We start from the raw sequence: 220,300 nt of genomic DNA on the forward strand, positions 1-220,300 counted from the left end.
AATTCTCTTTCCAAAAATCACAGTTGCACAAGGGGCCTACACGGCATGAATAAATGCGAGACAATTAAAAATGTCCCTCTCAGAAAACATTCGGCATCAATTTTTTCAATTTCCAGCGAGATACTGCCGAATGTTTTCTGAGAGGGACATTTTTAATTGTCTCGCATTTATCCATGCCGTGTAGGCCCCTTCTGCAACTGTGATTTTTGGAAAGAGAATTAAATAAATTAATTAAATACAGTCGAAAAATAAACACAAATACCCCACGAAAATGTATAGAAGACATTTATAAACATCTCGCCCAAAAAAAAAGTAGCGACTACCTCTCAGTATACATCGAGTAAATGCCAAAAAAATAACGAGTGACGCCTCTTATTGTATTTATCCTCTTTGGTTGAACCATGGAATACCCGGATTGCAGCTATTGTAACACAACAGCAAGAAGAAGCATCTCATTGACGTTTACAGGTGCTCATAGTGTACAAGTACAAGTGTGTTGACTTATCTGTCAAGCATTCTGGCAGGCACTCGCTGGATTCGGAATGACAGCGAATTCAAAATGGATACCATTACCGAATGCTCCGAATGATTGAAAAATTGAAAAAGTCCATACGATTGGTAGTCAAAAATGTTGTCGTTGAGACTAAAAATGCGACTCTAGACCTGAGATTTCCATCAGGTGAGCGAGGCTGTTTGTAGTTTTGACGTTTATCGCTTAGTGAACACACTTGGTATAGGTACACTATGCAGGTGCTTGTTGTCATAGTGTACAAGTACACTATGCTTGTTGTTGTCCGTGTTTTTGTTATTCTGTTGTTTAACAGATTTTTCTGCGGCGCGAATATATTAATCTAAAAAATTTGAATTATTTATAAATTTTTAGAAACAGAAAATTCAGACCCAAAACATCAAAAGCGAATTTGTTAATTAAATAAGAGAAGTTTATTTTAGTGCTTTCTGATAAATTAATCGACGGTAGTCATGAAAACGTAAGATTATGAGAAAACAAATCAAATGCATTTGAAAAGTTTCTCTTTACAATTTTTGTTTGTTATTTGTTAAATGTTTGGATTTTAGCGCCAGAATAAATTTTCCGGATGATACAAAATTGGATGAATACTAATTCGAATGGTATTAAGATAGAAAATAGATCAAAAATTCAGTGTTAACTCATTTGTTAATTCAATTAACGAACGAACGAGAAACAAGGCTTTGCAGTAAATTGAAGGTAGCAAAACGAAAATTGCACGATTTTGCATAATGGCTGAGTCGAAGACAGAAATAATAAATTCAAATCCCATAAAAACCAAATTTGCACCAATGTGCTCGGCAGCTGAGAGATATGTATCGATGTTCCGCATCGATGGAGTGCCAATTCTACCGCCAATGGTAAGTGAACGACGAAAAATGGCGCGGTGCTAGTCCATTATTTTATGCACCACTGATTTTAGAATACTACTATTATTTTTGTATTGTGCTTCATTTGTTAGATGCTTGACAAATGCACAAAGCAGGTCCTTATAAACAATACTCCTTTATTCTATTTAGTTTTAAACAAATTAATGTCTTATTTTCTTATTTAGATGACGCCAGAAAAACGGCGTCAGATGCACAAGATTAAAGAAAAGGCAATAAAGGTAGAACAGCGACTGGAAGAAGGCAGACGTCGGCGTGAAAAATGTAGTACAGTTGTTGAAGAATTAAATGAATCTACACAAGTGTTAAATGAAGAAGGCAATAGTAGCAGCAGCTGTAGCGCATCTGAACACGAATCAGAAATGGATGCGCAACGTAAAGAGGTTGAAAAATCCTATATGATACTTTCGAATCTACTAATACAAAATAAGAATGAAAACATATCCATGACGCCGCAATATAATTCCTACAATAGTATGGCTGCATATGCACCTTATGATCTGGAGCCGGCTGGGTTTGTCGCACCACGTTCATCGGAAACGAATTTAACGCAACGAATGCAAAAGTTACAAAAATCCGAGACCTTAATTTATGATCATGGTTCAAATACACTCATGCAAGCCTTGTCAGAGGATGAAGCACACATTTTTCAACAACAGGAGCAACAAATTAACTTAGACTATCCAGAAGAGAAACCTGTGGCTAATAAAATTGAGCTGCAAGAAGCTAAAGACGAGGAAAATGCTAATCTGGATTATTTAGCAAGCCAAATGTCTAAAACATGCTCTGCCGATAAAAGTCTAAAGAAAATACCTTCTATTTGTATAGATCCTCCAACACCCATTAATGGTGCGCTCACATTTTGTGATTCTATTCAGCCGCGTGCTAGCATCGACGCTATAAATGTAAATAATCAGAGTGATAAGCCGTATGAGGAAGTAAGTAAGTCCCTGCACGAAGAACTAAGTTCAGATGAGAGTAGCAATTGCTTGGAGTCCAAAACAACTCTTGAACATGATTTAAAGACACATCGTAAAGTCTCAAAAATTACTAGCAAAATACTTAAATTCGAACACTTTTCCGTCTCTGAGGAACCACCCAAACGTTCTAATATAAAACCACCGCAGAGATCTGCGACAAGCCCATCACTAAAGTCCCCTCTTTCAGAGCGCATACAGCCTGTAAATAAAACACTCGCACTGACGCATGCTGGTTCACGAAATGAAAATGGCTTGGTGCGCTCCAATTCATTTACACTCGACTACCCCTCAAAAGCTTTAATCGAACATATACGCCAACAAAAAACACCATCCTCCAGCGATCACTATCCAACTAAACGTACAAATCTTATATCTACAAGTATAACTCGGGATACCGTAGAGTCCAAGGCGAAACGTGTACAGAAAGTGGATTTAAAACCACGCACACAAACCGCACGCTTGCAGTTGAAGCCGTCAAGCACTAACATAACCAGTCCATCCCCAACTACATCATATCAAAGTAGTATAAGTAAAAATAAACGCTCACCTTATGATACCAAACCGGTGAAACCAAAAATAGCACGTCAATTAAAAAAATCAGTCTCAGGCACTTCGACCATCAAACATGTAAAACCAAGACCTTCAATGCCAAGCATACAATCCACCAAGCTGACAACGGGCAGCATGTCGCATGATGACTCCACAAGCGTCAATTCAATTTATAGCGGCATAGAAGCTGAACATCGTAAAAAATTTCTCGAGCTTTTAGCGCATCAAAAAAGAGAACAACAACGTATGCAACGGGTATTCGAAGAGCAACAACAATACTTGCTTGAACAACTTACTGCTAAAATGGATAGTGTACAAATACAACAGCAACAGCAGCCAAATGTTACATCATCATATATGAGTATCAAGATGTATGCTGGACACAGCTCTCCTGCAGATATTTCACCAACAGTCAAATCAGACTATAATGAGTCACTATCACTCCAATCCCCCAGTAGAAGTATTAACAGCTCAATTGCCTGCGACCTGACATCATTGGAGTTGTCTACACGTTCTAGTACACTGGCGGCAACATCACAAAGTAGCAATTCGCGTACACCACGTCGGCGGCTATTCTCGCGTGATATTTCACCCTCAGCATCAAACAGAAGTATTGCATCGATTTGTAGCAATAGTGGTGGAGGAGGAGCAGCGAACTGTGTTGAGCGGTCAAATGGACCAATAGCAGGCACGTCAAGCAGTCGTGTAAGTTTTCAGAAATTTGTTTCGTTTAAAATTACTAACGTCTCACTACAGAGATACAGAGGGATACAAGTGAAACACACCTATATTATACTATACAAGGGCTACTGATGGAAATCGCAATCACTTTCTTTAAATATGAAGTTCCTATTTCAGTTATATATGTATAACTAGTGCCGTATTGCTTCAATTTTTCCATATCAAGATTGTTTAAACTTTTTATTTTTGTATTAACGGCAAAAGTATTTATCGATGGATTCGGGGCGATATCGACAAATGCAAGAATTGCATTCCAGCAAACACAATCTAATGTTCGAGGCTTTTTATGTAGGCACAGACAATTGTTAGAGAACTACACTAACCCCCATCGGGTTATGGGGCTTAGAATATACCCGCGGCAGGTATAGAGGCGACTGAAATAGATCTGGATGCTGTAATAAGTTTAACGCTTACCTAGTCAGAATCAACTCCGACATGCATAATGTATGTTCTCCTTGTAACGTGTCCCCTCATGAAAGCAACCATTTTTCGATTACAATGTGGAATCAACGCCTCTAAAACCTCTTCCTCTGGTCCACCTATGTTTAAAGTGCAAGTTTCATTGGACCACCATTATAGGATATTGATGACAATTTGTGAGCGATCGCATCTATTGGATCTGGCGAAGCATTGCTACAACAGCAACCATTTAGTTTAAGAACGCTATGTTTCTTCAATTTTTTTGGAGTCATCCTCTAACATTAGAGACTCGAGAATCTTCCTCTAATTCTTATTTAACTTCAGTGTTTGTTGGGATTGGCTTTGCTTAACGAGATATGTATATACGCTTTCGAAATACAGCGGGAGTAAAGCCGGAGCGGAACCTTTCAGAAAATATAATCAATGTAGCATTTTGATTATGAGATTGAAACGTAACTAAATTTTCACTTCCAAAATTATTGAAATATTGTGATGTGTCAAAGTAAGCCTGTACCCCAATGCCCTCGCACTGAATAGCTTTTGTTAATACTTCCAAATTCGATGGCTACGAAATCAGTGGACAAAGCATGTAGCAGGACGGGTTGTTATCACCTCTGCTTTGGATGCTGGCTTTCAACCTTCGACGAGGGACATGACTTTTGTTTGACCTTATTTTCGTTATTTTCGTTACACATCATATAATTTTATTGTTCTATTAATGCTGTGGGAATGCGAGTGATTCCGATCAGCAACAGTAAATATAGGCTGAAAATACCGAATTCCAGCGAAATTAGTTGTTGGAACTGTCTGGAGTTACAGGTGCCGACCGATTTTCTTTTCCTTAGGTCCGGGTGCATTGTATTTTGCTGCTTCCAATATTACCATTCCCTTTTCGCGCTCCAGTATCGGATATATCATGTAAAAAATAAAAGGAGAAAAACTTTATCTTATTGGAATGGTTTTACAATGCTCCAATAAACTTTTTTTTAAAGTATTGAAGTTATTACTACTTTTTATGTGATTAGGAAGTTCATTGAAATATTTCAGGCCCTTATAAAATATATTTTGCTTGTCCACATCTGTTTTGAAAAGAGGTAATCTAAAATTATTGTTTTCTCTGATTACGTATGAATGTGCATCATTTACATATATAAGCTTTTCGCTGAGGTATGTTGGTAATTTACCGTGCTTGATATTAACGGCCCGATTCTTAGCGTTACCGGTAAAATAGTACCCAGAACATTTTGTAATCGAAAATCGTTACCAGTTGTTTTATTCGCGATTCTGTCCAAAGTGCAAACGCTGTCATCACCGAAAAACTCACCAGTGTCGGTGGTGAAATTTAAAAGTTGGTTTTCTTCGCTTTACCCATGGCGGAACGATACAAGGTGGCAGCATGGGACAGCTGAATATAAACTTTTTTTATTTAATTTGATACATCAACTTCCGGCGCAGTACGATTTTGACATTTGTCCATCGAATTTACAAAAACGAAGTACATGGAATTTTTATTTATGTTTGTAGGTATGTCACCATGCTGCCACCGTGTATGGTTCAGCCATGGCTTTACCGAAAATGTGTCACTCGTAGATACGATGTTAACGAATAAACGGGGCGATGTGTATATACATATGTGCATACATGCATACGTTTTTACATAGCTATATTGTAATATATACTGTGAAAGTACATGGAAACAAATATGTATAGCAAGAGGCAACACTTTTTTACTATTATGTTTACTTATTTGCGCTCACAATTCTTTATTTTTCAGTTTAGCCTTTTTCTAGACAACAGCTGTTGTGTGGTTATTTCGATGTAACCACCTACTTTTGTGGGTAAACAATTATCCGGCTACTTTCGTGAGCAGAATACCAAAAGGGCACAAAAGTTACCACATGAAGAAAGTTGCCGTGGTGAAGAAAGTTGTTACCACATTAGAATCAGGCTGTTACGGCCCGATTCTTAGCGTTACCGGTAAAATAGTACCCAGAACATTATGTAACCGAAAATCGTTACCAGTTGTTTTATTCGCGATTCTGGCCAATGTGGTAACGCTGTCATCACCTAAAATCTCACCAGTGTCGGTGGTGAAATTTAAAAGTTGGTTTTCTTCGCTTTCCCCATGGCGGAACGATACAAGGTGGCAGCATGGGACAGCTGAATATAAACTTTTTTTTATTTAATTTGATACATCAACTTCCGGCGCAGTACGATTTTGACATTTGTCCATCGAATTTACAAAAACGAAGTAAATGGAATTTTTATTTATGTTTGTAGGTATGTCACCATACTGCCACCGTGTATGGTTCCGCCATGGCTTTATCGAAAATGTGTCACTCGTAGATACGATGTTAACGAATAAACGGGACGATGTGTATATACATATGTACATACATGCATACGTTTTTACATAGCTATATTGTAATATATACTGTGAAAGTACATGAAACAAATATGTATAGCAAGAGGCAACACCTTTTTACTATTATGTTTACTTATTTGCGCTCACAATTCTTTATTTTCCAGTTTTTCCTTTTTCTAGACAACAGCTGTTGTGTGGTTATTTCGATGTAACCACCTACTTTTGTGGGTAAACAATTATCCGGCTACTTTCGTGGGCAGAATACCAAAAGGGTACAAAAGTTACCACATGAAGAAAGTTGCCGTGGTGAAGAAAGTTGTTACCACATTAGAATCAGGCTGTTACGGGCCGATTCTGAGCGTTACCGGTAAAATAATCCCCAGAACATTATGTAACCGAAAATCGTTTCCAGTTCTTTTATTCGCGATTCTGGCCAAAGTGGTAACGCTGTCATCATCGAAAAACTCACCAATGTCTGTGGTGAAATTTAAAAGTTGGTTTTCTTCGCTTTATCCATGGCGGAACGATACAAAGTGGCAGCATGCGACAGCTGAATATAAACTTTTTTATTTGATTTGATACATCAACTTCCGGCGCAGTTCGATTTTGACATTCGTCCATCGAATTTACAAAAACAAAGTACATGGAATTTTTATTTATGTTTGTAGGTATGTCACCATGCAGCCACCTTATATGGTTCCGCCATGGCTTTACCGAAAATGTGTCACTCGTAGATACGAGGTTAACAAATAAATGAAACGATGTGTATATATGTACATACATGCATAAGATTTTACATAGTTATATTGTAATTTATTCTGTGAAAATACATAATGTAAACAAATATATAATATATAGCAAGAGGCAACACTATTTTACTATTATCTTTACTTATTTCCGCTTACAATTCTTCATTTTTCAGTTTTGCCTGTTTCTAAACAACAGCTGTTGTTTGGTTATTTCGATGTAACCACCTACTTTTGTGGGTAAAAAATTATCCGGCTACTTTCGCGGATAGAATACCAAAAGGGTGTAAAAGTTTCCACATGATTTCGTTACCATGGTAAAGAATGTTGTTACCACACTAGAATCGGGGCGTTAGTGTCATAATACCCTAGTACTGGTGGATTCTTCAACAGGTTTTTTAATTTATTGAATGCTTCATTGTGTTGCGTATCCCACACCCACTAAACATCTTTTCGCAATAATTGTCTTAGTGGTTGGGTGATATCTGCCAATTTTTTTATAAATTTCGTTACCATACCCAAGAATCTTTGCAACTCTCACGTTTTCCGGTTGCTTAATTTTCGTTATAATTTCTATTTTTTCGGGATCAGGTTTTACCCCTTCAGCGGAGACTATATGTCCCAGAAACTTTACTTCTTGTGTATTAGAAACGCATTTTTCTTTATTAAGCTTAAGGCCTGCTTTTCTGAATTTGTCAAGTACCTCTTGAGTGATCCTCTCTAGTTCTAGTTTGCTGGTGGCATGCAAGAGAACATCATCCATAGACACCTCCGCGTTCTTTACGTCCGCTATCAACGAACTCATTACTTGTTGGAAAACTTCCGGAGCCGATGCTAAGCCAAATGACATTCTTAAGCAAGAGTATCTTCTATCTATATATATAAATCGATCGCGTGAACAGGATTAGCCTGGTTTAATTGGGCCACTTGAGGGCAGCGCGCTGCCACAACGTCCATTAAAAAAAAAAAAAAAAAAAAAAAAAAAAATGGGGTACTGAATGTCAGATATTCTGAAGTACGTGGTGTTACTTGCAGTTGCCAAAAGCCTTTTTTACAATCGAGTAACGTGAACCACTTAGAGCCGTGGATGCGGGCTGTAATTTCTTCTAACGTAGTAAGTGGATAATAACGTCTTTTGAGATTTTTATTTATCTCCGATGGATCTAAACAGAGTCTAATTTTATTATTTTTTACTACTACGGCCATGGGTGACACAGCCGGTGTCGGCTTGGTTATGGGTTTAATTATTTTTTGCTCTACCATACTATCAAGCTCATCTTTAACCTGCTGTGTAATAGTATGCGGGATTTTTCGCGCAGGGCATATGCTTAGTTTCGGATTTTCTATTAAATCTATGTCGCATTTGTATTGCTTAAGGCAACCAATTCCTTCAAACAAGTTTTCATCAACAGTTAACGTTTCAATACGCTTCACTAATTTCAATTTCTCACATGTTGACTTACCAAGCACTGCTGTAAAATCCGCTTTGACAACTAAGTATTTTATGGGTACCTCTTGTTTTTAATAAGCGTGTCTATGACCACTTCACCCAGTACGGAGATTTTATGGTTTGAAAACGATGTTAATTGCTTTGTTGGCGATGGACTGATGTGAACGTCTATTTTCTTTATTATTTCGTAGTTTAAAACGTTGCACTGGCTACCTGTGTCAAGCTTAAACTTTACCATTGCGTTTTTGGCCAGCGTAGCTTTTTCATACCAATCTTCGACGTCCACACTGTCTACCGTAGACACTAAAAAACTGTAATCGTTGCTTTCTCGGTCTTGGACCAGTTCGTTGACCGTTTTGGTAACGTGACCCTTTCTTTTGCATTTTTGGCAAACCTTTTTAAAGGCCGGACAGTTACGGCGACCGTGCGTGGAGTCACACCTATTGCAGTGAAATGGTTCATCTTTTTTGTTAGTTTGTTTGATGTCTCTTTTATTTTGCTTTTTGTTCGACGTAACGGCGTCAACTGTGGCCGCTTGCTTCATTGTTGTTACCTGCATCTTAACTTGCTCTGCAGAGTGACATATATCTATTGCTTTTTCCAGGGTTAGTTTGCTTTCCGCTAGTAGTTTTTCTCTTGTTGTGTCATTTGTTATACCCACTACTATTCTGTCGCGAATTAAAGTGTCTTCAAACGCCCCGTAGCCACAATTTTTAATTTTTCTTCTTAGATCTGTAACGAATTCATTAAATGTTTGACACTTTCGTACGTTTCTTTGATTTGGGGTGTAAAATATTCTGTAAATCGCCTTTTGATTGTGCTGACGCTTTTTTTCACTTTCTGTTAAATTAAAAGTATTGTAAATTACTGCTGCGTCATTTCCTACCGACGACATGAATACTGCGACGTGCACTTCTGGTTGCTTAGTATCCAGTTCTGTCGCGATCGCGTACCACTCGAATTGTTGAATCCACAATTTCCACTCGTTTGCCACATTTGGTAATTGTTGATGGCAAAACTTTTTGGTGGTCTAATATTGTGGTCCGGTTTTTGGCTATTAGTTGCTGATTCTGGCATTTTTTCGCTTTAATTCGGGTTTCGGCACCATGTAATGTACCTTAACTTTGGTACAAATTACTTTTATTAAATAAAATAGAACGATTAAGAAGGCACGTGTTTTATTATAGTTCGTGTCTAGAACAATCTTCAATAATATGTACTAGTATCACCTGTGGTCGAAATTCGACCAACGTGTATTTTTATCAGTCTATGCATCAAGTGTTGGAAATATAGCAAACTGGTCTAACTTACTTAACTTTTTCTTTAAAATTTTGAATTTGATCTAAGACTTTGTACTTTTTGATTGTATTTCCTTAAATTTTCTACAAACTTTACACATGTAATTATAACGTTTTCGTATGGAGCTCCTTAAACAAAAATATAAAAATTATGTAAAATCATATGCAATTGACATAGAATTATGGTGAAATTACTTGAAATTGAATTGAAAAATAGGTTTTTCCACACCACCCGGAAGGTCCCCGTTGGCGCGCTACCGAAGTTAGTTTTGGGAGCTCGGCTCCCCAGTAGGCCTATATCACCCATATACACATATTGCCCACTAACGTCAGTAGTGTCATAATTCAAAGAACACGAACTTTTAGCTAAAAATTAAGAAATTTGCTAAAGCAATTTAGCCTATTTCACGCCAACCATTTAAGTTGGTATAAATACATATCTAAATACATATCAAAACAAAAATTTCGAGTAAAATAGAGGATACCTTCATAAAAAATAAAATAAAAATATAAAAAAAATTATGTAATGAGAAAGAAGGCAGAGTTTACTAAAAAAATGTTTAATTAAAGAAAAAAAAAAAATAAAGTACTTAAATTGGGAAAAATTAAGTGAAGTGAACAAACAGTTCCATATAAAAACGCAATAAGTGCACTTATGCTTTTTCCGGGTTTTAATGTGATCATTGTGGAAATATGAAGATTCTTATATTCGGATATTTAATGTTGGGATCCCATTGAGATCTATGTACGTAATTAATTTGTATTAAATTTGTAAACACTCCATTTCATGAATATATATGACCATATCTACCATAAAATATCGTCTGTGAACAATATAAAACTAAGATATAACAGAGCAGAATAAATTAGGAAGAAAGGAAAAACAAACAAAAACATTGAAATTATTCACGCAATCATATTTACTAAAATAAAATTGATTTCATAACTTTAAGCGACATAAACCAATTAGGGTTTTGGGATCTAAGCATCCGATTAATGGATATATAATCCAACAAAGTTAGCCTAATAATAAATATAGTGGGTAATATACTGCCTATGCAAGACGGCCGCTATGATGCCGGTTGCTGCTCTGACCTAAAATCAAAAAAGTTTTTGGGACGTTTTTTTGTTTCGTAATTAGCATAAAAGGCAATATAAAAAATGTAATGTTATATTTTTGTAACTTTTTCTTTTTTGTTCAGTATAAGACGTACTTTATCTAAAATGAGGATTAAATCTGCAAATGCAACAACATTTTCGAGCAAATTTGCCATTAATTGTTGTAAATAAATTAGTTAGTTTCAACAAAAGTTAACTCATTATTTGTGATTTCATGTTTTTTTGAAAACAACTAAAATAAAAAACAAAGAATCTGTTAAATAAAGACTTATGTATTTACGTGTAGGTAAAATTTGCCACAAAAAATGGGCCGGTCAAAAATTAATTCTATTTAAGATTTTTGGTACGCTATAAATTATTTTGGAACAATTTATTAGGATTTTGGTAGAGGCTATTATAGGTAAGCGGCAACAATGGGAAACCATATTTGTATGCAGGTGAAACATTTGTGCCTTCGAATTTAGCGGGGATATATAAAATTTGAAATTCACATTAAACACTTAGATAATTGTTCCCAAAGACGGCGCGCTTGTGCATAAAGGTTTAGGTCTTTGAAATTCGCATTAGAAAACTTAGACAATTGTTCCCAAAGATGGTGCGCTTGTGCACGATAATAAATTACGATATTTGTATGAATTGTTCGAATTTACAAACAACTTTTTCTATTAATTATAAACAAATAGAGTAATATTAGGATTTTGGTAGAGGCTATTATAGGTAAGCGGCAACAATGGGAAACCATATTTGTATGCAGGTGAAACATTTGTGCCTTCGAATTTAGCGGGGATACATAAAATTTGAAATTCACATTAAACACTTAGATAATTGTTCCCAAAGACGGCGCGCTTGTGCATAAAGGTTTAAGTCTTTGAAATTCGCATTAGAAAACTTAGATAATTGTTCCCAAAGATGGCGCGCTTGTGTACGATAATGAATTACGATATTTGTATGAATTGTTCGAATTTACAAACAAATTTTTCTATTAATTATAAACAAATAGAGTAATATTTGTTAACAAAAATAGGCCTATGCACTGCGGCTGATCAATACGAATCGATTCAAATAACTTTTATATGATTTTACGTATGCTAAGTATGCGAAACAGCCTGTCAATTGATTGTACGGAAATTTTGTTAGCGTATTAATATATAGATAGTGGGTAATATACTGCCTATGCAAGACGGCCGCTATGATGCCGGTTGCCGCTCTGACCTAAAATAAAAAAAGTTTTTGGGACGTTTTTTTGTTTCGTAATTAGCATAAAAGGCAATATAAAAAATGTAATGTTATATTTTTGTAACTTTTTTTTTTTGTTCAGTATAAGACGTACTTTATCTAAAATGAGGATTAAATCTGCAAATGCAACAAAATTTTCGAGCCAATTTGCCATTAATTGTTATAAATGAATTAGTTAGTTTCAACAAAAGTTAACTCATTATTTGTGATTTCATGTTTTTTTGAAAAGAACTAAAATAAAAAACAAAGAATCTGTTAAATAAAGACTTATGTATTTACGTGTAGGTAAAATTTGCCACAAAAAATGGGCCGGCCAAAAATTAATTCTATTTAAGATTTTTGGTACGCTATAAATTATTTTGGAACAATTTATTAGGATTTTGGTAGAGGCTATTATAGGTCAGCGGCAACAATGAGAAACCATATTTGTATGCAGGTGAAACATTTGTGCCTTCGAATTTAGCGGGGATACATAAAATTTGAAATTCACATTAAACACTTAGATAATTGTTCCCAAAGACGGCGCGCTTGTGCATAAAGGTTTAGGTCTTTGAAATTCGCATTAAAAAACTTAGATAATTGTTCCCAAAGATGGCGCGCTTGTGCACGATAATGAATTACGATATTTGTATGAATTGCGAAACAGCCAGTCAATTGATTGTATGGAAATTTTGTTAGCGTATTAATATATAGATAGTGGGTAATATACTGCCTATGCAAGACGGCCGCTATGATGCCGGTTGCCGCTCTGACCTAAAATCAAAAAAGTTTTTGGGACGTTTTTTGTTTCGTAATTAGCATAAAAGGCAATATAAAAAATGTAATGTTATATTTTTGTAACTTTTTTTTTTTGTTCAGTATAAGACGTACTTTATCTAAAATGAGGATTAAATCTGCAAATGTAACAAAATTTTCGAGAAAATTTGCCATTAATTGTTATAAATAAATTAGTTAGTTTCAACAAAAGCTAACTCATTATTTGTGATTTCATGTTTTTTTGAAAACAACTAAAATAAAAAACAAAGAATCTGTTAAATAAAGACTTATGTATGTATTTACGTGTAGGTAAAATTTGCCACAAAAAATGGGCCGGTCAAAAATTAATTCTATTTAAGATTTTTGGTACGCTATAAATTATTTTGGAACAATTTATTAGGATTTTGGTAGAGGCTATTATAGGTAAGCGGCAACAATGGGAAACCATATTTGTATGCAGGTGAAACATTTGTGCCTTCGAATTTAGCGGGGATACATAAAATTTGAAATTCACATTAAACACTTAGATAATTGTTCCCAAAGATGGCGCGCTTTTGCATAAAGGTTTAGGTCTTTGAAATTCGCATTGGAAAACTTAGATAATTGTTCCCAAAGATGGAGCGCTTGTGCACGATAATGAATTACGATATTTGTATGAATTGTTCGAATTTACAAACAACTTTTTCTATTAATTATAAACAAATAGAGTAATATTTGTTAACAAAAATAGGCCTATGCACTGCGGCTGATCAATACGAATCGATTCAAATAACTTTTATATGATTTTACGTATGCTAAGTATGCGAAACAGCCTGTCAATTGATTGTATGGAAATTTTGTTAGCGTATTAATATATAGATAGTGGGTAATATACTGCCTATGCAAGACGGCCGCTATGTTGCCGGTTGCCGCTCTGACCTAAAATCAAAAAAGTTTTTGGGACGTTTTTTTGTTTCGTAATTAGCATAAAAGGCAATATAAAAAATGTAATGTTATATTTTTGTAACTTTTTTTTTTTTGTTCAGTATAAGACGTACTTTATCTAAAATGAGGATTAAATCTGCAAATGCAACAAAATTTTCGAGCAAATTTGCCATTAATTGTTGTAAATAAATTAGTTAGTTTCAACAAAAGTTAACTCATTATTTGTGATTTCATGTTTTTTTGAAAACAACTAAAATAAAAAACAAAGAATCTGTTAAATAAAGACTTATGTATTTACGTGTAGGTAAAATTTGCCACAAAAAATGGGCCGGTCAAAAATTAATTCTATTTAGGATTTTTGGTACGCTATAAATTATTTTGGAACAATTTATTAGGATTTTGGTAGAGGCTATTATAGGTAAGCGGCAACAATGGGAAACCATATTTGTATGCAGGTGAAACATTTGTGCCTTCGAATTTAGCAGGGATACATAACATTTGAAATTCACATTAAACACTTAGATAATTGTTCCCAAAGACGGCGCGCTTGTGCATAAAGGTTTAGGTCTTTGAAATTCGCATTAGAAAACTTAGACAATTGTTCCCAAAGATGGTGCGCTTGTGCACGATAATAAATTACGATATTTGTATGAATTGTTCGAATTTACAAACAACTTTTTCTATTAATTATAAACAAATAGAGTAATATTAGGATTTTGGTAGAGGCTATTATAGGTAAGCGGCAACAATGGGAAACCATATTTGTATGCAGGTGAAACATTTGTGCCTTCGAATTTAGCGGGGATACATAAAATTTGAAATTCACATTAAACACTTAGATAATTGTTCCCAAAGACGGCGCGCTTGTGCATAAAGGTTTAAGTCTTTGAAATTCGCATTAGAAAACTTAGATAATTGTTCCCAAAGATGGCGCGCTTGTGTACGATAATGAATTACGATATTTGTATGAATTGTTCGAATTTACAAACAAATTTTTCTATTAATTATAAACAAATAGAGTAATATTTGTTAACAAAAATAGGCCTATGCACTGCGGCTGATCAATACGAATCGATTCAAATAACTTTTATATGATTTTACGTATGCTAAGTATGCGAAACAGCCTGTCAATTGATTGTACGGAAATTTTGTTAGCGTATTAATATATAGATAGTGGGTAATATACTGCCTATGCAAGACGGCCGCTATGATGCCGGTTGCCGCTCTGACCTAAAATAAAAAAAGTTTTTGGGACGTTTTTTTGTTTCGTAATTAGCATAAAAGGCAATATAAAAAATGTAATGTTATATTTTTGTAACTTTTTTTTTTTGTTCAGTATAAGACGTACTTTATCTAAAATGAGGATTAAATCTGCAAATGCAACAAAATTTTCGAGCCAATTTGCCATTAATTGTTATAAATGAATTAGTTAGTTTCAACAAAAGTTAACTCATTATTTGTGATTTCATGTTTTTTTGAAAAGAACTAAAATAAAAAACAAAGAATCTGTTAAATAAAGACTTATGTATTTACGTGTAGGTAAAATTTGCCACAAAAAATGGGCCGGCCAAAAATTAATTCTATTTAAGATTTTTGGTACGCTATAAATTATTTTGGAACAATTTATTAGGATTTTGGTAGAGGCTATTATAGGTCAGCGGCAACAATGAGAAACCATATTTGTATGCAGGTGAAACATTTGTGCCTTCGAATTTAGCGGGGATACATAAAATTTGAAATTCACATTAAACACTTAGATAATTGTTCCCAAAGACGGCGCGCTTGTGCATAAAGGTTTAGGTCTTTGAAATTCGCATTAAAAAACTTAGATAATTGTTCCCAAAGATGGCGCGCTTGTGCACGATAATGAATTACGATATTTGTATGAATTGCGAAACAGCCAGTCAATTGATTGTATGGAAATTTTGTTAGCGTATTAATATATAGATAGTGGGTAATATACTGCCTATGCAAGACGGCCGCTATGATGCCGGTTGCCGCTCTGACCTAAAATCAAAAAAGTTTTTGGGACGTTTTTTGTTTCGTAATTAGCATAAAAGGCAATATAAAAAATGTAATGTTATATTTTTGTAACTTTTTTTTTTTGTTCAGTATAAGACGTACTTTATCTAAAATGAGGATTAAATCTGCAAATGTAACAAAATTTTCGAGAAAATTTGCCATTAATTGTTATAAATAAATTAGTTAGTTTCAACAAAAGCTAACTCATTATTTGTGATTTCATGTTTTTTTGAAAACAACTAAAATAAAAAACAAAGAATCTGTTAAATAAAGACTTATGTATGTATTTACGTGTAGGTAAAATTTGCCACAAAAAATGGGCCGGTCAAAAATTAATTCTATTTAAGATTTTTGGTACGCTATAAATTATTTTGGAACAATTTATTAGGATTTTGGTAGAGGCTATTATAGGTAAGCGGCAACAATGGGAAACCATATTTGTATGCAGGTGAAACATTTGTGCCTTCGAATTTAGCGGGGATACATAAAATTTGAAATTCACATTAAACACTTAGATAATTGTTCCCAAAGATGGCGCGCTTTTGCATAAAGGTTTAGGTCTTTGAAATTCGCATTGGAAAACTTAGATAATTGTTCCCAAAGATGGAGCGCTTGTGCACGATAATGAATTACGATATTTGTATGAATTGTTCGAATTTACAAACAACTTTTTCTATTAATTATAAACAAATAGAGTAATATTTGTTAACAAAAATAGGCCTATGCACTGCGGCTGATCAATACGAATCGATTCAAATAACTTTTATATGATTTTACGTATGCTAAGTATGCGAAACAGCCTGTCAATTGATTGTATGGAAATTTTGTTAGCGTATTAATATATAGATAGTGGGTAATATACTGCCTATGCAAGACGGCCGCTATGTTGCCGGTTGCCGCTCTGACCTAAAATCAAAAAAGTTTTTGGGACGTTTTTTTGTTTCGTAATTAGCATAAAAGGCAATATAAAAAATGTAATGTTATATTTTTGTAACTTTTTTTTTTTTGTTCAGTATAAGACGTACTTTATCTAAAATGAGGATTAAATCTGCAAATGCAACAAAATTTTCGAGCAAATTTGCCATTAATTGTTGTAAATAAATTAGTTAGTTTCAACAAAAGTTAACTCATTATTTGTGATTTCATGTTTTTTTGAAAACAACTAAAATAAAAAACAAAGAATCTGTTAAATAAAGACTTATGTATTTACGTGTAGGTAAAATTTGCCACAAAAAATGGGCCGGTCAAAAATTAATTCTATTTAGGATTTTTGGTACGCTATAAATTATTTTGGAACAATTTATTAGGATTTTGGTAGAGGCTATTATAGGTAAGCGGCAACAATGGGAAACCATATTTGTATGCAGGTGAAACATTTGTGCCTTCGAATTTAGCAGGGATACATAACATTTGAAATTCACATTAAACACTTAGATAATTGTTCCCAAAGACGGCGCGCTTGTGCATAAAGGTTTAGGTCTTGAATTTTTCGAATTTACAAACTACTTTTTCTATTAATTATAAACAAATAGAGTAATATTTGTTAACAAAAATAGGCCTATGCACTGTGGCTGATCAATACGAATCGATTCAAATAACTTTTATATGATTTTACGTATGCTAAGTATGCGAAACAGCCTGTCAATTGATTGTATGGAAATGTTGTTAGCGTATTAATATATAGATAGTGGGTAATATACTGCCTATGCAAGACGGCCGCTATGATGCCGGTTGCCGCTCTGACCTAAAATCAAAAAAGTTTTTGGGACGTTTTTTTGTTTCGTAATTAGCATAAAAGGCAATATGAAAAATGTAATGTTATATTTTTGTAACTTTTTTTTTTTGTTCAGTATAAGACGTACTTTATCTAAAATGAGGATTAAATCTGCAAAAGCAACAAAATTTTCGAGCAAATTTGCCATTAATTGTTATAAATAAATTAGTTAGTTTCAACAAAAGTTAACTCATTATTTGTGATTTCATGTTTTTTTGAAAACAACTAAAATAAAAAACAAAGAATCTGTTAAATAAAGACTTATGTATTTACGTGTAGGTAAAATTTGCCACAAAAAATGGGCCGGTCAAAAATTAATTCTATTTAAGATTTTTGGTACGCTATAAATTATTTTGGAACAATTTATTAGGATTTTGGTAGAGGCTATTATAGGTAAGCGGCAACAATGGGAAACCATATTTGTATGCAGGTGAAACATTTGTGCCTTCGAATTTAGCGGGGATACATAAAATTTGAAATTCACATTAAACACTTAGATAATTGTTCCCAAAGACGGCGCGCTTGTGCATAAAGGTTTAGGTCTTTGAAATTCGCATTAGAAAACTTAGATAATTGTTCCCAAAGATGGCGCGCTTGTGCACGATAACGAATTACGATATTTGTATGAATTGTTCGAATTTACAAACAACTTTTTCTATTAATATTTGTTAACAAAAATAGGCCTATGCACTGCGGCTGATCAATACGAATCGATTCAAATAACTTTTATATGATTTTACGTATGCTAAGTATGCGAAACAGCCTGTCAATTGATTGTATGGAAATTTTGTTAGCGTATTAATATATAGATAGTGGGTAATATACTGCCTATGCAAGACAGCCGCTATGATGCCGGTTGCCGCTCTGACCTAAAATAAAAAAAGTTTTTGGGACGTTTTTTTGTTTCGTAATTAGCATAAAAGGTAATATAAAAAATGTAATGTTATATTTTTGTAACTTTTTTTTTTTTTTGTTCAGTATAAGACGTACTTTATCTAAAATGAGGATTAAATCTGCAAATACAACAAAATTTTCGAGCAAATTTGCCATTAATTGTTATAAATAAATTAGTTAGTTTCAACAAAAGTTAACTCATTATTTGTGATTTCATGTTTTTTTGAAAACAACTAAAATAAAAACAAAGAATCTGTTAAATAAAGACTTATGTATTTACGTGTAGGTAAAATTTGCCACAAAAAATGGGCCGGTCAAAAATTAATTCTATTTACGATTTTTGGTACGCTATAAATTATTTTGGAACAATTTATTAGGATTTTGGTAGAGGCTATTATAGGTAAGCGGCAACAATGGGAAACCATATTTGTATGCAGGTGAAACATTTGTGCCTTCGAATTTAGCGGGGATACATACAATTTGAAATTCACATTAAACACTTAGATAATTGTTCCCAAAGACGGCGCGCTTGTGCATAAAGGTTTAGGTCTTTGAAATTCGCATTAGAAAACTTAGATAATTGTTCCCAAAGATGGCGCGCTTGTGCGCGATAATGAATTACGATATTTGTATGAATTGCTCGAATTTACAAACAACTTTTTCTATTAATTATAAAGAAATAGAGTAATATTTGTTAACAAAAATAGGCCTATGCACTGCGGCTGATCAATACGAATCGATTCAAATAACTTTTATATGATTTTACGTATGCTAAGTATGCGAAACAGCCTGTCAATTGATTGTATGGAAATTTTGTTAGCGTATTAATATATAGATATTCAAGTGTGTACAATAAAAGTGGTTGTGCAGTAAAGTGTATATATAGGAATGTGTATTGTGAATCGATTGTATGTGTGTTCCTGAACCGATGATAGGTGTGTTCCTGACAATTTATAACATCTTTTTACCGTTTGAGCGTCGTAAACTGGACAGCGGTCCCAACCAATATTGATTTTCTTGCATTTCAACACGTCTTCATAGTATTTGTGCTCAATCTCAATGACTGCATTGATATATGAGGCTCTGTTTTCCTTCCTTGATTTAATAACTCTTACACATTTCATTTTAGCATCTCGCAAAAACTCATTTTGGTTGGTGATCTTACCAACAATTTCCTCTTCAGGATGCCCAGTCCTAATGTTATTCACCATGATTTTAGGAAAATATACTTTCGGTTCAGCTATGTTGTATTTACTTTTATATAGCCTTTCTGTTAGAGTGTCCCTAATTTTATCCTTATCACTAGCTGACTTCGCACTACTAATTATTGTACCATTTTTTCTATTTTGGACCCTACCTATATTCAAATTGGATGGATATATTTTATTGAAGTCCGTTTGTTGTTTTTTTAATGACTCGAAAAATACACGTCCATCCGCCGTTAGATCAAAAAAGAACACGGGGTATGCAGTTGTCATATGTGGAAAGTGCCTTCCAATAATTAGATATTTGATGGATCGGGCTCTTCGGAATATACATGCCTGGGCGTCTAATTGTGGGCTGATCGTCAACGCAGAGAAGATGTACATATGTTGTCCTGTTTACTAAAACGGTTTAAGGTCCTTGTCGCTGGACCTAGATCCACAATAGAGGTGGATGGTTAGTGCAAGGGTGACCAAATGGCAGACGAGGCGATACACGTGTACATCGATGGCTCCAAAGTAATGGGAGGAGTAGGATCTGCGGTATTCTATGCTGCTCCGGAAATAAAATCCTACAATGTGCCATATAGAGTTTTTTAGGCGGAAGTAGTAGCTGTGACTAAAGCAGTAGAAACACTGGAGAAACAAAACTTAAACTACATCCGCGTCAATTTTAACATTGACAGCCAAGCAGCAATTTAGGCTACAATTTCTCATAGCACAGCATCTGAAAGTGTGTTAGAGTGCATGCAAACCCAGGAAAGAATCGGGATTAGGAAAAATGTACATCTACATTGGCTTCCTTGGGAATAGATGGAAACGAAAAAGGGGATGACCAAACTAAACAGGTCGCAACCGTCAAAGCTTGTACCGTAGGCGTCCTAATAAGATTGGGGAAATTAAGAGAAGTCGAGAGTTCCGCATCGATCTAGCAGGAAAGGTGCAGGGCTGTGAAGTGTCGAAGATCATCTGCAGATCTTACAACCTAAGACTTACAAAGTTAATCTTATCATAAAACAAGTAAGGAAGGCTAAATCGGGGGTAACCGAACATTACATACTCAGCTGCCAAATTACTGCTTGCAAAACTTTTAAATTACCTTCTTTTAACTTAAATTTTACTTATTTTCTATTCTGCGTCATAAGGTCAACCCACCTACCAAGTTTCATCGCTTGGGAATGAATTATCGCACTTTTTCGGTTTTTCGAAATTTTCGATATCGAAAAAGTGGGCGTGGTTATTGTCCGATTTCGTTCATTTTAAATAGCGATCTGAGATGAGTGCCCAGGAACTTACATACCAAATTTCATTAAGACACCTCAAAGTTTACTCAAGTTATCGTGTTTACGGACAGACGGACGGACATGGCTAAATGAATTTCTTTTTTCGCCCAGATCATTTTGATGTATCTATCTCGATTAGTTTATGCCGTCACGGGGTACCGTTATGCTAACAAAATTAATATACTCTGTGAGCTCTGCTCAGCTGAGTATAAAAAAAGAGGACTGTAGGCTCATAATGGGTAATGTGACTGGACACTGCCTTCTGGCATCACATGTTTTCAAACTACGCCTAGTAAATGGAAACAGATGTAGGAAGTGCGGGTTGGAGGTGTAAACGATCGATCACCTTTTTCGCTCGCGCCCTGTGCGCGCCAGGCTAAGACTCCAGCTTGTAGGAGTGATTACAGCTATCAGTTCTAGAAGGAGCAAGTGATATACATAGGTCGTAGAAAGCTTCTACTATTAAGCAAGAGGTCGGAGTTATTTAATAACATAGGTACTGGTTTCTGAAAGGGTTTTTCAGTTCGTTCTACTATGGGCTCATTCAGTCTATGTAAGGTGCGGCTAGTTCAAACTAACGTAACATTGAAATTCGATGATTAGTTATAAGACAAACTAAATAAGCACGAACTTTACTTGTTACGCAATAAATGATGCAAATTGGGAGCGCCAAAGCAGTTCAAGTAGTCCACATGTTCCTTCCAAATCTGTGAAGGTTTTCTCCTTTCTCTGCTTCCACATACTCTGTGTTAAGTTCTAATGGCTCATCATTAATAAATCTTACGGAGCACATTTTTCTGCAATAGCCTCGAGCCATTCTATCTTCTCTCTATGATTACGAGCCATACAGGTGAGGATTTTGTTGTTTGTCGAAAGAGGATCGTACTCTTCAATGACCTACTCTGTCCAAGGAAACACTTGTTGGATAGAGTTACTCCCCGTTTGATATTTATACTGACATTGTTTTCGCAGTTAATGCCGATTCCCAAATAGAATTGAGTACCCCTACAAATGCTGTTAACACTTTATTTTATTTCAGACTTACTAAATTATTCATTATATTTAATTAAATTTAATTTAATTTATTATTAGGCCCAGTTTTTCAGTAGAAGTTCAACTCAGTTTGTCAGTTAAACTACGCTTAAACTTATTCGGCAGTTTTTCGGTCTACTTTAACTGAAGTTCAAGGTGAGCTTAACCGGCCGATCTGGCAGAGTTAAACTCTAGTTAAAGGCCGCGGCACAATCACATTTTTCATATAGAAGCGTTTAACACAATCTTATGCATTCCAATAACATCGCCACAATCAACCAAGATGTTGCGTTTGTAAATATGAAGGAACTTCAGAATTGGCAATTGAAGTTTATTTCGCCTTGCCCATTTACAAACAAAATTTCGCGAAGCACTGGTATAAACGTTCTCCCTATATAACAAAAATACTTGCTAACATATTTTGTGTCGTATTCATTTGTTATATTGCAGTTTTTAATTGTGAAAGATGTTAGAAAAGTTATCAACGAATGGGAAAAATAATTACAATTGCAAGGTGTGCCAGCACCCTTAGCCAAAGCAAATGTCAAATTTTTCTTCTTGCTTGGAACAAAATTTGAGAGTTGGCTACTTTTCCATATCAGATGGCGCCAGTGTCGCTCAATCTATCGATGGAAGGGCAAGCTGTAAGTTTTATTTGATTGATAGAACAGCTGATTTCTCTTGATATTTGATAAGAGACCTTTATATTGGTTGCGCAAGATGTGCACGGGTCCGGCTCGTTTTTTATAAAGCGAAAAATACTATTACTCAAGTTGAAAAAATTCAATTAACAACTTGTGATTCTCTAACTGGACTCAAATGTAAGATTCATACTACATTATTGTCACGAAAATAAAATGAAATATATATAATTTAAAAAATAAATAAATGTGATAACTTCTGAAGATATTTTAGGCCGAGCTTCTCTTCCAATTTGCGTCACTATATAATTTATTTTTGGTTAATTACGCTTCATTACTGCTATTAACCAGGTGTTTATTTCTCACAATAAACAGCTGTTGGTTCTGTTGGTACCACCTTGGAGATTTTTTTCAACTCCACCTCAATTCGATATGCAATGTAGGACATCAACTGGAGAAATGGGTTAAATATTAATTTGAGGACCGTACATTTCTCAAAATCTCTCGAAATTCGGATAATAATTGGAAAATAAGAATGACGTTGGAGATCAACTCGAAAACTTTTGATTTTACAAAATTTCTCAAAGGTTGGATAGTGATTGGAAAATGAAGTTGGATATCCACTCGAGAACTATCTGGTTGTTTAAGAATAATTAAATAATAATGTTGGATATCACTTCGGATATATTGTTGGATATAACTTCTCTGGAGAATTTTTCTCCATGTTTGTTGGGTGAACAAAATCCAGCTGTTGCCGTATTTACAAATTATCTAGATAATAAAAAGCCAGTGTTGCCGCACAAAAGGCGGCTTTAAGCTGTGACTGAAAAACTGGTAGTTTAACTGTAGTTTAAATTTGACTAGAGTTTAAGCAAACTTAGTTTAAGCTTAGCTTAACCAACTACTGAAAAACCGGGCCTTAATGTTAAATTTATATAGCTCATGGTATTCCTGATTAGCACTGTAAAATAATTTGTTAAATTGTGCTATGAACAAATTCTCAAATAAATACAAATACAAATTTATTTCAGAAGTTATTAAATTTTCAGACTTATTGAAATTATTTAGTATATTTTATATCTAACATGTAAACTAACCTTTTATCAATTATTTCTTCTAACTGGCTCTAGGTCAATAAATTAAACAAGTTGTTGTTGTTTTTGTTCCAATATATTTCGATCTCCAACGGAGATCGTCATCGGGGAATGAGTTCTTCTAACTGGCTCTAGGTCAATAAATTAAACAAGTTGTTGTTGTTTTTGTTCCAATATATTTCGATCTCCAACGGAGATCGTCATCGGGGAATGAGTTCAGATGTTAGGTGGGTGACGATCTCCGTTGGAGATCGAAATATATTGGAACAAAAACAACAACAACTTGTTTAATTTATTGACCTAGAGCCAGTTAGAAGAAATAATTGTTAAATTTAAAGGTCGCCAAAAAACAAAATTTGCTAACCTTTTATCTATTATATATTTCAAATATTTCTCTTTTCTTCTTTTTCACACTTAAAAGCTTTACAGTAATAGTTGAACGAATTTACTAAAAAAATAAAAACGTATAAAAAGTAATACACAATCAGTAAATTAAAAAAAAAATCAGCGATCTATAACTGTGCCTTATCTAGCAACGTATCAAATCAACCAATTCAATACTAACATTAAATAACCTTCATTCTAGTATAACTGGAGTTAAGCAAAATAACGGCAAATGTAGTCTACACATTCTTATAAAATCAACCTAACCTAAAAAGTTTGGAAATATTATAATATTGAGTAGATTAATCTTTAATAATATTTATATATTAATGCATTTTCAGTTGAGTTTTTGACTTTTAATTTGATTTTAAGGCGTTTACAAAATTAAATAAGTAAATTTTTATATATGTACATGTCTTATTACAATGTGAAATTATTGAAAAACTGAAAAGAGATTGAAACCTTTCGGTACCTGTTTATGATTAACCGTAAAATTTAAATGTATCCTTAAGTGCCTGCATTTCTTTGAAAATCTTTAGAACAAATTTTATAAATCTTAGCTTAGGTCATACAAAAATAAGTTTCAGAATAACAAAAAAAAAAAAAAATAATAATAAATTCTAACACTTAAAAAACATATTTGCTACCCGCAAATTTTAAATTTTTTCGTTCAAAAACCACCGAATAGCTCACAACAGCAGATATGAAACTCCATGAGGAAGCAAAACGTCGTGAAGCTGCTGTAACTACTATTAATGCGTATGTTCGTGGCTATTTGGTGCGTCGCCTATTTCAGACGGAACAAATCCAGCGCATTGTGCAAACAATTAAGGACACGCTAATGTTCGTTTTAAGTTTGCATATCGAAACTTGCCAGGATCCTGTAGAGGCGAAAAATCCGAGCAATATCAAATTGAAGGCGCAACTTGTGAAGCAGGTAAGCTAAATTTATCTTATCTCTAAATTGTGATCTTTGAAGTTGTTGTTGTTGTGTTAACAGTGCTTCGCCCCATTCAATGGGCGCGATCACTCACGAATTCTCATCTTAGTACTCTAACGGGAGTACAAGAAAACTAACAGTTTCAATAGTCCACCCATGGGGAAGTTGCTGTTAGAGGCGTAGGTTGAGGGGACACTTTGCATACAGGACATACATTACGTATGTACATATATCTGGATTGATTCTGTACAATTAAGAGTTTAACCTGTTACATTATCCGGAAGGGAGTTGAGCCCGGGTGACTCGTGTATCCCATGGTAGTCTGGTTTTTTGTCTGCAAGGGTATTATAGTGTACATATATTGATAACGAGGCTCACCGGGCGCGACCTAGAAAAAAAGGTTTACTAAGTTTTTGTGGATTTTGCTTAGGACCTTATGCTGATCTGGATCAAACGGCTGCGTAGGCAGGTGCCGGATGTCATCATAGTTCTTACTGAGATATTTCCTTATCCCTCTTGAAGACGGTGCTATATCAAGCAGTTATTTCCTAGGGTGTCCCGGTTTGTGACAATTTAGCAAAAACTGACTTATCTTGTTTGGTTGATTTTCCGACAGGGTGGATAAATGATGTATATTGGAACGATTTTCCGTCATCCCTTGTCAAATTTGGTTTTGAGACAAACCGGTTTCGGCGTTGTGCCATCATCAGTGTCGATTTTCGTTCTGATCTGTTGTTGTCATTTGTCCTGTATTTATAGTTCGTAGGTATATGAGCAGGTATTGTCAAATTGATGCTTGTGTATATTTAGTTATGTGTATGTGCTGTGTGTTCGTTCAGAACCGAGGGTGGTTTACTAATCGATTTGTGTGGCTGACTGGGGTAGGTAGAAATCTGTGATTTTAGTCGTTTGACCTTCTTTGTCGGTTTTTTGTTTTGGTGTGTTAATTGTTTTGTGTTTATTTGTTGTTGTGCATTTGTCTGTTGTACCTGTGTGATTAAGTTGTTTCCTGTAAACAAGTTTTAAAGGCTCGAATATTGTGTCAGAAATGGTGTTTATCTGTTCGTTTATTATTCTACCGTCGAATGTTTTCTGTTTGTAGATTTCCATGTTTTCGAGTACGTTGAGACGTCGGCCCTTTTCTTGTATGTGAAGAACCCTAACTGTTTTATTGATGTTTGCTGGGGAACATTCATTCTCGACCATGTGATTCGCGAAGTTAGACTCGGGTATAATGTTTGGATTCCGTATTTTTTTGTTGTAATCTCTAAAATGTTCTCTGAACCTCGTTCTTATTTGCCGTCCTGTTTGTCCTATGTAACTATGCTGGCATCCGCAGGTAAGCTTGTATACGCCGTGGCTGCTAAACGGATCCTCTGAGTTAATGTTAGTTCTTAGTTATCGCCCTAGATTGTTCGATGTTTTGAATGCTGTGTTAATGTTGTATTTTTTAAAGAAACGAAAGCGGACAAAGGAAACACCACTGTGCTAATCGAAAAAGAGCAATATATATCCAAAACCGAGGATCTCATAGAGGAAATGAAATGTCGTAGAATGAGAGAGGATCCCACAGATGAATACCAAAAACAAATCAAAGTTGCTATAAAAAATGCAACAAATATAGTAGATTCTAACATGGCACATAGATTGGTCCAAATGAACCCTTCGGCTCCTCCACTGGTTGCGCTACCAAAAATCCACAAGCCGGACACGCCAATGAGGCCCATCATTAATTTCAAATCGGCACCATGTTACAAACTGTCCAAATATTTAAAAACGATATTGATAGACACTCTGGAGCTAAGGAACGAATATGCAATAGCTAACACAACAGAACTAATAGAGAGACTCGAGACCGTAGAGCTAACAAGAAACAGCAAATTGGTATCTTTTGACATAAAAGATCTATACCCATCTATACCACTATCGGAGACTTTGGACATAGTTAGCTCAACAATAGTTCATAACACAAAAAACAAAGTGAAAAGTATGCAAATCACAAATACGCTAAGAACCACTTTACGTCAAAACTATTTTAAATTCAACAATAAAATATATAGACAAACAAACGGTCTTGGAATGGGAAGCCCCACATCAGCAATTCTTATGGAAGTGTTCATGCAAAATCTGGAAGAAAAGTACATACAGGAGCTGAAGTCCAAATTAGGCGTGTCATTTTATGCTAGATACGTGGATGACATAATATGCGTTTTAACTACTAATAACGAAGAGCTCGTACTGGAGTACCTCAACAAACAGCACGGCAATATAAAATTTACAATGGAAACCGAAAAAGACGGAGGAATCAACTATCTAGACCTCACGATAAATATTGATAAAGAAGCCAAAAGATTTAACTATGACATATATAGAAAGTCAACGGCCACCGACACAATAATACACAATACCTCAAATCACCCTCAACATCATAAAAATGCAGCATTAAGGCACTTGGTACATAGACTTGAAAGAACACCTCTTACACAAGAGGCATATAAGAGAGAACTTGAGGTCATATATAATATCGCTGCAAACAACGGATATAAAAAAGCACTAGTAGATAAGCTCAGAAGGACAAATGGAGAACCAAAAAGAAATAAAGAAACAGAAAATAATAGCTGGACGACTATGACATATACTGGAAAACCAACATATAAATTGGCAAATTTCTTTAAAAAATACAACATTAACACAGCATTCAAAACATCGAACAATCTAGGGCGAAAACTAAGAACTAACATTAACTCAGAGGATCCGTTTAGCAGCCACGGCGTATACAAGCTTACCTGCGGATGCCAGCATAGTTACATAGGACAAACAGGACGGCAAATAAGAACGAGGTTCAGAGAACATATTAGAGATTACAACAAAAAAATACGGAATCCAAACATTATACCCGAGTCTAACTTCGCGAATCACATGGTCGAGAATGAATGTTCCCCAGCAAACATCAATAAAACAGTTAGGGTTCTTCACATACAAGAAAAGGGCCGACGTCTCAACGTACTCGAAAACATGGAAATCTACAAACAGAAAACATTCGACGGTAGAATAATAAACGAACAGATAAACACCATTTCTGACACAATATTCGAGCCTTTAAAACTTGTTTACAGGAAACAACTTAATCACACAGGTACAACAGACAAACGCACAACAACAAATAAACACAAAACAATTAACACACCAAAACAAAAAACCGACAAAGAAGGTCAAACGACTAAAATCACAGATTTCTACCTACCCCAGTCAGCCACACAAATCGATTAGTAAACCACCCTCGGTCCTGAACGAACACACAGCACATACACATAACTAAATATACACAAGCATCAATTTGACAATACCTGCTCATATACCTAAGAACTATAAATACAGGACAAATGACAACAACAGATCAGAACGAAAATCGACACTGATGATGGCACAACGCCGAAACCGGTTTGTCTCAAAACCAAATTTGACAAGGGATGACGGAAAATCGTTCCAATATACATCATTTAGCAAAAACTGTCTATTCAGCATTTCGTTATGCTCTTTAATATTGAAGTAAGTTGAAGTGGTTAGCAACGCTTTTTATCAATTCCCCAAGTGCTGCCGGAAATCAAGGGGATTTTGTGGCGGCTTTGTACTTTGGATACAATTTCGGAGGCATGCGCCTTGAAGGTGAGAGTGTTATCAAACGTTACCCCTAATATCTTTGGGTGACTGTTGTTGTTATTGTTGTTGTTGTATTAACGATAAAGACACTCCCCGATGGTCCTGGGGAGTGTTATCGATGTTGATGGTCATTTGCCGGATATAGATCCGGTACGCTTTGGTAACAAAGCACCATAAAAATACTAGCCCGACCATCTCGGGAACAATGTACATGACCATATTAAACCTTCAGGCCATCCCTTCCTCCCCACCGCCTAGTTCCATGAGGAACTTGGGGTCGCCAGAGACACGTCTGTTAATGAAACAGGATTCGCCGCGGGTATGTGAGGTTGACAATTGGGTTGGAGAATCTATATATTGCGCTGGCAACCCCTTGGTAGGGTTGCGCTACACAGCCCCTTGAATCCCTGGCTGACAGTCGAAAGCGTAACACCGTCGGTGATAGTACCAGGTCGCGCGAGGTGAAGAAACCACAACGACTTCGGAGGTAGCTGTTTTCTCTAGAAACTAATTCGTCTAGTGGAGGACCATGTCGTGTTGCTATTATCGTGCAGTTGTCGCCGTAGGAAATGGTAGTAACTTCTTTTGGGGGGAAAGGCAGCTTTGATATATAAACATTTAAAAGAAGCGGGGACACCATCCTGTGGCACGCCCTGTTAAATTCTCCCAGGTTTTGAGAATTCGTTGATAAATTGAACTGACTGCCAACTACTCAGATAATTTCCGGTACATCTTGATGATAGACAAGGGTAAGCGATGAACCTTCAATGTCTTGGAGTAGTGTGCCGTGTTTGACTGTATCAAAGTTGGTTGACAGTTGAAGTGTCACGAGCACCATCTGCTGGCTCAGTCCGTAATTTATCTGGTTTTTTATAGAATTTAGCGCAGTGGTAGTGCTACACATTTTGCGGAAGCCATGCTTATGGTTGGCTAAGCGAAGATTTGCCATGCTTTCGTTACTGGCGAGAGGAGTGATATTAGTCGATATGACCTACCTTCTTAAGTTGGTTTCCCAGGCTTTTATGCTTGTCATTTTCCAGTGTTCGTGAATGACAAAGAACTTCAACGAAACGTTTCAGCATTGGCACGGATATATCGTCTGGGCCTATTGGTTTATAGATGGGCCTATTGGTTTATAGAGCTTGGCCTTTTTAATGGCTTCCTCAACCTCTGTGGGAGTGATGGTAATGCGTGGCACGTCGTGTTTATGATGTGCCCGTCTGTTTGACGTCTAGCCTTGTCTACTGAAGGATGCATTACAAATTTCCGGCAGAATGCACTCGCGCATTTCTTTTAGTCCCACAGATTTTATGGCAAAAAGCGATGGATTTTTTATAGTTGTTTCATCGAGTTAAGACAATAATTGCACGACAATTAACACCCGCAGAGAGGTTGCAGTCTTTCTCTTCCCATTTGGCACTTTTGTACTCATTTACCAACCGGTAGAGTTATCTCGCTAGGTCAGGTTATCTTGCTATGTTTGCAGCTTCAGCCGGGAAATGTAGTATGATTTCGGGTATTAGACCGGCCGAAAACAAATGTGCCGAAGCTGGTGCGATGACTTTGCAGAACGTGCGCTCGATTTGCCGAACATCAGTCGGAAGGGAGAGAGCGGGTTGATTTGTGAAAGTCGTATAGTCTTCCCAGTTTGTTTTTTTAAAGCGGGTTTGTCTTAGTTTACCGCTATATTACGTTACGGCCAACTTCGCGGTTTTCTTAGTTGCCACTTAAGCCTTTTATAAAAAAAAAAAAGAAAAAATAAATGTAAATGCGCGATAACCTCCGAAGAGAGAGGCCAATTTACGTCGTGCTCCTTTTTTTAATTTTTCACTGAGAGCTTTTCATGGCAGAAATACACTCGGAGTGCTTGGCAAACATTGCCGAGGGGCGACCCCGCTTAGAAAAATGTTGCCTTGCCCGGGCGTGAACCCAGGATCTTCGGTGTGATAGGCGGATCACGCTACCATCACACCACACCAGCCGCCATTAAGCCTTTTAACATTGCAAAATTTTAAATTTGTTGGTATGACCTTTGTGAATTAAGCTAACGGCACCCCTTAAAGTGTTAACTATTATAATAAAATATTATACTTTGTTCTTTATACTTTAATTTTTAAATATTTTTTTAATTGAGTTGTATTTTGAAAATGAAAATTTTTAAATACTTAAAAAAAACAAAAATTATAATTAGTTTATAAAAATATTAAAAACATCAAATCAATATTAATAAATTAAAAAAAAATATAGTGTTAGCTGTAAATAAAATATTTTTTTATTGAGTTGTATTTTGAAAACGAAATTTTTTAAATACTTCAAAAAAAGAAAATTCTAATTAGTTTATAAAAATATTAAAACCATCAAATCAATATTAATAAATTAAAAAAAAAAAAATATTTTATTATTTGGTCAACTACCAAATACCCAATGCCTTCGGGGAGTGTTCTTATCGCTACAACAACAATAACAAGCTAACGGTACAAACATGCTCCTAATAACACATTTACACATTCTCGAATCTCTTTATAAGCTAACTTCGGCGATTCGCACACTTCATTTAATACTCTTTAATACCTCAGTCAAGGAACGCATGGAAATTATTTGTCGTGATCGTAAACGAATCAAAACCAAAATACTCACAATGAACATGAAAAGGTAAATAGGTTGCATTACTTTAAAAAATGGAATGTTCATATTTATTTTATTTTTTTTTTGTTGCAGGTCACCTCAATTTCGTATTTAGTATAAGTAAGAAAAGTAAGACATCTATGAACTGTATATAATTTTAGGGAATATATTTAAAATACTCGCTAAAAGCTCTATGCTGCCAGTCCAAACAAACATATGAATTAATAAAAAAGAAAAACAAAAATAATTTTAAAAACTTCATTAATTATTTATTATAAATGCATGCAAACAAATAAATATAAAATATTTATTAAATTCATACCGACATTACATTTTATACTGCGTATATGTAAAGATATGCACGTGGTCTATTGTTCGTTTGCCATTTTGAATTGATTCATTTTCTTCAAATCCGTCATTGAATAACGCACTTTACTACCCGCACTGAGTAATAACTCACAATCGTCTTCCTTCTTGGCTGCTGAAAAGTGGCTGCTTGGTCTCAAGCAATCCACCAATTTATTTTTGCATATATCTCCATCATTTTCTGACTTTTTTGCATCAGCTGCAATCAATTCTGATATCTTAAGACAATTCTCCAATATACTCTCCTTGTCCGATTTTTCCATCTTTGCAGCTACTGCTGCAGAATTGCTGCACTCTGTTGGACTGCCGGCATGAGCTGACTTTGCCGTTTTATGCTTATTTAACGTAGATTCAGCAGCATCCGCCTGACTATCGCCTGGTTGACATGTGCCAATATTAATATGCGATAGCAAATGCTTTGGTGTCTTACGCTCACAATCGATGCCCCGATCGCGTTTATATTGTTCCACAACCTTAACGAAAGGATATAAGGGACGTTGCTTCTTGTGTGCATCCTCCATGAGATTGCGTGCATATTCAAAGAAGAATTTGTCCTCACGTTCATCGTCATTATTTTGGCAAGCCATACGCATGAGTTCCTTATCTTCCTCTTCCATGCGCAGCTTATTTTCAATTTGTTCTTTGATCGTTATACGATTTTCTTTGATTTGATTCAGTCCTTTTTGTTTTTGTGCTTCCTCAAAAAGACGATTTAGTTCGCTATTCTTGAAGCGTGTTGCCATTTCGTACCGTTTCTCTTCTTCAGCTCGTCGTTTCGCCTCCTTTTGCTGTTGCAGCTCACGCATATAAGCTTCGATGCGCGCTTGTTTGGCCGCTTTGTCTTTCCGTATTTTTTCCTGCTCCTCGGCCGTGAATTTCAATTGCATACGACTAATGTCGCGCCTTATACGATCATCTTCTGCTGCTTCGTACTTAGCTTGAACACAACTTAGGAATTGTGCTTGCATTTCTTGTTTCGTTTGATCTTCGGCGGTGGGCTTTTTCGTTTCTTCCTCTTTTTTAGCAGCATCTATATCTTGTTTGCCCAAATTGTAAACGGCGCATAAGCGATCCTCAATTTCTTCGGTCATGCGTTCTCCTAAAAAAGGTACAAATATTTGTTTAATAATATCTTAGTAACCCAGTTGCAGATCGAGTAGTTTTAATATTGTAGGCAAAATGATTTGAGGTAAGCATTAAATGTCCTGATCCATGTAGCAAAACTTCAAAATCTTATGGAACTCTTGGCCGCCTACCATAATATGCCACATGATAAAATATGCAGCAATCCTTTTTTAAACCTATTAAAAAAAATCTGGTAGACCTATTCAGAAATGTAGTATCTGGATTAGAGCTCGTGAAATTCGATTAATAGAACAATCGTATTATTCGAATAGGGGGTCACTCTGTCGGAAACCTCGTTTAGTTTCGAACGGCTAGGTCCTTCCCAATTCTGGCTGAGCAGGGAAACCAAATTCAGACAAAGCGCCATACTGCTCCTTTTCATGCTGTTGAAGACGGCTTTAAGATGGACGAAGAGGTGAGGTGTGTCGATTCTTTTATGGCGCATAGTGAAAATCTGGCCGATAGTAGATTTATCAGGTCTTCAGTCACACTGTTAAGGTCCAATCAGCCGGTCTACGGTGGGTCTATATATTTCCCACAATACGCTCGACAGGACCTTGTATGCGATTCTAAGCCTGATTCTGTGATATTTGGCGCGGACCTAGAAAACTTCTAGTATTTGCCAGGAGGACGGTGTTATGCTATGACATAACAATGTAGATACATTCAGTCTATGTGGTGTCTTTATTGACCGTCCAGTTCAATTTAGCCTAACCTGACACCTCAACAACAACACAAGTCGACAAAAGTTCAAAAAAGTACAGCGGCCTTATTGCATTACTCGATTGGAAAGACAATTTTTTTCAGACTCAGAAATGAGCTAATACTTTTCGATAAATCTTCGGTACTCCTCATCTCAATCGGACTTTATTTTGGTTCTTGTTTTCGAGGTACTAGAGTTCGCCCAGCTGTTAAATTTAACCACTACTGACGTCAGTAAACCTTTGCTTCCTTTTCATATCATTTCCTTTTCTTTATTTTCCCTTCCTCCCTTTATTCCAGTAACATCACCACAATCAACCAAGATTTTGCGTTTATAAATATGAAAGAACTTCAGACTTGGCAATTGAAGTTTATTTCGTCTTGCCCATTCACATACAAAATTTTGCTAAGCACTTGATCTTTAAAACAAACTTCTGGTAACAGTACGGATTCAATCAGTCTATGTGAAGTCTTCATGGACCGGCCAGTTCAACCTAACTTAACTGTTATAAATATTCTCCCTATACAACAAAATTACTTGCTAACATATTGTTACGAATATTAGCAAAACTAAGGAGTGCTGCCAGCTCTAAGCCGATCTAAGCAGTGACGTGAATGCACATCAATAATTCAATCATTATGTATCTACATAAACGAATAAATAATTGCGTCTACACATATGTACACATTCCGACGAGCAACATTTACATACAAGGCAGCAAGAGATGAGATGTCACACACCGATGAATTTACTTATACGCTTATGTGTGTGCGGGAGACTGTAAACTACAAACACATGCATATACCTTATCTGAGTTGTCACAAGAGAGAGCAATAATTTGTGCACGTAGTTGTGGCTGGCGATTTTGTAGCCGAAACAACTAGTAACTTCTGGAAATCGAAGAGCCTAGAAGTATGCAGCGTAAACTATAAAAGCGGCGCCAGCGAGTAAGAAGTAATTCAGTTTGATTTGAGTTGTCAAGCAGTTTGATTAAGACGATATCTAGCGAGCAATAGCAGTGCTATTTTGAATAGTAGAGTTTCATTGAGCTATCAATCAGTGTGGTTATTAAGCAAGCTATTCGTTGCACAGTTTGTTATTGTGAAGTACTTTAATAAAGGCCATTTTGCATTATTACAAATTGGAGTTATTTATTCAACAGTTTAGCGATACGAACCTAGCAAAAGGGGCAAATAAGAGGATTTGCAAGCAATTTCGTTACAATTGGTGTCAGAAGAGGAATTGTTGAATAAATTCCAAAGGACAACAAGGACATGGCAAAGTTCGGTGAATTGAAGATCCAGCAACTAAAGAAGGAGTTGGAGACCCGTGGATTGAATACAAGCGGCGTTAAACTTGAACTTCAGGCCCGGCTACGAGAGGCAATGGAATCAGAAGGAATTGATGTGGAAGAGCATGTCTTTCATCTTGATAGCGAGGAGACAACAAAAATTGAAGAGAAAAACGAAACATCGCAGACGGTTACCAGTACAGACTTGAACATGATTTTAGCTGCAATATCTGCTCAAACATCGACAGTGTCATCTCAACTGGCAGAACAGCAAACATATATGGAATCGCAGGAGAACCGACTAACATCGAAGATTGAAGCACAACTTGAAGAACAGAAGACGTATATGGTATCCCAACTGGAGTCGCAGGAAACCCGTATAACATCCAAGATGGAAACGCAATTGGACGAACAGAAGACATATATGGCATCCCAACTGGAATCGCAGGAGACACGCATAACATCAAAGATGGAAGAACAAGAAGAGCGCTTATCATTACAGGTGGCACAAATGTCTTCACAGTTAGAAGCACAGGAAGCAAGGGTAACATCAAAGCTGGAAGCGCAGGATGCAAAAATCGCTCAATTTCAGGCAGAAGTCGATGATTTGAAGGGTCGTATGGAGCAGTTACAATTAAATCGTCCAGCAGTTTCAGCGAGTAATCCAAAGGTAAAAACACCATCCTTTGACGGTTCTGTTCCTTTCCAGGTCTTTAAGCTACAGTTTGAGAAGACCGCAGCAGTGAACAACTGGAATGTGGAAGATAAAGTTGCCGCGCTCTTCGTAGCATTGAAAGGACCAGCTGCCGAAATCTTACAGACTATTCCAGAGTACGAACGGAACAGTTATGACGCATTGATGGCTGCTGTAGAACGACGTTATGGAAGCGAGCATAGAAAACAGATATTCCAAATTGAGTTGCAAAACCGCTACCAAAAAAGCAAATGAGACATTGCAGGAATTTGCTTCAGATGTTGAAAGGTTGGCTCATCTCGCAAATGCGGACGCACCCGTGGAATACACTGAAAGGGTAAAAATCCAGAGTTTCATAAATGGCATACGGGACGTGGAAACGAAGCGAGCTACATACGCAAACCCAAAGCTGACATTTTCTGAAACGGTATCACATGCATTGACTCAGAAAACGGCGTCATTATTGAGTAAACCAGCATACAAAGCTCATCGTGTGGAAGTAGAAAGGCCGGAGTGGGTAGACACAATTTTGGAAGCACTAAGGGGATCTCAACAGAAGAATGCCGGAGTTATTAAATGTTTCAAGTGCGGCAACCCAGGTCACATTGCACGTCATTGCGATCTTGGTCCTAATAGTTCCAACAATGTGGGTGGCCGTAAACGCAAAGCTGGCGGAAATGAGCAAGAGCGTGTCGAAAGTAAAGAACGAAAACTTGCCCCGGCTGTTGAATGTCCTGTGATATCTGTGTCGCAGATTGGAAGGAAATCAAGCAGTCTTACCATCAGAGGGAATGTGGATGGTAAAGAGCGTGTACTGACTGTAGATACGGGGGCATCTCATTCCTTGATTCGATCTGATTTGGTCTACAGGGGAATAAAGTCATTACCTGGAGCGAGGTTGCGTACGGTCACAGGCGAATATAACCAAGTTCAGGGAGAAGTAATATGTGAAATCCTAATTGGGAAGGTCATGGTTCTACACAAATTCGTTGTGGCGGAGATCGTTGATGAAGTTATATTGGGAGTGGATTTCTTGGTTGACCATGACATCAAGATCGATATGCAGAGAAGGGTGATGCATTATGAGAACCAAGATGTGCCACTTAACTTCAGTTTGGAAAAAGGGTTCAGCAGTAAGCGAGTGCTGGTCGAGGAGATTCGACAGAGACCACGAAAGTCAAGGAAAGTAGATCGAGCAAAGGTTGATGGATCGAATGTGCCAAATAAAGCGAAATTAAAAGTACCTGCGAGGAAAAGACCGGCATCAACAAACCCTAATGGACGCACTAAATTCACTGAAAGAATTTTTCAGAAAGAATGCAAGGATGATTTCAAGCCAGCGCGCACTTTTGTTGGGAAACGTCGGAACGATACTGAGTATGTGAAGCCAATCCGTCAAGAACAAGCTCTACAAAGTAGTTCTTCATTGACCAAGCAACAGAGTGCGAGAGAACGATCCAGAATAATGAGTAGTAAGATGGAACACAGGTACGACAGGGAAAATAATTCGGAAGGTTTCCGGAATGGAGATTTGGTACTGTTAAACAACCCTCACCGGCGGAAAGGTGTCCCAGTCCAATTTCGGTGCAGTTGGGAAGGCCCGTACAAGATTGTGAAGAAGCTCAGTGATACCATCTACCGCATACAAAGCATTGAGAAACCACGGAGTAGAAGAGTGGTACATTTGGCGATGCTAGCAGCGTTTAGATCGAGAGATTTGTCTGATCGAGACGATCAGACTTAGGTGGAGGGCAGTGTTACGAATATTAGCAAAACTAAGGAGTGCTGCCAGCTCTAAGCCGATCTAAGCAGTGACGTGAATGCACATCAATAATTCAATCATTATGTATCTACATAAACGAATAAATAATTGCGTCTACACATATGTACACATTCCGACGAGCAACATTTACATACAAGGCAGCAAGAGATGAGATGTCACACACCGATGAATTTACTTATACGCTTATGTGTGTGCGGGAGACTGTAAACTACAAACACATGCATATACCTTATCTGAGTTGTCACAAGAGAGAGCAATAATTTGTGCACGTAGTTGTGGCTGGAGATTTTGTAGCCGAAACAACTAGTAACTTCTGGAAATCGAAGAGCCTAGAAGTATGCAGCGTAAACTATAAAAGCGGCGCCAGCGAGTAAGAAGTAATTCAGTTTGATTTGAGTTGTCAAGCAGTTTGATTAAGACGATATCTAGCGAGCAATAGCAGTGCTATTTTGAATAGTAGAGTTTCATTGAGCTATCAATCAGTGTGGTTATTAAGCAAGCTATTCGTTGCACAGTTTGTTATTGTGAAGTACTTTAATAAAGGCCATTTTGCATTATTACAAATTGGAGTTATTTATTCAACAGTTTAGCGATACGAACCTAGCAAAAGGGGCAAATAAGAGGATTTGCAAGCAATTTCGTTACAATATTTTGTATCGTATTCATATGTTATATTGCAGTTTTTAATTGGGAAAAAAGTTAGAAAAGTTACCAAAGAGTGGGAAAATAATTTCACTTGCAAAATCAAAAGTGAAATTCTTCTTCTTATGCTTTGCTTGCAACAAAATTTGAAAGTTGACTACTTTTTCATATCAGATGGCGCCAGTGTCGCCCAATCTATCGTTATCTATAAAAATACGTGTAATCTACTCATAACGCATAAGATTGAGTTTCAAGTCATATGAAAAACTGCTTATATAACGGGGTTTACGAGCAGAAGTCATTACTAACACATACACACGCCTATAACTAGAAGATGAAAGTGAATAACATAAAGGAGAAATAAATAAGCAGCTGTTCAGTTTGATTTTAAACACGCCAAATGTGAAGTACGCATGTGATCTACACCATTTCTAGTTGTAAATGAGAAAGTGTCATTTGGAATTGAGAATAGTTACTTTAAAAAGATAAAGCATCATTTGAAAATGAGAATAGTTACTTGAAAATGAGAAAGCGTAATTGGAAAATAAGATTAGACAGTTGTAAATTAGAAAGCGTCAAATGTAAATGCGAAAGCGTTATATGTAATTGAGAATAGTCAATTGTAAATGCGAAAGCATTACTTCGATATGAGAATAGTCACTTGTAAATGAGAATAGTCAGTTGTAAATAAGAATAGTTGTAAAGTATTATAAAGTCTCAAATAAAAATGCGAAAGCATTGTAAATTCGAAAGCGTTATATAGAATTGAGAAAAGTAAGTGCATTTTGAATGAGAAAGCATTAAGTGAAAATGCGAAAGAAATATTTGTTATTAAGAATAAAAATTGCCAATTGAAAATGTGAAATTCATTTTATTGGGTACTTTTAACATTAAGTCTAAATAAACGTGTAAAAAATAGTATATTGAGTAATGACAATAACTACATATTAGTATGAGTTCAATGTACTGCCCATGAAAGAGATGCCCACATGGTAATAGGCGAACAACGGACATCCTTTGCATTTTATTCACGCACACAGTACAATTGTCTTTAAACTCCGTTTTGGTACCTCCCGAAAAGTTCGGTTATAAGTTTTTATTTGATCAGTTACCGACAGACTTAGAAATAAATTCAAATATGTATTTACATATAACTTACTTGGAGTCTACACTTTTTAATCGTAAAGTGGTTTATGTAAAAGTATAACGTAATGGTTCCCTCTCATTACCCATTTCCCACCACTGTACAAGAACTTGGACTTCTCTTCAAAAAATGCATAAGGAGTCCGAAGTTCGCAGGACACAATGGGAATAATCAACATAGTTTATTAATACCTAGTGTTATTTTAGTGAAGTAGTGGTTAAATACCATCCTAAAAGCTAACCATGGTTTTAAGTTATTTAAGCAATTAGTTTGGATCTGCTGTCTCATTTACAATTTACCATTCTCATCTCCATATGACGCTTTCGCATTTTCAAGTGATACTTTCTTATTTATAACTGAGTACGTATTCTCAATTACAAATTACGCTTTCGCATTTTCATTTGATGCTTTCACATTTACAAGTTACTATTCTCATTTTCAAATGACGCTTTCGCATTTACAATTCAATATTCTCATTTACAACTGATTATTCTCATTTAAAAGTGACGATTCACATTTCCATGTGACGCTTTCGCATTTACAATTGACTATTCTCATTTCCAAATGACGCTTTCACATTTATAATAAACTATTCTCATTTACAACTGACTATTCTCAATTACAATTGACGTAATCGAAATTTCATATACAGCTTACATGGGATCTTTCCGAAAGATATAACTATATCTTCAAGAAATAAGTTGCACTTAAAATTTTACATTGTTTTGTGGGTTGGTTTTCTGCCTTGGCGCCAGAGACTTGCCTTGCCGCCAGAGAGCTCAAGTAGCGCACGGAGCCATGTTGATACACATTCTACTGGAACCTATTTTTGCTGTTTTAGTATGTCGGTGCTCTGTTGAAACCAATTGGTGCGGACAGTAAACCTACTAATATCTTTTACAGATTATTTAGCTATTTCCTAAAGTTCCGGCAGTATATAACTGTTAGATATAGTTCGAAACCTAGTGTGTGCTGGAGCTGGGCATTTACACAGGTAGTGGGCGACTATTTCTTTGCTGCTTTCCGCGCCACAGCTCCTGCAAATGCTATTAAAAGGGATCCATATTCTCACAGCATGCAGGCCATACACCCAGTGTCCCGTGATTGTGCCAGTGATCCTAAAGATTTCTTTCCTTGACTTATTGAGTAGGTCCTATGTTCTCCTACTATCGTTATTCGGCCAGGCTTGATTGGTTATCTTGCAGGTGTCTGAGGAGTATCAGTTGGAGACCGCTTACTCCTTAAATCTGCTTTGTATGTTTCTTTTGATTGATGTAAGTGAATGATGCATATCGACTGCCTACACAGAATCCAGAAGAGCAGTCGCAAGCTCGTCTACCTTCGCATTGCCCTCAATGTTCCTGTGACAGGTACAGTTATATTTGTCAAATCAGCTGTGGCATGAATCGATCTCTTGCCGCTGCTGACGGGCTTAGATGAGGTTATTGGTGAGTTAAGCGCCATGAGCACTGCTTGGTTATCTGAGTAAATGTACACCTCGCCCCTTCTCAAAGAGTGCTCTGACAGAAGCGTACACGCCCTCTATACCCAGAACTTCCGCTTGGAAGATGCTCACAGAAGACACCAGCTCATACACAGCTGATATTGTATTGGGGAAAAACGTAATGAAAATAGCATTGAAACGTGTTTTTAACACTTTCAAGTAAAAATATCTCGAAAGTTAGAACCAATTTTTTTCTTAGATTCAAACGAGGGCCTTTAGAATAGTATAGGTCGACTTGTGTAATCATTGAGTTGCGATTATTTGAATAATCTAAGAACATCAACTAATGGAATAGTGAATTTCGATTAATTATACGAATAGTTTTAAGAGCCCTAATCTGGATATGGAATTTCTGTATATATTGCTAAATTATGAGGTAATTCACAAGGTCTCCTTTATGTCGCATGTACTATGTTTTCATACAATTTTATATAGGAAACCATGGAAACAACAACATACAACTTACGACCTTACAGCGAATATGACACTCTTGTGAATTGCCTTTATGTAATGTAATCCATCATACTTAGCCTGCGTTGCTCGACCATTTTCATAGCTTCCAGCGCATTTTTACGCAATGCCGCACGTTTCTTCTCCATAATTGCTTTCTCTTTTTCGATTTGTGCCTTAATTTCCTGATCCATCGCCTCGCGTGCAGCACGCTCCTCCCTGATTTGCAACTTTTTCTGTTCAATACGCTGCCTACATGTCTCGGTCATTGATTTAAACACATCTCTTTTGTAGGCATTCATATTTTGTTGACGTTCTTGTTGACGCTGTTGATCCTCTTGTATGAAAGCCAAAGCTTGATGTTCACACGCCAACGCATCCATACATTCCTGCCTTTTAACAGCTTTTTCGAATTCTTTATTTATGTTGCGTTGTACATTGCGCGCGCGCAAAACTTCACTTTGCATGGCTGCTGATTGTAGTTGCTTGGGACCTGGTTTCAGCTGTTCGATTAGGTTTTGAGCTTTGGCCAATTTCTCATTACGTTTGCGTTCCTCATTTTCCTTGGATTGATGGAAATCTTCGTTCACTAAAATGGTTTGAGAAAGGGAAAGATGAATGAAAAATTAGACTAATTATATCCTTGTCAGAAATTAGTTGGAAACTTGGTAAAACTAGAGGAAGGAAATTAAAGGCTAACAATGCTCATTCATCCATCCGCCCATCGGTCCGAAAGCTCATCCTTATGTATTTATACCCAGCTATACTTGTACACAGGGTATTATAACTTTGCATAACGGTTCGTTCTACAGGTATAAAGGAATCGAGATAGTGTAGACTTCCATATATCAAAATCATCAGTATCGAAAAACAAATTTGATTGAGCCATGTCCGTCCGTCCGTTAACACGATAACTTGAGTAAATATTGAGATATCTTCACCAAATTTGGTACACGAGCTTATCTGGACCCAGAATAGATTGGTATTGAAAATGAGCGAAATCGGATGATAACCACGCCCACTTTTTATTAATATAACATTTTGGGAAACACAAAAAACCTCATTATTTAGTAAATAATACACCTAGAATGTTGAAATTTAACATGTGGACTGATATTGACTCTTGATAAAAATAAAAATTTAAAATGGGCATGGCACCGCCCACTTGTGATAAATCAATTTTTCAAATATTATTAATCATAAATCAAAAATCGTTAAACCTATCGTAACAAAATTCGTCAGAGAGGTTGCCTTTACTATAAGTAATGCTTTGAAGAAAAATTAACGAAATCGGTTAAGGACCACGCTCACTTTTGCATAAAAGATTTTTAAAAGGGTCGTGGACGAATAAAATAAGCTATATCTTTGCAAGCAAAAAAGAGCTCTATATCAATGGTATTTCATTTCCCAAGTGGATTTATAACAATATATAGGAGAAACTTCAAATTAAAAAAAAGGGCGTGGCACCGCCCCTTTTAAGACTAAGCAATTTTCTGTTTCGGGAGCCATAACACGAAGAAAAATTAGTTCAGAATAGAACCATATGTATATGTATTATTGCGCAGCCTTGTAACACTATTAAGCACACAAAACCAACAACAAAAGCATTTCAAGTGTACAGCTGGGTATGTAATGTTCGGTTTCACCCGCACTTAGACTTCCGTACTTGCTTTGCAATAACTTTCATTTGAGTGAAGGTATTGTAATGATATTTGACATGCTATTTCTGCTGATCACGAGTAAATCTTGCACTAAAAATAGGTATTATCGGTATGTAACCACGCCCACTTTTTACATATCAATTATTTCCTATAAATATATTTTTTCGATATTCCGATGCCTAATGGAGCTATTATCTTCAAACTTGGCAGGTAGGTTGGCTACTCAATAAACATAAACAATTTGAAAAATGGGCGTGGCAGCGCCTACTTATTAAAATGAATTTTCTTTTGCTTTCGATAGCGATATCTTCTGAACTCTTAAAGATAAAATTGCGAAATTTGGAGCGCAGACTTCTTATTCAAGGTTGATCTGTTCCAGCAAAAACTGTAATAATCTGAGGGTAACCACCCCCACTTTCTATATAAAAATACGAAAAGACGTGTTGGAGGCACATATATCGTAACATCTCTGTAATTTATAAAGATACAATGCTAAAATTTTAGAGGGCAAGTTCCGTAGATAGGCCTGACATAATATTAAACAATTTTGAGAAATGAGAAAGACAACGCGAACTAAAGCCACGTATACCTTATTTGACATATATATATATGGGGTATTCCATCCCATTTCGACCAATTTTGAACCCGACCCCTTTAGAATTGGCTGAAAGTTTTTCTTCTTTTTCTAGCTTACGAAAGACGTTTTTCAGAATTTTTTCAAATTTTTTTGTCCAACTCAAATATATTATGAATTTAAAAAAAAAACACCGTTTTTGTTTTCAAAATGCTAAAACTTTTTCAAAAATTGACCGTTTGGGATCTTTTTTTTTAAAAAATTTGTTTTTAAATGTAGTTTTCGGAAAAAATACAAAAAAATTTTTAAAGTTTTTTTTTTTAATTTTTCAGTTTTTCGAGATTTTTCGAATTTCGCCATTTTTTTTTTTTTTTTTTGTTTTTCTCATAAAAAACTTCAATCAATTCTGCAATCATCCCCACTAATCCCGGAGTGGGCCGATTTTTTTTATTTAATTGAAAAAAAATTTTCAAAAATAAAATTTTTTTAATCTATTTTAATTATATAACAAAAAAATGTAAGAAAATGATTTTTAAGTATACTTTTCTTTATATATTATGTATGTTTATATCATGTTTACTGTGTCAGTCATTAATCCTGGTTATTTTAATCGTAGATTACCATAATATATAAAGAAAATAATACTTAAAAATCATTCGAAAAATCTCGAAAAACTGAAAAATTAAAACAAAAAAAAACTTTAAACATTTTTTTGTATTTTTTCCGAAAAGTACATTTAAAAACAAATTAAAAAAAAAAAAAGATCCGAAACGGTCAATTTTTGAAAAAGTTATAGCATTTTGAAAACAAAAACGGTGTTTTTTTTTAAAAATTCATAACTTTTTTTGAGTTGGATGAAAAAATTCTGAAAAACGTCTTTCGTTAGTTAGAAAAAGAAGAAACACTTTCAGCCAGTTCTAAAGAGGTCGGGTTCAAAATTGGTCGAAATGGGATGGAATTCCCCATATACATATACATATATACACGAAGTGCAGAAGCACGGACCATGACAGCATCAGATGAAGCGGCTCTGGGAGTGTTCGAGAGAAAAGTTTCTTCGAAAGATTTATGGACCTCTACGCGTTGGCGATGGCCAGTACCGAAGAAGATTTAACGATGAGCTGTACGAGCTCTACGCAGACATCAACATAGTCCAGCGAATTAAAACGCAGCGGCTGCGCTGGCTAGGCCATGTTATGCGAATGAAAGATGACGCTCCGGCCAAGAAAGTGTCTCTATGGAAGCAGAGGTAGAGGGCTGCCCCCACTCCGCTGGAAAAACCAGGTGGAAAACGATTTAAACCGATTTAAACTCCCTTGGTGTTAGCAATTGGCGCCGGCTGGCAGAGAGAAGAAGCCAATGGCGCGCCTTGTTGGACGGCCATAATCGTTTAAACGGTTAAGCGCCAATTAAAAAATAAAAAAAACGAAGCTGGCTGTCGTTGTCAACCGATTTTTGTTATTTTTGACCAAAGGTGTTCTTATTTTAACATCGAAGATGCAAACCAAACTTCATTAAAGCTCCGTCTCATAAGCAGTCCTTCATATAGATGCATTTAACTCAATCTTATGCAAAATGAGTAGATTGCAAGTATTTTTATGGAGAACTGGAGATTCAGCTACACTGGCGGCGCTGACATGAAAAAGTAGCCCAACTCCCAACTTTTGTTGCAAGCCAAGCATAAGAAGAATTTGACATTTGCTTTGGCTAAGCGTGCTTTCACACTTTACAAGTGAAATTATTTATCCCACTCGTTGGTAACTTTTCTAGCAATTTTCACAGTTAAAAACTGCAATATAACAAATCAATAGTACACGAAATATATTGACAAATATTTTTCTAGGACAATGAAAATGTTTATAATAGTGATTCGAGTCTATGCAAACTCCCGATCAGTGAAGTATCCCAAAAGCCACGAATCCGCATTGAAAACTTGAGTTCGCATTCTTTTATTCGACTCGAAAGCTATCAAATCACGAACACTGGTTTTCAAAACCGAAACGAATTTCTTTCGAATCGAGTTTATGATCTCTCGTCTGATATCTACATTTAGCTTTTAGTGGTCCTAACTTTGGTTGATAGCCGCTGAACTGCTTCAGGTAGCGTATGAACACTAATTCTAAACTAGAACATGCTATTTACAATGATATAACTCCAAAAGATTTGCTACAGAATAGGGCAGAACTGATACGGAAAAGGCTGGAAATAATGGCAACAAAATTTGTAACAAGTCCTAAAACGCCTTTTAATGAAGCCGCAGGCCTACGCATATTCAATTTCGAAATAAAAATTTTAAAGACTTAAACAAAATGAAGTTCATTCATATTTTTTATATTGGGACTTTTATAATATAAATTGTTCGCTAACGTTATGTTACTTTAAAAAGTCGGACAAAAATAATCATTATGATTCAAGTAGCTCATAATTATTAAACAAATTTTTTTGTTTATATTGCAAAGTAATAATTTCGTTCCGACTTTTACAAATATTTATTATAATTATTATGTCTCTGGTTGACACTAATCATTACTTTTGATTATCTTGGTCAGTTTTATTTTATTTTTTATTGTGCTACTTAGAAAAAAGTAATGAGTTTATGAAACAAAAAATTTTATAGCTCAAAACTATTTCCTAATTAAATAGTAAAGTAGTTCCTAATTAATGACACAATCATATTTATTTTTGATAACTTTTTGTATTGATTTAACTATTACTTTTGATCATTTCATATTTTTAATATTTTTTGAATTACAAAAAAAAATGTGAAAGAATAAAAATGAACAGCTAATTTAAAAGAAAAAGTTATCAAAAATAATCATTATTGTGTGCCAATAAAAATGTACTTGTATTTGGAAATTATTCAGTGCATGCGATTAACGATAATGTTTCTAGCAAGAAGGCGAAGAAATAATAAAAAAAAAAATGTTTATTAAAAACTTTCGAGATAATCAAATGTAATTAAAAAGCCTTTTTTTAATATTTTGATTATTTTTGTTTCTTTTACAGTAATCGTAATTTTTTTATTATTTTTTTAATCATTTGAAAGTTAGTCATTAAAAATGGAAAATAGTGGCAATCATTACCATTAGAAAATATAATTTAACAAGTCTGGTTCGAGCACCCCCGAAATTTCAAGCATATTGACCAAATCCATTGCAATTTCTTAATATTTTAAATATTGCGAGTGTATCCACTAAAAGGACTTCAGATTTGGATTAAGCACGTCAAAATACATTTGACTAGATGGGTTTGGTGAAATATACAGACCACTTTTTTTGGGAAAAATAAATATATTACCAGTTTCACCTAGCGACATATATTTCGACTTGTAGAATCCCACGTCTGAGTTCGTTTACTTCGTATACCTCCAAAGGGCAAAAGTCTAGTTGAGGGGCCGACTGCTAATACGCTGCCAAAAATATCGAGGGAGGTGTCAAAAGACGCGTATTGACCTCAACAACAATAATAGAAAAATTTTATCTCTGTCCGGAAATATATGCAGCTGAAGTTGGCGATTTTCATGTGGTTGTTGTAATGTTGTAGTACCCACAAAAAAATTGTCAACATAAGTGTTTTGCGCAGATATAGTTTTGACTTCCAAACCGGTGTTGGGCCCACTCAGCGTAATTTTTTATAAGCGTGACCGAAGGCCGCCAACGCAGAAAGGTGTTTTGTGCAAAAATACTATGGATTCCACTCCCGGTTTCGGAGGGACCCCCGGGTAATTTTTCGGTTTTTTGTTATCTTTTGAACGAGTGAAAATTTTTATTTTCCGCCTTCGGATTATTAATACTGATGTCAAGACTCGTCGTTTGACACCTCTCTCGATATTTTTGGTAACGTATTAGCATTAGAAGTCGACCCCTCAACTCGACTTTTACCCCTCCAAAGTATCGGGTGAATTGCGAAAAACTTAAAAAAACCAAAATTCTGTATCGGGTTTAGGCAATTTACATGATTTTTTTTGGGTGCCTGTCAAGCGACAAAAACAAAAATCCGAAAGCGGAAAAGAAAATGTACTGTCAGGAGATATTTGCCGTTGAAGTTAACAATTTTCATGAGGTTTTTGTAGTTTTGATGATTTTGTTGTACCCAAACCGACTATGGTAATATTTTATAAGCGAAAATGCCAGAAAGCTGTTCTGTGAAAAAATACTATGTATCCCACCAACGGTTACGTCAAGGTCCGAGTGATTTTTGAATATCTTTTGAACGTCTTTTGACACCTCTGATTTTTTGGACGCGTATTAGCAGAACGACCGCTGTTTAAGACTTTTACCAAAATTATGCTTCTCTCAAAATATATTGTAAAAAAACCGAAAAATTACCACACAGCGCTCCAAAACTGCGCGTGGAAACCATATCACACTTTCCTGCATTGGCGGCCTTCGGCTGGAGGTCGAAATTATATCTGCACGAAATATATTTCTATACAATTTCTTTTATGTACAACAAAATTATCAAAAGTACAACCAAATGAAAATTTTCCACTTGACAGAAGCAAAATTTGTGTGTCAAAACGCTTCTTTTGATACCTTCCCGAAATTTGTTTACTGTTGCTTTTGAACTTTGCACCCTCTTTTGAATTTTTTTTTTTATATAAGAAATTTTGTTTAGTTGTCTCACTTTTATTTATTTTTTGTTCCATATGCGCTTTTATCTCGGCCAGCTTCTCTTCCTGTGTACGTTGTTTGTTGCCCTTGAATTGTGCCACCAATTGTTCGTTGCCTTCTTTCAAATATTCCTTGTACTTTTGTTCCTCTTCCATTTCTTTTTGTGCACGCAGTTTATCCACTTGATTTGCATTATTGAGTAGCTTATTGTAGCGTTGTGATGAGAGTACCACAGGCTTTTTATTACCCACTTTGGGCAAGTCGATCGCTGCATCCTTGCCATGCGTTTTGCAATTTATCATTTTGCGATGCACGTTAAATCACGTTTTATTGTTTGTTTTTATTTGTTTTTTACCGAAAAGATAATCTATCGTATAACGTTATCAAAATTAATCTATTTAAAAATGAAATCGCGACTTTTTTATCTCTGTTTGGTTTTCAAAAACTGATTTTTAATTCTGAAAAAAATATTCTGATGTTCCGAAAGAAATAAAATAAATAGGTTGCTACCGTTACCTTGGTGATTTGACTAAGTAACAAGTGCTTTTTGAATAGGTTAAATGGCTGACTTGGATAATGTGAATGATAAAAAGAGTTAATTTGACCTTCCTTTAATTTTTTAACACTTTTAAATTGACCTTTCTTCCAAGATTGGGTATAAGTCCGGAACTGTAATCGAAGACGATTGTAAATATATTCACGAAAAGCCGAAAAATGACCCCGGACCCTCCGAAACCGCGGTGGTATGCATAGTTTTTTTGCGCAGAACGCCTTTCTGCGTTGATGGAGTTCTGCCGCGCTTATAAAAAATTGCCAATGGTGTGGGACCAAAATTGAATACGTGCGAAATCCCTTTCTACACATATTTTTATCCTGCGTACAAGATTACAACAACCACATTAAATTTACCAACTTATTATTAATGCTGAGGTCAATACGCGTCGTCTGACAACCCGCTCGATATTTTTGGACCCGTATTGGCAGTCGACCCCTCTTGTAAATTATTACCCAAAGTGTATAGCTTTCAAGAGCCACTCAAGGTTAAACAACTTTGTTGTGATCGCTCCTTTTCGCAGTACGTGTTTAACGGTCTACGTGATATTGGCCCAGACCTACAAAATACACCAACCGTTTCTTTCAGATTTTCCAAAACGTGTTCTGCTTACCGAATGGCTTGGCTGTGCCTTCTTGCAAAAGCCCATTTGAAAGAATATATTCAGTCTACAAAATTTCTTGCAGCAGAAATAGCGCAGCGCAAAACCACGAAGAGTGCTGCCAAAGTTGGATGCTTCCACCACTTTTGCAGAGCATAGTAGTGCTATTCTTGCACCGGTAAATTTGGGGCTTGTTAACATGGCAGAGCTTTTATTCGCAGCACTATCTTCACATCTTCGTAAAGCTCATACATAAATCTTCCGGAGAACTTTTCTCTGAACACTCCAAGAGTCATCACTTCTTTTCTCGACACAGTTCATGATTCCGATCCATACATCAGGATATGTATGATGAGCCACTTGTAGAGCGTGATTTACTTTCCAACTGCCTAAAGTGGTACTTGTTGGAATGTCGGGTGCGGGAAAATTCGTCGAATTGGTTTCTTCACAATCAGTCTTCAACAAACCACTTGCTTTATCAGATTTTAGTTCATATACTGGCTCATGGCGTAAACTTTCAATGAAATGGCTTAGGTTAGGTTAGGTGGTAGCTGCCTGGAGAAGCTCACTTGGACAGCATGACGGTCCGTTATGATAACACATAAAATAATTGAATTGGGTAGTCCATGAAAATAGTAAACTTCTTAAGGTAAGCCGGCTTCAATGGAATTTTGTGAAGGAGGTGGCGACACGATAGACCTATGGTTACAATGCCAGCCTCAATTAGAAACATATCTAGCTATTTAGCTCGTTGTTAACCACTTCTTCTGTCCGTGCGATTGTTTTCACGAAGCTTTGCCGATTCGAAAATATTTATATTCGTTTCGCTGTACGCTATCATTTAGTTGCCCTACCCAATATGCCTCTTCCTTCTACTTTTGATGTTTAAAGCTAAACAACACAGTGTTCACCAAGCAGCAGCCATTCTCCCACTCCAAAAAGTTTCACCGGCATCCTCTTGTTCCGAATGACTTCAGTCACAATACATTTACAAGAAAAAGTAATTAACTGTGTTGACTAGAGACCGGCCAGGCCCACAGATCGATGAGCTCTGCAACAGAATAAACGGCTACCTCCCTAATCTCTCCAGTTTTTTTGCCTCGCGAAACCTGGCATTATCACCGACTAAATCTTCCCCGACCTTATTTACAACATGGACGTCCCAAATGTCGACCATCCACGTCGATGGCACTACGCTACCGACTGTCCTACACCCCAAAATCTTGGGTGTGATGTTTGATCAGGATCTACATTTTGGTGAGCACGCAGCCGCAATTGTTTCGAAAATCCAGAGCCGTAATAAAATCCTCAAATCCCTTGCTGGCAGTACCTGGGGAAAAGATAAAGAAACGCTCATTATTACATACAAAGCAATTGGCCAGCCGTTTACGTGCTACGCGTCACCCATATGGTCGCCAAGCCTAAAGCTACCCACTGGAAAAAGCTACAGGCCTGCCAAAATACTGCTCTCAGAATCGCCATGGGCTGCCTTCTTATGTCTCAGAAAACCATCTACATAATGAGGCGAGAACACTCCCCATCAGGGAGAGAAATGAGATGCTAACCAAACAGTTCCTGTTGAATACCCAGAAACCTGGGCATCCAAACAGACATCTGATTGATGAGCCAACACCGCCTAGGGGCTTAAGGAGTCATCTCCGTAAGCATTTTGAGGAAATACGGCACCTGAGAACTCAGCCGTATGAAGCAAAAAAACACAAGCAGGTCCTTGGTGAACTCCACAAACAGGCGTCGGAATTGCCCGGTGAATCCAGTACTCAAAGAAAAGTGCCGAAAACTTGTGGAAACGCGTGTCACTCTTGCTCAACTTCGTTCTGGATACTGTAACAGGTTAAACTCTTACCTATCCAGAATCAACCCCGACATACAAAATGTATGCCCCGCTTGCAATGTGTCCCCACATGACACCAACCATCTCTTTAATTGTAATGTGGAACCAACGCCTCTAACACCCCTTTCATTATGGTCCACCCCTGTTGAAACTGCAAGTTTCCTTGGACTTCCGTTAGAGGATATTGATAACAATTTGTGATCGGTCGCGGCTGTTGGGTGGGGCGAAGCACTGCTACAACAACAACAACAACTAGAGACTGGTGCTGACTTTGAAATGGGAATTTCGGTTCACTAAAAATACTAAAAACTGTGCCAGTGCTAATACCTTCTTCAACTAGGAATTGCTTGCAAAGAGTTCAGCAACAAAAACAACAGTTGCAGGTTCCCGGCGACCGCAACCTTTTCTTCGGATTCCGGCAGCCAGTGGTTTAGGCGCGTTTCAGTACCTTATGCATTGTAAGTTTTACCAAGTAGCGCAACTCCAGAAAATTATCAAGAAGATCGGTGAAAATTCGCACATTCACAAGCACAGTTCTCGATTCAGATTTAAAACAAAACTTTAGATTATTTAATTCAAATTTTCAAGTGAGATAATACTTACAAATTTATGTATACAGAATATATATGGCATTTTTGTTGTTATTAAAACAATATTTTTATTTATATTAAAGCTTTTATCATTTTTTTTTTTAACTTTGAAAAATCTCCGAACACCATTCCTTCATTATATGACATTCGACTGCCTAGTCCACTGCCTTCCACTCTATTCGCAACATAACCTCTACTTAAGCTGCCAAACTATATAGTAAACAATGACCTTATGTGGTATGAAATAGCGGTCCGAATCGATGTCAGGACTTAAACGAGTAGAAAATATAGTAACGCGCCGGACGCCGCGGACACGCCGACGATATTTTTGACATTCGGCGGCGGCGTGCGAAAAACGACCAAAATCGGCGGCGGCGGCGTCGGCGTTTATCGGCGGCGTATATCTCTAGTACCTACGTGCTCGGTGTTATAAATGAAGGAAGTACATCGTTCGGTGGGTCATGTTCAATGAGTCCTGTAATTCGCTTAGCATCGGTAAAACTTGTTTTTTTTTTGCGGAAGGTAGCTATCAGCACGGAGTTGGAAAAGATTTTGACTTTCCGATGTGTCAGACCGCATTTTCCAAAGTTTTGAAAGATGCCTTACTAATTTTCCAAACGTGGCTATGTCCACAATTGATATACTTATATATGACCAACGAAGAGAAACGTAGCGTAAAAAGGGAGTTCTACGAAAAATTTTGGTTTCAGGATGTAATCATGTTTTATAGTTTTTGCAATAATTGTCATAATTATAAGATCCTTAAAAATTTAAATAAATATTTTAGTAATTTTATATTAGTTTAATTGTTTTAATTCTTCTTCCAAATCTGTGAAGCTATGTTGCCGATATGCATACGTATTACAAAAGCATTACTTTTTTCCAGGTAGTTGCATCTTTTGTTGGTGGCGCAATACTATTTGCAACGTTTTCCCAAAGTTTGTTAACCTCCTCCTTTGGGCACTTTGTAAAGCCTAGCGCCATTTCAGGTTGCTGCTGCAATAGGTCAAGTAAGCGGAAACATTGTTGGCGAGTTGTGACAATTTTGACCTTTTATAACAATAGATTGTAATTAAATTAGTATACATATCACTTTTAATAATATACATATGTTTTATTTGTTTAATATCCCTTTTTATTCTGAATTTTTAATGATGTTACTTTTTCCCGCAAACTGATACGCGTCGTAGAAAATTTGTACGAAACTCTACGATTTGACAGTTCGAGTGTGTTCAGTGAAGGCTTTCTACGAATTTCGAACTTACGATGGATTTAGTAAACGTACTTTCGTAGAATTTACGAAAATCGAGTATACGATGGATTCAAGAATAGGGCTGATTATTTTACATTATTGTGCTTAACAATTCCTTGCATCACAAATGGTGCGTATTCAAAGGCTAAGAAATGAAATGAACCCATAAAATTGCGCATTCAAATTTTTTTGGCCTGCCAGCCCTGACTAATGGCAACTTCCCGCGTAAATATGTATGAACAAGGCGAATCTATACCAGGTGGTGTCAAAGCGAATTCAATCAATTCGCCGTGCAGATGAATGTCAAGTCAAAAGAAAATTTTCATAGATTAACTGACATTTTGCTGTACAAGACTTTGTATGGAAAATTATCAAGAAGAAGCAATCAGCTGATGGGATAACACCACCTGTAATGAATTCGCCTTGATGTATGAATGTATCTTATATTATGTATCTTACATCTGTGTGTGCTTTGTGCTGGGCGTATATAGAGGGTCCATGTGTATATGCATTTTTGCCATATATATAAGTATTACATATATGATTTTTGCAGAAGTGATTTGTTAGTAAACAAAAAACAGCTGATATCTTTAAAAAAACAACCTAAACATATATTTGCATGAAAAGTGTAATCAGCTGATTTCTGTAAATTTGCAGAAGTGTCAAACAACATAAACAGCAAGAAAAACATGTGTTCAATTTGACAGCAGCGCTTCTTTTTTGGTTTTTGCGCGATAACGCTATCGCGAACTATGTCGGCTATGACATTTGTAAATTTTAGCTGGCCGAATAATTTGTGCGAAAAATTGGTATTTGTGGAAAAATTTTGAAGCGCAAGAAATTGCTTGGAAAACCTTGCGCATTATATAATACACAAATTAAAATGATTGCAAAGTGTCAAAGAAAAGTTTAAAGTGGAAATAAAAAAGTAAAATTGTGCTAATTAGGAGATAGAAGAAGAAAAATCAATAGTTTTGCAAAGGGCTACGTTTAAAAAAGCGCAAGAAATAGGAGTGTGAAGTGTTTTTTCGCGTGAAAAAGTTGTTGAATTCCTCAAAACTTTTGATTTATGCTTAACATGTGCTGCAATATTAACAAATTCATAAGCACAAATTAATCATGTAATAAAGTATAATACATAAACACACGCATACATACGTGCGAGCATTATCCACTGTAACCTCGAAAATCGCCTATTCATCCCATGTACGCTCACGCATGTACTTACATAAATTGGCTTAGGACCATTCCAGCAATCAACATACCCTACTACTAATTTTATTTCGGTAATAGTCTAGTTGAGGGGTCGACTGCTAATACGCTACCAAAAATATCGAGGGAGGTGTCAAACGACGCGTATTGATCTCGAGAACAATAATCCGATGGCGGAAAAGAAAAATTTTATCTCTGTCCGGAGATATTTGCATTTGAAGTTGGCGATTTCCATGTGGTTGTTGTTGTGTTCGTACCCACAAAAAAAATTGTGCATCACCGTGGCCGGTAGCCACGGTTATACCACACACCCGGACTTGGCATGGCGTAGCCCAGGGTTATTTTTTATAATCGCGGCCGAAGGCCGCCAACGCAGAAAGGTGTTCTGAGCAAAAATACTATGGATCCGATCCCCGGTTTCGGAGGTACCCGCGGGTCTTTTTTCGGTTTTTCGTTAATATCTTTTGAACGCGTTAACATTTTTATTTTCCGCACTCGGATTATTAATACTGATGTCAAAACGAGTCGTTTGACACCTCTCTCGATATTTTTGGTAGCGTATTAGCAGTCGACCCCTCAACTAGACTATTACCCAAAAAATAACCCTGGGCTACGCCATGCCAAGTCCGGGTGTGTGGTATAACCGTGGCTACCGGCCACGGTGATGCACAATTTTTTTTGTGGGTACGAACACAACAACAACCACATGGAAATCGCCAACTTCAACTGCAAATATCTCCGGACAGAGATAAAATTTTTCTTTTCCGTCTTCGGATTATTGTTCTCGAGATTAATACGCGTCTTTTGACACCCCTCTCGATATTTTTTGACGCGTATTAGCAGTCGACCCCTCAACTAGACTATTACCTTTATTTCTTTCAAAACTAACAAAAATACTGTGAAGTGTATACTTGTACGAATCTCAAACAAATTCATAATGTCGTACACTGAACTGGAATCTGGTTATCAAGATCTACGACAATCATCACAGCAGGCACAATCGCAAACGCAAACTTTTGTAAGCGAACGCAACGCTCGTCCTGGATTTTTTGTTGGCAGTGATGGCAATGTAATGTTACTTAACTTGTTATACACATTTTTTAACTTTTAATTGTTTATATAGTAGTTTGTAGGTACATGGTCTAAGGAAAGGTACATATGTATATTCAAAGGCTACCTTAAGGTGTGGTTTTTGTTATTGTAGCAGGGCTGCGCAACATCCAATAGGTGCGACCGATCACAAATTGTCCTCAATACCCTCTAACGGGAGTCATAAGAAACTTGCTGTTTTAACAGATTTAATTCAAAGAGTTGGCGATGTTAGAGGCTTTCATTCCACATTTCAACTGAAAAGATGGTTGGTGTCATATGGAGAAACATTACATGCAGGACAAACTTTGTGTATGGCATGGTTGATTCTATATAAGAGTTTAACATATTACAGTATCCAGATCGAATTTGAGCTAGAGTGACCTGAGTATCCCTGGCGAGGTTGCTCTCATAAATTGTGAGTTGACGGTATTTGCATTTGGGAACGTTGTTAACAGGGCACTCGTTGGCATAGTAATTTGACGACTTTTTGCGGATGTCTCTTAGGGTCTTCTGAGTGCTTCTTTTCTATGTACCGGAGCGACTCGGGATTTTTCCCGACCAAGGACTGTCATTTCAGTGTGACCCCATCTAATTTGTTTCGTCCCTCCCACAAATTGTCATCCTCCCAGCAGCTCCTTGCAGCAGGACTGCTCCATATTCTCTTACTCCGGGAAGGCATCGAATCCAATCCGGGTCCGTCTCCTGACCCCGGTCATGAGAAATGCTTTTGCTGCATCTGCCGGAAAAGAATCTTTTTAGGACGGTCATACTCTGTTCAGTGTGTCTCGTGCAAGGGATGGTTGCATCGGACAGGTTGTTCTGGGCTTGATCCCAAAACCCGACGTCCACGTAACTTTTATAAATCTTTTGTGGCTCCTTGCTGTTCACGCCCAAGGGCGTCCCGTAGTCTACGTCTAAGCGCCCCTCCACTACCTGCCAGCAGCCCCGCTGCTCAGCAAGCCACAACAAGTACCCGCTGCTGCTCGCGCCCCACGGCGCCAACAACACAAACAGCTGCTACCACTCATAACTACAATCTTCGTAGTAGAGTCGGAAGCAATGCTGAGCAACAGCCCCTGCCCCCGTCTTCTCCTCCCCTCTTTTCCGGCAGCAATCGTGTAGGTCAGGGAAACACTCTTTGTCCCTACCTCCGTTTGCACCGTTTGCCAGCACAGAATATATATGTTTGCGACATCCGCCCAATGCAGCTCCTGCCTTGGGTGGTGCCACTTCCCTAGATTTTCTGGTCTCCGCGACGGCAACCCCCCGACGGGTTTCATCGCGCCATGTTGCCAGTTCGCAAACCCAAATCATCCGGGTACCCCAATGCTTGCCCAAGGACGCCCAGTCCTAGGGCCACAACAGCAATCGCGTCCTGGCCTTTCCCAACCCAGGCGTAGTCACCCGTCACTTACCCCCAGAGTGGCGACGTCTCCCCTTATGCACTTCAGAATTCTGCAGTTAAACTGTAATGGACTAACTGGGAAGATTACGGAGATAGTCGATTTCATGAAGCGGCACAACATCCGCATTGCTGCGATTCAAGAGACTAAACTCACAGCAAGATCTGCATTGCAGACCTGCTCTGGGTATAACGTCCACAGGAAAGACCGCGAGAGCGGAAATGGAGACGGTCTCGCGTTTATCATACACCACTCTGTGCAATATTATATATTTGATCCTGGCATCGACCGCAGGGACAATGTCTTAGAACTTCAAGGCCTATCTGTCCGGTCAGGCGATGCAAACCTAGAAATCATCAACATCTACATCCCTCCTGCCACCTGTTGCCCCAGTGGATACCGCCCTAATATCAGGGCCTTACTCACTGGCAACAATCGCATTATCTTAGGCGGTTTCAATGCTCATCATGATCTATGGCATTCAAACTTGCGGGCGGACAGTAGGGGTGAGATGTTGGCGGATCAAATAGAAGAAACGACGTTCTGCACAATAAACGGAGACGCCCCCACACGTATGGTAGGAAGCTGTCACAGCTCGCCAGATATATCAATCGTGAGCGCAGAACTCGTAAACTGCGTCAACTGGCAGCCGATGGTAACATTGGCATCCGACCACCTGCCCATACTTATTCCGCTTGAGCGTAACGCCGACTTCATCGTCACTGAAAAACGCACTTTCATAAACTTCAAAAAAGGAAAGTGGGAAGAATATAAATCCTTTACAGACAGCCGCCTAGCTGCCCTCCCTATCCCGACTGATGCCCGCCAAGGGGAGCGTGCCTTCCGTAAGGTCATTAAATCCGCCTCGGCACATTACATTCCCGCCGGGAGAATTCCCGAAATCCGGCCCCACTTCCCGGCGGAGGCCGCAAACTTAGCGAGAGAACGTGACCTTATAAGACAGCTTGATCCAGGCGACCCCCAAATAAGGGATATAAACCAACGCATCAGATTGCTTGTAGATGAACACAAGCGGGCGAAATGGGAGGAGCACCTAAGAGGTTGTAACCTCTCTACCGGTGTGGGTAAACTTTGGTCCACCGTAAAGTCCCTATCGAATCCGACTAAGCACAAAGTCAAAGTTTCCATCGCCTTTGGCGACAAAGTGCTGTCGGACGCGAAAAAATGCGCGAGCGCTTTCTGCCGACAATATATAATGCATCCTACGGTCGACAAAGATAGACGGAGAGCCAATAGACGCGCACATAAACACAAATTCAGCGCGTCACCAATCACCATCACCGCTAAAGAGGTTGAGGCCGCCATTGGTCGTGCTAAACCATCCAAAGCAGTGGGCCCAGACGGCATAGCCATGCCGATGCTTAAAAACCTAGGGAAAGAGGGGTTCAAATATTTAGCGCATGTCTTCAATCTGTCTCTTTCCACCTTTGTCATACCTGAGAAATGGAAAATCGCCAAGGTGGTCCCGCTACTAAAGCCTGGGAAACCAGCTAACATAGGTGAGTCGTATCGTCCGATATCTCTCCTATCGCCAGTGGCAAAGACGCTTGAAGCCATTTTGCTCCCTTATTTCCAAGCAAATTTGCAGCTAGCCGCTCATCAGCATGGCTTCAGAAAACTCCATAGCACTACCACCGCGCTAAATGCCATTAGCACCCAGATAAATTGCGGTTTAAATCAATACCCCCACCATAGAACAGTACTCGTAGCGCTAGACCTATCAAAAGCTTTTGATACGGTCAACCATGGCTCGTTACTGCAGGACCTGGAAGGGTCTACCCTTCCCCCATGTCTTAAAAGGTGGACCGCAAATTATCTGGGTGGTCGGCAGGCATCGGTGCAATTTAGAAACGAAACATCAAAACCAAGGAGAATTAAACAGGGGGTGCCACAGGGTGGTGTCCTATCCCCACTTTTGTTTAATTTCTACATATCTAAGCTACCTTCACCACCGGAAGGAGTCACAATCGTTTCCTACGCCGATGACTGCACAATAATGGCCACAGGCCCAGGCCCAAAGATCGATGCGCTATGCAATAAAATAAACGGCTACCTCCCTGAACTCTCCAGTTTTTTCGCCTCGCGAAACCTGGCATTTTCACCGACTAAATCTTCCGCGACCTTATTTACAACATGGACGCCCCAAATGTCGACCATTTTGAACATCCACGTCGATGGCACTACGCTACCGACTGTCCAACACCCCAAAATCTTGGGTGTGACGTTTGATCAGGATCTACATTTTGGTGAGCACGCAGCCGCAATTGTTCCGAGAATTCAGAGCCGTAACAAAATCCTCAAATCCCTCGCTGGCAGTACTTGGGGAAAAGATAAAGAAACGCTCATGTCTACATACAAAGCAATTAGCCAGCCGATTACGTGCTACGCGTCACCCATATGGTCGCCAAGCCTAAAAATCACCCACTGGAAGAAACTACAGGCCTGCCAAAATACTGCTCTCAGAATCGCCACGGGCTGTCTTCTTATGTCCCCAGAACACCATCTGCATAATGAGGCGAGAATACTCCCCATCAGGGAGAGAAATGAGATGCTGACCAAACAGTTCCTGTTGAATACCCAGAAACCTGGGCATCCCAACAGACATCTGATTGATGAACCAGCACCGCCTAGGGGCTTAAGGAGTCATCTCCGTAAGCATTTTGAGGAAATACGGCACCTGAGAACCCATCCGTATGAAGTTAAAAAACACAAGCAGGTCCTTGGTGAACTCCATAAACAGGCGTCGGACCTTTATGCCGGGAATTGCCCGGTGAATCCAGTACTTAACGAAAATTATCCAAAACTTGCGGAAGAGGAACGCATATTCCCCAGGGAAACGCGTGTCACTCTTGCTCAACTTCGTTCTGGATACTGTAACAGGTTAAACTCTTACCTATCCAGAATCAACCCCGACATACAAAATGTATGCCCCGCTTGCAATGTGTCCCCACATGACACCAACCATCTCTTCAATTGTAATGTGGAACCAACGCCTCTAACACCCCTTTCCTTATGGTCCACCCCTGTTGAAACGGCAAGTTTCCTTGGACTCCCGTTAGAGGATATTGATGACAATTTGTGATCGGTCGCGGCTATTAGGTGGGGCGAGCATTGCTACAACAACAACAAGTGCCGCATATATTCATAGCAAAAAAAAAATTAAATAAATGTAAGGCGCGATAACCTCCGAAGAGATCTAAGGCCGAGCTTCTCTTCCAATTTGCGTCGTGCTCCTCCTGATTTTACCTACAAATTGGCTGGACGGGACCTACATGTTTTATGCCGACTCCGAACGGTATCTGCAAGGCAGATGAGTTTTCACTGAGAGCTTTTCATGGCAGAAATACACTCGGAGCGCTTGCCAGTCACTGCCGAGGGGCGACCCCGCTTAGAAAAATTTTCTTCTAATTGAAAAACCTTATTTCTAAAATTTTGATGTTGCTTTGCCCGGGAGTTGAACCCAGGGCATACGGTGTGATAGGCGGAGCACGCTACCATCACACCACGATGGCCGTCATAGAGCATGCCGAATGTATAACATGGATGACTCCTTAAGTTTCTGGCTGGCGTGGCTTCTTCAACCAATGTTGTTGTTGTAGCAGTGCTTGGGCCCATCCAATATGTGCGACCGATCACAAATGTGTCATGTGGGGACACATTGCAGGTTCATTTAGTATGTCGGTATTGATTCGGGATAAGTAAGAGTTTAACCTGTTACAGTATCCAGATCGAAGTTGAGCTAGAGTGACTCGCCCTTCTCTGGGGAGTGTGCGTTCCTCTTCCGCAAGTATTGGGTACTGTTCTTTGAGTACTGGATTCACCGGGCAATTCCTGGCATAAAGGCCCGACGCCTGTTTGTGGAGTTTACTGAGGACCTGCTTGTGTTTTTTTGCTTCATACGGCTGAGTTCTCAGGTCCCGTATTTCCTCATTATGCTTACGGAGATGACTCAGATTTCTGGGTATTCAACAGGAACTGTTTGGTTAGCATCTCATTTCTCTCCTTGATGGGGAGTATTCACGCCTCATTATGTGGGTGGTGTTCTGGGGACATAAGAAGACAGCCCGTGGCGGTGCTGAGAATAGTATTTTGGCAGGCCTGTAGCTTCTTCCAGTGAGTAGTTTTTAGGCTTGGCGACCATATAGGGGACGCGTAGCATGCAATCGCCCGGCCAATTGCTTCGTAAGTGGTAATGAGCGTTTCTTTGTCTTTTCCCCAAGGATTTTATTACGGCTCTGGATTTTCTTTACAATTGCGGCTGCATGCTCATCAAAATATAGATCCTGGTCAAACGTCACACCCAAGATTTCGGGCTGTATGACAGTCGGCAGCGTAGTGCTATCGACGTGGATGTTCAAAATGGTCGACATTTGGGACGTCCATGTTGTAAATAACGTCGCGGAGGATTTAGTCGGTGATAATGCCAGGTTTCGCGAGGCGAAAAAACAGGAGAGATCAGGGAGGTAGCCGTTTATTCTGTTGCAAAGCTCATCGATCTGTGGTCTTGGGCCCGTGGCCATTGTTGAGCAGTCATCGGCGTAGGAAACGATAGTAACTCCTGGTGGCGAATGTAGCTTTGATATATAGAAGCTAAACAAAAGTGGGGACAGGACACCACCCTGTGGCCCCGTTGTTTAATTCTTGGTTGGGATGTTTCGGTTCTAAATTGCACCGATGCCTGCCGACCACCCAGATAATTTGCGGTCCACCTTTTGAGACATGGGGGAAGGGTAGACCCTTCCAGGTCTTTGCAGTAACGTGCCATGGTTGACCGTATCAAAATCTTTTGATAGGTCTAGCGCAACGAGTACTGTTCTATGGTGGGGGTATTGATTTAAACCGCAATTTATCTGGGTGCTAATGGCATTTAGAGCGGTAGTGAGCTATGGAGTTTTCTAAAGCCATGCTGATGACAGGCTACCTGCAAATTTGCTTTAAAGTAGGGAAGCAAAATGGCTTCAAGCGTCTTGGCTATAATCTTACCTAATATGCAGGAAATACGCATTTTCGCCGCAGAGCAGTGAGATAAAAAGGGTTTGTTGTGCTTGTTGCTGAAACAATGCTTCCACCCACTCTATAAACTCGATCATTCAAAAAATGCCATCAGAGCCCTCTAACGGAAGTTCAAGGAAAGTAGATGAGGCAAAAATCTTTTCAAATCTCTAATATAGAGCAATTTCGCCTAGCTGGTGGTGTTCAGACGTAAGAGACATATAAGAGACGCGTAGCATAAGATCGGCTGACCAATTGCCTTTTATGTCGCTAGCAGTGTTTCTTTACTTGGCGGGCGTTTGTTGCAGTAGAGACTGGTCCATTAAACGTTATATACAAACTCTGGGTTTTATAGAGTTGATAAAGTAATGACATCAAATTTTAACGACGTCAACGTGATGTCCAATTATTGGGCTAGGTCCCGCATTGTGAAAAATGCAGCGAAATTGGTATAACACGTTTTGGTCTTAGTGATAGTTCTGTCTGCTTACGCCTTAGATAATTCAATCATCCACATATTTGAATTGAGTCACGTGGGAATACTTCATGCCCTTCAGGTATGTCAGGGTTTAAACTGGATAGCTTGGTTAACCACATATGTATGTAATACTTCTATATCGCTACTACTGAACTGTGCAGCCTGTCAAACATTACAGTACAGATATACAACGAGAGAAGCATGGTTCAACTATATACAGGTTGGCTCATCTGTAAAGCAACAAAATATGTCTGTTCAAATTGTCAAAATCTGTGTATTGGTGTTGGTGCGAATGGTATGGAATGGAAACACAAAACTTAGCAGTTTTTGTATGTGTAAGTAAAATGTTGCCAATGTGTTGGTTTCATTTTGAGTTTGCCTCTCCTTTTGACAATCCCTTCGACCATGCAATGACATAAATAAAATCAGCTGATGAGATGAGCCAACCTGCACATAATTGAACCATGGAGAGAAGGAAACAAAATCTCAAGGCTGTCGTTTAATTTTTGTAAAAAGGGCTCAGATATATGTATATTTCAACAAGCCGTCTTGCTTCTGTCAATATTGTACATTAGGCTATTCGGCTATTTTTATTGTTTTAAGAACTCCGCAGAATAGCATTACCGATTTGTGCTGAGTGTGCAGATATACGTATGTAAATGAGCCCTTAGCCGTTTTTTGAAACGAAAAAAAGCACGGACGAAAAAGAGTATGTTAGATAAAAATTTAGAAATTTGATATTATTTCAACACCAATAGCAGCCAGCCCAGTACTTACTCATATTTTGTTTACTTCATCAAAAATTTACTTCATTAAAAACTCAAAATAAGTAAAATTTTGAAAACGTTTATACATATATCGTTTGTTCAAGCTAATTCACTTTAAAATATTTTTAAAAACGTTTAAAGAAATGCTTGTTGGGATGTATGTATAAGTATATTTTTATACATATATATTTGAATTTTTTTCATTTCAAAAATATGAATTCTTCCCCTCGTTTTTTTTACTATTTATGTAAATAATGTACTTTGTATGGCTGCAGCCCATGCTTAAATAATAAATACATCAAGCCTTGAATTGTATTTGTTGGCCTTTTTATTGTTTAATCGACTAAACTGAGATTTTATAACAATGCAGAAGTTGGGTAAAGGGGATAGTGACCCGTTGAACCCCTTTAATACTTTTTTACACACGCTAATACAATTCACTAACACTAACAAAGCCCGCGCATGCGCAGAACATAAATTTGCACAGTTTCAGCAAATACCCAATAATTTTAATTTTTGTTTGAAATTGGTTTGAGGTCAAATGGAAATCCAACTCGTTTTCCAAATTCCAATGTTTAATATCCATTGTACCTCCATTGGAGAACCAACCCATTCTCAAACAAAACGGCTCATTTTTTATACGTAAATAATCTTAGTTCTCCACTTGAGAAATTCTTTGATATATATTTGAATTCCAACATCAATCTCCAATTGGATTCAAATGAAAAAGAAAACTTCAGGAATTAAATTTCCCATCCCAATTGAATAAAAATAACAGCGTTGTGTATAAATCTGGTTTCAGTTTAATAGAATAGACATAAATTAAAATAAATAGTAATTCATTTTACATATTTAAAAATAAATTAAAAGTATTTAAAATTTTAAAGTAATTGTAATTCATTAATTAGATTCTTAAAAAATTTTAAAAATTCTTTGCACCAAAGCTGAGATATTTTTTTTTTTCAAATTTCAATGCACTTTTCAAGTGTCAAATATACTGTTTACACAACTTAGCCAAAGAATATAACTTAAAATAGCCATAACTTTACGAAAAGATTTAATCAACATCGTAATATCTTGAATTGAAGGGTAAGAGTAGTATTAAAGGATATAATTGGAGAAAGAAATCACCAAAAAATTGTGTATCCTGTAAAAGACCTAAAAAGTAGGGGGAAACGCCGTTTTTCGCGTACATAACTTCAATTATCTTAGAATTTCTCCGGTTGACCCCCACATTTTTTTACATTTTTCTATGTTTCTCGGTGCTTTGAGCACGAACAAAAATATCTCAGCTTTGGTGCGAAGAATATTTAAAATTTCGACTTAATGAATTACAATTAGTTCAAATTTTTATGATTATCTTTGAATCATTAAATTAATGCAATAAATCAATATATTATTTTTATTTAACTTCAGTAGCATTCTCTTTCTTGCTGTATTGCATTTTTTCCACCAGGCGATTGTTGGCTTGATGAAGGAAGGACATATCAGTCCTTTCAAAGTCCTCATCGGAAGGGTTGGCAAATTTTTGATTGTAAGCCTCTGAAATAAAAAGGATTTCAATTATAAATTAAAATAATAATAGACATGCAATAGTTACTCTTCAGGCTCCCGTTGTACTGAGCACTCTAATAGCTTTCTTGTTGGGCGTACCCCTCCAAGTGAAGTGCCTGGCCGCTTCATCGCTCATCACTTTTCACCACACCATTTTTATGAAGCGTATGGACTTGCCACAAACTATAGTTTGGAGTTCAACCTAGAGAAAAAAGAGAGTACGAAGTATACAGTAGAATAGAATATATAAATAAAATAGTTTATATATTTACCCAATATATTTAAAAGGTTTTTGGAAGCTGCATTTGTAATATTGAATTCTTCTGCCCAACTAGCTAACTCATAATTTAAGTTGGGGAAATCATCAGCAATCTCTTCTAAATCGCTTTCCGTGGAAGTTTCTTCATTTGAAAAGTTTTCCAAAGGAGGATTGTATGCAGCAGTTGACGTGGAAGGCTCCATGGGCAAACTTTAAATTGTTGGCGAGCGCTCCGACAGCAAAGCCACCACCTGCCTTACATCACTTCTAATTGTCTTGCTTCTATGCATTTTAATAGTTGCACCTATATATATTAAATTAATTAAATACTTACAATATTAAAATTGGATACTTCCCCGAAATATATCAATTAATTTACTTTTTTCACTACTTTCAGCTTCAATGCTATCCAATCTTTTGACAGATGATTGGCCGGTATTGCCACACACAAATGAATAAACGCGTTACCATCTGAAAAAATGTTAAGTAATATCTCAAATTGACCTCCAAGAGCACTCAATTTGAAAACAAACTTTGGGAAAACGATTTGATCTCCAATTGTTTTAAAAGTTGGATATCCATTTGAGAACTACATATTTCTCAAGGTTGGAAAAAAGTTGTACTTGTGCATATTGGGTAATGATTGACAGAAAATTTGAACATTAGGAAGATAGGAAGGTTTTGATATAGAAGTATTAATATGGTTTTAACCTGCTTATGCCGCAGAGCCGCTCCGGTAACGGGCTATTAAGTTGGTTCATATCCCTGCATTTATATTGAGCAGGTAAAAGTATATAGCACTAAAGCATGGTTAAGCAAGAGGGAGTGTTGTTGTTGTTGTTATATATAGTATCCATAGATAGGTTGTGTTCTACTTCGCATATACGTTGTGATTTGTATCTAACACGAGTGAACAAGCGAATCGCAGTATTTGTAAATTCATTGTATCATGGCATTATATTACCTTAACTGTTTTAGCCTTCGGGCTCGAAATTGCATTTGTAAATTAATAAATCATTTACATAAACACTGCTTTACTAAAAATTCCTATGTTTCTTAATAGTCACACAAATACTTAGTAAAACTGTATTACTTGCAATAAAAATCTAAAAAAAAATACACCGAAGTCAAACCATCATAGCTAGTTCAATATGGGCAATAATTTCGACAAATTTCTTCATAATGACGGATATCCAGATGAAAATTGGAATCTCCAAAACCGTTATATGGAGCCAGAAGAACAACAATATCTCGGAGAGCTACGCCACTCTAAACAACATCCGAAGTCACTGAATGCACAGGGAAGGGGGAGCAGCGGATATAACACGAACACATTTACTCATGTCAGTTCAACTCCAAATCTCCGCGGTTCGTATTGCCTTCTAACCTGCAACGCAAACCTTAAAAATATTAAGTACTTTGTGTAGCTACGTAGGTGCTTAAGTGGCTAGAAACTTATTTCAACTACTTAATTGGGTTATAATGTTTGTCAGATGCTCGATTATTGGTTATATAGTTAGTACTATCGATATCTTCGGTAAATTTTTAACGAGTTTTTAAGTTTTAATTTGGTAGTAGCAAATATGGTTGGGAGTTTTTAGCCACACGACAGTCAGGAACAGAGAAGGCACAGAGTTGCAGCTAAAAATTTAATAGCGTTTTCTTTTCTGGCTAAAGTGTTACGCTTTTTGTACGCCGCGCAAGGGTTGTTGTTCTATTATAAAAAACAGGCAACGCTTTTACGGGGTATTTCGTTCTTTTGTGAAAATTGTTGCCCGCTCGCAACGCAAAAGCGTTACACTTTTACCCTGTATAAAATGGCGGTGTGGCTATGCAACTCTGTGAAACTCTCAATTCGCTCTTAAGTTCCACATATACTCTGTTAATATGAGTGAATATGGTGAGTTGAAATGTTCGTTGTATGCACTATAAATGTTGAACATTTTCTGGGGTAGGAGTAACTCTATTAAGGCTTTACCATTTACTTAGGCAACAATTTAGTTCAGAAAAGAAAACACTATAAGATATTAAGGGCATCATTGGATTGAATTTCTGTCGGAATTGGATATGAAGTTGAACAATATTTCTGTTCGACCTTCGTGATGTGAAAGTAGCGTGCTCGCCTACCATACCAATGCCCTGGATTCAAGAACCGGGAAAAGCAACATCAAATTTCTAAGCGGGCTCCCTCCTCATCTGCTTTGCAGATTTCTTCCAGGGTAGCCATAAAACATGTAGATCCCGCCCCAGATTCCGCCAAGTTACTTATTCTTGTATCAAGGAATACCTGCTTAGAGAAAGCCGACAGAAAGTTTTAAGCGCAAAAAAAAAAAGGTTTTCTTGAGCACTTGTGACAGAACTTATGACCCGATTAAGTATTATAAATTCATGCATAGTTATGAGCGAAGATACACAATTGGAATTTTCGTTCACCGAAAGTAATGAAGCTAGTAAAATCAACAAATCAGGCTTGTTCTTGAATTAAGAGACATTCAGTAAAATTGATCGAATTATGGTTAATTTAAGCGAACAACTGTGAATATTATCTACGCAGATTAGCTTATTTTAAAAAGAAACTAACGATCTCGGCGCTCACGCTTCCCAAGGCAGTCGGTTCTATGTACCGGAGCGATTCGGAATTTTTCCCGACCAAGGACTATCATTTGAGTGTAACCCCATTTAATTTGTTGCGTCCCTCCCACAAATTGTCATCCTCCCAGCAGCTCATTGCAGTGGGACTGCTCCATATTCTCTTGCTCCGGGAAGGTATGGAACCCAATCCGGGTCCGTCTCCTGACCCCGGTCCTGAGAAATGGTTTTGCTGTATCTGCCGGAAAAGAATCTTTTTAGGACGGTCATACTCTTGTCAGTGTGTCTCGTGTAAGGGATGGTTGCATCGGACAGGTTGTTCTGGGCTAGATCCCAAAACCAGATATCCACGTAACTTCTATACATCTTTTGTGGCTCCTTGCTGTTCACGCCCTAGGTCGTCCCGTAGACTGCGCCTTAGCGGAGGGAATGTCCTTCGTGCACTTACCCCAAGGAGGCTTCGAACCTAACCCCGGTCTAAGGACCTGTACTGCTGCATCTGCCGAAAAAAGTTTAAGTACTTAAAATGGTCACACTTTTGTCTGTATGTCTCGTACAAAGCGTAGTTTCACCGAATGCTAATACTCGTTGTCGACACGATTTCTTTAAATCATTTGTGGCTCTTTGCTGGTCACGCACAAAAGCGACTTACGGTTGCTATTAATGGTCTTTTAATATTCATGACTTTCGTCGCACAGTTTTAACGACTAGCACCTATTGTTGATTGCGCCAAGGGGCGCCTCTAGTTTTTTTCGGCTGTTTAAAGAGTTATAATTCCCGATGTGCGAACAGTAGCAATACTGTCCACCACCAGTCGCTACCACGCCTTCTGGCTCTCACAGCATATGTAAGCACAGAAGCTATAGGACTGCGACTTCGAACTCATACCTTCGTCGACGTAACTTTCCTAGAAGCCCTAGGTGTAGCTCCGAAGATTTTCTAACGAATTTTTTTGTCGTGCTATACTGCCGAGCACTACCAGAGAAACACCTTGAAGCGTTAGGGAGTAGATATTCGGCCAAGAATGCCGTCCTCGAGCAGTCGAAGTGGATATTATTGCTTAACTCATGGGTGAAAATAGTATAATCCTACATAATTTAAATTTTACAAGGACCCAGCATAAATTTTTTTTTAATGTAGACCAAAATTTGCAGTCGTTTGTGTTCGAAACATTGATTTCAATAGTCTTCGTTAAACCAAAACGATATTTTAGAATGAAAGATGTTAAGGTTGTACGCTCAGTCCAAACTGTTGCTTTCCGGCCTTTTGATACATTATGAATAACCGCGTAGCCGCAGATTTCAGACTAGTTCGATTGTCCACTACGTTAGAGTAGTAGCACATCCGGTCATTTATTCGACTGTCTTGGGAAAGCTTTTGCTTCACCACTTTGAGTGTTCTTGCGAAGGACAAAGCCTCACCTGGTAAATATATGTGCCTACGTATTCACATATGTAACAGGAGCCGTAACGTTTAGGTGATATTTAAACTTGGTTGGTAGGCTAGAATCAATGTGATTCACTCCAAGGGACTAGTTGGGAAAGGGTGATGAAAAATCCGTGTTAAGGTGGCATTGAAAGCGCCTGTTTTTTTTTTTTTTTGTAAATAACTTTAGAACGGGTAGAAAAGTTAAATTTCGCAATTAGTTTCTTATAACTGGCAGTAATGCGCATCCGTTGATACCCCTTTCCACCATATCGGTCAAATTTTCGACTTGAGCAATAAATGGCCCATACAGTCTTAAATGAGTAGAAAATATTGTGGCGAATGTTAGCATCACTATGCTGTTGTAAATAATCCCAACAACAAAAGCAGCAAGCAGCCACACTTATTTACATGTTCACATTGCAGCAAGCAGCCACACTTATTTACATGTTCACATTGCAGCAAGCAGCCACACTTATGTACAAGGCAATGTAGAATATTCCATACACATAACCAGCAGCTTGAAGCAGAAAGATTTTTTCACATACACATATGTTGTCGGCAGCTGAGAGCAGAAGTTGTAATTCACACATACCCACGCATATGGCGAGAAGAAAAACATAAACTACAGATATACATGTATATAGCTAAATAACCAAGTATGAGATACAACTGTTCTACAAGGCATGTTCGTGAAACTTCTAGGAGAAATATGCGAAGGAGGTAATCGAGAGAATAAATGCCGCGCAAGCTGAGGAATTAGTAATCAGTTCATTGAAACACGCTAGTAGTGAAGTATAATTGTAATTGGGAAGTACTACTCCCAAAGTAGCCTATAAAAGACCATTTTGCAATACTGATTATTGGAGTAATTTATTCGACAGTTCAGCGATTCGAACGTTAGCAGGAGGTGTATAATTATCAGGAATTTCTCAGAACTCGTTACAATATAGTAACGTGCAGAACGCCGCCGCCGCGCCGATATTTTTGAATTCGGCGTTTGTCGGGGGCGTATATCACGAATATCAACAGCCACTGTTGTTATAATGATGAAAGAAATCTGTTATTTTAACAGTTTTCATGGGTATTCTTAGGGTGACTGTAATAATTGAAAGATATAAGACCAGAGCTAGGCGGCCACCATGCTACGCCTGCCACACGAAAATCCTGGCATTATTTTTCAATTAGAAAACAATTTCGTGAAACACTTAATTTAGAATCAATAATTTGTGTGAAGCTGGTTTAACAGAGTATTTCGGTTGATTTTACCAACTTTTTTTCTTTCCGTGTTCGTATCAAAATGCCAAATCTAAATTTGACATTTCAAATAGTTTCTCCCACTATACTTAGTACTCTTTAGGTTAGTAGAACACATGTATGTAAATATATTAATTTTTTTTTAATTTCTTTCTTATTTTTCGTATCAATCAGCGCTCGATGTTGATTCGAATCTATTGGATTTTCGTTCCTCCTCCTACACTTATAGGGTGAATCTTTTGATGTTATTTATTTAAAAATGTTTTTTGTTCAATTTTTTTTGTATTACATTTTTGTTATTTTATTAATAATTTTGCTTGAGTTTTTATTTTTTTTATTGTTACTACTGATTGCGTTTTACTGCCCGGAATTACTGTGGATATATTTCATATTTCTTGCACATTAGACCATTCCAGAAATTCTTGTTTTTTAAAACAAGGTCCAAAATTTCATTAGGGTGTACAAAATATCATTAATAATAACAGCATTTTTTTCTCTCTTATTTTTATGGGGGGGGGGGGGGGGGAAACAAATACTTGAATGAAATCCACATTTTACACCCATACAAAACTCTCATGCCTGTGTGGAAATAAAAAGGATTTTATTTCATAAACGGTCTAATGTAATACATACATTCAAATGTTCTCCCGAAAACGCTGCCATTCATTAAAGCGCCAAATACACGACACGAACATTTCCGCGAACATTCCCATTATGTCATGCTTCTGCGACCTTTTCTGTCGTGTATGGTGGTGTTTGCCAGTTCGCGCAAATGTTCGCCAAAAATCAAAATATTTTAATTTTTGGCGAACATTTGCGCGAACTGTTCGTGCGTGTATGGCGAAATAGCTCATAATCGTAGTAATTTCTGAACGGAACAGACGTGCGCGGAAAAGTAAAATGGACAATAAAAAATTTCTGAGTGAATTTATTAAATCTTCTTTCTTTTTTTTACGCTTAATTGCCACAGCGAGCAATATTGCTGCAGCACAATTGTTGTCCGTATTCATCGCTGTCTGAAAGACAATGATGACATGATACGAAACATTCATTCTCTCTCAATTCGTTTCCAGGAATGGGTCTTAAAGTTCATTCAATTGTAAACATTGGTTCATTCGATTGTAAACAAACTTCATTCGTTTCCAAGAATGGGTCTTGAAGATCAGAGTTGCGTAAACCGCGCAAAAAAAATTCCAAGAAAATCGGTGCGTTTTCATTATTTTTCATTTCAAGTGTATTCAACTACATAAGCGGATCAAAAATTTGTAAAAAAGGTACAAGAAATAACAAAATTAAATGAGCTGTTATATTAACGCACGAAAAGAGATAACATTTTATGTTAGCTATCAAAAAATTAAATTTCACGTGTTGTCACGGAAAAATTTTTAACGGGTAAAATAAGCTTTTTTTTATTTGTGATCCTGAAAAAATTCGAGTTTTTTGATATCCCATTTGACAATCTTGAGTAAGTTTTCGGTGAAAATCATAAATTAAACCTTTACCATGTAAAATACCCCAAAGTTATTCCGAAATGCCCAAACTTGATTTTGAGGATGATGGCATCTATGGTCAATGTTATAAAAAATGCACATTTTCACGCGCTCTCAGAGAGCGAGAAGTTTCATATCATGACATCATTGCTGAAAGAGATCTAATGTTCGGCCAAAAGTTCGTGTGGTGTATGGCCAAAGCTGCGAACAAGATTGCGGAATGTTCGCGGAAATGTTCGTGTCGTGTATTTGGCGCTTTACATCAGTGTTGCCAGGTTAGCCTTTTCGAGATTAGATTTAGCCCTTTTTTTTGCCTTTAGCCTCGAAATTTTGTGTTTAGCTTCGTGACTTTTTTCTAGCCTTTTTTACTCCGAATGTATTTTTAAAAATTTCTAAAATAAAATAATTTCAATAGTTCCTGTGAACACCTAATACCTAATAATATGAGTTCTCTACAAAAGATTAATTCTTTTTCTGCTGAAAATTCGTTGAAAATTTCAAAGCCAGATGTATTTTCTTACTTTGAAAAAGAGAAGTATAGTTATTCTTCAAGTCAAATAGCATTAATAGAGCTGCAGTGGCGAAAACTTATAACTATACAATGGAAAAATGTACCCTCCACCATGGAATTTTGGTCGAAAGTCCGAGAACATAAAAATGCATTAAACGGACCTCCTTTTTTAGAACTTGTCGAATTCATATTTAGTTTTTTAGTATTTAGTTTTTAGTGGCATGAAAATTCTGAAAACTAAATTAAGGAACAAACTAAAAATTAAAATGCTTAATGCGCTGCTTAATATTATATGCTCGTTAAAACGCTTATCTAAATGTTGTAATGACTTTGAAATTACCGATAATCTCATATCTATGGTAAATAGCCAAACTTTATACCCAGGCATAAGCTCTTCTGATTCTTCAGACGGGGAATATTTTATATAAATAATTAGTTTGTAATATTTTTTTTATGTATATACACATATGCAATCATTTAAAGTAATTCCATGTGCTAGTCAAAGAAAATGTGCCTGATATGTTTTGAAACAGGAAGTTATGTTTATAAGTTTTTATTTATAAATGTGTAAACTAAAATATAAAAAAAATTTAATGAATTAACCAAAAAATTTCTGGCCTTTTTTTAGCTTCTTTTTTTTCTAAATTTAGTCTTTTCTAACCTTTTTTTTTGCCAATCTAGCTTCTTTTTTTTGCATCACCTGGCAACACTGCTTTACATACATATTTGCGATGCATTGAATGTTACTCATACGCCATGCCTGTCGTAATGCGTCCACACGATGCATGACATTGTAAAAGTGTTAAATTGAGTTATTCTGAATTGCTGTTGTTAACTGTGCTTTCGCAAATATCAATTTTTAATTATTTGTATATTCAACAGTAGTCCTAAAGTAACTACAAGCGTGACGAGCAGTAAAGTCTGCTATTCTTTTCGAGAAATGCCAGGTTAGGTTAGGATAGACTGGCCACCGGTGCTTGACTGTTCCTCTCTCCTCTTCGTCTTTGCAGCTCCTGCAGTAAACATTATAGGGAGCACCCATCCGTTGTGCGTGCCTCCCGATTGCTAAGTGGCCGGTTATAAATCCAAACTTCTCAGCAACAATTTATATTTGCCAAGAAGGCAGAATTATTTTCTAACGTTGAGCTTTGTATCTAAGGGTAAGATTTCATTTGTTAGTCAATTAGGTTAGGTCGAACTGGCCGGTTCGTGGCGAGCTGAGTGAATGAATAAATAGTGTTACCAGAAGTTTGCTTAACGACCAAAGTGAAAAACTCGACCAGAAACCGGGACCTATATTATAAAATAACTCCGTACTCTTGGCAAATATATTTTAAAGTGCGCAAACTTATAATTTTAAAGTTATTTGTTGTTAAAGTTTGTAAATTTAGCAAATTTCTATAGCACTTTAAATTACAATTTACATATCTTTCAAAACCTTACATACATACATATCTATATAAATTGGCAACGATAAACTCAAATTGCATTTTTGTATATTTCACATTTCATTTTTGTATTGTTTTTACTTATTATAAATGTTTTTATTAAATCAATCCCGCTTTTGTAGCAACATGCACATTTATATATATATATATTTTATTGATGACATTACAAAGCTGTGCTGCCACATAAACAAAAAAAAACAAACATAAATATTACCTTACCACCTTTCAGTTAATAAAGAAAAAGGAAAATATATATTTTTACTACTCATTTTGAGAAGTTGAAACACCTTTCCGCATAGGCGGCCTTTGGCCGCGCTTATAAAAAATAACCCTGGGCTACGCCATGCCAAGACCGGGTGTGTGGTATAACCGTGGCGTTTTTATAAGCGCGGCCGAAGGCCGCCTATACAGAAAGATATTCTACGCAGAATTACTGTACATGGCGCAGCCGATGTTGGATTGGCTAACATAACAATAAACATAAGAGTTATAAGGTAATATCAGCTCGTTCACGAATGCACCGAAAATATTCCGTAAAAGGGAAAATCAAATGAGAGATAAAGCCATACGAGATAACGCCATATGGCCTTATCGCTCTTTGAAATTGGAAATAAAGCCATACAGAAATTTTGGCGCGAATATGGCTTTATCTCTCTTTGAATTGAGTGATAAGGCCATATGGCGTTATCTCGCATGGCTTTATCGCACCCCACCGCGAACCTCTACGGTATAAACTTCGAGCAGTGCTGCCTGGTTAACTAGCTCATCCGCTTTTTCATTTCCATCTTATCCCATAAGCCCGTGTATCGCCTCGTCTGCCATTTGAGAGCCCTTGCGCCAACCTTCCACCCCTATTGTGGCTCTAAGAAATCCATCGATGTACATTTAGGGAACTTGGTAATGTTCGGCCAATATTTGATGAGGCTATACTATGATGGTCGTATGGTCAGCGCTCAAGCTGCCCGAGGCATTGAGTCTTGTATTTCTTAACGCGGTGTTTTTCGCCTGTAGGTTGTTGACCAGCGTCTGCAGCAGAGATGACAAAACAGCGCCCTGCGTCGTGTTACTTGTCACAAATTTTGTGGCCTCATACAGCCCCCTATGCGAAGTAATCTTCCTGGAATTATGCATGCAGTCGAGGCATATGGTAAGGAATAGATGTACTTCAATGTTGTAAGCCCAGGCATTGTGTAAGAGGACTGGTAAGGCGTACTCCTTGTATTCCTAGGGGTTCACTATGTTTATAATCACCCTATACCGACTTGCCTTTGGTACGCATGATATGTTTTGGAGATCCATGTTGACTTTATATACACATCTATCAGCCTCTCGAAGGTTTTGTGCAAAAATGATGTGAAGTTCATAATATGGACACATTTAGTCTATGTACGGTCTTTATTGATTGACCTGGTTAACCAAACCTATGCTCAATGCTCAGAATAGATGTCCAGAACTTCTGCACTTCTATTTTAGCTTCAAAGGGTTGAAGTGCCAAAATTTGCCTATATTTTACTTAAGGTTAGGTTAGGTTAAAGTGGTTGCCCCCAGAAATGTGAGTGACACTACTAGGCCGGCTGGCCCATTGTGATACCACTGTGTGGGCTATAGCCCTTCCTCCTTTAGATGTGTAAAAATTTGAACCAATTTGTCCTTCTGATGTAGCGTAGAATATTTTCGATTTCCGCAGAGCCAAGTTCTGCTAAGCAGTCAATGGAATACTTATTCAGACATTCCGTACGTATACTGGCGAGAGCAGGGCATCTACAGAGGAGGTGCTCGACGCTTTCTATCTCCTCTTCATCCCTGCAGCTCCGACAAAAAACGTTGGTTAGAATTCCCATGTATTCGTCGTGTATTCCCTTCAGGCATTAGCCCGTTAGTATACCGATCAGTTAACCTAAGAAGAGACGTTTGAGGCTACTGAGGAACCTGTTGAATTCTCATTTATGCGAGGCCAGATGTACATTTCACTTTACTTCCCATAATTTTTGTGCGATCTATTTTTTGTTTATGTTGTTATTTATTATGTTATCGCATTTTTATAACTTCTTCAAATATTTGCCTACTTCAATTAATCCGTTTCCTATTAACTGTATTTCGTTACGTTATAGTAACACTAACGTGCAACAACAAAATGAATGCTAAGCTTTGTAAATGTTTGCATTTCTTGTTTGTTAATTAATATTGTGAACAATTTTCCGCGAATACATGTTAATATTTTACAGTGACAAATAAAAATATTGGGACATTGCGTTGCTACTTTTGAAGTGCTTGACTTTTTGATTTTATTTTATACAATTTAATATTTTTATTCCGCGAAGTTTCAAATATTTAATTTAAGTTTTCCCACAGTTTCAATCGGAGATGTTTCGTCCTAGTGGTCCTCAATGCTTTCTCTGATGGACTTAAGTAGGAGTAAAAGATCAACATTTCTAACCTCTGCCAAACTGTCCAAAAACCGTGCGCCCAGAAATCTGAGTCGTCTGATTTGCAGCCTTGGACATCGACAGAGAGAAAGTTGTATCGATTCCTCTTTCTGCTCATCCCGACAGCTTCTGTAGAGGGAACTTGTTGGTATGCGCCATCTTCGGAGCGTTGGTACAATAGCGCAATGGCCTGTGATGACATATGTACGCAAGTGCTCTCACTGCAGATTTATTTAGCTTAAGAAGGAAGCTAGTTCCTTACCTATCCAAACATGGATTCATATCGGTTGGTCCACAACGAGTTCGTTGCGCTAATCTCATATTCCTCGATTTTTAAATTCATTCTCTTCAACATCGCCAAGCTGATCACTCAGCAAAGATAGACATTTAGGTGCCTTATTGACGCCAGGGACGCTCCGTTGTCATGAAGTTGGATTCTAATGCTTTTAAGGTGGCGTGGCTGTCGACAAAGATCATTACGCTGACGTCTGGGACCGTGCTGGTTGCTCTGTCTATGGCATAGACTTCCGATTGGAAGAAAATGATTGAGGTAGAAAGTTGGTACGATTGATTTACCTACATATAAAAAATAAATAAATGTAAGGCGCGATAACCTCCGAAGAGATCTAAGGCCGAGCTTCTCTTCCAATTTGCGTCGTGCTCCTCTTGATTTTTCCCTACAAATTGGCCGGACGGGACCTACATGTTTTATGCCGACTCCGAACGGCATCTGCAAGGCAGATGAGTTTTCACTGAGAGCTTTTCATGGCAGAAATACAATCGGAGCGCTTGCCAGACACTGCCGAGGGGCGACCCCGCTTAGAAAAATTTTCTTCTAATTGAAAAAATCTTATTTCTAAAATTTTGATGTTGCTTTGCCCGGGAGTTGAACCCGGGGCATACGGTGTGATAGGCGGAGCACGCTACCATCACACCACGGTGGCCGCCATATTTACCTACATATGCTTCGGGTATATTCCAGCTCCAGCTCCCTTTTCCATTTTCGTAGCGCTTGTGTAGATCGCAATACCCTCACCACTGTTTAGGCCTTTCTTTCATTCCTCCCTTGAAGGATATCTTGTATTCTGCACCTGAAAAACAAAAAACGCCGTAATATGGTCGGTGTCAGACGTTAGGCCAGGTTCGATTGCGTTTTATAGTCCTTTAGTGGGATCTATAGTGGGTTCGGGGTCAACACCAGCATCAGGTACTAGTTTACGTTTAACCCTTCCTGAGATGCGCTGCTGCGCCTGACATACTCAGACATGCTAGCTTTTGCACCTTACCAAGCCTATATTGATTACCCATTTTGTCTAGCGCCTTGTACCAAACAAGAGCTCCATACGTTCATATCGGTCGAATGACTGTGTTGATATGCGGTGAACGTCCCCAGTTCCTTCCGAAAGCCCTTCTCAGGTGTAGTATGCTTTCCTTGATCTCACCTCAAGGTTCCTTTTTCAGCTTAATTTGGAGTCGAGTATCATGCCAAGATGTTTGGTTATGAAGAGAGATTTATCGATGTGCCATTTAGCCTCGGTAAGTTAAAGGATGTGATTTTTGATTTCCTTGTGAACAGGGAAATTTCCGTGTTCGTTGGGTTTACCCTCAGCCCGTTCTGTCCTGCCTATCGCGAAACGCCGCAATATGGTGTATCTATGAGCACACTAGTCTTTTGCATGAATTTGCTTGTGATCAGAATCCCCAGATCGTCGGTCCTTCTGCGCTAAAAATTTCTACAATTTCGTTAACAACCAGTATCCAAAGAAAAGGCAGTAGCACGCCGCATTGAGATGTGCCTCTGGTAGCTATTTTACAAACTGGGACGGCGCATAAAGTTGCGCTGATGGCATTGCTACTGAGCATAGGATTAACCTATGCAACAACTGTAGAGTATTGCGTTTAATGTCTTATAAGTGCCCTGCAGATGGCCTCCGTTTGAAATGAAGAGAAGGCTGCCAAGGTGTATTCGCGTTTTCTTTTATATGCAGATCGATAAGCCACTAAAGTATTTCCAGGATAAAAGAGGAGATACTTATTGGTTTATAGTCCTTGGTCCATGTGGCTTAGTTTCTCTGTTTTAGGAATGATCAAAATCCGAACACTTCTCCCGGCTTCGGAAGCATAACCATCTTGTAGGCGTCTTGAAAAGATGCCATGTTTATCGGGTAGCAATTTGACGCAAGCGGCTTGCAACATGGCCGGTATCACTCCATTCGGTCCCGTCGTTTTGACCGGTTCGAAAAATTTTAAATATAATAAAACAATGTTGGTCACATTTCAATTCATTTCTATATTTATCGAAGCGTTCGAAAATAAAGTTCTTACAAATATTATTTCTAGTACCAATATTGTACGCCACGACTGTACATATAAACTATATTCGAAACCCAAAGCTTTAAGTGCAAACTTAAAATTTTAGTCTGCATTTATATAACAAAGTGGTCGTTTTTCGCATTGAATACTTTTTTCTTCGCTACTTTTAAACCTCTCTTTTTTTTGTGGAAAGTGGTGTTTCAAATCAGTTTTTAGTGTTTTCGTATTTCATGTTTTATAACGTAAGATTGATTATATTTCATTTATTTGAAAATACATCAAAAATATAATTTGCATATTTATTTGCTTAAAGAACGGCTCTGTCAGACAAGCTGACAGCTGCTCTGAGAGGTCCTTTATGATAAGTACAGTAACTAGAAACGGTTACACAAACTTTCGATCGTTCTATACTTCAATGATAACACCACGTTATCCTCAATAACTATCGCACAAGAACTACAATCATTATTATCATTAATGCGCGCTTGACTGCCTAGGCGGTTTTGGCCGTTGCGTGGCGAGTCACTGCTGCCTCGCGTTATCTGGTAGCAATTGAGATCACACGAGATATCGGAGGCTGGAGCATCTTAATCCATTTGCATAGCATGATTCATCCAGCGTAGGTTGAGACTTTTATGCGTTGCCATAAGCGTTTGCGTAAAGTTCAAACATCTCATCAATCAAGCTCCTTCGATACACAGCGTACACAATAACCGCGAATCTTCCGGAAAACTTTTCTGTCGAATATTACAAGGACCATCCCTTCTTCTCTCGACACCGTACAGAGCGTAGTTTTTGTTTCGTTGGCGGAGATTTTACTTTTCAATTTCCTACTTAGTCCAAGACAGCAGTTGTTGGCAACAGTTCGATTTCTAGGTAGACAGTTTTTTGTTGTTGTTGTTGTTGACAGTCATACGGCTGGGTTCTCAGGTGCCGTATTTCCTCAAAATGCTTACTGAGATGACTCCTTAAGCCCCTAGGCTGTTGGGATGCCCAGGTTTCTGGGTATTTAACAGGAACTGTTTGGTCAGCATCTCGTTTCTCTCCCTGATGGGGAGTATTCTCGCCTCATTATGCAGATGGTGTTCTGGGGACATAAGAAGACAGCCCGTGGCAATTCTGAGAGCAGTATTTTGGTAGGCCTGTAGCTTCTTCCAGTGGGTAATTTTTAGGCTTGGCGACCATATGGGTAACGCGTAGCACGTAATCGGCTGGCTAATTGCTTTGTATGTAGTCATGAGCGTTTCTTTATCTTTTCCCCAGGTACTGCCAGCAAGGGATTTGAGGATTTTGTTGCGGCTCTGAATTCTCGGAACAACTGCGGCTGCGTGCTCACCGAAATGTAGATCCTGATCAAACGTCACACCCAAGATTTTGGGGTGTAAGACAGTCGGTAGCGTAGAGCCATCGACGTGGATGTTCAAAATGGTCGACATTTGGGACGTCCATGTTGTAAATAAGGTCGCGGAAGATTTAGTCGGTGATAATGCCAGGTTTCGCGTGGCGAAAAAACTGGAGAGATCAGGGAGGTAGCCGTTTATTTTATTGCATAGCTCATCGATCTGTGGGCCTACGCCTGTGGCCATTACTGTGCAGTCATCGGCGTAGGAAACAATTGTGACCCCTTCCGGTGGTGAAGGTAGCTTAGATACGTAGAAATTAAACAAAAGTGGGGATAGGACACCACCCTGTGGCACCCCTTGTTTAATTCTCCTTGGTTTTGATGTTTCGTTTCTAAATTGCACCGATGCCTGCCGACCACCCAGATAATTTGCGGTCCACCTTTTAAGACATGGGGGAAGGGTAGACCCTTCCAGGTCTTGCAGTAACGAGCCATGGTTGACCGTATCAAAAACTTTTGATAGGTCTAGCGCTACGAGTACTGTTCTATGGTGGGGGTTTTGATTTAAACCGCAATTTATCTGGGTGCCAAGGGCATTTAGCGTGGAGGTAGTGCTATGGAGTTTTCTGAAGCCATGCTGATGAGAGGCTAGCTGCAAATTTGCTTGGAAATAAGGGAGCAAAATGGCTTCGAGCGTCTTTGCCACTGGCGATAGGAGAGATATCGGACGATACGACTCTCCTATGTTAGCTGGTTTACCAGGCTTTAGTAGCGGGACCACCTTGGCCATTTTCCATTTCTAGGGTATGACAAAGGTGGAAAGAGACAGGTTGAAGACCTGCGCTAAATATTTGAAACCCTCTTTCCCTAGGCTTTTAAGCATCGGCATGGCTATGCCGTCTGGGCCCACTGCTTTGGATGGTTTAGCGCGACCAATGGCGTCCTCAACCTCTTTAGCGGTGATGGTCATTGGTGACGCGCTGAATTTGTGTTTATGTGCGTGTCTGTTGGCCCTCCGTCTATCTTTGTCGACCGTAGAATGCATTATATATTGTCGGCAGAAAGCGCTCGCGCATTTTTTCGCATCCGACAGCACTTTGTCGCCAAAGGCGATGGAAACTTTGTCTTTGTGCTTAGTCGGATTCGATAGGGACTTTACGGTGGACCAAAGTTTACCCACACCGGTAGAGAGCAATCTGATGCGTTGGTTTATATCCCTTATTTGGGGGTCGCCTGGATCAAGCTGCCTTATAAGGTCACGTTCTCTCGCTAAGTTTGCGGCCTCCGCCGGGAAGTGGGGCCGTATTTCGGGAATTCTCCCGGCGGGAATGAAACGTGCCGAGGCGGATTCAATGACCTTGCGGAAGGCACGCTCCCCTTGGCGGGCATCAGTCGGGATAGGGAGGGCAGCAAAGAGGTTGTCTGTAAAAGATTTATATTCTTCCCACTTTCCTTTTTTAAAGTTTATGAAAGTGCGTTTTTCGGTGACGATGAGGTCGACGGTACGCTCGAGCGAAATAAGTATAGGCAGGTGGTCGGATGCCAATGTTACCATCGGTTGCCAGTTGACGCAGTTTACGAGTTCTGCGCTCACGATAGAGATATTTGGCGAGCTGTGACAGCTTCCTACCATACGTGTGGCGGCGTCTCCGTTTATTGTGCAGAACGTCGTTTCTTCTATTTGATCCGCCGACATCACCCCCCTACTGTCCGCCCGCAAGTTTGAATGCCATAGATCGTGATGGGCATTGAAATCGCCTAAGATAATGCGATTGTTGTCAGTGAGTAAGGCTCTGATATTAGGTCGGTATCCATTGGGGCAACAGGTGGCAGGGGGGATGTAGATCTTGATGATTTCTAGGTTTGCATCGCCTGACCGGACAGATAGGCCTTGACGTTCTAAGACATTGTCCCTGCGGTCGATGCTAGGATCAAATATATAATATTGCACAGAGTGGTGTATTATAAACGCGAGGCCGCCTCCATTTCCGCTCTCGCGATCTTTTCTGTGGACATTATACCCAGAGCAGGTCTGCAATGCAGATCGTGCTGTGAGTTTAGTCTCTTGAATCGCAGCAATGCGGATGTTGTGCCGCTTCATGAAATCGACTATCTCCGTAATCTTCCCAGTTAGTCCATTACAGTTTAACTTCAGAATTCTGAAGTGCATGGGGGGAGACGTCGCCACTCGGGGGGTAAGTGACGGGTGACTACGCCTGGGTTGAGGAAGGCCAGGACGCAATTGCTGTTGTGGCCCTGGGACTGTGCGTCCTTTGGCAAGCATTGGGGTACCCGGATGATTTGGGTTTGCGACCTGGCAACATGGCGCGATGAAACCCGTCGGGGGGTTGCCGTCGCGGAGACCAGAACATCTAGGAAAGTGGCACCACCCAAGGCAGGAGCAGCATTGGGCGGATGTGGCAAACATATATATTCTGTGCTGGCAAACGGAGGTAGGGTCTAAGAGTCTGTTTCCCTGACCTACACGATTGCTGCCGGAAAATAGGGGGGAGAAGACGGGGGCAGGGGCTGTTGCTCAGCATTGCTTCCGACTCTACTACGAAGATTGTAGTTATGAGTGGTAGCAGCTGTTTGAGTTGTTGGCGCCGTGGGGAGCGAGCAGCAGCGGCTACTTGTTGTGGCTTGTTGAGCAGCGGGGCTGCTGGAAGGTAGTGGGAGGGGGGGGGGGGGGCGCTTAGGCGTAGACTACGGGACGCCCTTGGGCGTGAACAGCAAGGAGCCACAAAAGATTTATAAAAGTTACGTGGACGTCGGGTTTTGGGATCAAGCCCAGAACAACCTGTCCGATGCAACCATCCCTTACACGAGACACACTGAACAGAGTATGACCGTCCTAAAAAGATTATTTTCCGGCAGATGCAGCAAAACTATTTCTCAGGTCCGGGGTCAGGAGACGGACCCGGATTGGATTCGATACCTTCCCGGAGCAAGAGAATATGGAACAGTCCTGCTGCAAGGAGCTGCTGGGAGGATGACAATTTGTGGGAGGGACGCAACAAATTAAATGGGGTTACACTGAGATGGCAGTCCTTGTTCGGGCAAAATCCGGAGTCGCTCCGGTACATAGAACCGACTGCCTTGGGAAGCGAGTCACCCCTGGTCCACCTTTATTGCGATATCTCGAAAAGGCGTCCACCTATAGAACTAAGGCCCACTACGTTTTAAGTAATCATTAACACCTTTCATTTGATACACATGTCATACAAACACATTCCAGGGTTACCCTAGGTTCATTTTGCTAAATGGTGATTTTCCCTTATTTTGTCTCCAAAGCTCTCAGCTGAGTATGTAATGTTCGGTTACACCCGAACTTAGCCTTCCTTACTTGTTATAATTATATTTTGTTATTTTTAGTGGACTATATATTATTTTATTATTTAGAAGGAGGTTGCTATGCGCCTGTTACACCTTGTATGTGTTCATTGGGAGCGAGTACTGGGGGCTCCAAGGTATTGGCTGCGGGTTGAGCCACCTTGTTTTGCTTTGAAAAACCCCACTTTGGGATAAAAAATGTAAACTATGTCTTTAGAATATTTCACTAACTAGTTGAGAATTATAAGCACACTCAATGGCTAATGAAACAAACGAACGAAAATTGTTCATAGTTTAAGTCACTTAAACACAGTCTATGTGAGGTCCTCACGGCCAGTCTAATCTAACCTAAGTGGTTCAATAGGCAGTACTTGGTACAGTAAGTAACCCTTACTGTTTAGGGCATTACAATGGGCCCAGTGTCGGACTTGTATGCTACTACTCGGCCCAATCCTTTTAACCTAACCTAACGGAACCTATCTAATGCGCAAAATTTTACCGCTTTATTGCTTTGAACTTGATATTTTTAAACGGTTTTATTTAGCATGACTTGACGGCTGGCTGGCCGGCATGAATTTTGTAATTGAAATTTAAGTAACTTCCCGATAAGCTACAAGCTTAAAACTTGGAATATAGATCAGAACCCGATGACAATGCATTAATTAGAAAAAAACTCGGTAGGTGGCGCAAGGATCGAGATATTCAAAAAAATCGTATGTATGGTTCGATTTTGCTCATTTTTGGAACAGATATTACATGCAGTCCTGTAGAAGTGACAGTGTAAAGTAAAGTCTTTGGAAGGATTATGCATTGAGGACTTAGATTGTAACAAATTATCAGGAAAGTGTCTTTGTAATAATGAGTCACTAAATGAATTGATTAGAATGAGAAATAATAGGCAATTACATAAAAGCGTTGGACGCGTCAAATTTCTATTGATAGTCATAAATAAGTAAGACCAACTGAACCTTAATCAGGTTATGCTACGCCTCACATTTTTAGAAGTTTCACGATCCCAGCGCTTTTATTTAATTGTCTGATCAACGCCCTAGATTGATGAGGAGTGCGATGACTAATACCTAGGACCTACCTAATTATTTTCTAGCTTTTAGTATTATTGTTATTTCATGTAAGTATTGTTTTCAATAAAACCGTTTAACTTATCATACATAGATGTCATTGTCAATGTTACTATCAGTCGAGTCATCTCAAAACAAATATCAATTTAGGCTTATGTATTAGAGTCTTCTATGTATTGTATATGCATTTCAAATATTTCATTGGTCACCAATCTCACTCTCACTGTTCTCTCTTTACATTTCATACAAAATATTTATATTGGTTATTCGTGAGTATGCTTTACGAGGTGTGGCAATTAAGTTTCAGGAATTTTGTTATAATTTAAAAACTGGCAACACTTTTTCATTCGTCATCATCTGTCTAAGAGGAGGAATCTGTAGTTAGAGTTCAAAGTGGAAGTGGATAGCAAGTGTAGTTTGTTTTTAAACGGTCTTATTTAGCTTGACTTGACAGGCTGGCTGGCTTGCACGAATTTTGTAACTTGGAATATAGTTCAGAACCCTATGACAATGCAATAATAAGAAAAAAACTCCGATAGGTGGCGCAGGTACCGTTATATTCAAAAAAATCGTATTTGTACTCCGATTAGGCTCATATTTGGAACACATATTACATTACATACATCAGCGATGGGCAAAACGGCTCGTATGAGCCTTTTGCTCATACGGGCACGCTTTGCACATTTAAGTGCTAGGTGAGGGACGATCAAGTGCATGTATGTGGGGCGAAGAACACAGGATGAAAATAATATACAAACACACATAAGATTGATAAAGAGAGAGTATTTGGCCTTATACATATTTAGCAAATAGAGCTGCCACCGCTCTTATTTGCCGTCTTCCAGTGAGTTTTACAGCTCCGGCTCACGCTCAATTCTCACGGGAATGCCCTGGATCATTGAGAGACTTGAGAAACAGATGTGAAATTTTCGCACACGTGAAATGTGATGGGCAGATGCCGCCGCTGTTTTTCATTTAACTCATACGGTGAAAGTCTAAGCAGCGACATCTATTTATGAAAAAGTAGGTTTATTAAAGGCAGCGTTGCCAAACTAAAAAGAAGTAATTAGCAAATTATATGGCTCACAAATTGAACCAGACTTCTATCTGGATTTATCTGGCTCAAATCGTTGTTGTTGCATTTACATGCAAAATTATTTATCTGGCTCAGGATTTTGCCACCGGATGAGAGCAATTAAGTTCAAATTATTAAGCGTTTTAGGATAAACTAGCCTTTACAGGCGGATTCGCTCGTACTAAAGGCCACAAATATGTAATGTCGCTTTTGTGATTCACAACTCGAACTGAATTTTCAGTTGTAATTCAAATCATGATTCAAATCATAAACAAAGCAAGTTTTAAAATTAGAAAAATGGTCGCCGTAAATTAAACACACATGCAACACATGCTCCAACAATTTTTGCAGTGTGGATTTAACGATATATGTATGTGAGCTGAAGAAATTTGAAAATTCCTCCATAATTTGAAATTTATACATGAAAGGAGTTATGTTTATAATAAAACTGGTAAAACGAGTCGTTGTTTATGCGATTGGTACCTTTTTTTATTTGTAAACTGAAACATTTCTTTCTAGGCTCACGGCAGCACTGCCAACAAGTCGAAAAAGGGTTTCGTTTTCCCACGATTGTATACGAAACATGCATTAATACGTTTTTCTACTACTACATCCTCTAATGCTACTACTTTAAAAATTCTTTTTTAAATACTTTTATGTATATATTGCAAAATGAATCGGCTTGCATATAATTAAATGTACGTGAAGGCGAAATTAATGTCAATAATGCGCTGCTTAACATAAAGTCGACTTCAGTCTATGGTTATTCCGTTTTTCGTATTTCTTGGCAAAAAGTGTACGTGTTTTCGTACTATTGCAACACAGTATGGGAATTAGTTTTCGAGGTTGAGAGAAAATATTTTCATTTCAGTTTTTTAGTGTTTCCGCAACCTTCTTGCGATGAATATCGTTTGAGACGAAGCGTACGATATTTCCAATGTATTTTTTTACTCCTCTAACACCCCAAAACACACAAACGTCTCACCTAGCACTCGCTGGCACTGAAACTGATTTAGGAGCCGAAAATAGGCCCATCCCTGACATACATGAATAGAAAGCGACATATGAAAAAAATCGCCGCCAGGTGGCGCAGGTATCGAGATATTCAAGAAAATCGTATTTGTGCTCCGATTAGGCTCATATTTGGAACACATATTACATACTACATACATGAATAGAAAGCGACATATGAAAAAAATCGCGACCAGGTGGCGCAAGGATCGCTATATTAAAAATACTCGTATTTGTGGTCCGATTTGGCTCATATTTGGAACAAATATTATTTAGAGTCCTGTAGAAGTGACATCAAAATACTTTGGAGTTCGAGTAGGGACAAGCATACGTGGCGCAGAGTCGATTAAAGTCTTTGGAGGGATTATGTATTGAGGACTTAGATTGCAACAAATTGTCAGGAAAGAGCCCTTGTAATAATGAGTCACTAAATAGAATTAGAAATAATATGCAATTAAATAAACGCTTTTATTTAATTGTCTGATCAACGCCCTAAATTGATGAGGAGTGTGATGACTAGACTTTTTAAATTATTTTATTTATGCTTATTTTTTGCATGTAAGTTTTTTAGAGGCGTAGTGAAAATATGTGACGTACATTACAAGCAACGTGTTGCGTGGATCTGTTATACCGCTTTCATAGAGACGGCAGAGGCAGTATGAGTCGGGTAGTCGCTGAACATGAAACTTGGATAGTTCGTAAGTATGACCCGTGAGACGCGTAAACAAAGTCAACAGTGGATGAAAAAGGGTGCAAATCGAGGATGTCAAAGTCACATCTGAAGGTTGATTGATTTGTTTTGGATGCCCACGGCATCATTCATCGTAAAAACATTCCCGCTGGCCAGAGAGTGACTGGAAAACACAATGTTGTCGTTTTGTAGAGGCTGCAGGCACGTGTTTTTCGTTTGCGACTCGCATCCGCCATGCATGGCTAGATCTTGCAGCACGAGGCCCATTCCTCGTTCGTTGTGCAAGGTTAGGTTAGGTTAGGTTGAACTGGTCGGTTCATGAGGACCTCACATAGACCGAATGAGTTCGTAGTGTTACCAGAAGTTTATTTAATGACCAAATTGAAAAACCCTATCAAAACCAGGCCCTATGTTATAAAATAACTCCGTCCTCTTGGCAAATACTAGAAGCTTCCTGCTCAGGGCACGAGCGCAAAACTCCTCCTCCAACCCGCCCTTTCTACATCTGCTGTCACTAGCCAAGCCTTATTTAAAGGCATGTGACGCCAGAAGGCAATGTCCAGTCAGAATACCCATCATGAGTCTACAGTGCTCTCTTTTTGATGATAGAAGCAACTTTGTTAGTCTAAGGTTGTAAGACCTAGACATAATCTACGACACTTTACAGCCCCGCGCCTTTCCCGCTTGGTCGATCATGTGCACCTCTCGCCTTCTTTTAATCTCTCCCAATCTTATTGGGACGTCTGCGGAGCAAGCTTCAAGGGATGCGCTCTTTTTAGCTAGTTCATACGCTTTTTCACTCCCATCTATTACCATATTCCCTGGCACCCAAATATATGTATGCTTTTCCTTGTGCCGATTCTTTCCAGGAATTGCTTACACTTTAACACACTTTGAGATGCTGTGCTATGCGAAATTATTGCCTTAATTGCTGCTTGACTGTCAACATAAAAGTCGTTGTGCAAGAGTTTTTAAACAAAAAAAGGCGTCCCAGCGTTGCCCCACGCACCCTATATCCCCGATATTGTCCCCTACGACTTTTTCCTATTTCCCAAGATGAAATCGCACCTAACTCATCATGGCGTCGTACAGGAGATACAGTGGTGCTAAAAGCGCTTACTGCGGAGGACTGGACTACCAAGGCTGCTTCCTATCATGTTAGAAACGTTGGGATCGTTGTGTAGAGTTAAAGGAAGACGTTTGTGAAGGTCGATAGTAAAACTTTACTTAAAACTTCATATTCTTGTTTTCTATTAACAAATTCTCGGAACTTAATTGCCACACCTCGTAGTAAGTTTAATTTTAAGCGAATGTACGTGCATGTCATACACCGCCAATATTTGTATAATTCATTTACGAAAACGATTACTCAGTTCATATTTTCGAAACGAACTATTATTGAGAGCAAGTGTGCGGCCTTAAGTGCCGATCGAGCGTGTTAAATATTTGCTTTTTTTCAGTCTGTTAGCGGCGTCATTACTTCGTAGCACTTTGTTGTGTGTTGTGATCGTGCGTAGACTTTACGATTTGTAGTTAAATAGAAACGCGCGCTATCGATCACAATTTGTTATTGTTTACGTGAGTGGCGGTATTAATTAACGTTCGACCTAGAATTGTCCTTATAAATTTTGACTTAACTCAATTACTTAAGAAGTTCTTGACTTTGTGATATCATGTCCAATAATATGGATTGGGTATGGTGGAAGGATTGGTGGCGTGTAAAGCGTCTACGTAAACTTTTACGAAATGCCTTTGAGGCGCATAATCAACAACAACAAACGGGCGAAAATGTCGAAGGTATTAAAGTTGTGGGCTCATTAAAACATTGTCGTTTATGCAGTAAAGCATTACCGGATATTAATGTTATACAAAATTCCCTAGAAACAGGGCGTCCGTGTCGTCGTTGTTGGCGTAGACATGTTGCCGCCAATAAGGTCGCTGCAACTGTTACTAATAGTGGTGACGTTAACAACACCAAAGAATCAGCTAACAAGCCAGATGACTATGAGAGTAATGGATATTATTTTGAAGATCATGCAACAGAAGAAGAAGAGGAAGCAGCAGTGGGTGGTGTTGAAAATATAAATAATATAGCGCCATTGCTGAATGTTGGCTTTGATGACGTAAATTATTATTATGGCAATGATGACGACAATAATAACGACTATAATGATTACGAGAACGATGACTTTTGCTATTGTGAAGAATGTTGGAATGTGCGTATTGTTACACTGCTGATATACATACATATGTACATATCGGCATACAAATATGCATATTTACCTATTTATTTAAATTATGCATATGTTATAAAACAGCTGGTCGCAGGGTAAATGATCTACCTTGAAGTGCATAATGGTTCATTAATTTCATTGCATCATCCACATTATTTCATTAAAAAAATTGGGAGCGATGGGAAAATCATGTGAAATTCCAATAAATAATGCAAAATAGATATATGGCGCCTGTAGCAATTAAATTCATTATACTACAACTGATAACGTATACGAGCCTGATCCGTGTGCATCTTGCGCAACCAATATAAAAGTCTCTTATCATATATTAACAGAAATCAGTTGTTCTACCAATCAATTAAAACTTAAACCTTGCGCTGGCGTATGGTAGCAACTGCCGTCAATCAATTAAAACTTACAGCTTGCGCTGCCATCTAGCGTACAACAGCAACTGCCGGTAATGCTGTAACGAAGCTTTTCCTTGCCCCGGTGCTTCTTCAGTAACTGCTGGGGTATACTCGCCGTGTCCAAGGTTCGTTTACAATGAATTTGTATTTCGGGGCGCCTTGCAAATCGTTTTCATATAAATTCACTTTATTGGTAAATTCCCTAAACTATAATATAAAATGTATAAAATGTGTATCTATAATTCACTTAATTTCATTGCTTGCTTTATAATTCGTGATGGGCTAGCGGTCCCTCGTGTCCCGTTAGGAACGTTCTGTTAGGGCGCCGTATTGGTCGCCGTCTAGGTATGTGTGAATGTGTCTCGGTGACGCCTTGCGCCGGCGTGTTCCTATTATGGTTAGTGGCAGTGCTAAGCCTGCTGCGGCCAGCGTCGTATGCCTGCGTATCTCTGCTGCGGCCAACGTCGTATGTACGCGTAGTTCTGCTGCTGCCAACGTCGTGCGTATTCGTGGCTCTGCCAGCGTCGTATTTATGGGGTGCTCTGCTGCCAACGTCGTGTGTATGCGTGACTCTGCTGTGGCCAACGTCGTATATTTGCGTAGCTCTGCTGCGGCCAACGTCGTATGTAAGCGTGACTCTGCTGTGGCCAACGTCGTGTGTATGCGTAACTCTGCTGGCGTCGTGTGTATGCGTGACTACCGCCGAGGCTTATGGCGATGGCGCGCGGGCTCGTGACGTTGTGGGTCTTCGCTTAGCGCGGAGCGAGCGTAGTTTAAGGCGTTGTAGAGCGGTCAAAACCAGCTTACCCACAATCCTCAACCCAGGGCTCTCTCCTATGACGGGAACTGTCTTGCGATGGTCAAAACCGATACGCCTTTCAGATGCCCTTCAATTGCTGCTCAGGTGACAGTCGCAACTTTGCGCCCCCTTAGGTGAGATCCGTTAGCCTCGGTACAGTCACGTTGTTGCGTTTCACCTCGACTCACTCCTACTGCGGTTGCCGACGTACTTCTGCCGCGGACGACGTTTGGCTGAGCGCGGGATCACGATGCTGTGGAGGGCGTTTGCTTGCGAGGGAGCAAGCGTGATCTAAAGCGTTGTAGAGCGGTCAAAACCTGCTTACCCACAATCTTCAGTCCACGACTTTCTCCTATGAAACGCACTGGCTTGCAATGGTCAAAACCGATATGCCTTCCAGAGCGCTCCAATAGTAGCTCCGGTCGCAGGCACAACCGCGTGCTGACTCGTGTTGCCCTTTTTATAGCCAATGCTCTTGATGTTGCTAGCATAGTTCGTTGCGTTGCCATGGTTACGGTGTTGCTGTGGCGTTTTGCGGCAACTTTTTGCGCTAGTGATGTTTCTGACACTTGTTTGTGTCCCGTGTTGTCTGTAGTACTGCTCCTGTGTTATGGGGTGGTGGTTTTGTGTGGGCCAAATTAATGAATGGAGACGGAAGCGCGTCGGGCGTTCGCTACGATGGTGGACGCGTTTGCCGCAGCTATACGAACGGCGTATACGGCTGCCTTGGGATCACTGTCGGCGTCCTCAGCGGTTGCGCGTGCTGCGGGCGCATATCGTCGGCGGTGGCGTTCGGGGCGTCTGCGTGTGCCTGCATACCGGCGGCGCTGGCGTAGGCAGCGATCGATGCTCGGTCTTGTTCCGTAGTACGCGTGCCGTTGGCGTCGGTGTTCGCAGCATTTGGTGGTGTAATGGTGCGTGCGACGTCAACGTACGTATTTGCGCGAGTAGTTTCACGCATGTTGTTGACGTCGCCGCCCGTAGTTTTCAGTGGTTTGATGTTGCGTGCGACGTCAGCGTACGAGTTTGCGTGTGTAGGTCCACGCGCGTTGCTGACGTCGGCGCCAGTAGCTCCTTTCAGCAGTACTACCCTGGGGCGCTTTGCTTCCTCCTCCTCGTAATGCTGGCGCATACGCTTGACGCTGTTGTTTAGTTTGGCGTTATGGCTCTCCATCTTGGGTTGTTCGTTTTTTTTTTTTTTGGAAAAGAAACTCGTAGCAAAAGAACGTGTTGTCACCTCGGTGGTTTGCGATAGAATGACCGGTGCTTGCTTATCCTCCCATCCTTGATATTAAGTAGATTATTTTCCCTGAATTTATTTTAATTTCCCGCGATGGTCTCTGCTGCATGATATGGCTTTAGCTCCCCAATATTGACCGTTTTCTCCTTCCCGCCGTTGGTTTTTCGTACTTTGAGTATCACTGGTGATACATATCCTAGGATCTGGTAGGGTCCGTCATATTTGGGGGCCAACTTTGCCGCGAAATTTTCGCCGGCCTTGGAGAGATGGCGTTCCTTTGCGAGCACTAGTTCGCCGACTACGGGGGTCCATTTTCTCCGCCGTAAATTGTAGTGCCGTGCTTGATCTGCCGCCGCTCGTTCCATGTTCTGCCTCACTATTCTGAATGCCTCTTGCATTCTGTCAGATTTCTCTTCTGCCGTTGTGGTAGCTGTGCCCGTCCCCAGGTTGACCTCGTCAAACAATACCCCTGGTAGTCGCGGTTCCCGTCCTTGTACGAGGAAGGCTGGACTGTATCCTGTGGACGCGGTCACACTGGTGTTGATGGCCAGCTCGATTTCTGGGAGACGGTCGTCCCATCTGTTGTGCTGTAATCTGGTGAGTTGTGCTATGATTCTCTTGATTGTCCTGTTCGCCCGTTCCGTCGGGTTTTCTTGCGGGGTGTAGGGCGCCGTGAATTGTTGTCGTATCCCCATTTCCCTGAGGTAACGCTGCCACATTGTGCTGGTGAACTGGACGCCGTTGTCCGATATCAGTATCTTGGGAGCACCAAATCTTGTGAGGATGCGTTCTCTGAACGCACGGCGTAGGCCTTCTGCTGTCGCACGCCTCATGGCGACCAGTTCCACCCATTTGCTGAAGCGGTCGAAAAATACTAGTAGCATCGTGTTCCCGTGTGTGGATCGTGGGAGTGGTCCAACGAAATCGACGCATACCGTGGCGAATGGTTCTTGGGCCACTTGTGTGAGCATCTTTCCAGCCGGCTTTTGCTGTGTTTCCTTGTACTTCTGGCAAGACTCGCACTGTCGTACGTATCGACTGATGTCCCGAAACATGCCAGGCCAGTAGTACCGGTTGGCAATCCGCGCTACTGTTCGGCGGATGCCCATGTGTCCAGCGCTTGGTATATTGTGATTTTCTTCTAATACTCGTTGTCGCAGTGGTGTGGGTACACAAAGTTTCCAAGGTACCGCTTCCTCATCTTGTGACCGGCAGGGAATATGGCGGTACAGTTGTCCATCTTGTATCATGTAGTCAGAATATTTCTCGGGGTTAGTGCGCACTTCATTCACGCGCTTGTGCCACCACTTGCATGGTCGCTCTGTTGTCGCTGCCAGTCGTAGGGTCTCCAGTGGCTGTCGTGATAGTGCATCCGCTGCCAGGTTCAGCTTTCCTTTCCTGTACTCTATGTCGAAGGTGTGCTGCTGAAGTTCCAAGGCCCATCGTGCTATACGGCCGGAGGGGCTTTCGATGGAGTTCAGCCACTTTAGAGACATATGGTCCGTGATTACCCTGAATCGGTACCCTTCCAAGTATGGCCTCATCTTGCGTATTCCCCAGACGATCGCGAGGCATTCCTTCTCGGTAGGCGAGTAGTTGGTTTCCGCCTTGTTGAGTTTCCTGCTGGCGTAGGCGATCACGCGTTCCCCGCCTTCCAAATCCTGTGTCAATACGGCGCCTAGCCCGAAATTGCTTGCGTCCGTTTGCAAGGTGAAGGTCTTGGTGAAGTCCGGACAGGCAAGTATCGGTGCTTCCGTTAGTTTTTGCTTTAAGACCTCGAAGGCTTCCTGTTGTTCGGCTCCCCACTTCCAGTGTTTGCCCTTTTTCAGCAGGGTTGTGAGTGGCTGGCTGATCGTCGCGAAGTCGGGCACGAATCGTCGGTACCAAGATGCTATACCGAGATATTGACGCACCTCTTTCGCGTTCGTTGGTGGTTTCAGGTCTTTGATGGCTGCAACTTTCTCGGGGTCGGTGTGAATTCCCCTGTCGCTTACTACGTGTCCTAGGTATCGAATTTCTTTCTTGAAAAACTCGCATTTCTCCGGATTTATTCTGAGGTTGGCGCGCTGTAGTCGTAGCATCACTTCTTTCAGGTTGCGAATGTGCTCCTCCAAGGTGGATCCTATGATGATTATGTCATCGAGGTAAGCGAAAGCGTAGGGTTCCATCTCCGGTCCAATAACCTGATCTAGTGCTCTTTGAAACGTTGCAGGTGCGGAGTGTAGACCGAAAGGCATAACGCGCCACTGGAATAATCCGCGTCCCGGTACAGTGAAAGCTGTGTAGGGCCGGCTCTTGGGCTCCAGTGGTATTTGCCAGTAGCCGTTCTTTAAGTCCAAGCTGCTGATGTACTTCGCTCGTCGTAGTTTGTCCAGGATGTGTTGTATTCTGGGTAAGGGGTATGCGTCGGGTACGGATCGGGCGTTGAGCTGCCGATAGTCCACGCATAACCTCCACTTCCCGTTTTTCTTCTTGGCCAGTACGATCGGTGCGCTGTGTGGGCTACAAGATGGCTCGATGCATCCTTTCTGGATCAATTCGTCAACTTCGCTGTTGATGATTGTCTGCATGGCTGGGTTGCGTGGGAAGTAACGTTGCTTGATGGGGCGTTCGTCCGTCAGGACAATCTTGTGCTCGGCTATTGTCGTCACTCCACTCATGCTCTCGAATTTTCGGAGTTCCTTTGCCAGAAAACCGCGCACTCGTTCCGCTTCTTCTTGTATGTCGTCGTCGTTGTTTTGCATAATGCCGTCGTGCTTGAAGTTACTACTGCTCGGTGCTGTTACACTCTGAATGGTTCCAGATGGGGCTCCAGGGGTGTCGTACCCAGCGTTACCCTTTCTCGCTCGTGTTATACTCTGATTAGTCCCCGGGGTGTCGTACCTGGCGATATCCGTTCTTGAGGATGTTGAATTTTGAATAGTCCCAGGGCTGTCGTACCTGGCGATATCCGTTCTGGCTGATGGTGTACTTTGAATAGTCCCAGGGCGGTCGTACCTGGCGATATCCTTTCTTGATGATATTGAACTTGGAATAGTCCCAGGGCTGTCGTACCTGGCGATATTCGTTCTTGCTGGTGTTGTTCTCTAAATAATTTCTGGCGCGGCTCCAGGATTCGGTGTGTGCTGGGCAAGGGGTCTGGTTAGCACGAGGTGGCCTTCTCCACATGATATGGTGGCTCCCATGCTTCCTAGCCTATCTAGGCCCAGTATGATGTCGTCGATCGCTCCGGGCATGACGTGTAAAACTGTGTGGAGTGACGCTTCTCCGAAGCGTACCTCAGTCCTTATGGCGTCGAAGATGGTAGTGCTAGTCCCATTTGCCATCGTTATTTTGATGGCCACTCTCACCATTTCTCCGTTTCCCGAGTTCACCACACGTTCTGCTAAGCTGCTCGAGACGAAACTTCTTGATGCCCCTGTGTCGATGACCGCCTCGGCTGATTCCGCGCCGAGCTTGGCTACGGCGTAGAGGCGACCATGCTCTTGGTACATTGTTACTGCCGTTTCAGCGCTGGGTTCCTTGGGAATCGTTACTGCCGTTTCGGCGCTAGGTCGCTGACGTCGGCGGCAGCATTCGATGGTTCGTATATCGTTGCGGCCACATTCCCAGCAAAAAATTTTCTGTGGGTTTCGGCACCTATTGGTGTCATGTCCTCGTTCGCCGCATCTCCGGCATACGCCGTTGGGGTCGTATCTCTGATTGCCTGAAGGCGTGCGGTTCGTTAGATTCGGTGGTGGTGATGGTTGTGTTGCAGGTTTTGATGGTGGCACCCGGGTTGTGTCACTGGCGATGTGTCGCGTAACTTCGCGGTGATGTCCGCCTGATGATCTTCGATAGTCCTCGCGTATGTTCTCGTATTCTTCGGCAAGTGTCAGGAGCTCTGCGAGATTAGTGAAGTCCCTCCGGCGGATGTAAAGTTGGTAATCGGGGTGGCTGTTACGGAAGATTCGTTCCAGCCGCTGTTCGCTGGTGTACCCTGCGTGTCTCATCAAGCTCTGGATTCCTAGTACGTAGTCCTTATACCTCTCCTTGTTGTGCTGCCTCCGTTGGCGTATGTCGTCGTCGAGCCGCTCGAAGTACCTGGCTGGTAGGAAGAAACGTAAAAAATCCTTTTTGAAGCTTGTCCACTCTCCCCAGTGCGCATTGGTATTGCGGTACCATTGTAGCGCGGCGCCCCCTAGTAGCTCGGGCATGGTTTTTGGCAGGAGGTCCACGTTTAGCGCGTATACTTCGGCTAACTCCTCTAACCGTTCGATGAACGCTAACGGGTCCCGTCCCCCTTCATACTTTACGGACCATTTTCTTAGCTGGTCGATGATGGGCGCGAACACCACGGTCGGTGCTTGAGTTACCTGGCATGTATAGTTCATGGCTGGTGCCGTCATTCCCGCTGGTAAGTACGGTTGCGTGGGTTGATATGTGCCGGTTGATGGTGCCGTAATTTCTGATGGTACGTGCTGTTGTGTGGGTACTGTACTCCTGGGAGGTGCCTGAGATGTACCGTTGGGTGGTACCGCTATTCCTGATGGTAAGTACTGTTGTGTGGGTACTGTATTCCTGGGAGGAAACGCGAATTGAGTTTGTTCTACTGTTGTAACGGCGACCTTCGGTGTGCCTCCTCCGTTCGACGGAGTCGGTGTCTTAACCTCATTTACGTCGCTCATGTGCGTAGTTTCCTTGAAAGTGGCTTGTAGGGATAAAAATTTTCCGTGGATTTCCGAGTCCGTATTTGCCTTTGAGGCCAGTGCTGCTATGCGCTTTCGGATTTCTCGGGTGGTACCTGTCTGCTCAATACCCAATTCCTGTGTGATGGATATCAGCTGCTCCTTTGAAATTGTGTCTAACCACGTGGTATCGATCTGGTCGACCATTTTGTGGTTAGGTTTCTCGTCAGGAATGTTCCTTCTGACGTGGTAACGATTTGCCTGCCCGGGCGCCAGTTGTAACGAAGCTTTTGCTTGCCCCGGTGCTTCTTCAGTAACTGCTGGGGTATACTCGCCGTGTCCAAGGTTCGTTTACAATGAATTTGTATTTCGGGGCGCCTTGCAAATCGTTTTCATATAAATTCACTTTATTGGTAAATTCCCTAAACTATAATATAAAATGTATAAAATGTGTATCTATAATTCACTTAATTTCATTGCTTGCTTTATAATTCGTGATGGGCTAGCGGTCCCTCGTGTCCCGTTAGGAACGTTCTGTTAGGGCGCCGTACTGGTCGCCGTCTAGGTATGTGTGAATGTGTCTCGGTGACGCCTTACGCCGGCGTGTTCCTATTATGGTTAGTGGCAGTGCTAAGCCTGCTGCGGCCAGCGTCGTATGCCTGCGTATCTCTGCTGCGGCCAACGTCGTATGTACGCGTAGCTCTGCTGCTGCCAACGTCGTGCGTATTCGTGGATCTGCCAGCGTCGTATTTATGGGTGGCTCTGCTGCCAACGTCGTGTGTATGCGTGACTCTGCTGTGGCCAACGTCGTATATTTGCGTAGCTCTGCTTCGGCCAACGTCGTATGTAAGCGTGACTCTGTTGTGGCCAACGTCGTGTGTATGCGTAACTCTGCTGGCGTCGTGTGTATGCGTGACTCTGCCGCCGAGGCTTATTGCGATGGCGCGCGGGCTCGTGACGTTGTGGGCCTTCGCTTAGCGGGGAGCGAGCGTAGTTTAAGGCGTTGTAGAGCGGTCAAAAGCAGCTTACCCACAATCCTCAACCCAGGGCTCTCTCCTATGACGGGAACTGTCTTGCGATGGTCAAAACCGATACGCCTTTCAGAAGCCCTTCAATTGCTGCGCAGGTGACAGTCGCAACTTTGCGCCCCGTTAGGTGAGATCCGTTAGCCTCAGTACAGTCACGTTGTTGCGTTTCACCTCGACTCACTCCTACTGCGGTTGCCGACGTACTTCTGCCGCGGACGACGTTTGGCTGAGCGCGGGATCACGATGCTGTGGAGGGCGTTTGCTTGAGAGGGAGCAAGCGTGATCTAAAGCGTTGTAGAGCGGTCAAAACCTGCTTACCCACAATCTTCAGTCCACGACTTTCTCCTATGAAACGCACTGGCTTGCAATGGTCAAAACCGATATGCCTTCCAGAGCGCTCCAATAGTAGCTCCGGTCGCAATCACAACCGCGTGCTGACTGACTCCTGTCTTCTCGTGTTGCCCTTTTTATAGCCAATGCTCTTGATGTTGCTAGCATAGTTCGTTGCGTTGCCATGGTTACGGTGTTGCTGTGGCGTTTTGCGGCAACTTGTTGCGCTAGTGATGTTTCTGACACTTGTTTGTGTCCCGTGTTGTCTGTAGTACTGCTCCTGTGTTATGGGGTGGTGGTTTTGTGTGGGCCAAATTAATGGATTATATTTGGTCCTCACAATGCATAGTGCCATAGTACAAATAGATTTCTTTGTGTGCTCACAATCGTTTATTTCTAACAAATTATTTTAATAAAATATAGCTAAACAAAAGCTCTTCGACCAAAATTGCCCAAAGCTCGCTAATAGCCCGAATCTCCATCTTTACAACCAAAACTTTATTTATAGATTTGGATTCTGAATAAGAGCGAAAAAAGGACCCGTACATAAAGGCAGCAATTAGAAATAATATATATGATAAGCATTATCATTCGTTCAATTACTCTGTATGTATGCCCTCTACAGTATCAGGAGTTTTAAAGCAAATAAGTTGATACTTTTTGATTTGTTTTAAGGTATGATTGTACGTGCTATAGGGTGGTCTTTATAAGTCCAATGAAGGATTTTGTCCAGCCTCACCTCTTCAAACGCTAATACCAACTCTATAAATAAATCCCAGCAAATTAAAATGCAGTAGCTGCGCTGGCTATGCCATGTTATGCAAATGAAAGATGACGCTCCGGCCAAGAAAGTTATCAGAACCCGCCTATGAAAGCAGAGGTAAAGGGTGGCCCCCACTCCGATGGAAGGACCAGGTGGACACCTTGGTGTGACCAATTGGCGCCGGGTGACAGAGAGAAGAAGCGACTGGCGCGCCTTGTTGGACGGCCATAACCGTTTAAACGGTTAAGGACCAATTAAGTAAGTAAGTACATACATTCCAAACAGGTGGTCAGAGGCTAAGGTAGTATTCATAACAAAGCCAGCGAAGCTCGAGCACTGCCCCGTTGCATCGAACAATTAGGCTCAGTTCGTTTCTCCTAAAGGGCATGGAGAAAATTTGAGAGCAGCAGTTGGAAGTTCAACCTAAACAAACTCCCTCCGTGTAGGAATCAATTTGCCAGGAAAATGCACGGGGACGGCTATTATAAACTCACGAAAAAAATGTAAAAGGCTTTTATTGGCATGTCAGGAGCTTTTGATAACACGACACATCCGACTACCGAATAAGCTATGATTGACAAAGATATACACCCAATAATTACTCGCTGGGTGCTAACCATGCTAAAGAGAAGAAAATTCAGTCTTGGACTTGGGGGGGGGGGGGGTTGTTGGGGGAGGGGGGGCAGCTGAGTCAATTGTGGGTACTAGGAGATGCCCTCAAGGGGATGTACTCTCTTCTCTTTTGTGAACCGTAGTCAGTTACTGAAATCCTATGAATTTGACACACAAGGGTATGCAGATGACTTAATAATCTGCATCACAGAGACACACGAGAAACCAATATCCAATATCCAATGCAACAAGCCTTGCACATCATAGAAAGATGGTGTAGTACCAAAGGACTGCCTTAAAAATCCTAAGCAAAACTGTCTTCGTGCATTTTACGGGGAGAGGAAAACTATCTTTGCCAGAACCATCTCTATTTGATACCAAAAACGAATTTCAATGGAAGCAAAATGCCTATGGTTTACACTGGACAGAACCCTCACGTGGAATGCTTATATATATGCTACCTTAAACAAAGCAACAAGAGCTTTGTTTGCCTGCACTCGACTCTATGGCAAAACATGGCGGCTATATTCGAAAATGGTATACTGGATATGTAAGACTGTTGTAAAGCCAATATTCATCCATGCTTCCTTGGTTTGGTGGCCGAACGCCTCGTAAAGAACAGCAATAGCAAAATTAAGCAAACCGCTTCGGCTAGTTTTTATTTTCATAACGATTTCGATGTGAACGTCCCCTGCTGATGCACTAAGTGCCTTAGTGGAAATCTCTACTCTGATAGAGGAAGAGGCAACATTTGCTGCGCTAAAACTTCAAAATATTTCTGAGCGGAAAAAAGCCAGAAGAAATTACGTATTCCAACTACGCTCAGAGTCTCACGGAATTTCGAGGTATGGGCAGAAATCTTTGGGAAACACTGACTCAGAGGTGTGGTTAACGGATGGATCAAAATTTGTTGACGGAAAAAATGTATATAGCATCTACGGGCCGAAGTTCAAGAAATCAATGTGATGGTCCCTACCATTTTCCAGGCAGAAATCCATGCAATAGAAGTTTGCAGTAGATAATGTCTAACAAGAGGCGTATCCTCGAGAGCCGGGCAGCTTTGCTTGCCTTGCAGTCACACACACTTACTCGAAGCGAGTGGATGAATGTGTTGAAGTCCTAAATGATCTGGAAGCCAAAAAAAGGATTTTTTTCTTTATTGACAAAAAAGTTTAAAATTATTACAAGATTTCTCGAAAAAAGCGAAGTTTTTGCGAGAGAAAATAGCTTATTTCTATTTTACTCTATTTGTTGTCAATTATTATGAGAGGTTGCAATGAAAGACAACAGTAAGGAAATAATAATTAAAATTTAACTAAAACTAAAATTTAGCTTAATAATTTAATATTATATGAGTACCATTAAAAATATAGTGTAGAACGTACTTTGCATCTAGATACTAAAATCAAAATTTGTAAGAAGTAGCCGTTTGACCTCGAATTTAAAGCATTGCACATTTCTTGCATTTTTAACTTCAACTGGAAGTTTGTTGAAAAGTTTAACACCATAATGTCTTAGTGATTTTGCACATCTTTCCGTTCGATAGATACGTGGTTTCATATTTATTCTAACTCTAAGTGTATATTCTGGGGTTGATTCTTCTGGAATGTCTAAATTAAGCTTTTGTTAAGTTATTTTTAATTTTATAAAATAATATTAAAGTTTGAAGGATGTAGTTCCTGCATACATCAAGCCTGTCTTGGTATGGCAGTTCGCTTGCTGTCCTTAGTGGCAAATTTAAAATGTTTTTTATTATTTTATTTTGAATTCTTTGTACTTCATTTGTTAGCTGTTCGGAACAAATGTTCCAAATTGGATTTAAATAATTAATATGTGACATAACCAAGGCGTTGTACAGAAGCCACATGTATTTTTGTGGAATAAGTTTCCGATTTCTGTAAATAGCAAAATTTAGTGGTATTAATTTCAATTTCAATTTGTTTATATGTTCTCGTCACTTTAAATAGGCATCAAACAAATCCCGAGGTAATTTAAATTGTCGACTCTCTAAATAAAGCTGCCCTCCAGATAAATCATTCAAACTAGGTATATTTTTATAATTGTTGAATATTGTAACGATTTTACTGCAAATCCTCTTATTTGCAACCTTCTAATAAGTTCGAATCACTAAACTGTTGAATAAATAACTCCAATATTTAATAATGCAAAATGGCCTTTAATAAATAACTCTACTATTGGCCGACAGATAGCGTGCTTAATCGAAACTGATTGTATCGCCTCTATTGTTGAGTCCTTTTATACTCTTTGATTTCTTCGTTGCATCTTCTAGGCGCTTCTGGTCTAGAATCTACTAGTTGGTTATCTGTTATAATTATAACTACAGATGTACGTGTATAGCTCTCATATGCGCGTATGTTTCTGAGCGACATTTCCACAATTATAATTGCATATCTCAGATAAGATATCTGTATGTGTTTGTACGTTGCTTCTCTGCTGCGTGTACGTACATATGTGTAGGCATAATGATTGAATTATTGATGTGCCTTCACGTCACTGTTTAGCATCGGCTTAGAGATGACAGTACCCCTTAGTGTTGCTAATATTCGTAACAATATTATAAAGTTAGTTTTAGATAGATAAATTTTTAATAAATTACGCTGAAACCATTGTGAAATTAACTTAAGATATCTTTGCATATTAGCCAAGAGGTCATCGAGAGTATCAGTAGCATACAAAAAAGTCCCATCATCGGCGTAGAATTGCGGAATTCCATTCAAGTCAAGTTTAAATATATTGTTTATATATAATAAAAATAATGTGGAAGCTAACTTCGATCATTGTGGAACGCCAGATTTAACATTTTTAATTGAGCTTTTTGTATCTTTGATTTGGACAAATTGTTTTCTATTAGTTAAAAAGCTTTCGAAGAGGTTAATAGCACTGCCATTAACTCCCAACTCCTTAAGCTTTTGGATCATAATATAGGTACTAACTGAGTCAAAGGCAAACCTTCTTGCTTCCAGATTTGTGAATGGGAACTACAGACCCGATTTTTAATTCATCTGGATACTGACCGCTCTCGAAGCACTGATTTATAAAATTCGACAAGGGACACGTCTTTATATTTCTGTAAAAATCTTGTTGAAATTCCATCGGGCACGTTGGCCGACCTGGGGTTAAGGCTGCAAATTGCACGGCTTACTTCCTCAATATCGCAGTGACTCATATCAAAAGGATAAGGTATTTCAGCTTCGGGCTCTGGGGAGTACTCAAAGTTTTCGGGAGTGTTTGTAATATTTATAAAATAATTATTAAAAGTATCGGCCATTTCAAAATGTTTTGTTAAAACTTTATCATTGTATTCTATTTGAGAGATTTACAGAGACGATGCATTCTTTCGCCCATATATAAGCTGATTAAAAACTCTCCATGTTTTAGCACTAGATTCGATATTTTGTTCTATCTGGCTTCCATAAAACTCTTTTCTTGCTCTGTTTATGTTATTGCGCGTTAAAGTTTTCAAAGTTCTAAATTGAGTTTCGAAATACAAGTTATTCTGATACTTCTTCTTCAGTTTGTAAAATTTATTTCTCTCTTTGATTAAAGATAAAATTTCGTTATTCATCCATGATTTTTTAATGCTTTTATTTGATTTTTTGACACATTTAGTGCAATTTTCAATACTTATACATAGCTGCCTATGAAAGTCTGAAAAGTTTGTCTGATTTAAAGTGGTATTTAAATGGTTATTAATTTCAAACAGGGTGTAATCAAAGGCTTTTATTTCATTTTTGCCGGTTCAAAGTTTTGTATATAATTATTCACAGTTAGCGATAAAAGGCTATGATCAGATAAAACATGCCATCTAACGATCAAGTATAAGTGCATTCTACTGGCCATCTAACGATCAAGTATAAGTGCATTCTACTAAATCTGTTAGAGTATGATCAATTATAGTTTTTGAACCACTTCCTTTTCTAGTATACATCTCGTGATTCAACTTATTTAAGAAAAGAAACCCTTTACTAAATACGACATTCACATAATTAATGATGTCTATGTTTGATTTTAGTAGGTTTAAGTTAAAATCACCAACTATGATGGATCTGTTATATTTCAAAACATCATTCTCAAACTTTTCAATGAATGGGTTCCCGGGCATCAGGGACATGAATGTAATGAAGAGGCATGCTACCTAGTAAACCAGGGCGCTTTAGCAGCATTCTATGGAGGAACACTAGAGAGACCATAAATAACTGGGAACAAAAGGTGTTCATGCGACAGGCAGGCTAAATTTTTTATACTCTCAGCAACGAGAGTATCAGCCATACTCCTTAATCTCACTGTGTACTATAGAGCTGCAAAAATATCGATATAAATATCGATACATCGAGTACTAGGTTCATGGTGCGATTATCGATGTTTTTTTCTAAATATCGAGTACTGTATTCCCATTTCTTATTCCTTTTTCTAGCGGCAGAATTACCAGCGTCTAAAACCTTGGTAAGACAAATAAAACATGAATAAATAAAATTACATACATTATGTCAAATTTGTGTTTATTTTGTATGAATACCTAACAAGTTTGGGGCTCTGAATATTGAAAAATTCTTACAAAAGTTCAGTGTGAAAGGTACGTTATTTTTTTCATATTATATACACATATATACATGTATTCGTATATGTAGATATACACGCAACAGAAGACATCATTGAGTTGGAAGACGAATATTGTGTTGCCAAAAAGCTACGAAGTACAAATTAAGCATTTGGATCCATTTTGACAAAATCAGTAATACTTTTGCAATATGCCACTATTACAAAAAATGTTATAAAACTAGTGGTAATACGTCCAATTTGTTTCACCATCTAGAACGATCGCACACAACCGCAAATTTAGATTCACATAGCTCGCCAAATAAGATTGATTTGTATATGAAAAAAAAAACATATGAAGATCCATCATCACGTGACAGCACCCTACTAGGGTTTAGTCACCGCATACGTTCGCCCTTTTCCCCTAGTGGATGACAAAGGGTGTTGTAACTTTATATATACCCTCGTTTCGCTGTATAAGCTACCATCGCGGACAACTTTGCAGAATGTGTTTTATGATCGTTTCGAAGTTATGAAGACAATATTACATATATATATATACGTGTATATATTGTATTTACATAAATGTCTGATATATACCTGATATTACTTTTAAATTGAGTAAGCGCTTTTCACTATAAAAAAATTCGATATATATCGCGATATATCGATACCCTGCCTCTTAAATATCGAAAATATCGAGTAAGCCGAATATCGATACGTTTGCAGCTCTAGTGTACTATACGGGACACTGTAGTCTACGATATCACCTAAATTAGTTAAATCTAACCGATACATAAATATGTCGCTTTTGTGAGCTGCAGAATGAAATGCCGGTCTGCGAATGCGTCGCTCTGGCAAGGCATATACTCTCCCATTTTGGTAGCTTCACTCTTTATCTCTTCGTGATATGGAGTAAGAAGCCTGAAGAGAGACCTAAATTCATTAAAAGTCTCCACATACAGTAATATGCTGAAAGGCCAAACACAATAGATCTAAATAAAGGTCACAGTTCATCATGGCCTAGCAATAATGATAATAATATCTTTGGAAAATTATCCTTAACTTTAGCTTTATCTCCATCTTTTTTATTTATACAATTCTCGCTTTTTGCTTTGACTTTTAAACTGGGCGTGAGTTTGAAAAGCGTTATGCGTTTGTTGTGGCCACACATACATATACAGCTTTGACTTAATTGCTTACAAATTTTCTTTGAATAAAGCCGCATTTATCGTTCGTGTCCGGACACAATTATTGTTAACATTTTACGCAAGGCGGATTCAGTACCAGGTGTTGTTATCCCAACAGCGGATTGCTTATTCTTGATTATTTTCCATACAACGCCTTGTACAAGAATATGCCAGTTAATCGTAATTAATAAACATTTTCTTTTGACTTAACATTCTTCTGCACGGCGAATCGGTTTGATTTCGCTTTGCCATCACATTGTATAGAATCGCCTTGGAATTTATTATGTCACTTTAAAACAGGTATGTATCAAACAAAGGCAAATTCAGTACAAGCTTATGTTATCCCATCCCAGATCAGAAAAATTACACTGAAGATGGCACAACGCTGAAACCGGTTTGTCTCCGAACCAAATTTGACAAAGGATGACAGAAAATCATTCCAATATACATAAATATGTCGCTTTTGAATTATCTCATCCCTTGATTGCTTGTTTTGATAGCTTACAAGTAACGCCTTGGAATAAAAAAAATTCAATTAATTGAAATCAATGCTAATTTTCTTTTGACCTGACATTCTTCTGCACATTGATGGCAAAGCGAATTCAACCCAATTCGCAGTACATCAGAATGTCAAATCCAAATTTCGGTTTACTGAAATCTTGCTGTACCGAGGCGTTGCTTTGGAAATTATGCGAGTACAGAAGAAGCAATAAGATGATGGGATAACACCAACTTGTACTGAATTCGGCTCGATATAAAACTCTATGCTTGTGATTCAAATTAAGTAGCGGTTAAACAAGACTCAGAAGTAATTATTTTACATTAATATTTTACGTAATTATTTGGCAATCATAAGAAATAAAAAAAATATATTCTTTGACAATTGCGTATTAAATGGATTTATATTTATTTACAGGGAGACGGTGAGAGCAATGACGGCATGGATTCTGACTGTAGCACCTGTTCGAATCCAGGAAAGCAAGTAGCAGTGGGCATATGCGCCATGGCTAAAAAGACACAATCGAAGCCGATGAAGGAGATTTTAACTCGGTTGCAAGAATTCGAATTTATCAAAATGATGATATTCCCCGAAGAGGTTATATTGAAAGTAAATAGTATTAGTGCTTATCATATTTTCGATAAATTTCATTTATATTTCTTATTTGTTTGTTTCGTTCTTTAAGGAACCGGTGGAGAATTGGCCAGTTTGTGACTGTTTAATTTCCTTTCATTCGAAAGGCTTCCCGTTGGAAAAAGCAATACAATATGCGCAACTGCGTAAACCCTACGTGCTTAACAATTTACACATGCAATACGATATACAAGATCGTCGTCGTGTCTATGCTATATTACAAAAGGAGGGCATTGAAATACCACGTTATGCTGTGCTGGATCGTGACTCACCCGATCCGAAACGTAAGACAAGAAAATAATTACAGAACGAACACAAATGTTAAATTTTTAATTCGTAAAGCTTGGCGGCCCAACACAAATTCGTAATTTAACTTGAATCTGTATTCGGATGTATTAGTTGTAGATAAACGGTCTATCGAATATAAGCGAGTACGATATCCATTAATCGTGAGCCACAGCCGCATACTCGTATATTCAAACATTATGATAGAGCTCACTAGCAGATTCGCTAGACTATCTGCATTCGATTTTACTTGCAGTCACCGATGGCTTTATAGAATGTACAATGGGAACTCTGGAACAAAATTGCTATTTTTCCATCGAGTATACGATTACCTAGCGCCCTATTATTGAGTTTTCTAGCACAGAAATCATAGGTCCTCTTGATACTAACTACATTCATTTGGAAGTGATTAGCCGAGCTTGTAAGACAGGTTGAAAAGTGCACCACAATTCATTTTGAAACCGTCTGTGTAGAGTGCGATTTCTCTTTACAAACTATATCGACTCTGCCGTCAATCCTCGAGGGGAAATTCGCCTCGAAGCTTCTATCATGATGAGCTTGCAAGAAAGAGTACCCTCCTTCCACTTTCGCCATCCTGGAAGAGGTTGGGCATGCCGCTCTCCACCTGAAAGCTCAAGCTAAAGGAGGCTCTACTGATGGAAGTCGGAGCCAGGTGGAAGCATCATGATAGATGCCACACGGCAAAACTCACATGGCCGGAATTGAATGAGAAGAGATCGCGAGAGCTTCTCACACTCCGTAAGAGGGATACTGGTACAGGATTATGGTTATCACATTTGTTGGACACAACCTAACAATTTCTTTTAATCATAAGTAGGCTGTGTAACGCATAGGGAAAGCCCTGATTCTGCTACGTTGTTGTTGTTGTATTAACGATAAAGACACTCCCCGAAGGCTTTGGGGAGTGTTATCGATGTTGATGGTCCTTTGCCGGATACAGATCTGGTACGTTCCGGTAACAAAACAGCTTAAAGGTACTAGCCCGACCATCTCGGGAGGAAACTGAGAGCCTGTCTTCTTATTTATTTATTAATCCACATCTTACAGAATATTGTGCATAACCAACAAATTTACAAGATTTGTTTAGAATAAACAAACAAGATTTATCTTCAACATGTTCCTTGGTTAATATGAATTTATAATTAAATTTTGATGGTGTCGGTATCGAATGACACTAGAACATCATCTACGCAGAAATGCGAGTATACTCACCCTAAAGGGGAGAAATGAAAGGTTGAACAAACAGTTTTTGCTGAATACCAAAACACCGGGGCATCCCAACAGACATCTGATTGATAAGGCCACACCTCCGATGAACTTAGGGAGTCATCTCCGTAAGCACTATGAGGCAATTTCCCACTCAAGAAGTCAGCCGTGCGCAGAATAGGAGCACAAAAAGGCCCCCAGAGACACCCACAAAAAGTCGTAAAATTTCTATGCCAACAATTTATTTATTTATTTATTTAAGCCAATTAAAAAATAATCTTATAGGCTAATTATAAAAGTGTAAAGTAGTTAACAATGATTAATATAAATTACCTTACTTATAAAAAGTATTTAAAATACTCAGAAAGCCATCTTTCGAACAAGAAAAATCTATCTCACAAAATTTATAAATTCTATTGAACTCAATTAAGGCTCTAGTAATTGGAGCATTCCGCGCATAAAGAGCCCTAAGAACACCAGTATGAAAAAACTCAGAAGCACGAAGAGCTCTAGCCGGAGTATTAATGAAAATCTTCTCAAGGAGCACAGGGCAATCAACAACCCCACGTAACAAATCGGAAACGAACGACAGCGATAAAATTGTCCTGTCCTGCAATGATTTTAAGTTAATCAATAAGCAACGAGCTGGCGACCACCGTGGTGTGATGGTAGCGTGCTCCGCCTACCACACCCAATGCCCTGGGTTCACACCCCGGGCAAAGCAACATCAAAATTTTAGAAATAAGGTTTTTCAATTAGAAGACAATTTTTCTAAGCGGGGTCGCCCCTCGGCAGCGTTTGGCAAGCGCTCCGAGTGTATTTCTGCCATGAAAAGCTCTCAGTGAAAACTCATCTGCCTTGCAGATGCCGTTCGGAGTCGGCATAAAACATGTAGGTCCCGTCCGGCCAATTTGTAGGGAAAATCAAAAGGAGAACGACGCAAATTGGAAGAGAAGCTCGGCCTTAGATCTCTTCGGAGGTTATCGCGCCTTACATTTATTTTTTTTTTTTTTTTAACGAGCTTTATAAGTCGGGATAGGATCCGAGAAGCACAGACTGCGTAATGCGAAGTGTACGAATACTTTTTGGATTCGTTCAATTCTTGAAACATGGCAGGAGTAATACGGAGACCAAATGAAACAAGCGTACTCAAGTTTGGATCGCACAAACGCGGAACATAAAAGCTTTAGCGTATACGGGTCACTGAAATCCGAGCTATGGCGCCTAACAAAAGCTAGCATGGCATACGACTTAGAAATGCACACATTAATATGACTTGAAAACGAAAACTTCGAGTCAAATATTACTCCCAAGTCCTTAATTTCACTAACCCGCAACAAGGGCGAGTTTGATATTTGATACACGGTATTAATCGTATTGACACGCTTCGAAAAAGTTATTTGAAAGCACTTTTTAGGTTAAGTGATAACCGATTATTATTACACCAGTTACTTAGTTTATCCAAAGCTTCTTGCAACAATACCGCATCATGAAGGCTATGAATAGGCAAGTATATCTTAAGGTCATATGCATACAGCAAGAATCTTACTTTAGAGAAGCAAGAACAAATATCATTAATAAACAAGACAAAAAACAGTGGACCCAGGATACTACCTTGTGGAACACTGGAGCAAGCAACGAATGGATGAGACCTAACACTATCAACTACAACCATGCAACGACGATTAAATAAGTAGGATTCAATCCAACTCAAAAATACTGAGTGAAAGCCCAAACAGGCTAATTTTTTAATCAAAATAAAATGGGAGACCCGATCGAATGCCTTGGAAAAGTCAGTATACACAGCGTCAACCTAATATCCTGCCTGAAAATCTGCGAGGCAGTCATCAGAGAAAATAGTCAAATTAGACACAGTTGAGCGTCCTGGAAAAAATCCATGCTGCTCTGGACACACAAAATTCTTAACACAGAAACGTAATTTATCTTGGCTGATACATTCAAAAAGCTTTGCCATGGTGGAAAGTTTTGAAATGGGCCTATAATTAGTAATATCATTTTTATTGCCGCTCTTGCAAATAGGTGTAATGAACGCTAGTTTCTACGCATCAATAAAATTACCTCTAGATAACGAATTATTAAAAATTAAGAACAGTGGATACACTAGGGAATCACATAGTTTAAACAAAATTGCAGACAAACCATCGACATCGGTACTCGTCGACGTCTTAAGACGAATAATCCCATTAAGAACATCTTCCTTAGTACTATATTACCGAAGTCAATAGAAGCCTGAATATTAAAAGTAATATTATCATGATTGTCAGAATCAGAAGTGAAACTGTTCATAAAGTATTCAGCAAAAAGATTTGCAGCGTCCTCCGGAGTATCGACAGCCTTTTCAGCAAGAAAAAGAGAGGACGGAATATTCGAAACTGATTTCTTCGATTTGACAAAGTTCCAAAATGATTTCGGATTCGATTTAAGTTTTTCTTCAAAATTTAAAATATAATTTCTGTGTAAAAGTTTATCCAGACACGCGAATTTCTTATCATACTCCTTATACAAGTGGAAAAAAGTTGGAATTTGAGTTCTTTTAAATTTACGGAAAAATTAATTTTTCAAATTCCGAAGTTTCATCAAGGCTCTATTATGCCAGGACACCTTGTATTTCTTTTTGGAAGCCAAACAATTTGCGGAACAGTAGACTTAAATATCTCAAACATATTAGTGGTATCAAGAGTGTAAAACAAATTATCCCAATTTATTTCCAGCAAAAGATTGTTCAAATTCGAAAAATCGCATCTCTTAAAATTAAAAGAAAAATTAGAGCTGATAGTACTGGCTTCGGCAAATTTATAAAATTCCAGATCAAGAACTAATGGAACATGATGCAAATCGGATTCTTTAATAGGAGAAATACATTCAAAAAGTGAAAAATTTAGATTATTAGATAGAAATATCATATCCAAAGTACGGCCTAGTATATTTGAAAAACGATTAATATGTTTAATATCAATACTTAAAAAGCTATCTATTAAATATATTTCGCTGGAGCCAATGACCTCACATGCTATTAAAGCCGAGTTTGATAGAATCTGTGACCATTTAACATTAAAAAATAAAATAAATGTAAGGCGCGATAACCTCCGAAGAGATCTAAGGCCGAGCTTCTCTTCCAATTTGCGTCGTGCTCCTATTGATTTTCCCTACAAATCGGCCGGACATGTTTTATGCCGACTCCGAACGGCATCTGCAAGGCAGATGAGTTTTCACTGAGAGCTTTTTATGGCAGAAATACACCCGGAGCGCTTGCCAAACACTGCCGAGGGGCGACCCCGCTTAGAAAAATTTTCTTCTAATTGAAAAACCTTATTTCTAAAATTTTGATGTTGCTTTGCCCGGGGTGTGAACCCAGGGCATACGGTGTGGTAGGCGGAGCACGCTACAATCACACCACGGTGGCCGCCAACCACCATTTAACATTAAATAGATTAAAATCACCCAGCACGCAGAGATGGTCACCACCAACTTTGTTAGCGGGTTAGGGCACGTGTCGGCAAAAATGTTGTGTGGATGTATTAGTGAGAGCGCTTTGATCGCACGAACCAATTGATTCACCGATCATTCGCTTGTTAGACTGCACCGGCTAAGCATACAATAAATAATAAATTATTGATGCGCACAACGGCAATCGAATATTTTATGCTGCTTGATAGGAATTTCATAAAGACCTGCCTTTTGATCAATTTTTATAAAGGTAGTGCTTAAAATGTTTTTATTATCTTTTACTTACTACTTTAAATTCCACTTGCATATACAAATAGATCCCTATAATTTTCCTAATATATACATACATTTTTTACTATTACTATTAATATTAACGAATTTAAGACTGACACCTGATTGTTCTAGAAATAAATGGGCAACAAAACTATATATACACTAAAAAATTAAGAATTTTGATGAAAAGTCGCCAAATTTCGAGAATTTTTAGTATCATTTTCAAATAAAATTTACAGTTTCTCTATTAGATCCTGTTGCATTTTTTCATATTAAATTAGTTAAATTAATTCATATTAATAAAATGTATTTACGTAAATACGTGCATATATTTTTCGCTGCGCAACTAGCGATACCAACACTCGATATTGACACGCCAATTGCTCATTGCAGACTGAACCATTCACTAAACAAAGAGCGCAGGCTATCTGTGCGAGTTGCTCACCATCTTAAGATGTATGAAACGCCGATATCTGGGTTAGGGGGTCAGAATATACCTGCGGTAGGTATGCCTGTCGTAAGAGGCGACTAAAATACCACATTCAAGTGGCTGTGTAGCGCAACCCTGCAGGTTGCCAGCGCAATATATAGCTTCTCCAAACCCAATTGTCAACCTCACCTATCCGCGGCGAATCCTGTTTCACTAACAGACGAGGCTCTGGCGACCCTAAGCTCCTTATGGAACTTAGGGTTGGGGAGGGAGGGGATGACCTGAAGGTTTAATGTGGCCATATAAATCGTTCCCGAGATGGTCGGGCCAGCACCTTAATGGTGCTGTGGTACCGGAGCGTACCGGATCTGTATCCGGCAAAGGACCATCACATCGATAACACTCCCCAAAGCCTTCGGGGAGCAACCATATCGCTACAACAACAACAACAGCAACCCACTTTGTTCAATGCCAGTGACGTAATGTTATCGACATGTGCAGTGTATAAGTCGTGGCTACTATTGGGTGGTATATATGAAGCGCAAACAAAAACAGGGTCTGATGAGCCTCGAATGCATACACATAGCTGGTCAAGTAGCGCACTATTATTATCCAGTATGATTTCAGAAGCATGATGTTTGGAATGTACCGCAATGAGGACTCCACCACCTCGTGCACAACCAGTAAGGTTTGAATTTCTATCTTTGCGAAACACATTGTATAAAATAGGATCAAAATATTCCTCGCTGAAAAAGTTTTCATTTAGCCACGTCGCAATGAAAACGAAAACATCATATTCCTCGTGGGAGCTAAATAGCCGCACCAGCTGGGTTTTGTTCAAACACCAGCCATATTCTACATATATAATCTTAGGTGATTAGTTCCTCCATCTAACCCAACTGATTGCCGTCGGACATCGGTTGGATTTCGTGGTTTTTTGACTTGAATTTAAACAGGCGCACAACGATATTTGCAGGACATAGTTCAGGCCGCAACAGCATCGAATATGAGTTGGCATTAACGCCTAGCTTGAAATTAAGGTGTCTCAAAGAACTCAGATCAACACCTTTCTTGCTAAGACTAATGCAAATAATGGAGTTTTCTTCCACACCAGTATTTTTAGCAATATATATTTTTTACCTGGTCAGCTGTTGCTGAAGTCGAAAAGGGAGATATATGGAGCCATTTTCTTCTGACAACAGCGCGTAACTCATTACTGGAGCTCGACCCAATAACTAGGGGTTTAGTTAATTTCCGAGCGTTTACATTTTTTGGTGGGCTAGCGTTGACATTTGCACTGGAATCAGCATTGTTACCTGAGTTTTGCAACAGATTTGAATTTAAATAGCTTTGGATAGATTTTGCTGTACTAGAACCAGAAGACTTATTTTTGCTTTTATTAGACCTCCTTTTTTTACGCACACTGTTCCAATCACTTTGGTTATTAGCAGCTGCAGATGGTACACTGGCGCCGCAGTCGGAGTACCAGTAGCGGGAGCAGCAACATGAGGGGACGGCAGCATTTTTTTTTTACCAGCAGAAGCAGAAGAAGAGGTATAAGCAGAGGAAGTAGTAGTAACTACACTAGTTGACAAAGCGGCAACGAAGGCGTATGGCATATTTGTTGTTGGAACAGAAGCTGTCTCAGCTGCAGAATAAGGAGTATTGACTGCACTGAGCACGCCATTACCATCAGACACAATTATTTTCTTTCCTCTCTCTTTCTCTTTGTACAAGGGCTACTAACAATAATACGCACTTCACTGAATTCAGATAGCAAGTGCGACACAATCGATTTATTCCCGTGAGCCTCGTTCTCAAAGACAAATACCCTAAACGTTAAGCTAAGGCGCTAAGGCGCTAAGACTTAGACTACGGGGCAGGAACAGCAAGGTGCCACAAAAGTTTTAAAGAAATGACAGGGTCGACGAATGCTTGATTCTAGCCCAGAACACGCCGCTCGATGCAACCATAATTTGCACGATGCACGATTGCAAAAGATTCCTTTCCGACACAGGTGGCAAAACCGGTTCTCCGGGCTGGTCTTAGGTTTAACACCTTTCCAGAGCAAGAGAGTATGCGGCAGTCCCGCTGCAAGGATTTGCTTGGTGGATGACGATTTGTGAGAGGGACGCAACAAATAAAATTGAAATAACAGTTCTTGGTCGAAAAAATCTTGAGTCGTTCAGGGACATAGAACCGACTGCCTTGGGACGCATTTACATATCTACATATCTCTATTTTCGCCTAAGTGCTAATCCTTTTTATATTTATTATTAGACTGATTTAGTTTTCCCTTTTTTCAAACAGAGCATGAACTGGTCGAATCTGAGGATCACGTGGAAGTGAATGGCATTACGTTTAATAAACCATTTGTGGAAAAACCGGTTTCGGCTGAGGATCATAATATATATATTTACTATCCAACATCGGCCGGTGGTGGCAGTCAGCGTTTATTTAGAAAGGTGAGTATGACTTGATGACAAGATCTTCTTTTTACAAAAAATCTAATTTTTATTTATCTGCATTACAGATTGGCAGTCGCAGCAGTGTTTATTCACCAGAATCACGAGTACGCAAAACAGGCTCATTCATCTATGAAGATTTTATGCCCACTGATGGTATGTATTCGTACTCCTTTTACATAAATTCTTTTTTAATTGCACAAATTTGTCCCTTGAGCCAAACATGACAAAAGAAAACTGCACTAATTTTCTCTTGAGACGTTCAGCTCATCGATCGCATTTTATTTCAATTGCGTTTACCACCAAAATTTCAACTGAATTTACTCTGATTTTTGCGATTTTTAATCCACACTTATAATACTTAAATTTGGTTTTTGATAAATTACTATTTTTGATATTTCTGCACGGTCATTCGTAAGTGGTTTGATTGCATAAATACTTTTACTGCTTTAGCAAAATTCATCAAAACAAAAACTATTTGTTCGTTTTAATGTCACATAATTTTGCATTACTCATTTTGTGACAATTTTCGAAATTTGCTATTCATCAATGAAAAATGTGTTAAGAGAGTGAGTGCTAATCTAGAATACCATCAATTAAACTGTGAATGTACGTAATTCTGAATGTAATTTGTTTAGGCCCAGTTTTTCAGTACAAGTCCAAATCAGGTTGTCAGTTAAACTACGCTTAAACTTATTCTGCAGTTGTTAGTCTTCTTTAACTGAAGTTTAAGCTGAGCCTAAAGGGCCGATCTGGCACGGTTAAACTCTAGTTAACCTATCAGTTATTTACGTTCGTTCTAAGTGGCGTCGAATATACCCAATAAGCATTTGGGCTTCAGTACCATTAGTGCTCATGTTGATAACTAGGCATACTTCCAAAATCTTAAGAGTTGTTTCGAAACAGTGGCTCAACTTGAGAACCATAGCGTACTCAGCAAAAGAGAATTTAGCAAAAAAAAAAAAACGTGTGGTTTTCTAAGTGGGCTCAAATGTAAGATTTCAATACTACAGTATTTTCACGAAAATAAAATTAAATGTATATACAGTCGAACTTCCGTAACTCGAACTTCTATAACTCGAATTTTCTATAACTCGAACGAAATCGGGTGGCAATAGCACTATGAGAGTAAATTACATACAATTCTTCTTCCGTAAATCGAACTTCCACAACTCGAAGTTCTCTATAACTCTAACGAGCATCAATACAAAGTAATTCTCTAACTCGAAGTTATGTTGTTTCTCTTTTTCTCTTTATATTTTTTTGAAGCTGTTAATGTACAAACAAAAGAGCATATTGTTTTGAATTTAATTTTGTTTCGGGGAGTCCCCTATTTGTACATTAAATGCTTGTTTTTGTTTGCATAGGTTAGTCATAAATCGTAGTCATACTAATAAAGTAAACAGTCAAGTGTAAATTATGTAAATCCTTTTGTTTATGATAAAGGCAACCAAACGTGTTTTAAAATCTTTGTCGATTAACGAAAAATATAAACTGATCAATGAAGTGGAAAATGGGTTAAAGAAAAATTAAGCTGCTGCAAAATATGGTATTCCGGCCAGTACGGTCTCCACGGTTTTAAAAAATAGGAAATCCATTATCATGTCAGTTGAATGTGGAACTCCTCTATGTACGAGTACTAAAAGGATTAAAACTACAATATTTGAGAATGTCGACAAAGCAATCCTCGATTGGTTCACAGCAGCTTGAGATTCAAACATGCCTATATCTGGATCAATATTAAAGGAAAAGGCAAGAGAATTTGCTAAGCGTTTTGGCGATTATCATTTTATGGCAAGCACAGGTTGGCTTGATAAATGGAAGAAAGGGTATTGAACAAAACGTTTAATTGATGAAACAAATAATAAAACACGTAATTTGTGAACTTCATTTTAGACATGGTGTAGGTTATAAAAAAGCGTATGGTGAAGCAAATTCTGTGAGTGAATTAGACTGTGAAAAATGGAAAAAGGACGTTTTACCTAATTATTCCAAAAGAACTATGAACGGGACGTATTTAATGCTGATGAAACATGATTGTTTTTCAAATGCTTGCCTGATAAAACATTAACTTTCAAAAACCAGCAATGCCACCGAGGCAAAAATAGCAAGCAACGGGTTACGGCTGCTAATATGGATGGTTCTGACAAACTTAAAGTTCTATTGATTGGAAAAAGTGCAAGACCTCGGTGCTTTCGTTCTGTAAAGTCACTTGCCGTAGATTACAAAGCAAACACCGAGGCTTGGATTACAGGTCAATTTTTTGAAGATTGGATTCTAAAATTGGAAAAGAATTTTCAAAGTTGCGGCCGAAAAATTTTATTATTTATTGATAACTGTCCAGCACATCCGAAAGAAGTACAAAAGAAACTAAAAGCTTTTGAATTGGCATTTTTTCCACCGAACATGACCGCTGAATTGCAACCCCTTGATCAGGGAATAATTCAAAATTTTAAAACTTTTTATCGTAATAGACTGGTGAAAGAAGCTCTTAAGCGCATAAACAAAAAGCAAGATATTACACTCCTGGATTGCGTCAATTATGTAAGTAAAGCTTGGAATATTGACGTCAGTAGTCAAACAATAGCGAATTGCTTCAAAAAAGCTGGATTTGGTCAATATTCTGAATGGGAAGAGGAAGATGAGATTCCACTAATTTTTTTAAACCATATTGATGATAATCAGAATCTTATTGAAGCTTATTTCGAAGCTTGGCTTACAGCAAACCAATTAACATGCACTGCTACTGTTCAAGATTATATGGAAGTAGATGACGAGCTTTCCACACTGGGTTTCCTACAGAGGATGATATTGCGGAACGTTACTTTCCTGAATCAGACGATCCAATCTTAAGCGAGATGGAGAGTGAGGACGACGCTTCGGAGGAAGACACTATTCACCACCCTTCCAGAATTGCTGTGGACAATTCTTTCCGAACATTGAGTTTATATTTGCAAACAAATGACTACAACCAATGAGCATTATAAAGCTTTGAACATATTAGAGTCCTTTTTCACTGAAAATAACAAAAAAAAAAGTAAAATTTCAGTCACTAATTTCAGAATCTTTTACAGCATTTTAACTGGTGTTTTATATCTTTCTGTAAAATACTTTTTTAAATAAAAAATATGTACGTTTTCATCATTTAATAAAAGCATGCTTCATAACAGGTTTGCTTTTATCAAAAAAAAAAAAATGGTTCTATAACTCGAAGTCTTTTTGGGTTTATAGGGATTCGAGTTATGGAAGTTCGACTGTAATTAATTTTTGATTAATTCCTCTTCATTACTGCTATCAATCAGGTGCTTATTTCTCACAATAAACAGCTGTTGGCTTTGGAGATTTTTTTTCAACTTGACCACATCTCATTATCCAATGTAGGACTGGAGAAACGTGTTGAATATTCATTTGAGAACTGTACATTTCTCAAAATCTCTCATAGGTTGGATTATAGTTTGCAAATGCTAATGACGTTGGAGGCCAACTCGAGAACTATAAATTTTACTTCTCAAGGGTTCGATAGTGATTGGAGAATGATGTTGGATATCAACTTGAGAACTACCTGGTTTAATAATATGATGTTGGATATCACCTCCGGAATTAGATATACATTTCGCTGGAGAAATATCTCTTAAATATTTGTTGGGTAAACAAAATCCAGCTGTTGTCGTATTATGTAGATAATAAAAAACCAACGTTGCCGTACAAAAAAGCCTACCGCAAAGGCGGCCATAAACTGTGACTGAAAAACTGGTCAGTAGTTTCACTGGAGTTTAAATTTGACTAGAGTTTAAGCTTAACTTAACCCACTACTGAAAAGCCGGGCCTTAATGTAATTTATGTACCTATATATTTTAGTCTTAGGGACACGACTTTCGATATGATAACTTACCATATCGATACTTTGAGATTCGAACCGATACTTTATACTCGACACTTTAATGGAGATAACGTTTTGGCATTGAGAATTTTGACCGCAGTATCGTATCGAATGTTCGGTAAAACATCACGGTTTGCTTGTAAGGAATGAACTAATCGAACAAATATGTTGCTCTGTATGTTTATCCCTCTCTAATTTTTTTCGCAAATCGAAAGAAATTTTGCGCTGAAGCATGCGAATTTAATTCAGTCTGGCTAACAACTGTACAAGCATTCCTTTGCCGGATTTACTTAGACAGTTGAGTTAAAAGTATGGTTCAGGTGCGGCTTGCTACACAGTTTGCGGAATCTTATGAGGAAGCCAGAAGTTGCCTTAATTGCAACATTTATTTTGCACATTCAGATATGTATTCAAGGTGGCAATATTCTTGCTGATTCGATACTATTAGGTACCTGAAACTAGTAGAGCGGTACTTGTTATAAGTACCGTATGGATACGATATCGAATGGTGTCCCTAGTTAGTATTTTTAAATGGGTTGCTTTTATGTAGCTATATTGTGTGTGTTTTTTTATGCGTAAACTTCGTGAATGTAAACTGAAGGTGTAAGCGTAGTCTTTGTTAGTTATCGATTATTCTATCGGAGTATTACCAATTTTTTTTTGTCGGTTTGCTATCGATTTGTTAACGACGGATTTCAGTATAAAATCGATGACACATTTGTAACCCTTCGATAACAAGGCGATAAAAAACCAATATGAAGACGATGAAAAGCTAATAACACATCGGAAACTCAATGATAATAATTCGACGATAATATCTTGCCGGTATTGGTTGTTGAAATCGCCAAGAATAAGGCGGTTTTCGCCACAGAGTAGCGTGCTAATATCAGAGTGATAGCCACTTGGAAAGCGGGTGGCAGATATAGATGTTAATTATTTCAAGCTCAAGATCACCTGCCCGCATGACTTCCCAGGGTTTTGTCCCTGTGGCTGATATTGGATTCAAATATACTTTATTGCAAGGTGTGATGACTGATAAGGGCAAGGCCTTGCGCCTTGTGCGATCTTTCCTATGGATATTGTAGCCATCGCAAGTTCGGAGGTCCGATTAGGCAGTTAGCTTTGTTTCTTGAATTACGGCTATACGAATAATATTTTTATACATGTAGTTAACCATTTCCGCGATCTTTCCGGTTAACCCGTTACAATTTAGTTGCAGAATTCTGAACTGAAACGGGGGCAGTCGTTACTCTGATAGGATATAGATCCGCTACATTCCGGTAAAAAGCACCATTAATGTACAACCCGTCCATCTCGGGAACGATTTGATATGACCACATTGAATCTTTTCGGCTATCAAATAAGCCGGAAAATATCATAGAAAAGGTCTGCAAATAATTTCTAAAATGTCCCGGAGACAGCTTCATCTATATATATATAAAAAGAAAGGCTAAAATGTGTGTTAGTTGATCGCCGGTGCTTGAAGAGATGCGTCAGTCGATTTCCTTCAAACTTTTACATAAGTTGTGTATACTTCACGCGGTGGGTATTACATAGGTTTGGTTGCGATCGATACGCAGGGTCTCGAGATATAGGCCAAAACGTGGATCAGGGTAAGATTAGGATGTGTTTTTACATTATGGGTATAAAATTGAAGCTGTCGATATGTGCTTTAGTACAGAGTAAGTTTTATACGCTGGGTGACTAGGGTCTCGCGATATAGGCCAAAACGTGGACTCGGATACCCCTAGAATGTGTGCGTATTATGGATATCAAATGAAAGCTGTTGCTGAGAGCTTTAAAGTAATTTTCATTGTGATATTTGGTTTAGTCGCATCAACCTGGCAAAACTGATAAATATGCCTGCGAAGCCGAAATAAAGACATGAATTAATAATACCCACATTAGACTGGGTCGATTTATTAACCGATATCACGCCATCGATTTTTCGATAGGATTTGGACTCAGGAAAAAAGTTCCACTACGCATACCCAAAAAAATAATTTTCGAGCCTGCGAAATCTAATTTTTTTTACTTATTTCAACTTTAATTTTTAAGGTTTTTTTCATGACCTACTAAAAAAATGTTCATGTATCAAGGCATATAAAGAGAGTAAGTGGGGACAGATTGCGACTAACAGCCGAATAGCAGCCGTAATACTAGAAAGCAATCACTAAAGTACCAGCAGTCATTTTTAATTGTTAATTGTTTTTAATACTTTTACTTTTTATTAACTTTGTATCATTCGTTTGTTTAATTAAAATATCATACTTTACATTTGGGGGCTCAACCGAAGGTGACCCATGAAAATTCACATGCGGTAAGCTATAGAACCGAACATTAATGTAAATGAGCATACAAACGAGAAGTAAAACAAAGGGGCAACAAGAAAACGACACTACCGGATGTAAGAGGAATATCCGTTAGAAGTGCAGCAGGAATCATCTCCAGGTAACGAAACGACGATGGAGAACTTAAGCGACTTAATACGGCTCTTTTCCGCAAAATTAGAGAAAGAAAACGAAACCAAGAACAACATATCAGTGGAAAATTTCGGTAAAGTTATTCCGGAATACAACGGCGCTTCAATTCCAATACGACAATGGCTGGAAAACTTCAATCAAAATGCCGAAGCATATGAGCTAAGCGATAAACAGAAATATGTCAATGCAAGAAGCAAGTTGACTGCATAGTACAGGTCTACAAGTAGGATATGTATCAGCACCAAAGAGGATAAATATAATAAGAGCTGTCACTCGTTATTTTATGGCGAGTATCTCGCTGAAAATTGAAAAAATTGATGCCGAATGTTTTCTGAGAGGGACATTTTTAATTGTCTCGCATTTATCCATGCCGTGTAGGCCCCTTGTGCAACTGTGATTTTTGGAAAGAGAATTAAATAAATTAATTAAATACAGTCGAAAAATAAACACAAATACCCCACGAAAATGTATAGAAGACATTTATAAACATCTCGCCCAAAAAAAAAGTAGCGACTACCTCTCAGTATACATCGAGTAAATGCCAAAAAAATAACGAGTGACGCCTCTTATTGTATTTATCCTCTTTGGCAGCACGCACATACACAGCCACGCTCACATGATAAAATGCTTGTTCTTGTTCGTTTTTTTTGTAGATGCTATTTGGGACTGTTGTACTTCTATGGTCCAAGAAAAGTGTAGTGGCTGCTAACGACAACTGCCTAAAATTTTTATCGTAAAATTACAAAGAAATATACTTATTTACGTTCAAACGAGCACTTAATTACATCTCTCTTTAAAATCCATATGTTTTGGACAATTTTAATTAACAAATTGTGATACTTTATTGCCGGGGACGCTTGCTAAAACACGACCAAAACCGTCGGGGGAGGTATTAATAAACGGGTTTTGCCTCGCTTCCAATAATTCGAATACTTTGTCGCCTTTGGACTATTGATAACAGGACAAAACGCGTCTTTTCATTTCTCTTTCCACGGGTTATTGCAGTCAACCTCGGTTTCAAACTGTTTTTCGCGGAGAACTTTTGAACGGGTAGAAAAACTTAGCACCCGTGTTGTATTCTTAATACTGGAATAACTACGCGTCCTCAGATATCCAAATTCAAGACTTTTGTATAATTTTCTGTAGGACCCATATAGGTGCACTACATTTTCATACTAAATTCGTTCAAAAAATTTACCATCACAGCAACCCATATCTGATATTCCGGTCCTTTTTTTGTTTCCCTGCGTCGCTTCCAACGACAGCAACCCCGGTAATTTTGACACTTCGTTCAGTGTCAAACGCATGTTCCACGGAGGTTCCACTGAGTTCCACAATAGTTTGACACTGACCGAATGTCAAACTGCAATGTGTTAGAAAAGGAAAGAATTGCTTCCTTCTCATACATATCATACTTGTAAACCTGTACTATGGTTGACTGGAACAGCGAAATTGTTTTTGGAATCAGTATCTGTTTCGAATTACGAAAGCTTGCAAAAAGCTCTAATCGAAGAATTTGATAAAAAGCTTAATAGCGCAGAGGTGCACAGAATACTAAGTAGCAGAAAAAACGCGATAGTGAGAGTTTTCACGAGTACATTTTGCAAATGCGAAAGTTCGCTGTGGTAGACGAGCAATCGACCATTCGTTATATTGTAGATGGTTTGGCGTTGAGAGCAGAGTTAGCAATGCAACTATACGCAGTAAGAACATTTAAAGAACTACGCGACAAACACGACTTGATGGAATTGGCGATTGGCAAACAACACGGCGAAACCATGCAAAAGGTACATAAGATACTGGATACATAGGTACTGTGGATCATCGAGTCTTAAAAGAGCAGATTGCAAGGCAGAGACGAAATGTTTTAAGTGCAACGGCAGCGGTCATATGGCGAAAAATTGTAACCAAGGAACGAAAAAGAACGAGGAAAAACTAATCGACAAAAAGAAACGTGCAAAGGTAATCAAAATAAACGACAAAAAGCTTAGCTGTCTTGTTGACACAGGCGCGGATGAGACACTTATTCAAGAAAATGTTTATAAAACAATGTTTGCTTATTTAGCTGTGCAAAAAAGCAGTGTTATTTTGTATGGTTTGGGAAACATTCCCACCTCAGTTTTCGGGACATTTATAGCGAGAGTGGAGATAGATGGATTACACCACGAGCACAAATTTTTAATCGTTCCTGACAGCAAAATCAATTATGGTGTGATAATGGGTTATGATTTTATTGAAAATTTCACGGTTGTGTTGAATGCGAATGGCTATCAATTTTTGAGTTGCGAAGCAGATGTCGATAAAGTAGGTTTGAATGTTTATAACATAAGCAGTATAAGCGATGAAATTGATGTGCCAGCACAGTACAAGGCAGCTATCAAACGATGATTAGTAATTATAACCCAGCAAGTGCTCAGCAGGAGTGTCCGATACAATTAAAGATTTTACCGTGCAAAGATCTTAGCTTTAGGCAAAGTCCGACACGATTGGCATCAGTTGAACATGCGGTAATACAAAAGCAGGTTAAAGAGTGGGTTGAACAGGGTATAGTCAGTGAGTCGAGCTCAGATGTAGCAAGCAGAGTTGTACTTACCAAAAAGAAAGATGGATCGTATAGAGTATGCATTGACTATCGCGTATTGAATGCCTGCGTTTTGAAAGACCGATACCCCGTTCCGCTAATTGATGAAGTGTTAGAGAGGATGCAAAACTCAAAAGTGTTCACCGTGATGAACCTTAAAAACGGGTGATGAAGGCAGCAAAAAATATACGGCATTCATTACAAGAGAGGGGTTATATGAATTTAACAGAGCTCCTTTCGGTTTCTGTAACTCGCTATATTCAGGCAATTAGTCAACGACGGTATCATGAAGCTTTACGTCGACGATATCATTGTCTTCGGTCAGTCAAATGAGAATTGTCATCAGAATTTGCAGAAGGTGTTAGACAGGGCGCAATGTTTCGTGTTGGAAATTAAATGGTAGAAATGTAAATTTTTCAGAGAAAAAATCGAATTTCTTGGCTACATAGTACAGAACGGAAAGGTTGGGCCAGGCGAAGCGAAAATAAAGGCTGTGAAAAATTTTCCAATACCACCAGACGTCAGGAGTGTGCAGACCTTCCTGGGACTGACCAGCTAATTTCGCAAATTCGTGAAGAATTACGCCATCAATGCCAGACCCCTTACAAATCTGTTGAAAAAGGAATCTAAGTTCAAAATTGGTGAAGCGGAAATGCTAGCAACCGCAGAGCTGAAAACAATTTTGACGTAAGAACCAGTTTTAAAAATTTACAATCAAAACGCTGAAACACAGCTGCACGTAGACGCTTCTAAACACGGGTTTGGTGGAACGCTCTTACAAAAGTTCGAAGGAGAATGGCATCCGACGTTTTATTGGAGTAATAAATCCTCTTTAACCGAAGACAAACTGCACAGCTACATACTCGAAGTAAAAGCAGCATACCTAGTTATTAAGAAGTTCCGGCAGTATTTAGTTGGAAACACCTTTACACTCTTGACAGATTGTGCAGCATTTAAGCAGACTACGCAAAAGAAAGACTTGCCCAGGGAGGTAGCGCAGTGGATAATGTACATGCAAGACTTTTCTTTCACCGTCGAGCATAGACCTGGAAGTCGGGTGAAACATGTGGATTTGTTAAGCCGTTTTCCTATTATGGTCATCACATCCGAGTTGCAGGCGTGAATACACAACGCGCAGCAGAGCGATGAACATATACAGGCAGTTCAAGAGGTGCTAAAACAACGTCGTTTTGGCGACTACAAGATGATAGGCTCGCTACTCTACAAACAGCGGCAAGTGCACACAACTTTGGCCACGTGCATGCCACGCCACGATGGATGCCATCGAGCAAGAGTATTTTATCCCTCATTTAGAGAGTAAAGTTAGGCAGCACATAGCTAATTGCATACAGTGTATAACGCATAATAGAAAATTAGGTAAACAAGAAGATTTCCTTCATTGCATAGACAAGGGGCAAGTGCCGCTAAACACTATTCATGTGGACCATTTGTTTGGTTGTTTACTACAAAGTCGACTGATGCAAAAGAAGTTGTAAAACACATGCAGACTTGGATAAATATCTTTGGAAGTCCAGAAATACTGGTAAGCGACAAGGGATCTGCGTTCACGTCCAACATGTTTAAGGACTTCTGTACACACAACAATATTAACCATATTGAAGTTACGACTGGTGTAGCAAGAGGCAACGGCCAGATAGAACGCGTAAACGGGGTAATATTATCAATACTATCAAAGTTGTCAGCCGCGGAGCCCGAAAAGTGGTTTAAGCACACAGGCCAGGTGCAAAAAGCGATCAACGCGCATGTCCACGATTCAACTAAACACACACCATTTGAGGTTTTGTTCGGCATAAAAGTGAGACACGAGCTGAATGCGGAGTTGATCAAGATGTTGGGAGAAGAAAGTATTCAATCTTTAAACGACGAACGTAGCACCATAAGGAAAGAAGCTAGATCCCAGATATCGAAAGCACAAGAAATATACAAAGCACATTACGATAACAAACGCAAAGCAAGCTATACGTATCGAGTCGGAGATCTTCTCGCAATTAAGTACACACAGTTCAGAGCTGGTAAAAAGCTAGCAAACAAATATATTGGGCCATACAAAATCGTGAAGGTTAAACGTAACGGCCGCTACGACGTAGAAAAATCAGCTGACGTCCAGGGGCCCAATCGTACATCGACAAGTGCAGGCAATGTTAAACTATGGAGGTTCGTTGAGACCGCAGAAGACGGGTGGTCATCCGGGTCAGATGATAATCAGACTGGCCGAGTGTAAAATGGTGGCATCCCTACACAATTATCTACGCTGCATCTGTTAACTACAATCAAGGCATACAAAGAGAGTAAGTGGAGACAGATTGCGACTAACAGCCGAACAGCAGACATCAACAGCAGCCGTAATACTAGAAAGCAATCACTAAAGTACCAGCAGTCATTTTTAATTGTTAATTGTTTTTAATACTTTTACTTTTTATTATCTTTGTATCATTCGTTTGTTTAATTAAAATATCATACTTTACATGTATACCCTTTCCGACCCAAAAACGTCCGCTAAAAACGTCGATACATATGAAAATTTTTTTAGTAGGTCATGAAAAAACCTTAAAAATCAAAGTCGAATAAAAGTAAAAAAATGAAATTTAGCAGGCTCGAAAATTATATTTTTGGGTATGCGTAGTGGAACTTTTTTTCCTCAGCCCAAATCCTATCGAAAAATGGATGGCGCGATATCGGTTAACTTTCGTCTATACAAATCGACCCACATACCTATTTACATACGTCCTATTCGATTTGCCTGAAATTTGGTATATAAATTTGCCTATATTAGTATTTACGATCCTTTTTTCCGGGAGGTAGACCAGAGATGGACTCGGACCTGGATTAGGACTAGGACTGGGACTGAGACTCGGAGAGGGACTGGAACTGACACTTTGAACGGGACTGGAACAAAAGGCATACCACCCTCTGGGACTCGCAATAAGGGATGAAGAAGAATGAGAACCCACTGCTTCCCAAGGCAGTCGGTTCTATGTACCGGAGCGACTCGGGATTTTTCCCGACCAAGGACTGTCATCTCAGTGTGACCCCATTTAATTTGTTGCGTCCCTCCCACAAATTGTCATCCTCCCAGCAGCTCTTTGCAGCAGGACTGCTCCATATTCTCTTACTCCGGGAAGGCAACGAATCCAATCCGGGTCCGTCTCCTGACCCCGGTCCTGAGAAATGGTTTTGCTGCATCTGCCGGAAAAGAATCTTTTTAGGACGGTCATACTCTGTTCAGTGCGTCTCGTGTAAGGTATGGTTGCATCGGACAGGTTGTTCTGGGCTTGATCCCAAAACCCGACGTCCACGCAACTTTTATAAATCTTTTGTGGCTCCTTGCTGTTCACGCCCAAGGACGTCCCGTAGTCTACGCCTAAGCGCCCCCCCCCCCCCCCCCACACTACCTTCCAGCAGCCCCGCTGCTGCTCGCGCCCCACGGCGCCAACAACTCAAACAGCTGCTACCACTCATAACTACTACCTTCGTAGTAGAGTCGGTAGCAATGCTGAGCATCAGCCCTTGCCCCCGTCTTCTCCTCCCTCTTTTCCGGCAGCAATCGTGTAGGTCAGGGAAACAGACTCTTAGTCCCTACCTCCGTTTGCACCGTCTGCCAGCACAGAATATATATGTTTGCGACATCCGCCCAATGCAGCTCCTGCTTTGCGTGGTGCCACTTTCCTAGATGTTCTGGTCTCCGCGACGGCAACCCCCTGACGGGTTTCATCGCGCCATGTTACCAGGTCGCAAACCCAAATCATCCGGGTACCCCAATGCTTGCCCAAGGACGCCCAGTCCCAGGGCCACAACAGCAATTGCGTCCTGGCCTTCCACAACCCAGGCGTAATCACCCGTCACTTACCCCCAGAGTGGCGGCGTCTCCCCTCATGCACTTCAGAATTCTGCAGTTAAACTGTAATGGGCTAACTGGGAAGATTACGGAGATAGTCGATTTCATGAAGCGGCACAACATCCGCATTGCTGCGATTCAAGAGACTAAACTCACAGCAAGATCTGCATTGCAGACCTGCTCTGGGTATAATGTCCACAGGAAAGACCGCGAGAGCGGAAATGGAGGCGGCCTCGCGTTTAAAATACACCACTCTGTGCAATATTAGCCGTGTTTTTTTTTACACGCGTATACGTTTCATTTTCGCGTGAAAAAAAAACGCTTATCCTCGCTTAGATAATGGTTAGGAGACCCATCTAGAGGCTGTGGTTAAACAACTAGCTGCAGCAACAGGGTGTACCGAAAAGCGGGGACACAACGCTCTGATGGCCATAGGGTATAACATATAGCTGAATCAGTTGCGATGAATTGTGGACACACATAGAATACATAGAATTAGTGTAGAGGGTAAAACAAAGACACATATTTCAGTAACATCTGAGTATTATGCGTATTGAAATTTAGTAGGACAAAATTTATGCGCAGCAATTTCAGAGGTGTATTTAAAGTTTGTCGCTTAGCAGTCCACATAAAGTTTAAGTGTAAACGGATATACGCGTGTTAAAAAACACGGCTATTATATATTTGATCCTGGCATCGACCGCAGGGACAATGTCTTAGAACGTCATGGCCTATCTGTCCGGTCAGGCGATGCAAACCTAGAAATCATCAACATCTACATCCCTCCTGCCACCTGTTGCTCCAGTGGATACCGCCCTAATATCAGAGCCTTACTCACTGGCAACAATCGCATTATCTTAGGCGATTGCAATGCCCATCACGATCTATGGCACTCAAACTTGCGGGCGGACAGTAGGGGTGAGATGTTGGCGGATCAAATAGAAGAAACGACGTTCTGCACAATAAACGGAGACGCCCCCACACGTATGGTAGGAAGCTGTCACAGTTCGCCAGATATCTCAATCGTGAGCGCAGAACTCGTAAACTGCGTCGACTGGCAGCCGATGGTAACATTGGCATCCGACCACCTGCCTATACTTATTTCGCTCGAGCGTACCGCCGACTTCATCGTCACCGAAAAACGCACTTTCATAAACTTCAAAAAAGGAAAGTGGGAAGAATATAAATCTTTTACAGACAACCGCTTTGCTGCCCTCCCTATCCCGACTGATGCCCGCCAAGGGGAGCGTGCATTCCGTAATGTCATTGAATCCGCCTCGGCAAGTTTCATTCCCGCCGGGAGAATTCCCGAAATCCGGCCCACTTCCCGGCGGAGGCCGCAAACTTAGCGAGAGAACGTGACCTTATAAGACAGCTTGATCCAGGCGACCCCCAAATAAGGGATATAAACCAACACATCAGATTGCTTCTGGACGAAAACAAGCGGGCGAAATGGGAGGAGCACCTAAGAGGTTGTAACCTCTCTACCGGTGTGGGTAAACTTTGGTCCACCGTAAAGTCCCTATTGAATCCGTCTAAGCACAAAGACAAAGTTTCCATCGCCTTTGGCGACAAAGTGCTATCGGATGCGAAAAAATGCGCGAGCGCTTTCTGCCGACAATATATAATGCATCCTACGGTCGACAAAGATAGACGGAGAGCCAATAGACACGCACATAAACACAAATTCAGCGCGTCACCAATCACCATCACCGCCAAAGAGGTTGAGGACGCCATTGGTCGCGCTAAACCATCCAAAGCAGTGGGCCCAGACGGCATAGCCATGCCGATGCTTAAAAGCCTAGGGAAAGAGGGTTTCAAATATTTAGCGCATGTCTTCAACCTGTCTCTTTCCACCTTTGTCATACCCGAGAAATGGAAAATGGCCAAGGTGGTCCCGCTAATAAAGCCTGGGAAACCAGCTAACATAGGAGAGTCGTATCGTCCGATATCTCTCCTATCGCCAGTAGCAAAGACGCTTGAAGCCATTTTGCTCCCTCATTTCCAAGCAAATTTGCAGATAGCCTCTCATCAGCATGGCTTCAGAAAACTCCATAGCACTACCACCGCGCTAAATGCCATTAGCACCCAGATAAATTGCGGTTTAAATCAATAACCCCACCATAGAACAGTACTCGTAGCGCTAGACCTATCAAAAGCTTTTGATACGGTCAACCATGGCTCGTTACTGCAAGACCTGGAAGGGTCTACCCTTCCCCCATGTCTTAAAAGGTGGACCGCAAATTATCTGGGTGGTCGGCAGGCATCGGTGCAATTTAGAAACGAAACATCAAAACCAAGGAGAATTAAACAAGGGGTGCCACAGGGTGGTGTCCTATCCCCACTTTTGTTTAATTTCTACATATCTAAGCTACCTTCACCACCGGAAGGAGTCACAATCGTTTCCTACGCCGATGACTGCACAATAATGGCCACAGGCCCAGGTCCAAAGATCGATGAGCTATGCAATAAAATAAACGGCTACCTCCCTGATCTCTCCAGTTTTTTCGCCTCGCGAAACCATTATCACCGACTAAATCTTCCGCGACCTTATTTACAACATGGACGTCCCAAATGTCGACCATTTTGAACATCCCCGTCGATGGCACTACGCTACCGACTGTCCTACACTCCAAAATCTTGTGTGTGACGTTTGATCAGGATCTACATTTTGGTGAGCACGCAGCCGCAATTGTTCCGAGAATTCAGAGCCGTAACAAAATCCTCAAATCCCTCGCTGGCAGTACCTGGGGAAAAGATAAAGAAACACATACAAAGCAATTATCCAGCCGATTACGTGCTACGCGTCACCCATATGGTCGCCAAGCCTAAAAATTACCCACTGGAAGAAGCTACAGGCCTGCCAAAATACTGCTCTCAGAAATGCCACGGGCAATCCCCAGAACACCATCTGCATAAAGAGGCGAGAATACTCCCCATCAGGGAGAGAAATGAGATGCTGACCAAACAGTTCCTGTTGAATACCCAGAAACCTGAGCATCCCAACAGACATCTGATTGATGAACCAGCACCGCCTAGGGGCTTAAGGAGTCATCTCCGTAAGCATTTTGAGGAAATACGGCACCTGAGAACCCAGCCGTATGAAGCGGAAAACACAAGCTGGTCCTTGGTGAACTCCATAAACAGGCGTCGGACCTTTATGCCGGGAATTGCCCGGTGAATCCAGTACTTAAAGAAAAGTATCCAAAACTCGCGGAAGAGGAACGCATACTCCCCAGGGAAACGCGTGTCACTCTTGCTCAACTTCGTTCTGGATACTGTAACAGGTTAAACTCTTACCTATCCAGAATCAACCCCGACATACAAAATGTATGCCCCGCTTGCAATGTGTCCCCACATGACACCAACCATCTCTTTAATTGTAATGTGGAACCAACGCCACTAAGACCCCTTCCCTTATGGTCGACCCCTGTGTAAACGGCAAGTTTCCTTGGACTCCCGTTAGAGGATATTGATGACAATTTGTGATCGGTCGCGGCTGTTAGGTGGGGCGAAGCATTGCTACAACAATGAGAAGAACTTTAGAGAAGAGAAAAGAGAGAAGGGGAAGGAGAGTGAGAAAGAGATAGAATGAGACGAAGATAGAGATAGATGATGGGAAAATGACGGAGGGAGGAGTGAATAAAAGGATTAGGAAAAAGTGATGAGGGGGGAGGGCAGAGTTAGACGGAAAATGCTTATTAAAATGTATGCAGATAGATCTAATTTAGGGCAGAACAACGTCTGCCGGGTCTGCTAGTATGTATATAAAAATGATTTGCTGTGCGTTAGTCTTGCTATAACTCGAAAACGGTTTATATGATTTCGATGATTTTTTTGTTTCGCTGTGGTTCAAAGATGGTTAAAAAAATATTTTTTAAAAAGGTTACGCCTACTATTAGGCTCACTTTTTGAAGGCAACCCAATTTTAGGGCAAGACGAAGTCTGGCGGCTGCAATAGTCTATCCATAAAATTTTTTTTAAAACATTTCATTGTCACCCAATGACTTTTGTGGCGACATTGTTTATATGTGTCTCCACTTTCACTTTATGTCCTTCCATGCTTTTTTCATACATACATATTTACAAGCAATATTCATACTATAATGCAACTAATCTGTTAGCAATGTTTTGCTCTTCGCCAATTTAGAAAATTTCGAGCTAATTCGTTTCAGTTGCTATATTCATACCATTCATCAGATCAGGTTTCTCTGTTTGATTCTCTGTTTAGAACCTTTTACGATCAACTAAGAATCCAGCATTACTTTTAAAACTTAGTATACTTTTCAGGTACGGACGTTAAAGTTTACACAGTTGGTCCAGATTATGCGCATGCCGAAGCACGAAAATCACCAGCATTGGATGGCAAAGTGGAACGAGATAGCGAGGGCAAGGAAATACGTTATCCAGTTATATTGAATAATGCCGAGAAGCTTATATCACGTAAAGTTTGTTTGGCTTTTAAGCAGACGGTATGCGGTTTCGATTTGTTGCGGTGAGTTGCTATTGAATAATATTTTTTATTGCTTTTTGATATTTTTTTACATATTTTTAGCAATAATTTTGTTGTGGCAAAATGATTCTAGCTTTGATTGAAACAAGCCGAGTTCAGTACCAGGTGCAACAATATGTCAGCTTAAACCAAGACGATTCAATACAAGGTGATGGCAAAGCGAATTCAATCAATTCGCCGTGCAGAAGAATGTCAAGTCAAAAGAAAATTTGTATTGATTTCGATTAACTGACATTTTGTTGTACAAGGCGTTGTATGGAAATTAATCGACACCTGGTACTGAATTCACCTTGGGTTCAAACACAAATTTTCCCGTTTCCAAACTTTCAAAATTTGGTCGATGGTTCTTGTACTTTGAACCAGAGTTAAAATCTATAGTCCCAAAAAAATTAAACACTTGCAAAGGCTTGAAATATATAACTTCATTAACTCATTTATTTTTTTTAACCCCTCCAGCGCAAATGGTAAATCATATGTATGTGATGTAAATGGCTTTAGTTTCGTAAAAAATTCAAATAAATATTATGATGATTGTGCCAAAATCTTGGGTAATATGATTTTGCGTGAACTTACGCCCACACTGCATATACCATGGCTGGTACCCTTCCAATTGGATGATCCGCCCATTGTACCTACAACATTCGGCAAAATGATGGAGCTGCGCTGTGTGGTGGCGGTAATACGACATGGCGATCGTACGCCCAAACAAAAAATGAAACTTGAAGTGCGACATCCCAAGTAATATTGAATCGCATTGTGTTTGTTTTTATGCAAATATTTATTGTGTAATATCTTTTTATCGTTTTAGATTTTTTGAAATATTTGAAAAATATGAAGGCTATAAGGATGGTCATGTTAAATTGAAACGTCCCAAACAATTACAAGAAATATTGGATATTGCAAGATTTTTACTATCGGAAATACAAAATAAATCTGCAGATGCTGAGATACAAGAGAAAGAAAGCAAATTGGAGCAGTTAAAAAATGTTTTGGAAATGTGAGTATTTGTGCGGCTTAAAGGAACACTCAGGTTGTTTACTCCATATCACGAAAGGATGTAGAATCACGCCACTTAGATGGCAGTGTCTTTGCCTTGCCAGAATGACGCGTTCGCAGAGAATTTAAACCGAAGTGTCATCCTCCAGCTCAAAAAAGTGACAGATTTGCCTGTCGGATAAATTTAACTGGCTTATTTATTTATTTATTTATTACATCTTATAAGCCTAGATTAATAACTCCATATCACATATTACATATTATATGAGATCTCTTCTATCTATCTTATTGCAGTTGTACGACAATATGATATTAATTTCTTTTTAAATACATTCAGCTCTTCACAGTTTCTTATATCTATAGGAAGTTCATTAAATCTTTTTAATCCTTTGTAAAATAAGTTGAGCTGTCCGCTTTCTGTGGAAAAGAGCGGAAGCCTAAAATTATTCTTATTTCTAGTATTAATATTGTGAATATCTTTTTGGTATGCAATATTATTGCTCAAATACTCCGGTAAATTCCCTTTTTTAATATTAAAAACAAAAATCATTACAGAATAAATTATACGCTGTTTAACACTAAGCCATTGTAATATGTTCAGCATATCATTATGTGATATCGTTGGCTACAGTATACTACCCAGCGAAAAATAGTTGGTCCTCACTGCTTAAATTTATGAGTTTAATTTATACTATCGTTGCTGGGAGTATAAAAAATTTGGCCTGCCTTTGCCCTGGGCACTTAATCTAGTGTCGTCTAAACTAATTTGTTCACCAGTTGCTTATAGTTTTCCCAGAGTGGGCCTCTGTGAGTCCACAGAAGGGCTCTGGACCATATAATGCTATTAAAACACCCTGCATGGCTAGGCAGTCTGCTTGTTTACTACAATCATGTCCCTGATTGCCAGGAACCCATGCTAAAAAACCTTGTTTTTGACTTCCAGATACTTTAATACTCCAATGCATTAATCCACTAGCATAGACGTAATTGTGTAAGACTGTAAGACTGACATAATGAATTCCAAATTCACAAAGTAAAACATCTCAGGAGCCACAAGCTCTCTCACTTTAATATACCGCTTTGTTTGCGTCTAGGTTGTCTGTTTTTGTTGTTATAACAGTTCTTCGCCCCATCCAATAGGTGCGACCGATCACAAATTGTCATCAATATCCTCTAACGGGAGTCCAAGGAAACTTGCTGTTTCAACAGGGGTGGACCATAATGAGAGGAGTGTTAGAGGCGTTGGTTCCGCAATACAGTTCAAGAGATGGTTGGTGTCATGTGGGGACACATTGCAAGCAGGGCATACATTTTGTATGTCGGGGTTGATTCTGGATAGGTAAGAGTTTAATCTGTTATAGTATCCAGATCGAAGTTGAGCTAGAGTGACTCGCGTTTCCCTAGGGAGTGTGCGTTCCTCTTCTGCAAGTCTAGGTTGTCTCTTGTGCGCTTTTACTTATGGTGGGAAACTACATTATATATTTAAAAATTGTTCAGCTTGACAATTCGGTGGGATTTTTTACGAACACTTCTTTTTGTTTAATCTCAAATCACTAAACTCTGATTTTTACTTTGCAGGTATGGACACTTTTCTGGCATTAATCGGAAAGTGCAAATGAAGTACCAACCAAAAGGACGACCACGCGGTTCAAGCTCTGATGACGGTAATGCTTAATAGCACCATCAAATACAAACAAACAGAAATCATCTGAATATATTCGTATACATATGTATGTATGCACATTACACGTATCGAAAAAAGAAAATCCTCCCAGAATAATAAGTATTTCTGCGGCTCATTTATAAAAACTTTAAAAATAAGATAAAAATTGCTCATTTTTAAATTTACACCCGTCCATAAATTTATATAAAAAGTATTTTTTGCTTTTCAACTTAAACTACTTTATCGATCTTCCTGAGACTGTTAAAACGAAAAATAGTTGGTAACCGAAATCAGGACGCAGGATGGTTCCCGAAAGTGGATTGCTTGTACAAGATAAGGGAAGTCATTTGCTCACACATCCCCCACCGTAAAGCCGCGCTTTAGATTAATTAAGCTATGATAAACTATTTGAAAAGTTTACGCACTAGCGGTAGTCGATTGTTTCGCGAATAAAATAGTTCCAAGTGTTCACATATGTCGTGCCTGCATCATTCATTCCCTATCTGATCGCGTTTACTTTGGGGACGGATTTAATGGTCACTATAGGTATGACTATTTACGATGCTACTGAAGGCATTGTAGCTACAAGCGCGCAAGAGTTGCCAATACAGCGGTTAAAACAGGACATTTGATATTTCAAAGATGAAAGACTAGTACCAATTCAATATGTTGCACGAAATTTTATCGAAATCTAAAATATATTTGAAAATTTGCAAAAAACAGTTCGAATAGCAGAACCAAACCGACCTATATCACCTATATCACACAATTTTTGAAGAACGACCATCACCCCCCGAGGCTCTGGCGACCCCGAACTCCTGCTAGATCTACACTCAGAGAAAAACGGCGTTCTAAAATCCAGCACCACCGGACTCAATTCAAGCTTTTCATGTTCTTACTTTTTTGTTCTTAGAAACGAACGACCTGTTTTTAAAACAACAACCTTGTTTTTGAAAAGAGAACGGCTGTTGTTAAAACAAGAACAAATGTTCTATTAATGAGAACGATGTTCTTAAATTAAGAACAATGTTCTTAAATTAAGTTCAAGAAAAAAATGGTACAATTCGTGTGCACTACAATGTCAGATACATCATTTGGCACAAGCAATCAAGCAGTTGTAGTGGCCCAGCGGCTATGATGTTGCGGTTGCAATCGTGTGGCGCGAGTTCGATCACCGTCAAACTCTGAAGTTTTTTAAAACAATTTTTTTATGTTCTATTTTTTTAACACTTATTTTTCGTTCAGTTCCATTTACATATGCACAGGAAATTCACAAACTTGTTGTGAAATTTTTTAGTATATATTTAGATTGTATCAATAAAAATAAGAATTTCTCAATAAGAGAAATACATGAAAGAATGCATATTATGTGTGTTTTCATCTTTTGAATTTTAATAATTTTTTTTGTTATTAATATTTTTTATTTATAACAAAAAAATTATTAATAAAAAAAAGTAAATAAATGGGTAGTAATTGAACAAATTACCTTCACACTTCCCACAAAGATCAAGCACACACCGTTCTTGAATTGAGACCGAAAAATCGTTCTCGAAGCGTGAGAACGAAAAATATTAAATCAAGCCCAAATAGTGCTTGAAATGAGCACAGAAGGTTCACACATCAATACCAAACTGGTCATAAAATAAGAACGGAGTGCTTGGAAAACTGTTCTTAAAACAAGCCCCTCGTTCACGAGTTAAGAAAAAACGTACTTTAGAGACTTTTGTCAACGAAAGTTCTCAATTTTGAACTTGTTTCGTTCGTTTTAGAACGATTTTTTCTCTGAGTCTAGGGGGGTGGTATGGCCTAGAAGGTTTCATGTGGTCACACTAAATCGTTCCCGAGATGGTCAAGCTAGTACCTTTATGGTGCTTGTCACCGGAACGTACCGGATCTGCATCCGGCAACGGACCATCAACATCTATAACACTCCCCAAGGTCTTCGGGGAGTATCCTTATCGCTACAACAACAACGACCAATCACAGAATTTGCCTACAAAATTCTGCTTCTCAGAATTCAGTTAAATACTCTTTTAATTCTACTATTCGGGACTTATCATTTTCAGATTCAGTTAAAACCACATTTACTAAATAACAAATCTGTACATGGAAATATTAGTATTTAATTTTGTTTATTTTCTTCCTTCTCTTCTTTGTCTATTTTTCTTTTGAAATAATTTATGCTTTAAAGTAGATGCACCAAAGGAGCCATCTCTTGTTTTAATACTAAAATGGGGCGGGGAATTAACCCCAGCTGGACGTATACAAGCTGAGGAGCTCGGACGAATATTCCGCTGCATGTACCCGGGTGGTCAGGGTCGGCAAGATTACTCTGGTACGCAAGGCTTGGGTTTATTGAGGTAAACTTTAAATTTGATCATTTTATTTTAGTTCACTAAAAACATATTTGGTATTTGCAGATTGCACTCTACATTCCGCCATGATCTGAAAATTTATGCTTCCGATGAAGGTCGCGTCCAAATGACGGCTGCCGCTTTTGCCAAAGGTTTGTTAGCATTAGAAGGTGAACTCACACCAATTTTGGTTCAGATGGTCAAGAGTGCAAATACAAATGGTTTGCTGGATAATGATTGTGATTCTAGTAAATATCAAAATCTGTAAGTATGACCAGTATAAGCTAAGTATATATATAAAATCAGTTCTAGTTTGCATAATCAAGTACGAAAATAGTTAATTCTTGCGAGATATAGAAAAGCAGCGGTGAAAATGATAGAATTAATTCTAGACAACTTACCCTTTATCTAAATAAATAAAAACTTTTCAAAGTCCCATGTGTCGCCCCATGAAATACTAATGTCCTCATGACTCTTGTTCACGTTTTTTAGAACCTGACATAGTTTTATTAATATGATGCACTGTTGCTGATGTTGTCTTAACGATAAAGTCAGGACTAGACCTCAGGGGAAATGGGCGAACGAGAAAACAGAGAGTATAAAAGCAGCGTAAGCTGAGGAATTAGTAATTAGTTTGATTTAAATATGCTATAAGTGAAGTATCCACCGTGGTGTGATGGTAGCGTGCTCCGCCTACCACACCGAATGCCCTGGGTTCACGCCCCGGGCAAAGCAACTTCAAAATTTTAGAAATAAGGATTTTCAATTATAAGAAAATTTTTTTAAGCGGGGTCGCCCCTCGGCAGTGTTTGGCAAGCACTCCGAGTGTATTTCTGCCATGAAAAGCTCTCAGTGAAAACTCATCTGCCTCGCAGATGCCTATCAGGAACTCCCCAAAATTTGTTACAGTATGACACACTCATATTTTTAACAGGATTCCCCTCGCATAGGTGAGGTTGACAATTGGGTTGCTGAAGCGGGCGTATTTTTGTGTGGATTTTGCTTAGGGCCTCCTTTTGCTTATCTGGATCAAACGGCTGCGTAGACAGATGCCTAGTGCTTACGGAGATGTTTCCTTACTGACTGAGATCATCTGTTCCTTCCACGCCGTAAATAGAGTGCCGTGGATGTGGTCGATGATAGTACTAGGTCGCGCGAGGTGGAGAAAACCAGAAGTACTGGGGAGCTAGCTGTTTATTCTAGAAACTAATTCGTCTATTGGATCCATTATTTTATTCACTTTTTCAATTTTGAAATTTTCCGCAACCCACTAGCGATCTTCTGTTCATTAAAAAATCGCACAATAACCTTTTTCATATTACTTTCAGAGCCAAACAACGTCTTCACGATTTAATGCGTGTTGATCGAGACTTCAACTCCGAAGATCGTGAACTCATTAATCCTTGTAATAGTATTTCAATAAATCAGGCATTGGACTTTGTGAAGAATCCGGTGGATTGCTGCAATCACGTGCATAAGCTAATCAAAGAATTGTTAACAATAATCAGCATTAAAAAAGAAGATCCAAAAACCAAAGATGCTATATTATATCATGGCGAGACGTGGGATTTAATGGCACGTCGTTGGGAGAAAATTGAAAAGGATTTTAGTACAAAATCCAAACAATATGACATTTCAAAAGTTCCAGATATTTACGATTGTATAAAATATGATCTCCAACATAATCAACATACATTACAATATGATCAAGCCGAAGAATTGTATATTTATGCAAAGTACTTAGCTGATATAGTTATACCACAAGAGTATGGTTCTACAGTGCAAGAAAAATTGGCCATTGGTCAGGGCATTTGTACGCCATTACTGAAAAAGATTAAAGCAGATTTACAACGCAACATCGAAGAAGTTGGTGATGAATCGGTAAATCGATTAAATCCACATTACAGTCATGGTGTCGCTAGCCCAGGTCGTCATGTACGTACCCGTTTATATTTCACCAGCGAAAGTCATGTACATTCATTGTTGACAGTATTACGTTATGGCGGCCTCTTAAATGTACTCAACGATGAGCAATGGCACCGCGCTATGGACTATATATCGATGGTATCAGAATTGAATTATATGGCACAGGTTGTGATAATGCTATATGAGGATCCAACTAAAGATCCCACATCAGAGGAACGTTTTCATGTGGAGCTACATTTTAGTCCTGGTGTAAATTGCTGTGTACAGAAAAATTTGCCACCCGGTCCAGGCTTTCGTCCACATTCGCGCAATGATTCTGACAATCGTAAACAAATGGTTAGTAATATTAAAAAAAAAAAACAAAAGAAACTAATATTATTATTTATATAGCACCCAACGGCAAAAAAAAAGTACCCAGACAGATTTCTGTATATATGACCTGGAATCATGAAACGACCCTATTGTGCGAGAACAAGTTTTCCAGAAAAACGCGTTTAATGTTTTTATTTAGCTTGATTCTGTGTAGCGGCCGGCCGTTGTGAACGAATTTTGTAATTAAAATTTAAGTAACTTCCCGATAAGCTACCCGCACTAGGGTAGGCACCTTTTCGTTGGTGTGAGGGCTTAGCCGATCTCCATAGCGCCCGACTATTATGCGGAGCCGTTTAGGACTGGCATCTACGCCGTTTCGCCTCATAGGAGGGCAGCGGGATGTCGGTGACTGCCAACCCCTAATCCAGGGTGTTAGGCGGACCGTGCCTATTGGACGATTTGCAGCCAGGGGAAAAATTCGGCTGTATTCGAACGGAGCCTTCCCGATACCGGGCCACCTCGGGAAGTATTGATGGCCTTACCACAGTAAGGGGCGCTGCTGTGGCTGACGGTTCTTTCCCCGTATATAATACTGGACCGCTGAGCCCGCCTTGTCGGACAGTTGGTCGTACGACCAAGATGAACAACTCATTACCAAATTGTAATAAGGAGGATGATAAGAGGAGGACTGAGTCGCAAGCCAAGGACGACAAATATGCATTGAGCGACGCGTCGGACTCGGGGAGTGAGAGTAGTGCTGATTCAATGAACTCCGTGTTGGAAAAGCGCACAAATGAAAACAGAGTAGAAGAGCGGAGAAGGGTACGGAGCAGAGGAAGTAAAAGAGCTCTCTAGCAGTACCGTGCAGCACTAAGAATTGTCCAACGCCTGGGAGCAGTGGTCGACCCAACAGAAGTGTAGATGGAGAGCGCTTGAAATGGGCCCATGAGGCGGTAGAAGTAGGTCGAAGGCAGTTCAAAAAGTTTGCTGCTAGAAACCCTCGGTTCTGCAACCGGTACGAGGAGGAAGAAGCGTGGAATGGCAGAATGAAGAGACAACGTTCGGCGGAAGGCGAAAAGCCTGCTTTCAAGAGGCAGAAAGGACCCAGTCCCAGAGCCGCGAGGCAGGACAGTCGCATAGACAAGCCAAGTAGGCCTCAAGCTGTAAGATGGGCCCCAATAGCGAGGTAGCAACTACCTCGAAAGCTGCGAATCAGAGGGAAGTTCCAACTACGGAAGTAGGAGATAAGCCAAAGGGAGATAACGCTAAGACTCCGGCTTTCTCGGAGGTGCCAAAGGGAGCTAAAGCTAAGACTCCGGCTTTCTCGGAGGTGCCAAAGGGAGTTAACACTAAGACGCCGGCTTTTCCCGAGAAGATGAGTGGTGTGGCAAAGCAGTCACTGACTGTGGCGCTGGTTGATCGTACCAATCCTTTCGGACAGATGACTAGTGAAAGGTGGAGGTCTGTAGAAAAGGAGCTTATTAGCTTATGCTTAAGATGATGCGTGAACAACCAAGTAAGCCCCTTCCAACCTTTGATTCGGGGGGATGGTATAATGGTGTGAAGATGATAGCGTGCGACAACATCGCGAGCTTGCGGTGGCTAGAGAAAGTGGTTCCAAACCTCCAAAGGCAAGGCACGAACGCGCGGTTTGAGGTGGTGGATAAAGCGCAAATACCCACGGTACCAAAAGTTAAGGTAGGGATACCATGCGTGATGAAGTCGGAGGATACACTGCGACTTCTGCAGAATCAGAACATACCGACACAGGATTGGAAAGTACTTACTGTATCTCGACCAACGGAGGAAGGTCAGTTCTACATCTTCCAAATAAACAAGCAGGCGGAGGATATATTGTACACGCAGCTTGGAAAAATGTCCTTTGGTACAGGCAAAATGTATATGCGACGCAGGAAAAGAAGTCCCGAGGATAAAAATTCTGACACGCTGGAAGTGGGCGAAGTCGAAAAGGACCTCAAAAGCCTAAGGGAAAAAATACAGGTAGCCGACGTCACCACGAAGGTGTTAGAAGAGGACCAACAGCAGATGGTGTTGTGAGCCGCACAGAGGACCACCCGGCACAACAGTTACAAGAGGCTGAAGGGGGCTTCGAACAGTATAAACCAAAAGGGCAAGGGGAGGACGACGACGTCACGAGCAACCTTATCGCTACAACAACAACAACAATGTCACGATGAAGGTGCTGGAGGCGGACAAACAGCTCAATGGTGCTGAGAGTCCTACAGATAAACCTCCAACACAGTAAAGTGAGGAGGGTTCGTTTGACGTGAAGGACGGGTGCGAGCTGTAGTAATGGTAAGCAAACAGCTGCATTCATATATGCTGCCTAATTACACCACTGAGGATCTCGTAGCGGTGGCCGTTGAGCAAAAGAATAAGCAGGCATTTATCCTGGCGTCCTGCTACATGGCCCATGCTGCGGTGGTTCCACCGATGGAGTGCAAAAGGCTAGTACAGGAGGAAGGGCACAAAGGGCGATTGGTCATAGGCGCAGATGCAAATGCGCACCACAATGCGTGGAGAGGAGCAGATACGAACGAGAGAGGCGAATCTCTATTTTGTTACATGCTGCAAACCAATTTGCAGATAGCCAACAGGGGAAATGTCCGTACATACATTGGTCCATCATCTAGCAATGTTCTGGATATTACATTGAGCTCCGAGCGTGATATATCAAGGTATGATTGGATGGTTCTTGATAGACCATCCTTCTCCGACCATGCGTATATCAGCTTCAGCATCCCCCTAAAGAGGGTAGAGAAGGGAGGAACCTTTAGAAACCCTAGGTCAACAAACTGGACTAAATTCCAGAAACAGGTAGAGATGAAACTGGGACAACCCAAAGAGGTTGCCAATGTGGAAGAACTGGAGGAGTCTAATAAATTCCTAGCAAGGGCGCTTATGACTGCGTATAACAAAGCTTGCCCTCTAAGAAGCTTCAGAGAAAAGCAAAGCCGCCATTGTGGAGCAATGAGCTGAGTATTCTAAGAAAACAGGTAAAAGAAATGGTTAAGCTAGCAAAGATGGCGGAAAGCGAAGCGTGTCGGGACGAGTACAGGGATCTACTGAGGATCTACAAGCGTGAAATTTCCAGTGCGAAGAGAATCTCATGGAAAAGTTTCTGTACGGACATAGAGTGCTCCAGCCAACCAGCACGGCTGAGAAAAGTCCTAGCAAGGGGAAATATAGTCCAGGGGCTAATAAAGAAAGAGAACGGGGAATGGTCACGTAATAGTGAGGAATCCCTTGAGGTGCTTCTCGGTACACATTTCCCATAGGGAGATGGTTTAGAAGAGCCAGCAGACAGCACTCTTCGATCACGGAGCGGGTAGTGCCGGGTTTGGTGGCCGATACCATGATCGAATGGGCAGTGAAGGCGTTTTCTAAGTTTAAATCGCCGGGCCCAGATGGTATATTCACGGCCACGCTAAAAGTTTCAAGTAGGGCGGTCGTGGAATGGCTTAAAATAATGCTCCTGTAGCTTTCCTACCAAAGGCGGGGAAGATCGGTCACGTGTATCCCAAAGATTATAGACCCATTAGCTTAACATCATTTCTGCTCAAAACATTTGAGAGGCTGATAGATGTGTACATAAAGTACAACGTGGATGAAAAGCTGCTCTGCACAACACAACATACGTACACCAAAGGCAAGTCGGTAGATACCGCATTGCATAGGGTGGTAATAAGCGTAGAGAAAGCCCTGGAATATAAGGAATATGCTCTAGGAGTCTTCTTGGACATCGCCGGGGCTTTCAATAATGTTGCAAAATGGGCGATTATGGATGGTCTTAATTATATTAAAGTACATCCAGCCTTAACCAGATGGATCGGCTACATGTTAAATTGCAGGAAGATTACTGCCCCTATTACGGTATACAACTCAACTTAGTTGGGTTGTAATTAAAACAACTCAACCTTCAGACAACTCAACTCCTGTTTGGTATTACGAATTACAACTTATTTCAGTTGAACTTGAATTGGTGCTGCCAACCTAAGAAAGTGTTGATTTGACAGATAAATGAACAGCTGATCAATTTGTGGCGAAAATTTAAGCATTTGCAAAAGTAATTTTGTTATTACGAGATATTATATGATATGAAATCTATTTTATAATGGCGAAAATGTTGGTGATTAACATGTCGCGAATGCGGAAAACATTCGCGTGATCATTCCAATCCCTTGGAACTACCAAGCACCAAGTAAGAAAATGTTTAAGTGACAAATGATGAGCTTCAAATGAAGTTATTTTGCAGATTTGAAAGGAAGCATTTTACTCATTACTAAACAAAATTAAGGACCAATTCCACAAACGCTTTCAAGGGAAGGCTGAATTTTAAAATTAAAATTTTAAAATTATGCGCCACATTCAGATTCCTTGCTGATTGCAGCTATCAAAAATGCTGTGGAAATGATTTTGGTGCTGGAATGGTTTTAGATATTATTGAGAAGCATATTTCAGCGAAGTGGATTAAAACCCAAACAGCAAAAATTGTATTTTACTCTAAAACAGGATGCCCAGGAGTAGTGATTACTAACAATGGAACTCACGTTCGCATAATTTCACCTATTTTGGCTGCATCCGAACTGCGGCCAGCCTCGTTCAACTTCGGAATATCGCTCCATAAAGTCAAAAAGTTATTCAATGTAATCCTTCGTTTAAACGTTGTTTTTTCTATAAATGTGCACGAAATTTCTGATTATTGTTTGATTAAAAAATGTTTAACTACCGGCTTTAAATTTTTTGTTTTTTTTTTTTTTTGTAACGTGTTATGAGCCCGTGCACCATCTAACTTTCATCAAAGGTGGATCAAAAGACGCGTTTCGATCTCCGTTTTGATAAAAAAAGTCTAGTTGAGGGGTTGACTGCTAATACTGCTAATATGTTTCTTTTCCGCCTTCGGATTATTCTCCTCGAGGTCAATACGCGTCTTTGGACACCTCTCTCGTAATTTTTGATAGCGTATTAGCAGTCGACCCCTCAACTAGACTTTTACCTCCGTTTTTAGGATTCGAAAGCGGAAATTAAAAATTTTATTTCTGTCGCAAAATATTTACAAAAACCCACAAAATGGTCCGAGGGTCCAAAATATGAGGCCCGATCCACGGTTTTTTTACACAGAAGATCTTCTTGTGTTGGCGGCCTTTGGCCGCGATTTGTAAAAATAACCCTGGGTAGGTCCAACGCCTTTCTGCATTAGTGTGTACAAAAAATCTGGCACAATACATCCACATGAAAATTTGAACCGAAATGATATGATAGAAATTGAATTTTTAATTTTTGTTTTCGGATTCTTAAATCGGAGGTCGAAGCGCGTCTTTTGATACCAACTTTGAAAATTTTTGTTAAAAATTAGGTGGTGAGCCGTCTACTAAAACGTTGCATTTTTTCAAAACAACTGCAAAATTGTATGAGACAACTGCTAGTAATCAGTTGTAAGATTTTGACGCGTTTGACAACTACACTAATACAACGTTGTAAACGGTAATGCCACAAAAAGTTGTTAGACGAGACAACTCAACTGACATTTTTTTTGACAGGTTGAGTTGTAATCTGTAATACCAAATTGCGAAATTTCAACCCAACCAGAGTTGAGTTGTAAACGGTAATAGGGGCATACATCACAATGGGGATTGTACGAGGCCACGAAACCAGTGGACAGGGCCGTAACTTACGGCATACGCGGATGACGTTGCAATTATTTATTTATTTATTTATTACGGCTTTCCTAAGCCTAACTTAAATCTATTTTACATATTTATAATTGTCTTCTGGACTATGCAATCTAGAATAGTTACATCTATGTCCTACCTTGGAGTACTATGGATGGGAGACTTCCAGATCAAAGTGTTGTGCTGTATGTAGGCATTTTACGCATGTTAGTAAAACGCGAAGGCAACATCTGCACGGCGACGCACTGAGTTAATGGAGTGATGCGGTTCAGTATGTGCTTCGGCAACCTTTTTTGTATGCGTACAAGAGCTTGGAAGTCTTGGCGCTACATAGCAGAATAGTTTCGCTGCACTTCTATCGATGCTATGGAAGCCGGCCTGTCCAGCACTAAATTGGTAGTGTTCTACAATAATTGTACAATTTTTGTTTAAATTTATTTCAATGACATGATTTAATATCATTCGGTAGTTAATTATAGGATTTAAGACCTTTATAATGCAGATTACATGTGTCTGCTTCAGTTTTATAAGCCGGCAGATTAAAATCATTTTTATTACGAGTATTTACAGAGTGTATATCTTTTACATATTTTATATTAGTCCTCAAATACGCAGGCAAAGTTCCTTCTATTATGTTTTTAATAAATTTTATGGTATAATAAAAAAGTTGCTGTCTAATGCTAAGCCAATTAAGAGAGCATAGCATGTCTCTGATAGGTGTGTCATACCGTTTTTTGAGAATGAATCTCATAGCGCGGTTCTGTTGCTTTTGTAGCTTGTATATCTGACTATCTCGCAAGATGAAAAATAAGTGGAAAGTGCCTTCCAACGATTAGCTCTTTGATGGATCGGGCGCTTCGGGATATTCATTCCTGGGCATCAAATGTCGGGTTGAAAGTCAATGCGGATAAGACGGATATAGTCTTGTTTACAAAGAGGTACAAGGTCCCAAATTGGATCAGGCCTAAGTTAGGAGAGGTGACCCTACAGGAGAAAACTTGCACAAAGTATCTAGGAATCATCCTAGATAGTAAGCTGTCATGGAAGGTCAACGTGGAGGAGAGGGTGAAGAAGGCTTCAACGGCACTTTATGCATGTAAAATAATGCTGGGTGTACGTGGGGCTTATCGCCCTCTCTTTCTCATTGGGTTTTTACAGCGATTGGAAGCCCTATCCTATACTATGGAGTTCTTGTTTGGTGGAAAGCCACGCAAAAAGCAACCTACCTCAAAAAATTAGAGGGGGTATGCAGACTATCAATGCTTAGCATCACGGGAGCCCTGAAGACAACCCCGACAGCTGCACTGTATGCCATTCTGCACATTCGACCTGTAGACCTGGTAGCAAAGAACATAGCGCTAACAACTGCAACGAGGCTCGGTGCCTCGGGGCAGCTTGAGCGCCGACTATACGGCCATAGTAGTATAGCGTCATCAATCACAAGACGAACAGACTACCTGATTCCCTATCTGCGCTTCGAGGGCAATCTTAAGGCAACTCTAGAGGTGGACGGTTGGCGCAAGGGTGCTCAAATGGCGGACGAGGCGATACATGTGTACACAGATGGTTCCAAAGTAGTGGAAGGAGTAGGGTCTGCGGTATACTGTGCTGATCCGGAAATAAACAGATCCTACTGGCTGCCGGATTACTGTAGCCTTTTCCAAGCGGAAATAGTAGCCGTAAACAAAGCAGCAGAAACCCTGGAAGAAAATAGCCCAAGCTGCAATCGTGTTAACTTAAGGCAATAATCTCGCATATCACAGCATCTAAATGCGTGTTAGAGTGTACGCAGTCCCTGGAGAGAATCGGGACAGGGAGAAGCATACATCTGTATTGGGTCCCAGGGCATATGGGAATAGATAGGAATGAAAAAGCGGATGAACTAGCTAAAAAGAGCGCATCCCTTGAAGCTTGCTCCGTAGACGTCCCAATTAGACTGTGCGAAATTAAGCGAAGGCGAGAGGTGCACATGATCGACCAAGCAGGAAAGGCGTGGGTTCATGCGCGGGGCTGTAAAGTGTCGAAGATTATGTGCAGGTCTTACAACCTTAGACTAACAAAGTTGCTTCTATCATTAAAAAAAAAGGACTGTAGACTCATGACCGGTACTCTGACTGGACACTCCCTTCTGGCGTCACATGCCTTTAAATTAGGCTTGGTCAGTGATAGCAGATGTAGGAAGTGCGGGCTGGAGGAGGAAACGATCGAGTACGTTCTGTGCTCTTGCCCTGCGCTTGCCAGGTTAAGACTCCAGCTATTAGAAGTGATACAGCTGTCAAATCTAGAAGCAGCAAGTGGCTTAAATCCTAGGAAGCTTCTAGTTTTTGCCAAGAGGACGGAGTTATTTTATAACATAGGTCCTGGTTTTTGATAGGGTATTTCAGTTTGGTCGTTAAAACAAACTTCTGGTAACACTACGGACTTATTCAGTCTGTGGGGTCCTCATGGACCGGCCAGTTCAACGTAACCTAACCTCCCGATAAGCTACAAGCTTGAAACTTGGAATATAGTTCAGAACCCGGTGACAATGCAATTAAGAAAAGAAATATTCGAAACCTCCCTTGGCCGAACAGTTATTCATGTACCAAGTTTTGGAGTTAAATTTTTAGAACAAATTTTCTTGGCCGGACGAGGATAGTTATCAAAAACCTCTGTTAGTCGGTCACGAACTCTTCGTAAGCGCGCAAAGTGTGAGCACTTATGTATACACATTTTTACGTTTCAATATGTCGTAGTTGTATGGGGCTGCTCGAATAAAACCAAGTTTGAGTTAGATAAATATGTAGTTTAAGAAGTATCACAGATGAACATAAGTAGACGGAAACTTTCATTAGATAAATTATCAGGTGTAAAAAGCTCACTAATTATAGCGTATTCTTGTATGGTAAAACCTTAATACAGTTACTGCTACCGCTAAAAAGTGGCAAATTTTATAGTGCGTGAAATGAACATTAACGGCTACCCTGTGTACTTATCAGCAGATACTCACAAGCGCGCTGTCAATAAATTATAACAATTTATAAAGACTCCATAAATGGAATGTCTTCTTACGTGCAATTATGCACCATTACACACAAATACGCTTTAATTAAAACACACATACACGTATATTTTATAATTATTTATATTAATATTTTATTTAATAATTAAAATGTATTTTTTTAAAATTTGATTATTAATTTACATATAAGATGAACAACGATACTTCACATTCGATCACCTTCAATTCAAATTCCCAAAACTCAAACTAAATTATTTTTTCACCTCGCCTACTATGCATTTGAAAAATCCAAATATTTTCAATTGCATACTAAGCTCAATACACACAAGTGCGCAAGGTGGAAGTGTATTATATCACCCTCCATTCGAAAAGAAGGATGTGACAAATTGATCAGTTTTGTCACGTCCTTCTTGCTTATTCAGCTGCAAGATTAATTGTTTTGAATGAACGAATATGCATTATTTAGAAAAAAAAAACCAGACTAACTTATTTATTAATTATTATTATTACTACTATGTTAATACTATATTAGGTTAATACTACATTAAGTAATTTACAAATAATTACTAACTTATATTCTAAACATTATGTTAATAATTCAAATATTAAATTCAATTTGTATTATTAAACAATTTATTCATTTAGTATTTTTTTTTTTTTTGAATTTTTTTTTTTTAATTTTCATTAATCCAACAACTAAATTTTAGTCTATGCTAAAACTAAAATATAAGAATATTTATTTTATCTTATGTATTCTATTTTTATGTACTAATTTTTTTCTTTTTAATTTTGTTATCAAAAATTGTTACATTAACTCCATCAATTTTTGTTATAGTGTAGGGGCCCTGATATATGTTTGCATGTTTATCTCTAGGTTCTTTTTTTATTAGAACTCGATCATTTATATTAATAGTCAAAGGTTTTGTTGTTTTATCGTAAACATTTTTATTTCTAATTTTATGTTTATTAATTAATTCTTTTGCAAGTAGATGTGACTTTTGCATACGATATTTTACCTCTTTTGCATAATTTTCAACATTATAAATTGGATCTATATTTTCCTTCTTTAACTCATTTGGCAAAGTAACTTTTCTACCAAATACTAATTCAAAAGGTGTAAATAGATTATCAAAAACAGTACTTGTTGTTGTATTATGCAAAAATGTAAAATATTTTAAATAAACGTCCCATTCGGGAAATGAATCGTCAAGGTAAGCTCTTAAATATTCGTTAAATACACGATGATTCCTTTCAATAGTACCAACAGTTTCATGATGATAAGGTGTTGAAAAATTATGCTCAATTTTCAAAAGTTTAGTCAATTCCGCAAAAATTTCATTTTTAAATTCTGTACCTAAATCTGATTTAATAGATTTCATTATTCCATAAATTAAAATAAAACTTTCAAAAATTGCAGATGCAACTGTTTTTGCACTCTTATCTGGAATAGCTATTGTAACTAAATATTTGCTCAAATCGCACATAATGGTAACTGCGAACTTATTCCCATTATTCGACTCAGGCAAAGGTCCTATCGTGTCTATAACTACTATATCAAAAGGCTTGCAAGGTGTTGGTGTAAGCACCATATTTTCTTTTGTTTTGGGCTTAACTTTGTTTAACAGGCATTTTTCACAATTTTTCACAAATTTAGCAATATCGCGCGTCATATTTTTCCAAAAATGTTTTGTACGTATTTTCGCGTATAACTTCTTATATCCACAATGACCACCTGATATTGGATCATTATGATAAACTGTCATAAGTTTTAATTTCGTGTCTTCATCAGTTACCGTCTCTACTGGCTCTGTCAATATAATTATTAAATGTTTTAAAATTTTATTCCCGGTTTCTTTAAAATTTGCAATAGTAAAATGATGAAAAATATTATCATCTTTCTGCCATTCAATATTCTTAATATTGTGATTGCCGGCATTATGTTCCAGCCTCAAAAGTAGCTCATCTAAATTCACTATTTTGTTAACAATCTCAAAATTAAGTAGCTCGAGCTTTTTATGTTTTAAGTGCGCACATATTTCTATATTACTAATATCACCATTCTTATCATAATTTATATTCGACTTTATTCTCGGGATTTTATTTGAAAAATTATAAGCAAATTTGTCGTAAACTTGTAATGTTTCTGTCTGTATTTGTCGGTTATCGTTTTGTATCTGTATTTCCTCTTTTTGCTTTGTCATTGACCTTGTTTGTACTGCCAATATATGTTTAGTCGAATTTTTTAACTCATCTATAGTTATACGAGAAAGAGCATCTGCACCTACATTCGCTTTACCTTTTATATACTCTATAGTAAAATTATACTCAGATAACTCTAAACGTATTCTAGACAGTTTTGACGTAGGATCTTTCATATTAAATAAATAAACTAACGGCCGATGATCTGATCTCACTATAAAGTGTGTACCATAAACGTATGGCCGAAACTGCTTAACTGCAAAATATATTGCCAAAAGTTCTAATTCGATAATTGCTTTATTTTGTTCAGACTTGCTAAATGCTTTTGAAGCGAAACAAATTGGTAAATCGTTACCATTATGATCTTGACTCAATATCGCACCACACCCAATTTTCGAAGCATCAACTGTTATTAGAAATTCTTTAGTGAAATCTGGATATTGCAAAAGTTTTGGAGACATTAAACTTTTTCTTAGTTTCTCAAATGCCAGCTCGCACGAGGTATCCCAATTAAATTCAACATTTTTCCGACTCAAACGATTCAAAGGTGCCGCTAAACAAGCAAAATTAGGTATAAATCTCCTATAATAGTTTGCAAATGCAACAAATCTTCTAACTGCGTCTTTGTCACGCGGCTTAGGATACTTTTTAATTGCCTCTATTTTTGAATCATCAGGTAACAAACCCTTTGCTGAACATTTATGCCCCAAAAATGTTACCTCAGATCTAAGAAAATTACATTTATTAGGATTAAGCCGCAAATTAAACTTTCTGCATGTCTCAAAAACTTTCTCCAAATTTTTTAAATGATGGGTCTCACTACATCCAATGACTATAATATCGTCTATATACATAAAGGCTTGATTAGGTGCAATACCGGAAAATGCTATTGACATCATTCTTGAAAATGAGTTAGGAGCAACATTTAGTCCAAATGGTAAAACTTTCCAACGAAAAGATCCACGATCTGTACTAAATGATGTTATATCTCTCGAATCTTTATGTAATGGAATTTGATGGAAACCCGAAAAAAGATCCAAAGTCGAAAAATATTTAGCTCGACCAAGGTTATCCAAAATATCATCAACACGTGCCAAAGGAAATTTATCTGCAACAAGTTTTTTATTGACTGCTCTAAAGTCTACACACATTCGATATGCTTTTTGTCCATTTGGGTCGTTTTTCGGTACTAAAATCAATGGGCTGTTATAATTTGAACAACTTCCTTCAATTAAATCATTTTTTAACAAATTATCAACCTGTTTATTTATTTCAGCACGCTGTGAATATGGCAATCTATAATTTTTTATGTACACTGGTGTCTTGTCCGTTAGTCTTAATTTTTGTTCGTAAAAATTATTAATCGTCATTAAGTCTGTTTTTAGAGCAAAAATATCTGAATATTTCAAACATAAGTCAAGTAATTTATCTTTTGCATACGAAGGTATTTGTTTTACTAAAACTGACTTAAGCTCTTCTATGCGTTTTGAATCAACAGATGTTTCATTTATGCGATAGATATCAAAATTTTCTATGTCCTCAGTTTGAATATTGAAGTTTTTAACATACTTCACTTCATCAGTAGTATTAATAATTTTTAAAATAGGATGTTCCGTATCAATGACACATTTTGCGGTAAAAACACCACTACAAAGTTCATGAGAATCGACAAAAACTGGATTTTCCGATTTATTCAAACTAAAAACACGAAAAACTTCACATCTTGGTGGAATTACAAGAGTATCTGTTGAAGTGCAATGCAAAATTGAAATATTAACTCTTTCTCTCCCTAGTCCTATCGTTATTGTATCATTCGAATAATTGATTATACATTTGTTTGCTTTTAAAAAGTCTTTTCCTATTATACCATCCGAAGGAATATTAAAGTTGTCATCAACAACATGAATAGTCAGAGGAAATAATATATTTGAAACTACTATGTTCGTACTAACTGTGCCTAAAGTTGTTACTGTGTCTGTTGTTACACCTGTTATATTTATTACATTACTGTTATTTACTATTACGTCACTTGCTAAACTAGAAATTTTTATAAGTGAAATATCTGCCTGAGAATCTACAAGAAAAGAACATATTTTATAAGAATCACTACAGTTGACTTCGATGAAGTCAGAATAATTTAAATTTAGACAATATATTGATTTAAAAGAATTTAACCCAATAGCACCTGCTCCCTCAGTGTTCGCTCCTGAGGGGCTTCGGCATTTAAAGGACGAACATTGACTGAATTCCTGTTATTTACACGTTGATTATTTGAATTACTGTTATTTACAGACCGATTGTTATTTCTATTGTAATTGTTGTTGTAATTATTATACCTATTGTTACCTCCATTGTAATTAGTATTTCGAAAATGTAAATTATTGTTAGGTCTAGTTGCATTACCATTGAATCTAAAATTGTTATTGTATCCGAAATTATTATTACCTCTAAAATTCCCGCGAAAACTATTAGATCTTATCGGACGTGAGCGATACGCTAACACCTGCCGCTCTTTTACCTCCTGTTCACGCTCAATAATCATTTTAGCAACAACATCCTTTGAATCCTTAAAAGTTGTTGATGCAAGGATAGACTTCACCATATCTGAACGACTGTTCAACCTACAAACAGTAACAGTTTGCTCAACCGCCATCTCATGAGCTTTTGCCTGTGTCATACCTTCGATGATCAAAGAGCGTTCTAGCGAATCAGAAAGATCTTCTACTTGTTTTGAAAAATCAGTAAAATTATTATTGTTTACCCTTAAGGCCGCAATTTTACCCGCAACAACCTTCGAGTTATTTGGCCTAATTCTGCTACGTAAAGCATCTTTAATCTGACTAATAGAATCTATTTGCGTTGGTAGAGCTTCGCGAGCTTTGCCTTCGAGTTTCGACTTTAAAAATGATATAAATGTAGTAGTTAAAGATACATCAGTTAAATCTTCTATTAAATCAATTTTATCTATAAACGAGGCCAGTGATAACGGATCACCGCTATAGTTTTCTCGAATAATCGAGGCACAAGTACTAATGAATGACCTCTTTTGCTCAAGAGTAGCCATGTTTAAATCGTTAAAATTTGAAATAGTATCAGAAGTAAAATAAGAATTAGAATTTGAAGTTAGGTCAAAATTAGAAATCGAACTAGAAGATGAAGTTTGCGTAGAATGATTTGTGTTATCAAACCCTAAAAAGTCTTCAAATAATGAATCTCTATCTGCACTAAATTCTATTCTAGTATTTGAAAATGTATGTGGACTATTAAAATCGCACATATAAAAAAAAACAAAACAAAAGCAAACTAAATTGAATATTGAATATGTAATAGTAAAAGAATTACCGTGTAATTTATCGTAATAAAATGAAATTTCCGCTGAGCTTACAAAATTTGGGAAAAATAAATTTTTTTATATTACTGACGCATCGCTTTCAAGCCACATCTTTGAGAATTGTATCGCTTTATTTCAAAAGTAACATATTCATTTTACGCACACACTGCCTTATATAAAAAAACTTGTATTAAATTAAAGTAAATTTTACCACATGTGAATATAGGACAGTAGGGCAAAAGTAAATTTTCAAAAAGAAAAATTAAATAATTTGAATTCAATTATTTATTTCAATTATTTTGTTTTAATTTTGTCTTCAAAAACAAATAAAAACAAAAAGAAATATTTTAAAATTTTCATCAACACCAGCCCACTGTCATTAACATGTACACTTGTACATACATATGTTAATATATTTTAATATATTTAAAATAAAGTTTAGTAAAATGTTAATTATTATTATTATTATTTAAATTTTATTTCTTTTTTTTTTAAATTTTTTTTTTATTGTTAAATATTTAGATAAATTATATTAGTAATAGTTTGTATGTAAATATGTAATGAGTACATGTGTGTGGTGGTACTATAATAAATGTGCAAAAGTGTAAATAATATAAATTAAGAAAATTTTAGTTCAAGAAAAAAAAAAATTTATTTTATATTTGCTAAACTACATGTTTCGTACACTGTGCGCCATACCCAATTCTGCAATCATTATTAGTTGCTGTTGTTGTTGTAATAGTGTATGATTTCCGCTCGTAATATATTGTTTCGTAATATATTGTTTCATTATTGCTAATATTCAGTGCTGACTTGTTCCATTCTTTTTATACCATTGTTAATATTAGTATTTCTCTCAGTTCTGCTTTTCGTTCACTTAATATATTAATATTAGTATTTCTCTATGTTCCTCTTTCGTTCACTTAATATGTTAATATTAGTATTTCTCTCAGTTCCGCTTTTCGTTCACTTAATATATTAATATTAGTATTTCTCTATGTTCCTTTTTCGTTCACTTAATATATTAATATTAGTATTTCTCTTCGTTCCGCTTTTCGTTTTGTTTTTTCTTATTGTAAGGCTCCGGCCCACGGTCGCCATATAAAGACTCCATAAATGGAATGTCTTCTTACGTGCAATTATGCACCATTACACACAAATACGCTTTAATTAAAACACACATACACGTATATTTTATAATTATTTATATTAATATTTTATTTAATAATTAAAATGTATTTTTTTAAAATTTGATTATTAATTTACATATAAGATGAACAACGATACTTCACATTCGATCACCTTCAATTCAAATTCCCAAAACTCAAACTAAATTATTTTTTCACCTCGCCTACTATGCATTTGAAAAATCCAAATATTTTCAATTGCATACTAAGCTCAATACACACAAGTGCGCAAGGTGGAAGTGTATTATAAATTTGAAAATTCATTAGCAATTCTTGCCTCCATTTAAATTTTCTTAGCTAAAAATTTCTAAAGTTACGAAAATAAATTGCCACGATCTGCTGGTTTAGCAGGGTCACACTGCCACACCCCCTAATTTTATGTAGGGTTAAAGGTGTAACGCTTTTGCGTTGGCATCTGGTAACAATTTACACAAAAGAACAAAATACCCCGTAAAGGGGTTGCCTGCTTTTTAGAATAGAACAAAATATATTTACAATCTTTGCGCAGCGTACAAAAAAGCGTAACACCATTTCCAGAAAATAAAACGCTATTACTATCACTTTTATGTAAATGAAAAGTAAGGCTTCCGGATTGCGTGAAGTTAGGTTGGGCTGTAAGGTCCTCACAGAATATGCCCACAGTGTTCCCAGAAGTTCATTCGACGACCAAACTGAAAACCCCCCTTAAGAACCATGAACTACGTCCTGTTGGAAAATATTAGAATTTTTCTGGGGCCCACCCCACTATTTTCTTATGCCTGCAACCTTTATTTGATATTACTTAGTGATCTGCCGTACAAACCTGATCAGCACAGTATAAAATACACCATCTCGGTTGTTGTTGTTGTAGCGATAAGGACACTCCCCGAAGGCCTTGAATAAATTTGGTATTTTAGTCGCCTCTTGCGACAGGCATACCTGTCGCGGGAATATTCTAAGCCCCTTACCCCTTTGGGGTGCACCGTCTCGAATCCATTAGTTTGGTTCCATCGTCTTATATACTTTTTGGAGCAGCGTAGTATAAATTTTTCTCTTTGATTGTGAGTACTGAATCGTTTAAGTTTTAAAATAGCTATCCCCTCTTTTGAGCGTATTCCTGACGGTCAGCCAACTTTTGTCCACCCAAGAGAGATTTCACTTTATTGTGTTTTAAAAAATCCGAATGGCTCCTTCGATGTGCACAAATATTTGTATTTCTGTTTCCCCAAAATAACTAGCTTTACATAATTTGTCTATGTAACAACATTAATTTTTGTTACCTTATATATTTTCTTCCAAAGGGTTCCACAACACTTATGTCAAAGAACAATAGTTGTACCGGTGACGAAGGCAATCCATCGCGCATAGAGGAAGAAAATGATTCCGAGGAAAGTCCCGTTAAGAGCCAATCAGATGTAAGTGTGATCATAAGTAGTTTCCATTACAATTTAAAAGAAAAAATAAAATAAAAAATGAACTAATTTTTAAGAACTTCTGAGCTTAATATAATAATTATTGTTATACGATTTACATGCCAGTAATGTGATGGCACCATTTCGAAAACCGTCACGTCATCATGGTCGACAATTTGCATTGTTTTTTATAAAGGTTTCACCGAGCCTTGAAGTGAGATCAAAGAAAGTTCTGGCAGCAGAATACACCTGCTAAATGGCTTTCGGGAGGAGAAATCAAGTGGTTCGTTGAGGACCATTAGAAAGTTATATAGTTCGACGAATGTGCCGAAACCCGGAACTCACTGAGGGCACTAACAATGGACAGAAAAATTCTCCGCGTGGTAGTGTGGGAAATTTCTACGCATAACCTCTTAACCTTACCTAACGTAACCACTGGGCTACTGTGTTAATTTGTGCGAAGTGTGCTTCGTTTGTTATTGTAATTGTACCACCTCTTTTTCATTGCAGTTTATATTGCAACGAATTTAGTGAAACTCCGCTTATTCCAAACCTTCTGCTAACGTTCGAATCGCTAAACTGTTGAATGAATAACTCCAATATTCAATAATGCAAAATGGGCTTTATTAGACTACTTTGAGAGTACTTCACAGTAACTCTTACTTCACAACTAATTGCGTGTTTAAATCAAACTGCTTAGTCATGCCTCAGCTTGCGCTGCTTTTGTACTCTCGGTTTCCTCGTTCACCCATTTCTCCTAATGTCTAGTAATTTCGTGAACTTCATGCTTGGTTACCAACCATATACATGTATATTTGTAGTTTGTAGCTATACGCGTGTGTATATTTGAGTACTACGTCGGCTGATGATGACATGCGTTTGTATCTCTCCGCTGCCTTGTATGCATGTGTGTAAATGATGATTGATTTGTTTACCTACATACGCGTGGCTGCTTAGTATCGACTTGGTGATGATAGTATCGCTTAGTGATACTAATATTCGTCACAATATAAATAAAAATGTATAAATAGGCAACTGTTAGTTTCAAATTTTTAATTAAAATTGTTCTTGATATATTTTCAATTCCTATAGAAACTGTCCATCTATGTTATATTCATAATAATTAACTTTTCAAAAATAAATTAAACATTTATACGTTTATACAAATAAACAGGGCTGGGAAAAGGATTCCCTCTCACCGCCGCACCATAAACATTCAAAATCAAAACCTATACCAATCGGCGCTCATCATACCGTAAGTGGTCACGAAGCTGCCCATTTGGCAAAACGTTTAAATGAAGAGCTACAACAACAACAAACCAAACAACAAATTGGTTCATTGGAATCACAGCGTCCAATAAGTCCCGATACAGAGCCTAGGTCACGCAGCTATGAGCAGCGTCATCAAAAAACGGCTAAAGGTAAGTTTCGCTTAAGTATTTACTTAATTTTATTTTTGTTTCCGAATTTTTACGTTGTTGCTGCTGCGTTTGAGTACGTCTCTTGTTTTGCTTTTCAACAATATGTTACTTTTTATTTGTAACACTTAACATGCTGATATTATCCACAAATTTAGTTAAAATATGTTTGTCAGTTAACGTCCTGAGTTTAGCATGCGTCAGTTCGTCTGCCGCTCATAAAACATAGCTCTCCGAAAATGTTTGCTAGGTTATTATTTTAAATTTAGTATTCAAAAGTGTAAAGCTGGTGTTCCACACTACTGGAAGCAAATTAAGGAAAGAAGACAATTTTTTTTTTATATGATGCTAGAAATTAATTTTTAATATAATTAAAATTGCTGTTATTTATCCAACAGATATTGAAAAACTAAAAGATTTAATAATAACAGTTGGGTGGCAAATATAACTAAATATAAAATATATTAAAATATATACATTTTTGAAAACTTCGGAATTTTTAAAAACAATTTTGTGAAAAAAACTGCAAAAAAAAAACTTTAAAAAATTTAAGTTTTTTCTTTATTTTTGGATTAAAAAAATACTATTACGTGTTCTTTCAACAAAAAATATATTCGAATTTCAAAAAGATTTACAAGTAAGATATGTGTCAACTGTTCGGTCACAGCTTTGCTCACCTGACCAAAAAACCTGTTCTATCTCATGTTTTGTGGAGGCTATTGGCAGCGTTGTACTATTCTGGTACAAAATAGTGTAGAAAGTGTAGTGCAGTAGGGTGTGTAGTAGCTGTAATACTGTTTTTCGCGGATAACTTTTGAACGGGTCGAAAAACTTGACTTCCGTGTTTGGACTCTTAGTTTTGATATAACTACGCGTCTTTGGATACCCTATTCTGCGACTTCTGTAAAATTTTCGATAGGTCTCATTTAAAATTATCGTATATGTAATACTCCTATATTGCTAATACAAAATGCTCGTAATGAGTTTTGAATTCGAAATCCAAACAAGACAGCCTACGAAATTTTTGTGGTTGGTGCAGCATAAATGTGACAAGAAAAAAGTTAAATTTAGGTACATTCGATTATTGAATACAAAATTTTTTTCTCTGTTTAAAAATTTGTTTTTAACAAATAAAAAAATAAAAATTTGTTTGTTGATATCGTGTGTAGTCCTAACGATTTCAAAAAACTTAACATCTGTAAAATTTGTTAAATATTTAAAATTGCGTATCCTTTAATTGTTTCCAGTGTGTGCACAAAAGCATTTTTTGAAAACAGGTCGCTTTAAGTCTAATCTATACATTTCGGAAATATTGTTCTTTTTTTTACCAGAATAATAAAGCAAATAAGAAGTAAAGTAGAAACAAAAATGTCAAGAAAAATTGCCGTAAAATTATGTAAAAGCTTTAACTCAGCTGAATGAATTATTTTGAATTCTCGAAATGCATTGTTTTGCTTCCTTGGAATATTTGTTAGGAGCATATCGAAAATAATGTGAAAGTTTCCTACACACCCTTGTTCGAATAATATCCAGAGTTGGGCGTTATTCTTATAAACTTTATTTTAATTATTATTAAAAAGAAATTTCATGACTAAATTATTATTTGATACAATTTTGATTATTTTTGTATAAATTTTAGATCGAATTTTTTTTTTATTTTCAAAAAATATATACATATATATTTTAAATGTGCGCTGCTACAGTATTTGATCTGAAGTTATTTGAAAAAACAAAAAACTATTTCGTTTCGAATTTATGTATTAAATTTCGTCCAAGTTTGAGTACACTTGTGTGCATAAAAATATAACCATTAATTATTAAAGCAATTTTCGGTTATTTTTAATTAATTTCGTTAGTTTAGAAAAAAAATAGTGCGTGCTATGTGCCGAAAACCCCGTTTGTGTCAAACTTAAAATCGTTTCGAAAAAAAATTAAAAATTCAATTGTTTGAATAATTTCTACAAACTATTCCTCCGAAATTTGCATTTATTTGTTATAAAACTTTTTCCGGTTTTTGAGAGACATAAAATTTAAACTTCATTATTATTAAAATTGATTGGACACATTTCGTAAAGTTTAATTTTTGAAATGCTAAATTTTTGAATTTTTCGAAACTTGCTATGTACATTCGTGATATGATATATTAGTATTTTTTCTATAGTTAACTACAAAGTGACTTAGTCAAAAATTCTAAATTTTTATGGAGATTTTCAAAAACTTATTGAAATTGAAATTAGGTAACATTCATTAAAGATTAAAGTTGAACTCATGAAATTCTAAAAAAAAAACCGATAAAAGTTGTTAGACTATTTTTATGGTCGCAAGTGTTTGATTAGTGGTTACGATAGAACAAAATCAAATATTTTGTATCACTTTAAGAGTCGTCGTTTCTCGGTCCATATTCACTATTTTTATACTTTTAGATTTAATATTTAATAAAAAAATTTTTTTCGTTTAAAAATAGAGCATAGAAATGAAGAAAAAAATTCAAAAATATTAAAAAACAGTGAAAAATCAGCAAAAACAAAAAATTCTGAGCGAAAAAGTTTAACTCAAAAAAATTTTGATAAATATAAAAATGAAGAAAAAAGAAAAATGAAAAATATATTATTCTGACTTAAATTCATTTTTAATATTCAATTGTTAAGGTAGATGACAAAAAATATTAAATAAATTTAAAAAAATATTTTTTTTTTTTAGAAATTCTTCATTGTTTTGTGCTTAGGAAGCAAATTTGCCTCTGAAAGGGCTTTAAACTTAAGATTCGATTATGAAAATAAGATGAACTATTTTTTAAAATAATCATGATTTTTTAGAGTGATCAGAAAATATGTTTTCGAGTATGAAATTTTACATTTTTTATATGCCTAGTAGAAGCTAAAGCTTTTTTTTAGTTTATGCGCAATAAGATTTGCATTGTGATGCATTTATATTCCAAAAAAAAAGAAAACTGCTTTCTTTACATTATTTATAGCTGCGAATCATTCTTGTATTCTTGTATTTTTGTTTGTGTGTAAAAAACTATGTTTAGCACAAGCGAAATTCTGTTTGCTTAGTTTGAAATAAAAAAAATTGTCTTCCATTTCTTAAAAAAAATTATTTTTTAATATTTTTTTAATATTTTTTTAAAATATTTTTTTTTATATTTTTTTAATTTTTGTTTTTTATTTTTTTATTATAACCTTAATTTTTTTTCTGTATAAACGCAATTAGCTTTTTATTAAATATTTAATTAATTTATTTGTTTCAACAACCTATTCATATACATACTTAGTATTGACGTATAGACTATCTTACTATTAACATACACTAAAAATTTACACATTTGTTTAAAATAATTTTAACACAATGACAAAGTTTTCGTGTAAACATCTGGCTGGGAATTTCCGTGTATTTGGCTGAAATTCGGTGTCGTCTTTTGCTGTCGTCTTTGAATACTGCTGTAAAACAAAAAACAAAAATTATTTTTCCTACAAAGGCAAATGTAAAAAAAAAACAAAAAAAAAAAAAAAAAACAAGCAGTACTAAAACCTAGCCCTTGTAGAATGTTTTCAAAATGCTTTCATTAATAAGAAGCAATTAGCAATATTTTTTGTAATTTCATACTGCTGACATTATAAAAAAAACATGTTAAATGATTGCTTAGCTATGTATCTTTGAATTTTTGTATTAGCTTTGCTATCATTACAAACATTGTCAACGGCTGGTCTTTTAGAGCACTCAATATGCCTACAATACCCTCTTTATGTTCTGTGTGTGTTGTTTGTTTTCTTCTTCCTCTGAGTAAGTTTTGTTGCCATAAGTCAAGTTCTTGGTTTAAAAGGTGTACTCTGGCGTACAAGCAACTTTTTCTATGAATTTCCAAACTCAAATTCATGTGCATATTTATGTATGTGAATTTCATAAATTATAAACTTTTCGAGCTCAAAGTGCACACAGAAACTTTCATAATTTTCTTTTATCTCATAAGAGTTCATATATTTCGACACAATGTATGTACATAACATATTAACGTTTGTTTGTTCATGTAGAACTGTTTTTTATTTCAAGCATCTAAATTTTGCTCGACTGAAGCCTCTGTATACGCATAGGGAAATATTTAACTACCAAAAAACCCCTATTAGATTAGATTATCATATCACTAAGCAAGCAGTAAAAATTAATTTGTTTTTTTAATTAATAATTTTGGTAAAATTTAAACAACGTGATATATATTGTAAATATCTTCAAAGCTTTTTCCCTCGGGAGTGAGACCCAAGCTCACACTTCTGAGTTGATTGAACTGTTGACAAACACATTCAGCCAAAGCCATGCGTTTGTTATTGTGCAACCTTTCCCAATTGCCTTTATTGCATAGATTTATTCTTTGAACAGTCATATCTCGTAAGTTAGCTTGTACCAAAGCTACGCATTGTTGGTGGCGGTTTGTTTTAAGAACTGGCTTGCTTTGTACTATTTATAGAAATACAAAGACCTCAACGCTTAATAATACAAATACGAGACGGACCCGTGCGCATCTTGCGCAAGCAACATAAAAGTCTCTAATCAAATATCAACAGAAATCAGCTGCTCTATCAATCAATTAAAACTTACAGCTTGTGCTGCCATCTTGCATATGGTATAAACTGCCGGTAATGCAGTGCAAATATTCACAATAGTGCCATAGTACAAATAGATTTATTTGTGTGCTCACAATCGTTTATATTTAACAAATTATTTTAATAAAATATAGCTAAACAAAAGCACTACGACCAAAATTGCACAAAGCTCGTTAATAGCCGGAATCTCTATCTTTACAACCAAAACTTTATTTATAGATTTGGATTCCAAATAAGAGCGAGAAAAATATATGATACATCATTGGTTAATTCTATATTCTATAAATGTAACAAAGTCAACCAGTTCTTAAAAAATAAACCGCCAACAACAAAAGCGTAGCTTTGGTACAAACTAACTTACAAGATATCACTGTTCAAAAAAGAAATCTATGTAAAAAAGGCAATTGGGAAAGGTTGCACAACAACAAAGGCATGGCTTTTGCTGAATATGTTTGTCAACAGTTCAGCCACGCAGGTGTACGGATATTAATTGGCAGTCACAGGAGAAAAGGCTTTGAAGAGATTTACGCTTAGATACAAGGGTCCGTTAAAAAAAATTCAGAAATAGAGTCATTGCTATCCCTGGTATTTAACGGACTGTGTTCATAGAGGGTCGATGCTCAAGAAATAATGAGACGCACATATTTTACTTGGTTAAACCAGGGCTCCACTGTGCATGTTTGCTAAAAAATCTTTAAAGCAGGGTAGCAGAAAGCGTATTAGTTTTCTTAAGTGGTGGGTACTACTTGACGAAACTAAATTTTTCGTGAGCATTTCACGGGTTTTTTTTTTTTTTTTTGTATGCTGTTTTTCATATCTTACCGCGTTTTGCTGAAAAAAAATAAAAAATTATAAATAAAAATAAAATTTTTACTTATTCTGGTATTTCTTTTCATTATTATTAAAATTTAAGCGCTTATTGAAATAATTCCAGTAAACAAGCTTTTGCTTTAAAATTTGATTTGCAAAATTCAGAAGTTTTACTGCTTCCTAAAAAGTAAATGTAAATTAAATATCTGTTGATACTGAATCTAAAATAATGTTCAAACTCGATTTGAGTTACGAATTAAAATTCACAGCAAAAAAAAAAACAGTAAAAATGAAATTTTACTTTAAGTGAAACTTGACACATAACCAGACAAATTTAATTGCTTTTTGAAAAGAAAATAAAAATAAATTTATAATTTATATAAAACGTTAATTTACGTTGCCAGTAAAATTTTACTGCTTACTGAGAAAAAAGTTAACTAAAATTTAGTTTGTTTTATACCACCAAACTTAACAGTTTTTATCCAGAAAAATTTTACTGCTTACTGTAAAAATAAAATTTTATTGCTATTGAAGTAAAGTTTGCATTATCAGCAAACCAGTAAAAATTAAATTTTACTTATACTGAAATTTGACTCATTCGAACATGAACAAATTTGATTGCTTTAAAGAAAAAAAGTTTGTACTGACACATACTTCATTTGCGTTCCAGTAAAATTTTGCTGCTTAATATTTTTTCTAAAAAATATTTTGTCACTTATCTTAAAATTTTGCATTACCAAGAAAGTTTTACTGTTTACTGTGAAAATAAAATTTTACCGCTTTTGAAATTGGATTTTCATTTATAATAAATATGGTGGAATTTTACAAAGTTGATTGCTTTTTGAAGAAAAAATAAAAATAAATTTGTACTTATACAAAAACATTGCGTTGCCAGTTTAATTTTACTGCTTACTCAGAAAAAAATTGCAATAAGATTTAGTTGGTTTTGTACCTCCAATCAAATTTTACTGCTTACCAAAAGTCTTTCACTCAGCAAAATTTTACTGTGAAAACAAAATTTTACTGCTATTGAAATTGAATTTGCATTATCAGTAAACCAAATTGAAAAAAAGAAGTAAAGTAAAATGAAATTAGTACTGCATGAATTGTACAACCAAAAATGTCTTACTGCTCACGAAAAAAGGTTGGACTTATCCTGAAATTGCATTTGAATTACGAAACTTTACAGCAGGTTAAAAACAAATTTTAGGAAAAAATTATTTCGTTCTACACTTGAGAACAGGTTTTATGCATTACTAAGTTTTTACATGGATGTATGTATGTATATTTATTTTACTTAACCAAAAAAACATCGAATCAAATTCATTGTAGACATATTCATCGCAAAATCCCACATTTTTTCCCAAAAACGAACATATTTCACCAACATAACGTGGCACTTGTTTGGAAATACATATATGCGCATATTTTCTATATGTACTAAATTACATAAGTAGATAGTACATAGCTGCAAAACTTATCTGCACAATTAAATACTCCTTGATCTCCTTCAAAAAAATTTTACGGCTCCTTAATTATCTCCGTTTGCATGCCTACACATTCGATTCAATTTTAAATATGTAAAATAATAACAATAACAACTTATGTAAACTTACTATAAGCAATGACAGTGTTGTGAAATACAATAGCAATGCGTTACATTGACTGCTTGTGATTTAATATTTTGTAGTGCTGAAACATTGCCTCTCGAAATATTATAAAATCAAAATGTTGGCAACATACATATAAGGCAATCGGTGAGCCGGTTTTAACTATGAATCACAGATATAGTCTGTTGGAATATACCCTGAAAAAAATGTGCGATTAGTCTAAGATAACTCGGGGATGAGTCGCTAAAGAGTAAGCGACTATAGCCAGTTTTGATCTCTTTATCTGTGTTGAAGTGATCCCTTTGTTTCCAGTTTTTTCTTAGGATTTCTTAGGAAAGTGACCAATGTCGAATTCAATGTGTTTATGGCCCAACATTTTGCTCTTCCCCGGAGGCATGCCAACTAGTGACAGTTGTGGCTATATTATGGCTGCACAGAGTAAGATCTAGAACTTCCCCTCCAACATAAAAATGAGTTCGGTGCCCCGATAAATAACGCTTATGTTATTACTACTAATAAACTCAAGGATACCTCCTCACACTTATTGTTGATGTTCTTGCTCTCATCAGTATTCGATGAGGGCTTTTGATTCAATTTTTGGGGCCATTTCCTCCTCACTCGGTAAGTATGCGAGCACAAGGGCTGCCTCTTATTCACCTTTTAGGGTTGGAGCTCTTATCCACACTGCTATCAAATCAACCGTCATGAAAGTTAATGAAACTCTAGATTATTGCTTAAAAGCATCGCCGCTCGGAGGCGAGAGCTGGTGGTATTGATTTATTTACCATCAGTACTGTTAAGCCTTTTACGGCACCATGTGGAATCCAGGGCTCCTCTTACCTTCTTGGACGAATTTCTCACCACTGCCTTGGCGTGGTGAAGGTTCGTCTGGATGCCGAAACGACGTAATCGAACTTACTTTTGTAGGTTGTCCAGTTTTGTTATATAAGTTTGTATTTATATTCATGTACCCACTAGTATAGGGGAAGTATATCAGCTGACACATAGCCCCCAAAATCCCTGTAAGACTAATTACAACCAGGGTTAATCAGATATTTGGAGACCATCGTAATAAAACACTACCGTAGTGCCATTCATCCCATGAGCACGGTTCGTTTAACACTCGGAACTACGGGTTTTATCGCGTCGTCCTCTCTAGATCAGAAATTTTGGTAAAAGTAAGAATGGGGCATCTTATGCAGAGTGTGACACTTTTTCGCGTATGACCGGTGTTGGGTTTGAACCGACCCGATACGGCTACAGTCGGAAAGATCCTCTTTGTACCACTACGGAAAGTAGCGTAAGAGTCCTCTTTCTACCCGTAGGGGAACTCTTTATTTTATCATATTTTTAAACTCGGATACAATATTTTTAATTTAATTTCGTATTGGTTTTCTAGGCGGGGTCGACCCACGGCAGCAATTTGGCAAACACTCCGAGTGTATTTCTAAATTCATCCGCAGATGCCGTCCCACGATTCTAGACCTGTAAGCCTATTAAGACCCATCGCTTCTCTCGCAAGCTCAACATGCATATACTAAAGGTTCGTTCGACCTCACTGAATATACACTGGTTGCATTCTTGGATACAGCAGGTGCCCTTCACAATATTCTTCCGAAGGCAATCACTTCGGTCTTAACACACCTGCGTATCGACGCATGCCTAGTTGAGTTTATATACAAACTGCTTACCCACAGAAGGATTTGCACGGATTTGGGTAGTGACAGTTAACCGACTACTAAAACCTATGGAAGCGGAGGATCATAAGGTGTAAAACAAAAACACGACTATTATGCGGTTAACCGCATTCCCTCAAACTATCTGTAATCTAATAAAGACTGCTTTATTAACAAAATATAACTGGGCAAAACTGAACTGGTCGTCTTCACATGAAGTTACTAAACGCTATCTTTTCAAAGAGCCTGGGATTAGAGATCTTTGTCAGCTCTTTTGTCCCTGATAATGTCCTTATTGGTCACTGTTTGATAGATACTCACGCCGCTAGGATACACTCAAAAAAAAGTTATCATCAATGTGCAATTTTTGCTTATCTTTTTTTCGTCATCAATGATCTTATGTTATTAACATTTTCGAAATATTAGTTTTATACTTGTATTTGTCAAGTTAATGGACTACATACAAATATAATGCGTTTTATAATCAATCTGGTATTAAATGTTATCATAATGAAACTAGGAAATTTATACAGGTATCATTTTGATACATTTTAAGGGCGAAACAAATATTTTCCATGGGCAAATCGATAGTCAAGATACAAAATTAAAAGTATCAATTTTTATACTTTTTATAATATTTATCGTTGCATTGATACCACAAAAATGATACCGTTTATAGTTTCATTTTTGCACATCGTGTATTACAATGATAGTGATACTTTTTTTTTTTGAGTGTAGGCATCGAATATTACTATTACTGCTGCAGCTGCAGATGCATTGAAGAGATGAAAATCGTGCAGCATTTACTGCACTGTCCGGCACCACCCACCACGGGAGGTTGGCTGCTCTCGGTCAACCATTTTTAAATGATCTCGCGGAGGTTTCCAAGATCAAAATAAGGATTACTTACCGTTTAATACATTACAAGGCACCCATTGGCAGCCTAAGCGTTGGGCTAGGAAGAAACTTTTCGGCACAGTCCTTTTAAGCGAACCTAAGCTAAAGTACAAGTTCGAAGCGTCTCGAATTTGAATTGATTTTTGGCAATTTTTTAGGAGGGTATTTTAGCTTTTTTTTAACAAAGTACATATGTAAAATTTAGTTTTCTTCTATGAAATGAATTCGACTACAGTACAAAACTTCCATACCATAAAGTTAAATACAATTTCTAAATAAAATATGCATACATGAATGTACAAAAAGAAAAATAAAAATTTCCTTTATTAAAAATTCACTTGTTCGGAAATCGTTAAAATAACGTTTGTACATATTGCACAACACTGCATATAAAAAAAAGCAAAATTTTCTGTTTAACCTCAGCTTGCTGCATTGCCTTAATGTCGTACTCAATGTGACTTTTCCACGCTATGCATAGTACATAATAATGTTCTATATTTAAGACAATTTTCAAAAAAAAAAAAAATTATTCAAAATTATTAATACATATTTCACCATTGAATCTGTCATTTTACTTCCACATGACACGTCTACGTTCCCCATGTCGTCTGCGCTGGTTCTCTTGTAATATAACAAAAATGAAACCAAAACCAAACTAAAATTTCATCCGCGCTGTCTCACTCTTACTTCTCTGACTCTCTCTCGTTCTTTAACAAAATGTTATGCAAATAAATATTTGTTTGTCTGCTTCTAACTATTGTTATGTAATTGTAATTGACTTGAACGCACAGCTGATGTTTCGCCTACGCGTACGTCACCTGTAATCCCAGCCACACCTAATACTAATTCGCATGAATTCAAAGAAATAATAAATACACGCTCTACACCGAATTTTGCTGCAAAAACTAGCGGCGGCGCCGGTGCCTGTAACGGCTCTTTTCGCATACGTATTACGGAGAGTTTAACCTTCTTTAAAATCGATTCATCTACAAATGAGTTACCACTCTCTGATATTGACTTTTCTCTCAATCCAATGACACCAGATGCCGCTTGCATTGAATTTCATTCAAGCTCACCTCACCATACACCGCTGCGTCACCAGCGCCATACACGTTTAAAGAGCATGCGCACCATCGCCAGTATAGATGAACCTGATGCTGCTGCGCCTAATAAATCACATTTGCCAAAAATTTCACCATTAGCTACTAACGAACGTCCATTATGTTGTAATTGTTTTTATGGTGGTGGTGCATTCGTAGAAAATTTTCCACACTCACACTCGAAGAGTATGGCAAATATATCAAGTGCAGATGGCGCTAGCGTTGCCGATGGCGATGCTTTACACTTTGTTTTGGGTAGCTCACCAATTTCTTTATCGCGTGTTTGTTCAATAGACGATTTGCAATTATCTTGCTCGGCACCAGCCGTTATTCTAACTAGTGAATTTGGTTGCCGAAGTTTGAGGAATACGCAGCAAACAGAAAATCAATTGCGTGTCGCTTCGCCGACAAATTCACCCACAGCTTCCACTTTGAAATTATGTAAGGAGTCAAATGAGCAGCGGTTCGAGCAACAAACAAAAACTCAACAAAAATATACAAATGAATTACTATGTGAGGCAGCCGCTGAGAAAGCGAAACAAAATGTGTCTGCAGCAAAAACTTCTTTATTGGCCGGTTTGCCGACTGTGCAATCGGCGCCGGTGATGTTGACCGATATTGAAAATCCATTCAAATTTATGCAGCAAACTCAACAACAGCAACCCTTTATTAATAAGTTTACAACAATCGATGAATTTGCTATTGCAAATGCTACTAACAAAATTGCTTTTTCTTCTCCCACTCCCCAATCCACTTCCAACACCACGTCTGCTTGCGATGTTGACATATTGATCGAAAATAAACCTTCCACACCAAAAACCACACGCATACGCACACAACACAACAAATTTCCAATACGCAACAACAATAATCAACATAAACAACGTTATCATCATCGACAACATCAACACACACAATTGCACCATCGCCAACACCAACACCAACACTCTCCCACTCCTGCTCGCATACCCGATGTTGTTGTCACTTTGAGCTCATCCCCGAATGATTTATCTAATATGCATGTTACTAACAAATTAAATTCCGAAATCGCTCCTACCTTTCCCATTACTGACAATCCACCAAAAAATGCCACCAATATCGTAAAAACAACAACCCCTATCACCATGTACACAACAAAAAAAACATCATCGTCAAATGTCAATGTCAATGCGTCCAATACGTCCATGTCAACATCCACATCCATGTCCACGTCGTCTACGTCTATGCCTAAACCCATGCCCACGTCGCCTTCTGTGGTTGTGACCTGCACCACCTCCACTACTGATTCTGCTACAGATGGTAATGCGACACCAGTGTCATCTTCATCGTCGGTATCGTCTCGACGTCAAAGACACAGCATTGCCGGCCAGATGTCATATATGAAAATGTTGGGATTTGGTGGTTTTAGCAAAAAGATGGCCACTAGCTCAAGTAGCCTGTTTAGTACGGCAGTTATAAGTGGCAGTTCATCAGCACCCAATCTAAGAGATATGATTCCATGCGCGGTATCATCATCAGGTAAGAAAATCTTTAATTACACTGTTTGTTTAATTTTAAGTGAAAGTAGATTACTAAAGGTGCGTCCACACCAGTAACAAAACGTGTTACAAACAGTTATATAACCAATGTTATGTAACTTTTTTTCTGTTATAGCTGGTTACATGTTACCCAGAGGTTGTCGGTAAAGATCAAAGGAATTAGATAACTTGGTTGTATAACAAGTTGCAAGTTATGTGTGTTTGTTTAATGGTGTGTTCAGTTTATACTTTTATTTAAGAATTCATGAGCTTAACACCGGCTTATAATAATCGAATTTTCAATTATTATGTTTTTCTAAGAGAAACTGAAAAGAAAGAAACATTTACTGGCATATTGCGATAGACCCATTTCGAAAACCGCCAACGTAATCTTCATCAAGTTGTTTTAAAACAACTGTTATACAACTTTGCTATTTCGTTACCCGTGTGGACGTACCTTAAGACATAATTGCGGCAGAGAGAAGATATTACCATTGTATAGGATAGTTTCTATAAAGTAGAACTTACTTAATATCAGAAGATTGGCAAAGAGGACGAAGTTATGTTGTATCAAAAACCCGGAACAAATCTATTAAATGGACACCCCTGTGGTTGTGATGGTAAGAGGCAACACTTAAAGGCGATGAAGTTCTGTGTTTATGTTGGCTCATCTTGTGACGTCAACCGAAAGGTGCGTTACACACTGACATAAAAAACGATAGTCCCTTTCGTCGAGTTCGACGGAACTTTATCGCCAATTGCAATCTTTAGAACTTCGGGGTTGACATACCAGACATAGCAACATTAGAAGGGAAGTCGCAGATATTGAGATTCTTCCATAAGCCGTCTGATGCTCTATTAAATGGGAATCTCGTGGGTCTAGTTTTGTTGTCGGTGTCGTATTAACGATAAAGAGTGGGAGGGAGTTTTATTGATGTTGATGGTCCTTTGCCGGATATAGATCCGGTATGTTCCGGTAACAAAGCACCATTAAGGTACTAGCCCGACCATCTTCGGAATGATTTATATGACCACATTAAATCTTCAAGGCCAGCCCTCCCTCTACACCCCCTAGTTCCATGAGGAGCTTGGGGTCGCCAGAGCCTCGTCTGTTAATGAAACAGGATTCGCCGCGTGTAGGTGAGGTTGACAGTTGGATTGGAGAAGCTATATATTACGCTGGCAACCCCTTGAGAAGGTTGCGCTGCACAACCCCTTGAGTCTCCGGGTCGAGTTTTCGCGCAAGGATACGTACCGCAGTCGGCTTGGAAACCAGGTCAGTTTTGCGGTATTCCACCAGCTATAATGAAATGAGACGAAACCTGCTCGTTGATCTTGCAAAACGAACATTTCGAATGAGGAGTGCAGCGAAGAAGGCTCCGTAAATTTTGTACAGACGCACGAATAAACTTTTTTGGAATAAATGAAAGCGCGATTTTCAGAAGTAATAAAATGGGCTGATCGATCTAATGAGACGAGTATAGGCAAATTAATAGATACAAAAGAGCAAGCATCGGTCGGTCCTGAGTTGACAATCGAAATAGCTAGAAAACTATCACGGTTTGATCATCAGCATTGCTGCTAGTTTTAAATATTGTGCCACCAGGATCCGCGTTATTAATGGATGTTGTAATTGTTGAGTTCCCGCATAGGGCTGTATAATGCCGGTACTGGACATCAATAAGCCGCAAAAGATTTAAAAAACTAGGGGTCGGCTAGTACTGGGAGCTTACCTAAAATACCTCGTTCGTTGCAACCATCTCTCTACAAGGCTTAGCAGACCAAGTTCCTTGCGTCATGGTTAGGTTCGACACCTTCCCTAAACAAGCGATTACAAAGCAGACCAGCTGCAAGGAGCTGCTACGAGGTTAATAAGTAATATGCGACTGCCCCTGGATGGGAAAATCACCAAGTCAGTCCATTAATAGAACCGGCGATCTTGGGAAGTGTGGCGATTCTGCTTGTGTTATAGTCAGACAGCTTAAAATTTTCTCGACCAATCCATAGTAGCGTAGGCGGCTATGCGCCAGCTAATGATGATGTCAAGGCTATGGTTTCAATGCTCAAGAACAGTATCTACAACGCTTTCAAGATTTTGTGGACCTTCTTTGATTGTTTACTTGAGGTGCAACAGAATACTCCCCAAAGTCACGAAGATTGTTATCAGTTGGACAGTCCTTTGGTGGATGAAATCCAGGCTCCTGAGAAACTAGTAACTTGATGTACTAATATCATCATCATCATCCTCCTCAACTCCTATTGGAGCATAGGGCCTCGACCACCGACTTAAATCTTATTCTGTTAGGTGCAGTTCTTGTGATGTCATTCCACGTATATCCTGCGTCTTCGAGTTCTTTATCCACAGTTCTGCGCCAAGTTTTCGCAGGTGCACCAGGTCGTCGGCTTCCTTGTGGATTCCATCGCAATGCTTGTCTGGCTATATTTACTGGAGGTCTTCTGAGAGTGTGACCAATCCACGACCATTTACGCTTGGTTATTTCTGTGGTAGCCTTAGGTTGATTTGTTCTAGACCATAAGTCGTCATTTGAAATTCTTTCCGGCCATCGAATTTTCAGGATTCGGCGCAGACATTTATTAATAAAAACTTGTAGACGTTTCTGAATTGAAGTTGAGCTTTTCCACGTCTCGCAAGCATAAAACAGTACTGATTTAACATTCGAATTAAACAGTCGAAGCTTCGTTTTTAAAGATATTTGGCTGGACCTCCACACGTTTGCCAGTTGCCCAAAAACCATTCTTGCTTTGTTTATGCGAGACTGAACGTCCTCATCTGCACCGCTCTTATTTGAGACAATACTACCAAGATAAACAACGGACTCTACACCTTCGATTTCATTTTCGTCAACCGTAAGCGTCAATGGCCTTGATGAAATACTATAGCCGCATCTTATGACTTTGGTTTTCGCTGTATTGATGCTTAGTCCGGCCTCCTTTGCATGTGTGTTGACAGCTTCTAAATTGTGTTGAAGGTCAGTACTTCTGTGGCTTAGCAGACAGACATCGTCTGCATATTCTAAATCCCCTAGCTGAGTGAAAGGCGTCCACTGTACACCGTGTCCACCATTTTCTGCGTTTCTCATAATCTCGTCTAATGCCAAGATAAACAAGAGCGGGGAGAGTATGCATCCCTGTCGCACCCCGCTTTTAATTTCGAAGGGTTCTGAGAGGCGCCCATCGTGACTGACCCGGCACTTAAATTCGGCATACATTGCCTTTATAATGTTGATTATTTTATTGGGCATCCCTCGTTTTCGTAGTATTTCCCAAATATATTTCCTGTCGAGACTATCAAAAGCCTTTTTAAAGTCGATAAAAAGTAAATAAGCTGATGTTCTGTATTCACAGCATTGTTCAACAATGATTCGGACGGTATTTATTAGATCAACACAGGATCGGTTTTGTCTAAAGCCAAACTGATTTTCTCTTAGAGTTCGATACACCGCCTCTTCAATTCGGGACAGTAAGATCGTGGAGAACACTTTGCTAGGAATCGAGAGTAAGGTGATACCTCTGTAGTTGTTACAATCAGAGGTATCTCCCTTTTTTGCGACTTTTACAAGTATGCCTTCATTCCACTGACGAGGGTAGGATTCTTCTTCCCATACCTGACGGAAGATTGGAAGTAAGGTTTCAGCTGCGGTATCTGGATCTGCTATGAGGTATTCAGCATATATGTCATCAGTTCCTGGGGCCTTGCCCTTTTTTAAGGACTTGATTGCTGAAATTATTTCATTTTTCGTAGGGGGCGCGCTGTTTACCCCATTGAAGTGGGGTTGGCTGTTGTAGTTTGCAGCAATAGTGTTGGAATTTAAGGTCGCTTCACCTACAGGATTATTTAATACTTTCTTGAAGTGTTCCACCCATACACTCATTTGTTGTTCGCTTTCAGTAATAAGATTTCCGTTTAAGTCTTTTACTGGTTTTTGACCACTCCTGTATTTTCCGGTGAGTTCCCTACTAATCTCATAGAGTTCCCTCATATTATTTAATCTGGCTGCCGTTTCAGCTCGACTTGCTAATGTGTCAGCCCATTCCCTCTTGTCTTTTCTAGCAGACTTCTTAATTTGCTTGCATTTTTCTTTATACCTTGCGGCTAACTGCCTTGCTTCCTCCGTGTCATTGTTGTTCGTCCGTCTGAGAAGCGATTCTTTAATTTTCCGCCGCTGTTCAATAAGTGTCCACGTATTATTTGTTAGCCATACTTTCTTTGCTTTGTTTTTGTGTCCAAGGATACTGCTACCAAGTTCTTGGTAGATATTATTAACGGAGTCTAGCCTGTCACCTGTACTACCACTCATGTTTACCTGTTCAACACGTTCGCGTACTGCGGCATTAAAGGCATTTTGATATTCTTCATGCTTTAGTTTCTCAATATCAATTTTCTTGCTAATTTTTTGAAGGTTTTTCTGTACTGCGGCTACCTTAAATCTGAAACTACCAGCTACAAGGTAGTGATCGCTACCAATATCTGCTCCTCTTTTAACGCGCACATCTAGCAAGGATGACCTCCATCTGCTGTTTATTAGTACGTGATCAATTTGGTTATTAGTGCGTTGATCCGGAGACGTCCATGTTGTTTTGTGGACTAATTTATGTGGGAATAAGCTTCCACCGATCACCAGACCGTTTTCACAACAAAATTCTATAAGCCTACTACCATTGTCATTCCGGGTACCAGGGCTGTGTTTACCCATGTATATATCTAGACCATCATTGTCAGATCCAACTTTAGCATTAAAGTCGCCTAGAATAACACATATGTCCCCTTGATTTACGTGTGAGTTTACGCAGCTGTTGAGCGTATCGAAAAATTCGTTTTTGATTTCGTCATTTTGGCTTTCTGTTGGTCCATAAACATTGATGATGACTAGTTTCCTTGCTCTAGTGCGGAGTTTAAGTATAATAATTCTGGGGCTTATCGGCACCCATTCAATAATACTTTTCGCTATTGTATTTGTTATTAAAAAACCTACGCCGCTGGTGTGACTCTCTCCTTCATTTCGGCCCGAGTATAGGAACGTTGTTCCTTGGTCATTTATTCGGCCATATCCTGTCCATCTGCACTCTTGTATGGCTAATATGTCTATTTTGTATCGGTGCATTTCCCTCCGTAGCTGTTCAAGCTTACCACTCTCGTAGAGAGTTCGTACATTCCATGTACATATTTGTGTTTTATGCTTCATGCCGATTCTGTGATGTTTGTTACTTTCAGGAATATGATCTTGGTCGGTCGTTTCAGTTTCATTCATCCTAATATTAAAGCGTGAATTTGGCACCTCCACATCCGATGTGCCAGCTGCCGAAGCAGAGGGATTGTGTCGCAAATGCTGGTTACCCCGTGGAGAATAGTTTCCGTTATCGTTTTGATCCATGCTAGAATATTATTTAAATTTCAATCAGCGAGTGATGAGTTCACAGATTGCTCGAAGCAGGCCGCTCCTTACATGGAGAACAGACGCCCACCTGCCGGCTACTCGGCTCCCAAAGAGGCGACAGGATTTTTTTTTTTTGTACTTTGGTTTATTAACGAAGTGTCCTTCTTCGGCCTGTGTGGTCCGCGGGAGATATTTGATTTCTCTCCTACCACCCATATCTGGGAGGCATTCCCCTATCCGCCACCTGGGGACGCGCCCTCTAGGGATTTCAGGCTCCCCCGAAGATGATGTACTAATAAACCACATCTAACCTTCTACGTCATTCCACACACTCAATCGGCAATAAATAGGAAAATGAAACTGAGTAGGGACTTGAGATGTCCAGACGTATGGACCATAAAGACAACTACACCAGTTAAATACAACTCATGCATTGGTTTACGTCAGATTGGTATATCTTTTGGATTTGTTAATAGAAATCCCTTACGGATGCTTTCATTGCACTTTGCTTCTGAGCTATCCAGCCATCAACATCTTGTACACCGATAAAAACCTCTACACATTGATTTCAACTCGCTGGGCTGCACTCCTCCGCATCGAGTCAGAAGACTGCTTTCTGTGTCACTTTAACCCAACTTTGTTAAAACTGGTAGGTTTTTTGGACTTCCGGATGATTTTGCCTCGCGAAACTTTTTGTGTTACATTGTCATTGATCTCGTACAAGTTTACTAAATATCTCAACCCCTGCACCACCTACCGGAAATGTTTTCTTCTTTTGCTGCATTGTCTCGATGGCCTTAGCTAAGTGTGCGGTTGAAATTTTTAGCACAATAAAGTTTCTTAAAAAACTATCGTAAGATTCTACTTGCTCTGTATAGATTTTCTCAACATCACTAAATATCTCGATCGCTGCCCCATATAAAAGAATTGCGTATCCTAAATTTTGCACTTTTATATGGCTGTTATCTGCATAAGTTTAAAATTTCTGGTCTCTAAGTTATCGAGAAGTTTCTTACAAACTGACCTTAAGATTCCTTAACTCTTATGAAATTTTTAATTATGTAGATCCGTACGCCACCTAGCGGATTTTTTTTTCTCCTACACGGTTTAAAGTGACTTGCTCAAAAAAGGTACTTAAAAATCGAACGCAAGGTTTCATTTGCTCTGTATGAATTTGCTAAAGAGCTCTAAATATATCGATTTCTGTCGCATCAAGACGAAGCAATGTTCAAAGTTTCGGGCCTTTGGGCTATACGAAATTTACTTAACCTCTTAGTGACTTGATCGACCAAATTCGGATGTGCTTTTTAAGAATCCCTGCGTCACCTACCGACAGCCAAGTATGTTCCAAGTTGTACGGGTTTCGAGCTCCACGGAAAGAGAAGGAAAATTTGAGCATAGAGTGTGCGTATGCGATTTTAACTGCTTGAAGTACAAGCGAAAACTAATTCACCACCTGTTCTGCTAAATCTCAGTCGCTGTACTCGCACGTCATGTAAATGCAAGCCGAAATGATTTCAGACGCTCTTTAAAACTCTTCTGGGTACATCTGGCTTAGATTTTTGCCAAAATATATGTTGTAGCTTCTTCAGCTTTTGACGTGCACAAAATGTGATTATTGTGTGTGAGATCACTGGTTTAAATGGTTCAATTTAAAGATTGTACAATTTTTCAACAGATTTTTTATTATTATTTTTTGAATATTTGTTGAGAAACAATAATTTTTTATACCTAACTACAATGAATGCGTTCGATAGCCTATATAATTTTTCTAATACAATTTTTTGTCTATTAACGAAATACCCATCATCATGTGTGCACGCGGATGTTTACACGCAGTACTTGAAGGCTTTGGCGGTGTGCCACCAATTCGCCCGCTGGAAACGCTGCATAATGCACTTTCACTTAAGCAACTTGATCAATTTCTACATAAAATGACAACATCACCGCTTTTCAAAACACCAGCATCATCACCACCAAAACATCCATCAACACCACAACAAACTTTACAAAGCGCGTTGCAGTCGATGTGCTCGTTGGAAGCAGCACCAAGTTATTTATCAGGTGATAGCGTATGTCATTGTGGTGAAACAGCCACTGGACAAGGGCAGGGGCATGAGAAAACTTTTTCATGTGTGCATCCATCATCGACTGCGGCAAATATATGCCGTGAGGTGCAGGAAGCAGCACAACAAATGAAAGCCGTAGCTGCTTCACCAGCAACAACAATAATAGCAGCAGAAAGAACCAATAATGCAGCAGGTGCAACTGGTGCTGCACATGTGCCACCATCGCCGTTAGCAGATCAAACCAATGTTGGAAGTAAGTCCGACGCTACATAATAAATTTAAAAATATAAGCACACAATTTTTCAAACTATTTAATTTAGTATGAATGATGTATTAGTATGTTCCAAAAATTGCTCGTTACTGCTGAAAGTTTACCTTTCAAATAATAATGAAACGATTTTTAAGTTTCAAAATTTTATTTTATATTCTATTACCCATCCATTGTATTTAAGCGCATTCAGAATATATACATAACATTGTGTACAAAACAAGTGTGATATCTTATACGCCAACTGCCTCACAGAATGTTCAATATGGCTACTTTTTAGCGTTTTGACAGCATCACGTCAATATGGCGACGCATACGGTCCGCTATCTACAGCTGGTGATAGAAAGCGATAGAGGATGAGACCACGATAGTTACTTTAAAAATCAGGTGATCGATTCTATTTGTATTTTTGACGTCTGTGTCGAAGATATCAGACTTGTCTTATCCACAATGACATACGATATACTATATTATAATTTTCTATTTTTTATTTATTTTTTTTTTTCTAAATATGTTTCTACTATAGCTTCAATATGCATATGTATTAATTTTTTATATATATTTTTGTATATAAAATATTTTTTATGTACTCAATGACTTTATGCAAAAAATCTTTTTTATGACACCGGCAAACTTTTATTTGTATTACTTTGCTTGAATGTAAACAGCATTATGAAAATTCTTCAAATTTCTATATAAGTAGTTGGAAAAAATAAATATTTTAAGTTAAAGCAAGAAAATGTTTAGTACTCATTGCTTCCCCTCAAACAGAGATAGACCAAGTATAAATAATTTTTTTTTTTTTTTTGTTAAACGCAAAAAAAAGTGAACTTGTGAAAGATGTTTGCAAAATTGAAGAAGATATCGCTAAGTTTTGTATTCTATATTAGTAGCCCCATCAGTTGTTGCACACAGTGAAAATTTCGAAGTTATGTTTCAAAATTTTTTGTCACGCAACATTTATACGATTATGAATTATAAAAAATTTTTTTATTAATTTTCGAAATCGCAAACGCAACTGTCGAGCAATATTCTTGTATTCAGTTTCTTTGTTTTAAATAATTTTTTAAGCTCAAATAACACAAATTTGGGAAAACCAGGCAACAGCTGTTTAGAATATGCCTTGTAAATCTCGTAAAGGCATTTTCTTCCGTAAGTCGGTCTCGAACCCGCATTCCTGCTATAATTGAACTGCCGACACACAAATTCAGCCAAAGCCATGACTTTGTTGTTGCATAGATTTATACTTTGCACAGTTACACTTTTTATGTTAGCTTGTACCAAAGCTACGCTTTCTTGTTGGTGGTTCATTTTTACGAACTGCTTGCTTTTTTCTAGAAATACAAAGAATTTGTATCATAAAGCAGGGAGTGCCTTTTATTACTTTTCAATATATGTATTAAAAAAATTTTTTGAAAGCAATTTTTTATATATTTAATAATTTGGGAAAATTCGAGAAAGCTTTCGCTTTGTCACGTTGTTTCAAATATTTCCATGTTATTAAATAAAATAATAATTTTTCACTCGATTTAATTCTTAATAAACTCTCCCCTAGTCATCCTCCATTTTTTTTGTTTGATCTTTGTGCTAAAACAATCAAACCTTCTATTCTAAATTCCAAAATATTTTGTATATTTATATTTCACAATTTTATAGTAATGGGCTAAAAAATTAAGACTTAAAAGAGAATTCAAACAAACTAATTTAACAATTTTGTAAACTTTTTTAACTACAAATTTTGTGTTTTTTAAGGCATTTTGATTACTCTAGACTGTGTAAAAATATTCGAAAATTTAATGAATGGGTTTTCCTAAATTTTCCGTTTTCTTTCCACTTTGTGCTAAGATAATGCGAAAAACCTCTAAAGAATTGAAAACATAATTTCGAAAAACTCCGCACTTCATTTTCCTGCCGCAAATTGTTTTTTCTTCTTTTAAAAAAAGTGTCCTCTATGAATAACGAATCCAAGAATGGAGTTACTTATATTTAAGAATTCATGAGCTTAACACCGGCTTATAATAATTGAATTTCAATTATTATGTTTTTTCTAAGAGAAACTGAAAAGAAAGAAATATTTACTGGCATATTGCGATGGACCATTTCGAAAACCGCCAACGTAATCATCATCATGCAATTTTGTAATGTTATCAAAGGTCTCACCGGGATTCGAACCGTGAATCACATGGTGAAACTGCAGTAGCCTTTAACCACTAGGCCATCCTGCTGGTATTTGTTTTCATGCTTAATTCAGGTTTTCTCATTTCTACACTAACAACACAATTGAGACATTCTGTCTCTATATTGATTTGTGTGCCATGTAGATTTGTTTTTGTAAAGTTCTTCTTCGTTGCGAATGAGAAGCTTTGTCAACTCGGGCTCAGTTGTACATATTTATGTACGTTTGTTTAATGGTGTGTTCAGTTTATACTTATATTTAAGAATTCATGAGCTTAACATCGGCTTATAATAATTGAATTTCAATTATTATGTTTTTTCTAAGAGAAACTGAAAAGAAAGAAACATTTACTGGCATATTGCGATGGACCATTTCGAAAACCGCCAACGTAATCATCATCAGGCAATTTTGTAATGTTATCAAAGGTCTCACCGGGATTCGAACCGTGAATCACATGGTGAAACTGCAGTAGCCTTTAACCACTAGGCCATCCTGCTGGTATTTGTTTTCATGCTTAATTCAGGTTTTCTCATTTCTACACTAACAACACAATTGAGACATTCTGTCTCTATATTGATTTGTGTGCCATGTAGATTTGTTTTTGTAAAGTTCTTCTTCGTTGCGAATGAGAAGCTTTGTCAACTCGGGCTCAGTTGTACATATTTATGTATGTTTGTTTAATGGTGTGTTCAGTTTATACTTATATTTAAGAATTCATGAGCTTAACATCGGCTTATAATAATTGAATTTCAATTATTATGTTTTTTCTAAGAGAAACTGAAAAGAAAGAAACATTTACTGGCATATTGCGATGGACCATTTCGAAAACCGCCAACGTAATCATCATCAGGCAATTTTGTAATGTTATCAAAGATCACACCGGGATTCGAACCGTGAATCACATGGTGAAACTGCAGTAGCCTTTAACCACTAGGGCATCCTGCTGGTATTTGTTTTCATGCTTAATTCAGGTTTTCTCATTTCTACACTAACAACACAATTGAGACATTCTGTCTCTATATTGATTTGTGTGCCATGTAGATTTGTTTTTGTAAAGTTCTTCTTCGTTGCGAATGAGAAGCTTTGTCAACTCGGACTCAGTTGTACATATTTATGTATGTTTGTTTAATGGTGTGTTCAGTTTATACTTATATTTAAGAATTCATGAGCTTAACATCGGCTTATAATAATTGAATTTCAATTATTATGTTTTTTCTAAGAGAAACTGAAAAGAAAGAAACATTTACTGGCATATTGCGATGGACCATTTCGAAAACCGCCAACGTAATCATCATCAGGCAATTCTGTAATGTTATCAAAGGTCTCACCGGGATTCGAACCGTGAATCACATGGTGAAACTGCAGTAGCCTTTAACCACTAGGCCATCCTGCTGGTATTTGTTTTCATGCTTAATTCAGGTTTTCTCATTTCTACATTAACAACACAATTGAGACATTCTGTCTCTATATTGATTTGTGTGCCATGAAGATTTGTTTTTGTAAAGTTCTTCTTCGTTGCGAATGAGAAGCTTTGTCAACTCGGGCTCAGTTGTACATATTTATGTATGTTTGTTTAATGGTGTGTTCAGTTTATACTTATATTTAAGAGTTTTTTTTTATTCGTAAATTACTTCAAATCAAAGATACTTTTTTACGAAGTGACTATTCGTATCAGAAAGTTTCTTCTTCCCACATTGAAGAATAACAACAAGAGAACAAACAAAATTTAAAAAATTCGGGAATTTTTGTACTGTAAAATCAAACTAAATTTTTTATTTTTTTTAACATACCCCATTCTGTTCCAGAACGAAGGTGGCACAAAGCCGAAACCAAATTGTCTCCGTACAAAATTTATTATTTTAGTAATGCAATATGAGGAAAAAAGCCAAAAGAGGAAATGGCGGTGGAAATGTAGACGAAGTTGGAGGGAAGTCAGAAAAGTAAAGGGAACAGGAGAGGAAGGAAAAGTCAAAGCAAAAGTAGGAATAACTGTAATAATTTGAGAAAAAGTAGGAAGATAGGTTAACAAGAAGAGTAAGAATAAGATTAGAGAGAGAGCAAGAGCAAGAAGAATAAGAGAAACATTGAGAAGATTTACGGAAAAAATCAAGGGGTAAGAAAATTTAGTGCGTTGAATAAGGCAAACTGGAAAAACGCAGAAGGGAGAGATAGGAAAAAAGATGAAGAAGAGGGTTACACAGAGGAGAGGCAGGTGTATAGATAAACAAAGTGAGAACAACGTCTGTCGGGTCATGTTGTTCTAAATTTTTCTGTAGAAGGACTGGTAAATTTATAAGATGTGAATACTCCAATCATCCTTGCTGTAAAACCATTGCCCCTATATACATATGTGCATGACATTCCTTTCTTTCTGCTCAATGTGCCCACCTCTTACCGCCTAGTTTATATAGGTTAATGTTCACCGTTCATCTAGAGGTTCCGTGTCAACGGTCTATTGCCACATTTCTTAGTTGTGAGGCTCTGAAGATCCATCCAATCAGTTCCGTTGACAAAAACTTTGTCATTTACTCTCAGGAGCGCCGTAATTCTGGTGCACTGAAATAACGGCCGCTGTATTAATGCCTGAAAAATGGAAGTAATTGACACGTGCCTTTAGTTAGGTTAGATTGAACTGGCTGGTCCGTGAGAATGTTACATAGACTGAATGAGTTCATAGTGTTACCAGAAGTTTGCTTAACGACCAAACTTAATACTTAGCAAATACTAGAAGCTTTCTAGGACCCACGCTACTTCCTGCTTCTAGATCTGATAACTGGAGTCTTAGCCTTGCGAGCGCAGAGCACGAGCACAAAGCGTACTCGATCGCTTCCTCCTTCAACCCGCACTTCCTACATGTGCTATCACTGACAAGGCCTAAATTAAAAACATGTGACGCAAGAAAACAGTCTTCAGTCAGAATACCCATTGTGAACCTGCAGTCCCCTCATTTTCATGATGAGAGTAGCTTTGTTAGTCTAAGGTTGAAAGACCTGCTCATGATCTTCGACACTTTACAACTCCGCGCTTGTTTCCACACCTGCGCCTGCTTAACTCTCCTGCTTGGTTGATCATGTGTAGCTCTCGCCTTCTTTTAATCTCGCCCAATCTAATTAGTACGTCTACGTTACAAACATCCATCGACCCAATATATACATATGTATATTTCTCTCTATTCCGATTATTTCCAGGAATTGCTTGCACTCTCAAAGCCTTAAAATGTTGTGCTATGAGATATTATAACCTCAATTGCTGCTTGGCTGTCAATGTTAAAATTTACGCGTCAGTTTAAGCCACCTTCCTCCAGTATTTCTACTGCTTTAGTACCGGCCACTACTATCGCCTAAAAACACTACAGTGGTCTGGCAGCTTGTAGAATTCGTACTTGAGGATCTGTGCAGCATATCGCAGACCCTACTCCTTTAATTACTTTAGAACCATCGGTATACACCTGTATCGCCTCGTCAGCCATTTGTGTGCCCCTTCTCTGCCGTGGCTCTTAGATACCCATCGAAGCCGTCGGGGTTACTTTCAGGACTCTCGTTGTGCTAAGCATTGATAGCCTACATACCCCATCTAATTTTTGACGTAGGTTCTTTTTTAATAGGCCGGCCACAAAAGAAGAACTCCGTAGTATAAGATCAGCTTCACAATCGGTGTAAATATCTAATGAAAGGGAGAGGGCAATAGAGCTCACGTAAACCACAGCTTTTTACAAGCATAAAGTCGTCGAGGCCTTCTTTACTCTATACCCCACGTTGAGCTTCCACGATTACTTACTAGAATGAGTCCTACATATTTGGTACAAGGTTTCTCCGGCAGGTAACACTTCGTAGGTCAGGCCAAAACCATATACGCGGGCGCCACGTTACTTATACACAAATGAAACTTCTCACGGTCACAAAGGAAAGGTGTTATTTTCCTGTAGAATATTTCATATTTCAAAATGAGTATAGTATTTTTTTTATTATACTGAAAAAATCAAGGCGCAACACTTTAAGTTATGAGAGCGAGTACTATCCAATGCGATTAGATTTTGTAACATTGACTTCACTTGTCTGGCTTTGTTGTACCATGATCCATCCTGTTGGAAGCTCAACAAAGCAAAAAGAACTATCCAAAGGTGATGCTACAGCAGATTGACGGGTTAAGAGCTTAATAAAAGTGTACATTTTTTTCTTTGTACGACAACAACAAAGCATAATTTCTAGGCTTATACAATCTAAAACTATTGACTTATTGTTCAGACTCAGTTCCGTTTTTTATGTAAAGTTATTTAGCACGATTCTACTCTTTATGGAATGCTTTTTATGTATTTTTCCAAAAAGTTTAAAGTGATTTTTATTAATTAAAAAAGAAGCAACCAAAAACCTTAAAATTTAATCTTAATGTAAAATCAACAATAAAATATGAGTCGTAAACCTCCCTCAAAAAAAAAAAAACCAAAAAATCGTGCCAAAGTATGGAGTCAACAATCAAGCATTGCAAGCAGCACCGAACCCTCGTCCCCAGCCGTCTCGGGTAGTTATTCGCATGAAACACCCAGTGGGGAAATGTCGATTAGTATAACCAGCGCCGATGGGTCAGTATGTCAAATAAAATGTATTTCTATGTTGAAGCTAATGCGATCTTCTCTTGTGTTGTTGTGTTTATTATTATTATTATTTTTTCACATATTTTTTGTTAAATAATAATTGTTTGATGGCTTATCTATGTATGTATTTCTGCTTTTTAAACGTAAAAAAAATTCCACACATTCACAAAAATAACAAAAACACATAAATATTGAATGAATAAAACGAAAAACCGAAAAGTAGAGTAAACATCCTGCCCATAGCCGAGGAACTTGCCAAATTTTTCCCACAACTTGAAGATGAGGACTTGAATGCGGTTTCAGTATATAGACCTATGAATACAGATGCCTTGGACGTGGATGCTGATGGTGTGTTCACATTCGGCGGCGGTAGTAGCCGTGGTGGTGCGAGCGCTTGCCTAACACCGGTTAGTTTTGGCATGGATATAAGCATGATTGCGAATAAAGGATCAATGACGCTGTCGGTTGATGTAAGTAGATTTGTTTTATTTTCATTAAAAATTTAGATGTTTTGTAGCCAAAGTAGTTTAAAGCTTAAAGTTGTAATAAGCTTTCTAGTCATAAGTGTTATACCTTGAATCACACACTTTAAACTTTTAAGTCTTAAAGCTAGCAAAATTATGAACGGCACCAGGTAGAACTTTATGCTACACTTTAACTTTGACAACTCAGAGCTTAAAATCGAGCAGCGCAATAGATATGTAACAATGAAACTGTGTTCTTAAAGTTTAAATCATACGTTAACCCATTTACGCCCAAACAAAGACCGTTAGTATTTTTTTATATTTATTTGCAGTTTTGTCATCTTACAAATCACATTAATTAAGTTTAGTATTACAAATTTACGAAAAAGTGATAAAAGTTGACTTTTGAGGGTGTACTTTATTTAGTACAGCGGGCACTTATGAGTGATATATTTTAAAACATTCTTTGTCAATGTATAACGTTTTTTGGCATCCTGTACATTGTCATTTTATTCGCGTATGACACAAAACATATCGTAGCTGTTTGGGAAGCTTTCCAGGGTTATTTCCGTTGTTCCTGTTTGGACCTGCTACGATACAGCCGGATGGACGAGCTTTGTTGACGTTACGGTTCTTAAGGTAGCTCCGAGCAATGTGCCTTCTGAAAGCAAATTGGTCGAACCTATTTTCGCTAGATAAAGTATGTAAACGCCAAGTGTTAGATATGCTCATATCAAGCATGTATGTGAAGATAACCCACAACCATTTTTACCACGAATACCAATGCGATTTTCACGCATTGTTCCAGTTGCTTTATATCCAGTTTCTTTCAAGTCTCGCAGTAAATCACAATTAGTAAAAAATTGTAAAAATAAATTGTATGTTCCTCAGGTATCGAAGGCATTTTTAGTAACAACGATTTGACAACTCTATGACCTTTTGAGGTGACAGCTGTTTTTCCGCAATATACATCGAAAACATAGGAGTAACCATCAGAACTGGCTGCTACCCAGTTTTTGTAACCGAATCTAATAGACTTACCTCGAATGAATTGCTTAGAGGGATGGTGGCCATAATATTTTATCATTGATTCGACGATCGAAATGTTCTCATGAAATATCCCGTTCTGAAAAAACTTTTGAATCAATAGGTCACGCAGGGGTCCTATTTTGAACATCTTATCATTGGAAGTACATGCAAGGCTATTATCAACTAAGTGAAAGTTTCGTTTTGTGACATACCGTTCGACACAATAGAATCTTCAAGATCTTCGTCATAACTCCAATATTGGCGCTCACGTGGTAGTCTATGATAGCCAGATAGTATTAGGATACCCAAAAATCTCCGTAGGTCATCATCGTCCAGTACGAAGTCATGCCTATTATTTTAGGCAGCATACAGGTTAGTTTTCTGCTTGATCAAATGGAGTACCTCCTCATCAAATATTTTTTTGAAAAATCTCTACCGACGAAAGGTTAGGTAGCTGTTCAATAACTTCGACTTTTCGCGATGAGCAATCATTATTCATAAACTGGGAGGAGTAAGACGGCGTGCATTTTTCCATTTTGGCCGTGAGTCAGACGGATTTAAACGTCTTCTTTTGCTACACAAGGGTTCGTCATCACTATCGTTCCATTCAGAATCGTCATCGAAATTCGCATTACGGTGCATGAACATACATATCACATGTGCCCATTGTACTAAAAAAGCGACAGTTGACAAAATGACTTCCTAAATCCTGCAAATCACAAACATTTACACGCACGACACTAAATAAGATTAGCTTTGTCTTTTTACACTTTAAAATTATGAATACTTAAATGGTAATTCCAATATTTTAATGAAAAATCGCTAATTCTTATTCTGACTAACTCCGATGTGAAAACTGCATGTGCAAATGTCAAAATCTGGAGTCATCTGTTATACCAATTTATCTGTAATCTTAGGCAAAACGAAGATAATATTACAAGGTGGCTGCACATCTAAATAGTTTTGTTATAAAAGTCGTAGCAAAGTTTTAGGCATGGCTTGTATTGGTGTCGTTTATATAGTACAGAGAGCGCAAATGGGTTAACCTAAGGTACAGTTCTATCTGACACCGACTTACGAGTTTTACTTTTGATAAGCTAAGACCCACTTGCAGAACGACACGTTAACTTTTTAACAGTTAGAGTTAACCTGGCATGAGGGGTTAAACTCATAAATGTTTGACAAATTTGTTCAAATAACGCTGAGCTAAAAAAATAATTTGCCGTTGTTCAAGTGGGTCTTACAAGACTCATATTTTAAAATCAAATGAGCTTTAAGCAACATAAAAAACGTCAAGTTTCTAAAGCTCAAGTAAAAGTCAAGTAAAAATTTTGCAAATTTTTATTGATTCAATTATCTTGGAGAGTTAGGTAAAACAACCTTGAAAAAGCTGTCGCGTATTTTATAAAGCTCAAAACTAAAAGCTTAAAAAAGCTTAGATAATGAAGTGCCTTTGCCTTGTAGAAAACTTTAAAAGAACTTACACCAATGTTTATTTTTTTAATGTTCGGAAAGCTTTGAATTGAAGGTTCGAGCTTTACAGACTAAAGTGTTACAGCGCATCTTGATAAGTTTTGAAAAACTAAAATTTTGCTATGCTTATATGCCAAGAGTGTCAAGAACTTTCCAATCTGAAAAAGAGTAGGGACCGTTTTAAATTTTAGCCTGTAAAATTGACCCACCATTAAAATTTATTTTTGATAACGCAATGTACCTTTACAGGCTAGATGAGAAAACGGCATTTTTAACTTTAAAAGATATTCAGTTTTAAAAGGTTAAGAATTTATGGTTTTAGTTTTGAAAAGCTAACATTTCGACAAAAATTATGAGTTTATGTGCTTGAAGGTTTAAATAATATATGTCTTGTAAATTGTAAAGTTAAAGCTTATAAATCTAAAAGCTTTAAATACTAATACGATTTTTTTAATAAATAGCTAGATAATTTAAAAATCTAAAGCCTCCACAAAAAATAAGGCATTTGACAGCTTTATTAGCTTTATATGAATTATGCAGAAGATGATTTAAAGTTTATTTTCCAAAAGCTTTGAAAGCTTAATGTTTAAAGAAAATTGCATTCGCTAGTGACCGAACGCAATCTTGCCTCGTGTAATGGCCTGATATTACTTTTGACTAAATCACATTGAATTATCGAATGAGATGCCCCCGTATCTACAGTCAGTTAGCGCTCATTTCCATCTATAAATACCGTCCGACAGAAAGACTGCTCGACTTTCTACGATTTATGACACAGAAGAGAATAAGGCATTCAATAGCGGTAGCCAGTCCTTGCTCCTTGCATATGGCTCGCACTAGCTCATCTTCTTAAGCTTTGCGTTTAAGACCACCTCTCAGAACTACTCGGGCCAATGCCACACTGCGAGTGTAGGTTTTGCGTTGGCGTATGCCACTAGCTTCGTTTCGACATCCCGTATTCCATTAATAAATCTCTGAATTTTCACCCTCTCTGTGTATTCCACGTTTGCGTTCGCATTTGCCATATGAGCCAACCTATCAGTTTCCGACGCAAATGCCTGAAATACCTTATTAGCTTTTCAGTTGCGGTTTTGAAATTCTATTTGGTATATCTGTTTCCTGTGTTCGCTTCCGTAAAGTCGCTCGACAGCAACCATCAACGCTTCATAGTTGTTCCGCTCTCCTTTGGGAATCGTATGTATGATATCGGCTGCTTTTCCTTTCAATGCTACGAATAGTGCAGGGTCTTTGTCATCTTCGTCACAGCTCTTAACTGCAGCGGTCTTCTCAAACTGTAGCTTAAAGACCTGAAAATGAACAGAACCGTTAAAGGAAAAGATTTTTTTACTGATGTTTTACTCGGGAAAACAGCCGGGCGATTTAGTTGCAACTCCTGGATACGACCTCCCAAAGCATCCATTTTGGCATCGATTTTTTCCTCGAACTGCACTATTTTTCATCCATACGTGCTTCGAGTTTTAATGATATACGCACCTCTTGTGCTTCGAGTTGTAATGTTATGCGTCTCCCCTGTACTTTTAGTTGAGATGCCTGTCGAAATTCGTAACGAGGTGGCTGAAATATTTTGCTCATGTGCTTCAATCTTGGATATTATTTGTGACGACATTTCTGACATTGTGGACATTTGTGCAGATATTGCAGTCAATATCATGCTTCAGTCTGAGTTCGCCATCGTCTGCGGTATTTTTGTTTTCTTTTCCATATTGCCTTTTCCACCTCATGATGAAAAGTGTGTTCATCAACTTCGATTCCATAGCTCTCGGTAGTGGTGATTGTAGAACGGATTTATTGCCGGTGGTATTTAATCTGCGGGATTCCAAACTACTTTTTGAGCTGCTGGATCTTAAATTCACTTCACTTTTCCATGTCGTTGTTGTCCTCTGGAACTCTTAAACAATTCCTCTTCTGACACCAATTTCAGGAGTTCTGGATTATTCTCCTGCTTCTGCTTTCGTTTAAATCACTGAACTGTCGAAAAAATACACTCAAATGTTCTGTATGTAAAATGTTCATTATTAACAGCACTACTATGGTGGTTGATCTTCACAATCACTCGCGCTCTTCACTTATAGCGAGCTAAAATCAAACGATCTCTTTCGCAGACTGTGCTGCTTATTGCTCAGTTTCCTCGCGTTCTGTGCATATGTGTGCAATTTATCTAATTCCATACGCGCTCTTTGTTGCTGTTTACATATGTATGTGTGTAATGTCATTTACACATTACATTGCTGCTGTGGTTTGCAGCATTTATTTACTAGCGGCATATTGACATATCGGAAATGTTAATATTCGCCACAATAGTTTTCTTTGCACCAGCTCAATATATAAATCATCTTGAAACTTATAAGATTTTATGTTTCTTAAGCGTTGTACTTTAAAATGTTATAAATTAAAATCCAGATTGTACCGTACTCAACTAAATATATTTCTATTTTACTAATAAGGGTTTCGAAGATGAGGACGAAGCAACATTATCGGCTGCCACCACGCCGTCACTACCCGTAGATGATCCGAAACTCGAAACATGCTATTGTTGTCCAATGCACGCCGAATTGGCTGAACCACCTGATGTCGAGGAAACCGTTATTGCTCCTGCAGCTACAACTACAGCACCTGTGCCACTACAAATACCTGAAACAAAAATCATAAGTTCTTCACCAGAAACCAACACATTTGGCGAGCCAACATCTTTGCCACCTCTTACGCTATACACCGAATCCGTACAAAGTCGCGCTGCGGCACCACGCAAAGCAACAGATCCAATTTCACCAAAAATCAAAAAACAAATAAGTCTTTTTGAAGGTGGTGAATATGAGCGCCAAAAAGAGCTGAGCACCAACAATTTGCATGCATCAATCAACATACCTTCAGCTTCTACACTTAAACAGGATGCACGATTGCGTAAATTCGAAACACTCACACAATCAACATCAAACTCAAATTTTCCATTTGCTAGTAATACACTGAAGCGTATGCCACAAAATATCTCCGAATTAGGAGATGATGTGAGTCACACACAATCGTGTATAAATCTTAAAAGTGCAATGTGCGTCTCACCATCTACATCCAGCACTGGTTCGCCATTACACAAAACAGCACCGCACCAAATTATTACACCACACAGTGTTCCCTCTAATGTGCTTGTAGCAGATGCTTTGCAAGCTACCGCTGTAACTGCAGGTGCTGCTGCTGTTGGAACTAATAATGCTAACAGCGGCTCGACGCGTCCCGGCGCTTTAATTGTGAAAGGACGTTTTATAGAGCCACCAAAACGTCTAACGCGCTACTTTCATCAAAGTAAAACTCATTCCATGGATGCAGATTTTTTATCCAATGAATTTTTATTGGTACCAGCGCGTTCACCAACAAACACACCGAACTCACCAGATTATGGTAGCCGTCCAGGTAGCGCTAATACATCGCCTTCAGCGCATTCGAACTCACGTTTTGTATCGACCAAAATTGTAGATGATATGGCAATAATGCAGCGAAAATGAGTTGAAATCCCGTAACCAGTGGGGGAATTTTAAAAAGCGCTGGGTTTATGATAATCGGGTAGCATGACCCATTAACTACATTCAAAATGTTACTAAAAAATAATCACAGCGCAATTTCAGAATATTCAAAATAGTACTAAATTTTTATTCAAATTTATTTATTAAATGCTTTATTGTATAATTAAAAAGAAATATTCATTCCTGGAAAAAAAACATATTTTTCTTATAATTGTTAAAATATATCTGTACGTCTGTTTCTCTGTACCATTTGTAAAATACTTAATCTGTTTTAATAAAGTTAGGAATTTGATTTCAAAAAATAAATCTGTAAGATGTTAGAAAAAAAGTATTTCATGAATAGGTTACTGTACACATATCTCTTAAATCCAACGACAATTTGGCGACACATATCCCATACCCGCATAGCTCATAAATGCTGAATATTGAATGTTTGGTTAGATTGAACTAGTCGGTCCGTGAGGACGTGACATAGACGGAATGATTCCATAGTGTTACCAGAAGTTTGATTAGTGACCAAACTGAATGACGCTATACTGAAAAACCAGTACCTATTGTAACGAATTTAGGGAAATTCCGCTTATTGCAAACCTTCTGCTAACGTTCGAATCGCTAAACTGTTGAATAAATAACTCCAATATTCAATAATGCAAAGTGGGCTTTATTTGACTACTTTGAAAGTACTTCACAATAACACTTATACTTCACAACCAATAGCGTGCTTAAATCAAAACTGATTCCTGATTCCCCAGCTTGCGCTGCTTTTATAATCTTAGTTTTCTCGTTCACCCATTTCTCCTAAGGTCTAGTCATTTCGCGAAACTGTATTCCAGAACAATTGTTTCCCTTGCTTGGTTATTATCTATATACATGTATACCTATTTGTAGTTTATGTCTGTTGTTGTTGTTGTAGCGATAAAGTTGCTCCCCGAAGGCTTTGGGGAGTGTTATCGATGATGGTCCTTTCCCGGATACAGATCCGGTACGCTCCGGTACCACAGCACCATTAAGGTGCTAGCCCGACCATCTCGGGAAAGATTTATGTGGCCACATTAAACCTTCAGGCCATTCCCTCCCTCCCCACCCCCAAGCTTCTCATGGAACCAGAACCTCGTCTGTTAGTGAAACAGGATTCGCCGCGGATAGGTGAGGTTGACAATTGGGTTTGGAGAAGCTATATATTACGCTGGCGACCTGAAGGGTTGCGCTGCACAGCCCCTTGAGTCTGGTATTTTAGTCACCTCTTACGACAGGCAGTTTATGTCTCTCTTATAGCCATATGCGGGTGTATTCGTGAGTACTCATTCGGCTGATGATTACATGTGTTTGCGAGTATCTCTTCGTTGCCTTGTATGTACATATGTGTATAAATGGCGATTTATTTGTTTACGTACATACGAGTGGCTGCTTAGTATCAGCTTAGTGATACTAGTATCAGGTTAGTGATGCTAATATTCGCCACACTATGTTATAAAATTACTACATCCGCTTGATAAATACTAAAAGTTTTTTAGGACCTATGCAACTTGCTGCTTCCTGATCTTACAGCTCACATCACAAAACGTGCTCGATCGTTTCCTCCTCCAACGCGCACTTCCTACAGATGCTATCACTGACCAAGCCTAATTTAAAGGCATTTGACGCCAGAAGACAGTGTCTAGTGAAAGTACCCGTCATGAGTCAACAGTTTTCTACTTTTAATGATGGGAGTAACTTTGTTAATCAAAGGTTTCACTTCGACAGTTTACAGCCTCGCGCTTGAGTCCACTCCTTTCCCGCTTGGCCGATCATGTACAACTCTAGCCTTCTCTTGGCCTCGTTCAATCTAAATAAGACGTTTTCGGAGCAAGCTTCGAAGGATGCGCCCTTTTTAGCTAGTTCGTCCGCCTGTTCATTTTTTCTACTGCTTTGGTTACGGCTGGATCTGCTTATTTGCAGATAAGCACAATCTACTGCTTTCATTACTTTGGAACCATCGGCGTACACGTGTATTTGAACACCCTTGCGCCAACTACCCACCACGATTGTGGCTCTAACAGCCCCTTCGAAGCGCAAATACAGAATTTTCCTGTAATTGATGACGCCATACTACTACGGCTTTTTGGTCAGCGCTCAAGCTGCCCCGTGGCACTGAGCCTTGGTGCAATTGTTAACTCTATGACCTTTGCCACCAAGTTTACAGGTGGAATGTGCAGAATAGCAGCCGTCGGGATTGTAATGCTTACCATTGATTGCAGGCTAATTTTTTGAGGTATGTTTTTTTGTGTGGCTGTCACCAAACAAAGACTACATAGTATACGATAAGCTTTACAAGCGCTGTAAATACCCAATTAGATATAGAGGGCGATATACCCCACGTACGTCCCAGGATTCTTTTGCTTACATAAAGTGCCGTCGATGACTTCTTTCTCCTCCACGTTGAGATTCCACGATAACTTACTGTATAGAATGGTTCCTATATATCTTATGCAAAGTTTCTTCTGCAGGGTAACCCCTCCTATCTTAGGCCTGGTACGATTTGGGACTTTGCAACTTTTAGTAAACAAGACCATATCCGTCTGCTTAGGATGTGCACAGATCTAATTTTTAGAAGGCACTTTCAACGTCAAATGCGTACACCGTAAGTTTGATGCGTCCCTCGTCGAACCGCCTTGTATGATGACCAACGTCCACAGCAGAGAACATGGCGGAGAGATTGAGGAAGGCCTCGTCAGCAGTTAATGCATGCAAAAGAATGCTGGGATGTACGTGGGGTCTCGCCCTTCTTTCCATTGGGTATTTACAGCGATTTTAAAGCCTATCCTATACAATGGAGTCTTTATTTGGTGGACAGCCACACAAAAAAAAACCTCATAAAATTAGAAGGGGTATGCAGGCTATCATTACGTAGCATTACGGGCGCCCTGAAAACAACCCCGACGGCTGCACTGTATGCCATTCTGCAACTGCAACTTGTCAGTGACAGTAGATGTATGATGTGTGGACTAGAGGAGAAAACGATCGAGCACGTCCGTACTCGTGCTGTTACATCAGATAACACTATGGACTCATTCAATCTGTGAGGTCCTCACAGGACGGCCAGTTCAATCTAACCTAACTTAGTTTCGTCTGTGATGAAAGCCATAGAGAATATGTTTTTAAACTTTCTTACTTTGGCTGAGGATGTCGAGTCAATGCTTAGTCGGCAAGTAAAGACACCGTGGATACAAGCCCCAAGGCCAAGCTTTTATGAGATGAAGTTTAATGCAGTAATAAAGCTTATAAAAGATACATTGGCTAGATAATTTGATACCCATTGTTCATTACGAGCTGTCTTGAAAAACGAAGAAGTTTTTGAAGATATGTTAAATAACGTTCAAAGAATTACTAACTTGACCATGAAACCATTACCGAAAACTCAGAGTGAGGCAGAACTTTGTGCTTATTTGGCAGATTCCTATATATGTTGTTGTTGTAGCGATAAAGTCACTCCCCGAAGGATTTGGTAAGTGTTATCTGTGGTGATGGTTCTTTGCCGGAATTAGATCCGGTATGTTCCGGTAACAAGCACGATTAAGGTACAAACCCAACCATCTCGGGAACGATTTAATATGACTACATTGAACCTTCTGTGTGATTAATTGTACCACAGCACCACGCTGCGCTTATAGCCATTCAGGTACCGTATTGATCAGAATTATTTTACAAAATTATTCAACATGGACAAAATTGGAAGACGGAAAAAGGAGAGCTGCCATTTATGGGCCGAACTTCAAGAAGTCGATACCTCACGATTTTTCAGGCGGAATTACATGCAATTGAATTTTGCGGTAGAGAATGTCTACGAAGCGACTTATCCTCGTGGAATATGCTCATTATGTCGGACAGCCAGGCAGCCTTACGTGCCTTGCTACGTCTGTGTTACACACTCACTTCTAATCTAGTGGATGAATGCACTAGAGTCGCTTATACTCCCAACAACGAGACTCTTACTGGGTACTACCAAGGACACTGTAGTCTACGATATTACCTAAGTAATGATGTATATTGGAACGATTTTCCGTCATCTCTTGTCAAATTTGGTTACGAGACAAACCGAACACGAACGAAAATCGACACTGATGACGGCACAATGCCGAAACCGGTTTTTCTCTAAACAAAATTTGACAAGGGATGACGAAAAATCATTCCAATATACATCATTTATCAACCCTGTCGGAAAAGCAACAAAACAAAACAAGTTACCTAAGTAAGTTAAATATATCCGATACACAAATATATCACTTTTGTGAGCTGGAAGATGAAACATTGGATCACATTTACCCTTATCGCGAAGTTCACGCGGAAAAGTGTTCGCCTTCACTTCTTTTGTTCGGGTGAACTTTTTCCGCCTATCGACAATTTCGGGCGAACAAAAGTTCACTTCGAAACAGCTGATGCTCTATTGCGAATTGGCAGTGAACAAATAATTTACTTACAATTATGTAAATTTTGTAACCAAGCATATATTTCCTTAAAATACAACAAAAATAGAAATAAAAAATGTATAAAATAATGTTTAGTATTGCACTTAGGTTGGTATTGATTGGGTGTGAGGAGAATATAGATAAATGTGAAAGCGGTTCGGAGGCAATTAAGGGTAAGTTTTAACCCTTTGGAGCTAAATGATTCACTGTAAGCTAAAAATTACTATTTTCAGCACTTTTGAATAACAAGTTAATTTTTTTCAATTAGTTTTCGCCAATATTACAGGCTAAACAAGTCGGCATTCTAATATTTGCTAGTTATTCTTACCACTCCTTGTCACCATTGAAGCAAAAATTTGGAGTTCCACTAATTGTAAAATTGTGTACATGTCTTCGTTTTTTCGCAAAGGGAAAAGGCGTCGGAAAGGACCATGAAGTGGGTCTTAGCCAATCTTGTTTCAGTGAGGTGCTCAACATTTTGGAACCGTTGCTTTGTCCACAAAGGATAACTTGGCCGACTGATACGTTGTCATAAAAAAATAGAATTTAATTACTTAGCAACACAAGAATTTCACTTTTTTCCACTCAGCTTCCGATTGTGCATTATTTATTGATTTATTTCTAATAATAAAATTACATATAATTATAAGAGTACCAAATTTCAAAACAAAAAATTACTTATGTACATTTTGTTTTCCTCTCGTTCGCCTGTAAAATATAAGTGAACAAATTTGGGTGTTCATTTCGCCCGAACAAAGAGTTGCCGATAAGGTGACATCTTTTTCGAACACGAAAAATTTTTTCGCCACGCTCTGCGATAGCTTGAACAAAAACTGAACATTTTCGGGTGAAAATAAAACTCGCGATAAGGGTGATTCTCTGCGAATGCGTCGCTCTGGCAAGGCAGAGACTCCACCGCGGAAGCATGAATCGTGATATAAAATAAAAGCCTGAAGAGGTACTTAAATACGTTAAACGCCTCCACATACAGTAATAGACTGAAAGGTCAAGTGCAACAGATCTAAATAAAAGTCGAAGTGCATCGAGGCCGGATAATAATAATACATAATACAGCTGTGTCGAATTGTAAACAACTGTCCGAAAAATACTCCACAGCTTTCAATGGATAACCATATCATATAAAGAAAGAACTCTTAATTATGAAATTACAACTTTATTTAAAATACATTACATTTATACATAAAGTATATAATTTTTCGATTTTCATTCATGTAAATTTTTTTAAAACTATTAAGCAAGGTGAATTCAGACCTGGTACTGAACTCACTGGTACTGTTATCCCAACAGCTGACTGCTTCTTCTTGATTATTTTACATACAGCGCTTGTACTTTTTGATGTCAGTTCATCAAAATAAATTAAAACTATCTCTTGACTAGACATTCCTCTGCACGGCGAATTAATTGAATTCGCTTTGCCACCACTTGGTATGGATTCGCCTTGCTATTAAATAGTTTGTCAACCAAAGCGAAATACATAAACGAATATTTCATCGACTAACCCAAGACGAATTCAGTACCAGGTGCTGTTATTCCAACAGCTGATTGCTTCTTCTTGATTATTTTCCATACAGCGCTTGTACTTTTTGATGTCAGTTAATCGAAATCAATGAAATTTTTCTTTTGACTTGTCATTCTTCTGTACGGCGAATTGGTTGAATTCGCTTTGCCAACAGCTGGTATGGTTTCGTCTTGCACTGACCTTAAATAAGAAAACAGTAAAAATATTTAATATTAAATCAGGGTATTCAAGTTAACGTTAAATTATAGTGCTTACTACATACAAATATAGTGAACTTGCGATAACATTAAAATCTTAATGCAGTGAAACCTCCCGTGTGCGGACATTCACCGTCATCAAAGTTTTGTTCGTCCAAGAGAGGTGTCCGCTCAATGCAGTGGATAGCTATTTCACATTTTTTTAACTTAGTTAATAGATATTTGTGACTTCCCGTCATAACCGAAAAATTACCGAAATTTATATATTTTGATATCTGTAAATGTTAATCTAACACTCAGTTCTTAATATCGACATTTCTTAACCAAACAACTGCATTTTTCCCGTTATAACCGACCAACTCCCGGCATACATGGTATACTGTTCCGATCCGGTAATAACAAGATCGTACAAACTGACAGAGAAACTGGAAAGAACTGCGCAAACTGCAGTTGTTTTTGTAGCTCAAACTGAAGTCGCGTAAGCACAAAACTAGAAGTGTGTTAGAGTGCAAATAAGCTTTTAGAAGATGTCGAACAAGGAAAGCTTACAATCATTATAGGACCCCGGTCATATGGGTATAGATGGTAACGAAATGGCGGATGAACTAGGAAAGTAGTAAATTAAGCGTAGGGCTGCAAGGTGTCAAAGATAACGTCAAATCCAATTTTCAGGTCTATAAGCCGCTAGTGGGGTGGGCCCCAGTTAACTTCTAGTTAACAACAGCAGTATTTCCTAATTGATACTTAATTAATGGAATGTTGATAATACTCAAGGTTGTTATGTGCTGCAATAGCGCAGTGAAAATTTTTATGATGCGTTTGATTTGGGTCTACCACGTTCTCCCCCGGCGCTTCCCAAGGCAGTCGGTTCTATGTACCGGAGCGACTCGGGATTTTTCCCGACCAAGGACTGTCATTTCAGTGTGACCCCATTTAATTTGTTTCGTCCCTCCCACAAATTGTCATCCTCCCAGCAGCTCCTTGCAGCAGGACTGCTACATATTCTCTTACTCCGGGAAGGTATCGAACCCAATCCGGGTCCGTCTCCTGACCCCGGTCATGAGAAATGGTTTTGCTGCATTTGCCAGAAAAGAATCTTTTTAGGACGGTCATACTCTGTTCAGTGTGTCTCGTGCAAGGGATGGTTGCATCGGACAGGTTGTTCTGGGCTTGATCCCAAAACCCGACGTCCACGTAACTTTTATAAATCTTTTGTGGCTCCTTGCTGCTCACGCCCAAGGGCGTCCCGTAGTCTACGCCTAAGCGTATCCCCACTACCTTCCAGCAGCTTCGCTGCTCAGCAAGCCACAATAAGTACCCGCTGCTGCTCGCGCCCCACGGCGCCAACAACTCAAACAGCTGATACCACTCATAACTACTACCTTCGTAGTAGAGCTGGTTGCAATGCTGAGCATCAGCCCCTGCCCCCGTCTTCTTCTCCCCCCTCTTTTCTGGCAGCAATCGTGCAGGTCAGGGAAACAGACTCTTAGTCCCTGCCTCCGTTTGCACCGTCTGCCAGCACAGAATATATAGGTTTGCGACATCCGCTCAATGCAGCTCCTGCCTTGGGTGGTGCCACTTTCCTAGATGTTCTGGGCTCTGCGACGGCAACCCCCCGACGGGTTTCATCGCGCCATGTTGCCAGGTCGCAAACCCAAATCATCAGGGTACCCCAATGCTTGCCCAAGGGCGCCCAGTCCCAAGGCCACAACAGCAATTGCGTCCTGGCCTTCCACAACCTAGGCGTAGTCACCCCTCACTTACCCCTAGAGTGGCGGCGTCACCCCCCATGCACTTCAGAATTCTGCAGTTCAACTGTAATGGACTAACTGGGAAGATTACAGAGATAGTCGATTTCATGAAGCGGCACAACATCCGCATTGCTGCGATTCAAGAGACTAAACTCACAGCAAGATCTGCATTGCAGACCTGCTCTGGTTATAATGTCCACAGGAAAGACCGCGAGAGCGGAAATGGAGGCGGCCTCGCGTTTATTATACACCACTCTGTGCAATATCATATATTTGATCCTGGCATCGACCGCAGTGACAATGTCTTAGAACGTCAAGGCCTATCTGTCCGGTCAGGCGATGCAAATCTAGAAATCATCAACATCTACATCCCTCCTGTCACCTGTTGCCCCAGTGGATACCGCCCTAATATCGAGGCCTTACTCACTGGCAACAATCGCATTATCTTAGGCGATTTCAATGCCCATCACGACCTATGGCATTCAAACTTGCGGGCAGACAGTAGGGGTGAGATGTTGGCGGATCAAATAGACGAAACGACGTTCTGCACAATAAACGGAGACGCCCCCACACGTATGGTAGGAAGCTGTCATAGCTCGCCAGATATCTCAATCGTGAGCGCAGAACTCGTAAACTGCGTCAACTGGCAGCGGATGGTAACATTGGCATCCGACCACCTGCCCATACTTATTTCGTTCGAGCGTACCGCCGACTTCATCGTCACCGAAAAACGCACTTTCATAAACTTCAAAAAAGGAAAGTGGGAAGAATATAAATCTGCAACAGACAGCAGCTTTGCTGCCCTCCCTATCCCGACTGATGCCCGCCAAGGGGAGCGTGCCTTCCGTAAGGTCATTGAATCCGCCTCGGCACATTTCATTCCCGCCGGGAGAATTCCCGAAATCCGGCCCACTTCCCGGCGGAGGCCGCGAGCTTAGCGAGGGAACGCGACCTTATAAGACAGCTCGATCCAGGCGACCCCCAAATAAGGGATATAAACCAACGCATCAGATTGCTTGTGGACGAACACAAGCGGGCGAAATGGGAAGAGCACCTAAGAGGTTGTAACCTCTCTACCGGTGTAGGTAAACTTTGGTCCACCGTAAAGTCCCTATCGAATCCGACTAAGCGCAAAGACAAAGTTTCCATCGCCTTTGGCGATAAGGTGCTGTCGGATGCGAAAAAATGCGCGAGCGCTTTCTGCCGACAATATATAATGCATCCTACGGTCGACAAAGATAGACGGAGAGCCAATAGACACGCACATAAACACAAACTCAGCGCGTCACCAATTACCATCACCGCTAGAGAGGTTGAGGACGCCATTGGTTGCGCTAAACCATCCAAAGCAGTGGGCCCAGACGGCATAGCCATGCCGATGCTTAAAAACCTAGGGAAAGAGGGTTTCAAATATTTGGCACATGTCTTCAACCTGTCTCTTTCCACCTTTGTCATACCCGAGAAATGGAAAATGGCCAAGGTGGTCCCGCTACTAAAGCCTGGGAAACCAGCTAACGTAGGTGAGTCATATCGTCCGATATCTCTCCTATCGCCAGTGGCAAAGACGCTTGAAGCCATTTTGCTCCCTTATTTCCAAGCACATTTGCAGCTAGCCCCTCATCAGCATGGCTTCAGAAAACTCCATAGCACTACCTCCGCGCTAAATGTCATTGGCACCCAGATAAATTGCGGTTTGAATCAATATCCCCACCATAGAACAGTACTCGTAGCGTTAGACCTATCAAAAGCTTTTGATACGGTCAACCATGGCTCGTTACTGCAAGACCTGGAAGGGTCCACCCTTCCCCCATGTCTTAAAAGGTGGACCGCAAATTATCTGGGTGGTCGGCAGGCATCGGTGCAATTCAGAAACGAAACATCAAAACAAAGGAGAATTAAACAAGGGGTGCCACAGGGTGGTGTCCTATCCCCGCTTTTGTTTAATTTCTACATATCTAAGCTACCTTCACCACCGGAAGGAGTCACAATCGTTTCCTACGCCGATGACTGCACAATAATGGCCACAGGCCCAGGCCGAAAGATCGATGAGCTATGCAATAAAATAAACGGCTATCTCCCTGATCTCTCCAGTTTTTTCACCTCGCGAAACCTGACATTGTCACCGACTAATGCCCCTATTACCGTTTACAACTCAACTTAGTTGGGTTGTAATTAAAACAACTCAACTTTAAGACAACTCAACTCCTGTTTGGTATTACGAATTACAACTTATTTCAGTTGAAATTGAATTGAGTTGCCAACTTCAGAAAGTGATGATTTTACAGATAAATAAACAGCTGATCAATTTGTGGCAGAAATTTAAGCATTTTCAAAAGTGATTTTTTTATTAATATTATATGAAATCCATTTTATAATGACAAAAATATTTGTGATTGACATTTCGCGAATACGGAAAACATTCGCGTGATCATTCCAATCCCTTGGAACTACCAAGCACCAAGTAAGAAAATGTTTAAGTGACAAACAAATAATGAGTTTCATATGAAGTTATTTTGCAGATTTGAAAGGAAGCATTTTACTCAGTACTAAACAAAATTAAGGACCATTTCCGCATACGCGTTCGTATTTTAAAATTATGCGCCATACTCCGATTCCTTGCTGACGGCAGCTATCAAATATGATGTGGAAATGATTTTGGTGTTGGACTGGTTTTAGATATTATTGAGGAGAATATTTGTGCGAAGTAGATTAAAACCCAAACAGAAAAAACTGTATTTTACTCAAATAGGATTCCCAGGAGTAGTGATAACGTTAAATTATAGTGCTTACTACATACAAATATAGTGAACTTGCGATAACATTAAAATCTTAATGCAGTGAAACCTCCCGTGTGCGGACATTCACCGTCATCAAAGTTTTGTTCGTCCAAGAGAGGTGTCCGCTCAATGCAGTGGATAGCTATTTCACATTTTTTTAACTTAGTTAATAGATATTTGTGACTTCCCGTCATAACCGAAAAATTACCGAAATTTATATATTTTGATATCTGTAAATGTTAATCTAACACTCAGTTCTTAATATCGACATTTCTTAACCAAACAACTGCATTTTTCCCGTTATAACCGACCAACTCCCGGCGTACATGGTATACTGTTCCGATCCGGTAATAACAAGATCGTACAAACTGACAGAGAAACTGGAAAGAACTGCGCAAACTGCAGTTGTTTTTGTAGCTCAAACTGAAGTCGCGTAAGCACAAAACTAGAAGTGTGTTAGAGTGCAAATAAGCTTTTAGAAGATGTCGAACAAGGAAAGCTTACAATCATTATAGGACCCCGGTCATATGGGTATAGATGGTAACGAAATGGCGGATGAACTAGGAAAGTAGTAAATTAAGCGTAGGGCTGCAAGGTGTCAAAGATAACGTCAAATCCAATTTTCAGGTCTATAAGCCGCTAGTGGGGTGGGCCCCAGTTAACTTCTAGTTAACAACAGCAGTATTTCCTAATTGATACTTAATTAATGGAATGTTGATAATACTCAAGGTTGTTATGTGCTGCAATAGCGCAGTGAAAATTTTTATGATGCGTTTGATTTGGGTCTACCACGTTCTCCCCCGGCGCTTCCCAAGGCAGTCGGTTCTATGTACCGGAGCGACTCGGGATTTTTCCCGACCAAGGACTGTCATTTCAGTGTGACCCCATTTAATTTGTTTCGTCCCTCCCACAAATTGTCATCCTCCCAGCAGCTCCTTGCAGCAGGACTGCTACATATTCTCTTACTCCGGGAAGGTATCGAACCCAATCCGGGTCCGTCTCCTGACCCCGGTCATGAGAAATGGTTTTGCTGCATTTGCCAGAAAAGAATCTTTTTAGGACGGTCATACTCTGTTCAGTGTGTCTCGTGCAAGGGATGGTTGCATCGGACAGGTTGTTCTGGGCTTGATCCCAAAACCCGACGTCCACGTAACTTTTATAAATCTTTTGTGGCTCCTTGCTGCTCACGCCCAAGGGCGTCCCGTAGTCTACGCCTAAGCGTATCCCCACTACGTTCCAGCAGCTTCGCTGCTCAGCAAGCCACAATAAGTACCCGCTGCTGCTCGCGCCCCACGGCGCCAACAACTCAAACAGCTGATACCACTCATAACTACTACCTTCGTAGTAGAGCTGGTTGCAATGCTGAGCATCAGCCCCTGCCCCCGTCTTCTTCTCCCCCCTCTTTTCTGGCAGCAATCGTGCAGGTCAGGGAAACAGACTCTTAGTCCCTGCCTCCGTTTGCACCGTCTGCCAGCACAGAATATATAGGTTTGCGACATCCGCTCAATGCAGCTCCTGCCTTGGGTGGTGCCACTTTCCTAGATGTTCTGGTCTCTGCGACGGCAACCCCCCGACGGGTTTCATCGCGCCATGTTGCCAGGTCGCAAACCCAAATCATCAGGGTACCCCAATGCTTGCCCAAGGGCGCCCAGTCCCAAGGCCACAACAGCAATTGCGTCCTGGCCTTCCACAACCTAGGCGTAGTCACCCCTCACTTACCCCTAGAGTGGCGGCGTCACCCCCCATGCACTTCAGAATTCTGCAGTTCAACTGTAATGGACTAACTGGGAAGATTACGGAGATAGTCGATTTCATGAAGCGGCACAACATCCGCATTGCTGCGATTCAAGAGACTAAACTCACAGCAAGATCTGCATTGCAGACCTGCTCTGGTTATAATGTCCACAGGAAAGACCGCGAGAGCGGAAATGGAGGCGGCCTCGCGTTTATTATACACCACTCTGTGCAATATCATATATTTGATCCTGGCATCGACCGCAGTGACAATGTCTTAGAACGTCAAGGCCTATCTGTCCGGTCAGGCGATGCAAATCTAGAAATCATCAACATCTACATCCCTCCTGTCACCTGTTGCCCCAGTGGATACCGCCCTAATATCGAGGCCTTACTCACTGGCAACAATCGCATTATCTTAGGCGATTTCAATGCCCATCACGACCTATGGCATTCAAACTTGCGGGCAGACAGTAGGGGTGAGATGTTTTCGGATCAAATAGACGAAACGACGTTCTGCACAATAAACGGAGACGCCCCCACACGTATGGTAGGAAGCTGTCATAGCTCGCCAGATATCTCAATCGTGAGCGCAGAACTCGTAAACTGCGTCAACTGGCAGCCGATGGTAACATTGGCATCCGACCACCTGCCCATACTTATTTCGTTCGAGCGTACCGCCGACTTCATCGTCACCGAAAAACGCACTTTCATAAACTTCAAAAAAGGAAAGTGGGAAGAATATAAATCTGCAACAGACAGCAGCTTTGCTGCCCTCCCTATCCCGACTGATGCCCGCCAAGGGGAGCGTGCCTTCCGTAAGGTCATTGAATCCGCCTCGGCACATTTCATTCCCGCCGGGAGAATTCCCGAAATCCGGCCCACTTCCCGGAGGAGGCCGCGAGCTTAGCGAGGGAACGCGACCTTATAAGACATCTCGATCCAGGCGACCCCCAAATAAGGGATATAAACCAACGCATCAGATTGCTTGTGGACGAACACAAGCGGGCGAAATGGGAAGAGCACCTAAGAGGTTGTAACCTCTCTACCGGTGTAGGTAAACTTTGGTCCACCGTAAAGTCCCTATCGAATCCGACTAAGCGCAAAGACAAAGTTTCCATCGCCTTTGGCCATAAGGTGCTGTCGGATGCGAAAAAGTGCGCGAGCGCTTTCTGCCGACAATATATAATGCATCCTACGGTCGACAAAGATAGACGGAGAGCCAATAGACACGCACATAAACACAAACTCAGCGCGTCACCAATTACCATCACCGCTAGAGAGGTTGAGGACGCCATTGGTCGCGCTAAACCATCCAAAGCAGTGGGCCCAGACGGCATAGCCATGCCGATGCTTAAAAACCTAGGGAAAGAGGGTTTCAAATATTTGGCACATGTCTTCAACCTGTCTCTTTCCACCTTTGTCATACCCGAGAAATGGAAAATGGTCAAGGTGGTCCCGCTACTAAAGCCTGGGAAACCAGCTAACGCAGGTGAGTCATATCGTCCGATATCTCTCCTATCGCCAGTGGCAAAGACGCTTGAAGCCATTTTGCTCCCTTATTTCCAAGCACATTTGCAGCTAGCCCCTCATCAGCATGGCTTCAGAAAACTCCATAGCACTACCTCCGCGCTAAATGTCATTGGCACCCAGATAAATTGCGGTTTGAATCAATATCCCCACCATAGAACAGTACTCGTAGCGTTAGACCTATCAAAAGCTTTTGATACGGTCAACCATGGCTCGTTACTGCAAGACCTGGAAGGGTCCACCCTTCCCCCATGTCTTAAAAGGTGGACCGCAAATTATCTGGGTGGTCGGCAGGCATCGGTGCAATTCAGAAACGAAACATCAAAACAAAGGAGAATTAAACAAGGGGTGCCACAGGGTGGTGTCCTATCCCCGCTTTTGTTTAATTTCTACATATCTAAGCTACCTTCACCACCGGAAGGAGTCACAATCGTTTCCTACGCCGATGACTGCACAATAATGGCCACAGGCCCAGGCCGAAAGATCGATGAGCTATGCAATAAAATAAACGGCTATCTCCCTGATCTCTCCAGTTTTTTCACCTCGCGAAACCTGACATTGTCACCGACTAATGCCCCTATTACCGTTTACAACTCAACTTAGTTGGGTTGTAATTAAAACAACTCAACTTTAAGACAACTCAACTCCTGTTTGGTATTACGAATTACAACTTATTTCAGTTGAAATTGAATTGAGTTGCCAACTTCAGAAAGTGATGATTTGACAGATAAATAAACAGCTGATCAATTTGTGGCAGAAATTTAAGCATTTTCAAAAGTGATTTTTTTATTAATATTATATGAAATCCATTTTATAATGACAAAAATGTTTGTGATTGACATTTCGCGAATACGGAAAACATTCGCGTGATCATTCCAATCCCTTGGAACTACCAAGCACCAAGTAAGAAAATGTTTAAGTGACAAACAAATAATGAGTTTCATATGAAGTTATTTTGCAGATTTGAAAGGAAGCATTTTACTCAGTACTAAACAAAATTAAGGACCATTTCCGCATACGCGTTCGTATTTTAAAATTATGCGCCATACTCCGATTCCTTGCTGACGGCAGCTATCAAATATGATGTGGAAATGATTTTGGTGTTGGACTGGTTTTAGATATTATTGAGGAGAATATTTGTGCGAAGTAGATTAAAACCCAAACAGAAAAAACTGTATTTTACTCAAATAGGATTCCCAGGAGTAGTGATAAGTATCAATGGGACTCGCATAATTATTTCACCTATTTTGGCTGCATCCGAACTGCGGCCAGCCTCGTCCAACTAAGGTCAAAAAGTTATTCAATGTAATTCGTTTAAACTTTGTTTTTTCTAGAAATGTGTACAAAATTGTTGATTATTCAGCCCTATTCTGCATTTCAACTTGGATTGGAATTTTTTCGATTTGGCAATTTTGGTATTCTGTGTTCCAATCTCTTTCGATCCAACTTCGAATCGTTCGATTTTTTGTATTCTGCATTTCGATCGTAGTTCCGTTTTTCTAAGTTACAAATTAGTTGGCGGAAAAATATTTTCTTTTTATTTTTTCATTAATTTATAACAGAATTTTAACAAAAATGTAAGTAAAACTTGTTAAGAAACGTAGAAGGCTTGATGATGATTGTTTTTTATATGTTTCCAGGTCAAAAACAACATGTCGATGTCGAAGTCCTTGGACGTATTTGCCCCGCAAAAGTATCTAACACATACTTGAAAGCATCCTTGTTAAGTCGAGAGTTTTTTTTGAACCTAAATAAGAGAATAAGTTGTCACGTACACGTACATTTGTGGATCCGCCCCTTTGCGCAATCAAGGTGGAATTGCCCCAGCTAGCTCAGTACATGGAGTCGCGGTTCTGAACCCTTTTTCCACCTTGATGCGGGGCGGATGTCACAATCACATTAATCATTTCCTCTCCCACCTCACCCCACAAGAAGCCCACCCTTCCTTGGACCGCTCGCTTCGCATCGCTCTGCAGGTCCCCTTATCTTACCTTTGCTCCATTCCGTTCCAAACCTCCTACCCTTTGTTCATCTTCCCCCTCCCCACCTTATTAATTTAGAACGCCATCTTAAATTTCTTTTTCACTTCATTATAACATTTTTAATTAGATAAAATATAGCTAAATACATACATCTACTGCTTACTCAAAATTGCAATAAAAATTGGCTTACGACAGGCGATTTGAACGATAAAAAAAAATTTACTTTATGATGGACTCAACCACCCATGATTATTTCAAACAAAATTTTCTTACATACATATATCAGTAAAATATGGAATTTCTGGGAAATTTTTACTTTGCCTTATTCGGCTTACACGAAATCATTTTTTTAAATTTATTAATTATTATTAATTTCGCAAATTACTTCGGGACTTCCCGCCAACGCTACCAAAAACCAAACATTAGAACCGCTCAATATGAGCACAAAATTTTATATTCCCTACCAGGGTCCTATCCTACCTAAAAGAGCTCTCTTTGGTGGTCAAGGGACTCCTAGGGGCCGGGCTTTCTCGCCGCTATTTACAAAAAAAAACGGTATATTTGAATACACGTTTGGGTTGACGCGTGGGCGTCCGCCACGAATTAATATTCAAAAATTCAATATTTTGACACTATAATCAAATACAAATCTTATAACTAAACGAAATATACATAAAACATATAAATGTACATATAATCAAATGAGGTTCCAAATGTAGTTTGTTCGCTGGGTTTCCGGCACGCAATAGTTTTATGGCAATGTTTCTTGAACGAATTATGGGTGAAAATTATAGCATGGTTTGGTGAATACTAGTGTGTCGGCTTGAAGAATTTCCCTGTGCTCGCCAGAGCTTTCGTTATGGGAGAAGGTATCCCAGCTAGCGGAACAAAAAGGTACAATTTACCATAAGGTACAATGGTGTGCCTGAGCGCCAAGTTGGCATTCACGCCTCACAGATTAGGTCGATTACATTGCTATAAAAGCAAATATATGTATGAATGCGACATGGAAATTTAAACCGAGAAATAATAAAACAAAAAAAAAGGAAAACATTTTATAAAAAAAACAGGAAGAGAATCGAAATTTACTTTGCATAGAAATCTGCACCTGTACACGCAATGCGCTGGGTCAGAATTTTTAGCAAAATTTGTTGACAGAAATTTGAAAATTGGGTTGGCGTGAATCACCAAAGAGGCGCGAAGCCAAAAACAAAAAGTTGCAAAGGGCCTAAACAATGGGTTTTGGATCTTGATCGACTTACCACTTTCGCACCGATGACTTATCACCATTTAACTTTAGATTTTGGTCTCCCCTCGATTTGCTCGTTGTCCTGAGCTTAAATTTGCCAATGGTATTAATGATTTTAATTTCGACTTGTACGACCGATTATTGTAGATTTATGGGCATCCTGCCACACAGCACATACAGATTTTGAACACTACGGACTTGGTCCTTACTGGACTTTGCGCGCACAGGGAAAACAGTTTTATTTGCCGTTCACGGACTTATCACCACAAAAAAAATTCACCGCGCACTCACGACGTGCATATGCCCACAGTTAAAATCTTTCTTTTTCTTCTGCCACAGTTATGCCCTATATATATACCAGCAGAAACAAACCGCAACGCCGGTTCCACATACCGTTTCCTATTGTCCTCATTTCCAATCTTAATCGCACTTTCTTTACCCTATATCCATCCTTTTCCTGGACTGATCCTATTTTCCTTCATCATCCCTTTCGCTGCGGTCCGGCAACCCTCACCAAAAAGCTTTTACAAATTTCACCATATTGGGAATTTTGCTATTATCTTTAATTTGACGTTTCTCGTTTGTTTACCTTTTTGTATCGTGAGTGCATGTTAAATTCCGCGACCAAAAAAAATAAATTTCGCGTTTAAATTAAATAATTTCAGTGCGCGAGTGTTATTTTTATGAAAGAAGACCAACGTGGCTCTTCTTTGCCAAATAAATAGTTTAGGTTGCGGTGCCTGAAGTGGCTGAGGAAAGTACAATTACTCCTTATGGTCCCCAGGCGCCCGGGCTTGGAATATAAAAAAAAACTACATGTTTGGAGCATTGGTGGACTGCTAATAGAGTCCAACAGTTACCGGAAGCCTCAGGAATGATGATAAGAGGTAATAAATGTGAAAATTTTAATTAAGAATATTTATAGTGAAGGTGGGCAATTTGCATTTGGTTGTTGTACTTTTGAGTGTTTGATTACCCAACAAAAAAAAAATGTGCACTTATATAAGTGATTTCGCTATTTATGCCCAAACTAATTTAAATTATTTTCTTGTTCTTTTTGCTTTTTTCCAGTGCGGAAACTAGGATGCTTAGGAGGCGAGGTGTTGGGACCCTGGAATGTTGAGTTTACGGGAAGTATACATACATAAATTACACGCTGCTTATAAGAACTTTTTACTTTAGGGTACTTTTCTTTTGTCTTTTTCAGGTGAATTTCGGTGACACTCTTGAGAGCGGCCTCCGGCTTTATGCCCTTTTATACCATCTAATATCCCTCGAGCGGGACAAGGTACGCCCAACGCGGGGAACACCCACCCCTGACAACGTCTCCTGCCTCGAGAGCTGAGCCGGGCATATGGTAATGGGATTTATTCGCCTTGCTATTACGTGAAGAAAAAAATTTGAATATGTATATAGAAATTATTTTCTTTTGTATTCATTCTAGGTAAACTTCGGACCGAGCGCTTTTTGGCGATGCCCTTCCCCGCCGACTTGACCCTCATCGACGGGGTGGTATTCACGCAAGTAATAGAATATCTTTGTGTAAAGTTAATTACCTTTTGTTTTATTTTCAGGTCACCAAGCGGCAATATAGTATTAAGTTATTGAGTACAAAATTCTGTAGTTTTAAGTTATTCAACACCAAGTTATGTAGTATTAATTCCTTTAGTATTAAGTTAATTAGTATTAAGTTATTTACCATCGGGTTATTTAGTATTAGGTTATTGTTTAATGTCCTTCGCGTGCCATGCCCCTAGACTCTTTCCTGCCAGGGTTTCGAGTAGGTACATGTTATTACCCAAAGCCTTAGTAACGCGACATTTCGTAAATTTTCGACAGAATTTCGCGTTTATATTCTGTTTGAAATCGCTTAGGATAAAATTGCGTTTGTAGACTTCTTGCCCGGGGGAAAATCGTGTTTCGCGGACTCTGGTATTGTATCGTGCCGCGTTCGTTTCATACGACTCGTGTAGGTTTTCTTTTATTTTCTCGCGCATTAGTCTCATTTTATCGCTAGGATCTAAAATGAACAATTCGTTGTCCGATAGGCAATCCAATTTCTTCGCCAATGCGTAGTCTGCACCATTGGTAAATATGTTCTGTCCGAACAGGGCAAAATAGGGTGAAACTCCCGTGGCCGAATGTACAGCGCTACGCAAGGAGCACTCTATTTCAGTAAGGTACAAATCCCAGTCCCTATGATCATTTTCGAGATATGATCTAATGGCGGCTAGTACCGATTGATTCGCGCGTTCAGCAGCATTCGACTGCGGCGCATAAAAGGCTGTCTTTAGATGTATGACACCATATGATTCTAACAGTTCCGAAAATTGTTTCGATACGAATTGTTTTCCGTTATCTGAATGTATGGTTTCTGGAACGCCAAATTTATGAAAAATCTCTTCGGTTATGAACTTAACCACATTACCTGCGGTCGCTTCACGCATCGCTTTCAAAAAAATAAATTTCGTAAAATGATCGACTACAATAAAAATGAAACAATTTCCGCGCTTTGATCTAGGATACTTCCCCAAAAAATCTATATATATCTTCTGAAAAGGACGGACAGTAACTACTTCTTTCCCAATCCCTGGTTTTAGAATTGCATTAGATGGTTTCGATTCTTTGCACGTTTGACATTCCCTCACGAAGTTCCGAACCTGCACCACCATATTAGGCCAGTAATACAGCCTCCGTATGCGGTGTAGTGTTTTTGTCATCCCCCCATGTGCAGCTATCTCTGGACAGTGGGCGTTTTCTATGAGAGTTGAGGTCAGTGCTTCAGGGACCCAAAGCTTCCATTCGTTTTCCTCAAGTTCACTATCCTTTGGAAAAAATTTCTTAAAAACCATCCCATCCTCTACCTTCAAATCGGGAAGCCGCTCCTTATTGCTTTCGATTGTCTTAATTAGTTCTAAATACCCTTCTGATTCAAACTCAGTGGTGTCTATATTAGCTATTGGTGAGTTAGTTATTTCCTCTATACAGCGTGATAGAGTATCGGCGACAATATTCTCCGAGCCTTTACGGTGCTCGATCTCAAAATCAAACGCTTGCAATTGTAGAGACCACCTAGCTAATCTGCCATTTAGATCTTTTAAAGACATCAACCATTTTAAACTGGCGTGATCTGTCACCACTGTAAAAGGCATCAGATCGATATAAGGCCGAAATTTCTTGACTGCCATTACTGCCGCAAGGCATTCCTTTTCTGTGGTGCTGTACTTTCGCTGACATTCATTGAATTTTTGAGAAAAATACGCGATTGGTTTTTCACCACCATCACATTCTTTCTGATATAAAACAGCACCTAGACCATAATCAGATGCATCACACTGTACCCAAAATCGTTTGGAAAAATCCGGATGTTTCAGAACCGGAGCGCTTGTGAGGGCTTTCTTTAAAGCATTGAATGCTTCCATTGCTTCGTCTGACATCTCAAATTTTCTTCCCTTTTTCAAAGAGTCGGTTAGCGGCGCTGCCATGGTGGCGAAATCTTTTATAAACCGCCTATACCATCCGGCAGTGCCTAGAAAACTACGGACTTCTTTGACTGTTTTGGGAACAGGGATATTTTGTATGGCCTTAATCTTTTCCGGGTCTGTTTTCAACATCCCTCCTCCTACTATGAAGCCAAGATAAGGTAACTCCTTAAAACAAAACTTAGACTTGCTCAATCCAATTGTTAAATTTGCGTCTTTTAAGCAAGTGACGGCTTCTTTTAAGATTCGCAAATGCGAGTCGAAATCTGGCGCGATGATTAATAAATCATCCAAATAAATGAAAACATTCGATTTCAACTTTTGTGGTATAACCCGGTCCATGAGTCGGCATAACCTTTGGGCAGCGTTACATAACCCGAATGGCATAGTGACGAATTGGTAGAGAGGACGACCGGGCACGCTAAAGGCGGTATATGGCTTGCTACTGTCGTCTAACTCAATTTGCCAGAAGGCAAATTTTAAGTCGACACTGCTTATAAAGTGGGTGTCGTCGATACGGCTAATGATGCCCTCGATATTTTGTAAGGGGTACGCATCCTTCACGGTTACGGCGTTTAGTTTACGAGCATCCAAGCAAAAACGATTCTTGCCCGGTTTGCGCACGACTGTCGTTTGTTACTCCAAGGGCTGTTACTTTCTTCTATCACTCCCAACTCTAACATTTTGTCCACCTCCTCATACACAATTGCCTGCATTGCCGGTGACAGAGGATAATGCCGCTCTTTTACGGGTACCGCTTCATCAACCAGCTTAATTGTATGTTTCTCTAAATTGGTACGTCCTAACCCGTGTTTCTCAAAAGTTCTGAAACCGCTAACAACTTCTTTTAAGCGCTATTTCTGTTCCGCTGTTAGGCTATGTAAAACGCGCCGTTCATTTTTGTCTTCCTCTGAAACCATTTCCTGTTCTAATTTATTTAAATCAATTTCGTCTACCGCCACCACATCCGGCGCTAACTGAAAAGTACGCCAAAAATCTATTCCTAGGTAGATATTTTGCTCTAGGTACGGGCATAAAAAGAATGTAACTTTTTGTTCTAATTGGTTAAATTTTACAAAAGTAGTAATTTTTCCTAAAACGTTGTGCCTCCGGCCGCCAGCTGTTTTGACGGAGGACACATATCTTTCTATCGGCACACCTATTTTGTCAACGAATTCCCTACACCCTCTTCCCAAAATACTGACTGATGCGCCAGTGTCCAGCAAGCCTCGTGTTTGAACGCCCATGATTTCTATATCCGCGTAGACACGCGGATCTGACTTACTTATTTTTTTGATGGAGGCCAATACTTTTTGTCGTAGAAGTTTTCGTTGACGAAATCGTTGCCTTGCTTTTTGTATTCTCCGTGAAACTCCTCTGCGACCCATCACTATGCTTTCTGCGAAGATTCTTTCTCGCTTTTCGAGGTACTTTCTATATCTCTCCTCATATGATGGTGTGCTCTCCCTTGCGGCCTTTGGTGTACTTCTAGTTTTCGTGTTATTTTTAAAAATGCAAATTTCCTTGTTGTATGTATTTTCGTCGTCTGTTGATGTGTTGGTCGACGCATCTACTTTGACGAGGTTTGTGTGGCACGCGATTCCCCCGTCACAATCGCGCTCCGGGATCCGTTTCCCGCTTTGTTACATAAGGGGCATTTCGGGGTTATCACGTCCAACTTCCCGCATTTGTAGCAAAAGATTCGCCGTTGGAGCGACATACACTCTGTGAAAAAGTGGCCCTCTGCCCCACAGTTCCAACATGATACGTTTCTTCGGCTTATTACCTGTTTTGGAAAAGACTGCTGACGTATCTCCTCCACGGCGACTTGACCCTCATCAGCGGGAGTGCACGCCTCTTGGTATTCGAACTCGCAGATCTCCTCGATTTGTGGACGTGGCATATAGTTATCGGCATGCGGCCGTTCGCGACGCGGGAAACACCTTTCGGCTTCTTTACAATCCATTCTCAACTGGTCCAATGAATATGTTGACATAGGGTATACCAACTTGGCCAAAGATTCGCGCAAGTTACCTTTTACTAAGCGCACAATTTCATATTCCGGAATTGGATTCCGCAGCCGCGAACGAAGCGTGCCAACAACATGGAAGTAGGCATCTATGCTTTCACCCGCCCTTTGCTTTCTCTCGGTTAACTCCCTTAAAATTTCAAAGTCTGTTTGTTGAGAGGCGAACTGTCGTCGAAGAGCCATCCGCAAACTTGGCCAGTCGACTCTTCCATGAGAACGGATATATAGCCAATACCACTCGCGGGCTTCGCCACTCAACAATTTGTGAAAATCGCGTATTATATCTGTCCATGAGCACCCGTACTGTTCCCTCAGGTACTCCAAACGAAACAGGAAGTCTTCAACCGACATTGCATCGCGATGTCCTTGGTAGTTAATCCCCCACTTTTCGACTTTGAGGTCTGATCCGCCATATTCCCTACTCTCTCGCTCCGATTGTCCACGATGTCTTCCCGAGATAGCTGCGGGTATGCCTCTATCTGCACTTGGGGTTTGACGAATTGGTGGCTGATCGTTACGCGGCGGAAATGCATATGTTGCTGTATGGGGTAGGTTCACATTATTGTGTCTACTCATGGCAAAGCAGTGGGAATTTTCGTTAATTGTTAAATCGTTTTTAGAGCGCCTGGATTCGAGAGATTCAAGGCTGGAGTTGTGCCTTCTTCTTTTATTACGGTTGCGCGACCTACTGTTATTATTGTTACCCCCCGAAAACTCTAACCCCTCGCGCACCCCTCGACCCGTTGCGCCTACTTCCGGTAAGGTATCGCGGATTTCTTTTAAGATGGCATTTTTGGCTTCGGCCATCATCTCCCTTACCATGGGCACTATGTCGTTGCGCAGATCGTATGGTTTGTCTTTAGCTTGCCGGTTGGCATCACTATTATTAGATGCAATAGGTTTTGGAAAGGCTAAGGTAGATGGTGGGGCTGTCAAAGGCTGTGTAGATTGGGATTCTTTCGGGGGCTTTGGAATGGCACCCGTGTTGCTAGCTGGCTCTGCTGGTATAGTACTAGAATATTCTTTTCTCATTTCCCCGCCCGATGCGCCCGCAGCAGCCTGGTTACCCCCTCCTATCCGACCCGAAAGATCAATAAAAGTAGGGTCGCTTTCGCTTGGATGCTTCGAGTAGGAGCCATTCATCGGAACCATGGTTTCGTGCCTGTTTCTAAAACGGGTATTATATGGGCTCGATCTACGGTTTGCAGACTTTGTTCCTTTTAGGGACCCAATTTTGTTATATGTATTTTTTTTTGTTTTGTTTTCAAAATCTAGGAATGTAAAAAAAAAATTTAGTTTTTTTTTTTCTTTTTTTTTTTTTTTTTTTATATAATGTAATATAATTCAGTATATCATTGTGGGGGGGTTCAGATTACCTTTCAGGCATGCAAAAAAAAATTTGTCCTGGTTAGGAATCCTTGGAGCAACTGTATACGTTCCTGTGGTGAGGTGAGAAATTATCTATGTAAAAAAAAAATAAAAAAATCTGACTAATTATGTCTAACAACTTATGCTACACACGCATTGCATAGAAGCTTTCTGGTGGCCATAAGTGCTATATTTTCAATAAGAAGCGTCTTATACGAATGTACTATAAGGACTTCTATTCATTGTAAATCAAAAAAAATTTTCTTTTGTGTTGAAAAAAAAATCGAAATAGGTTTTAAAAACAATATAAACATTTATGTATGATGCTTATAGCCTCGCATAACTTGTTTGGCTATGCCATCCTCAGATTACCGATAGAGACTGTCCTTATGATTCCAAACTCTACCATCGGTGCAATTGATTTTGGATCTAACACCATGGACAAGTCACCGGATAGGGGAGATGGTTACATAAGGACAGCTCCGTAACTGGTATTAAAAAAAATAAAATTTAGTTGAAAATTCAAAATTATTCAGATGCTTATAGCTTACCATAAATTGTTTAGCTATGTCATCTTATGGGCTATTGATGGGATCTGTCCTTATGATCCCAACCTCCACTCTCGGTGCAATTAACTTTTTGGATCTAACACCATAGACAAGGCACCGAATAGGAAAGATGGTCACATAAAGACAGAACCGTTTGGTTTAATGACTGCAACTATTGGACATTAGCTTTGGGTTGAAATATAATTTGTACAAAAAAATGAGCTTTGAGCACTATTTCGCTGACTAGATCTCGGTAATCAGATTTACATTTTAACTCATGCGTGGGCGCCAATTTCAACCCGCGCTAATGTCATCACTAAAGGAAAAACTTTTTGTTCGGGCGCCATATTAATAGAATATGGCGGCCCCTCTATATGTTTTTGTTTGGGCGCCATTATTAATTATGATTGTCACGTACACGTACATTTGTGGATCCGCCCCTTTGCGCAATCAAGGTGGAATTGCCCCAGCTAGCTCAGTACATGGAGTCGCGGTTCTGAACCCTTTTTCCACCTTGATGCGGGGCGGATGTCACAATCACATTAATCATTTCCTCTCCCACCTCACCCCACAAGAAGCCCACCCTTCCTTGGACCGCTCGCTTCGCATCGCTCTGCAGGTCCCCTTATCTTACCTTTGCTCCATTCCGTTCCAAACCTCCTACCCTTTGTTCATCTTCCCCCTCCCCACCTTATTAATTTAGAACGCCATCTTAAATTTCTTTTTCACTTCATTATAACATTTTTAATTAGATAAAATATAGCTAAATACATACATCTACTGCTTACTCAAAATTGCAATAAAAATTGGCTTACGACAGGCGATTTGAACGATAAAAAAAAATTTACTTTATGATGGACTCAACCACCCATGATTATTTCAAACAAAATTTTCTTACATACATATATCAGTAAAATATGGAATTTCTGGGAAATTTTTACTTTGCCTTATTCGGCTTACACGAAATCATTTTTTTAAATTTATTAATTATTATTAATTTCGCAAATTACTTCGGGACTTCCCGCCAACGCTACCAAAAACCAAACATTAGAACCGCTCAATATGAGCACAAAATTTTATATTCCCTACCAGGGTCCTATCCTACCTAAAAGAGCTCTCTTTGGTGGTCAAGGGACTCCTAGGGGCCGGGCTTTCTCGCCGCTATTTACAAAAAAAAACGGTATATTTGAATACACGTTTGGGTTGACGCGTGGGCGTCCGCCACGAATTAATATTCAAAAATTCAATATTTTGACACTATAATCAAATACAAATCTTATAACTAAACGAAATATACATAAAACATATAAATGTACATAAAATCAAATGAGGTTCCAAATGTAGTTTGTTCGCTGGGTTTCCGGCACGCAATAGTTTTATGGCAATGTTTCTTGAACGAATTATGGGTGAAAATTATAGCATGGTTTGGTGAATACTAGTGTGTCGGCTTGAAGAATTTCCCTGTGCTCGCCAGAGCTTTCGTTATGGGAGAAGGTATCCCAGCTAGCGGAACAAAAAGGTACAATTTACCATAAGGTACAATGGTGTGCCTGAGCGCCAAGTTGGCATTCACGCCTCACAGATTAGGTCGATTACATTGCTATAAAAGCAAATATATGTATGAATGCGACATGGAAATTTAAACCGAGAAATAATAAAACAAAAAAAAAGGAAAACATTTTATAAAAAAACAGGAAGAGAATCGAAATTTACTTTGCATAGAAATCTGCACCTGTACACGCAATGCGCTGGGTCAGAATTTTTAGCAAAATTTGTTGACAGAAATTTGAAAATTGGGTTGGCGTGAATCACCAAAGAGGCGCGAAGCCAAAAACAAAAAGTTGCAAAGGGCCTAAACAATGGGTTTTGGATCTTGATCGACTTACCACTTTCGCACCGATGACTTATCACCATTTAACTTTAGATTTTGGTCTCCCCTCGATTTGCTCGTTGTCCTGAGCTTAAATTTGCCAATGGTATTAATGATTTTAATTTCGACTTGTACGACCGATTATTGTAGATTTATGGGCATCCTGCCACACAGCACATACAGATTTTGAACACTACGGACTTGGTCCTTACTGGACTTTGCGCGCACAGGGAAAACAGTTTTATTTGCCGTTCACGGACTTATCACCACAAAAAAAATTCACCGCGCACTCACGACGTGCATATGCCCACAGTTAAAATCTTTCTTTTTCTTCTGCCACAGTTATGCCCTATATATATACCAGCAGAAACAAACCGCAACGCCGGTTCCACATACCGTTTCCTATTGTCCTCATTTCCAATCTTAATCGCACTTTCTTTACCCTATATCCATCCTTTTCCTGGACTGATCCTATTTTCCTTCATCATCCCTTTCGCTGCGGTCCGGCAACCCTCACCAAAAAGCTTTTACAAATTTCACCATATTGGGAATTTTGCTATTATCTTTAATTTGACGTTTCTCGTTTGTTTACCTTTTTGTATCGTGAGTGCATGTTAAATTCCGCGACCAAAAAAAATAAATTTCGCGTTTAAATTAAATAATTTCAGTGCGCGAGTGTTATTTTTATGAAAGAAGACCAACGTGGCTCTTCTTTGCCAAATAAATAGTTTAGGTTGCGGTGCCTGAAGTGGCTGAGGAAAGTACAATTACTCCTTATGGTCCCCAGGCGCCCGGGCTTGGAATATAAAAAAAAACTACATGTTTGGAGCATTGGTGGACTGCTAATAGAGTCCAACAGTTACCGGAAGCCTCAGGAATGATGATAAGAGGTAATAAATGTGAAAATTTTAATTAAGAATATTTATAGTGAAGGTGGGCAATTTGCATTTGGTTGTTGTACTTTTGAGTGTTTGATTACCCAACAAAAAAAAATGTGCACTTATATAAGTGATTTCGCTATTTATGCCCAAACTAATTTAAATTATTTTCTTGTTCTTTTTGCTTTTTTCCAGTGCGGAAACTAGGATGCTTAGGAGGCGAGGTGTTGGGACCCTGGAATGTTGAGTCTACGGGAAGTATACATACATAAATTACACGCTGCTTATAAGAACTTTTTACTTTAGTGTACTTTTCTTTTGTCTTTTTCAGGTGAATTTCGGTGACACTCTTGAGAGCGGCCTCCGGCTTTATGCCCTTTTATACCATCTAATATCCCTCGAGCGGGACAAGGTACGCCCAACGCGGGGAACACCCACCCCTGACAAAGTCTTTAAACTTTACCACTTTTAAGTTCAATTTCTTACAATTCGTCACTCATCTCAAATGGATTACACAAATGTCGCAATATTTGCCTTTCCATTCTCGTCTGGCCATTTTCGTATGCGTTGCTTTCCAACTCCACAAATATGCCGCGGCTATTGATTCCATTATAATAGATTGTGTCTGTTCGTTGGGTCCAGTTATATGCCAAAGCAAGCTGCCGGCGTAGAGGAAGGTGAAGCGAAAACGTAAACAATCCTTGCGGAAGGAATAAATAAACCTTTATAAAGTATTTTAGGCCAGTGCAATGAAATTAGCATCCTTAAAATTCAGAAAATGTCAACTATATTCGTGCAGGAATCCGTTTTAACAAAACTTGGTGGCCACGGTAGGGAATTGGCCAAAAGAACGACAAAAACACACTTACAATTATGAAAGCACTTCACTCAAAAAAATATAACACTACGGCAATATATTCTATTGCTTTTTTTGTACAAAATGGCGTGGATAATAAAATATAAACGTTTTTCAGTGTTTTTTACAAATTTGCTTTAATTTATTTTGTTCCAATGTTCACACATTCCGTACCAACAGATGATTTCGAAAAATCATTTGCTCTTCCTCTTCTCTTTACGATTCCGTCGTAATGCAGAATACCAAACTTCGATTAAAGCGGAGCGGAGAACGGGAACGTAATCGAAATGCAGAATAGGGGTGATTGTTTGATTAAAAAAGGTTTAACTACCGGCTTTAAATGTTTTGCTTTTTTTTTGGTAACGTTTTATAAGCCCGTGCACCATCTAACTCTTATCAAAGATGGTATCAAAAGACGGGTTTCCATCTCCGTTTTTAGGATTCGAGAGCGGAAATTAAAAATTTTATTTCTTTTGAAAGATATTTACAAAGACCCACAAAATGGCCCGAGAGGGTACGAAATATGTGGCCCGTTCCACAGTTTTTTTTTGCACAGAACATCTTTTTGCGTTGGCGGCCTTTGGCCGCGATTCGTAAAAATAACTCTGGTTGAGTCCAACACCTTTCTGCATAGCTGTGTACAAAAAATCTGGCAAAATACAACAACCACATGAAATTAGATTTTATTAGAAATAAAATTTTTAATTTTTGTGGTAATTCTTTACGACAGCATGACACTGCTAATACGTGTCCAAAAATATCGAGAGAGGTATTAAACGATGCGTCTTGGCATCAGTATTAATAATCCGAAGGCGGAAAATAAAAATGTTAACTCCTTCAAAAGATATTAAACAAAAACCGAAAAAAGACAACAACATTACAACAACCACATGAAAATCGTTGTTTCTTTTCCGCCTTCGGATTATTGTTCTCGAGATTAATACGCGTCTCGATATTTTTGGACGCGTATTAGCAGTGCCATGCTTAAATCGGAGGTCGAAACGTGTCTTTTGATATCAACTTTGAACATCTTTGTTAAAAATTAAGTGGTGAACCGTCTTCTAAAACGTAACATTTTTTCAAAACAACTGCAAAATTGCATGAGACAACTGCTAGTAAGCAGTTGTAAGATTTTGACGTCTTTGACAACTACACCAACACAAGGTTGTAAACGGCAATGCCACAACAAGTTGTAAGACTAGACAACTCAACCGAATTTTTTTTTGACAGGTTGAGTTGTAATCTGTAATACCAAATTGCGAAATTTCAACTCAACCAGAGTTGAGTTGTAAACGGTAATAGGGGCATAAATCTTCCGCGACCTTATTTACAACATGGACGCCCCAAATGTCCACCATATTGAACATCCACGTCGATGGCACTACGCTACCGACTGTCCTACACCCCAAAATCTTGGGTGTGACGTTTGATCAGGATCTACATTTTGGTGCGCACGCAACCGCAATTGTTCCAAGAATTCAGAGCCGTAATAAAATCCGCAAATCCCTTGCTGGCAGTGCCTGGGGAAAAGATAAAGAAACGCTCTTGACCACATACAAAGCAATTAGCCAGCCGATTACGTGCTACGCGTCACCCATATGGTCGCCAAGCCTAAAAACCACCCACTGGAAGAAACTACAGGCCTGCCAAAATACTGCTCTCAGAATCGCCACGGGCTGTCTTCTTATGTCCCCAGAACACCATCTGCATAATGAGGCGAGAATACTCCCCATCAGGGAGAGAAATGAGATGCTGACCAAACAGTTTCTGTTGAATACCCAGAAACCTGGGCATCCCAACAGACATCTGATTGACGAACCAGCACCGCCTAGGGGCCTAAGGAGTCATCTCCGTAAGCATTTTGAGGAAATACGGCACCTGAGAACCCAGCCGTATGAGGCGAAAAAACACAAGCAGGTCCTTGGTGAACTCCATAGACAGGCGTCGGACCTTTATGTCGGGAATTGCCCGGTGAATCCAGTACTTGAAGAAAAATATCCAGAACTCGCAGAAGAGGAACGCATACTCCCCAGAGAAACGCGTGTCACTCTTGCTCAACTTCGTTCTGGATACTGTAACAGGTTAAACTCTTACCTATCCAGAATCAACCCCGACATACAAAATGTATGCCCTGCTTGCAATCCCACATGACACCAACCATCTCTTTAATTGTAATGTGGAACCAACGCCTCTAACACCCCTTTCCTTATGGTCCACCCCTGTTGAAACGGCAAGTTTCCTTGGAC

At 38.8% G+C, this 220,300-nt stretch overlaps 3 protein-coding genes across 37 annotated transcripts; 2 read left to right on the forward strand and 1 right to left on the reverse strand.

Moving 5' to 3' along the window:
• The first annotated feature begins 318 nt into the window (after positions 1-318).
• On the forward strand, positions 319-31,807 carry Cp110 (Centriolar coiled coil protein 110kDa). Of its 7 annotated transcripts, XM_067781570.1 has the most exons (7): positions 319-468; positions 884-989; positions 1,078-1,389; positions 1,584-3,650; positions 25,015-25,263; positions 31,454-31,578; positions 31,645-31,807. In XM_067781570.1, exons 3-7 carry the CDS (start codon positions 1,261-1,263, stop codon positions 31,664-31,666), a joined length of 2,592 nt encoding a protein of 863 aa, XP_067637671.1. In that variant the 5' UTR covers positions 319-468; positions 884-989; positions 1,078-1,260; the 3' UTR covers positions 31,667-31,807. The 7 variants fall into 7 exon arrangements, with proteins under 7 accessions (XP_067637671.1, XP_067637674.1, XP_067637672.1 ...); XM_067781569.1 differs by lacking the exon at positions 319-468 and having other exon boundaries at positions 758-989; XM_067781573.1 differs by lacking the exons at positions 319-468; positions 25,015-25,263; positions 31,454-31,578; positions 31,645-31,807 and adding an exon at positions 7,948-8,204 and having other exon boundaries at positions 755-989.
• On the reverse strand, positions 31,796-208,628 carry LOC137249748 (cilia- and flagella- associated protein 210). 4 transcript variants are annotated; one of them, XM_067781577.1, is made up of 4 exons: positions 51,435-51,552; positions 48,115-48,468; positions 41,330-41,842; positions 31,796-33,016 (listed from the first exon to the last, which is right to left on the reverse strand). In XM_067781577.1, exons 2-4 carry the CDS (start codon positions 48,401-48,403, stop codon positions 31,920-31,922), a joined length of 1,899 nt encoding a protein of 632 aa, XP_067637678.1. In that variant the 5' UTR covers positions 48,404-48,468; positions 51,435-51,552; the 3' UTR covers positions 31,796-31,919. The 4 variants fall into 4 exon arrangements, with proteins under 4 accessions (XP_067637678.1, XP_067637679.1, XP_067637680.1 ...); XM_067781578.1 differs by lacking the exon at positions 51,435-51,552 and adding an exon at positions 51,189-51,340; XM_067781579.1 differs by lacking the exons at positions 48,115-48,468; positions 51,435-51,552 and adding an exon at positions 47,817-47,963 and having other exon boundaries at positions 31,798-33,016.
• l(1)G0196 (inositol hexakisphosphate and diphosphoinositol-pentakisphosphate kinase) lies at positions 53,579-190,078 on the forward strand. 26 transcript variants are annotated; one of them, XM_067781548.1, is made up of 21 exons: positions 53,580-54,070; positions 65,791-66,095; positions 70,173-70,228; positions 105,461-105,652; positions 105,729-105,960; positions 113,670-113,824; positions 113,893-113,980; positions 130,903-131,119; positions 131,594-131,875; positions 131,946-132,134; positions 133,712-133,797; positions 135,988-136,156; positions 136,217-136,414; positions 137,479-138,412; positions 155,080-155,193; positions 156,365-156,611; positions 166,991-168,817; positions 176,052-176,534; positions 183,184-183,304; positions 183,540-183,786; positions 188,748-190,078. In XM_067781548.1, the coding sequence occupies exons 2-21, from the start codon at positions 65,879-65,881 to the stop codon at positions 189,798-189,800; spliced, it is 7,107 nt and encodes a 2,368-aa protein (XP_067637649.1). In that variant the 5' UTR covers positions 53,580-54,070; positions 65,791-65,878; the 3' UTR covers positions 189,801-190,078. The 26 variants fall into 26 exon arrangements, with proteins under 26 accessions (XP_067637654.1, XP_067637649.1, XP_067637653.1 ...); XM_067781552.1 differs by lacking the exon at positions 70,173-70,228 and adding an exon at positions 103,233-103,261; XM_067781549.1 differs by having other exon boundaries at positions 53,580-53,989.
• Positions 208,629-220,300: the final 11,672 nt, after the last annotated feature.

The sequence above is a fragment of the Eurosta solidaginis genome, chromosome 4, assembly GCF_040869045.1.
Source record: "Eurosta solidaginis isolate ZX-2024a chromosome 4, ASM4086904v1, whole genome shotgun sequence".
Lineage (NCBI taxonomy): Eukaryota > Metazoa > Arthropoda > Insecta > Diptera > Tephritidae > Eurosta > Eurosta solidaginis.

What these genes read in the sequence shown, in the direction of transcription:
- Cp110 (XM_067781570.1), top strand. Translation starts at nt 1,261, where the DNA reads ATGGCTGAGTCGAAGACAGAAATAATAAATTCAAATCCCATAAAAACC. An exon ending in AGGCGCAACTTGTGAAGCAG is followed by an intron (nt 25,264 to 31,453) that starts GTAAGCTAAATT and finishes TCTCTTTATAAG; the next exon opens with CTAACTTCGGCGATTCGCAC. An exon ending in CTCACAATGAACATGAAAAG is followed by an intron (nt 31,579 to 31,644) that starts GTAAATAGGTTG and finishes TTTTTGTTGCAG; the next exon opens with GTCACCTCAATTTCGTATTT.
- LOC137249748 (XM_067781577.1), bottom strand. Translation starts at nt 48,403, where the DNA reads ATGATAAATTGCAAAACGCATGGCAAGGATGCAGCGATCGACTTGCCC. An exon ending in GGAACAAAAAATAAATAAAA is followed by an intron (nt 41,843 to 48,114) that starts GTGAGACAACTA and finishes AAACCATTTTAG; the next exon opens with TGAACGAAGATTTCCATCAA. An exon ending in GGTCGAGCAACGCAGGCTAA is followed by an intron (nt 33,017 to 41,329) that starts GTATGATGGATT and finishes TACCTTTTTTAG; the next exon opens with GAGAACGCATGACCGAAGAA.